A 237,862-nucleotide genomic window follows, 5' to 3' on the forward strand; every position below is an offset into this window, starting at 1 on the left:
GAACAGTGTAAGAGTTCTCCTGGTGAACACATTCCTCAAATATCATTAAAATAGGTTATCTGGTCATTTATCTCATTGCTGTTTGTGGGCCCTTTCTATATGCAAATTGGCTATTTCTGTATACATTACAAGTAATTACATTTCATTTACTGTGAATTGCTTTGGGATGTTTTGCGGATGTGAAAGGTGCTATACAAATGCAAGTTCCTTCCAGTATTAATCAACAGTATCTGTTCATTCTTACATTTTTTTGACTCATTTGTATTTTATATTTGTTCTCAGAATGTGGGCAATGGTGGCAAGACTGCATTTATTATCCAACCCTAGTTCCCTGCAAAGATGGTGATGGGCTGCCTTCTCAAACCACTGTAGTCCCTGTGATGATGGTGCTTCCATGACCGTATTAGCTAGGGAATTCCTGAATTTTAAGCCAGTGATGATGAAGCAACGATGACAGATGTCCTAGTCAGCATGATACTGACTTTGTGACTTGGGAGGGGAACTTACAGGTGATTATTTTCCCATGATATTGCTTCTTATGTCCTTCTCAGTGATAGAGGTTGCAGGGCTGGGAGATGTTGTTTAATCTGGAATTCTGACAGTAACATCTTGTTACTTCCATTTACTATTAAATTATTCTAAATGAGTTTCAAAATGACAATTTAATGATATATAAATGCCAAAAAATGGAGTGCCCAGTAAAAAATTAACAGATTATACAGATCTTTGATAGGTTTATTTTTTCTGTTCGGAAATAGAAAACTGATTTACAAGTGGATAGGAAAGTCGCATACTTTCTGTGCAAAACAGAGCAGGACATTTCAAACTCAAAATCATTTTTGCATAATGTGCAGTAGTTTTAAGTAAATTTCTAACACTGTCCATTAAAGGAGGATGCAATACTATAGCAAAGAGATTTTTAAATTCTATCCGTTGAAAAATTTGCAGCAATATTAAACACAAAGACATTTTCAATTTCAGCAAATAATAACATTGGAGTTGTGATTCACGGTATGTAATTAAAAACAATTCAACCCCAGGTAGTTAGGCATTAAGAACCTGTTGGTGGTTCATTAGTGATAGAAATTGCCACGTCTTGGCTCACATAATAATCTGAAGTAAATCTGCAACAATTTCTGCACCTTGAGTACGGTTTTCAGTTTTGGCTGCCTAGACATATGGGAAACATTCAAGCCATGGAGGCAGTGCAGAACTAAGCTACAAGACTGATCCCTACCATTAAAGGATTGAGTTATGAGGAGTGACTGGAGAAACAGGGGCCCTTTAGTCTTGAAAGGAGTCGCCTGGGGGGAGGTGGTATTAAAGATAATAAATGTCACGGATAAGGTTAATCAACAGCACTACTTTTAGGTACGCCAGGATACTAAAACAAGGCAGCATAGGTTAAAACTGGTGAAAAGAAAGTTTAGGACAGATGTCTGGACAAACACTTGGCATGGTCTTCCAGTTGGGGTAGTGGAGATGAAAACCTTTGATTCATTCAAGAGTCAGTTAGGTGATGTAATAGGGAGAAGTGTAGATTTTTATTGTGGATGGGTGAACTAAGTTGGTTTAAATGGCCTCCCTTATCTGTATTTATCGCATGAACTTCTACTAAGGAAGTAAAGTTACTGCATGGAGATTCTTAAGTACAGTACTCCATTGCAGAAACATTACAAATACCTTTGTTTGCTATTATATACCAGCTAACCGTGGAAACATTTTTCATTTAAAAGAAATAGAAAAATAAAAGAATTTAAAAAAGGACCCTTTCAGCCTAAGGAAGCTTGTCTTTCCAGTACTCTAACTGTCCTAGCCGAGCATTCAACTGTATTTTGAACACCCCAATGTACTTCATCATACTAAATTGCCTGGCATATTATTCCAAACATTTGTCACCTAGGGAAAATATTTCCACTGTACCCGACACATAGTGAAATTGTAAATGTGTTCTTTATAAACACATTTACAGTATCACTATACATAATGCACAGAGGTGAAAAAAATATTGTACAATGTAAATACTTGAGAACAAGAGGCTCTGGGCAGGGAAAAACAATGTTATTTGCAGCTTAAGCAAGTTTTGTAAGAAGTTGGTAACTATCTAGGAGGCCAGTAATGTGTGTAGTATTTCAGTCATGTGATATATTACTTCAATAAATTTGCTGTGTTACAGCAGTTGGCAAGCTACTGGATTACCTGTGATCAATTCACAGGAGATCTACGAGTAAATTTAAAAAAATGGTGAATGTTGCTATTAAGTCAGCTTTTCAGCCTTTGGTAATCATGTGATCATTACAAAAGTTCATATTGCTTTTTGGCAATATTAACCAAAAGTAATCATGTAAACATTCCAAGTGTCAACAAAACTTTCTAGCAATCTCATTGACCAATACCAATGATGTGACCATTCGGATTTTTGTGTTTGATTAACAGGGCTTTCAACCAATGCTAGTAAAGGCGGAGTGGGCAACGTTGCAGCAATTCAATTGGTTTCATTTTATACAATAATGGCAGCTGGCTACCTCCCAGCTCTGGCTATGGTATCTGCTTTAATACACTATACTACAGTGGGTTCTCACTGGCCTTTACTTCCATCTCTCCTGCCTTTACTCTACTTTCCATGACGGCTTCCCCCATGAGAAAAACCTTCTTGTGCTGTCTACAGATACTGCTGGCTACTTTTCCCCTGCTAAGGCCTCACCGTTCTGTGGCATTGTCTGACTGGAAGTGAGCTGCCTAGGCCTCGTGCAGCACAGAGAATTGCTGATGGTAAAAGCTCAGGTGGATCATAGTCTGTGCAGTGGGGACGACAGGAATGAGAAAGAGGCAGCAGGAGCATTGTACATGCTGGGGGAGTGAGAAAGACCGAGCAATGGGGATAGATACAGAAACAGAAACAGACCCAGACAGAGCACGGGAATAGAGTGCAACCTGGCCTGAGACTTGGACCCACAAGTTTTTTGTGGAAGATGCCCTAGCTATTTTATATACCTTGATCAAGTGCCTTCCTAAACTTTTTCTCTCAACAATGGTTCCCAAACTATTTCTGCTGGGTGTCACCAATAAATTCTCATTCTTCTATGGCTAGCTAAGACCAAAAAGTCTCTAGTACCTTGACACTGTAATCTGTGAAAATACAACTTCCTGTCATATACAGCAATATAATTCATAAAAACATTCTATAATGATTAACCCTTCCAATCTCTAACACAATTTAGATTGTATGTCTAGACACCATAAGGAGTTTATTAAAGACAGCGAAGACAGGTGCACTTTGATACTGAATTATAAAGTTTTATAGTTTTGCTTTCGCGGAAATGAAAGACAAGTAATGCTCATTCAGGCGATCTGCTTCCCTCCATCCTGACTGCAAGGCACCATGGGTAGTAGAATAAAATGTCCGGTGAGTTGCTTCACCAGCAAAAAGCACCTGCAAAGGCTAACAGTAATAATACAGACAAAGTTATTAAACCATTGTGTTAATCACAAATATACATCCCCAGACTTTTAATTTAAGCTGAACCTATTAAAAACAAAAATGTAACTAGTTTATAAAAAGTTAATATTTCAAAAATGAGGAGAAAGACAAAATGACCAACCAGTATAGAATATTTGAAGAGGGGAAAATACAAAAAAGGTAAAGGCACATTAAAAAAGGATGGAAAAAAAGGTAAAACTCAATGTTTCACCAATCTTGGAGGTGGAGTCTTCAGAAGTGACAAAGAACATACACATGATTTGAAAATAAATCTCTCAAACCGAAGGTCTCACAGTCCACGCAGCCAAGTCGGGTCAATACCTGAACTTCATCAGCCAAATTGACTGTTCCCTTTCGATATGAATTGTGGCAACAACTACGAGAGTGTAGGGACAATTGTTATTAACTCCGAAAATGGACTTATCATTAGTGATAGTCGGCTGCCTGTGATTAGAGTTATCTCAGCAATGGCTTAAGAATTTTTGTTCACGTGATCCATTACACACATTAGTTAATGTTTTAGTAACCCTGCACCTGTTGCTGTTTAACAGCTCATTTCTGTAGATTTTTATCTTTTCTGTCTTTGTCTTTTGCTCTATAGGCCAATTTCAAAATTTCAATCTTTCTCAATAAACCCCACAAGGAAATCTTTAAGAATTAAAAAGACAAACTATTTAATAGTGTAACATTTGCCTTTTTTAGCCTCCCAATTATCCAATATAGTAACTTTAATCTATATATAAAATAAATATGCACTATACTCAAGTTAAGAAAACAAAATTGTATAGTACCTGTGCTTTTGTAGATTTAAATGGGAGAGGTTGTGCAATGACATCTATATCATCTCCTGAACTCCCAACTGCAGTGTAACTATATGATCCCTTGGTGTATTGATCACTGTGCCATTTTGATCGTATTATACTCTTTGGTAGAGGTATCAATGGGTTTCCTAAATAAAAGAGCTTGTAAGTATTTTGTGCAATGTTAGAATATGTGCTTCAGTACTGCTATAACATGTCAGAAAATGTACCTGTAAATCTACGTATGACTTGTGTCAAACAATTTTTGACTTCAGAATCAGATAAGCTCTCCATAAATTCAGCTTCCTGCCCAGCAAGCACAGCTAAAAGGACATGGCCATACCTACAGATAGAACATGAGACATGAAGCCTGGAAAAACTATGAATATTCACATCCCTGCATTCATTCTGCACATGTCAAAATTAAATTGAAACCTCATGCTTGAACCCTTTGAGTGCTGTAGCAGCATATTCAACAATATATACATGTACATATATTTATTGATTATTCCAAGAGTACTTTGTTTCCTTAATTTTGTACATTTCTCAAATGCTATTTAACAGTTGAACCATTTAAGGGAATTAGTGCCAGCTTCAAAGCACTGAACAGATATATTCGCTCAAGAATTTAAAACCCTTTATTTATCCCAATTTTAGCCAGTGTTAAAAGACAAAATATTATCAGGAATACCTGTTCCTCCATCCTTTGCTATTCATTTGCAGCACAACATTACTAGTGCGCAGTGTCTGCTGGTTCAATCCATGGTCCCCCTCCCACCACCCCCCAAAAGAAGCGTCCCTAACTTCATACCAGTTGTAGTACTGTATTAGCAATAATTCGCTGTTTACAGTTAAACACTGCTTCTAATCAAATCATAGTCTTAATTTTTGTTCAAATAAGCAATTAATGCACTAAAAATGTTCTAGAAACAATATTTCCACGGTTAGAGAAAGCAAATAAATAGTTCACTTAACTGAATTTCCTGATAACTTGCATGGAAATGCATACAAAATGGATTTTTTTAATTCTGCGCAATGATTAGTATAAATAACCATTAAGGGATTATATTTTATTGTTAATCCACAAACCCAAATTTTCAAGGCTGATGGTTTACTTTTTCAAATCATAATGAAACACAGTGTTAGATACACACACGTATTTAAATATATCAAGTGCATAATTACCTTTCCACAGGCTGTAGGACAATAAAGCCCAAGATCTTTCTGAACCACGCCTTGTGCAGGTCTGGCTGTGTTCTGACCAGTGGAGACTCATCCTCCCATACCAGTTTGATCAGTTCACATTCTGGTTCCCAAAATGGCTCCTCAAATTCAAGGAAGATTTTATTATTTGTCCCAAAACCCATTTTCTGAATGGAATTAATTTTACTGGAGGGAAGTGGGGGATGAATGAAAGTTTTGTAATGTTCTTTAAGGAAACCTAAAAAGCAAATGGTATCATGTTCAGTAAGTAGTTACATGCAAACTTTTAAAATACAGACATGAGGTAATTACAAGAAGCAATTAATATAGCATTTGATGCACTACTATATTTTGATACAATCACATTAACCAGAAGTCAAAACCAGGGACCAATACTGCACAGGTCCATGAATAAAACAGGATGTTTATTCAGTCAGGTTCATTAACCAAGTTGGTTCCCCTAATAAGGTTATCAAAATTCCCAATTTATACAAAAGTATATAGAAGATATGCACTGAGGACACATTGGATAAGATATTTATCCATCAATTTGACCCAATTTAATATCACAGAAATTATGAATTTGTTGGGTTTTCAGGCAACTTGAGGACTAATAAGAGTTATTCTGACATGAAAATGGTAATGAACCCAATGATTAGTTTCTGGGCTGGATCAACATTTTTTTTCAACTGGAGATCTGAACGTTTATATTAGGTCTATCCCAAACAATGAGTGTAAATGTTATTGTGATATTCAATATAAAAGGCTTAAAAATAGAATGGCTTTTTCATTTATACCTATATAAATTACAATTACACTGGTACAAATCACTGCTGTAAATTTATCTGGTTGAAGATTTTTTAAATTTTCAGACTTCCACTGTATATCTGCTCATTCCAGGCATGCTACATAGATTTAGCTTGTACTTGTGAAAGCAGGTCTCTTCACACACACACACACACACACACACAGACACACAAAACAGTTCTAGTGCTGATTTTCTGAAAGGGACAGAATAAGACTCAAATTGTATATTACCTAAAGGAACAGTGACTATAACATGATCCGCTGGTATAGTCTCGCCATTTTCACACTCCACCAGAACTGAGTAAGAACGTTCCAGTGTGTTAGGTCTTTTGAAGGATCCGTTCCAATGGATGCATTTAACTGGCTTGTTGTATGACACAATATCCTTTGGCAGGGATTTCATCATTGCATCAATGAGGCTTTTAAAACCACTAAAAATATATATAAATATTAATTGTGATCATGATAATTGTATCTGAATTGAAGGATCAAGTTTGATCCTCTTACAGTGAAGTTTATTTTTGAGAATCAAGTATTATACAAGATGGTAGCAGTTATCTACTATAAACTGATTTTGTAATGTTTAGAGTTTAGTTAGAAATATACCATTGTGAATTTCAACATGGAGTGAAAGACCATCCTGTACTAAAGGTTCTGCTGCTATTTGGCAAATAGCACAGCGGACTTGAGTGAGATTTCCAACTCCTAATGTGTCTTTACCCTCAAAGTTTGTAAAAAGGTACTGCTTTACTCTCTTTTCCCCTATGTCCATCTCTCACTGAAATTAGAAATATACATTCAGCTAGTATTTGTGAGGTAAACTCTGCAGTTAAATAATAGAAAGCACACACAAGGGGCCAGGAGGGGCATTCATTGTGCTGGTTCAACCACACAACGTGTAGTTCAATTGGGCAGAATGCATGCTCCACCCAATGGAACATCACAATTGCATCAGGGTCCTACAAATGGCATAGAACCCAGATTTAAATATTTTAATAAGGCTCCTACCCGTTTCGGGCGGGAACACTGGCTGCCCATTTTGAGGCTTGCTCGAACACTGAGTTGGGCAAGCCTTGAGCAGCTAGTGAGCAGTAGGTTTGATTTTTAAACTTTTGTCTGTCTATTGCTCCGTTTTCCAGTGTGAATGGGGCAGTGGGTATACGGAAATCATCCCCATAGATTTCTTCAGGCTAGAAACATGCATTATGTAATATTAGCAATATCTGACTGCCTGTAATTAGAGTTACCTAGGCAATGTCTTTAGGAATTTTGCCAACTTGAAATCCATTGCACCATTTTTTGGTGTTTATCAAACAATAATCCCCATCAAAAAATAACATATCATCCAGTTATACTAAAGTTCTACAGTTCCACAATGTTGTCTCAAAATTAATACTACAGTAATTGGTTTCTTTTAAAAAGCAAGGGATGCCCAACACAAAAAGGGCTGACTCAGCTCAAACTCAATACTCCATCTTCAGTACAAACACTAGCTCACCGGCATTGCCACTATCAGAGATATAATACACTGAATGAGCAGTGGTAATGCAATGAAACAAATGACAAAAAGGTTGTCAAACACTGTCAGGCAACAACAGAAGACAAAGAGAGGCAATAAACACATCAGTGTTGTGCCTTGTTTTCTCTCTCTCTACCTTCAAAAGCATGCTAAATACCTATTTCTTCGACTGCGCCTTCATTCTGCCCACTAAATTGCTTCACTTCCTGCTCAGTATCTAGCTCTCACCCATTGTAAAGTGTTGTGAGGTGACATGAGTAAATTTTGCGACACACTGTGCTGCTGGCAGGACCTCACGCATAGCCAGCAAGAATTACAAAATCATGGACACTCAATTTTCCATCCATTGAAATCAATTGCAGAGTGTCCATATTTTTGTGTGTTGCAGAATATATCCCTATGTGAGGAGTGCTTTTTAAATGCAAGTCATAGTTGTATGGACTGTGTTACTAATACTATTTAGTGCTGCAAAATTTTGTTAAGATTTGTTCCAGTATTAATTTAAACATCACATTTTATAGGCTAAGGTAATTCAGGTCAACATTCATTTTAGGACCACCCCTGTGAGCCAGTTCTTCTTATTGCACATGCATCTAGTTTGTATAAAAGTAGCACCGTTGAAATACATTAGAATGGGCTGGGATTGCAAATTACATAGAATGTACAGCACAGACACAGGCCATTCAGTCCAATAGGTCTGTGCCAGTGTTTATGTGCCACACGAGCCTCCTCCCTCCCTACTTCATCTAACCCTATCAGCATATCCTTCTATTCCTTTCTCCCTCACATGTTTATCTAGCTTCCCCTTAAATGCAAATTGAAATAAACAAACTCCCAAATACAAATTGTAAACTAGTTTTTTTTTAAAATGTAGTAACATATTTTTGCTCTCAACACCTACCCAGGAAAAACACAATCAATTCCAGGTAACAAAATGTATTCCCCAAAAGGCTGGAGTGCTACTAGATCCAAGCTGTCAGTCCCAGAAATACAACACTCCATCTTGAATTCTACGTTAAGCACAGCAAGTTTAAGGTTGCACGTTTCCTCCTCATCTTTCCATTCTCCTGCACACCGAGCAATTTCAAGTTTTAGAAATTCACCCAAACTCTGGACAGGTTCTGTCTTTGACTGGAAGAACTCCCTGCTTTTCAGAGAAAGAGTTGAATACAATTCTTCCACAGGGGCTGTAATTTCTGGTCCTAGCCTCTTCCCTGAGCTGGTGTAATAGGTGGACACAGCAGGCGGGTGTCCGTCTATTTGTACAGCTTGGTTCTCCTCAGACATTGCTTCTTCATCTAGAAGATCATATTGGCTGGCCAACTGAAACACAGCATTCCGCTTAGATGGGCCATGGATCCACTGTGCTCCAATCTCAACCAACCCTTTTGCTGAATGAAAATTTGAAAAGAAGAAATACATTCATTAAAATGTCTTGGGATAGATTATCTGTCCAGTCATAGTCAATGCATGGAAAATCTAGCCCCATTGTCAACATATTTTAACAATTATTTGGGCTTGCAATACTAATACACCTATACCAATGCTGCAGTGGTATGAAGGATTGGAGCAGATCCCTCCACTGTTATGGCACAGCTATTGATGCTCCACACACTGCAATGAACACTCGCGGTTAGAAATATGTATTATGAATCAGGTGCTCTCCAGATAATTTTTTGTGCCCAGCATAAAGGACTGCTTCCACAGGCCAAGTGCACTCTTCTTATGAGCCAAAACGTCAAAGTAATCTAGGAAGTTGTTTGCTTGCAATAAACAATAAAGCCTTTATGCTGCTAATAAGCTAATTGTAAATAATACAAAAGCACCTGCTGTCCTTGTTCTTCTGGGTGGTTGAGGTCATGGGTTTGGGAAGTGCTGCCGAAGAAGCCTTAGTGAGCTGCCGCCTGGCATCCTGCAGATAGTATACACTACAGCCACAGTATGCTGATTGTGTAGGAAGTGGGTGTTTAAGCCAGTGGATGGGGTGCCGAACAAGCGGACTGTTTTGTCCTAGTGTCGAGCTTCTTTTTTTTTTATTCGTTCACGGGATGTGGGCGTCGCTGGCAAGGCCGGCATTTATTGCCCATCCCTAATTGCCCTTGAGAAGGTGGTGGTGAGCCGCCTTCTTGAACCGCTGCAGTCCGTGTGGTGACGGTTCTCCCACAGTGCTGTTAGGAAGGGAGTTCCAGGATTTTGACCCAGCGACAATGAAGGAACGGCGATATATTTCCAAGTCGGGATGGTGTGTGACTTGGAGGGGAACGTGCAGGTGGTGTTGTTCCCATGCGCCTGCTGCCCTTGTCCTTCTAGGTGGTAGAGGTCGCGGGTTTGGGAGGTGCTGTCGAAGAAGCCTTGGCGAGTTGCTGCAGTGCATCCTGTGGATGGTGCTCACTGCAGCCACAGTGCGCCGGTGGTGAAGGGAGTGAATGTTTAGGGTGGTGGATGGGGTGCCAATCAAGCGGGCTGCTTTATCTTGGATGGTGTCGAGCTTCTTGAGTGTTGTTGGAGCTGCACTCATCCAGGCAAGTGGAGAGTATTCCATCACACTCCTGACTTGTGCCTTGTAGATGGTGGAAAGGCTTTGGGGAGTCAGGAGGTGAGTCACTCGCCGCAGAATACCCAGCCTCTGACCTGCTCTCGTAGCCACAGTATTTATATGGCTGGTCCAGTTAAGTTTCTGGTCAATGGTGACCCCCAGGATGTTGATGGTGGGGGATTCGGCGATGGTAATGCCGTTGAATGTCAAGGGGAGGTGGTCAGACTCTCTCTTGTTGGAGATGGTCATTGCCTGGCACTTGTCTGGCGCGAATGTTACTTGCCACTTATCAGCCCAAGCCTGGATGTTGTCCAGGTCTTGCTGCATGCGGGCTCGGACTGCTTCATTATCTGAGGGGTTGCGAATGGAACTGAACACTGTGCAGTCATCAGCGAACATCTCCATTTCTGACCTTATGATGGAGGGAAGGTCATTGATGAAGCAGCTGAAGATGGTTGGGCCTAGGACACTGCCCTGAGGAACTCCTGCAGCAATGCCCTGGGGCTGAGATGCTTGGCCTCCAACAACCACTACCATCTTCCTTTGTGCTAGGTATGACTCCAGCCACTGGAGAGTTTTCCCCCTGATTCCCATTGACTTCAATTTTACTAGGGCTCCTTGGTGCCACACTCGGTCAAATGCTGCCTTGATGTCAAGGGCAGTCACTCTCACCTCACCTCTGGAATTCAGCTCTTTTGTCCATGTTTGGACCAAGGCTGTAATGAGGTCTGGAGCCGAGTGGTCCTGGCGGAACCCAAACTGAGCATCGGTGAGCAGGTTATTGGTGAGTAAGTGCCGCTTGATAGCACTGTCGACGACACCTTCCATCACTTTGCTGATGATTGAGAGTAGACTGATGGGGCGGTAATTGGCCGGATTGGATTTGTCCTGCTTTTTGTGGACAGGACATACCTGGGCAATTTTCCACATTGTCGGGTGGATGCCAGTGTTGTAGCTGTACTGGAACAGCTTGGCTAGAGGCGCAGCTAGTTCTGGAGCACAAGTCTTCAGCACTACAGCTGGGATGTTGTCGGGGCCCATAGCCTTTTCTGTATCCAGTGCACTCAGCCGTTTCTTGATATCACGTGGAGTGAATCGAATTGGCCGAAGACTGGCTTCCGTGATGGTGGGGATATCGGGAGGAGGCTGAGATGGATTATCCACTCGGCACTTCTGGCTGAAGATGGTTGCAAACGCTTCAGCCTTGTCTTTTGCACATACGTGCTGGACTCCGCCATCATTGAGAATGGGGATGTTTGCAGAGCCTCCTCCTCCCGTTAGTTGTTTAATTGTCCACCACCATTCACGACTGGATGTGGCAGGACTGCAGAGTTTTGATCTGATCCGTTGGTTGTGGAATCGCTTAGCTCTGTCTATAGCATGTTGCTTCCGCTGTTTAGCATGCATGTAGTCCTGAGTTGTAGCTTCACCAGGTTGGCACCTCATTTTTAGGTACGCCTGGTGCTGCTCCTGGCATGCTCTTCTACACTCCTCATTGAACCAGGGTTGATCCCCTGGCTTGTTGGTAATGGTAGAGTGAGGAATATGCCGGGCCATGAGGTTACAGATTGTGCTGGAATACAATTCTGCTGCTGCTGATGGCCCACAGCGCCTCATGGATGCCCAGTTTTGAGCTGCTAGATCTGTTCTGAATCTATCCCATTTAGCACGGTGGTAGTGCCACACAACACGTTGGATGGTGTCCTCAGTGCGAAGACGGGATTTCATCTCCACGAGGACTGTGCAGTGGTCACTCCTACCAATACTGTCATGGACAGATGCATTTGCGACAGGTAGATTGGTGAGGACGAGGTCAAGTAAGTTTTTCCCTCGTGTTGTTTCGCTCACCACCTGCCGCAGGCCCAGTCTAGCAGCTATGTCCTTCAGGACTCGGCCAGCTCGGTCAGTAGTGGTGCTACCGAGCCACTCTTGGTGATGGACATTGAAGTCCCCCACCCAGAGTACATTTTGTGCCCTTGCTACCCTCAGTGCTTCCTCCAAGTGGTGTTCAACATGGAGGAGGACTGATTCATCAGCTGAGGGAGGACGGTAGGTGGTAATCAGCAGGAGGTTTCCTTGCCCATGTTTGACCTGATGCCATGAGGTCCAGAGTCAATGTTGAGGACTCCCAGGGCCACTCCCTCCTGACTGTATATCACTGTACCGCCACCTCTGGTGGGTCTGTCCTGCCGGTGGGACAGGACATACCCAGGGATGGTGATGGAAGAGTCTGGGACGTTGGCTGAAAGATATGATTCTGTGAGTATGGCTATGTCAGGCTGTTGCTTGACTAGTCTGTGGGACAGCTCTCCCAATTTTGGCACAAGTCCCCAGATGTTCGTAAGGAGGACCTTGCAGGGTCGACTGGGCTTGGTGTTTTGCCGTTGTCGTGTCCGGTGCCTAGTGGTCCGATGCCGGGTGGTCCGTCCGGTTTTATTCTTATTATGACTTTTCATAGCGAGATTTTACAACTGAGTGGCTTGCTAGGCCATTTCAGAGGGCAATTAAGAATCAACCACATTGCTGTGGGTCTGGAGTCACATATAGGCCAGACCGGGTAAGGACGGCAGGTTTCCTTCCCTAAAGGACATTAGTGAACCAGATGGGTTTTTACGACAATCCGGTCGTTTCATGGCCATCATTACTGATACTAGTATTTTAATTCCAGATTTTTAAAAATTTAATCAATTGAATTTAATTAATTAATTGAATTTAAATTCGCCAGCTGCCGTGGCGGGATTTGAACTCATGACTCTGGATTTTAGTCCAGGCCTCTGGATTACTCGCCCAGTAACATAACCACTATGCTACCGTACCCGAGTGTTGTTGGAGCTGCACCCATCCCGGCAAGTGGAGAATATTCTACCTCACTCCTGGTGATATTATGATTTGGGTTCTTGCTCATTTATAGTGTTTTAATGAACCTCGGTTTGCATGAAAGGACTAAACGATGAGCCTCCCTCATTCACCAATCTTCCAAAAACGCAACTACGGTTGTGAGGAAGAGTGATAAAAGCAGTAGCGACATTTTTCTGAGAAGGATTGCATTTCTTTCTCTTAAAAATGCTCAGGGGATTGACTGTGGCCGAAAATCCAATGAGGCCGATACGCCTAACTTTATTCCACCCAATATATAAATGTTATTTTTCTAGTTCTGGGGGAACTCATTGTGCTTTGAAGCGGAGTGGGCTCACTGACTTGATCTTTTAATCCCGGACAGGTCCCGCCCAGCTCTACGCTCGTTGGCCATTGCGAACACAGTCGAGGCCGTTCGATTGGCCCGTTCGACTGTCAATCCTCAATCAGGGCCGTTCGATTGGCCCGTTCGACTGTCAATCCTCAATCAGGGCCGTTCCAACTGTCCATCCTGCGCGAGCCCCGAACGTTATCTTTTGAAAAGCGGTGAGCGGCTCGCGCTGCTCTTACCGAACCGCCGGCTCCAGATCCGCCCGCCGCACCGCTCCTTTGCCTCCACTACCTTCACGTTGGTGAAGCCGTGCTGGAGGAGCCTGTGGGCAGCTCCGATCGCCGCTATGCCGCCCCCGACGATGACGATGCTGGAGTGGAGTCCCCGGGAGGTGCCGCTGTGAACGTGAGCCATTTTGTTTTTCTTTTCCGCCCGCCCACTTTAATATGCTTTCGAGTCCCCGTTGCCCGGCCGATTCTGCGCACTGGCCGGAACCTTCCGTTTGCGCCTCGCTTGCACCCAGCCCGGCCAAGGTCCCCCGGACGGACAGGTGCGGCAATGATCACGAATACAGTGCATTGCAAAAAAAGGAGATAGAAAGAGCAAACTTGCATTTATATAGTGCCTTTCACAACATCAGGATGTCCCAAAGCGCTTTACAACCAATGAATTACTTTTGAAGTGTAGGCATTTGTGATTTAGGAAATGTGGCAGCCAATTTGTGCACAGCAAGATCCAGCAATGTTATAATGACTAGGTAATCTGTTTTAGTGATAAATATTGGCCAGGATAATCGCCTGCTCTTCTTCGAGATAGTGCCATGCAATCTTTTACGTCCACCTGAGAGGGCAGATGGGTCCTTGGTTTAATGTCTCATCTGAAAGATGGCACCTCTGACAGTGCAGTGCTCTCTGCCTACAATTTGTGCTCAAGTCTCTGGAGTGGGACTTGAACCCACAATCTTCTGACTCGGGTGACACCTAATGCATAAATATTCTTCCCTTGAACATACAGACCTTTCAATCTAAGGGGCGATATGAACAATGACGGACGGGAAAAGACCCTCTGGTCCATCCAGCCTGTCCCACACAATTGTGATTCCTTGTGTATCACAATATGTACACTCCACCCCACTCAAAACCATGTGATCTCATGGGAGAGGTGAAAAACCCAGGTTAATTTGTGGGGGAAATCTGTGCAATTCCTCTCCACTGCCCCCCCCCCCCCCCCCAGGCGATTGAAACTAGTCCAGAAGATCTCACTGGCCAATATTTATTCCTCAACCAACATCACTAAAACCGATTATCTGGTCATTATAACATTGCTGTTTGTGGGATCTTGCTGTGTGCAAATTGGCTGCTGCGTTTCCTACATTACAAATGTCTACACTTCGAAAGTAATTCACTGGTTGCAAAATGCTTTGGGAAGTCCTGAGGTTGTGAAAGGCGCTATATAAATGCAAGTTCTTTTTCGCAGTATCTACCTTTTGTAAGAGTGATCTCTGCCCCGCCATAAACAGGTCCAGCTCTCGCCTGAAGGAATTCATGAATCGACGTCCATCGTACGAGCCGTCAGCCTGTTCCGCAGATCCACTATTCTCTGGTAAAAGAAACACCTCCTGACATCTAACCTAGATCTGGCCTTCTACAACTTAAAATTGTGACCCCGGTCCTCGCTAACCTATTTAATTGGAACAAACTGTCAACTTGTACACAATCTATTCCCTTCGTCATCTTATAAACCTCGATCAGATCACCCCTAAGTCTACGCTTCTCTAAAGGGTAGAGTCCCAGATCTTTTAGCCTATCTTGATAACTAAGATAGGTGTCACTCGTAGGGTTGCTGACCCTCCAGGATTGTCCTGGTGTCTCCAGGAATTGAAGAATAATCTCCAGGACACAACTGCGAGCAACCCAGGAGAAAAATCATTGCATTAAAAAATTGTGTTTTTGTTTTATTTTCTTTGGACACTTTTGTTTATTAGTTATTAGTTGCGGGGGGAAAGGCTGTTTGACAGTCAAGAATCATCCAATTGAGTCTTGAAGAGTCTGTTCACTTACCAATTAGCATGGGAAGATGGTGCGCCATGAGGATGGACGTGTTGGGCAACCAATGGCGAGATGTCATGTCATGAAACCTTCAGGAATATGTCCAACCAGAGTTGACAACCCGAGTTACATGTGATATTAGTGATGTCAACTGTCTGGTTTTCAAGGTTGTTGTGCAGGAAACTTTCAAATTGCAAGAAAGGACATTTTTTTTCAAAATGGATGTCTTTCCCCCCCCCTCCCCGTTTTCTGCCCTATGAGGGGGTGCCACAAGTCATCAAGGTGTTTTCTTAATTTTTACCAGCAAATAAAAGATCATTAAGATTAAAATAGCTGCAATTTGAATCCCCATAATATTAGGCTTTAAACCAGTGTTGAACGCAGTGTAATCATGTATGCTCTTCTAACACCAGTGGGGTTGTTTTTCAGTTATTCAGAGTAAAAGTCATCTGATTGCACTGTTATCGTATTCACATGCATAAAGGCTGTCCCCCTTTGTATGATGTCCTCCCACTTGTCCCCTCTGCAAAAAACCTTGCAAAGCACAGAAACAAATTTCACAATTTAAAATTTAATTGCAATTATGTACTTGAAACTATAAATTAACAATTTGTGCACTGCTACCAAAAAAACAAAACCAGTACTTCTTTATTTTCAACAAGTTGGAAAAGGAAAATTGCAATGAAAAAATGTTACATGCACCCAGATTTACTGACAGTAGGGTACCTTCTTACTGGAAATGAAAAGGAAACCAAACAGTATTGGTGTTGTGAGTTTAATTGAGGTGAGAGAAAGATCATCTTCCTCATCAGCCAATCCTCACTTCCATTCATGTTGCAAATGCAGCATTCTTTTAAAACCTCAAATAATGGAGTCTGCTTTAACCTGCTGTCATATATCCAGTATCTATTGCATTATCCATCCAAAGTGGTCCAGGTTTTTGCAGACTGCCTGCTGATGTCTGTTTATGATTGTCCAAGCAAAGCCACCAGTTGAAGCTTGCTTTGCAAAATATTCTTGAATGATTTGTTTCCAGAGCCATCAATTGCAGTTGTATGGTCATTGACCATGGTATTGTGACCAAATCAGTATTGCATTGGTGAATAAGCTCCTTAGTGGCTAATGTTAAATGACCAGGAAAGCAGCCATTGTTAGCAGAGCATGTTTTTTTTAATTTGTTCATGGGATGTGGGCGTCGCTGGTGAGGCCAGCATTTATTGCCCATCCCTAACTGCCCTTGAGAAGGTGGTGAGCCGCCGCCTTCAATCGCTGCAGTCCGTGTGGTGAAGGTTCTCCCACAGTGCTGTTAGGAAGGGAGTTCCAGGATTTTGACCCAGCGACTATGTCTTGCTGCGATTGTAGCGAGCTGCCTGGCCTTCTCCTTTTTCTTGGCACCTGGAGCCAAAGCCCTGGTGATACAAGCAGAACCCACCGAACAGAAAGAGAAATAAAGAGAGGGAAAGAAAGATTGGATTAAGAGAGAGCCTCGTCTTTTGCACTCACGTGCTGGACTCCGCCATCATTGAGGATGGGGATGTTTACAGAGCCTCCTCCTCCCGTTAGTTATTTAATTGTCCACCACCATTCACGACTGGATGACACTGCAGAGCTTTGATTTGATCCGTTGGTTGTGGAATCGCTTAGCTCTCTATAGCATGTTGCTTCCGCTGTTTAGCATACATGTAGTCCTGAGTTGTAGCTTCACCAGGTTGGCACCTCATTTTTAGGTATGCCTGGTGCTGCTCCTGGCATGCTCTTCTACACTCCTCATTGAACCAGGGTTGATCTCCTGGCTTGTTGGTAATGGTAGAGTGAGGAATATGCCGGGCCATGAAGTTACAGATTGTGCTGGAATACAATTCTGCTGCTGCTGATGGCCTACAGCGCCTCATGGATGCCCAGTTTTGAGCTGCTAGTTCTATTCTGAATCTATCCCATTTAGCATGGTGATAGTGCCACACAACACATTGGATGGTGTCCTCAGTACGAAGATGGGACTTCATCTCCACGAGGACTGTGCAGTGGTCACTCCTACCAATACTGTCATGGACAGATGCATCTGCGACAGGTAGACTGGTGAGGACGAGGTCAAGTAGGTTTTTCCCTCGTGTTGGTTCGCTCACCACCTGCCGCAGGCCTAGTCTGGCAGCTATGTCCTTCAGGACTCGGCCAGCTCGGTCAGTAGTGGTGCTACTGAGCCACATTGAAGTCCCCCACCCAGAGTACATTCTGTGCCCTTGCTACCCTCAGTGCTTCCTCCAAGTGGTGCTCAACATGGAGGAGGACTGATTCATCAGCTGAGGGAGGACGGTAGGTGGTAATCAGCAAGTTGTTTCCTTGCCCATGTTTGACCTGATGCGATGAGATTTCATGGGGTCCGGAGTCAATGTTGAGGACTCCCAGGGCCACTCTCTCCTGACTATATCACTGTACCGCCACTTCTGGTAGGTCTGACCTGCCGGTGGGACATACCCAGGGATGGTGATGGAAGAGTCTGGGACGTTGGCTGAAAGGTATGATTCTGTGAGTATGGCTATGTGAAGGCTTTGCAAGGCATCTGGTTTTGTATGGCTATGTCAAGGCTTTGTAAGGCATCTGGTTCCACACCATTCTTATTCAGGCCTACATTAAATCTTCTGCCCTTTTTCTGGGGACATATGTTTGTGTTTGTTGGAACAGTATGACTGAGTAGTATTTTTCATTTCAGTATCACAATAGGGATAGCTTTCTCTCCTGGTTGCCCCAAATACGATAAACAATTCTTCACTGCCTGTTATTTAAGTGGAAATATTACAGGTTTGCTTTTCATTCACCATGGTGTTGCTACAAATAATAAAAAATATTAAAGTTTCACCTGCATTGCTCATTTGTCCTAATGGACAATCATACAATTTACATACACTTATGATGTAGCACTGGTACTCAGCTAAAATCTTAATCTCATTCTTGTCCGATGAGTGCTGGAAATGTAAGGCAAAACCAACGTACTTCAAGAAACATTCTTAGCTTGCCTTAAACTTAACGGGGATGTTTGTTCCATGCACTCCGCTGTATTTTGCCTTAAAAGCCTCAACTATCTCCATTTCATTTTTTTTGTTGCAGTTCTTGCACAAACTACTTCAGGTCATGCTCTCTTAAAATGCTTTCTGTTGCAGAGGTGTCAGACAGCTTGTTTTTATTAATAGCCTAATCATTTATTTCAATTGTTTTCCAAATAATGCCATTCTAGGTGCAGTAAACGAAGCTTCAATAGTTAAAGTTTCCAAGTAATATTTTGTTACTCCGTACATCGGATGCCATTTTCTCCTGAAAAGTGAAAGTGCAAATTGGGATGCAATCTTTCTGTTTTCATCAGTCTGTGAAATTGATATTAAAGAATAGTTATCTTCCTGTAGGAATTCTGCTCAAATTACTATCTCTCAAACAATTAATTTTTCATAGTAATGACTCAGTAGAGTTCCTGAACACATTATCGCCCTCTGGCATCCCACTGCACTGCCTTTTTTTCAAGTTAAATTCACAAAAAGCTGCTTTGTAATCTGATTCCTACAGCTGAAACTTGTACTAGTACATGCTTAATATCTTGTAAATTTAATCCACTTATCATTGATGCTGAGATTGCTACGGGTTTCCACAATCGGATGTGCATTAATCCCCCCTTATCTCTCATTCCATCTGACTCCAGTGTAGCATTTAGTTTGAAACTTTGCCAATTCCTCCATCTTACTTGCAATTGATATGACGATCAACATTCATAAGAACATAGTATATTGCCTTTTATCTTCTGCAGTCTGTTTTCTCAGTTGGACACCTCTATGTAGCTACGTCTTACATCTGCTCCTGATAATTCATTACCAGCAGTCTTAGATGGCCATCACTTTGAGAGGAATGGAGTATATCAAAAATTGTGTATCCCGAAGTACTGGATTAATTTACTGTTTCCATCATTAACTTTAAATTTACAAGGTATTAACTTAATTAACTATTTGTTTCTATACTAATTAACAACTTTAATTTCTTCTGTTTTGTTTTCTAATCTGGAAGCAACATAGTATATCAGACAAATTCTTCCAGTTTTAAAATTCCTGTGAAGAACTGTGACTTGGCAGGAATAACAGAAACATAGCTTTACCCCAGTGAGTGGAGGTGATTACAATATGGTAGGGTACAGAGTGTTCGGAAAGGATCGAATAGATAAGAAAGAAGTGGGTGTAGCCCTACAGATATACTTGGGAGACAAAGAAGGTTTTCAAATGTAAAGAGAGCAAAAGTAACACTAATAATTTACTACAGACTGCCAATTCAGAAGACGAGGGAGGACAGAATATTTCATGAAGAGATAAGGAGTATATGTGAAACAGGAAGGTTATAGTAGTGAGGGATTTCAGTTAACTAAATATAAATTGGGAGTGCCCAACTGAGAACTTATAAATATAGTGCAGCAGGGAAGCCATGAGAGATAGTTCTCAGCTCAATTTGGTAACGATGAATGACCCCACAATTTACAAAAATGTTAAAGCTACTCTGGGTGGTACTGCCCAGCATCAACATCCAGGATACAATTTTAAAAAAGACAACTACAAGGGATAAGGGAAAGAACTAAAACAGATTGGGGAAAAGTTTAACATCTCCATTGAGAGCAACAATGGAATATCTTCATAAGCGTACTGGAGAACATGCAGGACAAATACATACAAGGTTAGCAAGTGTAAACTCAAAAAATTACCCTAAAGGGATTAGCAAGACAATTCAAAATGGAATAAGGAAAAAATCATAAGTTTCACAGAGGCTGTAGTGAGAAGGGTCAGGGGGACCACTAGAAAGGATACTGGAGACTCCAGGAGCATTTCAAAAGCATGACCAGAGGGGCAAAAAGGAAATTGGAAACAAGTATAGCCACAGGTGCTAAACACAACAGCAAGAAATTCTTCCAACACTATTAGCAAGAGGACAATTAGGGAAGAGTTGAGTCTTAAAGGATACCAATATAGATGAAACTGAAGATGAACTGAGAATAGTTAAACAACTTGCTTTAAGTATTCACTTGAGAAGACTACAGTAACATATCTCTGGACAGACTTAGGAAACTCAAAAGAAACAAATCCCTAGGGGCAGATAGTATCTATCCCAGCGTACTAAGGAAAAGTAGGGAAGAAATTTGTCAAGTGCTGATAATTATCGAGTGTTATTGAATGCTGAAGAGGTTCCACGGGATTGGAAACAAGCTAACATAAAATAAGCACAGAAAATGCTGGAAGTACACAGCAGGTCAGTCAGCATCTGTGAAGAGAAAAGACAAGTTATGTTTTGGGTGTGTGCCCTTTATCCAAGGTATGTAAACTTGTTAATAACAGCCAATGACCTTGAGTATTTTGAGGATGTGATATTCTAGTTGGAGAACAGTTCTTACATTTCTCATAAAAGGATGCTGCTGAAACTTTTTAAATCCATGTGTAAGTTTCCTGGGGATGTATATACAAATGGTTTATTAAAAATAAGTTAAAAATGGTGATAGACTACTTGATTTGTAATTTGCAGTGATGAGTAGTATGGGTTATTGTGCATTTAATTTTTTGGGATGGGGGTTGCTGTTGTACTCACTACTGGAACTAATTTGCACAAACTACCTGCTGGAACCTTCACAAGGACTCCATGGTCTGTAGCAAGGTTGTGATGTTTATGTGCTAATGTAGAGGTTTACTTAACCTGCAAGGACACTGCTCAGGTACTTCCTGTGGGAAAAGTTGTCTGAATAGGTACATCCCAAAGTTAATTACAAGCTAATTGCTGAGGGAAATTTCTGTAGATTGGTAGCTGCTTATGAATCTCTGGCTCCTACCTTTGGGGTAAAATCAGATCATCAAGGCCCAAAAACCAGCAGCAAATGATTGGTTTTATTTTATACTTTTGACACCTTGAAGCTTGGCACCTGAAATGCGATGGACAGATGAAACTTGATGCAAGAATTTTTAATATAGAAAGATACAAATATTGATCTAGAGTCCTAGTAACTATCTGACGGGTGACAGCTGGTGAATGAGAATCTCTCCGACTTGAGTAATTTTTCTTAGTTTTCTAGTTATGTAGTGTGCCATTGAGAGAAGCACTAGTATATATTACTGTCTGTGGGTCGAACTGAGTTTTCAGGTTCTCAGTGATCAAAATAAGTGGCGTGTCTGTGATCTATTGGTGTAGAGACCCTTTGACCAATTACATTGTAGCAATAGAGACCAGTGTTGCCTCAATCATTTGATCATGAAGTGCTACAATGGCCAGCAGCCGACCAGCTACTTTTGTTACTGCTTATTCATGAGATGAGTGTTGATTCTCAGTTTTCGTTTGTACTTCATACATTGAGATTTCAAACCAGTGAACCCACCAACTCGTGTGCAACATCACCACTAATTTGCGAGCATATATATGTTGTTTCATACTATAAGGAGGTCCCTGCACCAAATGCATTTATGGTAGTCCAGGTAGATTCTGGTGAATTTGTTGAACCATTCAGTAATTTATAAGTCACCATTTGTCCTTTCTTAATTGAAACTATAGAATTATTTATATACCTTGAATTGTCCATAAAACAATGAATAATTAGAAAAGTATGGGTAGCACAAAAATAATATTTATCAGATAAGTAAGTTAATGTTTACTGTTACTTGGAGACAAAATGGCACTATCTTTTTCCCAACATAAGTGAGGCATGGCATTCAGACGTACAGACTTAATGAAACTTAAACATATTACCAAGGAGTAGCAATATAATAATTCATATTCACAGTTCAAATCCTGATAAAACATTTCTCTTGAATCATACATCCACGCTTATAAACCTTGCTTTGGTCTAATAACAGCTCAGTTTAACAGATTTTAAAAATAATTTTGGTAATTAAGGCAGTGTTTAAAGTATAAAAATGGTATTCTGTAGAAATGTTGTACGTTATTAAAATGCTAATTCAAAAAACATTTACCCGATAAAAAGCTATTCATAGTAATAAACAAAAAAAATCACATTTTGACAAAAGTTACAGTAAAAGGGCAATGTGATTTTAAACAAATTGAAGATGTAATACAAAGCTTTTCCCTTAAGGTTTATTGTTTAGAAGAACTCTAAACTGGATTCCTAGTGCTTCATTGTTTTTAAAGATGCAGGTTGTTCAAATATAGTCTTCGGTCTCTGTGAGGTCTTCCAACTGCTGATGTATCATGGATCTCAATGCACTGTATCTTCAAAGGAAGAATAACATTATGTCCATAACTGGTGTTGCTTTTACATATGATTTAAATTTAGGCACCTAACAGATTTTATGCATTGAGCTCACATTTTCTATTCAGGGATAAAACAGTCATATTAAAGATATTGCTGTTAGAAAGGGCAGTGACTCAGGAATCCCTATCGAGTATTAGTGCAGTTGTAAGTGTGTTAAATATTATACGTAACTTGAAATTATATTAGACACCCATAAAATTTCATGGTAATGCAAAATATTTTAGTTTTTTTGTTACTTTTTCCCTCCCCTTTTCAATGCCTTCGTGGCACATACCGTTTCCTGTCTGAGAGGATAGCAGACAACATGGTATCAATGTCACTTCTTGGAAAGTGAGAACAGTTCAATTGTATTTGCCCTCTGATTTTTCTTTCTTCCCCTTAAGGAAGTGCCTTGCCTGTACTCTGTGCCTCCTACCAATAGCCCGATTTGAGATACAGGGCACCTCCACTGTGTTCCTCCTACCATTAGCCTGGCTGAGGTGTGAAGATGAGGACATTAAGACCAATTATGGCACAGTCAGTACTGTCCCTGTTGAGATCACCTAATTTAGCATAGATTAGGGACTGAACCTGGGACCTTCCCGGTTTAATGGCTCAAATGTACACCATGCCTTTAGCCATTAAGGGAGAGGGAGAAATGACTATCTGTTTTTATAAATAAATGGTATTTTCTGATCTTCCCCTTTAGGGGGTTTCCCCATGCCACAAACTATCACCTCCGCAAAGGGCAGGCTTTAAAGGCAATACTGCTCAAAAATCAGAGCCTCGATTTCAACTTGCCCGGCAGAAACGGAACGCGCCCTGGTCGGAAGAGTAAAACGGGATGGGGTGTAAAAAGGGCTTCCGACCAAACCCACTCCGTTTCCGCTGGGCAGGTTAGGTTAAAATCGGGGCACATCTGTGAGGAAGTATGCAGGAGCACTCTGGTGAATCTGTCCTTGTGACTTTGCCTCTTGTTCCTGTGGGAAAAATGCTTCTCCTCTACTTGACTACCTGGGGCAGCATGGGAAGCTCAGTGTGTGTAGCTTACACCCTGTGTTTACCTGACGAAGGAGGAAGCCTCCGAAAGCTTGTAGATTTCAAATAAAATCGTTGGACTATAACTTGGTGTTGTAAAATTGTTTACCTGTGTTAATATGCATTGGAGTTTAAAGCCGCAATCCTGGCATTTGTGAAGGGGGTAGGGGGTGGGGAGTGAATACCGTTACATAGAGGGAAGCTGATGTTACAGATAATCACAATATTTAAAACAAAACACAGTGGACATGTGATGCAGGGGTATAATATTACACTAGCATATGACACTAAGGTTTCAGAATTACAACAAAAGCTAATCTGCATGTTCAGCTGCCTATAATTTTCAGAAATCATAAGTTGGTAAAGGAGAACTTGTCTGGATTGTATAAAACTGCTGACATCCTGCAGTATTTTTGTCATAATGTTTATTTATTATGCCACATCCATAACTGTTCTCCCACTGAAAACAATGGGTGTGCTTGAAGACATGGGGGTCAATTTTAGGATGGCCAAGCGGGTGCGTTCATGGCGGGTGGTTCCTAAAATTGGGGAATCCCGGATCAGGTCTGGAGCCCGGCTCCAACCCGCCCACTTCCGGGTTCCCCAATGACGTGAATCAGTGCGTGTGCAGCCCCTGCATGCGGGACTCCTGCCGGCAATTAAAGCCGGCGGGATGACAGTTCAGATAGTTAGGGAGGTACTTGAGGTCATTGACATACCTCATTGGGAAGAGATTTTAATAGGGATGTGATTTTGGACTCTCCTCAGCATGTTTCCCATGCTGTGGGAAACACTCCCTATTGTTGCAGACGTGTTTCAGTCAGCAGCCATTGGGAAATGCAGAGGATTCCTTGACAGTTGGGGGGCATACCTCATTCATTGCAGCAGGGCACTCTGTCACCTCAGACGAAGTTTTGCCTGCCACACCGTTGTCTCCATACTCAAAATTATTACATCATACCTTAAACTCTGCTGTCCAAACACATTTATCTACTTTGTGGACCCCCTCACACTCACACCGTCAGGATGGGAGGGTGGAGGTTCCATAGCTGCATTCATCACTCCATTGGAGGACGAGCAACATCACCAGCCTCGCTAGGCATGCCATCCACCCCCGCCACATGGAGCTACACAACACAGTACTGCGCAACAGGCACCTGCACAAAGTAGTCGTGCAACTACACATACACCCACTGTAGGGTGACCCAGTGGGTGGCATCAAGGGTGTTCATGGAGAACCTCATGAAAGGGCCTTATTCACAAGCCAGTCAAGAATGGCCAAGACGTGGCAGTAGTGGTGACAATATAATATGTAATGTGAGTTGATCAGAAATCAAATATAAATAAAAACCATGACAAACCCTCAAACACCCTTGTGCATCCCCTTCATGCTCACGACACGTTTGCCTTACGCTTTCTATTACACATACGTGATACATGCCCTGTGGCTGCTGCACAGGTAGTGGCAGGTGGGGTGAGACTGACTGTGAAAGTGATGCACGAGAGGGTGAGTATGAGACAGAGCCATGAGATTGTATGAGGATTGGGTTATGTGGTAGTGGTGGGATGAGTATTGGGGAGGTGAGGAAGTGCAGGTAAGATGAGGATGAGGGTTTAGTGGGTGTGAGGAGTGATTTGATAGAGTAGTGTTGGCAGTGCAGAAGGAGATGTGGGATGGGGGTGGTGATGTGGCAGACGGAGTGTAGGGGAATGAGTAAGAGTACTCACTTCAGCTGACCTGGTTAGGTCATTGAAGCGCCTCCTGCATTGTATGCAGGTGCGTGATATGTTGGTGGTGCTGGTGACCTCCTCTGCCACCTTGAGCCAGGCCTTCGTGGTGGCAGAGGCAGGCCACTTCCTCCCGTCTGCCGGGTGGAAGATCTCCCTCCTCCTCACCCCATCCAGTAAGACCTGGAGTGAGGCATCATTAAACCTGGGAGCAGCCTCCCCCCTGGGCTGCTCCATGCTGTAATTTTGCCTATTTTCTGCAGCATCAGCCAGTGGAGGACTGTCCCTTTAAATAGGCTCCTCCAGCTGACAGCCTATGATACGGGTGCGCAGTCCACCCGCGGCGCAGCTTTCCAGCGCAAAACCCGGAAGCCAAGGTAAGTGGCTTCAATTTACTTACGATCGCGTGCCAAACCCACCGATTTCACTGGGCGGGTTACCCACGCGCCCAGTCGACCCCCCCCCCACTGCTGCCAACCCGCCTCCCTCCTTATATCGGGCCCATGAAGTCTGCATCTTGCCCAGTTTCCTGTTTTCTCATCTTGTTTTGGGATAATATAGGCTGCATTTTAAAATAAATATTAAAACAATGAATAACGTGAAGTGAAACTATCAACAGGATGTATTGTGAAACAGTTAAAGCATTGCCTGCTAAGGCTGTTTTGAAATTCCATACCGATTTAGCCTTCACGCTCAACTGGAATTTTGAAATATTTTTTATTAACAGGCAGCATTGGGAGGAGATCATGTTTGGACCTCCCTGTACACCAAGCTGCCTTCTTGGTTAGATGGTCCGGTACAGCCCTGAACAGAGATGAGATGTTTACCTGACAGGAGGGAATGGGCATGGCTCACCAAGAATCCAGCTTACTAGGTTGGGAGGCTGCAATGGGGAGAAAATGCTTTTAAAATAAAGCTTTAGAAATAATTTTTTTTTTTATATAGGTGACATATGAAATGGAACATCCACCATGGTATCACCTTGGCTCAGTTGGTAGCACTCTCTCCTTTTGAACCAGAAGATTATGGGTTCAAGCCCCACTTGAAAACTTGAGCACATAACCTAGGCCGATCCTTCAGTACAGTAGTGAGGGAGTATTGCATTGTCACAGGTACTGTCTTTTTGAATTAGATGTGAAACTTAAACATAGCCTATGGCACAACTCAAACAGAAGCATGGAGTTAAATATTCCTCCCTCAACCAACACCACCAAAAACAGATCATCTAGTCATTCATCCCTTTTGCTGTTTATGGGTCCTTGTTCTGAACAAACTGGCTGCCTCATTTGCCTACATAACTGTGACTGCACTTCAAAAGTAATTAATTGGTCGTAAAGTACATTGGGCCATCCTGAGGATATGGTAAGGTGCTATATAAATGCAAGTACTTTCATTAAAAAGTCTTTAAGTACAACTGTATTTCACATTTGTCACAGCAAGGATTTTAAGCTTTAGCCTTGAAATAAGGATTGAAAGATCAGAAAACAATGTGTTCTAAGATTCCAGCTGGAGACCCTATTTGTTACAACAATCAATACTCACTACATTCTTTCCTGTACTTCTGATTTACATTGTGGAGGGATTTGTATTTTGTTAACAACTGTTACCATGGCAGAAGAAAATTTAAATTAATTCCCTTTACCCATTGGACTGAGATTTTCATTCGTCTTCTTTATGCTGATTTAAAACGATGTGCAATAGACATGCGATGTGCAATTTTCCTGTAATCAGCTGCATTTTGCTGCCAGCTACAATAATGACATTGCAACATCTTTCATTCATCCTGTGAATGTGCCATTGCTCAATTCTCAGTTTACCAGAGAGCTTGGTAAGAACTAAAACAGCAGCAAGTTAAAACTCTGGTCTTATTTTTTGCAACCTTTTTCAATCACTACTACCGACATGGAGAGAGGCATTTATATCCACCAGCATGAGAATTTTAAAAAGGTGTTGTGATAGGGATGGAGACCCACAGCGTGTGAAAGGACACCAGTTCAAGTCCCACTCTGCACCGTTCCCAATTTGAGCTGTGCCATGCAGGGATGAACCAAATAGATTCTCCCAGCATGGGGCAGATGAGAGTCATGCTTGATTAATGTCTGGAATCTCAAGGTGACCGATTATAGGGTTCAGTGGCAATGATCTAGGAGCAAGCTATGCATCAGCTCTCGGCTTCAGGCATCATGCCAGGCAGGCAAGGAGTCGCAGAAAAAAATACAGGGAAAAAAGATAACTTGATTATATATAAAAAAAAAGAAAAGATTTCCCACTTTCTTTACCTCAAACAGCTTCACGACCAATTCTGTTAAGATTAGCAAACTATCGACAAACTAGTATGTCTGGCATATACTATATTAATACTAATAGACAGAAAGGACTAATGTCTAGGTTGTAATATAATCTCTGGAATCAGATGATATTTACACACTGCTTGAACTTTGCTCTTACTGTTCTTGACGTTATCTGAGCCCTTCAATTAGATTGCAACGTTTAACCACTCTCCACTATGCATTATTCTGGGGTTGTTTTACAGTAGACTCTTTGACAATTGTGAAATGTTAAGTATTATTTGTACTTACTTTACAGTTAGTTTGTTAATTTCCCTTTCTTCCTCTTCCTTCAGTTTTTCAACAAAGCTATCGAGGACTGGCATTTCAAACTTAATATACTGAGCAACCTTTGGAAAAAAATCATTCGACACATGCAAATCAGATATATCATCAAGCATGAATCAGGGATTAAAATGCAGACATTTTAAACATCACATAGCTTACATCGTAGGTGACCTCTTCACCGAGATCCTTTTCCATCAAGAATATTCGTGCTATTTTTTCACAGGGACCATGCAAGATCCGTGATATAAGTGGGTATTCTGAATCTTTTAATTTTGTTCTTTCTGAAACAGGAATAACAAATTTAGTTTTATGGTTTTGTCTAATTAATGGAGCCAATTATCTCGCACAATATGCAGCACAATGAAAAAATATTTGATACATGAAAAATTGGGCAACATATTTTATTGCTCCCAGTATATATGACATACTGTGATTATTTTTACATTACCTTCACTAACAATATTTCACAGACTTTCTGTCTCTTTGCTGACTGAGAATGATGAATGGCAATCTGTTCCTATGTTTCTGCCATAATCTTTGAAAATGGCTGCTGTTAGTGACTTGGCTAATCTTTTTTCCGCCGACCTATTCCTCACCAAGGGAAGGCATCCTGCCACTAACTGGCAAAGTTCAAAGATCTTTTTTGACCTCACCATCATTACACTCCTTGATTAGACAAGAGTGCCTTGTTAAATGAGCAAACTATTATTTTTTCAAGTACTAGTCACTTGTTACACAGCATGTTCTAATTGGGAACTCCCACCATCTTGAGGTGAACATTATTTAATATGTGGAAACAATAATTCAACAGCCTGGAAAGGATGCTATTGTACAAATGCTTACGGCAGTTGTATCAAATTCCTCTGCTTTCTCAGATGTGTTATCCAATTTATTTAAATCCATACATGCAGCATTTCCAGCAGGAGTCACTAAATAGCGATCAACAGCAGGAACCTTGTAAGACTGATTCTTCCCCTAAGCTCTAGCCTAGGCGTGCTGAAACCAACTGCAGTGCCCCTACTGAGCCAAATTTATTGCAGTATGTTTAGTGGGGTCATGTACACTACTTTGAGAGGGACTAGAAGAATTTTTAAAAGGTCCTTTGTTTCCTCTGCAATGTTGGCAATACTTATTTCAACAGGTAAACATACCTCCACTTTCATGGACAACATACAGAGCAAATTCATCTGCAATATTTTCCACCTATAAAACACATCAAGAAAATCAGGTTAAATAAAGCAGAGCTCAGTGATGGTAAGCTGGGTTTCTGTCCTGTCATAAAATGATTTGTATTTTCTGATACTGATTTCATATACCTGCTCTTCATTCACACAATCAGTCCTTGAAAATCTTAGACACTGCTGACCATTTTCTTAATGATTTTAAACATAGTCTAACCTTATACAGTAGTTTTTCCACTTTTCAAACACACAATAAATCATGCTGCATTAAAATAACCGGGATAAGGAGGGTTATTATTTCATGCACAGTGTAGATTTGAATGCTTCTATGATGAAATGTGCCCTTTTTATTGTATTTTACTTAATGCAGAATATATAAATTCATCACAACAAAGAGTTGCAAACCAAGTTATTTTATAAGTAATCTGCCAAGCTTTGAAATATTTCTACCATTTTATATTTAAAAGTATCTTATCAACCAGCAATCCTTAAATTCATTTTTATGATCTCTGTCCAAGACTATCAAGTGCTACCTGAACTTCTCATCTAATAATAGACCATTTAAAAAAGTTTCTCTATCATATTTTTAATTTGCATATATACTGGCCTCACTTACCCTAAATTTGTTGAGCAGTAAATTCAGTACTTGTGAAGTGTTCATGCTACTATTCACTCGGACATTGGTCACAGACCCATAGGCTGGTGTAAACACGGATGTCTGAAGATCAAGAAAAAAAGATTAGAATTACTGTACAATGAAAGAAGCAAGACGTTTGAAAAAACTTTGTCAACCTTAAAGTAAGCCATGAGTTAGATTGCCTTTCATCGTCTCCTTTCTCGAAAAAACTACATTTTTTTCCCAGCTTTCTTCACAACACAGTCCTCTGACCCCAAGGATCAGTGTAATAGTTGTTCTGTGAAATGCATCCAGGGCTTGTGTCACAGTGGCTAGAAATGAAGACCACTCATGATGTGTATCTGACCACTATACAGTTTAACTATGACTTTTTCTGACTTGTACTATCTGTTTTGGCTATACAGTTTAACATTCTATTTATTTTATTGATTGCTAATCCACAGTCATTGAACATGAGTGTCTCACTTACTAAAACGTTTAACCTCTTTCTATTTCAATACCATTCAGAGAGTCTTTATTTCACTTCTTTTTTCATTCTATGTGCAGTACTTTCCACTTAACCTTATTAAATTTCATCTGCTATTCTGTCCATATTTTAAAGTTGCCTCCTCACATTTGGCCATCCTAGTTTGATAAAATCTGTGAATTTGACCAGTTTGCATTGAGCTTCTGAATCCAAATAGTCAATGTAAATTAGAGAACAGTAAAAGTCCCAAAACCAATCCCCAAGACATCCTATTCAGCACCTCATCCCACCATAACATAATTCTCCAGACAAGTATCATAGTAGGTACAGCACAGGAGGAGGCCATTTGGCCCATAGTGCCTGTGCCGGATCTTTGAAAGAGCTATCCAATTAACCCCACTCCCCTGCTCTTTCCCCATAGCCTTGTAAATTTTTTCCCTTCAAGTTTTTATCTAATTCCCTTTTGAAAATTACAATTGAATCTGCTTTCAGCACCCTTTCAGGCAGTGCGTTCCAGATCATTACAACTCTCTGCAAGAAAAAATATTTCCTCATGTCACCTCTGGCTCTTTTGCCGATCACCTTAAATCTGTGTCCTCTGGTTACCAACCCATCTGCCACTGGAAACAGTTTCTTCTTATTTACTTTATCAAGACTGCTCATGATCTTGAACACCTATCAAAATTTCCCTTAACCTTCTATGTTATAAGGAGAACAATCCCAGCTTCTCCAGTCTCTCCACATAATTGAAGTCCCTCATCCCTGGTACCATTCTAGTAAATCTCTCTGCACACTCTCTAAAGCCTTGACACCCTTCCTAAAGTGCAGTGCCCAGAATTGAACACAATATCTGCTGCTTCCTGCCTTTCAGCCAATTTATTAACCATTCTCAGTGCTTTAAGTTTAAATAGTAGCCTTTGGTGAAGAACTTTGTCTATTGTTTTCTGGAAGTCAAGGTTAGCCCACTCGGGATGTTACCTCTTCAAAAAAAATCAAGGAGGTTGGTGTGAGAAAAAGCAATGTTTTGTCCATGGAGTATTTTTTTTGTTCTTTTTGTTCTGTTATCTTTGGGGTTAAAACCAAGTTCACTTAAAGAAATAGCCCACTCTGGCTGAAGTACATCAGTACCGGAACAGAGATGATACATTTGTAAATTTTTGACATGTTATTACTCCATTTAAAATCCCTTTGCCATACACAGTTGCCCCAGAATAAGGATATATCGCAGTGGTGAAGGTGGAAAAGGCATACGAAGTGCATGACTACCACAGCAGAGTCAGCTATGTGGGCATGATGGCAGAGCAGTGCTTGAGGAGGTTAAGACTTACTAAGGCGATTAGGACTGAGATGTGCCACCTGGTCCACAGAGACTTGCAGGAACAGTCAGCCATCTGTAGCACATAGCAACAATAGTGACCTTCACTGTCTTGAACTGTTATGCCACAAAAACCTTCCACACATTCAGAGGGGTCATCTCTGAAGTCAGCTGCTTTGTCTGTCGTTTGCTCTTTAGATACTGATCAGGAATAGGAACCACAGATGATTTATTTTCTTCTCCCTATTTGAGGGAAGCGAAGGTTAACTTTCATATCCACCCCACTGCCCGAGTGGAGATTAGGTAATGTAAGAAATAATTTGACATTCATATCGTGCCTTTCACATCCTCAGGACATCCCAATTGCTTCACAGGCAATTAATTTCTTTTGAAGTGTAGTCACTGTTGTAATATATGGCAGCCAATCTGCACACAGTGAAGTCTCACAAACAGCAATAATATGAATGACCAGATGATCTGTTTTGGAGGAGTTGGTCCAGGCATTAATATTGACTAGAAAACTGGGAGAACTCCCCTGGATTTCATCAAATAGTGCCACAGATCTTTTACATCCATCTGATCAGCTGGATAGGACCTTGCTTTAACATCTCATCTGAAAGACAGCACCTTCAGGGATGCAGCACTCCCTCAGTATTCCATTGTCAGCCAGGATTATGTGCTTAAGCGGGGCTTGAATCCACAATCATCTGAAGTTCTGCCCCAAAAAGGAGCATTCTAGTTATTACGCATAGGCACTAGCAGATTCAATAATAACTTTCAAAAAGGAATTGGATAAATATTTGAAGGGAAAAAATTACAGAGCTATGGGGAAAGTGCAGGGGAGTGGGACTAGTTGGATAGCTCTTTCAAAGAGCCGGCACAGGCACAATGGGCTGAATGGTCTCCTCCTGTGCTGTATGATACTACGACACTTTCTGCATGAATGAATTCTGAAAGAATGATAGATTGTAAAATATACTAAAGTGAATTCATTTTATTAAGTTTTGTAGTTTTGTTGTTGTACATGTTTCATGCGTTTTGTTTCCACACCCTTTTTTATACCTTGTGTGTTGTGTGGACTTCTCCATGAGGGTTATGGACATGTCCTACTACTGGTGGGTGGCTACCTGGACATTTGAGGTCTCAGAATCCCTCCGATATGTTTGCCCGTAACTATTTTCCAAAGATTGAAGATAAAGGAATAGAAGCAACAAAGGGCTGGGCACAGAAATTGGCATAACTAAGAACTAGACACATGGGAATAAGCACACTGAAGAACTAGACATACAGGAATGGGCACTCTAATAACTGCAAGCTGGTAAGTTACTTTTGTTTTACTAGGTTGACACTTCAGTGCACTCCTGAGGGAGTGCTTCACTGTCAGAAATGCTATCTTTCGGATGAGACGTTAAACCAAGGGAAAGATCTATTGGAAGAAGAGCAGGTGAGTTCTCCTGGTGTCCTAGCCAACAGTTATCCCTCATTCAACATAATTAAAACAGAATATCTGACCATTTATCTCATTGCTGTTTGAGAGACCTTGCTGTCTGCAAAGTTGGCTGCTGTGTTTCCCTACATTACAACAATGTCTACACTTCATTAGCTGTGAAGTGCTTTAGGATGTCCTACAGTTGTGAAAGGCACTTTATAAATGCAAGGTTTTTCATTTTTTCTTCTTAGTAACACATAAACCAAACTAGTACAAGCAACAAAAGTTTTTGATCTGATGCACTTAATGAAGCCTGCAGATGGCAGTCTTGCTTCCCTTGCAGTTACAGAGCTGTATAACAACAAAAATGTGAGCCAGCGAAAATAATATTTAAACATAACTGCTTCATTCATCTACCATGGTTCTGGATTGTCTTGGGTCGTCGACCATTTCTGAAACCCAATTTTCAACTCCGTTTTTAGGTGTGAGTGGGGCAGCAGCGTGCTCAGAATTGGAATGCAGAACTTGCTGCCCCGATCCTGTCGCCATTCTGCCCACTGCCATTTTGATTGGGGCCTCGAGATAGGCAGCTGAGGCTCTTACTGGAAATAGGTGGGAGCCTTATTATACAATGCAAATCAGGGTCGTAAGCTGGCAATAGGACCACGATGCAATTTTCAAGTATCAGTGGGCTGTGCACACTGCCCAGTAGTGCAGTGGAGGAGGCCTTCCAAAAATGGAGCAGGTATGTTTTTTTTTGCAAATTTTGTGGGGCCAGGAGGAGCATTAATTAGGGATTGCTGCACTCCAGAGATGAAATGGCAACTTTACAAAATTATGCTTCCTTGATAAAAGTGTAATATAACTGAGAAAGACAGTTTATAGAGGACATGACATGGTATAGCCCTGAGTTCAGGCACTTTTCACACATTAAAAAGAGATACCTCTTGCGAAATGACGTTTTATTTCCTTCCCCCTCCATTCCCCAATCTGCCCAGGCCACACACCAACTGCAAGCAAGATAGGGAGTGAACAACCTGCTTTTAGGTCTCTGCCAATGTTCATCTAAGCCACCTACTGATAAGTGTGTGAAAGAGAATCAGTAATGATTCACCCAGTCATTTTCACTCCATCTGCCCCCTTTGTGGTGGTGTATCTGCCTTCTGCTTGTTGTCTCTTCACAATGATACAACTTGGGAACTTCGCACATGGAGAATTACATAGTACCCACTCTGTGGTACCATGCGTTTGGGCACCTACCAGTTATATTATCAATTTTTCTGCAGAGGTTTGGAACTTTATTAATAGAGCTAGTTCTAGAATCAAATTAAACTTCTTAACCAATACTCTGGTTATATCTCTTAAGAAATATAAACCTTCGTTAACTTTTACACTTTCTTGTCCCATTTGTGTTTGGTGCCAGAGCAATGTTAACTTGATATTAAAGGGAAAAAAAAGATTTGCATTTATATAGAGCCTTATTACATCTCCAAGTGCTTCATATACAATGAGTTACTTTTGAAATGCATTATGTCAGCAAAAGCAACAGTAATTTTACATTCGGCTAGATTCCACAAATAAATTAATCTGTTTTAATGGTATTAATTGAGGGAAATACTCTTGCTGTTCTTTGAATACAGTTGTGGAATCTTTAATAACCACCTGAACCACTGAACAGGTAGTCGGTGCCTTGATTTAATGACTCATCTAAAGAACAGCACCTCCAACAGTGCAACACTCCCTCAGTAATGCACTAGAGAATCCGCCTAGATTATGTGCTCAGGTCCTGGAGTGGGGCATGAACACTCAATCTTCCGACTCAGAGACGGATCGCTACCACTGAGCCACACCAACATAGTGAAGAAGCAATCTTTAGTCATTCACAGTTGGCATCAAATTGACTTGGTTACCAAGTTAACCAATTTGAAACATTTTTATTTTCTTAATGTACCTTGTGATTGTAAAAGTGCCCATTGATGGAGAATCTGTGCCGTTTTATACGTTGATTTTCACCTGACGTGCGATATTTTGTTCTGCGTTGTATCAAAGAGCTGGCATCACTTTTGGTTCGCATGAGCTGTGGAACTTCATCTTCAGAATTGTTGGTATCAGACTCTGTGTAAAAAGAAAGACTAAATAGTAGCTAGTACAGTAAGAGAGCAGCCTTATTCTACAGCTCTCGTTACACCATAGAAGATAATGATTTTGGGAAGAAATTAAAAAAGCCATAAAAAAAAAACCTTATTAAAGGTGTCGGTAGAATCAGTGGTAGCACTCTCGCCTCTGAGTCAGACGGTCGTGGGTTAAAGTCTCACTCTAGAGACTTGAGTACATAATCTAGACATTTCAGTGCGGTACTGGGAATGTTGCATTGTTGGAGGTGCCGTCTTATCTGGTCATTATCTCATTGCTGTTTATTTGATATTGCCATGTGCAAATTGGCTGCCGTGTTTCCCTACATTACAACAGCGACAACACTTCAAAAGTACTTCATTGGCTGTAAAGCACTTTGGGACATCCCGGGGTAATAAAAGGCACTATATAAATGCAAGTTCTTTCTTATAAGATTTTAAAATAAGAACTAAAGCATTTTTAATGGTGTTAAAATAAAGCATTGAAAAAAACCAAGAGTCATTTATAAAGCCATTTGCTGAATATAGAATCATAGAAAGGTTACAGCATGGAAGGAGGCCATTCGGCCCATCAAGTCCGTGTCAGCTCTATGCAAGAGCAATCCAGCTAGTCCCACTCCCCGCCCTATCCTTATAGCCCTGCAATTTTTTTCCTTTCGAGTACTTATCCAGTTCCCTTTTGAAGGGCATGACTGAATCAGCCTCCACCACCCCCTCTGGCAGTGCATTCCAGATCCTAACCACTCACTGTGTAAAAATGTTTTTCCTCATGTCACCTTTGGTTCTTTTGTCAATCACCTTATATCTATGTCCTCCTGGTTCTTGACCCTTCTGCCAATTGGAACAGTTTCTCTCTATCTACTCTGTCTACATCGTTCATGATTTTGAATACCTCTATCAAATCTCCTCTCAACCTTCTCTGTTCCAAGGAGAACAAATCCAGCTTCTCCAGTCTATCCACGTAACTAAAGTCCCTCATCCCTAGAATCATCCTAGTAAATCTCTTCTACACCCTCTCAAAGGCCTTCACATCTTTCCTAAAGTGCGGTGCCCAGAACTGGACACAATACTCCAGCTGTGGCCGAACCAGTGTTTTATAAAGGTTCATCATGACTTCCTTGCTTTTGTACTCTATGCCTCTATAAAGCCCAGGATCCTGTATGCTTTTTTAATCGCTTTCTTAACCTGCCCTGCCATCTTCAACGATTTGTGTACATAGACCCCCGGTTCTCTCTGTTCCTGTACCCCTTTTAGAATTGTGCTCTTTAGTTTATATTGCCTCTCATCGTTCTTCCTGCCGAAATGTATCACTACGCATTTTTCTGCGTTAAATTTCATCTGCCACATGTCCGCCCATGCCACCAGCCTATCTATGTCCTCTTGAATTCTATCACTATCCTCCCCACTGTTCAATGCACTTACAAGTTTTGTGCCATCTGCAAATTTGGAAATTGAGCTCTGTACACCCAAGTCCAAGTCATTAATATAGATCAACAAAAGCAGTGGTCCCAGCACCGATCCCTGGGGAACACCACTGTATACCTCCCTCCAGTCCGAAAAACAACCGTTCACCACTACTCTCTGTTTCCTGTTACTTAGCCAATTCTGTATCCATGCTGCTATTGCCCCTTTTATTCCATGGGCTTCAATCTTGATGACAAGCCTATTATGCGGCACTTTATCAAACACCTTTTTAAAGTCCATATACACTACATCATCTGCATTGTCCTCATCTACCTTCCTGTTACCTTATCAGAAAACTCTATCGGGTTAGTTAAACACGATTTGCCATTAACAAATCTGTGCTGGCTTTCTCTAATCAATCCACACTTGTCCAATTGACTGCTAAATCTGTCTCGGATTATCGTTTCTAAAAGTTTCCCCACCATTGAGGTTAAACTGACTGGCCTATAGTTGCTGGGTTTATCCTTACACCCTTTTTTGAACAAGGGTGTAACATTCGCAATTCTCCAGTCCTCTGGCACCAGCCCCATATCTAAGAGTGTTTGGAAGATTATGGCCAGTACCTCTGCAATTTCCACCTTTACTTCTCTCAGCAACCTAGGGTGCATCCCATCTGGACCGGGTGACTTATCTGCTTTAAGTATAGCTAGCCTTTCTGGTACCTCCTCTGTCAATTTTTAGCCCATCCAGTATCTCAACTACATCTTCCTTTACTGAGACTCTGGCAGCATCTTCTTCCTTGGTAAAGACAGATGCAAAGTACTCATTTAGTAGGCCAGGCCCCTCTGCCTCCATGAGTAGATCTCCTTTTTGGTCCCTAATCGGCCCCACCTCTCCTCTTACCACTCGTTTACTATTTATATGCTTGTGGAAGACTTTTGGATTCCCTTTTATGTTTGCCGCCAGTCTATTCTCATACTCTCTCTTTGCCCCTCTTATTTCCTTTTTCACTTCCCCTCTGAACTTCCTACATTCAGCCTGGTTCTCACTTGTGTTATCAACTTGACATCTGTCATACGCCCCTTTTTTCTGCTTCATCTTACTCTCTATCTCTTTTGTCATCCAGGGACCTCTGGCTTTAGCTGCCCTACCTTTATCCTGCGTGGGAATGTACCTAGACGGTACCTGAGACATCTTCTCCTTAAAGGCCGCCCAATGTTCGATTACAGTTTTGCCTGCCAATCTTTGATTCCAATTTACCCAGACCAGATCTGTTCTCATCCCACTGAGAACAGATCTGGTCCTCCTCTAATTGAGTATTTTTACTTTAGAGTGGTCCATGTCCTTTTCCATAGCTAATCTAAGCCTTACGATACTATGATCGCTGTTCCCTAAATGTTCCCCCACTGACACTTGCTCCACTTGGCCCGCCTCATTCCCCAGAACCAAATCCAGCAATGCCTCCTTCCTCGTTGAACTGGAAACATACTGGTCTAAAAAGTTCTCCTCGACACACTTCAAAAATTCCTCCCCTCTTTGTCCCATATATTATTACTAGCCCAGTCCATATAAAGCCAGTTTAATATCAATCCCCACCTGAATTCTGAGTTGTGTATGCTTCATTACTACAATATATGTGCATGTATCAGTACAACAGGCAGAGCCGTCCAACAGCAGATCCTAGCAGTACACATGAGTGGGACTAATTGGATAGCTCTTTCAAAGAGTCGGCACAGGCACAATGGGCTGAATGGCCCCCTCCTGTATTGTATGATTCTATAATAAACTGTTCAAAAATGTAGTTATGATAGTAACAAAATATTCAAAATTAAACTTCACCAATTGGTTCCAACCATGTAATTGTATCTTGATTTTATAATATTACATCCAGTATTGTTCTATTGGGATGTTTAAATATAGAATTGAACATGTGCTGTTTTTTTCTGACAGAAAAAGTAGCATAATAACATTAGTCAATAACCAGGATTTCAAAAATTACAGAAAGGACATCAAGTGTTAACTCATTTAGCTGTAAATTCCTCTAGGGTAGCATGTGTAATTAAATCGGGATTGGCTATATTTTCTATCACATCCTGCAGTGTATGGTTTCTGTGCCAAATCTATTTTCCTTACTGTAAAGGTTCCTGGAGATTTTTTGCATTATTGTCCCATCACTATCTTTGCTTACCTGCAGTGCTGCTACTGTTCATGTTTTGGGCAGAGTCATCCTTATTATTTGATTCATTTTCGGCTTCAGATGAGCTGGTATTTGACAAGGTCTGTGACATTGTTCCTTTTCTGTAAAGGTTAATATTAAAAAACTCAGAGCAGATAATCAGGAGTCCATTAAAATAAAGTTATGAATGAAATAACATAACCAAAGGCGTAATATGGATCACTGCATGTCATGTTATAATTTGTACAAAACAAGTAAGTGAATAACATTAAGAAACTCATCTCTGTCAATACTGATAAGCAAAAATTTTCTTTGAAAAATTGGGAGTGAAATACTTTTGTTAAATAACAATGAATACAATAAAGCCATTTCTTTCACAGCCATGAATAGCAGAATAGTTGTAATTATTCCTGTTGCTGTTTTGTTCCTCAAGAATCTTAGAGGGTTTTTAAATCCGCCAACACTAGAGAGAAATGTTTGGAGTGAGGTTTAAGTGAGCAAGAGTGAGACTGATCACAATTTACATCATAGAGCATTTTCAAACCGTATAGGACAAAGCTCATTCCAGACGAAAACGACTTGATGCCCCTGATTTTCCTGATAGCCCCGTTTTCAGGGAAGGCATCCACCTAGTGGAATCCCAGGAAAATGACGCGGGAGCTGTTGTGACATTTACATAACATTTAAATGCTTCTGGCTGTTTTAGGTGGAGCCTCCTGACCTTGCTGGAGATATCCCAAGAAATGCACGTCATGTGCCAACAGGTTGCTGTTATGGGTCCCCAGCCCTTTTCCCTCTTCTTAGAATTTGGTGTAACATGGGGATTAGGCAGAGGAAAATCAGGCCCATTATGTCGGAATCTCAGGATCCAGATTTCTTTTAAAATTGGGACAGTGATATAAGATGTTTTGGGCAGCATCAACATTCTTTTTTCTTCTGTTCATTTCAGCCACGTCTTAAAAAGTACATTTTTGTGGAATCCAGTGGGGGCTGGGTAAATCATTCAGGAGCTGGCTTGAAAGAGTTACTGGGGCTGGCTGTTGGAGAACTGAATTCATCAGTGGCAAAGATACAGTTATAAAGCAGGGAATGAGTCAGCATCAACTCTCAGCATCAGGTTCAGTAACCTTCTCAAACCAATATCCCCCATGGTATGTCTTCAGCACTCAATGCTTAAATAAAGGTTAGGTAAATCATTCAATTCGAATGGACAGAGCAAAATAAAAACGATGATAACATTAATTATATTTCATTGTAACTATTTGTTGAAAGCGGTCCTAATGTTGAGAACTCCTCTTTAATAATAACTAGGCTCTATCAACTATGCAAAGAAGCAAACGAGAGAGAAAGCTTTATGCAGGCGGCATGGTAAGAATGATGGTTTGTTTGAACTCATGAGGCTGAGTGGTCATGTTGAACATGGTAAGACTTAATTCAACAAGAGATCCATAGTTAATTCTACTCTTTAAAGATGAGAGTGCCAATGTAACTGGGCATTTTAGGTCAGCATTTTTGTGTTTCTTTTTTGTACAAAACAAAACTCAATATTACTGATCTTGTAAACCTCATATTGCTAATGGCACAGCATCATATATAAGCTGGGTGTGCTGCAATTATACTTCATTTGTCTCCCACACAGTTTTAATACAAAAATAAAACTACTGAGAACTATAAAAAAAATTGATGATTACGTGACCAACTTCTTAGTGACAAATCACACTAAGACGTACATACCAAATAACAGATTTATGGGAGAGAGTTACATGATTGTATTGCAATCCAGGATTCGTAGGACATTAAGGATCCCAAAAATTAAGCTTGAGCAGTTTGCAACCATCCATAACCACAAAATAAGATTAAAGCCATTAATTCCTGTCAACATGTTTGTTATATTGTAATGTGTAGTTTTAAGTTACAAAATATGAAATTCAAGCATCTTTATGTAACAGGATTAATGAATGAGCACAACTATGAAGTTAAGGTGGATTAGCATGGGATACAGTACATTACAATGAGTCTGAAGGAACACTCATCAAGTGACAGATAATGTGGTATTACAAAGTTCTCCCCTCTGGCAAGTTACCAGTTTATACACTGTTTATCATAGCAGACAGATTATGGATAGATGGCATGTGTTATATGGTGTTTCTTTCATTATTGTTATTTTACTAATCTGTTGTGTCATCAATCGGTATCTTAGCCTATTTCTATCCTTGCCAAGCCTTCATGCTCTTTACATTTTGTGTGTCTTGCATATACCAACTTGCTTTATTTTCATTTAAGAACAAGAATTTCACACCACCTCTGAAATTTGCATTGGCAGGTATTTCAACAACACATAAGGAACTCCAGTTTAGGGTTGTTGTGATACCTTGATGCTTATACACAGGAAGCTGTTACTAAACAGATGTCCAGTCACAGTTTAAGTGTCATCAACCAAAACAGTGCAGCAAAAAAACATTTATCCAAATTAGCTAAAACTCCAGATTGCATTTCCTTGTATGGATTCAATATTTTGTTTTAACACAAACTACAATACTGACACATACAATGTGCACATAGTCAGAATTGTACATAAAATCAAAACTGAGTAATCAGTGATTCCAAATTATGAATTATGTTTGTTGAATTCTGTACTGCTTTGATGGGTGGAATGTCAGTGCCAGAAAAGAAAAATATTGGAGCCAATTTCACCATCAAGCACTCTCTCAGATCAGGTGCAGCATTGTTCAATGAATAGCAAAGTCCTGCTAAGTGTCAGTTTGACTCATTTGGGAGCATTTTGCCTGAGTCAGAAAGTTATGGTTCAAGCCCCACTCCAGGGCTTGAATAACATTATCTAGGCTGATACTTCATTACAGCATTGAGGGAATGTTGTGTTGTCAGAAGTCATAATGTTTGACAGACTAACAGCCAAAGGCTAGATGAGATAATACAGATAAGGCTGATGTTCCCTTGGGTTCAAATCCTACTCCAGAGACTTGAGCACAAAATCTAAGCTGACACTCCAGTACCGTCCTGAGGGAGTTCTGCACTGTCGGAGGTGCGGTCTTTTGGATGAGACTTTAAACTGAGGCCCCGTCTGCCCCCTCAGGTGGATGTAAAAGTTCCCAAGGCACGATTGCGAAGAAGAGCAGGGGAATTCTCCCTGGTGTCCTGGCCAACATTTATCTCTCAACCAACATCACTAAAACAAATTATTTGGTCGTTATCAAATTTCTGTTCATGGGCCCTTGCTGTGCGCAAATTGGCTGCCGCGTTTCCTACATTACAACAGTGACTACACTTCCAAATACTTCATTGTCTGCAAAGCGCTTTGGGACGTCCTGAGGTTGCGAAAGGCGCTATATAAATGCAAGTTCTTTTTTTCTTCGATATAGGTCATTAAAACAAAATAACTTTCCCAGCTCTGATCTGGGAATCTCTTCTGCTCGCGCTTAAAGTAAACTCGTTACAAATAAACTCAAATGTTTTCAACAATTAATTTTCACCGGTGTGAATTTGGACACACAATTCTGTATATCATATACAACCTGGAGATGTGCCAGTTGCCAGTCCAATTCCCTGTAAATGGCATGGCATTTCCCATCTTCCACCACAGACGGGGATTTTGGTATTAATCCAGATACTAAAAAGTCTGTGTTTTGGGGGGAATCGTTAACAGATCATAGAGGCAAAAGTGCAACTTTACTTCTGTTATTTGTGAGAAAGGTGCTGATAATCAGCTCAAAGTTTTGTTTTCTTAAGTATAAGGAGATGTTTTTAAACTACGCTCTTGAAAAAGCTCCAAATGGCACTGATCGATTTTCTTTGACTGAACCTAAGAAGCAGGTTACAGTGATACCAAATTATAGGCTTGAGCCGATAGCAACCCTATGCCTATAAGTGATTGTTTTAGCATTTCTTACTACCGGGAACATACTCTTGCATAGCAGTTAAAACATTACAGAAATAAAACCAAAAATAAATCCATAATGATGATTCCCACTTCCCCACACAATGGAAAATAGAACTAACACAATACAACACTCCATCCGCTCAGATCAGCTCACAGAAAAAGTCTTTATAATTTCTTTGGGTTGTATATTACCTAACAATTCATTACTAAATTTGATGCAAAGAGGGTATTTGGAAAGCTTTGCCTATTGAAAGTCAAGGCTAATGAAAGTTTAATATATATCATGCAGCCTGGGTCACACTATGGAACTTTGGACTGCTGCATGTGTTTTTTCAATTAAAACAATTAAGGGCAGGTTTTCCTCTGAAATTGCACTGGTTTCCAGCAGGCAGGGTTCAGAAAATTGGGCGGGAAACTATTCCATCAGCTCTTTTGTGGCTTGTTGCCACTTCTGGGACTTTCCATTGGAAGTGATGGCAGGTGTTGAATACTTCCTCCTTTCATTATGGGTGGGCGTATTCAACTGTCATGTTAATAATGGGAAAATGTTATATGGCATATTTCCCATCATTAATGCCCTATCAATGCTGGGTGTTAGGAATCCTGGTGACCAGCATTGCTATGGCTTATGGTGGGGGATTTAACATTTAAAGCCTTCCCTCCCAGGGAATACAATCGATTATAAGGTGACCAAATCCATTTCCTCTGCATGGGAATTTTGAACTTTGTTAAAAATGTTTTCTTTTTCTTCAGGTGCCCTTGAGACAGCTGGCCATGCTCCGAGTTCCTGGTGTCTGCAAAAGCAGTGGTTTCCCACCTCCCCCATGGCGAGCTCCCTGATGAAAGTGGGAATCTTGGCAGGAGCATGCCAGAATTACGTACGGCCAGGATCAATGCGGCAGAAATCCCATCCTGCCAAAGTTGTAGCGGGATTACACCCAAGAGGGAAATTCCACCCTCTATGTCCAAACTGCTCAACATCATTTATTGTTGCTTGCACCGCTGGTTGTATTACCGACTTCATAAAAATAAAACTTTTTATGGCTCACTTGTACAAGCAGGTCTGTTGTCCTAATCGTAGCAGCTTGGAGCCTGAGAAATAGATACGCTCATTATCATCGTGCATCTGAAGTCTTATTGGTCTTCTTAGGCCCCAGGATATGTTCAGAAGGCCCTCAATGATCAGCTCCAGATCATCCTAAAGCAAAGAGAAAAGTTCAGAATCAGAAAACTGAGGTGTGATTTGTCACCCTACAAAATGGCAATCGGCAATTTGAAAAACGACAGGGTACGGTTTTATGTGGCCATGGGTCCTCGCAAGAGTTGAAGTGCAGCAGAGACTCTTTGTTTTGAGGTGCTTGGCACAAGAGTTGCTGGACTCGAGTTCCAGACGAATGAAGCTCATGTGCAACTGCAGTGGGGTTGCAAAATAAAAAATTACTGGAGAGCATTCCTTGAAAAACTGTGGGTGCTCAGCAGCTGTTGCTGAATTGGAGGAAACCTTGCTTGCCTAGATGAATGAAAGAAGGCTAGAATAAGTTGAGGTCAGCATCACCAAAGTTAAAGTTAATGAATGGCAAATTATTTTTGTTTTATTTTTGTAAAATACCCCCTGCCCCCACTTTTGGGAGAATAAAACGTGCATTCTACACCAAAATATATGCTTTTTGACACTGATAAACGATATATACTTCAGGGGATTCCATGCAGAAGTGTTTATTGGAATCATTTCATTCTGATTTGAAGGATGTATCTGATTAAAAGAGCAGAATTTGTCTCAACGTACTGGCCTGGGTTTTCAATGGTCAGTAATATTACTGCTGTATTGGTTTTAAGGAATTTCCCTGGCATCTGACAGTTATCGAAAGAATGCACATTTTTAAAGCACCATATCATGTCTCAAAGTGCTATACATACAATGAATGATATTTGAAATGGAGTCACTGCTGCTATATAGGTGAATGCGCCAGGACCATTTTGCACAGAGCAAGCAATGGCCAGTTAATCTATTTTTGATGATGCTGGTTGAGGAGAAACGTTGACCAGGACACTTGAGAACTCCCTGCTCTTCTTTGAATAGTACCAATGGATCTTTAACATCCATCTCAACAAGTAGACTTGATTTAACTTTTCATCCAAATGATGGTAATTCCAACAATGCAGCTAAAGTGCACTGAATTACCAGCCTTAATTAAGTGCTCAAGTCCTGGAGTGCAGCTTGACCTCAGAATCTTCTGACTCAGCTTACTGAGCCAAGGTGATAATGGATGTGGGTGGAATGACTGTGTGGGTGGAACAGGATAATTGGGGCAATGTAATGAAAGGAGAAGTAACCTTTTTCACTGTACCCCTTCACCACACATGTTTAGTTTACCAAAACAACAACTGTTACAGAACTGGAATCATGTTCTCTGCGGGGCAGCAGTCCACGCATGTATATGTTTGCATAGTAATTGGGGATTAGGGGAAGTTCAATAAAAAATGTCCATTTTTTTTACATCCCTCTCGCCCACTGCTACTGAGTCAGACGGCCCCTTCCTCCTCTTTTCCAAAACCTGAATACAGTGAAATAAGAACGAAAAATGAACATTTATATAATAAGATTATTGCTGGCAGAGATGAGCTGTAGTGGTGTCTAACCACTAAATTGGGAAGTTTTCAATGTCAAATAAATATTGCTTTATGTGCACATTTAAATCTGGCATGAATTTAGATGTAATGCCTATGCCACAAATGACTTGCAGGAAAATTAATTTTGTTTGAAAATTCAGATAATCTTGGGCTATGTAAAATATTTTTTACACTAATACTTCTGAGTTTGGAACATTTTGTGTCAATAACACATCACACACAATGGAAAATCCTGTTCAAACTGTGTTCTCTTTAAATGCCTACTTTCAGAGAGGAATCCCGCCCACTAAGTATACGATCTTGACATGCTGGGAGAAGCCAGAATTGTGGGCGCTACAGTGCAGATCCTCCTGACTCAGCGACCACAGCTCATACAGCTACATAGTTCTGTGTGTTCCATTTGTGCTTGTGCTAAGCTTGGTGGCTGCTCACACTTAGGCACAAAGGACCTTCTGCATCCCCAGAAATAGATCAGGGCACTTTACAGCCACCAGCTCCTGATACACCCATGGAACCTCTCCACTTACAGATAGACCAGGCCACACACGGTCCAGAGCATTATGCGCATCCATGTGATTTATATCACTTAGTGTTAATTGTATTCAGGTGGTGCGTATCAATTGAGAACTCTCTTGTATCCATTTATAAGAGAGATGATCTAGGGTGTGATGTGGTGTTGGTGTAATGTGGAGCTCTGTGAATAAAGGCTTGGAGGCAACTGAAGACTAGGCTCCAGTATTCTATCCTTCACCTGGCTGTTCAATTTATAACACAGAGGGAGCACCAGGACCACCAAATCTTGGTGGTAAACACAACACATTTAAATATGTCTCTTACATCAATCTGCTTCCAAGCAGTTATCATGCGTTTTGCAGTAATTAAACCACTGTATCTTCCAAAAACAGTACAGAGACATGTACGTTGATTAATTCCACATTTGGGCATTGTCTCACCCATTCACTTGGACTGTCTGACATGCACACTGTTGCCCACCTGCACAAAATTAACATAAATTATACATATGAAGCTCTACTCGGGCAAGACACAGGGGCAGCTCTGCTAAATCCACTCACATGGATTGACTCACTGAGCCCAGATTACTGGACTCACTGTAATCAATGTGCAAGATCAGTAGACGAAGGCTGCTAAATCCTTTATCCAAATTCTGTACAGTGAAATCGAATGTATTTGTTAGGCAGTCACTTTAGAATAGATCCGCTGGGATACAAAAACAGTCTGAATCATGTCTGAAGTTTAAAAAAAAATCAGTGATGGGGAACAGAGCTGAAAATATCTGGGATCAGAAGGGATTCCTTTTGTCTGGAAATAATTATACAAAAAGACTGCCACTGAGACATTGCTTTGGGGTAAATTTCATCTTCAGTAGTCCTGGTGCAAAACTTAGTGCAGCAGGAGTGGATTTCAGGGATTCAGGTGTGTGACCCCACCCACAATTTTAAAATGAATGGATGGAATATAGTGGGGGCCATGTGTCTGAAGTCTCAGTATGCACTCCTGGCGTGTGAAGCTCTGCATCAGGAGCACTGAACAGTGATCCCTTTGTTAGTATCCCTTTGTTTTTGCTTTCTTTGGAGGGGTTATTAACTGGCAGATAAACTTTTCAAATTCCTAACAAAAGTCGGAAATTACAAAAATATTAGGAGGTTCAACATCGTGCCTTAATCAGGTTCTCACCGTTCTTGTCTCTGTACTGTTTTAGGATTCATATTTTGTCAAATGTTAGGATTTTTGTGTTGTCCCCCTTTTTAATTAAATATATTTAAACTATTTAAAAGAGTTCTGTGCAAATATATCAATAAGAACCTTGAGAAGATTACAAAAAAGTTATCAAGGCATATTTACGAATCTCCTTGGGGGGGGGGGGTATCTCACATCTACAAATAGAATTCTAAAAATACAGTCTTTTAATTCCTCAAATTGTGAATGTATTGTTTATTAAGTATGTTTGACAGAATCACTTAATATTCCTTCATACAATTTAATATATTAATCTGATGACATAAATAAAGTCCTAGCCAATTTTACCAAAACTTCCATAAAGCTCATGTCTGAATGTATGAGGTAGGCTTTTTACTGTGTGAAGGCACATAACAGAAGCAGTTCTTCAGAAAGCAAGACAAAATATTACAGGAATCAATGGATTAGGACTGATTTTGTTTAAATAAATTTTGCCTAGATTAACGGAATTCTGGATAGACTGCTCTTGTTTTGCAATACAGAAATGGCAATCTCAGACTATGAATTGGATACTATAAATTATCTTAGATACAGTTTCAACACACCCGTCTTAATCCAATTACTTTAATTTTTGAGCATTGATGATGCAATCCATTAAATACAGAAATTCAACTGAAGGAATTTTATCTTAACCATTTTTAATTTCCTCCCCTCTTTCTCTTGAAGATTCTGACTTCCCACTGGGATATGTTTTACAGGTGCTGGTCATTATTCACATGTGTGCTTTGGCAGTGAAGATCATTGAACTAGTTTATTACAGGAGGCGTTACAGCACTCACACAATACCCTTCAGCATATGTCACTGGATACCAGTTAGGAGCAGGAAACGCTGGCTGATTTTCCCCTCCCTAAGCCAGGTGTACTGAGGCCCATCTGTAGCACCTTTACTGCATGCTGGCTGCGATCAGTTTAACTCCGCATGTACCATGGATTGAAACTGGAACCTTCCTAGTCTAAATGGCTCAGCTACTCACTAGATAAATTCCCCGAGCCAATATTTCCTTGCCGAAGGAATATAAAGTCTACTCCAGGTTTTGCCAACTACACTTTATTGTGAGTCTTTGGAGGTCACAGCTGCAGGTCGATTTGCTGGCTGCTACCATCCAATCAGAGACATTTGCAGAAATCACTGTACAGCGATCATTGTCGTTCTGTGCTACAGTCATTCTATCAGTGTTATGTGATTATTTAGCATCCAGTATTCTGACAATTATTTTCACAAAAACAACCACATTAAACGTCAAGCACCCCAGAGTGTAACAGGACTTATGATCTGTAATAAAGGTAAGCCCTTCTTTAAAATGCATGTTTTCTCTGAATAAATGGAGCAGGTTTATTTACATTTTGTGTTTTTAAAATTTGTAGGTTTACTCCTTTCATATTTTCTATCGGGATGGGTTGCTCTGTTTAAATGGATAAACAACGCAGTTACTTTTACAAACCTGTGGTGGGTAGGAAGTGATTAGCTGAAAACCTTTCAGTTTCAGGAAACATTGGTTATTAATTATTAGAAAGGAACGTTGAGTGTGTATAGGTAAATGCTACTTGATCTCTAACACACAAGAGGAGTCATTACTCAAAAAAGATGTGTTCAATGAAAACAAATGGTCAAGTGCTAAGTAAATCTATTCCTCCAAATGGATTGAATTTTTCATTTGATTTGCAAGTGTTTCACAGCTACTGTTGCACTATATTAGTGTTTTATTGCTTTTACAAGTGAATGCATTTCTAATATTTATTTTAATGTGCACTCTTTGTATTATAATATTAGAAGCCCAGCTTAGTGACTCTAGTTATATGACATTCACAATGAGATTCTGGGCTCAGTGCTGAACCTGAGACTGTGGGTCTAGCTGAATTTGTCGTGGTTGCTCTTTTCATAAAGTGTGGGCTAGCAACACTGGTGCATTTTTACACCTCATTTATCACATGACGGTAGGTTAGACCTCAAAGCCAAACTCTTGTTGACATGCAACAGCTGCTATCAGCGTGCCAAATCTGAACCGGGTTAAAGAGAGAATTTGAGATATTTCTGTGCTGTTGAATAATGCCTTAACGCTGAACTTTTTGAAGCGCTGAAACGTTTTATTTTCCTTCAGAATTAATTGCACCTTGTTTTCCCATTTCTGGTACATTCATAATTCCCTGATATGTTAAGACATAGCTAGTTCTTCTTCAGAAATTTAATTCATAGAATTTTTGTTAAAACAAACATTAAATTCAACCAAAATGAAAGGCTATGTGGGATTTACCCAATGATTAATCTTCAGTGGTTTTTGTGGTTGATTTCACCTTGGGAAGGGAGTGTTACTTGGCACCAATTCCAGGCCAGCAAACAGGAGACTGTTCAAAGTGATAGCATTTCCACCTTGAGTCATAGAGAGTCATAGAGTCATAGAGTCATACAGCACGGATAGAGGCCCTTCGGCCCATCGTGTCCGCGCCGGCCATCAGCCCTGTCTACTCTAATCCCATATTCCAGCATTTGGTCCGTAGCCTTGTATGCTATGGCATTTCAAGTGCTCATCCAAATGCTTCTTGAATGTTGTGAGGGTTCCTGCCTCCACAACCCTTTCAGGCAGTGAGTTCCAGACTCCAACCACCCTCTGGGTGAAAAAGTTCTTTCTCAAATCCCCTCTAAACCTCCCGCCTTTTACCTTGAATCTATGTCCCCTTGTTATAGAACCCTCAATGAAGGGAAAAAGCTCCTTAGTATCCATCCTATCTGTGCCCCTCATAATTTTGTACACCTCAATCATGTCCCCCCTCAGCCTCCTCTGCTCCAAGGAAAACAAACCCAATCTTCCCAGTCTCTCTTCATAGCTGAAGCGCTCCAGCCCTGGTAACATCCTGGTGAATCTCCTCTGCACCCTCTCCAAAGCGATCACATCCTTCCTGTAGTGTGGCGACCAGAACTGCACACAGTACTCCAGCTGTGGCCTAACCAGTGTTTTATACAGCTCCATCATAACCTCCTTGCTCTTATATTCTATGCCTCGGCTAATAAAGGCAAGTATCCCATATGCCTTCTTTACCACCTTATTTACCTGTTCCGCCGCCTTCAGGGATCTGTGAACTTGCACACCAAGATCCCTCTGACCCTCTGTCTTGCCTAGGGTCCTCCCATTCATTGTGTATTCCCTTGCCTTGTTAGTCCCTCCAAAGTGCATCACCTCGCACTTTTCTGGGTTAAATTCCATTTGCCACTGTTCCGCCCATCTGACCAACCCATCTATATCGTCCTGCAGACTGAGGCTATCCTCCTCACTATTTACCACCCTACCAATCTTTGTATCATCAGCGAACTTACTGATCATACCTTTTACATTCATATCCAAGTCATTAATGTAGACCACGAACAGCAAGGGACCCAGCACCGATCCCTGTGGTACCCCACTGGCCACAGGCTTCCAGTCACAAAAACAACCTTCGACCATCACCCTCTGCCATCTGTTATTCCATCTGTTATTCCAGCTCCCACAGCCACTTGATTTCAGAGCAGCGTCAGGAGCCCAAAGTGGGACAGTCTCATGAAAGAAGAAAATGGGAATTAAAAATAAAAGTGGAATTCAGACTTATATTTGGAGCCCTACTCAAGTCGAGTTTCTTTGCATTCAAGCTGATGCTAACACTTCAAACGTCATGTCACAAACAGAGAAAATGAAAAGTTTAATTTAACTTTTAAATCAAATAACGTGATTTGAAATCATCAACACTGGGGATACAAAAGCTTACAATGCCTTTACTAAAAGTACACTGTGACAAATGCATTTGTTCAATTCAGGTATTCCTCAACGTTACTGCATTTAACAGAGAAATTCAATTTTCATGTTACATGGTTCAAAACAGTCCATGTATTTTTAAAACTCTGAAGTTACATTCAATTCTAATGGTTCACTTAAACATGTGTGCTGTAATTAAAACACAACTCCCCTCCCTACGGTTAAAAAAGGAACTGGAACTCGCAACACTCTCGAAATTCCTCGCACGGTGAGTCCCTGATCTCAGGCTGGGAGGGGTTGAAATGGGAATTATGGATGTCTTACCTATGGAATAGAAGAAAAAAACAAAATGGTCCTGGGGGAGTCGTGCTGAGACCTGTGACCTCCGTGTACTACGCTCCCCTCTTCCCTTCTCTTCCTGCTGTTGCTCCGCACGAAGGCTAGAGACCCGCCAGGGCATCCAGAGGCTCATATTAATATTAATTGGCAACCTGACTGCAACTTGCGAGACCCACGAAAATGCGATGAAAGCGGGAGTACCGTGCATCTCCAGCTGACAGTACTCCATTAATGTAAAGCTATCTTTAATCTCTGTGGATTGCTCTCTGGCACAAAACGCTCTCAGAAGGTCATGGGTTCAAGGATCGCTCCATAGGCTTGAGCACATAATCCAGGCTGACACTCCAGTGCAGTAATGAAGGAGTGCTGCATTTTTGGAGTCGAGTGTGCCCTCTCAGGTGGACGTAAAAGATCCCAAGGCACTGTTCGAAGAAGATCATGGGAATTCTTCCGGTATCCTGACCAACCAACATCTAAAACAGATCATCTGGCTATTTATGTCATTGCTGTTTGTGGGAGCTTGCTGTGCACAAATTGGCTGCTGCGTTTCCTACATAACGACAGTGACTACACTTTAAAAAATTCGCTGTAAAGCGCTTTGGGACGTCCTGAGGTCGTGAAAGGCGCTATATAAATGCAAGTATTTCTTCTTTCTTTAGTCCTAGAGTGCCAAGACAGAAAGTCACCCAGCATCTCAGCCATAGAATAATGACTGATGTGTGCAGGGACCAGAAAAGGGAAGGGAGGAGGGGAGCAGGAACATAGGGAAGTGAAAAAGATAAAATATAGATTGTTTTCTATACAACCAAATGATATCAAGGCTAATGCAAGCTGCTTAGCATCTTGAGAGCAGTTAACATTGGCTTCTTAATTATAACATTAACATTCATAGATTGCTAATACTGCGACCTGTAGCAGCCGAATATTATCAATAATAATTGTTTAATACGTTTTCAGAGGGAAACAAGTGCAGAAGGTTCATCTTCCTTGAGTTGTGGAAGGGCCACGGTGGCTCTTCTAGTTTTGGGTATAACCCATTTTCTTCAAGAGCCAGTCTCACCAAACCACCATGATCTATTTCAGAAAATGGAGTGTGCTGGAGCAAATACTCCCCCATTCCGTGTACTACAATCGTTATCCCTGAAAATTCGAATTACACTTCCCCCCACCCACCTTCTCTCTCTCTTTTTCCTCTTCCAAACACACCATTTCCCAGCCAGGTGGCTTGCTCCCATCCCAAACAATGCCACTCTTCAGCTGGTTTCTGTGAAGTGTACTGGAGCCACTGACCGACCACCTGCCCTGGATAACACATAGGAGTGTGTTCAAAAACAGTGGAGGGAGATTTCCAACGTTTGTTGAGTGTATAGAAATCTCAACTATACATAGCATAGTGGAAATGTTCCCTCACTAAATCAACCATTTTATGAAGGGCTGCTCCAGCCAGACTGCAGTAGAACATTTCTTGTGAGTAGCTGCATTCTGCTGATGTAACAGCAGGAGATTCCCCAAACAGCATGTCTACCAGGAGCCACATTCTGAATCTTAGCTTGCATGAACAGATCTGTGTCCTTTTGAAAGTAGTTTTTGATGAGTTTTTGGTGTTGAGTAGCTGATAACATAACATAAAATCCAGAGATTACTTTAAAAAGTGTTGGGGGAGGGGAGAACAAGAGGGATCTCCTAGCCAGTCTGATTAAAAATTACACAACTGTTGACTGCCAATGGACATGTTTAGTAAGCATCTCCTTTCCTGATGGCAGTTGAACACATTTGTTTCCATAAAATGAAGTTCTGCCACATTCCACAAAAGAGACCTTCACAAGATGTTTCATTACTGTCATGTATCATACCCTCAACTACCTTTTACAGATGTGTAGCAGTTGTACTGATTGCAAGACCAAGTGTAATAGATTATACAACACTTCCAAGATTTGTAATTATCTACTTTCCTAAATCAAGGAGGTCTTCCAATAACCTCTAACTGCAATCAGAGGTCTTCACAGCAATCTGCAACAGTCATATGAACCACCACGATTAGATTACGGACTTGAATATACACCACTAGCTCATTGGGGTGTTTTTATTCAGTACTGTTGGTGGCAATGACTATAAATTGGGCTGTATATTTTACATTTTATTCCAGAGTCTCCGAAGCAACATGAAGTTGAGGGACCCAGTGATTTGAATTGAAGTGTTCCACATAGATTTTATGAGACCTCCGTGCAAATCTTTGGGTCCCTGTCTCTTCAGGTTCTGTTGTAGAAATGCACTCCATTAAAAACAGAGCTCCAAATATGTCACCTGTCAGTGTGATCTTATGCTGCCGACCTAAGATGATGGCGACACTGAAGAATTACTGGCAAATTTACTTGAGAAATCAGTTGCATTTGGTTAGCGTGAAATTCTATGGTCAGTAGATATGATAAAATAATAATAAAGCAGTAAATATTTAGTGCCACAGTATTTAGCAGCATCACTGCATCAGGCTCTCTCTCCAACCGAATGGAGACCAGATCCCAGTTCAGAAACTTTGCAGGTAATTGATCAGTGTTATTGAAATTCTCAAATTGGTTTTTGTGGGAAGTAAAACAATTTGACCCATTGGAAGTTATGAACCAGTGTTAAAAGTTACAAATAAAACAACACAACAAAAGCACAAAATCTGAAACAAAAGCATAAAATGTCAGAAATGGAAAGAACTTGCATTTGTATAGCACCTTATCATATCCTCAGGATGCTCCAAAGTGCTTTACACTTCTTGAAGCGCTGTCACTATTTTTATGTAAGCAAACACAGGCTTCCAATTTATGCACAGCAAGATCTCACAAACAGCAATTGAGATGAACGACCATTTAATCTGTTCTTTTGGTGATGTTGATTGAGGGAAGAATGTTGGCCAGGACACCAAGAGAATTTTCTTTCCCTCTTTGAAAAGTGCTATGGAATATTTTACAGCTACCCAGTTTGGTGTCTCATCTAAAAGGCAACATCTCTGAAGATGCAGCATTCCCTCAGTACTGCACTGAAGGGTCAGCCTAGTATCTGCTGGTCTCCAGAATGGGGCTTGAACCCATGACATTCTGACTCAGAGACAAGAGTACTGCCAATTGAGCCAAGCTGATACATGTTAGCTTTAAATAAAGATAAGCAAGCTCCTGAGTGAGGTTGAGAAAAAAGCAAAGGGGGAGGGGGAACAACAGATACTACAACTGAATGACCAGAAAACTGCTTAATAAAAATGTATTTGTATTAGCTATAAAAACAAAAGAATAGCAAAAACAAAATCATTTTTTCAACTGCATCACTACCTGCACATCCTTGATTTATCTGTAATGCATCTAGATTTGAAATACTGAACACTACAGCTTGCAGCTTCCAGGCTGTCTGCCTTTGATGTTTAAAGATAGAACAGAACAATGCTCCTGGGGAAATTTAAAGCTGCAGCTTTTTTTATTGCTCAACAGCACTCTACAGAGAGTCAGGTGGATACCCTCCGCAATTCTTATTCACAGGTAGACACCCTGCTAAAGCCGATCCAGGACTGATTTTGCATGCTGTACTTCCTGCCAGCCACACTTCCATGATTTATTATCCTTTTATTGAATTTGGCACATTGAAAGCTGAGGGAGGTAAGGGCAAAATATACTGTGAATTCATGGCAGGTCAGATAGCATCTGAAAGGGAAAGGTAGGTACTGGATATACCTCTTAACAGAAGATCAGGATTCTATTGGAAGGTTATACCAGAAGTACAAATCCATCTTTCTTTTTCAGATGCTGATTGACCTGCCATACTGTCTGTTTTGATTTCAGATTTCCAGCATTCGCTGTCTTTCCCTTTACCTATAGTATTTATTTCATTATAAGTACCATGGTACGTAAGTAGAACAAAATCTTGCCAGAACTAAACTGATTAATTCAGGCACTCATTACTTGAAGGAGTTCTGAAAAAGTTCTGAAAAAGATATGACATTTAAATTGGTGGGGTTACATGACTTTAAAGTAAAAGAGGTTTTCGAAGTAGACTTGTGTAATAAATTGTTGAAAATGAATGTAGATTATGGTCATGTCTGAAATCCAGAGTTCAACTCATTTGTTTCTTCTGCCCAATTTTGTGCTAGGATATGAGGTTGAAACAGCTGATTTCAGTGGACCAGCTGCCTACGATCTTTGAAACTCATGATGAGGTGTATCACGATACAATGTACACTAAAGATACAGGTCTGAGCAGTGGCTGTATTCCATCCCAAACCCAAGATGACTACCTGAAATCTATCTGTCAGTTGGCACAGCCCACCTTCCTATTCGACTCTTCTTCAAAGACCCTGAACTCAAGTTATGCAAACGCCTCACTCAGGTCTCCAAAACTGAAGGTCAGTCGCAGACATCAGGCTGGCCCTCCTTCACCTGTGTCGCCATTGAGGAGCAGCAAAAAAGGAAATTGCCTGTCCACCCTGGCAGATGCTTTGTCCCTGGACACTATTACAATTGCTGTGGACAGCTAGCATTGCAGTCAGACACTAGGATCCATTTTCGTGGCTTTTTGGGAAATCACACAAAGGAAACCAGAGGAGAAACAACCAACAATTTCCACGTCAGCGTTCTCTGGCTATTTGCCCTAATGAGGATAACTGGTCAACAAGGTCTCACTGGCTGTCCCTTGATGGCAGAAAATGAGGCTTATGAAAAACAAACATCACCACTGCATGCCAAAGCAACATCAATGGGTCGCTTTGCCAATATTATGAAAGGGAAGCTTGCATCTTCAGAACTGTTATTACACCATCAATCTGGTAATAAATAATGCAGTCCTTCTAATTGCACCAGAGGTTCCAGCAATTTTCTAACATAAAAAAGGCAGTGTTCTCAGAAAAAGACATTGTTAAAGCCCCCACAAAGTCATGAACATGGTCAAAGGAGAGGGAAATAGACAATCGTCATTTTCCAATGTGTATTCAATCAAATGTAAGGAATCTTACAACACCAGGTTATAGTCCATCACCGGCATCTCCACATCATATTCAATCAAAGGCCACTGTTTCCATGTAAAAATGGCAACTTTTTCCCCCCCTCAGTGATTATCGCAGTGCGTCAGGCATGCATGCTATCCTCTTATCCCTGGGATACAGATTTAAATCCAGCCCAGACTGACGGGCTGAAAGTCTTCAAATAGCATTCTTGCAGCTATAAAATGAGTTGAGTTGGCTTACACCCTGTTCTGAGTGGATTGTGGGCCACAGCTCCGAATTTAGGAGTCTCACTCTCTTTTATATCTTACCTTATTTTTGGCATTCTGTGCCCCATTTATACTGGCTCTTTCCTTCAGGTCTCCATGTAGCCCCATTCAAGGGTGACCCAGGAAGCACATCCTTATTTGCATAGGTTACACGCTTTGTCAACGGGGAATCCTTTTTACACAATACATGGAGAAGCAGTTTGAGTGGCTTTCTTCCAAAAGCAGTGGAGACCAGTACATTATTTCACCACAAATCACAACCTTTCATAAGTTCACTTGGGGGGCCATCCTAATGAATGCAAATATACCGGAGTGACTCTGCTGGGACAGGCTGCCTTAACTGATGGCAGATTCTTCTTTGCCATTGTCGTTTTCTTTTACTTGTTCCGCCATTCATATTTAGGAGCGTGTCCACAGTCGGCTTCACTTTTGTAAAGTAATAGCACCTTCAGAGAGCCCATAAGGGTGGCTACTGTGGGAAGTGGGACCATTGACAGTACTGCAGGAGAGGGAGCATTGCTCTGGATCTGCTGGCATTATAGCAGACCTGAGAGCGCTTGATGGTTGACAAATAGTGGAAAGACTGTTTTATTCCCCAGCAATGACATCTCTCACCTTTATGAGCATACAATTGCACCCAAAGTATAAATGCAATCTCTTTATTTTGTTTGGTAAAAGTGAAGAGGGAGAACCCCAGTACAAAGTTTTTTGTCGCAACGTCACGTTTCAACATGATTTATGTCAGCAAGTCATAAATAAATAAGACCACGTTTACAAGCATTATACGTGAAGATGGTGTGACTTAAATGGAAACAACTGACATGATATAGACGTTGAATTGTGTTGGAGGAGGAAAAAGAACTTGGAAACCATTGGAAATCTGGGCTCCAAAAATCACCTAATGTTGGTTAAACAAGCTCATGAGTGCCCTATTCTGTCATTTATGAGATTTACACAGACGCTTACATGAACTGAAGGGTTCTACCAGGTTCTCAATCAATCAGCTGGATTTTTGTAGTACTTTTTTTGAAGTACCAATCAGTGGCATATATTATTTGGCCACACGATGGTGCTCAATCTCCATTTTTTCCATTAAGTTACACAGAATCTATAGCACAGAAACAGGCCATTCGGCCCAATTGGTCTATGCTGGCATTTATGCTCCACACGAGCTTCTTCTCACCCCTCTTCATCTAACCCGATCAGCATATCCTTCTATTCCTTTCTCCTTCATGTGCTTATCTAGCTTCCCCTTAAATGCATTTGTACTGAGAAAAAGGTTTGAGAGTTATGAATTTGCCAAGCAAATGAGTAATCCCCAAAATTAATAAAAAGATTCAAAACATGGAAAACCATTTCTAAGATTTTCCTTTAACATATTAAAGTAGAATAAATTTAACAAGTAATGTTACTAAAAAACATTTTGTATTTGTAAAATTATGTGTTCCAGCTGTGTTAATACAGTACCAAGTATAAACACATTCCAGTGACTAACTCAAAGAGCCACAAAAAAATCAAATTATTTCATAATCCTCCTTGAATTTTAAAGTTTGTTTTTATAACTAAATGATTTAGATTACCATAAATGGTTGACCTGCTGTGCCTTCTCCAAGAGCACAGCCATTATTTTGGGAGGCAGTCTCTTGTTTACAAACAAGAACTAACTCTTACAAAACATCATGCTGAATAAGAAATTGCTTTGCAGAGAGTGAACGGCTGGGTTCAGATGCTTCTGTGGGGGTAGCACAAAAGGAACAATGTAAGTGTTTCTGTACGATGTGGTGGTTTTAGTTGCCCACACATTCTTTGCTTTGGTTATGATTTGGTTTTGTCATGCAACAGTTTATTGCACCATTGGAGTTTGCTCCTTATTCACTTTAAAAAAAAAAATTTGGAATTAAAAATCGAGATGCAATGGGGACTGAGTTGTGCACTTTCACCTTTGGGGCCTGTGTTCAATCAGGCCCAGCTCCTCTGTCTGCGAACTCTTAAGCGTTCTGAGTTTTGACAATCTCAACACAACTCCTACTGGAGTGGAGTCCACACCACAGAATGCCAACAATATGGCACTCTGATTTGAAATAACTATGAAAATGTATGATGGCTGGTGTGGGAAACAAAGTCTTTCCTTCCTTTTGGTTATTGATTGCTGTTAGACAACAGTTCATTACAAGCTCTTTTACAGTGCTGATTCCTATAGTGATCTCGTTCTACACTGTTGCTTATAATTGCAATATATCAAAGAACTTTAAACAGTCAAGAATTGTGGTGGAACAGGATGGCGCATTATTAAAGTGTAGTTTCCACCTTTTTAAAAAATGAATTGATGTTAAAAATCCAGAGACAACGCCCGATATTTACAGGGGTGGGGGGGTCGTAGTGGCCGGGAAACCAGGAAATGCGGGTAACTCAGAGGTCCTGCCGAATATAAAGGCAGAACCCTATTTAAATTTTGTATCTCCATTTCCTGGCTGGCACCACACAGCTGGGGAACAGAGAGGAGGAAGGGGGAGATCGGAAAGACCCGAGTGTGGGAGAAGAGATCGGAAAGGCCTTGGGGTGATCAGAAAGGCCGGGGGAGGAGGAAATCAGAGGTCCTTATCTCCCTCACTTCTGCCCTCACCCCTTCCCTTCCCTCCCAGAAACATGATAGGGTCCCCCTTGTCCTCACCTTCCACCCCACCAGCCTCCACATTCAGCGTATCATCCTCCACCATTTCCGCCATCTCCAGCGCAATCCCACCATCAAACACATCTTCTCCTCCCCTCCCCTTTCAGCATTCCGAAGGGACCGCTCCCTCCGCGGCACCCTAGTCCACTCTTCCATGACCCCCAACACCTGCTCTCCTTCCCAAGGCACCTTCCCGTGCGAGCGCAAGAGATGCAACAGCTGCCCCTTCACCTCCTCCCTTCCCACCGTCCCGGGCCCCAAACACTCCTTCCAGGGGAAACAGCGATTTACTTGTACTTCTTTCAATTTAGTATACCGTATTCATTGCACACAATGCGGACTCCTCTACATTGAGGAGACCATACGCAGACTGGGTGATCGCTTTGCTGAACACCTCCACTCTGTCCGCAAGCGTGACCCTGACCCACCGGTCGCTTGCCATTTTAATTCTCCTTCCCACTCCCACTCTGACCTCGGCCTCTTACACTGTTCCAATGAAGCTCAATGTAAGCTCGAGGAACAGTACTTCATCTTTTGTTTAGGCAATTTACAATCTTCCAGACTCAACATTGATTTCAATAACTTCAGATCATAACCACTGCTCCCATTTTATCAGTCGGCTAGTGCAGGTAATGGTTCTGCTGCTGTCATTTACAGCTACTCCTGATCAATCTTTTGTTTCTTAATCTGTCCCATTACCACCTTCCTGGCCTTGCACCATCATTCATGCCCTACAAGACACAAGTCAGGAGTTTAATGGAATACTCTCCACTTGCCTGGATGGGTGCAGCTGCAACAACACTCAAGCAGCTCGCCACCACCTAGGACAAAGTAGTTTGTTTGATTGGTACCTAATCCACCACCTTAAACATTCACTGTCTCTACCACCAGCGCACCATGGCAGCAGTGTGTACTACACAGGATGCACTGCAGCAACTCGCCAAGGCTCCTTCCACAGCACCTCCCAAACCTGCGACTTCCACCGCCTAGAAGGACAAGGACAGAAGGTGCATGGGAACAACATCACCTCCAAGGTCCCCTCCAAGTCACACACCAACCTAACTCAGACATACATCGCCGTTCTTTCATTGTTGCTGGGTCAAAAGCCTCCGTCATAAGGTCAGAAGTTGGGCTGATTGGAGATCGATCAGGGGGAGATAGGAGATTGGAGGGGATAACAATATCGGATTGCTCGGGAGGAGGGGGGGGGGTTTGGCTGATCGCAGGTGGAGGAAGGCCTATTACGGCAGGTTTCCTTGGTGGGCTGTGGGAAGCATTCCTGGTCCTCCCGGCCCACAAGCAGTGCTGGAAAGGCACTTACTTGCTGGATCCGGCTGTTCTTGCCTCCCTCCAGCTACCAGGTTAGTCGACCGCCCCCAACCCTCCTCCGTTAAAACTGGACAGAGACGCGTTGGAGGCGGGTCGGGGTAGATTTTCCGATGTCTGAAATTTTAACCCATTTTAACCGATTTTCCCCAATAGGTCTGGGTAGCGCAGCACTGCCACCTGTGGGACTTCAACATAATGGGGTGAAAGTTTCTTCTCATTGCTGGCTCCACAGACTGCAGTGTGTGGTGAAGGTTCCCCCACGTAACCTGTAGATGTGGGAGAACCTTCACCACGTGAAGTTCAAGAAGGCAGCACACCACCACCTTCTCAAGGCAACAGGGGATCGGGGAATAAATGCTAGCCTGTCCATCAATGCCCACATCTCGAGTAGCTTAGCCATACAAACAAGGAAAATTGCAAGTTCAACTACCAGTCTGTGCTGAGTTGCCCCACAATTGGCCTCAGTTTCCACAGAATAGGGAAGTGAAAAATGAACAGGGTTCCTGCTCTATCTGTTGCAAAGTACTAAATGTGGAAGTCTGGTGAGACCAGGCACAAGCTTGCCTTTGATCCCCGCCCCCTTCCCGCTCCACATATTTTTTTTTCAAAAAATATACTTTATTCATAAAATTTGTAGCAAAAACATACAATACAGTTGTCATATCACATTCCAAATGTACACAGTACAAATTATACAATTTGCAGGTGAAATCAAGTACAGTTCAATGAACACATTGTGCATAATTACAGTTCATGACACTCTGGGGTGTCTCATTGCATTATACTCAATACAGATTATTGATTACAGATTCATTACAGTTTCATTACAGGTACATTACAGCAATTTGAATTTTACATTCTGTCTGGGGTTTTTTTTTTCCCTGATTGCAGCCCCTCGGTATACAATGGCGGGAAGGCTCTAAATGGTTGCCTTTCCCCACAGAGCCTTTGCGGCGGCCGCACCCAGCTTCAGTGCGTCCGAGCACGTAGTCCTGGACCTTAGAATGTGCCAGTCTGCAACACTCGGTCGAGGACAGCTCCATGCACTGGAAGACCAGCAGGTTTCGGGCAGACCAAAGGACGTCTTTCACCGAGTTAATGGTCTTCCAGCAGCAGTTGATGTCTGTCTCGGTGTGCGTCCCCGGGAACAGCCCGTAGAGCACAGAGTCCTGCGTTACGGAGCTGCTCGGGACGAACTTGGACAGATACCACTGCATCTCTCTCCAGACCTTCCTTGCAAAGGCGCATTCCAGAAGGAGATGGGTGACAGTTTCGTCTCCACTGCAGCCTCCTCGGGGACAGCGCGCGGTGGCGCTGAGAGTCCGGGAGTGCATGAAGGACCTGACAGGAAGGGCCCTTCTCACCACCAGCCAAGCTAGGTCTTGGTGCTTGTTTGAAAGTTCTGGCGATGAGGCGTTCTGCCAAATGACACTGACAGTCTGCTCGGGGAACCAACTGACAGGATCCATCGTCTCCTTTTCCCGCAGGGTCTCGAGGACGTTATGTGCGGACCACTTACTGATCGCCTTGTGGTCGAAAGTGTTTTTTTGCATAAACTTTTCGACGAGGGACAGGTGGGGCGGAACGGTCGAACTGGACGAAGTGTTCCGTGGCAGCGTGGCCAGGCCCATCCTTCGCAACACCGGGGACAGGTAGAACCTCAGCATGTAGTGACATTTTGTGTTTTCGTACCAAGGGTCCACGCAAAGCTTGATGCAGCTGCAAACAAAAGTGGCCATCAGGATGAGGGCCACGTTGGGCACGCCTTTCCCCCCTTTCTCCAGAGATTTGTACATCGTGTCCCTGCGGACACGGTCCATTTTTGATCTCCAGATAAAGCGGAAGATGGCTCGGGTGACTGTCACGGGGCAGGAGCAAGGTATGGGCTAGACCTGTGCCAAGTACAGCAACACCGAGAGCACCTCGCACCTGATGACCAGGTTTTTGCCCACGATCAAGAGGGATCGTCGATCCCAAAGTCCCAGTTTCTGCTTCACCTTAGAAATATGCTCCTTCCAGTTTTTGGTGCACGCCCCGGACCCCCCGAACCAGATCCCCAGCACCGTCAAACTCACCCTCCATATTGACACATGAAGAATGTTGACCTGCCCCCATGGAGTGTGACCCACCGTTGACTCAGCACTTTCAGCACAGTAGGGGACAAAAGGGAAATTTGAATAAAAACAGACTCAATTGTGTGACCATTCATGAGGTTTTAACAGAGCCTAGACCAGTGCAGTGACTCTCAGAAACTTTCATGACCACTAATAATAAACATCTGCAAGAAAATGCTTTTAAAACACTCACAGATGGAATTCAAAATCGCTCTTGCAGCAACAACTGGCCAATCTGGGATGCATTTTAATTATCCTTTCCGCTCCCTCTCTGACCTCGGCCTCTTACACTGTTCCAATGAAGCTCAATGTAAGCTCGAGGAACAGCACCTCATCTTTCGTTTAGGCACCTTACAATCTTCAGGACTCAACACTGATTTCAATCACTTCAGATCATAACCACTGCTCCCATTTTATCAGTCGGCTAGCGCTGGTAATGGTTCTGCTGCTGCCATTTACAGCTACTCCTGATCAATCTTTTGTTTCTTAACCTGTCCCATTGCCACCTTCCTTACACCATCATCCTTTTTGTCATTTAATCACTTGTGCCCTACAAGACACAAGTCAGGAGTTTAATGGAATACTCTCCACTTGCCTGGATGGGTGCAGCTGCAACAACACTCAAGCAGCTCGCCACCATCTAGGACAAAGTAGTTTGTTTGATTGGTACCTAATCCACCACCTTAAACATTCACTGTCTCTACCACCAGCGCACCATGGCAGCAGTGTGTACTACACAGGATGCACTGCAGCAACTCGCCAAGGCTCCTTCCACAGCACCTCCTAAACCTGCGACTTCCACCACCTAGAAGGACAAGGACAGAAGGTGCATGGGAACAACATCACCTCCAAGGTCCCCTCCAAGTCACACACCAACCTAACTCAGACATACATCGCCGTTCTTTCATTGTTGCTGGGTCAAAATCCTCCGTCATAAGGTCAGAAGTTGGGCTGATTGGAGATCGATCAGGGGGAGATAGGAGATTGGAGGGGATATCGATATCGGATTGCTCGGGAGGAGGGGGGGGGGTTTGGCTGATCGCAGGTGGAGGAAGGCCTATTACGGCAGGTTTCTTTGGTGGGCTGTGGGAAGCATTCCTGGTCCTCCCGGCCCACAAGCAGTGCTGGAAAGGCACTTACTTGCTGGATCCGGCTGTTCTTGCCTCCCTCCAGCTACCAGGTTAGTTGACCGCCCCCAACCCTCCTCCGTTAAAACTGGACAGAGACGCGTTGGAGGCGGGTCGGGGTAGATTTTCCGATGTCTGAAATTTTAACCCATTTTAACCGATTTCCCCCAATAGGTCTGGGTAGCGCAGCACTGCCACCTGTGGGACTTCAACATAATGGGGTGAAAGTTTCTTATCATTGCTGGCTCCACAGACTGCAGTGTGTGGTGAAGGTTCCCCCACGTAACCTGTAGATGTGGGAGAACCTTCACCACGTGAAGTTCAAGAAGGCAGCACACCACCACCTTCTCAAGGCAATAGGGGATAAGGAATAAATACTAGCCTGTCCATCAATGCCCACATCTTGAAAATAAACTAAAAAGGCTCCTCTCATTGCTTGGTGAGTAGCCTAGCCATACAAACAAGGAAAATTGCAAGTTCAACTACCAGTCTGTGCTGAGTTGCCCCACAATTGGCCTCAGTTTCCACAGAATAGAGAAGTGAAAATTGAACAGGGTTCCTGCTCTATCCAGAGACCTCTGTTGCAAAGTGCTAAATGTGGAAGTCTGGTGAGACCAGGCACAAGCTTGCTTTTGATGCCCGCTCCCTTCCCTCCCCACATATGAATGATGTGGAGATGCCGGTGATGGACTGGGGTTGACAATTGTAAACAATTTTACAACACCAAGTTATAGTCCAGCAATTTTATTTTAAATTCACAAGCTTTCGGAGACTTCCTCCTTCCTCAGGTAAATGTTTCAGCTGAAACATTTACCTGAGGAAGGAGGAAGTCTCCGAAAGCTTGTGAATTTAAAATAAAATTGCTGGACTATAACTTGGTGTTGTAAAATTGTTCACATATGAATAGATAGTAACAGCTTGCTGAAACTCACTCTCCATATTGACACATGAAGAATGTTGACCTGCCCTCATGGAATGTGACCCACCGTTGACTCAGCACTTTCAGCACAGTAGGGGACAAAAGGGAAATTTGGTCGGGAGAATAAAAACAGACTCAACTGTGTGACCATTCATGAGGTTTTAACAGAGCCTAGACCAGTGCAGTGACTCTCAGAACACTTTCATGACCACTAATAATAAACATCTGCAAGAAAATGCTTTTAAAACACTCACAGATGGAATTCAAAATCGCTCTTGCAGCAACAACTGGCCAATCTGGGATGCACAACTCTTGGTTTATAACCATGTCTGTGGAGAATGTGCAAGACCTCTTGAAAAACTATTGTAGCTGGAGTCATAAAACAAATCACAAGTTTGCATTTAATCATGTGCAAAACCAGAGAGACATTTCAAACTATTTTTCAACCAATATCTATTATAAGCCCACTGACTTCCCCAGCTACCTTGATTACACTTCCTCCCACCCTGCTTCCTTTAAGGACTCTATTCCCTTCTCCCAGTTTCCCCGTCGCATCTGTTCTGACGATACCACCTTCCGCACCAGTGCTTCCAATATGTCTTCCTTTTTCCTCAACCGAGGATTACCCTCTAGTTGACAGGGCCCTCGACTATGTCCGTCCTATTTCCCACACTTCTGCCCTCACCTTCCCTCCCAGAACCATGATAGGGTCCCCCTTGTCCTCACCTTCCACCCCACCAGCCTCCACATTCAGCGTATCATCCTCCATCATTTCCGCCACCTCCAGCGCAATCCCACCATCAAACACATCTTCTCCTCCCCTCCCCTTTCAGCATTCCGAAGGGACTGCTCCCTCCGCGACACCCTAGTCCACTCTTCCATGACCCCCAACACCTGCTCTCCTCCCCAAGGCACTTTGCTGTGCGAGCGCAAGAGATGCAACAGCTGCCCCTTCACCTCCTGCCTTCCCACCTTCCAGGTGAAACAACTGTTTACTTGTACTTCTTTCAATTTAGTAAATATAAGGAATCTTACAACACCAGGTTATAGTCCAACAGTTTTATTTGAAAATCACAAGCTTCCGGAGGCTTTCTCCTTCGTCAGGTCAGTGTGATTTCAAATAAAGCTGTTGGACTATAACCTGGTGTTGTAAGACTCCTTACATTTGTCCACCCCAGTCCATCACCGGCATCAGCACATCAAACTGATACAGTGAGGGTCTATTGTCCTACAAAGGGGCCCATTAGCAGGATGACCAGGGACTATTTTATTCATGTGGACACCCCACCCCTCAGTGTCCTGAGGTCAGAATTAACAAAATAAAACAAGTTCGGGGGTTGCAAAAAGATTGCAAGTTGTATGCTGGAGCCCAAAGCTGAAAGCTAAAATGCAGGAGTTCAGTAACTTCTGCCCTTGTCCTTCTAGGTGGTGGAAGTCGCAGGTTTAGGAGGTGCTGTGGAAGAAGCCTTGGCGAGTTGCTGCAGTGCATCCTGTGTAGTACACACTGCAGCCATGGTGCGCTGGTGGTAGAGACAGTGAATGTTTAAGGTGGTGGATTAGGTACCAATCAAACAAATTACTTTGTCCGAGATGATGTCGAGCTGCTTGAGTGTTGTTGCAGCTGCACCCATCCAGGCAAGTGGAGAGTATTCCATTAAACTCCTGACTTGTGTCTTGTAGGTGGTAGAGAGGTTTTGGGGAGTTAGGAGCTGAGCCACTCACTGCTGAATACCTAGCCTCTGACCTGCTCTTGTAGCCATAACATTTATGTGGTTTGTCCAGTTGAGTTTCTGCTCAACGGTGACCACCACCCCCCAGGATGTTGATGGGACACAGTGATAGTAATGAAATTGATTATCAAGGGAAGGTAGTTCGGCTCTCTCTTGTTGGAGATGGTCATTGCCTAGCAATTATGTGGCATGAATATTACTTGCCACCGATCAGCCCCAGCCTGGATGTTGTCCAGGTGTTGCTGCACGCGGGCACGGACTGCTTCATTATCTCAGGGATTGTGAATGGAGCTTCAACACTGTGCAATCATCAGCAAATGGCCCAACTTCTGACCTTATAACAGAGGGAAGGTCATTGATGAAGCAGCTGAAGATGGTTGGGCCTAGGATGCTGCCCCTGAGGAATTCCTGTAGCGACGTACGGGGGCTGAGATGTTTGGCCACCAACAACCACAACCATCTTCCTTTGTGTCAAGTATGATTCCAGTCACTGCAGACCTTGTCCCCTGATCCCCATTGACTTCAGTTTTATGAGGGCTCCTTGGTGCCACAGATGTTCGAATGCTGCCTTGATGTCAAGGGCAGTCACTCTCACCTCACCTCTGGGATTCAGTTCTTGTGACCGTGTTTGGACCAAGCCTTGGTGGAACTCAAACTGAGCATCGGTGGGCAGGTTATTGGTGGGTAAGTGCCACTTGATAAGCACTGTTGATGAATTCTCCATCACTTTGCTGATGATTGACAGTAGGCTGATAGTGTGCTAATTGGGCAAGTTGGATTTGTCCTGCTTTTTGTGTACAGGACAGACCTGGGCAATTTTCCACATTGCAGGTAGATGCCAGCGTCATAGCTGTACTGGAACAGCTTAGCCGTCTCAAAGTGGATATTTATTTGCAACCCATTCTGATTCAAACGTCTCTTGCTTTGCTCTCAAGTTCCAGTTCCTCTCAGTTTCCCTCTCACCGTGATTTTGATTTCCAGCTCCCTCTCAAATTCTCTCTGTTTCTCTCCCTCTTTGTGATCCTTGATTAACAGGAATGGAGCAAGAGACACGATGGACGGCTGATGCTGTAGAACTGAAGGAAGATTTGGTAGAAAAATAGGCCAAGGTCTCTAGAAAGAGAAAAGAATAACAAGATCTTAACATCAATATTATAGCAAAGCTAAACCAATGATCTTATTGAATGGCGGAGCAGGCTCGAGGGGCCGATTGGCCTACTCCTGCTCCAATTTCTTATGTTCTTATGTTCTTGATTTGTAGCCCCGTCTTGGTTTAGCTTTGCTATAATATTGATGTTAAGATCTTGTTATTCTTTTCTCTTTCTAGAGACCTTGGCCTATTTTTCTACCAAATCTTCCTTCAGTTCTACAGCATCAGCCGTCCATTGTGTCTCTTGCTCCATTCCTGTTAAAGAGCATTGCATGTATATCCTCCCCTATCCCCTTCCCCTTTTCTGTTCCCTGCACACATCAGTCATTGTTCTATGGCTGAAATGCTGGGTGACTTTCTGCCTTTGCCACTCTAGGACCAAAGAAAGAAGAAAGACTTGCATTTATATAGCGACTTTCATGACCTCAGGATGTCCCAAAGCACGTCACAGCCAATGAAGTCGTTTTTTGAAGTGCGGTCTCTATTGTAATGTAAAGAATTTTGCTGGATTCCAGGGATAGCCCTGGAATGTCCCCAGATCTCTGCTGGAAAGTGGAGCAGGCAGATGATATGCCTGCCACCCCATCCCGCCCAGATTGTAATTTTCAGGCTTCGTGAAATGAGGTGGAATCCCAGCAGATTCAGGTTCTGTCCCTTTTCTTAACTCCCTCCCCCGCACAGTTTCCACCCTAGGATCATTTAAACAGGTGTGTTATGTGGTTTTTTTAAACCCAGAAGTGCAAAGGGTTTAAAAAGGATTCAGTCACTTCTTTCTATCTCTGTATAATGAAATACAAATCATTTGAACCACATAAGTAGACCGACCAGTTCAATGAATGAGAAAAACTGGAACCATTATTTGTTTTTCTTCCCTTTACTAATGAATTATTTAAATTGGCAATCACACCCTCCCAACCGCCCCATTACCAGGCTCTCTACCACTACAAACTCTCTTTTATAAAGCTACAGGACTTATGGCTCAAAATATTTTCAGGTTATATTTTACACTTTGGAAGAATAACTCTCAAAATATACAGGCACGTAGACTGTGCTGTTATAATGAAGATTTAGTAATTCGATCCCCCACCCAGTTTTCTGCCCTGCTCCTGAAGGCACCAGCTCTTGCTGAGGTACAGATCCATGAGGGTTGTCAGCTCTCCGGTACCTCACCCTAGTCACTATTGTGTGAGCCTGGCAGGCCTACCATGTTACACCCTTCATGTGTGCTGCAGTATCTTGTAGCAAGTGACATTTGACAAGTCTAGATTAATTTCTGCAGCAGCCTGCAGTAAAAGAACTCTTCTTTCATGCCATGGCCATTAGAGCAGCAATCAATAAAGCAAATAGAATGCTGAATGACATAGCTAAAACAGTAGAGAACATGGCGGAAGAAGCCATGCTCAAACTGCGTAATATGTGTCCAGTTCTGGTCACTGACACATGAGAGAGTCAAGCCCTGCAAGCACTTCAGAGAAGAACCACAAGACTGATTCCTAGTGTTGGAGGAACTGAGTTGAGGAAAGAGTGGAGAAACTGATGGGCTTTTTAGCCTTGAAAGGAGAGGTATATCTCACTGAGGTATATGATAACAAATAGCACAGAAGAGGTAAATCTGGAACACTACTTCAAACTAAAATGTTACACTAGCGCAGGGGACTCAAGTTCAAATTAATAAAAGAAAGATTGAGACCGGGTATTAGGAAATTCTTCACATAGTGATCGACACATAGAATAGACTTTCAGTTAGAGTAGTGAGGGTGAAAACCCTAGAATCATTTAAGGAACAGTTGGATGCCACGATGGAGAGACTTCCTGGATGGACGAGTGAGATGGGTCAAATAACCTTGCTCATCAGTGTCTATCTGATGAATGTTTTGCTGCTCCAACTGCTCCCTAATAGTGATTGCAGCAATATGATATGACAACTCACTTTTTACCATTTTCTGTTTGTGTTGTCCAATGGCATTAACATTTCTGTTATTCTTGGGCTCAGGCCCACACAATTCAGCCAATGCTGGGTATCTGGGGACACAGCGAGAGGGCTACATGCTCTTTCTTCCTGATGTCGGTGGGCGGGGGGTTGGGGGGGGGGGGGAAGAAAACTACAAATTAATATAACTCAATTATTTAGGACATTTATTTATATTTGTGATTAGGTCCTTTTCTGACTCACTTGATTTTTTTTATATTGTGGATGCATTTTTTCATCAGTCCTCCCTGTTGCGTTGCTGTGAACACATGTACACACTAACCTCACTAACAACATAGAAATCTTATCGCACAAAAATAACACACTGAATTTAATACTAACCTGTCAGCGTGAAAGAGAGGTTGATGTGGGGGGTGGCTGAGTGTGAAAAAACCATCAAAACCCTTCGTCCCAACCCCCTCAGAAATAACAGATCTGTGTGCGCCTGGGCCTTTACATTTGGCAGGATCTTTTTTCTATACATGCAGAATGAAGCTTTCACATAATGCAGACCAGCCTGAACTATATGTGGACCTTTTCTGTGGTGCTCAGTATTATGTGAATGAACCCCTCCATTAATCTGAGAATGAAATCTCACACACGAGATTCTCATTGAATGTAAAAAAAAACGTAGGCCTGATCTCATTCTCACATGTCCACACAAGGTGCAATCTGTTTCGGTTTGGTTCAAAATCTCACTTCTAATATTTCCCTAATTATGTCAAAGAATGACATATTACAATTTTCAACTTGCTTTGAAGGCAGCCATCAGCACTTCCTGTATCTGCTTATTTCTGCCTTGGTTTGAGCCAGGTTTCTGTAGCATGGTTTGATCAAGAAAGTGACAGAAGAAAAATCTTTTGGATCTTTAAGCATTAAGGACTTTAAATGGACATAATTCAAATTGTAGTAAAACTCAGTTTGGGTTGAAAGACCAATTAAAATTAGAGGGGGTTTAAATTCAATAACCCCCGAATCTAAAGCCCGTGAGATTCGCGCTGCCTGCTCATTTACCTGATTCCAGTGCGAGCAGCCAGGCCTAGCTGCGTTGTTGTTCAGTGACTTCTCACCAGTAGGGGGGGGCCCGATATTGTGTGAGTGGCTCGCACTTCTTAAAGGCAACCTGCACTTCTTAAAGGCAGTCTGCACCTCTTATTTGCAAAAAAATAAGATACGGGTCTGCATGGAGATCAGACATCGCACACGTAAAACACAGATGCAGGTCCCGTCCCTATGTTTACAAACTGCTGAGTTATGTTAAAACACTGAATAAAGGTTGTGCACTACTAAATCCCACATCCTTCAATCTGCATGCCAGACCTCACCAATCTGAGTTCGTACCAGCCCTGCGAGAGAGCGTACACCAAGGTTCTATGCTGATGCACTAGAGGCCTTGGTGCAAGAGGTGGCCAGAAGAAGGAGCATCCTATATCCGCAGGGGGACAAGTGGCCCTCCAGACATATGCTCAAGAGGCAGTGGGAGTCAGTAGGGGAAGAAGTCAATGCCAGGCGCATAGCACCACGAACATGGATGCAGTGCAGGAAGTTCAATCCTTTGACACACGTCCCGCTTTCTTGCAGGAGAAGGTCAGGAGGCAGCAAGTGGCAGTGGCATTTAGCCCCTCGAGCCTGTCCCGCTATTCAATGAGATCAAGGTTGGTCTGTGACCTAGCTCCATATACTCACCTTAGCCCCATATCCCTAAATACCCTTGGTTAACAAAAATCTATCAATCTCAGATTTAGAATTCACAATTGAGCTAGCATCAACTGCCGTTTGCAGATGAGCATTCCAAACTTCTACAACCCTTTGTGTGTAGAAGCGTTTTCTAATTTCACTCCTGCACGTCCTGGCTCTAAATCTTAGGCCATGTCCCCTGGTACTAGTATTCAAGTATAGGAGACCTCCAAAAACAGGTACAAATGCATCAGCAGCCAGAAGCAATAATCCAGCAACTAACCCGCATATCATGCATGGTCCCTTTAAATAGCGCTGGTGGGGAGGGCCTCCAGGCTGTCTACGACACGTTCAGCTGTTCGTGGTTAAGACAATGCGTTGGCTTTAGCATTGAGTGCCAAAATGGTATCTATCTTTAAATCAGCGTTGCACACTGATCTAATGCATATTCTCCTTACTTTACATGGTACTGGCATTCATTATCTGCACGTGTGCAAATGCCTTTACCAAGATGGCGTCCGGCACGTCACGCTAGAAGCGCGTGCATTCCGGACGCCATTTTGGGACCTTAGAAGGCCGTGTAGAGTCTAAAAAATGGGCGCTAAGTGGCAAAATTTATAGCCCGATGGGTTTCACTTTAACCTTCAAACTGTGATTCAAGTAACAATTCTTTAAGCTGCAACAGATGGAATAAGGCATTTGAAGAGTGATGAGCTGCTACATCATGTCACATCCAGAGTTTCTCTATCGGAATTACATTAAATGTTAGTGGCACAGTCCAAAGGACTGACTATTTTATTTTGCAGATATCCGAAATTGTGATAACAGAAACACCTCATGAATTATACGGCACAATGTATTGAACAACTGCAAAGCAGCAAGCCTACATATTGAGTAACGTAACATGGACTGACAGGAATGCAAGGCTGGTATAATTCACTCAACTCGAGGTGAAAAACAAAGAAAATCATCAGTTTGAAAGTAACATTTGTAAATGTGCAAATATCACCAACTGACTCAAAGATAGATTATTAATCTACATATCTTATGTTTCTTTGTTTGCACTACATGGGCATTGGGTCCTGTTATCTCTGATGGTGGTGCTCTAAGAATTAGGGGCCCATAACTCACATGCTAAAAGATTACCGACTATTTTAAAGTTTCTGGCAGATGGGATTATGATTTGCATTTTCCTGGAATTCTCATCTCAGATTTGTGACAGATAACAGTAGGCTTTTTCAAAGGCATTCCAAGGAATTATAATCCATTCATCCCAGGCCTATGTATCTTAAGGAGGCATCTGGACATCATCACTAAACAAGAGTTTGACCTGCAGCTATCCTAGTTCCATTGAGAAATGTTCTCAAAAAATTAGATTATTACTTTGGATACCAGCTTTATGCTCTGAATTGAGAAAAATTACTGGATGGAAAAACAAATTTGCTGTTTCCGTGATATATGCATATAATATTTCAATATTAGGGAGCGCTTTCCGACTAAACCTGAACCTGAAGTTAGGTTGATCCCTATATTGGAAGGATAAATATTCATTTTCATTCTGGGAAATAAAGGTGGGGAGGGGGGTGGAAAGAGAAACTAGATTAACGGACTGATTTACTCCAGGGGCTTCGAACACCCTCAACAACTTTTCCTTCTCATCTTCACTGAGAGTTCCTCTGTTTTCAAGATCAGATGAAAGACCTTGAGGATGATGAAGATTCTCTTATAGACCACATCACAAAATGCTGTTGGGAAGGATGGCATGAAGATTAAATATCTGACCAGAGTCTAACGAGAGTCACTGATGTTGAAAGTACCTTGGCTTAACAGAGAAGCCAAACTGCTAAATCCAGATTCAGATATTGAAATCAGCATGGAATTGAAAGCAGTAATTTCTTGGCTTTGAGGAACCTAATGAGGACTGGAAGCTCAATATCCTTTTCTATTCTACCCCTGAAAAGCTGGTAATTCCTTTGCTCCACTGGGCATAAAGTACTTGGACTATTTTCCCACTACTGTATCATCATAAAAGGAAATGTAGCACAATTAGTGTCCCAGATATGTCACCTCATCAGCACCGGCCAAACCAAGAGTAAACATAAACCAACATTCCCACAAGTTACTTTCACTATGTTCAGTTTGCATGACATTATTGTGCTTCTTCACTATCTTGAGTTGGTAGGTCAAGTTTTTATATAAAATAAGATTTTAACAAAAGCTGCAGAATTACAGAGAGCTGAGGATGACTGATTTTTCTGGAAAGGGACGAGTGGTGGTTTGGGAAGACAATATTGTGAGAGATGTTTAAATCTTTCTGTCAAGCCAGTCATTTCTATTTGGATGGGTGAGTTGCCATTTGCCTTTGCAGTTTAATTTTGTACTTGTGGGGAGTGCTATTGAAGTGGCTGTCTACTGTTGGCAGTAGGCCAGAAATTGAGACAAAGATCTTGAAGAATTTCTGCTGATTCAGGCTCAGTGAGTACGTTTATTTTAAAATCAGCAATCTTCCGTAGTGCTTTGACCCATACTGGTTGTATAAGAGGGAAGGGGAGAAAGAAACAATCTCTCTCTGACTGCAGTGGAATGCACTGTCCAGCAGCAGTTAGGAAAAACAACAACAATTCGCATTTGTACAGTGCCTTTAATGTAGAAAAACATCCCAAGGTGTTTCACAGAAGCGTAATCAGATAATGGACGCTGAGCCAAAAAAGGAGTTATTAGGAGGGGTGACTAAAAGCTTGGTCAAAGAGGGAGCTTTTATTGACGGTTGTAAAGCAGGCCTCTTGCACATCCCCGATTTCCATTGCCCCACCACTGGCGGGCGTGCCTTCAGTTGCCTAGGCCCTAAGCTCTGGAATTCACTCCCTAAACCTCTCCGCCTCTCTCTCCGCCTTTAAGACGTTCCTTAAAACCTACCTCTTTGACCGAGCTTTTGGTCACCTGTCCTAATATCTCCTTATGTGACTCGGTGTCAAATTTTGTCTGATTATGTTCCTGTGAAGCACCTTGGGACGTTTTACTACATTTACTGTGCATAAGGTCAATGTGAGCTGGCACCTACATATGTTCATAGGAAACTATTTAATTCTATTTACTTTTTCTAAATCTCATGTAATCCATGGCAGTGGGGTATCGATTAACATTTTATTGAACAATGATTTGATGGTCTCCCTGCTATATTTTTAGGGGGTTTGGGGGCCAGGAGGAAGGAATCTGAAACTACTTAGAAATAACATTTTAAAAAATGTACATAAAACATTTCCAATTCAAAGATACCAAAAGCAGCATGGGTAAACTGTTTCATGACGTGTTAAGTTAAAGGAAAGTTGGATCACAAAATAATACTCCGTATTCTCACATTCAGACAGGACTTGCTCTTTAGATTTTGAATGCATCTGCCTATTTTACAGAACAACTTGATTTCTAATCATGACCTGTGGAAGTTAAATTAAACACCATTAGGCCAAAGCAAAAATGGTGCATCAATGGGCCGGAAATAGCTTAAAAAAGAATGGTGAGCTCAACAGCGCTCACTGTTGTTAGTGGCCAAATGGAAGACAAGTTCTGGCGTTCGCACATGCGCAGTCAAACATGGAAATCCAGAATTTGCTCTTCCTGGTTTGCCGGCGATCTGACAGCTTCACCTTAAAGGGTTAGCGCCGGCTGCAATCAACAGAATCAACGGACCAGCGTCAACTTGCTCTTTTGCCCAGCTGGTAACTAACTAATATCACCACAAAACAGGTACGCTTAAATATACCAGGTCTAAATTAAGTTTTAACAGCGAGATAAGTCTTAATGACCGCCAAGGAACTAAAAATTAACTTTTAAAAATGTGGAGTCTCATTACTCCTTATTTTATTAGTTTTTAAGCATTAAATTTTTTTTTAAAACTTAAAAAATTTTAAAAAACTTTTTCCTTGTGCCTCTTTTATTTAATTCGATATTTCTTGCCCTCTTTTTTTTGCTGTCACTAACTGTTTTTACAAATGATTTTATTTCTGTAGCTTTCACTTCCTGGTTTTCACATTGCAACTTGCAATTCAAGGTTTTGACTCTTCGCGGCTTTTCAAGGATGCTGCAATCTGATTAGTCGAGGAAGTTCCCGCAGTAAAGACCGCGGAAAGTTAACGGGTCAGTATAAATGTACGGAGCGGTGAGTGCCGTTTGTTTGCTGTTCCAAGCAATTTACGGGCCACTATCTTTCTCATTTACCACAGTAAAGGAAAATACCCAACATAGAATTCTTCAGGACTTCCTCACCGGAAAGAAACGCATCATCTCTATTGTAATTTTTTTTTAATGTACACTGTAGTTCAAAATAATAATGATTTCATACTACATTCAGCCTATTTCTGGGATTTTGGTAACGGAGATAGGAACAGAAATTTTCATCAGCCACATGTCAGGAAACACAAGGTCAAGCCACATCATTCATAAGTCATGAATCAGCATTCTCTACGATTATGTTATCTTCAAAGCCTAAAAATCATCTGACTCTTTCCTTCTGCTTTCTGCTCATTTCTATGCCCTCATCATATTGCACCATTATCTAATTTTACAGAACCAGGTCTTGCAGGAAGGGCAATGTCACTCCGTGTACACGTGACGGATGTGTTAACTAAAATGTTAAGCTTATCTTTACAAACACACTATGTGGCTTAGGTTTTCTGGTTAGTGACGCCAAAGGCAACCCATCAAAATGAAATTATTACCGTTGGTGTTCCAAATGGAAGACCTAGGCCGAAATTCCTCTTATGGATTTACCTGGCATCCTTTATCAGGCAGACTTTAAAGTTGACTTAAATTTTGCTTTTGTGGTGTCACAATATTCTGTCACTAAAAAAAATACATATAGAGGTAGGCTTTCAATGGCAATGGTGATTTACACCAACCCATCCCCAAAGAACTAGTGTACTGCATTATACTGCCATCATTAAGTGGTTCATTGAGGACATTATAAGATGGTAATATCTTGTCACCAACACTGTTTAATCAGTAAGTTAGTCAAATTCATTGATGTCCTAAATTCCTCAATGACTATCAGTCATATTGATGTCAACCAATATCTACTATAAGCCCACCAACTCTCAGCTACCTTGATTACACTTCCTCCCACCCCGCTTCCTGTAAAGACTCTATTCCATTCTCCCAGTTTCTCCATCTCAATCGCATTTATTTTAATGATGCCACCTTCCACACCAGTTCTTCCAATATGTCTTCCTTTTTCCTCAACCGAGGATACCCCTCCACTATAGTTGACAGGTCCCTCGTCCGTGTCCGTCCCATTTCCCGCACTTCTGCCCTCACCCCTTTCCCTCCCTCCCAGAACCACAATAGGGTTCCCCTCGTCATCACCTTCCGCCCCACCAGCCTCCACATTCAACGGAGCATTGTCCGCCATTTCCACCTCCTCCAGCACAATGCCACCACAAAACACATCTTCCCCTCAGCATTCTGAAGGGACCATTCCCTCCGTGACACCCTGGTCCACTCTTCCATCACCTCCAACACGCTCCCCTTCCCACAGCACGTTCCCATGCAACCTGCCCTTTCACCTCCTCGCTTCCCACTATCCGGAGCCCCAGACACTCCTTCCAGGTGAAACAGTGATTTACTTCTACTTCTTTCAAGTTAGTATACTGTGTTCGCTGCTCACGATGCAATCTCCTCTACATTGGGGAGATCAAACGCAGATTGGGTGATCCCTTTGCTGGACACCTCCTTTCAGTCCGCAAGTGTGACCCTGACCTTCCGGTCACTTGTCATTTTAATTCTCTGTCCCACTCCCACTCTGACTTCTCTGTCCTCGGCCTCCTAAACTGTTCCAATGAAGCTCAGCGGAAGCTTGAGGAACAGCACCTCATCTTTCGATTAGGCATTTTATAACCTTCCGGACTCAATATTGATTTCAATAACTTCAGATCATAGCCACTGTTCCCATTTTTTTGGATAGCAGGTGCTGGTAATGGTTCTGCTGTTGCCATTTACAACTCCTCTAGACCCAGCTTTTGTTTCTTTACTTGTCCCACTACCACTGTCCTTGTCTTGCACCATCATCCCTTTTGTCATTTAATCACTCCTGCCCTCCACCCCATCACAGACCTTCCCTATTGTTCTTTCCTCCCCTCCCTTCCACCCCCGCCCCCAAACCTCTTTCCCTGACTCTACTTGCTTAAAAACTGTTAAATCTTTAACTTCTTCCAGTTCTGATGAAAGGTCATCGACCTGAAACATTAACTCTGTTTCTTTCTCCACAGATGCTGCCTGACTTGCTGAGTATTTCCATCATTTTCTGTTTTTATTTCAGATTTCCAGCATCCACAGTTACATCGAAACTACAGCACAGAAACAGTCCATTTCGCCCAACTGGTCGATGCCAGTGTTTATTCTCCACACGAGCCTCCTCCCTACTTCATCTAACCCTATCAGGATACCCTTCTATTCCCTTCTCCTTCATCTAGCTTCCTCTTAAATGCATCTATGCTATTTGCCTCAACTACTCCTTGTGGTAGTGAGTTCCACATTTTTACCACTCTTTGGGTAAAGAAGTTTCTCCTGAATTCCCTACTGGATTTATTAGTGACTATTTTATATTTATGGCCTCTAGTTTTGGACTCCCCACAAGTGGAAATATTTTCTCTACGTCTACCCTATCTTTATCTTAAAGACCTCTTTCAGGTCACCCATCAGCCTTCTCTTTTCTAGGGAAAAAAGAGTCCCAGCCTGCTCAGCCTTTCCTGATAAGGATATCCTCTCAGTTCTGGTATCATCCTTGTGAATTTTTTTTGCACCCTCTCCAATGCCTCTATATCCTTTTTATAATACGAAGACCAGAACTGTGCACAATATTCCAAGTGTGGCCTAACCAAGATTCTATACAAGTTTAACATAATTTCTTTGCTTTTCAATTCTATCCCTCTAGAAATGAACCCCAGTGCTTGATTTGCCTTTTGTATGGCCTTATTAACCTGTGTCACTACTTTTAGTATTTTGTTTTTGATATTTTAGAGATATTCTGCTTCATGAGGGTGCCTTTCACCCTCCACAACATACCTACCTACAAAACTAACAAAAGCTAACCCACAACTTCAAAAAAAGCTGACTACTTCAAAATGGCCATGAATGTAAACCTATGACATGTGAAAACAAGTAATTACAATGAAAGTGTGGTGGGACATGGGCTTGTAACTTAAGCTGTAGGAGAAAAGCATAATTGCATGAAGTTTGAAGAGTGATACAAGTGTTCAAAGGTTGATTTTCTAAGGGGTCTGGAGACATGTTCAGTACTCCACACCACCCCCACCCCCCACCAAGAAAATTATGTTTTTGACACCTTGAGCGGGATTTTCCTTTGTGAACCTGCCCAAAGTTAGCAGAAACGGGCAAAAATCAGAAGATAAGCTGCCTTCATTCACTCCCCCCACCAGCCACCGCTTCTTCACCTGCTGCGTTGCATGTAAGTGCTGGGGGAAGGGGAAGTAAGGGGAGCCTCTCCTCATGGTCCATTTCTCTCCTGTCTGCTGCTCTTATTGCTGCTGCCTGGGAATGCCAGATGGAAGACAGCAGTAGACCCAGGGTAGCTGTGGTAAGGCCCCAAAATTTTCTAAATGGAGGGAGAAGGCCTCAGTTGCGGCTTTCTATGCCTTCAGGGCTCTTCTGCTCTTTTAATATCCCTTACTGCCTCTTCGAGTGCTTTGGCATCAGTCCTGCTGCAGTACTTCCAGATTTCCTTGACTCTCTTGACAGTAGTGAGTTCCCTTTTGGTGGCAGGAATTCTGCCCTCTTAATAAAATGAATGCTTCTATGCAGTGATTCTGAAAAAGCTGGTCATAAACAAAAATATTCAAAGAACATCAGTTACCAACAGATGGCAAGTTCTGCCTTAAATTCAGTAAGGTGTTCTTACAAACAAATGAGGTTGCAGGAAGCTCAAAATTCAGCATTTTAATAACATTAAAATTCTCTGTTTTTCTTGCCAATTTCAACTTCCCTTTCTTGCACAAACTATAACACTGCTGCTCATTTGGAAGCCCAAGTAATCAGAACTGAAAACCAGGGATGTTTCCTTCTAAACTGTACCAAAAATATTATGATCCATCTGAACTTTGTAAAGGGTTTTGATACTCCTGTGATACGCGTTGGTTAGAGCTAAAGTACACAGGATTTTACTGAAAGTTTAATAATTGTATTTGTCTTGAACTTACAGCGCTAAGAAGGTTTTGCGGGGTCACAGTAAAATTCCAGGTCAGGGCAATTAGTCTAAAACAGGATATTAGAAGCTCCAATGAAAATATTTCACATGTAGACATTTATTTATAGAGCCACCATTAAAGAAGGAAGTGCTGATAACCTGAGTAATTCCCCTAAAGGATGCCAAGTTTCCAAGCAGCATTTGTTATGTTTACATAAAGTATTGACCAGTCGAAACGGAGATAAAAACCAAACTTAAAAAGTACAAAGGATTTTCAGTTTTAAAATGAACTAAAGTTTTCCAACTATTTTCAGATATATAAAAGATATATGTATGATTCAATCCTGCTTACAGATCAACTTGCAAAGTTAAATCTAAGTATTAAGAGATGGAGAATCAGGATCGTTCTGCCCTCTTTGTGTATTATTTAAATGTAAACTCAACAATTAGGCTTTTAATTCCCATTATTAAGACACAAAACTGATTAAGATTTGTTTTTAATTTCTCCCTCTCCATTCATGTAAAGAATGCCTTGTACAGAGTCCTCTTTTATACAGTATCCCATCCAAGAGGCTTGGCAGGCAAGCAAACAGCTCCCAATCTCTTGTCAATGCAGCTTTCGGAAAAGAATGAGAGGGTTGACCGCCCTGAGATTCTTCCCCACCCGTCATCTCTATTGAGCGCTTATCCAGATGGTCTCGGCTGATGTAAAGAGTTCATCTCATAGGGAATTTACGGGAACACAGTCTCTGACCTCAGGGTTCATGATACAGTGCATTGATGAAGTATATCACTGCCCAACATTCTTAGCCCTATCAATTACATTTTTCCTTAAGTAGGAGCACCATTGAAGACGTAAGTTATTATGCTATCCTGCCTCAGCCGATGTAACATTTGTACAGTAGCAGAAAGTTCCCTCTTACAGAAAGAAGAAATTGGACCTTTATTTGCTCAAAATATTCACCATTCTCAATTACAGATTTCTAAAAGTAATTCAGAGTAAATCAATTCAAAAGTCATCCTTTTACAACTCAATGATGGGGTTCATCAACCAACAGTTGATCACAGAACAAAAGGTAGATTTGATACGAGAAAAGTGTGTTGCAGTTGTGCAGAACATTATAAATGGCCTGCTGCTGTATAATGTCTACTCTTAACAGTTAACTCATGGGTTCCCGCCAGTACAGCTCAGCATTGTGTTAGCTTTTACCAATTGCTGCTTTGCAATGGTAAGTGTTGATTCTGCTATCACTCTCAGATTTCTTTACAACTTCTTCCCTAGGTAGTTCAACATCATTCATTGAGTAAATGCACCTCCCATTTTTCCAATGTGTAACACTTCTCACTTATCTATGTTGAATTTTATTTGCTATAATTAAGTGTGTAAGGGGAGAATGTCCACTTGCTGAGCTGCACTGCTTTTACGTCAGTGGAAATAGATTTGCGCCTGCCGATTGTCTGGAGAGGTATTTAAACGACAGTTTCCGGGGTCAGCTCATTTGCATATCCATTGGCGTAAAACTCTGCCTCAGCTCATTCAAAGCTTTGCTGCCCGCTCCAAGCCGTGCTCCCCTATCACACCCGTCCTTGCTGACTTACATTGGTTCTAGGTCCCTAAACACCTCCAAATAAAAATTCTCATGTCGTGTTTAAAACCCTTCCAGACCTTTCTGTTGCTCAGACTTTGGCCCCTTGTACAGGTCTCCCTCCTTTTGCCAGGCCCTAGTTGAGGCCAATCTACAGCACAAAATTGCCCTCAACTTGGCACTAAATTAGAGACTCACTCAGATAGACAATAAGGAAGGCTGGGGTAGGAAATGTTACTGTAACACTGGTGTAAGTAGGGATGCTCTTCTGAAATGTATTTTCTTTCCAAAAAAATTTACCATTTTATAAATTCTGTACTTATCAAGCTGAGGAATGTTAGTCCTAGAAAATACAGCACTTTCCCATATCATCCACAGGGAGAGCATCAGCATCGAGTACTCTCAAGTCAGGTGTAGCATAATTAAATGCCGATCAGGGACAGGATTAAGACTACCCAAACTCATTTCACATTGGGCCCTTACAATCAACAGAGGAGACTTTCATCCCATCAGTCTGGATTAGATTTCAACTCATCCCAGAGGTGAAAGGCCAGTGTCTAATCGGAGGCTCTGACCATTCTCCCAGAATAAGGATTAAGGTGTGTTTACAGGCCATTGGAGAGGGAGTTTTACCATACATATATTGGACTTGGGAACACTAGGTGCTGACATTAAATACATTCCTAGCACAGACTCACTCAAAACATAATTCTTAAAAAAATGAACATTCTAGCCTCAATGTTTTTTATTTTGGACCACAGATTGTATCATTTAATTTTTCAGCAGCAGTTTCATGCCATGCATTCAGTTAGAAAAACTCTATGATATTTATTGCAGCACGTGACAACACCTAACATAACCAATACGTTGCATGTCACCCTCAATCCTGCAATGACCTTGTCGTCACTTTGTAAGTTATTTACTTCTTGGCAGAATGAGGTCTATGAAGGAAACTTGGGTGCCTATCAGATGATTTCCAGACATGAGGAAGGAGTGAGAGAAAATGATAAACTAGAAATGCAAGCAAAACCTTGCGATAAGGGTGTTGCTAAAATATCATATCAATCATTCGAAAACTGTCAAAACTTGTCTTTAGAAAGAAAGCATACAAAGACATTCAGAAGCATTTTTGAACTGAAAGAGCTCAATTTTCAAATACAGCATACATGTGTGAAACCTCTGTGCTATTTCAGTGCTTGCATGCTCTTTCTAAATGTGTGTTAAGTGTTTAAGTATTTTTAGAAAGGCATAAACTAACCATGGTGATTGGAGCATTATTTTTGTCCTCATTTATTTTTTTAATTTGTTCAGTAGATGTGGGCGACACTGGCAAGTCTCCATTTATTGCCCATCCCTAATTGTCCAGAGAAGGTGGTGATGGGCATTATTTTTGAGTCACTGCAGTTCTTGTGGTGACGATGCTCCCATGATGGTGTTAGGTTGGGAATTCCAGGATTTTGACTCCGTTCCAATAAAGGTAAGGTGATATATATCCAAGTCAGGATGATGTGCGATTTAGGGATAATTTAGAGATGATGGCGATCCCATGATATTGTTGCTCATGTTACACAATGTATTTTAAAAAGATTGAGCCTGATGAGAGGTAACAACTTGTGGCTTGGTTAATATCTAATTAAATCTTTGGTGTTCCCGGATCTACAGGATTTCCTGTATTTAGTGGAAATCTGGATATGAGCAGAGATACAGACAAGGAAATTACAATCTCCAAAGTTCGATGCTTCATGCGATAACTTTGCCCAGCCCAATTTGTAAATGGCCACCAAAGTTCCCTATGAATAGCAGTGGCCCTTTCTCAACAAACACAGAATCAGTATGGTCTTTGACTTGGTCCTGGTAGGTCTAGAGTTTAAGTTGCTAGCAGATAGAGGGCAAAATGACAGAGAGCATGACTGAAAGTGGAGCAAAAGAATTAGAGGCAAACGAGCAGCAGAGTAATGACCAAAAAGGAGAAAGATTAAAATTTATTCAAAATGCACTCCAACCAAGAGAGGACAATCAAAGAAAAGAGAGAAGTGAGCGAGCAAAGAAGACAAAAAAAACTTCTGCTTCTCTTCAATCTCATCTTACCAGTCCTGCATTACCAATCAGAAAACTAGATCATGAAACTCTGATGTCACTCCTTCTACTGAAAATAATATGTGAACTCTGCTCCTTCACAACAGCTTCCATCATCTCCTCCTATTCTTCCTCCAAAGAAGGAGCCCCTGTGCCTCAGTCAAAGATCACACCGGAAGACGAGGATGAAAAAGATATTGTTGACCAGAGGGTTAGCAGACATCACTTCCTCAGGTGAAAAGTCTACCAATCCAGATCCCACAGGCCCCGCTTTTAAAAGGATGCTTGCAGAGCCACAAGTGTACATGCAGAAAAAGGGGAATGTGTCAGATAGTGTGATGAAGGTATCAGGAGGAGGAGTCCATCACTTGCATGTGCATTACTCTGACAAATATCTTTGCAGCACTGCAGAATGTTTGGCAACTCCGGGGAGATCTGCAACAGAGGTGCCCAAGACAGAAGCCTGATGGACAGTCTGCATTTCCTCCATGGTTACTTAGACTGCTGCCATGAAGGCCTAGGGTACCAAACTGAAGTGGACAATTTCTTCTGGCCTCCAAGCGACTAGGGTTGGCAGACATACAAGTATCTCATGGTGCTTCCTGCAGATCGATGGACATGCAGAGGCAGCGCCCAGTACTAACAGCATGGCAGGAATGGGCAAGGGTGCTGGTGCTCTCTCTCAGGATTGCAGGCGCTCGAGCTAGCCTGCTGCATATCCTGCACGTATAGTTGAAAAGGTGAAGGGTCAAGTTGCTCACGCAGCCTCACGAGAGGTGCAACCCGCAGCAGCTGCACCCCGGGACTTTGCTGCTAAGAGATAAGGCAACCTCAGTCCCAAGAGGCTCAGATGGGCTAGCAACGGCCAGCCACCTCACACCTAGGTGGCATCTAGGGGAAGCTCAACATTAGGTCCCAATGGAAAGCACTGCGATATGAAGCACTAGGTACACGCTCATTGTATGGGTTTTGATGAAAGTTATAGCTGCACTAAAGTTGCTGTACATAGAGACATTCTTGTTGGTAAGGTTTTGGAAGTGACATTCATATTGAGCACGTGGACATTTCGGATGTCAGTTTCGGAAAGAAACCCACTATTGGATGAGGAAAGGCACTTTACAAAGTTCCTCTGAAGTGCAATGAAGAGGTGATGTTGTGGTGGCACAAGACACTGGAGCACTCACACATTCTATGGGAACAGAGGTTTACAGCCTTGATTCTTCCACGTTTCTGCAAGCATTCAGCCAGTCCAGGCCACATGGTTTCTCATAGGGAGTGTTTCAAACAAAAGCTTGAAACATATGCGATTTTACTGTTTGTTTTACTTCTAGTGAGTCGCACTAATGCCGACACTTTTACCCCCTCCTCATTCAGAAATAAATTTAAATCCCTCATTTCAAGGCATAGAGGGGACCTAAGTCTACATCAGTGTCGCAACCACACTCTTAAACATACAGGTGATAACTCTTGATAGTTTCCATTGTAATTTTTGTTGGAGGAAATTATAATCACGGCATCCAACACTAACTTGATACCATTCAAGCCCGGTCATGCAGTCTTGTAAAGTTATGCTCTGCTTCATATCTGTCAAGCATAATATAATTTAGCCGATAACAATCAAAATAATCACATCAAATCAGTTCTGTAGAAAATCCAAGTTTCTAATTCACTTCACTCTTCTCTCTGAAGCTCCACCTCCTTGTTAAGGGAGCACCTTATTAATCCATTCCTGTCCACAATCAACTCAATGTTAAGCTGGAAAAAATATGCTGCATGAGCTATTACAATTGTGTGCTAAAACTGTAATAACTGCTTTTTTCTGAACATACACAAGAAATAGAAGCAGGAGTAGGTCATACGGCCCCTCGAACCTGCTCCGTCATTCAATCAGATTGTGGCTGATCTTCGATCTCAACTCCACTTACCTGCCCGATCCCCATATCCCTTGATTCCCCTAGAGTCCAAAAATCTATCCATCTCAGCCTTGAATATATTCAACGACTCATCATCCACAGCCCTCTGGGGTAGAGAATTCCAAAGATTCACAACCTTCTGCGTGAAGAAATTCCTCCTCATCTCAGTCTTAAATGGCTGACCCCTTATCCTCGACTATGGCCCCTAATTCTAGATTCTCCAGCCAGGGGAAACAATCTCTCAGCATCTACCCTGTCAAGCCCCCTCAGAATCTTGTATGTTTCAATGTGATCACCTCTCATTCTTCTAAACTCCAGAGAGTATAGGCCCATTCTACTCAACCTCTCTTCATAGGACGACCCCTCACCCCAGGAATTAATCTAGTGAACCTTTGTTGCACTGCCTCTAAGGCAAGTATATCCTTCCTTGGATAAGGAGACCAAAACTGTACACAGTACTCCAGGTGAGGTCTCACTAGAGCCCTGTACAACTGTAGTAAGACTTCCCTACTCTTGTACTCCAACCCCCTTGCAATAAAAGCCAACATGACATTTGCTTTCCTAATTGCCTGATGTATCTGCTTACTAACTTTTTGAGTTTCTTGTACGAGGACACCCAAGTTTCTCTGAACACCAACATTTAATAGTTGCTCACCATTTAAAAAATATTCTGTTTTTCTATTCTTCCTACCAGATTGAATAACCTCACATTTCCCCACGTTATACTCCATCTGCCACCTTCTCGCCCACTCACTTAACCTGTCTATATCCCTTTGCAGACTCTTTGTATCCTCCTCACAGCTTACTTTCCCACCTAGCTTTGTATCGTCAGTAAACTTGGATACAATAAACTCGGTCCCTTCACCTAAGTCATTAGTTTGGTTGTAAATAGCTGAGGCCCAAGCACTGATCCTTGCGGCACCCCGCTAGTTACAGCCTGCCAACCTGAGAATGACCCATTTATCTCTACTTTTTGTATTCTGTCCTTTAACCAATCCTCTATCCATGCTAATATATTACGCCCAACCCCATGTGCCCTTACCTTGCGTAACAACCTTTTATGTGGCAGCTTATCGAATGCATTTTGAAAATCCAAATATACTACATCCACTGGTTCCCCTTTATCTACCCTGCTAGTTACATCCTCAAAAAACTCTATTAAATTTGTCAAACACGATTTCCCTTTCATAAAACCATGTTGACTCTGCCTAATCATATTATGATTTTCTAAGTGCCCTGTTACCACTTCCTTAATAATGGAGTCCAGCATTTCCCCGATGGCCGATGTCAGAAAGCAGAAAGCCAGGCAGATTACTACAGCCACAATCTTCATTAACCTGAAAGAATGTTTGTTTGCTCAAGGCTATGGGGGTGGATGAACTACCACGATCGAGCTGGAACAGATGTTTGTGTGTTAGAAGATATTACAAGAAAAAAAATTTCACATTTAAAGTTCATCTGTTTTATTTAAAATGCTTCAGCAGAATTCTCCTTAGGAAACATGGATCCAGTCTCGCGACTGATCATCATAACTGACTGTTTATCGTTTTGGGTTTTCACTCTTGATAGCTTTCTTGGATTCAGGTTTTCAGACCACTCCCTATAAACTGAGCATGACTTTACCTGTACAATATCTAATTAATTTGCACCAAGCCCAGGGGTCAAACAGAAAAGCCTGTTCACTTTATCTTTACTTACTGATTACATCAAGCGCCCTCATGTAATCTTGCTCAGATTCGGAAGGCAGTAACATAACCATATTAAAACATTCCATTGAGGTTGGACTGTAGCTTAGGCTATAAACTGCCAAAAACATTTTTAAACACTAAGTGAATAAATGACACTCTGGTGACTTGCAGTAGTTACAGGCTTAACAATCTCTCCTCGGAAGATAAATAAAAAAAGTCCTGTCTGTTGCACTAAACCCGAATGCGAACCGGATCTAGCATAAAATCACTGAATGTTAGCCTTACATATTGGTTTGCTACTGACCTTCCACGGTGTCTCTCTGGCTTGTCTTTGGTGGCTCCAGATGAACTACTCAATTGGAACAAGACAAGTTGAGATAAACTTTCAATATTTGACCAGGACAAAAAAACATTTAATTATGTAACTCTTAAATTCAAATAGAGCTGCCAACGAAAGATATTCAAACAAATCCCACACGATGCTCATATTTCAACTGAGCAACTTGGCACCTCTCTCAGTTATTTGTCACAAACATAACTCTGTGATGCAAAGAAACAATGGGCACTAAATTGGGCCATGTAGCGCCCATTGTTTTGGCGCTACACGGCCTCTATGACATCCAAGATGGCGTCTTGGATGTGCACGCATGTTTCCAGTGTGACGTGCGCCGGACGCCATCTTGGTATAGGAGTTACGCATGCGCAAATACCGAATGCTAGAAGCATGTAAAGTACGGAGAAAATGCGTGCAGTGTGCAATGCTGATTTAAAGTGATGACACCATTTTCGACCTCAACGCTCATCTCAATGCACAGTCTTAATCCTGACCATCTGAATGTGTCTTACAGTGCCTGAAGGACCCCCACCCCTACCCCCACCAGCGCTATTTAAAGGGACCATGCAGGTGTTGCAGGTTAGTTGCTGGATTATTGCTTCTGGCTGCTGGAGGAGTAGGAAGTGCTTTTTGAAACTCACTATTCTTACTGAGAGTTCCTAGACTACATTTGAGAGTGCTTTGGCAGGTGCTGCCTTACAGTTCGGAAAGTTATAAACGGGTGGTCTGCTAGGGCTCCCGCTGGGCTGGGAGCGTGCAGAGAGGCCACGCATAGCAGGTCAAGCTGCGAGGAGATGGAGGACGAGGAGGCGCAGGGCACTGAGCAGGAGGTCCTACCGGGACCAATTCTCTTACCTCAACATGACCGAGGAGAATTGCATCCGACACCTGAGGTTCACCAAGGAAGCTGTGACCGAGATCTGTCAACTGGTGCGGCCACAACTGCAGCCTCAGAGCAGGTCAAGGACAGCATTGCCTGCGGCGCTGAGTTTCTACGGCTAAGGAGCATTTCAGGCCTCTGCTGGCGACATGTGCAACATCTCGCAGTATGCAGTGCACTGCTGCATAAGGGAGGTCACACACGCACTGTACCAGATGAGGAACAGATTCATCACCTTCACTCTTCACAGAGACAAGCAGAACGAGCAAGCACGGGGGTTAACTCGCATTGCTGGCTTCCCCGAGGTGCAGGGTGCCATTGACTGCATGCATATTGCCCTGCGTGCCCCGCACATCAACTCAGCCATCTTCGTCAACCGAAAGGGCTTCCACTCCCTCAGCTGGTGTGCGACCACATGCATCGAATCATGGAGGTCGATGCCCGCTACCCTGGGAGCATCATGCGCCTTTGTCATGTGGCAGTCCAACGTGCCAGCTATCTTTCACCCGACTCGGCACGTCAAAGGCTGGCTACTGGGCGACAAGGGCTACGCCCTCACGCCGTGGCTCATGACACCAGTCAGGAACCCACGCACACGTGCACAGCAGGCCTATAATGAGAGCCATGCTGCCGCACGCAACATCATGGAGAACACTGTCGGCCTCCTCAAACAACGCTTCAGCTGCCTGGACCGGTCTGGAGGAGCCCTGAGCGAATGGGCAGATTTGTGGTGGTCTGCTGCATGCTGCACAACCTCGCCATCATGAGGGGCCAGCCTTTGCCACCAATGATTGGAGAAGACCCTGAGCCAGAGGTGGAGGAGGGGGAGGCCGAGGAGGAAGAGGCTGAGGTGCAGGAGGAGAGAGAGGCTGAGGAGAAGGAGGAGGGGGGGGTGTTGGAGCCAGAAGAGGAAGTGGAGGAAGACGCAAGAGTGCAACAGGAATCACACGCCTTATCTGCAAGGACTCTGCGTCTTGCTTGATCTGTGCCCGCTGTCAATAATTTGAACTACATCCCCCAACTCACCAACAGTCCTACACTCCTCATCTTTCCGCTCCCACAAAACAATCAAATTGCCCTCTGTCTGATTACACATTGGTGTCCCTCTCAGCTCATTGTATAAATAAAAACCACCACCAAATGCAAAATTGAAGTCTCATTTATCAATGAATAAATGAAATTATGCAAACATAACAGAACTATTCACCCTTGTGCATTCCCTTAGTGCTTGTTGTCCGTGTGCCTTTACCTATCCTAGTGCTCATATGAGGTGCTTCCCCAGTGGCTGGAGCATGGGTGGTGTGAGGCTGCTGGCCGATAGGCAACAACAGGGGCACTGGTGGAGTGGCAGGGGTGGGAGCAGGAAGGCTGTCTTCCTGAGAGGGGACAGCAGGTCCGACTGCCATGGCACCACTGCCACACTCCCGGGGCGGCGCCTCAGCAATCCTGGTGATCAGCTGGAGAATGCCCTGGAAGGCCCGTTCCACAGTGGTCCCCAGACCCATGATAGCAGCAGTCTGAGCTCCAAATGCAGCAGTCAGACCTTGGATGGCAGATTTTTGTGCTGCAATGGAAGCTGTGACATCAGTCATCAGACGCTGCAGCATGGTGGGTTCCACAGGGGCGCTGATGGAGGTGACCACCCGTTCCATGTTGGAAAGGATGGGCTCCAAGCTCTGTGCAAAGCCCTGTGCCAAGTTGGAGCTGGACTCCTCCATGCCCCTTCTCATTGTGCGGAGGCTTTCTGGCAGGTTTTCCAGTGCCCCAAGCATTTGGTGGTGTACGCCCATCAGCCATCTTCTGTAGCCTGGCCCATCGATGTCCTCATCTGACTCCTCCGCAGCAGAACTAGTGAGCGACCTCACCCTCCGGCGAGCTGGCACCAGTGGTATCCGTTCCCCCCCGCCCTGGCTCCTGCGCACTTGTGTCTCACCACGGGCAGATCCCTCCTGTAACCTAGCCTTTAAAGGTCGCGAAGTGTCAGTCTCTAAGCTGGTGGAGGCAAGTGTCAGATCGAGCGAAGGTGTGGCTTCAGTGTCCCTCTCCTCCTCCTCCTCAGACGGTGCCACCACGTGTTCTTGGGTATCTGCAATGACAAAGCGAAACAGGTTGAGTTGTGGAGTGGGGAGAGGAGCAAGTAAGAGGTGTGTGCTGACAGCATCTGCAGCACGTGAGTCAGAAACGATTATGGGAGGAGGAAGATGTGGAAAAAGAGGAGCATTAGATATGCAGAGACCCCCTTCATCGGGCATGTTGTGACGGCTGCAGCGACGACCCACCCAATGATCCTAAGCACTGTCTCCTTTAGGGAGGAGGACGTGTAAACATGCCCGTCCAACCTCAGGTCCCTCCTGCTGCCGGCTGTTAGAGAGAGGACAATGCAAGAGAGAGGACAATGTGTCAGTTAATTTCCTGCAAGGTGTGTGGGTGACGTGCCTGTCGTGGTCGAATAGCTGCCAATTTGTGTGACTTGTGAGTGGTGGTTGTTTGGCCTGCAAGTGTGGTACTATGTGTGGGTGAGATGCAGCATGCTGAGTGCAGCATTGCGTATAGATGGGCAGTGTTTGTTGGTGGTTGGGTGACGGGGAGTGTGATGCATGGAGCAGTGGTGCAGTTGGTAGGATGTGCCACTTGACACTTGCATTCACTCACCTTGACCACTCGTGTCAAATCACTGAACTTCTTTCGGCACTGCACCCACGTGCGTGGTGCAATGCTCCTGGCATTTACCTCCTGTGCCACAGCCTGCCAATGCCTGCGGAGCTGCAGTCTGGAGGGTCTCCACCAGGAGACAGAGGATAACTATCAGGGATAGCAGCATTGGCAAATTTTTCTCCCTCCCTAGCTCAGGCACTCAGAGCAATTTTAGGTTCCCTGTGCTTCTCCAGTTGAGATTAGTTAACTCAGTAGGGATCAGGAAAACTCTAGCGTTGTTGCATTTACCAGCTGAGTACGAAGCCAACCCCCAACCAAAGATCCCCTCTCACAGTTAAAACACGCCACTGCTTTTTTTTGTACATTGACTTTAATTCTGATCCTTCTATCTCGTGGTAACCTCACCACGCTGCAAAACACATGATGTTATGAGACCTCTGTCAATAGAATAACCTTTAAATCCCAATGGTCACCATACGCTACATACCTTGTGTTTATCACCTGAAAAATACATATGATTTCAGGAGGACCACCCATTCCTAAGAGGGCTAGTCCACCATGGAAAGCAATGAGATCCCAGGCACAAGTAACAGCCTTCCAATTGTTCCCAGAAAATAATTGTAATTTTAGGGCAAGAAATTTTTTGGTAATCTGATAAGTAATTTTCTTTTATAGCTTTCTTTCCACTTGCAAGTCATTAGCTGCAAGATGGAACATCATTAGTCACTTCCACTTTTCTTTGTGTTGCAGCAGTTTCATTGTAGGTCATAAATCATCTTGTGTAACCCAACTTCAATTCCCAGAAATTATAAAGCAGCATCAGTAAATCTGGGCAATTCAACTCCAACTGAAGCGTTCTCTTATACATGACGAGCAGTTTCTCCACAGATGTGATAACTTTCTAAGTGAATGTGGAAGCCCATGGGGAACCAAGAAGGACTTTTGTGGCTACAGTCAAAAGTGTGGCAAAAAGTGTGCAAATAGTAGTCTTCTCCAGTAAAAGGAAAACCTCATCCTTATCACTAACTCGAGAGTTTTTACTTAATGGCTTGAACAGTGCAAAAAATAGAAATCTTTTTACTTTTTATGTTTTTTTCTGCCATTTGCATTTCACACTTGTTTACTTGTAAATTTGGATGTCACAGCATCCATTAGGAGCAGGAAGAAAACTATTACTTTTATGATGCGCCTGAGTCTGAGGAGGTGTGGCCAGGGGAACGAACTCCCAGGCTGGGAGTTTCCTTGATCCTAGCCTGAGTCTCACCGGTTTGTAGGGAGAAATCAGGCATACTCACCAGCATATGTGGGCTGCAGCTGGGGTCCAAACTGGAGTCTTGGCTTGGACCCCCAAAGCCCTCTGCCTAACATCAGGCTCAATTGGCCCCTTTTACACTGAGGCCCAATGTTTCCTTCCAAAGTGCCATTTCAGGCCAAGACTGCTGTGGAAACCAAAATCTGCCTACATTCCAATTTATCCCACGTCTACCTCCCCTGCCTGCTCTGACAGGTATCCGAAATCCACCCATAGTGATGTGGGAGTCCGCATTCTTCTAACTCTGGACTCTTCCTTTGCCCCACCTTTGGTGGTTGTGCCTTCAGTTGTCTAGGCCCTGTGCTCTTATTTCCTTCCACATTTTCAGAGTAAATCATTTGATAGCAACCAGGACCAAGAACCCCAGTATAGCCTAGGCAGCGGAGGCCAATGGTAGCACCTCAATTACTGTCCTCAGTGAGATCAAATAAGTCAGCACATACTAGGAATCTTTTTTTAAAATTCGTTCATGGGACATGGGCGCCACTGGCGAGGCCGGCATTTATTGCCCATCCCTAATTGCCCTTGAGAAGGTGGTGGTGAGCCGCCTTCTTGAACCGCTGCAGTCCGTGTGGTGAAGGTGCTCCCGCAGTGCTGTTAGGAAGGGAGTTCCAGGATTTTGACCCAGCGACGATGAAGGAACGGCGATATATTTCCAAGTCGGGATGGTGTGTGACTTGGAGGGGAATGTGCAGGTGGTGTTGTTCCCATGTACCTGCTGCTCTTGTCCTTCTAGGTGTTAGAGATTGCGGGTTTGGGAGGTGCTGTCGAAGAAGCCTTGGCGAGTTGCTGCAGTGCATCCTGCGGATGGTACACACTGCAGCCACGGTGTGCCGGTGGTGAAGAGAGTGAGTGTTTAGGGTGGTGGATGGGGTGTCAATCAAGCAGGCTGCTTTGTCCTGGATGGTGTCGAGCTTCTTGAGTGTTGTTGGAGCTGCACTCGTTCAGGCAAGTGGAGAGTATTCCATCACACTCCTGACCTGTGCCTTGTAGATGGTGGAAAGGCTTTGGGGAGTCAGGAGGTGAGGCACTCGCCGCAGAATACCCAGCTGACCTGCTCTTGTAGCCACAGTATTTATGTGGCTGGTCCAGTTAAGTTTCTGGTCAATGATGACCCCCCAGGATGTTAATGATGGGGGATTCGGCGATGGTAATGCCGTTGAATGTCAAGGGGAGGTGGTTAGACTCTCTCTTGTTGGAGATGGTCATTGCCTGGCACGAATGTTATTTGCCACTTATCAGCCCAAGCCTGGATGTTGTCAAGGTCTTGCTGCATGCGGGCACTGACTGCTTCATTATCTGAGGGGTTGCGAATGGAACTGAACACTGTGCAATTATCAGTGAACATCCCCATTTCTGACCTTATGATGGAGGGAAGGTCATTGATGAAACAGTTGAAGATGGTTCGGCCTAGGACGCTACCCTGAGGAACTCCTCCAACAATGTCCTGGGGCTGAGATGATTGGTCTCCATCTATCCTCTGGCTTTGTAGTTGGGTATTTTAGAACACAAATATAGGTCAGTGTAATTATGAAGGCATTCCATTACTGGACCCTACGTGGAACTGAGATGAAATGGCTGAACATTTTGTTCTGAAAACCTGAGTTTGATTAACAAAGTGTAATTGTACATCTTATATTATCTAAGAAACCACAAAAGACAAAAGCAAAAGTCAAAAAAACTAATTTTGGCACCAGATAAAAGACTTGTACGTAAGATAACATGAATCAACAGAAGACGGTGACCCAATAATAAATGAAATAAATCGAACAGGCTGCTTTCAGTTTGCAAGTCCCAAGTCCTTTTCCAAGAAACCATGTGATTTGTCCACAGAATTTTTTTTTTCTAGTCATCCATGCAGGCACTGTTTGCCCTGGAAGCAACTTAATTTTTGTTAAAAAGCCAAAGAAAATAAATTCCTCATACAGTAGGGATATAATTGCTTCAGAAAGGTTGTGTCAAATATTTTTCTTGGGGCCACTGTAAAGAAATGCATTCCAAATTCAAGTTAATAAAAACCATTACACCAGCAATAAAATAATGGTATATTTCCATAATCACATAACCTTTCCAATCATTGGCATCACTTTCTAAGAATCTCACTGGCCAATAGTGATCTTTCAAACATTAGTGTCACTTTCAATATCACTGGCCAACAGTGGTCCTTCAACTGTTATTGATGGGTCTAAGCAACAACAACAACAACAACAACAATTGGATCACAACAGAGATAGTGAGTAAGATGAAACGGGAAAAAGGGGCGTATGACAGATGTCAGATTGATAACACAAGTGAGAATCAGGCAGAATATAGAAAGTTCAGATGGGAAGTGAAAAAGGAAATAAGACGGGCAAAAAGAGAGTTTGAGAACAGACTGGCGGCCAACATAAAAGGGAATCCAAAAGTCTTCCACAGGCATGTAAACAGTAAACGGGTAGTAAGAGAAGGGGTGGGGCCAATTAGGGACCATAAAGGAGATCTACTCATGGAGGCAGAGGGAATGACCAAAGGTACTAAATGAGTACTTTGCATCTATCTTTACCAAGGAAGAAGATGCTGCCAGAATCTCAGTAAAGGAAGATGTAGTTGAGATACTGGATGGGCTAAAAATTGATAAAGAGGACGTACTTGAAAGGCTAGCTGTAATTAAAGTAGATAAATCACCCAGTCCGGATGGGTTGTTGAGGGGAGTAAGGGTGGAAATTGCAGAGGTGCTGGCCATAATCTTCCAAACATCCGTAGATATGGGGGTGGTGCCAGAGGACTGGAGGAATTGCAAATTTACACCCTTGTTGAAAAAATGGCGTAAGGATAAACCCAGCAACTACAGACCAGTCAATTTAACCTCAGTGGTAGGGAAACTTTCAGAAACGATAACCCAGGACAGAATTAACAGTCACTTGGACAAGTGTGGATTGATTAGGGAAAGCCAGCACGGATTTGTTAAAGGCAAATTGAGTTTAACTAATCTGAAAGAGTTTTTTGATGAGGTATCAGAGAGGGTAGATGAGGGCAATGCAGTTGATGCGGTGTATATGGACTCTCAAAAGACGTTTGATAAAGTGCTGCATGGTAGGCTTATCATCAAGATTGCGGCCCATGGAATAAAGGCGGCAGTAGTAACATGGATACAGAATTGGCTAGGTACAGGAAACAGAGAGTAGTGGTGAATGGTTATTTTTCGGACTGGAGGAAGGTGTACAGTGGTGTTCCCCAGGGGTCGGTGCTGGGACCACTGCTTTTCTTGATATATATTAATGACTTGGACTTGGGTGTATATATGTGCACAAATCGTTGAAGGTGACAGGGCAGGTTGAGAAAGTGGTTAAAAAATTATACGGAATCCTGGGCTTTATAAATAGAGGCATAAAGTACAAAAGTATGGAAGTCATGATGAACCTTTGTAAAACACTGGTTTGGCCACAACTGGAGTATTGTGTCCAGTTCTGGGCACCGCACTTTAGGAAAGATGTGAAGGCCTTTGAGAGGGTGTAGAAGAGATTTACTGGAATGATTCCAGGGATGAAGGACTTTAATTATGTGGGTAGAATGGAGAAGCTGGGGTGGTTCTCCTTGGAACAGAGACGGTTGCAAGAAGATTTGATGGAGGTTGTCAAAATCATGAAGGGTCTAGAAGAGTAGATAGAGAGGAACCGTTCCCATTGCCGGATGGGTCAAGAACCAGAGGACACAGATTTAAGTTGACTGGCAAAAGAACCAAAGGTGACATGAGGAAAAACTTTTTTACACAGTGAGTGGTTAGGATCTGGAATGCACTGCCCGAGGGGGTGGTGGTGGCAGATTCAATTATGGCCTTCAAAAGGGACCTGGATAAGTACTTGAAAGGAAATTTTTTTTCGGGCTTTGGGATAAGGGCAGGGGAGTGAGACCAGCTGGATTGCTCTTGCATAGAGCCGGCGCGGACTTGATGGGCCAAATGGCCTCCTTCCGTGCTGTAATTTTTCTATGATTCTATGAACTTGCATTTATATAGCGCTTTTAACATAGCAAAACATCCCAAGGCACTTCACAGGAGCGTTATCAAACTAAAATTTGATACCGAGCCATATAAGATGATATTAGCACAGGTGACCAAATGCTTGATCAGAGGTAGGTTTTAAGGAGTGTCTTAAAGGAGAGAGGGGTAGAGATCTGAAGATGTTTAGGGAAGGAAATCCAGAGCTTAGGGTCTAGGCTGCTGAAAGTACAGCCGCCAATGGTGGAGCGGTTAAAATCGGGGATGCACACGAGGCAAGAATTTTTTTTAAATTCGTTCATGGGATGTGGGCGTCGCTGGTGAGGCCGGCATTTATTGCCCATCCCTAATTGCCCTTGAGAAGGTGGTGGTGAGCCGCCTTCTTGAACCGCTGCAGTCCGTGTGGTGAAGGTTCTCCCACAGTGCTGTTAGGAAGGGAGTTCCAGGATTTTGACCCAGCGACGATGAAGGAACGGCGATATATTTCCAAGTCGGGATGGTGTGTGACTTGGAGGGGAACGTGCAGCTGGTGTTGTTCCCATGTGCCTGCTGCTCTTGTCCTTCTAGGTGATAGAGGTCGCGGGTTTGGGAGGTGCTGTCGAAGAAGCCTTGGCGAGTTGCTGCAGTGCATCCTGTAGATGGTACACACTGCAGCCACTGTGCGCCAGCGGTGAAGGGAGTGAGTGTTCAGGGTGGTGGATGGGGTGCCAATCAAGTGGGCTGCTTTGTCCTGGATGGTGTCGAGCTTCTTGAGTGTTGTTGGAGCTGCACTCATCCAGGCAAGTGGAGAGTATTCCATCACACTCCTGACTTGTGACTTGTAGATGGTGGAAAGGCTTTAGGGAGTCAGGAGGTGCAGAATACCCAGCCTCTGACCGGTTCTTGTAGCCACAGTATTTATATGGCTGGTCCAGTTAAGTTTCTGGTCAATGGTGACCCCCAGGATGTTGATGGTGGGGGATTTGGTGATGGTAATGCCGTTGAATGTCAAGGGGAGGTGTTTAGATTCTCTCTTGTTGGTCATTGCCTAGCACTTGTCTGGTGTGAATGTTACTTGCCACTTATGAGCCCAAGCCTGGATGTTTCTAGGTCTTGCTGCATGCGGGCTCGGACTGCTTCGTTATCTGAGGGGTTGCGAATGGAACTGAACACTGTGCAATCATCAGCGAACATCCCCATTTCTGACCTTATGATGGAGGGAAATTCATTGATTAAGCTGCTGAAGATGGTTGGGCTGAGGACACTGCCCTGAGGAACTCCTGCAGCAATGTCCTGGGGCTGAGATGATTGGCCTCCAACAACCACTGCCATCTTCCTTTGTGCTAGGTATGACATGGAGGAGTTCAGAAAACCCGAAGAGTTGTAGGGCTGGAGGACGTTACAGAGATAGGGAGGGGTGAGGCCATGGAGGGATTTGAAAACAAGGATGAGAATTTTAAAATTGAGGCCTTCCCAGACCAGGAGCCAATGTAGGTCAGCGAGCACAGGGGTGATGGGTGAACGGGACTTGGTGCGAGTTAGGATACAGGCAGCAGAGTTTTGGATGAGCTCAAGTTTATGGAGAGTGCAGGATAGGAGGCCAGCCCAGGAGAGCATTGGAATAATCAAGTCTAGAGGTAACAAAGCACTCTCATTGTCTGAAGTATCATAGGTCTGTCTTATTTGTGTCGCTTTCTAGCAATCTCATTGGCTGCTGGTGCTCTGTGACCAAACTGGTTGTTCCTCGTTTGATTCCTGGACCAATGCTAGTAAAGACTGACCAGGCAGAAGCATGGATTTGGCGGGTTTCAGTTTACATTAATAGCTCATTGATTCCTTCTTGCCATGTGAGTATTTCTACGGTAAGTACCGATCATTGGTAAATGTAATAAGGAAGGACATTAAAGTGACATCAAGGAGAACTTTCAACCAATTTCAAGAAATATGGGTACAAAGTTACAAGAATCATTAATCGAACATAAATCAGGAGGAAAGAATTTAATGTTTTTTTCCATTTATTATAAAAAAATTTTAATGGGCTACTGTCAGTGTTACAATTGATAACAATTCTCTTCCATTCATTAATCCCCATCTACAAATATGATTATACCCAAAGCAGTACAAAAAAAGAGGTAGGCCTCTAATAGTCTGAACCGACAGGGTAGTCTAGTTGACCAATAATGGTTCAGACTTTCCAACATGAAGTGAACTAAACAAAATGTCTGACTGGCAACTAAGTAAAGCAAAACTGCCACTTTCTTACTTTTTTGAGTCAGAGGAATAGGTCTTTGCTTTATCATCAACAAAAAAAACCAACAAAATTGTGTTTTTGTCTCCTCACTTTAAAAATACAATTCTGTAACTGTAACACTGTCTAGACTCAAAACTGAAACCCAACTGCTTCATACTTCCACCACCTCAATGACTAGAGAAAGTTCTCAAACTGTTTGGGAAATACTTTTTGTGGTACATTCTGTTACCCAGACCTGTGACAAATTCTCAAGATCATCAGATGCAATTCTTTCCTTGAATCAGGTTTAAAAACAGGACCGATTCCAATGGCACTTCACTACTATGGTGTGGAGGGCGACTGAATATTCAATAGAGTACTTTCACCCATGCTATGGACAATGGATAGTCATGCCTCTAGAATATTCTCTTGCTTTCCTTCACTGGGCAGCAAGACAAAAAGAAAATGAGAACAAATTGACAAGCCTCACAACTGAGAGTGAGAGAGAGCAGAGGTAGAGAAAGAGAAAAACAGAGAGGAAAGAAAGTACATTAATAACACTCCTGTATTTTATTGAAGGATGCAGCATTGGCTTTTCTCTCAGAGATGTAAGCAGCAAGTCACATTTTCACTGCTTGCTGGCATCATTGTGAAATTGAAGGAAGCAATCTGGGAAGATACATACTGGCAGAAATGTTTCTCCCATTCAAAGCCAAAAGAGGACCGTCTACTTGGTGTCTACCAATTACCCGGCTGTAACACCAAGCTCCAACAAGCTGCAAAAGGTGAGAGAATTGGGGGTTGATGTCACTGCAGAGCAAATAGCACTCAAAAAATGTCTGCTGCCAGGCTGCCTCTGGGTAGCAATTTTACAGCACTCACAGGAAAAAACATTCAGCGATCACCCTCTATTCAATAGGAATTTTCAAGCCTTTTTTTTATTAGGTAAGGGTATCAAGGGATATGGATCAACGGCAGGTAAATGGAGTTGAAATACAGATCAGCCAAGATCTAATTGAATGGCAGAATAGGCTCGAGGGGTGGAGTGGCCTGCTCTTGTTCCTATGCTATTTCTACAACATTTCGGATTGGGTGACAATTCAGATGAATGCCGTTGCTTTTTAAATATATACAATTACAAGACAGGCAGTTTCACTTCTCGGTGAAACTAATGAATGGTAGAAACTGAGACACAACAAAGAAAAAATAGCTCTAAGTTTCTGCCATGCATGTGGAAATATGAAAACTCCACAGATCCTAGACTGCAAATTGGTAGAAGTAAAGCACACGTCATGACCATCAAATATGATGTAATGTTAATGCACAGTATGAAGAATTAGTTATTCACTGGCTATCCCAGGAAGTTACACTCGGCATCCCGAGAGGCCTCACCACTTTAGGTAATTAGAGTTCAGATAACTGGCTTCCTTTCGTTCAGAAACAGTGTCCTACCTCTCGATGTCTCAACTGGAAACTTTTCCCTTCTTGGTAGCAGTTGTAGGTTTTTAGAAGCATTAACAGTTCAGACCTGAATACATAAACATAATAAACATATTATTAAATGTAAACATAGCAAACTATTCTATAAACAAACGCATCAACCAAATATGGTACTATGGTGGGTATCCTGACAGAATTTCGTTGGCAGCTTGCAAAACAGCCTACTTACTGCAGCTGTTGAGTGGATCGGAAACACATTCTTAGTTAACTCTGGGTCAGGTTGATCGGCAGGGGGATTAGGCGCTCAACCAGAGAAGCAGGCTGAGCCACCAAACACAGTGAATGACAGAAAGAGAAAGAGAAATGTGTGCTTCAAAGTAAAATAGGGAAGACAAACAGGCCATTTCCCTTGTATCAAGGCTCTTCGTCCATACCTCCTGCAAACAGGACTATCAAAGCCTAGGTTTATATTGCATATACAAGTTTTTATTGGTACTAAGGGGAGACGTTGCTTTCCTTTGTGCCTTGGGAATGCTCAATTGCTGGTCAAATTGCAGGACAAAAAGTGGCAAAGACCAATTACACTCGGCCTCCGCCCCCTGTGCACTGCCCCAGGACTTTTGGGCTTCTCCCAAGGAGGGAGGGTAGACCCCTGGAAATGAGGCACGGGGGCCTAATGGCACCACCTGCTCATTTTTCTCCAGCAGCAGCAGCAGCAAGGGAAAAAATTTACAGGGCTATGGGGAAAGAGCAGGGGATTCGGACTAATTGGATAGCTCTTTCAACGAGCCGGCACGGGCACGGGCACAATGGGCTGAATGGCCTCCGCCTGTGCTGTACCTACCATTATACTATGATTAGACGGTGCCCCAGAGGGAGCAGGTTCAGATCTGAAATTGCCCGAGAGTAAGATCAATAAGAAAGGATCACTTACTAAGTTTTAGGAATATCTGATCAGGTGATGTTTTGAGTTGCTGAAGAGACAGGATAAGCTCTCCACCACACAATTCCAGCAGGCTTATTTTCCAAACAGCATCCAAAAGATGCTGCTTGTATTAATTTTGTGGGAATGACAGATGATGCATCTTTCATTCAATCTAAGAACTTGATGGTTGTGGTTACATCGTTAGTGATTACAAGAATGGGAACCTCTATCTAGTCACTATTTGAATCTAAAGGTTGAGTCAGTGCACCAAATGTGGTTACTACTTCTCCAGATTTTACACATTTACAGCAATAAGTGGCTCTAAAATAGCATTATTAAAAGGGAAACCAGAGGTCGGATGTGGTTGGATATCATTTCTCCCCCCAAAAGGGTTTCCATTCAATATCTTTAAAAAGAAAAACAATTTAGTATCATAATTATTTCAGAAGTCAGGAAAAATAGAATAAAATTAGATTTTTGAATATTAAGATGGATGGCGGTAAAGTTGCTCAGACAAAGAAGCAGTATAAAAATGCAGAACACTACAGTGGTAGGGAGCACTACAGCGGAAAGTTTCAATACTGTGAGACACTCATGGTAAAGGAAGGAAGGTGGTGAGAGGGGCTACTGTCAACTGCCATGTGCACATCTTTAGTCAATTATAGATCTGAATCAGTTATATACTCATGAAGAAGGTTTTTGGGTTATTTTCTCTTCCTAGCTGAAGAAGGCAGCCAATAAAGCAACAGCTCCTTTGGAAAGAGAAAAATCTGGGACTAAAACTATTTCTAAACGTTATCTTGGTAAAGGTCATTTTGAACATCGGAAATGCTAGATGAAAAAAGACCACGGTCCACGTAGTTCGCCTTCTGCCATCCCGGTAGTTGCATGATAAAACGATAAATGAGTTGTTGACTAATCATAGCAATCAATCTCTATCAATTAGTTTACAACAGACCCAGGCATGACACCAGGAAAACCCAGTGGTGGAGAGCTTTGGAACCATAGGTCCAAAGACACCTATTTCCTCCCTAACATGTTACCACGTTTCACGTCTCAAATTACTCACATACTGTATGCCAAAATGTTATTTTCTAAAATAAATCTATCTAATTTTCATTAGATTGAATCAATACTAACTGCTTCCACCATTTCCCTTAGGAGTCTGTTCCATAGATTAACCACTCGCTCAATAAAATATTGTTTCCACAGATTCCTTTTGAAATTGCACCCTCTTCAAGCGCAGGCAGTGTCTTCTGGTTCCACTGTTCTGGCCAAGGTGAAACAGCTTCTCATGGTCTACATTATCTAGTTCCTTTAGAAGGCTTCAGGTTCGCATTTCAGAATTACCTGTTACTATTATAAGAAGTTACTATTATCTTCTTACTTCAGCTGAGATTATTTCATCAGGTCATAGCCAAGCTGCTAGGTAGAAGTACCTTCAGCCTAGACCTACCTAGAAGTGGAATAACAGTAACTGGTCTATCTTTGGAGGAAAGAAGACAAATCAACATTGTCTGTTGATTTGTATCATGTCTCCCACGGTGGACCTGTATTGGTAGTGCTCACAAAGAAGTTCATGAACCAGATTCTCCCAACTGAATAAGGATATCAATGATCCTTGATTGAAAATAGAAGATCAAAAATAAAAGTCTTATTTTAAAACGAGAAACGTATGCCTACACTTACTTTGAAATACATTTGTCTTCACTGATTTTAACAAAAGCAGTTTGTTGATTTCCCTCCATCTCTCGTCTGTGTATCAGATTCACTTATGAAAATGAAGTCTGCCTGAAATAAAAGGAAGCTCATTAGAACTCAAGCAACTCTTTCGTGTTGTCAGCAATTTATTCTTCTTTGAAAATAACTTTTCATCTGGAATCAGCCAGGAACAAATTCTATTATAGCTGCTCAATCTAATATCGAAAGGGGAGTTTGGAACAGCTATCAGAAAAGTCAGGATAAGCAACCAACCAAAGATAAAAGGGGGCATATAAACCTAAGGCAAGTTATAACTTGTCTGGACATAATTCCACAGCAAAATTAGTCACTTCCTTTATCACTCAGGAGTGAAACCATTGATATAGTAAACATTTATTGCCAAACAAACATAGCAAGTTTAATATATTATAGATTTTATAGTGCCTGCATTAACAGCACAATTTATTAAATTGCGCCATTTGTGATGAGTGCATCAGAATTTTTTATTTTTCTCCATTTAAAAAAAATATATTTTCAATATTTAATCATCTCTTTTTGAAGTATAATCTGTTGAAAGAGTAAAAGCCTGACACAGAAACAAACATGCAGGGAAGGATATATATCTTCTTCCCTCCATGTTACCGTCTTACAGTTAAGTATGAAACTAGTATATGTAAAACTGCCATCAAACAGTTCTACCAGGCCTTGACATAACACCCATCCTGCCAGTAAACAATTATCAAAACTGACATGGAGAGAAAAACAAGAACTGAAACAATTAAGTTGACCACTGAACAATATCCTGACAACAGCCCACAGCATTATTCAATCAACTTTAGATTAAAATTGATAACTTGAAAACTCAATCGTTGGGTGGTAAACTGGCCTACCCTCCAGTGCTCTGTCAACTAGTGCCAACCATTTAATAAGCAGTAACAAGCATCTTCAGGCCACAGGTGGAATCCAAACAGCATGCAGCAGGAGAATGGGCTCCACTACGGAATCAGGTGCAAAAATGATTTACAAGGATGACAACAGAACTGAGAGGTTATAACTATCAGGAAACATTTAACAGGCTGGGGGCCTTTTTCTCTCGAGAAGAGAAGGCTGAGGGGTGACCTAATAGAGGTCTTTAAAATTATGAAAGGGTTCGATAGGGTAGGCGTAGAGAAGATGTTTCCACTTGTGGAAGAGACCAAAACCAGGGGCCATAAATATAAGACAGTCCCTAATAAATCCAATAAAGAATTCAGGAGAAACTTCTTTACCCAGAAAGTGGTTAGAATGTGGAACTGGCTACCATATAGAGTAGTTGAGGCAAATAGCATAGATTCCTTTAAGGGGAAGCTAGCTAAGTAGATAAGGGAGAAAGGATAGAAGGATATGCAGATAGGGTTAGTTGAAGTAGGATGGGAGCAAGCTCGTGTGGAGCATTAACACCAGCACGGTCCAGTTGGGCCAAATGGTCTATTTTGTGCTTTTAATTCTATATAATTCTTATCCACAAAACTAAGAATGGCATCAGCTGGAGGCAAAAAGCAGCAGGCTCAGGATGATCCGCAGCTGTGTTTTCTCTGCCATTCAGGTGCTGCCAGTGTGGGGAAAGCTATTGGAGAAGAAAGGACCTCAAACCAGAAGAAGCCATGCTCAGTTAGCAATTGTGATACCACTGGCGGAGGGGACTCCACTAAATGCAATCTCAGACAACCTGAATAGAACGTGATGTGTTATGTAACTCTGTCCTTTCTCATCACAGCCTTATATGCATCACATAAAAGTCCTTCAAGTTAACTTGACAACCATAACTATAGAGTGAACAATATCCTTACAGGTGCAGTCTTTACTCATCTCGATACACACTTTTGTTTTGAAGACGGTTTAAAAAGTTTGCTGGTTTAGCCCATAAAGGGTTCAAGAGCACACTCACTGTATGCTATAAAGAAAACAGGAGTGGTCCTGATGGCAAGATTACAACCTATCAAACTAAGCTGCTTACTGGGAATAAAAATGCAAGCTAGAAATATTTCAGGAAGCCATATTTATTTGAAAGACTGTGCGATATCAGTGAGAACAATGTGGATTTCATAATTGTGAATACAGGCACTGTTATTTTGTAAAAAAAAGTCTAATTGCAAGGTTCAGAATTTTTCTACTGCCCCCTTCCTCTCTCCTTATAAGGAGATCAATAAATGAAATTGATAATTTCCCTTCCCTGAATAAAGAATCTCATTCTGTATTGTTCTGCCTAACCTTTTATGATTATTTTCACCACTGCAATAAATGCTGTCGTTTGTTGATTGTAAGATATGACAATGAATGTTTAACCTCAGTTAAATTCTGCACTAAACATCCAGTTTGTCTTGTTGGTGTAAATGCCAACAATGCTCATTCATCTGTGTAACATCACACAGAAGACAACAGCATGTTCCAGAAGTCATTCACAACAGCAGTGAAAAGGATACTGTACAACTGCCAATAATATATGCATTTACAGCTTTTGGGATGAGGAGCCTGTGCACATACTAATTGTCTGCCAAAGCATCTATGTTTACAGTTCTGGGTAGCAGGGGGTGGGTGCAGAGTACTGCTTGTGCACTGTTTGGACACACCAATATTTCAGTTGCAGGTGTCCTTGCAGTAGATAACCTGGCTCTTTGTCTGTCTCTCTGCTGACCAGATCCTTGGGAGATAGCTGCTCATGGTCGCTGCTAGGTAAGTATGCCAGGGCCTATACATATTGTTAGTGGCATCTTAGCAGGTATAGCCAATCAAGGAATGCTGTCTGCTGAATCTCCCTGGCACGCTTTGTCTCATGCAGTGCCACAGAAGCACTGTAACTGGGGCTCTTCCGAAGAAGCATCCAACACTAAGGTCGGTCAGGCATTCCGTGGTGTAATTGGGGCTGCTGTCCAAGCTTCCTTTGGGATGAGGAGCTTCTGTACATACTAATTATCTGGCAAACCATCTGTGTTTACAGATCTGGGTAGGTGGGCACAGCGTATCCCTCGTGCAGCCTGACCTGTCTGACATTAGCTCCCGAGGTCCTCCACTTCGTATTCCAAATACCTATGATGGGGGTTTGACAATGGGAAACCCATTAAAGGCTGTAATAGTTCTTGGGGCAAAAAATAATCTTGAACAATTGGCACAAAAGTTCATGAGGATCTAAGTGCCAGCAGGAAAAAAAATTGAGAAAAATGGTCAAATCTGACTAAAAGATACAATGTACTTACCTGTTCCCACTAATTCAGCTACCGCCATTGCTGATTCCCTAGCAATGCTGGATGCCCATTTCACATGGAGGTCCTTATAGAAATGACGTCCTGCATGCCAAAATGTCAGGAAATGGTGTGCAGAATGGATTCATCCCCACATGAATATTTAGATGAATTGCCTGCCTGTTTGAGATGGGTGCCTCCTACACCACTGATCCTCAACCCTTGCAAGTTATACTGTGGTGCAAAGTGGGCAGAGTTCCAGCAGGATGGACTTCCCACCCATTTTCTCCTGTTTTTTGCCTCTCCCAAGAGATTACATGACTGCTGGGGAGTGGGAAGTGTCTAGTCACGATGCTCCAGGTATCCAGGCTTGATGGATCAGCTGGTCCTTTCCTGCCCGTCATTTCCGCATGTTCGTATGTACCAGTAACCCAATTTACACTGCTATATTGGCAGTGCATAGTGGACAATCAAGGCTAACATATGAGCAAATTAGTTCAGGTAAGAAAACATAGTGATGTAATGAGTTCGGAAGCTGTATTTAGACCATTGAACACTGAATCCATTCTCCAGCAGTCTGTGAATATAACTGTGTTGTCTCTGCTGCCTGTAGAGATTCTGAATGAAATGAGTTTGGGCAGCGTTAACTCGGCCCTTATTGGACATCTACCCATAGCATAAAACAGTCAATAATTTAGAAACATTTGCTATACAGTTGATGGTCTCACCACATAATTGGATCTCCTTTTACTCTTTAATGGAAAAAAACACGTTCCCTTAAAGTTGAAATATTTTAATTAGGTCTAGGCAAAAGGCTGGCTCTATCCCATAAATGATTCAGGTCCCAATCTAGATCAGAATAGGATGAAGTGCTGTATGTTGTCACAGAAAACTAGAAATATTGTTTATTTCCAAGCAGGGCTTTAAATTGTGTGGGCAAGAAAAATGTCCAGCCATGATTTTCAGTGGTCTAAGTATTTCCCCATGCATCTGAAAATTGAATTCTAAAGTGTGTATACCAAGTGTAAATTAAATAAGGAAAAGTGCAAATTTAGAAAAACTTAATGGGGTAATTTTGACTTTGGGTGATAGTGTAAAACGGGCGATATCGATTCAGCCGCCCGTTATACATTTCTCCCGATTTTCATGTCCATCTAACTCATTGAGTTTATAACAGGCGGCTGAATCAATAGCGCCCCTTTTACACAATCACCCAAAGTCAAAATTACCCCCAATTCGTCTCTCCGGTGAAGCCCATGGAAAAGCTGTCAACATGATGCGTGCTGGCTAGCCACCAGATAATCTGCACACCTTCTGTTCAAGAAATATCCAATTTGCTGAGCTCAATTCTCCCCCAAGTCTCGGGCAGGTACCTTTTCCATCTTTGCTGCCATGGAAGAGTTGGCACAGTAACTGTGCAAACTCACATGCCATCCCTCCACCTATGAATTTGTGGAGTACAGTGAATAGCGTTCTTACCTCTGAGTCAGAAGGTCGTGGGTTCAAGCCCCATTCCAGAGACTTGAGCACATAATCCATGCTGACACTACTAGTGCAATACTGAGGGACTGCTGTACTGTCGGAGCTGCCGCCTTTTCGATAAGATGTTAAACCGAGGCCCTATCTGCTCTCTCAGGTGGGCATTAAAAATCCCATGGCACTGTTCGAAGAAGAGCAGTGCAGTTCTCCAGGTGTCCTGGCCAATATTTATCCCTGAACCAACATCACTAAGAAAACAGATTACCTGGTAATATAGCTCATTGATATTTGTGGGACCTTGCAGTGCACAAATTGGCTGCCATGTTTCCTACATTACAACAGAACTACACTTCAAAATATTTCATCGGTTGTGAAACTCTTTGGGATATCCCAAGGAAATAAAAGGCGCTATATAAATAAAAGTTTTATTTCTTAACACGTTCCTGTATCCATTCATTGTAAAAAGGTAGAAAGAACTATTTTTCAAATGATTGGATTATTCACCTAAACCAGTCATCTTCTTTGATCACTGCACTCCACACACTCATGAGGTGGGGAGGGTAGCATTAGAGTTTGCACAGTTCCATGGCAGCAAGGACAGAAAAAGTATCTGCCCAAGACTGAGAGAGATATGTGTTCAACTTTCCCCTAACAGTTAGGTGAAGGTGTGCAGATTATCATGTGCTGACATGCATGTATTTTGTATTAAGCAGATTGTACCTCAACTCCTCCGGGGTGCTCATCCTACCAGTTGATACTGCGCCAGAAATACAACCAGTAAGCTCATCATATTCTAGGCTCAAATGCCAAAAGCTTTGTGCATGTAGAACACTTCAGGGATTGTCTTAGTTCTGTTAACTTCGCAATGGACAACCCTTCATGCAGGTCTTCTAACTTGCAATCAGGTACATGAAATGTCTGAATGGAATCCCCAATCCCAAGAGAGCAGATCCTGTATGTTAAAGAGGGTTAATAAAGAAAAAAAGTTGTGAAAACAGCAACAGAAAACTAAAGTAAATAAAATTATACTGAAGTAGAAAGAACTAAAATTGGAATTACCAAAGAAAGCAACAAAGATAGTAATTGGAACAGAAACAAGTAAATAATAGAATTCAATCATAGTTATGTTCTATAACTGTAATACTAACACATTTGTTTCAATTAGTATGTAAAGAGAGATTGACTGGCCAAGCTACGTTAGCTGCCCAGTTACTAATAAAAACATATCCCTATTACTCAGAGAATGTTTATCACATGCGACTCTATGGTTGTTACTCACATGCTTCAATACAAGAATTTTTGAATGACAAGTGTAAAGAGATGGACGTTTTTCTCTTGGCTATCAAAGGTTGGAAGTCTCAACCTTGGTTTACTAAAGGGCAGAAATGTCTGAGTCAAATGCACATGCTCTGCAGAAAGGAGTCTCGCAGAAGGTTTTTCAATATTTTACATAAGGACATAAGAAATAGGAGCAGGAGTAGGCCAATCGGCCCCTCGAGCCTGCTCCGCCATTCAATAAGATCATGGCTGATCTGATCCTAACCTCAAATCTAAATTCATGTCCAATTTCCTGCCCGCTCCCCGTAACCCCTAATTCCCTTTACTTCTAGGAAACTATCTATTTCTGTTTTAAATTTATTTAATGATGTAGCTTCCACAGCTTCCTGGGGCAGCAAATTCCACAGACCTACTACCCTCTGAGTGAAGAAGTTTCTCCTCATCTCAGTTTTGAAAGAGCAGCCCCTTATTCTAAGATTATGCCCCCTAGTTCTAGTTTCACCCATCCTTGGGAACATCCTTACCGCATCCACCCGATCAAGCCCCTTCACAATCTTATATGTTTCAATAAGATCGCCTCTCATTCTTCTGAACTCCAATGAGTAGAGTCCCAATCTACTCAACCTCTCCTCATATGTCCACCCCCTCATCCCCGGGATTAACCGAGTGAACCTTCTTTGTACTGCCTCGAGAGCAAGTATGCCTTTTCTTAAGTATGGACACCAAAACTGTATGCAGTATTCCAGGTGTGGTCTCACCAATACCTTATATAACTGCAGCAATACCTCCCTGTTTTTATATTCTATCCTCCTAGCAATAAAAGCCAACATTCCGTTGGCCTTTTTGATCACCTGCTGCACCTGCATACTAACTTTTTGATTTTCTTGCACTAGGACCCCCAGATCCCTTTGTACTGCAGTACTTTCCAGTTTCACGCCATTAAGATAATAACTTGCTCTCTGATTTTTCCTGCCAAAGTGCATAACCTCACATTTTCCAATATTGTATTGCATCTGCCAAATCAATTTTATGACACAATTGCTTTTATATACTTACAACTACAATTGTTCAACATTAAATCAAAACTAAGATTGCACAAAAGGTACTAGATACAAGCTGATAAGGATATCCTTTTACCTCCTGCCTCCAGTGCAATTAAGGCTTACTGATAAAGTGTATTGCTTTAGAGCTTTAGTTCAAGCTTTAATAATGATCTTATGCAGGTTTCACTGTAGTAAATCAGAAATCTTTCACTTTCTAGGTTGTCTGGAGCAATATCACTTTTAATGAGGAGAGTTCAAGACACAGTTAACAAATTTAAACTTACTAATCAAAAAAAATTGAACATAACATTTTTGTTATTAATAACATATGGGTGCATACATCAAGAAAAATACAATTAACATATAGATTCCAGTGTCTCTGTTCCTAATTTTACAGACCACGTGACCAGTATCCAGTAATTAGCAATAAACCGCCATCAAACCCTCCAGTATAAATATGCATACAAGGGAGGCAACACTGCACAGCAAGTTGGAAATACAGTAGTGTTTACCACCTACTGCAATCAACAGAACAAGAGCGAAGTGCAAAATCAAGTCTCTCTCAACACCTGCAACAATTACAAGGTTGGTACGCATTAGATTTGGAAAAACTCTGAAATGCAACTTAATGGGTAATGTAAATAGTTTACTTAGTATTTAACAGCTGTAAATTTCTGAAATAGAATCAATTATTTCGGTGACCTGTTGCTTGCAATAACACTGGATCACTGCTGCTGACTTGCACATTCTACATGAGGTCGATCTCACAATGTTAATTGTAGTTTGTGGTTTCAGGTAGGTCTTGGGATTTTAGAGCTTTTAGTCCAGTCTTGTCCACTGTAAAAAGTTGCTGAACACTTTATGACAGCCACCAATTAAGAAGCCTCAAAGGGACAAAAATTAGAAACAGATCAATTTACTTAATGGTTGATAGGTTGCTATAAATTCTGCAATTAATGCCATATAATGAGCTCCTGAACATTTACCTGAGGAAGGAGGAAACCTCCGAAAGCTTGTAGATTTCAAATAAAAATCGTTGGACTATAACTTGGTGTTGTAAAATTGTTTACAATATAATGAAAAGTTGATGATCTGCAAAAATTATTTTAGATACCAGTGACGAACTAAGGCTGCAAAATGGATTGTAGACTTCCCATTGTGATGATGTTGATGATGATTCTATGGTGTACACATTTCTCTTATGGTAAGTAATGAACTTCTTATCACCTTACTTAAAATATATTCTGACGATATCTCCAGTTTAACTTAGTGAACTCTTAATGTATTTCAGCTCAGTCTCCAGACAGATGTCAATGTAACAAGTTCATAAAGTCTGTGAAGCCCAGTCAGATTGTGAGCTACTCAATAACCCCGCAAACAATCAACTGCAAAACCCGTGAAATTCAGTGAGTACCATTGAACATGCGAGAACATCACCCATTAAAATGTAAATTAAAAACAACAAGACATTTGGATTGCAAATTCAGATGGTTGTAAATACGAAATGTTTTCAGCTTTGAATCCCGAGATGTGCGTGAACATTTGATACATTATCCTAGAAAACGTGTATATTGTGAAAGGTGGAAAAGGCTGTACATTGGAGCACCAACATGTGGTGCCTGAGTGCTCAGGTGTGGTTCTGATTTCCCTACTCTGTTAAATACATGATCTAAGCTGCTGTAGAGAGTCACTGAGCAGAATCAGGAACCTTGTACAATATGCTGTGGTTTCTGACTCCAGACTCAGAGTAGTAACAAGACACACAAGATGCTATTACATTGTTGCATGATGATCCTTGGATGATGCACAAGCACAATGGCTAAAAATAAAGAGCAAAGCTAGTTTAAATCCCCAAAGTACAGATTTTTGGATTCTAGACACTAGAATCAAGTACAATCAAGCAATCAGTAATGGTGAGGATACTGATTGAAACAAGTGAATGTAAGTTCATACCACAAAGGTGCCCACAATGCAGCACAAATTGACAATCTGACTCGGAGGGGCCATAAGGCCGTCTGACGTGGAAAATGGAAACATTAAACCACGTTGAACATATTACCAGTTAAAACTGGAGCTTGAGATTTAGCTTCAAAAATCTGACAAATGAAGGATTAAGGGAGCCAGATCTGATCCCAATCTTCTGACCAACGCTCATCTCTCTGAACAGCAGGAACATAAAAAGGTCTTCCTCTCTCCCATCACATACCCTTAATACATTTCTCCTCAGATTACTTTTCACTACAAACACAGAATTTGGTATTAAACCAGGTGAAACAACAGATCATTTATTTATTATTTCTTTTTAAGAGCAATTGATAGCATTTACCTCTGTTATCCTGTCTCCAGCTGTAAATAACATCTTAATGGCTCACTTATCATAACAATGATGAAATTGAATAGGCAAGTACAGAAGAACACTTTGTACCTCCATTTTTAAAGGTTTGTAAACCAAATCGAAATGGAAAACTAAATGTAGGTTATCTCAAATAAACGCAAAATAGCCCAACTGGCAAGATTTCAGGTTTACAATTTATTTGAGATCCAACACATACCATTATAGTTTTATTACTGGTTTATTCATTACTTGCACTTATCATTGATGGTACATGCAAAATGCTTTCCAATTTTGCCCACTTTATTTAGATCATTACCTGAAAATTCAAACATCATCTATGTGTGATAAATTTGTTAGACTCTGTATCTTTGTTGGAAAGAACCACTGTATCGTTAATGTAACATAAAGGCTTTACCACCTGGGAATGGGGTAGCCCCTTTGTGAGGTTTTAGCACTCCAGCTAGTTAATTAATTAGCTACTCGGTTGGGATAGTCTGGGTTAAGCCTCTTGTACAATTACTGCCTTTATATAATCCTGATTAGATGACATGAAAGTTCCTGGCTTCCTACAATGGTCCTTCCATCCAACAATCATCATAATTCGAACCAAGATAAAACATAGAAAAACTGTAGATAAGCCACTAATGGTGTCTTTTTTTTTTAAAAAAAGAGTTAAACTGAGCGATGAGAAAATGATGTCTTGTCTTAATCCAAACGAACAGCTGGCAAAGCGACTGCTCTTCTGTACGCAAAAGTAAGTGGAAAGTGTTTCCTTGCTATGGCACATTAATGATCTGACTTTAATACTAATAGGATTAGATTTCGATTCATGAGGCATTGGCACCAGCCCGTCCCAATGAACGTTCCATTGGGACGGGCTCCACTTAAACCGGGCAGTGTAGTGATTTGGGTAAAGATAAGCAGAGTGTGGCAGGAAGGGACAGAGAGTTTAATGGTAATAGTGCATTAGAGAATAAGGTCAAAGCAGGGAAAAACGGTAAAAAGTTAAAATTAAAGGCGTTTTATCTGAATACATGAAGCATTCGTAACAAGCTAGACGAATTAGTGGCACAAATAGAGATTGAAATAGGGTGTGATCTAATAGCCATTACAGAGACATGGGGCATGATTTTAACATTGAACAACGGGTGGGTTGGGGGCGGGGGGCATTCTAAATCGCAACCATTTCAGACCTGCCCCCCAACCCGACCATATTCGGTTTTCACCGGGGGGGGGGGGGGGGGGGGGGGGGGGGTCGCCAACCCGCTCCCAGGAGGCGGGTTGGTGACTAAACCTTTCAAGGAGGCTGCGGGCCTTCATTTTTGCAGAATTTGCAATTTCAACCCTGGGGGCCAGGATTCCTGGGCCTTCCCCTTCTAGCCACGTGAAAGCCACTATGATAGAATTTAACATTGAGTTTGAGAGTGACATACTTAAGTCTGAAACTAGAGCCTTAAACTTAAATAAAGCCAATTACATAAGTACGAGGGACGAGTTGGCTAAGGTAGATTGGGAAATTAGATCAAAAAGGTATGACGGTAGATAACAATGGCAAATCAAATTAGCAAAGGCAGTCTGGACAAATCAAATTAGCAAAGGCAGTCTGGAGGACAAGTTCATGGAATGCATTCGAGACAGTTTCCTAGAATACATCATTGAACCAATCAGTGCTTCCTCCAGGCCCGAGCCTACCTGTAACAATCCCCCAACGATGGTGGACACCCCCCCCACCAACGATTGCAGATCCTCATGATGACCCCGCCCCAACGATCACGGACCCCCGCGATGACCCCTGCCCCAACGATCGCGGACCCCCGCGATGATCCCCGATCCCTTTCCCCATGACTGACTTCCCCCCACCCTCCCCGTGACCTCCATGGCCACCGGTGCCCCCATGCCCATCCGTGTCCCCGTAACCACCAGTGCCCATCAGTGTCCGATGCCCACCCATGTCCCCACCCATCCATAGAATCAAAGACTTACCTGAAGACTTACCCGAACACGTCCTCTCCCTGGCTGCTCTCCCATCCGACTGAGACCAGCCTGTCAATCAAGCCGATCAGTCGGACAGCAAACAGACAAAAAAAAAACGTCCTTACATGAAAATCATAAGGACGAGTTTCCCGTCCGCAGTTTGACCCCCCCTTCCCGGCTCGGTGTCAAAATCATGCCCATGGTTGCAAGGTGACCACGGTGGGAACTCAATATTCCAGGGTACTTGATGTTTCGCAAATACAGGCAGAATGGAAAAGGGGGGGGGGGTAGCCCTGATAATAAAGGATGACATAAGGACAGTGGTGAGAAAGAACCTTGGCTCGGAGGATCAAGAAGTAGAATTAGTATGGGTGGAAATAAGAAATAACAAGGGGTTGAAAACACTGGTGGGAGTAGGCCCCCTAACAGTCGCTATACCGTTGGACAGAGTATTAATCAAGAAATAATAGGAGCTTGTAACAAAAGTAATGCAATAATCGTGGGGGCCTTCAATCTTCATATAGACTGGACAAATCAAATTAGCAAAGGCAGTCTGGAGGACAAGTTCATGGAATGCATTCGAGACAGTTTCCTAGAATACATCATTGAACCAATCAGGGAACAGTCTATTTTAGATCTTGTACTGTGTAAGGAGACAGGGTTAATTAGTAATCTCACTCTAAAATATCCTCTGGGGAAGAGTGATCATACTATGATAGAATTTAACATTGAGTTTGAGAGTGACATACTTAAGTCTGAAACTAGAGCCTTAAACTTAAATAAAGCCAATTACATAAGTACGAGGGACGAGTTGGCTAAGGTAGATTGGGAAATTAGATCAAAAAGGTATGACGGTAGATAACAATGGCAAACATTTAAAGAAATATTTCAATATTCTCAATGAATATACATTCCACTGAGAAATAAAAACTCCATGGGAAAAGTGATTCACCAGTGGCTATCTAAAGAAGATAAGGATAGTATTAGATTAAAAGAAGATGTTGCGAAGAAGAGCAGTAAGCCTGAGGATTGGAAAAGTTTTAGAAACCAGCAAAGGATGACCAAAAAATTGGTTAAAAAAGAGAAAATAGAACATCAAAGTAAACTAATAAGAAATATAGAATCAAATTGTAAGAGCTTCTACAAGTATGTAAAAAGGAAGAGAGTAGCAAAAGTAAATGTTGGCCCCTTGGAGGCTGAGACAGGAGAATTTATAATGGGGAATAAGGAAATGGCAGCGACGTTAAAGAACTATTTTGTATCTGTCATCACAGTAGAAGACACAAAAAGCATACCAGAAATAGCGGGGAACCAAGGGGCTAATGAGAATGAGGAACTTAAAGTAATTAATATCAGTAGAGAAAAAGTACTGGAGAAACTAATGGGACTAAAAGTCGATAAATCCCCTGGACCTGATGACCTACATCCTAGAGTTCTAAAAGAGGTGGCTGCAGAGATAGTGGATGCATTGGTTATGATCTTCCATAATTCCCTAGATTCCAGCAGATTGGAAGGTAGCAAATGTAACCCCACTATTCAAGAAAGGAGGGAGAGAAAACAGGGAACTACAGGCCAGTTAGCCTGACATCAGTAGTCAGGAAAATGCTGGAATCCATTTTTAAGGAAATGTTAACAGGACACTTAGAAAATCATAATATGATTAGGCAGAGTCAACATGGTGTTATGTAAGGGAAATTGTGTTTGACACACTTAGAGATTTTTAAGGACGTAACTAGCAGGGTAGATGAAGGGGAACCAGTGGATGTAGTATATTTGGATTTTCAAAAGGGAGTCAATAAGGTGCCACATAAAAGGTTGTTATGCAAGGTAAGGGCTCACGGGGTTGGGGGTAATATATTAGCATAGATAGATGATTGGTTAAGGGACAGAAAAGAGAGTAGGGATGAACGGGTCATTTTCAGCTTGGCAGGTCGTAACTAGTGGAGTGTCGCTGAGTACTTGGGCCTCAGCTGTTCACAATCTATATTAATGACGTAGTTGAAGGGACTGAGTTTAATGTATCCAAGTTTGCTGACGATACAAAGCTAGGTGGGAAAGTAAGCTGTGAGGAGGACACAGAGTCTGCAAAGGGATATAGACAGATTAAGTGAGTGGGCAAGAAAGTGGCAGATGGAGTATAATGTGGGGAAATGTGAGGTTATTCACTTTGGTAGGAAGAATGGAAAAACAGAATATTTTTTAAATGGTGAGACACTATTACATGTTGGTGTTCAGGGAGATTTGGGTATCCTCTTACGAGAAACACAGAAAGTTAGCATGCAGGTACAGCAAGCAATTAGAAAGGCAAATGGCATGTTGGCCTTTATTGCAAGGGGGTTGGAGTACAAGAGTAAGGAGGTATATTACAATTGTACAGGGCTTTGGTGAGTCCTTACCTGGAGTACTGAGCACAGTTTTGGTCTACTCATCTTAGGAAGGATATTCTTGCCTTAGAGGCGGTGCAACGAAGGTTCACTAGATTGATTCCTGAGATGAGAGGGTTGTCCTATGAGAGAGATTGAGTAGAATGGGCCTATACTACCTGGAGTTTAGAAGAATAAGAGTTGATCTAATTGAAACATTCAAAAAGATTCTGAGGGGGCTTGACAGGGTAGATGCTGAGAGGTTGTTTCCCCTGGATGGAGAGTCCAGAACTAGGGGGCATAGTCTCAGGATAAGGGGTCGGCCATTTAAGACTGAAATGAGGAGGAATTTCTTCACTCAGAGGGATCTGAATCTTTGGAATTCTCTACCCCAGAGGGCTGTGAATGCCGAGTCGTTGAGTATGTTCAAGGCTGAGATCAACAGATTTTTGGACTCTAGGGGAATCAAGGGATATGGGGATCGGGCGGGAAAGTAGCGTAGAGGTCGACGATCAGCCATGGTCTTATTGAATGGTGGAGCAGGTTCAAGGGGCTGTATGGCCTGCTCCTGCTCCTATTTCTTATGTTCTTAGGATATTAAGAACTGAAACCAAAGGTAATGTTAAATTTAAACAGTGCATAGTGTTCATAATCCATTCTATCTTTTAAGTGAGTTTACTGATGTAGATTATAACAAAGGCTTAATGTGCTGATCAGGGTTTATAAAGGATGTAATTCCATTGCCTATCATTGAATGTTACTAAACAGAAACAAGTCACTTGCCCCATCATTACACAGGTGTATTTCTCCACGAGTTACACGGGACTCCACCTAGTCTATTCCCACGCTCCTGTTCATATCACATACCATTTAATATTCCTCTTTTACAAGCAAAGAATGCATTGAGACAGGGAATTCCACATTCTAACCAGCCACTCTGAAAAGGACATGTTTTTCTAAACTCGTTAATTCTTCTGATTTACAAAAAAGTACAATGGAGGAAGAATTAACTACTCTTGTAACAAAGTTACAAAATTATTTATTTTCCTTGTGATCTGGTTTCTTGATTATCAGGATCTCCATAAACTTCAGAGTCAATCTGCTAATCGTCTTCATACTGCAGCTCATTCAAACAACAGAACAGAACTTAACTTTTTTTCGAAATGTCCAGCTGTTTGTACAAGAGATTTAGACATGATTGGAGTATGAAAAGCCAGATAACTGGTTAATCCAATGACCTAACACGCTGGTGCAGTCGGAAAGGGTGATTACACAAAGATATTCCAGTCATGAAGTTCTGCTCTTGAATGGGAAACAATTTGGCACTTTAGAATTTTATGCTTCGACAAGTACGCACTTAGCTGAATTAAAATGAATTACAGCAATTGTTTGGGAAACCAAGGCAGAGAGAAAAGAAGCAAGTGGTCAACCTTAAGGTACTTTTTCAAAGTGCTGCAGATTACACCATGTTATGGATATATATCCACAGTGAACAATGAAAAAAAAGTGCTACAGTACTACAAGTCCACTGAATCGCCAGATTGGGAACATCTGGTGAGGTACAAAAGACTAATACACTTTTAGCAGCTAAAATTGATAATTGACCCAGCAAATGTGAAAGAGGAAGAGATTAATTATGTTTATTTCACCAGTATTCATTACTCGCTACAGTATATTTACACTATCAAAAGATTAAATTGCTGGGTTTTTTTCCCCGTGGAGGGTTCTCTGTAGTATATTAATCAGAATTAATTAGTTGCCCTTCCTCTTTCTCCCCCCACACACCGTCATTGAGTGAAATCATTTCCCACTCAAAGGATCACAAGGTAAATTAATTAATTTTTAACCTTTGTTGCAAGGACAGTTGGTCACCAACAGAAAGTACGTGATGTTGGGGCATTCTTTCCTTCAAATGGAAAACACTGCGAGAGTAACTGTTCGAGGCTCCACTGGCCCAAATGCAGATAGGAAATAGGGTTTTAACACACCAGCCCCAATTCTGCAGGCCACGTTTGCCTCAAGCAAATTGCAGCTGTTGATTATTACTAATATCAGTACCAACAAAAACAGACTAACTCATCATTTATCTCATTGTTGGCCAGCAGCAGCACTTTACAAAATGACCCCGTACATTTCAATTCATTCCTTTACACAATTCAGTGATTTTAGAGTCATTAAAGCTCTTTCATCTGTGTAATCCAATAATCTAATCAATAATCCAATGAGTCTAAGGTGCTTTTTCACAAGATCACATGATAATTATGGATGAGGAAGGACATTCATCCCATCTTAATTTATCCATCGGGAAAGACACTAAAGTCGACTTACTGCAGTTTCTTAAATTATTCCAGGGGTTTTACCTGTATAACTCTCTCTGAAAGTCTATTCCATACACTGATCACTCTTTGTGTAAAGAAAATCTTTCTGCTATCAGTCCTAGTTTACCTTTTACTAGTTTGAAAACGAGTCCCCTCGTCCCACTCTCCCAATTTAATTCAACATTCCAGATTTACCCCTTCCCATTCCTTTATCTATCTTGTGTACCTCTAGGAGATCACCTTTCAGATGCTTCCCTTTAGTCTGAAAAGCTTAAGTTTCTCCAGTCTTTCCTGATAATTCAGACCTGTGGCACTAAGGATCAGCCTCGTGGCTATTCTCTGTGTTGCCTCCAGTACTCGAATGTCTGCCTTATTTCTTGATGACCTGAACTGGACACAGTATTCAAGATATGATCTGACCAGAGGACTGTACAGTTGGATCAAAACTTCCTCTGATTCACATTCTACTGTTCTGGTTGTGTAGTTCTACCTTATATTGGCTTTATTGATTGTTGCTTTGCATTGGTTGGATGTTCAAAGATTCCTTGGTCTCTTTCAACTTCAACCATAGCCATTTCAGAGGATCACATGTGTGAAACCTAAAAAATACTCATAGCAAATGGGTTAATCTGTTGGAATACAATACGTGAATAATGACTCCTAAAAAACATTGACCTTATATTTGGTGTGTGTTGTTTCTTAGTTTTCTATTGTTTTGTTTCAGGTATGGAAAGCACCCCAGAGCAGAGGAGATATGTCTTTGCAGGCTCAAAAATTACCCAAACACAAAGAAATGCCATTGCAAACTAAAAGGTTCACATGTACCAATCTAAGGTCTCTGAATAAATAGAAACAATATGATGAATGCAATCCATGGTGTACACACATTTTGATCAAGAAAAATAAAGCAACAATTCTTCATTAACTAATGCCTTTCATTCATGTAATATGTACTGGAAATACACAGTGATGACCTGCAAATTATTTCTCAATCAGCTTTCACTAATGATGTGGAGATGCCGGTGATGGACTGGGGTTGACAATTGTAAACAATTTTACAACACCAAGTTATAGTCCAGCAATTTTATTTTAAATTCACAAGCTTTCGGAGGCTACCTCCTTCCTCAGGTGAACGATGTGGAAATGAAGTCCTCGAAATGAAGTCGCATTTATAATTCACAGAACAATGCTTGGTGATAACAGACAGTTTTTTCAACTGCCCGTTGCCAAGGCAATCAGTGTGCAGACAGACAGGTGTTACCTGCCAGGTCTCAGAATATACAAATCACCAAAAAAAACAACAAACAAAAAAAAAAGAGATAGAGAGGTAGAAACATAGAAAAGACAGCAACTGACCCGTTATATTAAAAACAGATAACATTTGTTCGCTGGTGGGGTAACGTGTAGCGTGACATGAACCCAAGATCCCGGTTGAGGCCGTCCTCATGGGTGCGGAACTTGGCTATCAATTTCTGCTCGACGATTTTGCGTTGTCATGTGTCTCGAAGGCCGCCTTGGAGTACGCTTACCCGAAGGTCAGTGGCTGAATGTCCTTGACTGCTGAAGTGTTCCCCGACTGGGAGGGAACCCTCCTGTTTGGCGATTGATGCGCGGTGTCCGTTCATCCGTTGTCGCAGTGTCTGCATGGTCTCGCCAATGTACCATGCTCTGGGACATCCTTTCCTGCAACGTATGAGGTAGACAACGTTGGCCGAGTCACAGGAGTATGAACCATGCACCTGGTGGGTGGTGTCCTCTCGTGTGATGGTGGTATCTGTGTCGATGATCTGGCATGTCTTGCAGAGGTTACCGCGGCAGGGTTGTGTGGTGTCGTGGACGCTGTTCTCTTGAAAGCTGGGTAATTTGCTGCGAACGATGGTCTGTTTGAGGTTGGGTGGCTGTTTAAAGGCGAGTAGTGGAGGTGTGGGGATGGCCATAGCGAGGTGTTCGTCGTCATTGATGACATGTTGTAGGCTGCGGAGAACATGGCGTAGTTTCTCCGCTCCGGGGAAGTACTGGACGACAAAGGGTACTCTGTTGGTTGCGTCCCGTGTTAGTCTCCTGAGGAGGTCTATGCGATTTTTTGCTGTGGCCCGTCGGAACTGTCGATCGATGAGTCGAGCGTCATATCCCGTTCTTACGAGGGCGTCTTTCAGCGTCTGTAGGTGTCCATCGCGTTCCTCCTCGTCTGAGCATACTCTGTGTATTCGCAGGGCCTGTCCATAGGGGATGGCCTCTTTGACGTGGTTAGGGTGGAAGCTGGAAAAGTGGAGCATCGTGAGGTTGTCCGTGGGCTTGCGGTAGAGTGAGGTGCTGAGGTTCCCGTCTTTGATGGAGATTTGTGTGTCCAAGAAAGAAACTGATTCTGAGGAGTAGTCCATGGTGAGCTTGATGGTGGGATGGAACTTGTTGATGTTATCGTGTAGTCTCTTCAGTGATTCTTCGCCGTGGGTCCATGGAAAGAAAATGTCGTCGATGTATCTGGTGTATAGTGTTGGTTGGAGGTCTTGTGCAGTGAAGAAGTCCTGCTCGAACTTGTGCATGAAAATGTTGGCGTATTGGGGTGCGAATTTGGTCGGGTCTGCGGGTAACCGTCTGTAGTGTTCCTGGTTGTCCAGTTGTCGGTATGCTTCTTTGCAATAGTCCGTTCTGTTCTGTATGACTATGGCTCCTCCTTTGTCCGCTGGTTTGATGACGATGTTGCGGTTGGTCTTGAGAGCGTTGATGGCGTTGCGTTGTGCTCGGGTGACATTCTGGACTGTCTTCTGAGTGCGGCTGATGAATCTGGCATTGACGCATTTCCTGACAGCTTGAGCATACATGTCCAGCTGAGGGCAGTGACCCTCTGGAGGAGTCCAGTTTGACTCTTTCCTCTTCGGTTGCTGTACCGCGGATCCCTCTGTCTGCTGTTCCGGATCGTCGATTGTCTCATTGGGTTCGCTGCTGAAATTTTGTGGTTTGTGGTAGATAACTTGGTGTTGTAAAATTGTTTACAATTGTCAACCCCAGTCCATCACCGGCATCTCCACATCATGACTACCATCGACACCACAAACTGCCGGCTCACAGTGGAAAGGATATCCAAGAAGATCGCGCATTTAGACACTCGCTATGGCCATCCCCACACCTCCACTACTCGCCTTTAAACAGCCACCCAACCTCAAACAGACCATCGTTCGCAGCAAATTACCCAGCTTTCAAGAGAACAGCGTCCACGGCATCACACAACCCTGCCGCGGTAACCTCTGCAAGACATGCCAGATCATCGACACAGATACCACCATCACACGAGAGGACACCACCCACCAGGTGCATGGTTCATACTCCTGTGACTCGGCCAACGTTGTCTACCTCATACGTTGCAGGAAAGGATGCCCCAGAGCATGGTACATTGGCGAGACCATGCAGACACTGCGACAACGGATGAACGGACACCGCGCAACAATCGCCAAACAGGAGGGTTCCCTCCCAGTCGGGGAACACTTCAGCAGTCAAGGACATTCAGCCACCGACCTTCGGGTAAGCGTACTCCAAGGCGGCCTTCGAGACACACGACAACGCAAAATCGTCGAGCAGAAATTGATAGCCAAGTTCCGCACCCATGAGGACGGCCTCAACCGGGATCTTGGGTTCATGTCACGCTACACGTTACCCCACCAGCGAACAAATGTTATCTGTTTTTAATATAACGGGTCAGTTGCTGTCTTTTCTATGTTTCTACCTCTCTATCTCTGTTTTTTTTTTGTTTGTTGTTTTTTTTGGTGATTTGTATATTCTGAGACCTGGCAGGTAACACCTGTCTGTCTGCACACTGATTGCCTTGGCAACGGGCAGTTGAAAAAACTGTCTGTTATCACCAAGCATTGTTCTGTGAATTATAAATGCGACTTCATTTCGAAGCTTTCACTAAGGCATCACAATTATTAGCATTTCAATATAAAAGTAATACTTATCAATGGTACTGAGCATACAGCAGCAACAGCTATTATAGACCCAGAACTAAGTAAAAAAACTACTACACAAAATGATATAATAAAAGTAAGGTGTCCTGATTCATAGAGTCATACAGCACAGAAAGAGGCCATTCAGACCATTGTGCCTGTGTTAGCTCTTTGAAAGAGCTATCCAATTAGTCCCACTCCTCTGCTTACTGTGCTGCTGCTGACAGCAGTGTGTTAACACAATGTAAACAGAACTGGACTCGCCACTGGGACTGCCATGATTTCCGGCCACTGAGAGAATAAGTGGCTCAGCCACTCATGAATCAGCAAAGCAGTTTTGTGTTTGCCCATCTCCAAGCACCTTCCCCACAGCCATTTGGGAAGATAGGACATTCAAAAAGACAGTCATGAATCACACCTTAAAAGTAACTGTTCACAAGCTTGTGCATACTCAGTTTTTAAAAATGTTATCCTGGCTTCTGAGGAAATTTCCCTTCAACACATTACAGGGCCTGAGCTGCTGTCACAGGAGCATTTCCTAAAGTGAAAGAAAGAATTTTGATTTATACAGCGCCGTTCACAGGATGTCTCAAAGAACTTTACAGCCAATGCAGTACTTATTGAAATGTAGTCACTGTTGTAATGTAGGAAACGTGGCATCCAACTTGCGCACAGCAAGGTCCCACAAACAGTAATGAGATAATGCCAGATAATCTGTTTTAGTGACGTCAGTCGAGGGATAAATATTGGCCAGGACACGGAAACGTCCTCTGCTCTTCTTTGGAATAGTGCCATGGGATCTTTTATGTCCACCTGAGAGGGCAGATGGGACCTTGGTTTAACATCACATCCAAAAGATGGCACTCCCTCAGTATTACACTGAAGTATCTGCCTAGATTATGTGTTCAAGTCCCTGCAGTGGGACTTGAACCCACAAACTTTGACTCAGAGGCGAGAGTGCTACCACTGAACCATGGCTGACACTTGTTCTACAAATTACAAAGTGGTTCTGCAAATGTAACACGCCAATCACCAGGATAGCTGCAGCCATCAAAAAATGAATATAATTCAGTAAAATGAATGGAAGGGATGTTTCTATTACAGAACACTGAATGTGCTGAACAACACTGCGCATTCTAATTAAAGATTATAAATCTTCATTAAAAGTGAACAGATTTACTATGGAATCGATCAGTTGTGACGCAGACTTTCCTGAAACATTCTATACTCATTTGAAATAAAGCCCAGAAACATAGGCATTTAAAAAAAAAAAGTTTTTACACAATTTACTGGAAAACACGTCTGCTGAAGGATGAATAAGACTCAAAACATTTTGGGAGAAGCATTTCCAATAAGCGTGAAGAAGCCAGTGAAGGAGTTGTCTGAAACAGCTCACCAGCTTGTGTTACAAAGCCTAATGTTATTAACAGGTGCTTGTGAGAGCAAGTGAAGCGAGCAGATCCAAAAACTGGAGTGGATTCCAAAAGACCATTCAACTGTGAAAGTATCAAGGTGCAGAAATTCAAACATCAGGGCCTCTGAACTGCGCTGTGCATGGTCATTGATATATACGCGGCATATAATCCTTTTCTAGCACGTTGTCAAATAAAACCAGGTTATCACTGTAATATAGATCGCATGGTATAATTTTGCGGCAAAAAAAGCAAGCAAATGGGAATGAAATACATAGCTCTGGTAGCGGAACTAGTACTGACACAGTTAACGTGATGCTTCGTTTTGCCAATCGAGGTAAATATAGACTCATCTGACAAATAGTTAAAGCCACATACACTTTGACAGAACACAAAGAGGATTGTGGTTGAAGTTGGAAACACATCTCTAACTCTGGGCAGGGGCAGGGGAGAGGGAGCAAAACTGTGCAGCAACATTTTCTTTTGTAGTGATTAAACAAGGCACTTCTACTTTTTAAACCGTTTTGGTTCGCAGGCCTCCAGTACCAGTAGTTCTGTAGTATCTCATTCAACCAGCCATTGGTCAGCCTAGGTCATCAAGTGTTGATGGGCTAATCCACCCATGTGGAAGCATCAAAGTCAAACCCAATCTGTATGTAGAGAACATATTATATATATATCACAAACACCTTTAAACCCAGTCACAATACAGAAACTTTAAAAGCCAACTGCAGTTAAAATTCATGTCCCAGCCTAAATCGACACAAATGTTGCGAGGTTCTGTCGATTGTCACCAAGATTACAGACTTGAGAGAGGAGCCAAAACACATAATTCAAACATAAATAATGCTATATGCTTGGTTCAGTTACAACTGACAGCTCCTTTTTCAATTGAGTCATCAGTTATTTTAGAATAAAGAGCTCCAGCAATTGTTTCAGGAGCATTTCAGTTCGTTGAATTGTTCAAGTTAGATGAAATCAGTTTGGAAACTTTGAGTTAGGTTAGGTCAGTGTAAAAATTCCCATGTTGCTGAGAAACACAAGAAGCAAAGAATCACAGTGGGGTAGATTTTCAAATTAAGTAAAACTGGCATTGCAAACCAGATCTCCATTATAGAAACTGCCCAATTTTCATTCCTACTGCCGCCAATCTGCACCGAAAGTTTTACACCCGGCCAAGTTGAAAATCTACCCCACTGTGTATATAAAATATTAACTCAAAAGAATAATAATTTAGTTGAAAGATTGCAAACATGTTATGTTTCTTTTGAGGAGCTAGTGTAATTTGTACTGTAAATACTGTACATTACTGCTACTTATTCTCTTGCTATCTGTTGTTAAATAAATTTGCCTGAGTTAAAATCTGAAACAAAGGCTGATGATGTGATTCTCTCACACGTTTTATAGATGGAAGGAAGATCCTGTGGAAACACAGAATAATTACAGTAGCAGAATTAGCAGAAATACTTTTCTGTACATTATCTTGGGGAAGTTATTGAAGGCTTAGCTGAATGTCAGGGCTAGTGGAGATATTCCTGAGAATCATCTATGAAAGTAATCTAAAATATGAAAGCCGAAAAATCTACAGCAAGGTAGGTAGAATCGAATCAATAACATTATCATCAGCAACCATCATTTGGAGAAGGAAATACTGGAAGAGCAACAGGTCATGAGGACATCATGTGTGAGCAGCATGACCACGTTTGATACAAAGCACAATCATTTCCTGCCTTTCTGAATAGTTCCACCAAAACTTTCCATACAAAGGATGATGATTCCATATTTTAAAAAAGTATTTTTGTGAATAAAATGAACATTGACCATGAAAGTGTACAGAGGCCAATAATACCTGCAACATCAACATTACGAAACATGGTGTTAATGTTTAATAGAATTCCAACTCCTGCAGCCCTGTGAAGAATATGGGAATTTCGGCCTCAATTCTAATCATTAATCTACACATTTTGGTATCTCTGCATAGGAAATTTGGGTCACTGCCACAGTCAGCGTTCAACTCAAAGTACAGAATCCACTGCAGAGGAGTTCTACAATATAATATTCAGTTGAACAGACAGGATATTCTTCCCATACAAATACACTTTATTTGCAAAACTTATTAAGAGTAGATGTTCTTCAATTAATAACTATTTAGCACAACATCTTGCTTTGTTCTGTAGATGGCTCAACAAGACTAGAGGAATTTGCAATTAGATGGCAAATAGATTCATAAGATGGATACTACAGACACCTCCTATATTTTGAAGTACATGCTCGGTTGTCAACTTTATTTGATATTGATCTTCCTTTGATCGTTGTCAAAAGTCAAAGGATACCAGGGGTATATATAAGGGAGCATGATCCCAGTACACTAGTTCTTCGGAGGCCATCAAGAAGTGCCGAAAACAGTAAGGGGGGTAATTTTAACTTTCACTGCGAGGCAGAAAATTGATGGTAGCGGATCAGCTGTCCGTTTTACACCCCACTCGAGTTTCCTTTCCATCAAAGGATCGATCGTTCAATATAAACACTGTGATGCTTTAACTTGAGTGTAGTCCCAAGAAGCATATCTCAAGGTCTTTGGTTAATACATTTTGTTTGGCAGAGAAAGCATGTTTGAATCAAGTGTGTACCCAGGGTATGTACTCATAGATTTTTGGGACAATGGCACAATACCTGATGGAGGATTAGTTCATCCTTTAAAATTTCCACTGAATGATGATCACATGATTGTACCAATAGTTCAAATTTATGCATGGAAACAGTTGGCTGTGATGAAACTTCCTTTCTTGTTTAAAAAAACCAAAGCTGAACTCCATTTTGGCTCGAAGCAGAAGCCGGAGAGCTAATTTTCCATAACACTTGGTACCCAATGACTCATTTCCTTTGCCTCTTACAAGTCTGACATTCTTTGGCACATTCTTAAAAATTATTACGACAGGAGATTTTTTTTGAAAAAGGGAAGAGAAGCAGTGTTTTTTTTCCAGACGGTACGTAACACTGAATAGCTCTGCATTTTTGAACAACTCTGGTTTTCTTTTCTGTTATCACTTCTATGACTAAGCAAAATCACCCGGAATATAGAAGATTTTCACTGACATATTTAAAAGTATTTGGATTAGCTCATTCATGCAGTAGTTACAGGAAAATATCATAATCTCCTGAGATATAGAAAAAGAAGAATCTCTAACTAGTCATAACATGAATCAGACTTTTAATTCAATTGTCTATGCTATTACCTGTAAATAACAACAATTTTGTTTTTGGTGTTTCTGAGCTATTTCAATCTTCATCTTTACTCCACACAAACGACTTTCTAGACAAATTATATTTTGAGGCACCAAAGTTACCATAAAACTGTGAAACCCCCTTTACTTCTTCTCAGTCTTCCCCACCTGTTGCAATCGAGAATGTGAAAATTAATTGTTTAAACAGGAGTGAGTCAGTAGTACCTGTTAAAAATCCTGTTTTTCTCCCCTTAGCGTGCTCTATGGCATTTGCCATTTCCAGGCTGAGCAACAAGCTATCGATTCTCGCAGGTTAAACTCACATTGTGCAAAATTAGTGACAAACTATCTGCCCGTTAATTTAACAGAGACGTTTACCCATTTACTTAAGTGGGTGTGACAAAATGAAGCATTTTAGTCTAAGATGTGGCATAGTATTGGCTTCATGAATTCTATCACAATACTTAATAGGCTATAAAACAGTTTCACTCATAAGCCATGTCCCAGCTTAAGTGGTACAGAATTAGTTAGGTTATCTGAGGCTGGTATCTGAGGGAGGATCAAGCCATTCAATTTAAATACAAACATTGCTAGAATTTTTTCAAATACATGTTTGATTGGCAGCACAGTTTTGAATTTGTTGATTTTTTAAAAATCTGCTTGGTCCTGGTAACTTTTTTTTGACGGTATTTAGCAACCTGTCTGATTTGAAGAGAGATAGTTAGGCCAGATAGCTTCGGTAGATGGTGAGGAAAGAGCAAGGAACCGCAATGTAGGAATATTGCTTAATTCAAAAACCAGTAATTATTTTCTATTAATTGAGGAGCCAGCTAAGCTTAACAGCTATTGTTAAAATATATGTTGTGTTCCTGCTACTATTTACTTGTTAATACATTTTGTTAGGCAGAGAAAGCAAGTCTGAATCAAGCATAGTGTTATTTTACTGCCTTCATTGACAAGGAGCTGAAATAGAAAGAAGGAACTTGTATTAATATAGTGCCTTTCACGACCTCAGGACGTCCCAAAGCGCTTTAGAGTCAAAGAAGTACTTTTGAAGTGTACTCACTGTCGTAAATGTAGGGAATCGTGGCAGCCAATTTGCACAGCAATGAGATAATGACCAAATAATCTGTTTTAGTGACGTTTGGTTGAGAGATCTCAGTTCATTCCCTGAGCAGGCTACAAATTTACATAAATGTTTATGCAAGTGAAAATATTCTTTCTGGGATATAGAGAGTTTGGGCTCACCTCTGAGAACAGTTTGAAACACAGAAGCCAAAAATACCTCATATAAAATAAAAAGTTACTCAAAAACATTTTACACCTTCTTTAAAATAGCAGGCAAAGGAATTTCATAAGAATGTATTCGCATGTTTGTTGCTAATATCACCCAACACAATTTCAAGCTGTTGGTTATCAGCTAACACTGCATTATAATCGTGTAAATGTAAGGAGTCTTACAACACCAGGTTATAGTCCAACAGCTTTATTTGAAATCACAAGCTTTCGAAGCTTTCCTCCGTCGTCAGATAAGTGTAGGATTCCATAAAGGTACAGCATATATAGTCAGAGAACAATGCCTGGTAATTACAGATAATCTTTCCAACTGCCCGTTATCTCACCTCGGCAGAGATATAATCAAAGCAATCAAAGGAGTGGAATGGTGTTCAGACAGAGAACCATTACAGACAAGACTACTGAATACACAAACAGCCAGAACACAAAGACAGAGAGAGAGAGAGACAGACAGACACCCGAAAGGCAGAGAAAGAGAGAGTAGTATGAGCAGCCCAGAGGGATGGCAGCAGTTCAATCTTCAAGTTATCTTCCCTCCAACTGAGGAAGTGATTAGTCTCTGATTAGCACCTTCTCCTGCTCAAAGTCTTGACCAAAACAGGGAATTCAACAAATAAGAAACTTTGAATACAAACTTGCATCTTACTATTCTGAGATTCTTCACTTTACAGCAAACATACAGACTCACTCTTTCCAAGATTTGGCTCTCAACTCACAAAATCACTCTCAGCTCTCAAACACTTTGTTTGAAGAACTACAGTAAATTCTGTAGTTGTTCCTTTGAAAAAAATCTAATCTTACTCTGAGAGATAAGTTGTTTCTGATAAATGTTTACAAGTTCTGTAACTTGTGGGTCTGTCCTGCTACTTCCTGCTGTGTGTGTGTGTTTGTGTGCGCGTGTGTGTGTTAATTAATCACAGTGTTTCATTGATACAGTCTCTAATTTTCCACAATTCTCTCGATTTTATTCCACAGCTGTCTCCCTGAGTGCTTAAGATTGATCCTAAGGATATCTTGATTATTGATATGAAACTGTTTATACTAATTGTTAATATTCGACCATGTTCCTGTTTGGATCTGTAATCGGGATACAGTCCTAGGCATACACAAGTGTGTGCACTCTTACGTCCCCTGAGATGGCAAAAATATGAGTTCATCCTGCCTCTGATTTGATTCTGTTGCTGTTCTGTGGGATGGAATGCGACCGTGGCTGAGAATTCTCAAGACCATGTTTTGTGGGATCAGGAATTCCTGCCTGCCTGAAGATAGTGCCAGATGGTGTGGGAGGAAAGGTGGGAGGGGGAAGAATGGAAGAAGGAAGTGTTTCTGAGAAGGGTAAAAAGTGGCTGTTGAGAGAATGGATTGGTCTGTTGAATATAAAGCTGAATGCAACTAATTTTTGCTAAAATTTCTTAAAAATTAATAAATTATCAATTACAAAGTGAAAAAGAATGTTTAAAACTGTGTACAATATTAAATGTAAATATTAAACATGTTCTGGGAGAATAACTGTGCACCAGGGTACCAGGGGCAGCATTTCGGATTCAGTGCACACTTTTGTGGCCAATTCTAAAATGTCCTGCCTACAGCCATAACAACATAAGGAATAGGAGCAGGAGTAGGCCATACGGCCCCTCGAGCCTGCCCCGCCATGGTTGATCTTCGACCTCAACTTCACTTTCCTGCCCGGTCCCCAGAACCCTTGATTCCCCTAGAGTTTAAAAATCTATCTATCTCAGCCTTGAACATATTCAACGGCTCAGCATCCACAGCCCTCTGGGGTAGAGAATTCCGAAGATTCGCAAACCTGTGTGTGAAGAAATTCTTCCTCATCTCAGTCTTAAATGGCCGACCCCTAATCCTGAGACTATGCTCCCTCGTTCTAGACTCTCCAGCCAAGGGAAACAACCTCTCAGCATCGACCCTGTCAAACCCCCTCAGAATCTTGTATGTTTCAATGTGATCAACTCTCATTCTTCTAAACTCCAGAGAGTGTAGGCCCATTCTACTCAATCTCTCCTCATAGAACAACCCTCTCATCCCAGAAATCAATCCAGTGAACCTTCGTTGCACTGCCTCTAAGGCAAGTATATCCTTCCTTAGATAAGGAAACCTAAACTCGACACAGTACTCCAGGTGAGGACTCACCAAAGCCCTGTACAATTGTAGTAAGACTTTCTTACTCTTGTACTCCAATCTCCTTGCAATAAAGGCCAACATGCCATTTGCTTGCTTTACCTGCATGCTAACTTTCTGTGTTTCTTGTACGAGGACACCCAAATCTCTGAGAACACCAACATTTAATAGTTTCTCACCATTTAAAAAATATTCTCTTTTTCTATTCTTCCTACCAAAGTGAATAACCTCACATTTCCCCACATTATACTCCATTGCCACCTTCTTGCCCATTCGCTTAACCTGTCTATATACCTTTGCAGATTCTCTGTGTCTTCCTCACACCTTACTTTCCCACCTAGCTTTGTATCGTCAGCAAACTTGGATACATAACACTTGGCCCCGTCATCTAAGTCATTAACATAGATTGTAAATAGCTGAGGCCCAAACACTGATCCTTGCAGCACTCAACTAGTTAAAGCCTGCCAACTGAAAAAGACCCGTTTATCCCTAATCTCTTGTTTTCTGTCCGTTAACCAATCCTCTATCCGTGCTAATATATTACCCTCACTCCCATGAGCCCTTACCTTGCATAACAACCTTTTATGTTGCACCTTATCGAATGCCTTTTGAAAATCTAAATATACTACATCCACTGGTTCCCCTTTATCTACCCTGCTAGTTATATCCTCAAAAAACTCCAATAAAAGTTTGTCAAACACGATTTCCCCTTCCATGTTGACTCTGCCTAATCATATTATGATTTTCTAAGTGCCCTGTTACTACTTCCTTAATAATAGATTCCAGCATTTTCCCGAGCCATGTGTGTAGTTTATTTAATTCTAATGATTGGTTTCTTGGCATGAGGAATTGTTACTGTTTTATTTACACAAAATTCTCAAAAAAGAGCTATTTTGTTTACAAAGAATTTAACAGATTAGTGTTGTACAGCTGTAAACAGCACAATTATGGGATCTCAATGTGGTCTAAAGAGAGAGAATGACAAGGGGCCAGATTTTGCTGAAAAAAGTGTCTGAACGACACACGCCATTATTAATGTGCAAATCGGCCAGCAACTTGTGGCGAGGAAGAGACACCCCGTGAATTGCGAATCGCCACAAATTGCTGGCCAATTTGCGGCGCTCTGCTGTGAGCTTCAGGAAAGCGGAATCTCGTGTTTAATCGCCCTGTGATTTTCATGAAGTTGCTGCACATTAATTGCCCATTAAACGTGCCACAGGAAGTTACGTCTCGTAATTAACAGCATAAATATCCATTTAGCGACGTGATAATTGTTAACGACTGCCATCAACCTCTTGCCCAGAAAGTAAACAATTATAAGGGTGGTGTCTCATTCCTTCAGGTTGTGAATTATTTTAGGAGATATAAAAATGTGAAATTAAAAAATTTAACAATTTTTTCTTCTTACTTTTCCTTTGTGTCTCTTTTTTCTCTCTCTCTTAATCCAATCATTTTTTCCCTCTCTTTATTTCTCTTTCTGTTCCTAATTTGACATTGAATTGACCCTCTCTAATTCATCCTCCTTCTCAGTCCTTCCTCCAGTTATTTCTCAATCCACTAATCTCAATGATTGAGGAGATACACTGTTTGCCCCGTTGTTCACCAAGGTCCCAGATGTCCTGTTGTCCTCGCTGCACCATTATCAGCTCGCACTTCCACCAACTTTGTGGGCAAAAAAATTTAAAAACCTAAACGTGCAGGAAAAAGTCTAACTAACGGCACGTCACGAGATGTTCTGCTCCAGCAAAATCTGTCCCAAGGAATATACTGACTCCATTAGAACCGTTTTACAGTGCAAACCTTTTCAGTGCAATTGTTCTTCGGCTACAACACACAGACATTCATTACATTAATTGTCTGGAACAGCAGACGTTGTAGAATGTGGTTGAGCTTTTGTAACCGGCTGGGTTGTACAAAACCTGATGGACTCAAACTAACCAGTGGTATCACCGTTACTGTGTAGTACCTTGGTCATCTGGTGTGCCAGAGCTCGGTGGGTTCTGGTTGTATCACCAGGGCTTTGGCTCCAGGTGCCAAGAAAAAGGAGAAGGCCAGGCAGCTCGCTACAATCGCAGCAAGGCATCAACTTCATTTTTTAAATCAGAATATCCTTCTCATTTCATATTTTATTTTATCCTTCTTCTCTCCTGCCTTTCTTGTAGCGCACACCCTGCCTGGCTGAGAGTAAGGGCCAAGACCTGCTCTCAGGCTTCTGCTAAGATTGTTCTGTAGTCTGTCACCAAGAAATGTGCAACAGTATCCTGAACTAGGTGGGCTCCCTGGGTAATCCACACAGCCCCCTTACACTAACATGTGGGATATTAGAGGCATCAATGTGCCTCCCACCAACTATGCCACAGTCTGCTTCACTCTCCTTCTCGCTGACCTATTTTGGCACTCAATCCCGCCCCCCAACCCTTGCCTCAAAATTAAAATTCTTATCCTTGTGTTTAAATCCCTTCATGACATTGCCCTTCTCTACCTCTATAACCTCCTCCAGCCTTGCAAACCACCCACCCCCTCTACCAAACTCTCCATTTCTCTTGACTCCAGCCTCTTCTTCATCTCCCTCTCCCTTTGCCCCATCAATGGTGGGCAGTCCCATCACCTAAGTCTCACTCTCTGGAATTCCCTCCATAAACCCTTCTGCCTCTCCACTTCCCTCTCCTCCTTTAAACCCACCTCTTTGAACAAATTTTTGGTCACCCCTCTATCTCTATTTCTTTGGCGCGAACGCTGTTTTTCCTCACGCCATTGTGAAGTGCCTTCGGACATTGTCCAACATTAAAAAGAAAGCAACAAAGAACTTGCATTATATAGCCCCTTTCACAACCTCAGGGCATCCTAAAGCGCTTTACAGCCAATGAAATACTTTTGAAGTGTAGTCACTCTTGTAATATAGGAAACGTGGCAGCCAATTTGCGCACAGCAAGGTCCCACAACCAGCAATGTGATAATGACCAAATAATCCGTTTTAGTGGTGTTGGTTGAGGGATAAATATTGGCCGGATACTGGGGAGAACTCCCCTGCTCTTCCAAATAGTGCCATGGGATCTTTTACATCCACCCGAGAGGGCAGACGGGGCCTGGGTTTAACGTCTCAGGGTAGTGTCCTTGGTCCAACCATCTTCAGCTGCTTCATCAATGACCTTCCCTCCGTCATAAGGTCAGAAATGGGGATGTTCGCTGATGATTGCACAGTGTTCAGTTCCATTCGCAACCCCTCAGATAATGAAGCAGTCCGAGCCCGCAAGCAGCAAGACCTGGACAACATCCAGGCTTGGGCTCATAAGTGGTAAGTAACATTCGCGCCAGATAAGTGCCAGGCAATGACCATCTCCAACAAGAGAGTGTCTAACCACCTCCCCTTGACATTCAACGGCATTACCATCGCCGAATCCCCCACCATCAACATCCTGGGGGTCACCATTGACCAGAAACTTAACTGGACCAGCCCTATAAATACTGTGGCTACGAGAGCAGGTCAGAGGCTGGGTATTCTGCGGCGAGTGACTCACCTCCTGACTCCCCAAAGCCTTTCCACCATCTACAAGGCACAAGTCAGGAGTGTGATGGAATACTCTCCACTTGCCTGGATGAGTGCAGCTCCAACAACACTCAAGAAGCTCGACACCATCCAAGATAAAGCAGCCCGCTTGATTGGCACCCCATCCACCACCCTAAACATTCACTCCCTTCACCACCGGCGCACTGTGGCTGCAGTGTGCACCATCCACAGGATGCACTGCAGCAACTCGCCAAGGCTTCTTCGACAGCACCTCCCAAACCCGCGACCTCTACCACCTAGAAGGACAAGAGCAGCAGGCGCATGGGATCAACACCACCTGCACGTTCCCCTCCAAGTCACACACCATCCCGACTTGGAAATATATCGTCGTTCCTTCATTGTCGCTGGGTCAAAATCCTGGAACTCCCTTCCTAACAGCACTGTGGGAGAACAGTCACCACACTGACTGCAGCGGTTCAAGAAGGCGGCTCACCACCACCTTCTCGAGGTGAACGAATGAAAAAAAATTCAAAAAATGGCACCTCCGACATTGCAGCACTCCCTCAGTACCGCACTGGACCTTTAACCCAGATTTTTATGCTCAAGTCTCTGGAGTGGGACTTGAACCCATGACTTTCTGACTCAGAGGCAAGGGTGCTATCCACTGAGCCATGACTGAAGGTGCTATGGAAATGCAAGTTGTCATTATTTGTCCTTCAATCACCATCATGCTTCTTAGTTTTCCTTGTCTTAATGGAATATTCTACTCCCAATACTTCATATGATAAATGCACTACCCAGTGAGTCACAAAGGCATGTGGAGACAGGAAGGTGCTGGGGTTAGATCCTGGTCTTATCCCAGCTGGGTAAACCATAGTTGGCCTCAGTTTATTAATTTCTGGTGGTTCATTTCTCATTAGTAAGTGTTCGCTCTTTTCAATTGCTCATGATATTTTTTTTATGTGTGATACAATCGTGACTAACAGATTGGGATTTTCATTCTGAGTTGCCCACAATGTGAATCACAATTCGACAAAAGTAGAATTGTCTTCAGTGAGCTTACTGTGTCACATTTTATTTTTTGGCTGCCTTTAAGCCAGCCTCAAGAATTAATTTTTGCATGCCACCGATGCCTCATGCTTGAGGTTCCCAGTTCTCTTGCAGACTATTGAGAAGGAAATGCCTGAGCAAAGAAACAGCGGTCAGCTGTACAGGTTTTCGGCAATTTTAGATTCATTTTTAATTTACCTGTTTTAAGTTTTGCACCCACTTAAACAACAAGATTAGGCAGCAAAAACCCTTCAGTCCAGAAACCCATCCACTCCATGCAGAACAATAGCCGAAGGAAGGAAATTCGTAAACCTATTAACTGAAACAAACAGAAACTGCAACTAGATTTAGGCCCAGTGCATTGCTCTTTCATTTCTACCCTATTATAATCCATAGCTGACAGAGTGTGAAAAAATATAATTTAAAAAATTGACCAAAATATAGTTCTAATAAAAATCTGAAGAGAAACCAGCGATTGTCAGGTGCAATGCTTTAAATCATAACGATGAACATCTGTACTGAAATAACAGATAAGGAACATAGCACAACATTCAAAAAACATTCAGATTTTTAGAGGTTTTTACAGGCTACACATAAAAAGCTGTGGGGTAAAAATACATTACTGGACTAAAACTTTTCTCTTTCAGGAATACAGGTGCTGATGTCAGTTCACAAGCAGTAGTTAGTTCCCTTACCTTTCTGATGCTCAATTAAATTTAGTTTTAAAATGAACGCATTATGTACTGTTCCCTGCAAAAAAGTTTTAAAGTGTTTACTTCCTGTTCCTTTCAATTTTAATTTTTTAGCTGCAAAGAAACTGGCTAATAGTTGTGAAGATTTCTAAGGTTGATAATTTTAGTCTATTTCTCAAACATTTGCATGAAATTTCTTCATATCACTCGACCTTTACTCACTAAACAATGGGGCTGAAAATCCCGGCTTCACCATTTTTAGTAAAAAGTAGCTGTGAATATGAAATTGCAAAATACAACTTTTTAACTCATCTGTTTTTTCTTTAAAATATAATTAACCCAGATATTAACTTTGGTCTCATTACGACATGCTGCTTTCCTCCGAGTTACATTTTCTGCCATGAACCAATTTGCTTGGTAGGAAAATAAGCCTGCATTTTTGACGGGACTGGTCTTAACTTTAACACTTTAACAGATATTTTTTCATCTCGTAATGTCCGCTAAAAAGCATCTATCTTGTAAAGTAATCACATTAGGACTGAAATACTTTCTTCCCCCACAATAAGCTCTTTCACTCATCTTAGCCACAGAAACAACACTGAGCAAAGACACTCCAGCTTTAAGTGCTTAGTTTGTCTGAGCTCTTCCTTTCGTTGAGCAACAGTGATCTGCATCTCGTGTCTTTCTACAATGAACTTTCCCCCTTTTCTGTGGTCTGCCAATTCTGTGTGGAGACACAGTACTGCTTTGTTAGCTAGAGGCTATGACACGAAGCAGAGAACTCATTTCAACAACTATAGAGTGTTGCAGGATGATTTCATTTTACTTAATTTATAAGAACATAAGAAATAGGAGCAGGAGTCGGCCAATCGGTCCCTCGAGCCTGCTCCGCCATTCAATAAGATCATGGCTGATCTGATCCTAACCTCAAATCTAAATTCATGTCCAATTTCCTGCCCGCTCCCTTTACTTCCAGGAAACTGTCTATTTCTGTTTTAAATTTATTCAATGATGTAGCTTCCACAGCTTCCTGGGGCAGCAAATTCCACAGACCTACTACCCTCTGAGTGAAGAAGTTTCTCCTCATCTCAGTTTTGAAAGAGCAGCCCCTTATTCTAAGATTATGCCCCCTAGTTCTAGTTTCACCCATCCTTGGGAACATCCTTACCGCATCCACCCGATCAAGCCCCTTCACAATCTTATATGTTTCAATAAGATCGCCTCTCATTCTTCTGAACTCCAATGAGTAGAGTCCCAATCTACTCAACCTCTCCTCATATGTCCACCCCCTCATCCCCGGGATTAACCGAGTGAACCTTCTTTGTACTGCCTCGAGAGCAAGTATGCCTTTTCTTAAGTATGGACACCAAAACTGTATGCAGTATTCCAGGTGCGGTCTCACCAATACCTTATATAACTGCAGCAATACCTCCCTGTTTTTATATTCTATCCTCCTAGCAATAAAAGCCAACATTCCGTTGGCCTTTTTGATCACCTGCTGCACCTGCATACTAACTTTTTGATTTTCTTGCACTAGGACCCCCAGATCCCTTTGTACTGCAGTACTTTCCAGTTGCTCGCCATTAAGATAATAACTTGCTCTCCGATTTTTCCTGCCATAGTGCATAACCTCACATTTTCCAATTAATTTATGTAGCACCAATCCTCCCCCCTCCCCCCACCCCAAAATTGGAAAAAAAAATCCTCCATCTTTTACATCTTAAGGTTAGATGAAGAGGGTCGGGAGGAGGCTCGTGTGAAGCATAAATGCCAGCATAGACCAGTTGGGCCGAATGACCTGTTTCTGCACTGTAGATTCTACGTAATCTTCCCAGGGTAAGCGTGGAGACTGGGGACTCGCTCCAATCGTCAGTCAATGGTGGCCTGTAACCAGCCACGAAACAATCATTTACATTCATAGAATGCAGTTGGGGGGGCAGATATATGATACTACCACAGCCAACTGCACATAATTTAAAGGGGACAAACTTTGCACGTCCAATTGCTCACTTTTTTTTTTGAGTCCTGAGAGTAAAGGTCAGAGGTGTGGAAAGCAAGTGCATGTTTCCCATGAAGGACCGGCGGTTCACTGGTGCACTGAAAAGGGGAGAGCAGTGCTCGGAGGTGACAGGCTTCCCCTTCAGTGCCTCTGCATTAATATAATTCTGCCTTAAAAAGGTGCAGTGATAAATTTCACATGCCTACTACCAAGCTTTACTGAACATTAAGTGGCTGCATTAAAAACCATGTCCTACCATTGAGGCGTAGTACAATGGTACAGTGCAACAACTGCCCATTGGTGCTGCTGAGAGATGACCTTGTATATTGCATGTTATCCTATTAAAACAATCAGGAATAAATCTCAATCATTTATCCTGCACTTCCAACCGATTCAAAAAATCAATGAGCTATTGCAAGTCATCAGCAATCTATATACTTGCAGACGTAACCAGAGTCACAAATGACATCCTCTGTGACTGTGGAGCATTAACCCTTCTCAAACGCTCTGCAACCTCCAATATGGCTGACACATCATCCTCCTACAATGACTTTCCTCCATTGTCCAACTCGCTTAGTTGCACTCTTACCTATCCAATCGTAGCCGAGCATCTCCAGCAAAGGCTTCTCTTCTCGCCCCCTGCAAAGTCACAAGGATAAATCCATGGGCCCCCCCCCCTTCCTCATTTACATACTGCCCCTTGGAAGACATGGGGTCAGCTTCCACATGCACTCTGATGACATTCAGCTCTACCTTTCCAAAACCTCTCTCATCACCTCCACCGCCTCTGCGTTTATCAGACTGCTTGTCCAACATCCGGTCTTTGATGAGCCACAATTTCCTCCAGTTAAACAATGGGAGGACTGAAGCCATCATCTTCAGCACTTGGTGGAACTGCTACAGAGCATGTGTTTTAGAGTTTATAAAAGTTAACAGCTGCCAAATAAAAAAGGGCTTCACGATACCAATGGCGGGACCCTGTGCAAGAAGCAGAACAGGGAGCTGTACCCAGACATTCAGTGTTGCAGTGCTCCTGGATGATGAAGAGACTGTCTGAAAGGAAAGGGACTTTCAGTCACGATGGCCATGGTGAATCACTTTGAGAAACCCTGTTATCCAACCTTTAGCCAAGATCCAGAGAATATATCTTTAGGAAAAACTAGTGTCCATTGAATTTATAAAAACTTTTGTTTTAAATTTAATGATCTATAGATACCATTATATTTTATATTTTAGTATTTTCTCACATCCTTGATGCTGAACACACACTAAAACCTGACAGTTCCCATTATGTCATTTGATAAATCACTTTCTTCCCTTGTGATTTTTCATGAGGTTTCTCCCCAACCATGTGCCACCTTGTTGAGTTCACAGTTTTATTTTGCAATTTTCTCACAGGTCATCTTAAACATTTTTTTATCACCACCCACAATTTAAAATTCAGATTGCTAAACTTTAGACAGAGGGCCAAATAGATTGTTGCTTGGGAAATTTGAACTGGCTGATTTAACCGGACTGGTGACGGACAAGTTCCAGCAAAGAGCCCACTTGAATTGAGGCAGAACCAATCAGGGAAAGGTTGTTGCTAGAACTGAAGCAGGGTGGACTTCGACAGCTATGAACATGATAAGTCTGATCATGGGTAATCAAGCGAATGGGGAGAGGCAGAGCTTTGGGAATCAGGCAGGCAGACAGGGAGAGGCAAAGGCAGTGCACGCCTCGACTTTGCTCCAACACAGTTTGATCCAAGTCAACGCTCGTCACCAAAACCAGAGTCAAATTTTTACCGTGGGAAACGTGGCCACATTCCCTTATTGGACATCCCTATTACGCTGTAGAATCATATGTTAGCAAGTTTCATTGATTATCTCAATCATTATTGTACCCATGTGATAAGGTTCTGCATTCAACCTCTCTTCTCTCACTAACAAGTCTGATGTGGAGATGCCGGTGATGGACTGGGGTGGACAAATGTAAGGAATCTTACAACACCAGGTTATAGTCCAACAGTTTTATTTGAAAATCACAAGCTTTCGGAGGCTTTCTCCTTCGTCAGGTGACTATCTTGAGATTCCCTATGCATCATGGCTGCAAGATCCACTGTTGAATCCGGTGCCCTTGAACCTGCCGCCACTGAAAGCCACCCATTTGGAGTATGTACATAGAAACAGAAATACAGTTGTCACCTTGCCAGCCCTTCCCTTTCCTTGTAGCTGCTTCACTTCACAGTGCAGCCGTTCCTTCCTCCAAATCACCTTGGCTGAAGTTTTAAGATAACAAAGTTTTAATTTTAAAATTTATATCGCTATGCACACATAAGAAGCACACACCATTCACATTCACTGAATGGTTACTTTAAAAAAAAACTTTAATTGCTTTCCAGGCTACAACTATAAGGAATCTTACAACACCAGGTTATAGTCCAACAGTTTTATTTGAAAATCACAAGCTTTCGGAGGCTTTTTTGTCCACCCCAGTCCATCACCGGCATCTCCACATCAGGCTACAACTAAAGTTTGAAATCAAAGTAAGTTGGGGGGAGAAACTGCTGTATGGGGCTATGAACTGACCACAGGAGGTTATAGCCATCTACTGGCTTGTAGGATTTAGGAAACACTTAAGATCAGGCGCATTAAATCATTTAATATTTCAAAAGGAAGTCAGATGCAGCAAAGCAGGGTGCAAAACCAATGTACTTTTGGAATACTAAACACAGTATCAGTCCAGTAGAGAGAGCAGACAGCACCGCAGGATATTATTGTATCATCGATGAAAGAAACCAGATCATGATTTAATTGCAAATGTTTTAGTTTGATTGGGCCGTTCACGGATGACATCAGGAAGCACTTCTTCACACAAAGGGCAGGGAAATTCTGGAAAACTCTCCACCACAAAGCTGTTGAGGCTGGGGGTCAATTGAAAATTTGAAAACCGAGTGATAGATTTTTGTTAGGTAGGGGTATTAATGGATATGGAGCGAAGGCGGGAAAGTGGAGTTGAGATGATCCATGATCTAACTGAATGGTGAAGGAGCCCAAGGGGCTGAATGGCCTCCTCCTGTTCCTGTATTTATGAGTAACATTTCTCCAGGTGGGATTGGGCAAATGCCATCCTATCGCCCCAACTCAAAAATAGCCCTGAAGGGCACCCGGGTGTCATCAAACTGTAGATCAGCAAGAAATCTATGCCTTCCGGAGAGAGGAGGCAGAATAGAAAATTGATGAGAGAAAAAAGTAACAGATTGTTAAAAAAATTTCCTGAGGCAGCTGCGTGAATTGTTTATGAGCTAGTGGTATGGATCTGCTGCTCTCTTGCTGGCTCAGTTTCAGCCGGAATCTCCACGATTTCGTCATTGTGGTTTTTCAATGAAAGCATGTGACTCAATCTGCACATCTGTGCTGAGAGCTGAGAGTATAAATAAGCAGCAAAAAGCACCAACAGTCACAGATCTCAAACTGCAAGTTCCAGCAGTGAAAGGATCTTGTCTGCTTTGAATCATTCCAGAGGAGTGTAGCTATAGACAAGCTTGGAAGAAAAGACCACGTGCAACAGATTAAAAAAGCAAACTGACAGTCAGCAACAAACTATTACAAGTAAGTTCATTTTAATTCTATTTTTGAGTACAACCTTTAACTGTACGGTTGAAATGCTCATGTACCACTGAATAGTGAATGAAGCCTTTTTGAAAACAAACACTTTTGGTTATTACAGTTAATAAACTTTTCTCAAGTGCTGCATGTGGCTGATTATCCTCCAAATAACTTCCTAGAAAACACTGCTATAAGTGGAATTCAAACAGTCCAGAGGTTTCGCGATACAGTCATTCATCCAATATTTGTAAATACAAATTCACTTGAATTCTTAGAGTTTTTAAACATTTGTCATTTTGTGTTTTAGGAGGGAACAGAACCCACCTACAAAACCAGCAACAAAATGAACTGCAAATTCCAGGCAACAACTCTCTTGGCTCTAGCACTCATCTGTGCATACTTCCCCGCAGGTCAGTAATGAAGTTCTGGTTAGTTATTGGTCCATTTAAAAGTGGAAACAGATGAATAGTGTTCTGTTATTTCCTTCAGTGATAATAAATTCACATGTAAACTGTCTTTTGCAGAGAGCGCCTCCAATCCACTTAGATGCCTCTGCATTAATTCCATTAACCAAGTGCGTTTCAGGATTGTGGAGGACTATCTAATCATTCCAAAAGAAGCGCACTGCAGAACTACTCAAATCATGTAAGTACAGCAGTAAAAATGAAAACTGTGAAGAGTTCTTGCTGCTAAGGGATGAGGAGAGGGGGAGAGAGAAGATAGGGGGGCTTCTAATCTTTATGAAGTGTGTGAATAATAGGAAGTGTGTAAATAAGAGTTTAGTAGTTGCTGTGCTTATTGTGAAGTGGGGAAATAACCACATTTGATTGGCAATTAAAATGTTAGTTAAAAGAATCTGAGAAAATGAAATCCATCAAGTTTTTTAAAAATTGAAAGTTTCAGTATAACATGGGTCACTGAATTTTTTTTTCTGAAGTTTTAGATGATTTCCCTCCAACACTTTCACAAACAAAAAAAGGGAGCTCAAAATGCAATTAATACGGAAATGCAATAAGGTTGCCTCCTGCCAAGTTACAGAGAGAGCTAGCTGCAAAGGCTGGCTCACTCTGATCCACAGAGTTTGGCATTTGTTGCCAGCAATTGACCTATACCTAGAATGATCTAGAACGGCTATATTGCAACAGCAGTCGGAAAAACGACCTTCGGTCAAAGCTTAGCTTATTTCTTAATTTCAGGATGCAAACTTCAAAGAGCGCAGTGTCTCACAGATTAGAGGAAACTGCTGCAAAAGTTAAATATCTGGAGATGAGCTGGAGAACTGCTGCATCAAAAAAAAACTGCTGCGGGAAATACAGCTTAAGATCACTCAATAATTTGATCATTTATCTATACAAGAATATAAAAAAGGGGAAGGAAGCAAATGTGGAGAAAGGCAATATAAGTTCATGAGAATTTTGACAATGATGAATAATTGCTTAGTGATCCTTACTCATGATTTTAGGGCTGAAACAGATATTTAATTGAAAACCAATTATCTGGACATTTGAATGGGTCTAAAGTCCAATGATCTCAACAACAGTCACGTACTGATAATATGCATAAAGTGGAAGATGTCACTAACTTTTCAATTTTTTGTCTTCTTTTAGACTTGTAATAAATTACCAAAATTCAAAAATGGAAGTGTGCCTTAACCCCGAAACTAAACAAGGCAGAGCACTGGTCGCATGTTGGGACAGGTGAGTTCAAAATTACTGGTTTTCTACAGCAGAGAAAGTGAATTACTCTATCCTCTTAATTCAAAAAATTGGAAATCTCAATTGTTTTGGCATTAAATTCCTGGTTTGTTATTACCGTACTTACATTACTTAATTCAAATATTGTATAATTGACATTTATGGGGGAGGGGAGGGAATAGACTTACAGGTTTACTAAATAGGAAAAGAGAAGCTTAGATCAATATTAATGATGCAACATTGGATAGTTGTATAACAGATTGTCTAATCATAGTTAGGAGCACATACAAAATACACTCTAGTGCAAAAACTGATCGATAATTTTTTTCACAAACACTGAGCTAATACACTATTCCATACCCGAATGATCAATCTGGATTAGATTGTCCTTTGCTTTGCATGAAATTTTTCTCCAGCTCCAGATTTTGCCATAACATTATTATGGAAGTAAACAGTTATGTTTTCCATAAGGTTTTACTCTGTTACAGTGTCACTGTTACAGTGTACCAGCAGCAGAACTAACACAGTTTCACAATCAACAGATTAGCACTTGCAAAACAGAGAATAAATTGGCTACAAAATGTGTAGGTTCATGTAACATACAGCCAACAGGACAGGCTTTAACATGTAGACCCTTTAGGGAGCAGTGTTTAGTCCTCAAAAAAGTAAATTTATATTTGTTTTGGTGGCATTTTTATGTATAAAAATTAAAAAGTGGTGTGTGGATTTGGCCAGTATTCACGCAGCACAACTTGATGCTTGAACTAGATACAAAATAAATAAACTGCTTCTGATTAAATACCTGCCCTCTCGTAATCCTACTGTCTAAAAAACATCATTAAACTGAGTGCCGACTAGTGATTTTGTTGATCAAAGCACTTCCTAAAGGCTCCACTGATAAAGGAAATATCCCGCTCCATTTATTTGCACGATTGAATTTTTTGTGTGTCTAAAATTGAAATTTTGGCCACTTCTTTGTCTAATAGTTGCTTGCGGTAAAGTAAACAATTACTTGTACAAACCAGCGCGAAGAATCAAATATATAAGAGAATTAGTTCACTTCTGTGTCTGAAAAGGTCTTAAAGAAACACACTGGGGTCGTGCAAAACAGTCAGTGGAATGAAATATCGGGCGGGGAGTATAACAGGCGGCCGATCTGATACCACACGTTTTGCACTACTGTCCATGACTGATTTCTACCCTCTTTTTTTTGAAAATACGGAAGAAAAACACATCAGTGCTTTTCACTCATTTTTAAAAATCTACTCAATGCAGTGTTGCTAAGTTTAAATTTCGTAGCACTATTTCTGCCTATTTTGCTGTGTTATTTACATTGCTTAATTCAGATTATTGATAATTCAAAATCGTTTATTAAAAATTGAATTGTCAGGAGTAGACCGTATTATTACCTTGACCAGAAGTGGCACTCACTTTAAAATTTATAGTCACATTTTGCTGCAAATTCTCTGAGCTGGAAGTTTACTGACAGGCAGCTTTCACAAAAGTTCCCCTTTTCTTATTGTTCTTTCATTTCAAAATATGTACAATTCTACATAAAGTAGTGGTTTAATAGTTCTGAAAAGGTCTGAAAATCACTAATAGTTAACATCCGGGATTTAAAGGATGAAAACAATTGGGATTAGATAAGTCATGTTAAACTCTCAACCCTGTCCTCGAGATGCATCATCTGAAACATGTGCACCATTTGTTTTTCCAGAATTGGCCATGATATCACGAGGAAGAAGGAATGTATTCTAACACCAAGAAAGAGAGCGGCTGAAAATTAGAAAAAAAAATTAGACCTAAAAGGAGAAGAACGAGACATCACTGAACTCTGATGTCATCAGAGAAGATTAAAAAAAAGGAAATTAACCTTTGAGTCCTGAGCCTCCCTTTGCAACTTAATATGTAGGGACAGCCACTTCAAAAATGCTCAAGATTATTAATATTCAATAACTATTTCAGAGTTAAGAGGCACAAACTGCTCTCTTTTTCTGTCTAAAATCTTTTAAATCTAGAGTTAAATCTATTGCCAATTGCTGGTATTCAATTTTCAGGCTGTAATGTATGAAACAATAACTAATGCAGTGAAGTAACTATTTTATTTATAGATTGCCATTAAGTGGTACAAGATACAATGATACTAAATATATTTCTCACACCTTTGTATCAAGCTATAAGCGACAAGACAATAATTATGTTATTTGTTTCACAATTTCACGTCTTAGGCAAACAGGTAAGGTCAGAATAGTCAATTCAAACCAATACTATTTTAAAAATTAATCTACTGAATGTCTCTTTCAATGCCCATTATTTGTCCAAGACACTGTAAAATCAGATAATATACAGCATGTGGTGGCACACTTTAACTCAGTAAGATTTGCCTAAAGCCTTCACAAATAATCTATTCAGCCAGACTGAATGAGGACATTTGTGCTGTGATTTGCATTGCTGAACCAATTAATCGTAGACCGATTCAAACTGGTCAGTGTTTACACGAATACTAAACTGTAGTGCGTTTTGAAAATAATGCACTTTGAAAATGTTAATTTGAAGTTTTTTATTTATGTATAGTTTAATGCTGGACACAAGTTATTTTATATATATATATATATCTATAGCAGTATTACCTAATTGTTTTGTAGAACAGAATACGTATTTTTACAACTTGAAACATATCGCTAAAGCATGAATTGCTTTGAACCAACGTTATGTCTGTTACATGTTTTATAATAAAATACAAAAAAAGAAAAATTTGATTTCTCATTTCTTCTTATTCAATAGCAGAAAACATTTTGCATCACTGCACATTGTTTAACATAACTAGCCTATTGACTAAGTTTTCTACACAAAGTTGCTTAATTCGAATAATCCTGCAAAAACATCTCCAGCGCTGGTTTATTTCAATTGCTTCACTTGAACAAAATTTAGCAAAAGTAACTTTGAATTAACAGTAGACAACAATAAGTTACATTTATATAGCACCTTTAATGTAGTAAAACAGACCAAGCCGCTTCACAGAGGCCGAAGTAAAATGGACACCGAGCTAAAGAAGGAGAGGTATGAGGAGTCGCCAAAAGTCTGGAGGGTCTTAAGAGAGGAGAGGGAAGTGAAGAGGCAGAGGGGTTTAGGGAAGAAATTCCAGAGAGTGGGACCAAGGTGGGTGAAGGCACAGCTTTCCATGGTGGGGTAAAGGGAGAGGGGATGCACAGGAGGCCAGGGTCAGAGGAACAGAGAGTTTGGGGCTGTAGGACCAGAGAACGTCACAGAGATAGGCAGAGGCAATTTCATGGAGCAATTTAAACAGAAGGAAGATAATTGAATTTGAGGTATTGGGGTACCAGAAGCCAACGTAGGGCAGTGAGAAGGGGCAAGTGGGACTTGTGCGGGATAGGATACTGGCAGTGTAGCTTTGGATAAGCTTAAATTTATGAAGGGTGGAGGATAGGAGACCAGCCAGGACAGCACAGGAGTAACTGAGTCTGCACGTGACAGACATGAAAGAGGGTCTCAGTGGCAGATGATCTGAGATAGCAAGTAATGTTACAGTAATGTGAAAGTAAGTGATCTTTATGATGGAGAGGATATGGAGGTTAACTTTGATCGCCTTCAGGGGTTGGAGATGAATTTTCCAGAATTGTGTTTTATTTCCTGAATTGGCCGACAATTTTGTGTGTCTTTTTTTTGCCTCTCCAGGCTAGCTGGTGGATAGGGAGCATTGAGGGTCATGTTACTTAGTTTGATTATGACTGAATGAGACAGACTCAATGTACCAGCTGGCATTTTTCTGTCAGTTTTGCTTCATATGTTCAGCTCGGGGTCAAAAAGGACACTCAAGGCTGCGGAGAGTCTGGCCGAGGAGGAGATGGACTCAGTATCGAGGGTATGGAGTTTATGGCGGGGACTGAAGACAATGGTTTGAGTCTTCCTGATGTTTAGCTGCTTAGAAGTTGTGGCTAATGCAAGACTGGATGTCAGACAAGCATTCTGACAGCAGACAGACAGTAGAGGGGTCGAGAGAGGTGATGGAGAATTAAGAGTTGTGTGTTAGCAGCATACGTGTGGAAGCTCACTCCACAGCTTGGGATAATGTTGTTAAGGGACAGCATACAGATGAGGAAGTGGAGGTGGGGTGGTCAAGGATGGATCCTTGTTGGAGTCCAGAGGTGACAGTGCGGTGGTGGGAAGAAAAGCCATTGCTAGAGATGCTCTGACTGCGCTCGGATTGATAAGTCCGAAAGCCCACAAGGGCAGTCCCACAGAGCTGGAAAATGGAGCAGAGGCGTTGGAGCAGGATCATCTGATCGATTATGTCGCAGTCGGCAGAGAGGTCAAGGAGGGATAATGCACTGTAGTCACAGTCACAGAGTCTTTGGGGGGAGTTTTAACACCCCAGGACAGGTGGCGGGGTGGGAGGGGGCGTTAGATTGTTAAAAGTGGAAAATCCGGCCCCAACCCGCTGCGAACGCGCCTACTTGGGGTTTAACTCAGATTGGGGGTCAGCCGAATAACCCGCTCTCAAGAGGCGGGTCAACAACAACAAAATTTGACACCGGGTCACATAAGGAGATATTAGGACAGGTGACCAAAAGCTTGGTCAACGAAGTAGGTTTAAAGGAGCGTTTTAAAGGAGAGAGAGAGTTAGGCCAGATAGCTTCGGTAGATGGTGAGGAAAAAGCAAGGAACCGCAATGTAGGAATATTGCTTAATTCAAAAACCAGTAATTATATTCTATTAATTGAGGAGCCAGCTAAGCTTAACAGCTATTGTTAAAATATATGTTGTGTTCCTGCTACTATTTACTTGTTAATACATTTTGTTCGGCAGAGAAAGCAAGTCTGAATCAAGCATAGTGTTATTTTACTGCCTTCAAAGACAAGGAGCTGAAATAGAAAGAAGGAACTTGTATTAATATAGTGCCTTTCACGACCTCAGGACGTCCCAAAGCGCTTTAGAGTCAAAGAAGTACTTTTGAAGTGTACTCACTGTCGTAAATGTAGGGAATCGTGGCAGCCAATTTGCGCAGCAATGAGATAATGACCAAATAATCTGTTTTAGTGACGTTGGTTGAGAGATCTCAGTTCATTCCCTGAGCAGGCTACAAATTTACATAAATGTTTATGCAAGTGAAAATATTCTTTCTGTGATATAGAGAGTTTGGGCTCACCTCTGAGAACAGTTTGAAACACAGAAACCAAAAATACCTCATATAAAATAAAAAGTTACTCAAAAACATTTTACACCTTCTTTAAAATAGCAGGCAAAGGAATTTCATAAGAATGTATTCACATGTTTGTTGCTAATATCACCCAACACAATTTCAAGCTGTTGGTTATCAGCTAACACTGCATTATAATCGTGTAAATGTAAGGAGTCTTACAACACCAGGTTATAGTCCAACAGCTTTATTTGAAATCACAAGCTTTCGGAGCTTTCCTCCGTCGTCAGATAAGTGTCGGATTCCATAAAGGTACAGCATATATAGTCAGAGAACAATGCCTGGTGATTACAGATAATCTTTCCAACTGCCCGTTATCACACCTCGGCAGAGATATAATCAAAGCAAACAAAGGAGTGGAATGGTGTTCAGACAGAGAACCATTACAGACAAGACTACTGAATACACAAACGGCCAGAACACAAAGACAGAGAGAGAGAGAGAGAGAGAGAGAGAGACACCCGAAAGGCAGAGAAAGAGAGAGTAGTATGAGCAGCCCAGGGGGATGGCAGTAGTTCAATCTTCAAGTTATCTTCCCTCCTACTGAGGAAGTGATTAGTCTCTGATTAGCACCTTCTCCTGCTCAAAGTCTTGACCAAAACAGGGAATTCAACAAATAAGAAACTTTGAATACAAACTTGCATCTTACTATTCTGAGATTCTTCACTTTACAGCAAACATACAGACTCACTCTTTCCAAGATTTGGCTCTCAACTCTGCATTATAATCGTGTAAATGTAAGGAGTCTTACAACACTCTCAGCTCTCAAACACTTTGTTTGAAGAACTACAGTAAATTCTGTAGTTGTTCCTTTGAAAAAAATCTAATCTTACTCTGAGAGATAAGTTGTTTCTGATAAATGTTTACAAGTTCTGTAACTTGTGGGTCTGTCCTGCTACTTCCTGCTGTGTGTGTGTGTTTGTGTGCGCGTGTGTGTGTTAATTAATCACAGTGTTTCATTGATACAGTCTCTAATTTTCCACAATTCTCTCGATTTTATTCCACAGCTGTCTCCCTGAGTGCTTAAGATTGATCCTAAGGATATCTTGATTATTGATATGAAACTGTTTATACTAATTGTTAATATTCGACCATGTTCCTGTTTGGATCTGTAATCGGGATACAGTCCTAGGCATACACAAGTGTGTGCACTCTTACGTCCCCTGAGATGGCAAAAATATGAGTTCATCCTGCCTCTGATTTGATTCTGTTGCTGTTCTGTGGGATGGAATGCGACCGTGGCTGAGAATTCTCAAGACCATGTTTTGTGGGATCAGGAATTCCTGCCTGCCTGAAGATAGTGCCAGATGGTGTGGGAGGGAAGGTGGGAGGGGGAAGAATGGAAGAAGGAAGTGTTTCTGAGAAGGGTAAAAAGTGGCTGTTGAGAGAATGGATTGGTCTGTTGAATATAAAGCTGAATGCAACTAATTTTTGCTAAAATTTCTTAAAAATTAATAAATTATCAATTACAAAGTGAAAAAGAATGTTTAAAACTGTGTACAAAATTAAATGTAAATATTAAACATGTTCTGGGAGAATAACTGTGCACCAGGGTACCAGGGGCAGCATTTCGGATTCAGTGCATACTTTTGTGGCCAATTCTAAAATGTCCTGCCTACAGCCATAACAACATAAGGAATAGGAGCAGGAGTAGGCCATACGGCCCCTCGAGCCTGCCCCGCCATGGCTGATCTTCGACCTCAACTTCATTTTCCTGCCCGGTCCCCAGAACCCTTGATTCCCCTAGAGTTTAAAAATCTATCGATCTCAGCCTTGAACATATTCAACGGCTCAGCATCCACAGCCCTCTGGGGTAGAGAATTCTGAAGATTCGCAAACCTGTGTGTGAAGAAATTCTTCCTCATCTCAGTCTTAAATGGCCGACCCCTAATCCTGAGACTATGCCCCCTCGTTCTAGACTCTCCAGCCAAGCAAAACAGCCTCTCAGCATCTACCCTGTCAAGCCCCCTCAGAATCTTGTATGTTTCAATGTGATCAACTCTCATTCTTCTAAACTCCAGAGAGTGTAGGCCCATTCTACTCAATCTCTCCTCATAGAACAACCCTCTCATCCCAGAAATCAATCTAGTGAACCTTCGTTGCACCGCCTCTAAGGCAAGTATATCCTTCCTTAGATAAGGAAACCTAAACTCGACACAGTACTCCAGGTGAGGACTCACCAAAGCCCTGTACAATTGTAGTAAGACTTTCTTACTCTTGTACTCCAATCTCCTTGCAATAAAGGCCAACATGCCATTTGCTTGCTGTACCTGCATGCTAATTTTCTGTGTTTCTTGTACGAGGACACCCAAATCTCTGAGAACACCAACATTTAATAGTTTCTCACCATTTAAAAAATATTCTCTTTTTCTATTCTTCCTACCAAAGTGAATAACCTCACATTTCCCCACATTATACTCCATTGCCACCTTCTTGCCCATTCGCTTAACCTGTCTATATACCTTTGCAGATTCTCTGTGTCTTCCTCACACCTTACTTTCCCACCTAGCTTTGTATCGTCAGCAAACTTGGATACATAACACTTGGCCCCTTCATCTAAGTCATTAACATAGATTGTAAATAGCTGAGGCCCAAACACTGATCCTTGCAGCACTCAACTAGTTAAAGCCTGCCAACTGAAAATGACCCGTTTATCCCTAATCTCTGTTTTCTGTCCGTTAACCAATCCTCTATCCGTGCTAATATATTACCCTCACTCCCATGAGCCCTTACCTTGCATAACAACCTTTTATGTTGCACCTTATCGAATGCCTTTTGAAAATCTAAATATACTACATCCACTGGTTCCCCTTTATCTACCCTGCAAGTTACATCCTCAAAAAACTCTAATAAAAGTTTGTCAAACACGATTTCCCCTTCCATGTTGACTCTGCCTAATCATATTATGATTTTCTAAGTGCCCTGTTACTACTTCCTTAATAATAGATTCCAGCATTTTCCCGAGCCATGTGTGTAGTTTATTTAATTCTAATGATTGGTTTCTTGGCATGAGGAATTGTTACTGTTTTATTTACACAAAATTCTCAAAAAAGAACTATTTTGTTTACAAAGAATTTAACAGATTAGTGTTGTACAGCTGTAAACAGCACAATTATGGGATCTCAATGTGGTCTAAAGAGAGAGAATGACAAGGGGCCAGATTTTGCTGAAAAAAGTGTCTGAACGACACACGCCATTATTAATGTGCAAATCGGCCAGCAACTTGTGGCGAGGAAGAGACACCCCGTGAATTGCGAATCGCCACAAATTGCGGGCCAATTTGCGGCGCTCTGCTGTGAGCTTCAGGAAAGCGGAATCTCGTGTTTAATCGCCCTGTGATTTTCATGAAGTTGCTGCACTTGCACATTAATTGCCCATTAAACGTGCCACAGGAAGTTACGTCTCGTAATTAACAGCATAAATATCCATTTAGCGACGTGATAATTGTTAACGACTGCCATCAACCTCTTGCCCAGAAAGTAAACAATTATAAGGGTGGTGTCTCATTCCTTCAGGTTGTGAATTATTTTAGGAGATATAAAAATGTGAAATTAAAAAATTTAACAATTTTTTCTTCTTACTTTTCCTTTGTGTCTCTTTTTTCTCTCTCTCTTAATCCAATCATTCTTTCCCTCTCTTTATTTCTCTTTCTGTTCCTAATTTGACATTGAATTGACCCTCTCTAATTCATCCTCCTTCTCAGTCCTTCCTCCAGTTATTTCTCAATCCACTAATCTCAATGATTAAGGAGATACACTGTTTGTCCTGTTGTCCTCGCTGCACCATTATCAGCTCGCACTTCCACCAACTTTGTGGGCAAAAAAATTTAAAAACCTAAACGTGCAGGAAAAAGTCTAACTAACGGCACGTCACGAGATGTTCTGCTCCAGCAAAATCTGTCCCAAGGAATATACTGACTCCATTAGAACCGTTTTACAGTGCAAACCTTTTCAGTGCAATTGTTCTTCGGTTACAACACAAAGACATTAATTACATTAATTGTCTGGAACAGCAGACGTTGTAGAATGTGGTTGAGCTTTTGTAACCGGCTGGGTTGTACAAAACCTGATGGACTCAAACTAACCAGTGGTATCACCGTTACTGTGTAGTACCTTGGTCATCTGGTGTGCCAGAGCTCGGTGGGTTCCGGTTGTATCACCAGGGCTTTGGCTCCAGGTGCCAAGAAAAAGGAGAAGGCCAGGCAGCTCGCTACAATCGCAGCAAGACATCGGCTTCATTTTTTAAATCAGAATATCCTTCTCATTTCATATTTTATTTTATCCTTCTTCTCTCCTGCCTTTCTTGTAGCACACACCCTGCCTGGCTGAGAGTAAGGGCCAAGACCTGCTCTCAGGCTTCTGCTAAGATTGTTCTGTAGTCTGTCACCAAGAAATGTGCAACAGTATCCTGAACTAGGTGGGCTCCCTGGGTAATCCACACAGCCCCCTTACACTAACATGTGGGATATTAGAGGCATCAATGTGCCTCCCACCAACTATGCCACAGTCTGCTTCACTCTCCTTCTCGCTGACCTATTTTGGCTCTCCATCCCGCCCCCACCCCCAACCCTTGCCTCAAAATTAAAATTCTTATCCTTGTGTTTAAATCACTTCATGACTTTGCCCTTCTCTACCTCTATAACCTCCTCCAGCCTTGCAAACCACCCACCCCCTCTACCAAACACTCCATTTCTCTTGACTCCAGCCTCTTCTTCATCTCCCTCTCCCTTTGCCCCATCAATGGTGGGCGGTCCCATCACCTAAGTCTCACTCTCTGGAATTCCCTCCATAAACCCTTCTGCCTCTCCACTTCCCTCTCCTCCTTTAAACTCACCTCCTTGAACAAATTTTTGGTCACCCCTCTATCTCTATTTCTTTGGCGCGAACGCTGTTTTTTCTCATGCCATCGTGAAGTGCCTTCGGACATTGTCCAACATTAAAAAGAAAGCAACAAAGAACTTGCATTATATAGCCCCTTTCACAACCTCAGGGCATCCTAAAGCGCTTTACAGCCAATGAAATACTTTTGAAGTGTAGTCACTGTTGTAATATAGGAAACGTGGCAGCCAATTTGTGCACAGCAAGGTCCCACAACCAGCAATGTGATATTGACCAAATAATCCGTTTTAGTGGTGTTGGTTGAGGGATAATTATTGGCCGGATACTGGGGAGAACTCCCCTGCTCTTCTTCCAAATAGTGCCATGGGATCTTTTACATCCACCTGAGAGAGTAGACGGGGCCTGGGTTTAACGTCTCATTCAAAAAATGGCACCTCCGACAGTGCAGCATCGCACTGGACCTTTAACCTAGATTTTTATGCTCAAGTCTCTGGAGTGGGACTTGAACCCATGACTTTCTGACTCAGAGGCAAGGGTGCTATCCACTGAGCCACGACTGAAGGTGCTATTGAAATGCAAGTTGTCATTATTTGTCCTTCAATCACCATCATGCTTCTTAGTTTTCCTTGTCTTAATGGAATATTCTACTCCCAATACTTCATATGATAAATGCACTACCCAGTGAGTCACAAAGGCATGTGGAGACAGGAAGGTGCTAGGGTTAGATCCTGGTCTTATCCCAGCTGGGTAAACCATAGTTGGCCTCAGTTTATTAATTTCTGGTGGTTCATTTCTCATTAGTAAGTGTTCGCTCTTTTCAATTGCTCATGATTTTTTTTTATGTGTGATACAATCGTGACTAACAGATTGGGATTTTCATTCTGAGTTGCCCACAATGTGAATCACAATTAGACAAAAGTAGAATTGTCTTCAGTGAGCTTACTGTGTCACATTTTATTTTTTGGCTGCCTTTAAGCCAGCCTCAAGAATTAATTTTTGCATGCCACCGATGCCTCATGCTTGAGGTTCCCAGTTCTCTTGCAGACTATTGAGAAGGAAATGCCTGAGCAAAGAAACAGCGGTCAGCTGTACAGGTTTTCGCCAATTTTAGATTCATTTTTAATTTACCTGTTTTAAGTTTTGCACCCACTTAAACAACAAGATTAGGCAGCAAAAACCCTTCAGTCCAGAAACCCATCCACTCCATGCAGAACAATAGCCGAAGGAAGGAAATTCGTAAACCTATTAACTGAAACAAACAGAAACTGCAACTAGATTTAGGCCCAGTGCATTGCTCTTTCATTTCTACCCTATTATAATCCATAGCTGACAGAGTGTGAAAAAATATAATTTAAAAAATTGACCAAAATATAGTTCTAATAAAAATCTGAAGAGAAACCAGCGATTGTCAGGTGCAATGCTTTAAATCATAACGATGAACATCTGTACTGAAATAACAGATAAGGAACATAGCACAACATTCAAAAAACATTCAGATTTTTAGAGGTTTTTACAGGCTGCACATAAAAAGCTGTGGGGTAAAAATACATTACTGGACTAAAACTTTTCTCTTTCAGGAATACAGGTGCTGATGTCAGTTCACAAGCAGCAGTTAGTTCCCTTACCTTTCTGATGCTCAATTAAATTTAGTTTTAAAATGAACGCATTATGTACTGTTCCCTGCAAAAAAGTTTTAAAGTGTTTACTTCCTGTTCCTTTCAATTTTAATTTTTTAGCTGCAAAGAAACTGGCTAAAGATTTCTAAGGTTGATAATTTTAGTCTATTTCTCAAACATTTGCATGAAATTTCTTCATATCACTCAACCTTTACTCACTAAACAATGGGGCTGAAAATCCCGGCTTCACCAATTTTAGTAAAAAGTAGCTGTGAATATGAAATTGCAAAATACAACTTTTTAACTCATCTGTTTTTTCTTTAAAATATAATTAACCCAGATATTAACTTTGGTCTCATTACGACATGCTGCTTTCCTCCGAGTTACATTTTCTGCCATGAACCAATTTGCTTGGTAGGAAAATAAGCCTGCATTTTTGACGGGACTGGTCTTAACTTTAACACTTTAACAGATATTTTTTCATCTCGTAATGTCCGCTAAAAAGCATCTATCTTGTAAAGTAATCACATTAGGACTGAAATACTTTCTTCCCCCACAATAAGCTCTTTCACTCATCTTAGCCACAGAAACAACACTGAGCAAAGACACTCCAGCTTAGTTTGTCTGAGCTCTTCCTTTCGTTGAGCAACAGTGATCTGCATCTCGTGTCTTTCTACAATGAACTTTCCCCCTTTTCTGTGGTCTGCCAATTCTGTGTGGAGACACAGTACTGCTTTGTTAGCTAGAGGCTATGACACGAAGCAGAGAACTCATTTCAACAACTATAGAGTGTTGCAGGATGATTTCATTTTACTTAATTTATAAGAACATAAGAAATAGGAGCAGGAGTCGGCCAATCGGTCCCTCGAGCCTGCTCCGCCATTCAATAAGATCATGGCTGATCTGATCCTAACCTCAAATCTAAATTCATGTCCAATTTCCTGCCCGCTCCCTTTACTTCCAGGAAACTGTCTATTTCTGTTTTAAATTTATTCAATGATGTAGCTTCCACAGCTTCCTGGGGCAGCAAATTCCACAGACCTACTACCCTCTGAGTGAAGAAGTTTCTCCTCATCTCAGTTTTGAAAGAGCAGCCCCTTATTCTAAGATTATGCCCCCAAGTTCTAGTTTCACCCATCCTTGGGAACATCCTTACCGCATCCACCCGATCAAGCCCCTTCACAATCTTATATGTTTCAATAAGATCGCCTCTCATTCTTCTGAACTCCAATGAGTAGAGTCCCAATCTACTCAACCTCTCCTCATATGTCCACCCCCTCATCCCCGGGATTAACCGAGTGAACCTTCTTTGTACTGCCTCGAGAGCAAGTATGCCTTTTCTTAAGTATGGACACCAAAACTGTATGCAGTATTCCAGGTGCGGTCTCACCAATACCTTATATAACTGCAGCAATACCTCCCTGTTTTTATATTCTATCCCCCTAGCAATAAAAGCCAACATTCCGTTGGCCTTCTTGATCACCTGCTGCACCTGCATACTAACTTTTTGATTTTCTTGCACTAGGACCCCCAGATCCCTTTGTACTGCAGTACTTTCCAGTTGCTCGCCATTAAGATAATAACTTGCTCTCCGATTTTTCCTGCCAAAGTGCATAACCTCACATTTTCCAATTAATTTATGTAGCACCAATCCTCCCCCCTCCCCCCACCCCAAAATTGGAAAAAAAAATCCTCCATCTTTTACATCTTAAGGTTAGATGAAGAGGGTCGGGAGGAGGCTCGTGTGAAGCATAAATGCCAGCATAGACCAGTTGGGCCGAATGACCTGTTTCTGCACTGTAGATTCTACGTAATCTTCCCAGGGTAAGCGTGGAGACTGGGGACTCGCTCCAATCGTCAGTCAATGGTGGCCTGTAACCAGCCACGAAACAATCATTTACATTCATAGAATGCAGTTGGGGGGGCAGATATATGATACTACCACAGCCAACTGCACATAATTTAAAGGGGACAAACTTTGCACGTCCAATTGCTCACTTTTTTTTTGAGTCCTGAGAGTAAAGGTCAAAGGTGTGGAAAGCAAGTGCATGTTTCCCATGAAGGACCGGCGGTTCACTGGTGCACTGAAAAGGGGAGAGCAGTGCTCGGAGGTGACAGGCTTCCCCTTCAGTGCCTCTGCATTAATATAATTCTGCCTTAAAAAGGTGCAGTGATAAATTTCACATGCCTACTACCAAGCTTTACTGAACATTAAGTGGCTGCATTAAAAACCATGTCCTACCATTGAGGCGTAGTACAATGGTACAGTGCAACAACTGCCCCTTGGTGCTGCTGAGAGATGACCTTGTATATTGCATGTTATCCTATTAAAACAATCAGGAATAAATCTCAATCATTTATCCTGCACTTCCAACCGATTCAAAAAATCAATGAGCTATTGCAAGTCATCAGCAATCTATATACTTGCAGACGTAACCAGAGTCGCAAGTGACATCCTCTGTGACTGTGGAGCATTAACCCTTCTCAAACGCTCTGCAACCTCCAACATGGCTGACACATCATCCTCCTACAATGACTTTCCTCCATTGTCCAACTCGCTTAGTTGCACTCTTACCTATCCAATCGTAGCCGAGCATCTCCAGCAAAGGCTTCTCTTCTCGCCCCCTGCAAAGTCACAAGGATAAATCCATGGGCCCCCCCCCCTTCCTCATTTACATACTGCCCCTTGGAAGACATGGGGTCAGCTTCCACATGCACTCTGATGACATTCAGCTCTACCTTTCCAAAACCTCTCTCATCACCTCCACCGCCTCTGCGTTTATCAGACTGCTTGTCCAACATCCGGTCTTTGATGAGCCACAATTTCCTCCAGTTAAACAATGGGAGGACTGAAGCCATCATCTTCAGCACTTGGTGGAACTGCTACAGAGCATGTGTTTTAGAGTTTATAAAAGTTAACAGCTGCCAAATACAAAAGGGCTTCACGATACCAATGGCGGGACCCTGTGCAAGAAGCAGAACAGGGAGCTGTACCCAGACATTCAGTGTTGCAGTGCTCCTGGATGATGAAGAGACTGTCTGAAAGGAAAGGGACTTTCAGTCACGATGGCCATGGTGAATCACTTTGAGAAACCCTGTTATCCAACCTTTAGCCAAGATCCAGAGAATATATCTTTAGGAAAAACTAGTGTCCATTGAATTTATAAAAACTTTTGTTTTAAATTTAATGATCTATAGATACCATTATATTTTATATTTTAGTATTTTCTCACATCCTTGATGCTGAACACACACTAAAACCTGACAGTTCCCATTATGTCATTTGATAAATCACTTTCTTCCCTTGTGATTTTTCATGAGGTTTCTCCCCAACCATGTGCCACCTTGTTGAGTTCACAGTTTTATTTTGCAATTTTCTCACAGGTCATCTTAAACATTTTTTTATCACCACCCACAATTTAAAATTCAGATTGCTAAACTTTAGACAGAGGGCCAAATAGATTGTTGCTTGGGAAATTTGAACTGGCTGATTTAACCGGACTGGTGACGGACAAGTTCCAGCAAAGAGCCCACTTGAATTGAGGCAGAACCAATCAGGGAAAGGTTGTTGCTAGAACTGAAGCAGGGTGGACTTCGACAGCTACGAACATGATAAGTCTGATCATGGGTAATCAAGCGAATAGGGAGAGGCAGAGCTTTGGGAATCAGGCAGGCAGACAGGGAGAGGCAAAGGCAGTGCACGCCTCGACTTTGCTCCAACACAGTTTGATCCAAGTCAACGCTCGTCACCAAAACCAGAGTCAAATTTTTACCGTGGGAAACGTGGCCACATTCCCTTATTGGACATCCCTATTACGCTGTAGAATCATATGTTAGCAAGTTTCATTGATTATCTCAATCATTATTGTACCCATGTGATAAGGTTCTGCATTCAACCTCTCTTCTCTCACTAACAAGTCTGATGTGGAGATGCCGGTGATGGACTGGGGTGGACAAATGTAAGGAATCTTACAACACCAGGTTATAGTCCAACAGTTTTATTTGAAAATCACAAGCTTTCGGAGGCTTTCTCCTTCGTCAGGTGACTATCTTGAGATTCCCTATGCATCATGGCTGCAAGATCCACTGTTGAATCCGGTGCCCTTGAACCTGCCGCCACTGAAAGCCACCCATTTGGAGTATGTACATAGAAACAGAAATACAGTTGTCACCTTGCCAGCCCTTCCCTTTCCTTGTAGCTGCTTCACTTCACAGTGCAGCCGTTCCTTCCTCCAAATCACCTTGGCTGAAGTTTTAAGATAACAAAGTTTTAATTTTAAAATTTATATCGCTATGCACACATAAGAAGCACACACCATTCACATTCACTGAATGGTTACTTTAAAAAAAAAACTTTAATTGCTTTCCAGGCTACAACTATAAGGAATCTTACAACACCAGGTTATAGTCCAACAGTTTTATTTGAAAATCACAAGCTTTCGGAGGCTTTTTTGTCCACCCCAGTCCATCACCGGCATCTCCACATCAGGCTACAACTAAAGTTTGAAATCAAAGTAAGTTGGGGGGAGAAACTGCTGTATGGGGCTATGAACTGACCACAGGAGGTTATAGCCATCTACTGGCTTGTAGGATTTAGGAAACACTTAAGATCAGGCGCATTAAATCATTTAATATTTCAAAAGGAAGTCAGATGCAGCAAAGCAGGGTGCAAAACCAATGTACTTTTGGAATACTAAACACAGTATCAGTCCAGTAGAGAGAGCAGACAGCACCGCAGGATATTATTGTATCATCGATGAAAGAAACCAGATCATGATTTAATTGCAAATGTTTTAGTTTGATTGGGCCGTTCACGGATGACATCAGGAAGCACTTCTTCACACAAAGGGCAGGGAAATTCTGGAAAACTCTCCACCACAAAGCTGTTGAGGCTGGGGGTCAATTGAAAATTTGAAAACCGAGTGATAGATTTTTGTTAGGTAGGGGTATTAATGGATATGGAGCGAAGGCGGGAAAGTGGAGTTGAGATGATCCATGATCTAACTGAATGGTGAAGGAGCCCAAGGGGCTGAATGGCCTCCTCCTGTTCCTGTATTTATGAGTAACATTTCTCCAGGTGGGATTGGGCAAATGCCATCCTATCGCCCCAACTCAAAAATAGCCCTGAAGGGCACCTGGGTGTCATCAAACTGTAGATCAGCAAGAAATCTATGCCTTCCGGAGAGAGGAGGCAGAATAGAAAATTGATGAGAGAAAAAAGTAACAGATTGTTAAAAAAAATTCCTGAGGCAGCTGCGTGAATTGTTTATGAGCTAGTGCTATGGATCTGCTGCTCTCTTGCTGGCTCAGTTTCAGCCGGAATCTCCACGATTTCGTCATTGTGGTTTTTCAATGAAAGCATGTGACTCAATCTGCACATCTGTGCTGAGAGCTGAGAGTATAAATAAGCAGCAAAAAGCACCAACAGTCACAGATCTCAAACTGCAAGTTCCAGCAGTGAAAGGATCTTGTCTGCTTTGAATCATTCCAAAGGAGTGTAGCTATAGACAAGCTTGGAAGAAAAGACCACGTGCAACAGATTAAAAAAGCAAACTGACAGTCAGCAACAAACTATTACAAGTAAGTTCATTTTAATTCTATTTTTGAGTGCAACCTTTAACTGTACGGTTGAAATGCTCATGTACCACTGAATAGTGAATGAAGCCTTTTTGAAAACAAACACTTTTGGTTATTACAGTTAATAAACTTTTCTCAAGTGCTGCATGTGGCTGATTATCCTCCAAATAACTTCCTAGAAAACACTGCTATAAGTGGAATTCAAACAGTCCAGAGGTTTCGCGATACAGTCATTCATCCAGTATTTGTAAATACAAATTCACTTGAATTCTTAGAGTTTTTAAACATTTGTCATTCTGTGTTTTAGGAGGGAACAGAACCCACCTACAAAACCAGCAACAAAATGAACTGCAAATTCCAGGCAACAACTCTCTTGGCTCTAGCACTCGTCTGTGCATACTTCCCCGCAGGTCAGTAATGAAGTTCTGGTTAGTTATTGGTCCATTTAAAAGTGGAAACAGATGAATAGTGTTCTGTTATTTCCTTCAGTGATAATAAATTCACATGTAAACTGTCTTTTGCAGACAGCGCCTCCAATCCACTTAGATGCCTCTGCATTAATTCCATTAACCACGTGCGTTTCAGGATTGTGGAGGACTATCTAATCATTCCAAAAGAAGCGCACTGCAGAACTACTCAAATCATGTAAGTACAGCAGTAAAAATGAAAACTGTGAAGAGTTCTTGCTGCTAAGGGATGAGGAGAGGGGGAGAGAGTAGATAGGGGGGCTTCTAATCTTTATGAAGTGTGTGAATAATAGGAAGTGTGTAAATAAGAGTTCAGTAGTTGCTGTGCTTATTGTGAAGTGGGGAAATAACCACATTTGATTGGCAATTAAAATGTTAGTTAAAAGAATCTGAGAAAATGAAATCCATCAAATTTTTTAAAAATTGAAAGTTTCAGTATAACATGGGTCACTGAATTTTTTTTTCTGAAGTTTTAGATGATTTCCCTCCAACACTTTCACAAACAAAAAAAGGGAGCTCAAAATGCAATTAATACGGAAATGCAATAAGGTTGCCTCCTGCCAAGTTACAGAGAGAGCTAGCTGCAAAGGCTGGCTCACTCTGATCCACAGAGTTTGGCATTTGTTGCCAGCAATTGACCTATACCTAGAATGATCTAGAACGGCTATATTGCAACAGCAGTCGGAAAAACGACCTTCGGTCAAAGCTTAGCTTATTTCTTAATTTCAGGATGCAAACTTCAAAGAGCGCAGTGTCTCACAGATTAGAGGAAACTGCTGCAAAAGTTAAATATCTGGAGATGAGCTGGAGAACTGCTGCATCAAAAAAAAACTGCTGCGGGAAATACAGCTTAAGATCACTCAATAATTTGATCATTTATCTATACGAGAATATAAAAAAGGGGAAGGAAGCAAATGTGGAGAAAGGCAATATAAGTTCATGAGAATTTTGACAATGATGAATAATTGCTTAGTGATCCTTACTCATGATTTTAGGGCTGAAACAGATATTTAATTGAAAACCAATTATCTGGACATTTGAATGGGTCTAAAGTCCAATGATCTCAACAACAGTCACGTACTGATAATATGCATAAAGTGGAAGATGTCACTAACTTTTCAATTTTTTGTCTTCTTTCAGACTTGTAATAAATTACCAAAATTCAAAAATGGAAGTGTGCCTTAACCCCGAAACTAAACAAGGCAGAGCACTGGTCGCATGTTGGGACAGGTGAGTTCAAAATTACTGGTTTTCTACAGCAGAGAAAGTGAATTACTCTATCCTCTTAATTCAAAAAATTGGAAAGCTCAATTGTTTTGGCATTAAATTCCTGGTTTGTTATTACCGTACTTACATTACTTAATTCAAATATTGTATAATTGACATTTATGGGGGAGGGGAGGGAATAGACTTACAGGTTCACTAAATAGGAAAAGAGAAGCTTAGATCAATATTAATGATGCAACATTGGATAGTTGTATAACAGATTGTCTAATCATAGTTAGGAGCACATACAAAATACACTCTAGTGCAAAAACTGACGATAATTTTTTTCACAAACACTGAGCTAATACTCTATTCCATACCCGAATGATCAATCTGGATGAGATTGTCCTTTGCTTTGCATGAAATTTTTCTCCAGCTCCAGATTTTGCCATAACATTATTATGGAAGTAAACAGTTATGTTTTCCATAAGGTTTTCCTCTGTTACAGTGTCATGTTACAGTGCACCAGCAGCAGAACTAACACAGTTTCACAATCAACAGCACTTGCAAAACAGAGAATAAATTAGCTACAAAATGTGTAGGTTCATGTAACATACAGCCAACAGGACAGGCTTTAACATGTAGACCCTTTAGGGAGCAGTGTTATGTCCTCAAAAAAGTAAATTTATATTTGTTTTGGTGGCATTTTTATGTATAAAAATTAAAAAGTGGTGTGTGGATTTGGCCAGTATTCACACAGCACAACTTGATGCTTGAACTCGGTACAAAATAAATAAACTGCTTCTGATTAAATACCTGCCCTCTAGTAATCCTACTGTCTAAAAAACATCATTAAACTGAGTGCCGACTAGTGATTTTGTTGATCAAAGCACTTCCTAAAGGCTCCACTGATAAAGGAAATATCCCGCTCCATTTGTTTGCACGATTGAATTTTTTTTGTGTCTAAAATTGAAATTTTGGCCACTTCTTTGTCTAATAGTTGCTTGCGGTAAAGTAAACAATTACTTGTACAAACCAGCCCGAAGAATCCAATATATAAGAGAATTAGTTCACTTCTGTGTCTGAAAAGGTCTTAAAGAAACACACTGGGGTCGTGCAAAACAGTCAGTGGAATGAAATATCGGGCGGGGAGTATAACAGGCGGCCGATCTGATACCACACGTTTTGCACTACTGTCCATGACTGATTTCTACCCTCTTTTTTTTGAAAATACGGAAGAAAAACACATCAATGCTTTTCACTCATTTTTAAAAATCTACTCAATGCAGTGTTGCTAAGTTTAAATTTCGTAGCACTATTTCTGCCTATTTTGCTGTGTTATTTACATTGCTTAATTCAGATTATTGATAATTCAAAATCGTTTATTAAAAATTGAATTGTCAGGAGTAGACCGTATTATTACCTTGACCAGAAGTGGCACTCACTTTAAAATTTATAGTCACATTTTGCTGCAAATTCTCTGAGCTGGAAGTTTACTGACAGGCAGCTTTCACAAAAGTTCCCCTTTTCTTATTGTTCTTTCATTTCAAAATATGTACAATTCTACATAAAGTAGTGGTTTAATAGTTCTGAAAAGGTCTGAAAATCACTAATAGTTAACATCCGGGATTTAAAGGATGAAAACAATTGGGATTAGATAAGTCATGTTAAACTCTCAACTCTGTCCTCGAGATGCATCATCTGAAACATGTGCACCATTTGTTTTTCCAGAATTGGCCATGATATCACGAGGAAGAAGGAATGTATTCTAACACCAAGAAAGAGAGCGGCTGAAAATTAGAAAAAAAAATTAGACCTAAAAGGAGAAGAACGAGACATCACTGAACTCTGATGTCATCAGAGAAGATTAAAAAAAAGGAAATTAACCTTTGAGTCCTGAGCCTCCCTTTGCAACTTAATATGTAGGGACAGCCACTTCAAAAATGCTCAAGATTATTAATATTCAATAACTATTTCAGAGTTAAGAGGCACAAACTGCTCTCTTTTTCTGTCTAAAATCTTTTAAATCTAGAGTTAAATCTATTGCCAATTGCTGGTATTCAATTTTCAGGCTGTAATGTATGAAACAAAAACTAATGCAGTGAAGTAACTATTTTATTTATAGATTGCCATTAAGTGGTACAAGATACAATGATACTAAATATATTTCTCACACCTTTGTATCAAGTTATAAGCGACAAGACAATAATTATGTTATTTGTTTCACAATTTCACGTCTTAGGCAAACAGGTGAGGTCAGAATAGTCAATTCAAACCAATACTATTTTAAAAATTAATCTACTGAATGTCTCTTTCAATGCCCATTATTTGTCCAAGACACTGTAAAATCAGATAATATACAGCATGTGGTGGCACACTTTAACTCAGTAAGATTTGCCTAAAGCCTTCACAAATAATCTATTCAGCCAGACTGAATGAGGACATTTGTGCTGTGATTTGCATTGCTGAACCAATTAATCGTAGACCGATTCAAATTGGTCAGTGTTTACACGAATACTAAACTGTAGTGCGTTTTGAAAATAATGCACTTTGAAAATGTTAATTTGAAGTTTTTTATTTATGTATAGTTTAATGCTGGACACAAGTTATTTTATATGTATATATATATATATATAGCAGTATTACCTAATTGTTTTGTAGAACAGAATACGTATTTTTACAACTTGAAACATATCGCTAAAGCATGAATTGCTTTGAACCAACGTTATGTCTGTTACATGTTTTATAATTAAATACAAAAAAAGAAAAATTTGATTTCTCATTTCTTCTTGTTCAATGGCAGAAAACATTTTGCATCACTGCACATTGTTTAACATAACTAGCCTATTGACTAAGTTTTCTACACAAAGTTGCTTAATTCGAATAATCCTGCAAAAACATCTCCAGCGCTGGTTTATTTCAATTGCTTCACTTGAACAAAATTTAGCAAAAGTAACTTTGAATTAACAGTAGACAACAATAAGTTACATTTATATAGCACCTTTAATGTAGTAAAACAGACCAAGCCGCTTCACAGAGGCCGAAGTAAAATGGACACCGAGCTAAAGAAGGAGAGGTATGAGGAGTCGCCAAAAGTCTGGAGGGTTTTAAGAGGGAGAGGGAAGTGAAGAGGCAGAGGGGTTTAGGGAAGAAATTCCAGAGAGTGGGACCAAGGTGGGTGAAGGCACAGCTTCCCATGGTGGGGTAAAGGGAGAGGGGATGCACAGGAGGCCAGAGTCAGAGGAACAGAGAGTTTGGGGCTGTAGGACCAGAGAATGTCACAGAGATAGGCAGGGGCAATTTCATGGAGCAATTTGAAGAGAATGAAGATAATTGAATTTGAGGCATTGGGGTACCAGAAGCCAACGTAGGGCAGTGAGAAGGGGCAAGTGGGACTTGTGCGGGATTGGATACTGGCAGTGTAGCTTTGGATAAGCTTAAATTTATGAAGGGTGGAGGATAGGAGACCAGCCAGGACAGCACAGGAGTAACTGAGTCTGCACGTGACAGACATGAAAGAGGGTCTCAGTGGCAGATGATCTGAGATAGCAGGTAATGTTACAGTAATGTGAAAGTAAGTGATCTTTATGATGGAGAGGATATGGAGGTTAACTTTGATCACCTTCAGGGGTTGGAGATGTATTTTCCAGAATTGTGTTTTATTTCCTGAATTGGCCTACAATTTTGTGTGTCTTTTTTTTGCCTCTCCAGGCTAGCTGGTGGATAGGGAGCATTGAGGGTCATGTTACTTAGTTTGATTATGACTGAATGAGACAGACTCAATGTACCAGCTGGCATTTTTCTGTCAGTTTTGCTTCATATGTTCAGCTCGGGGTCAAAAAGGACACTCAAGGCTGCGGAGAGTCTGGCCGGGGAGGAGATGGACTCAGTATCGAGGGTATGGAGTTTATGGCGGGGACTGAAGACAATGGTTTGAGTCTTCCTGATGTTTAGCTGCTTAGAAGTTGTGGCTAATGCAAGACTGGATGTCAGACAAGCATTCTGACAGCAGACAGACAGTAGAGGGGTCGAGAGAGGTGATGGAGAATTAAGAGTTGTGTGTTAGCAGCATACGTGTGGAAGCTCACTCCACAGCTTGGGATAATGTTGTTAAGGGACAACATACAGATGAGGAAGTGGAGGTGGGGTGGTCAAGGATGGATCCTTGTTGGAGTCCAGAGGTGACAGTGCGGTGGTGGGAAGAAAAGCCATTGCTAGAGATGCTCTGACTGCGCTCGGATTGATAAGTCCGAAAGCCCACAAGGGCAGTCCCACAGAGCTGGAAAATGGAGCAGAGGCGTTGGAGCAGGATCATCTGATCGATTATGTCGAAGTCGGCAGAGAGGTCAAGGAGGGATAATGCACTGTAGTCACAGTCACAGAGTCTTTGGGGGGAGTTTTAACACCCCAGGACAGGTGGCGGGGGGGGGGGGCGTTAGATTGTTAAAAGTGGAAAACCCGGCCCCAACCCGCTGCGAACGCGCCTACTTGGGGTTTAACTCGGATTGGGGGTCAGCCGAATAACCCGCTCTCAAGAGGTGGGTCAACAACAAAAAAATTTGACACCGGGTCACAAAAGGAGATATTAGGACAGGTGACCAAAAGCTTGGTCAATGAAGTAGGTTTTAAGGAGCGTTTTAAAGGAGAGAGAGGTAGAGTTGGAGAGGTTTAGGGAGGGAATTCCAGAGCTTAGGGCCTAGGCAGCTGAAGACACGGCCGCCAATGGTGGAGTGATTAAAATCAGCGATGTGCAACAGGCAAGAATTGGAGGAGTGCAGAGATCTCGGAGGGTTGTCGGGCCGGAGGAAGTCATAGAGATAGGGAGGGGCAAGGACAGAGGGATTTGAAAACAAGGGTGAAAATTTTAAAATCGAGGCATTCCCGGAACGGGAGCCAATGTAGGTCAGCGAGCACAGGGGTAAAGGGAGAATGGGACTTGGTGCGAGTTAGAATACGGGCACTAGAGTTTTGGATGAGCTCAAGTTTATGGAGGGTGGAAGATGGAAGGCCAGCCAGAGAGAGCACTGGAATAGTCCAGTCTAGGAGGTAACAAAGTCATGGATGAGGGTTTCAGCAGCAGATGAGCTCAGGCAGGGGTAGAGACGGGAGGTGTTACGGAGGTGGAAGTAGGCAGCCTTGGTGATGGAGCGGATATGTCGTCGGAAGCTCATCTCATGGTCAAATAGGATGCCGTGGCCAGGGAGAGGGATGGAGTTGGTAGCTAGGGAACACATTTTGTGGTGGGGACCAAAGACAATGGCTCCGATATTAAAATGGAGGTGGGGTGGCAGCAGGGGTGGGGGCGGTGATTGGGCACGTGGGTAACCCGCCCAATAAAAAATGTCCGTTTCGCACATGACCACAATTCAATTGGTGCCACTTAACGTGGCTTCTGGGTTTGCCATCCGAAAGCTGCACAGCAGGCGGACTGCGCACCCGCATCACAGGCTGTCAGCTGGACGAGCTCTATTTAAAGGGCCATTGCTCCAAAGGCTTTTGCTGGAGCAAAGACGCACAAACTACAATGGAGCAGCACAGGGGCAAGGCGGCTCTAAGGTTCAATGATGCCTCACTCCAGGTGCTACTGGATGGGGTGAAGAGGAGGAGAGATGCGTTTTACCCAGCGGACGGGAGGAAGTGGCCTGCCTCAGCCACCAAGAAAGCCTGGCTTGAGGTGGCAGAGGAGGTCACCAGCAGCAGCAACATCTCCCGCACCTGGATCTAGTGCACAAAGTGCTTCAATGACCTAACTAGGTCAGCCAAAGTGAGTACACTTACTGATTCTCCTACATTCCGTGTTACACATCACCGACCGACCTCCCCCCCCACCCCACCCCCACCAACTCATTCTGCACTGCCAACACTACTCCATCACATCACTCCTCACACCCACTTGAGGCTCATCCTCAACTTACCTGCACTTCCTCACCTCCCCATTAGTCACCCCACCACTACCACTCACCCCAATCCTCATCCAATGTGATGGCTCTGTCTGATACTCACCCTCTGATGCATCTCTTCCATGGTCAGCCTCACCCAAAGCAATGTATTCATCGGTTGGCCACTTCATCACTCACTCACTCACGTCTGTTCTTTCTCCCCTTCTAGAAGAGAGCGCAAAATGCACACGAGAGGGTGAGGAATGGAGGGGGTCCTCTACAAACACCGGTCCTCACAGACGTGGAGCAGGAGGCCCTAGAGCTGAGCCGCACCCTCGAGTGCCTGTCTGTAGGGGATGGCAAGACTGGCACCCCACAAATGTCTGGTGACACAACTTTACCATTCATCACACACAATATGAATTGATGTTAACATGCCTTGCCATCTTCAACACCTCAGAATGTTAATCACAACATGACACATCTGTGATGATGCTTAATATTGCCTTCTGTTCTCTTACAGGCCCTTCAGCTACCGCAGTGACAGCAGAGGGCGATTCCTCAGAGGACCTGCCAGCCTTTGAGGGGGCACCGTCACATCTTAGTGAGCCATCCACCAGCGCAGATACTCACACCTCGGTGGGTCCTAGTCCTCAGTTAGTTGGATTGGCACCTGGTGAGTTACCACACACAAGTGAGCACGAGCAGACACTTGTGTCGGGGCAGCTGTGGAGAGTCTGCGTCAGTGGGCGCACTCCTCTCCAACCTCTGCTCAGCTGGACGCAGATGCTGAACCCCGGAGGCCAACCTTTAAAAGGAGAATGATGGAGGGACAGCAGTTTATTTGCGAGGTACTAGAACAGGTGCCACGTGCACTCTCCACAATAGCGCAGAGGATGGAGGAGTCCAACTCCTGCACGAGTGGAATGGTGGCACAGGTGCAGAAGGGAATCTTAGATACTGTCACAGGGACGTGAGCAACTCTCAGAGAGTGCCACAGGTAAGTGCGGGAATGTCTGCGATGGAGGAAAGGCTAGCCTCCATTGAGCTTTAAGCACGGCTCACAAATGAATCCATTCAGGCTCTGACAACGGCCGTTTGGACTCAGGGTGAACAACATTCTGCCGCCTTAAACAGGCTGACAGAAACGTTACAACTGGGCTTCCAAGGCATCATACATGTCCTCCAAACTGTTCTTCAGCAGGGTGGCAGGAGTGAGGTGGGCCTGGTCCAGGAGAGGGATCATGGCGAAACGGAACATGGAAGTGGGGACACCGCTCAAAGCGCTCCCATGTCTCACCCGTTGCCCCCCTCTCAACCAGTACCCGCAATGCTGCCTCCTCTCCAGGTGGCCGGGTCTGCCCCTGCACAGGTGCAGGCGGAGCAGTCTTTGGAGGGGCTCTCATGGGCTCCAAAACCCACAGGGTGTAGGCCAAAAGCATCTAAGCAGTCAGGACATGAACATGAGGAGTCTGCCACTACCTCTGCCGCAGCGAGAGGGGATGCACCACGTAGAAGTAGTCGGAAGAGAAAGGCGAAGGTTTTGTGAGCCCGAAGAGTATGCACAAGGGTGTCTGACAGACTGTCATGTTTTTCATTTATATTTAGTTTTTGTTAAAGTGACATTAAATTTTATGATTGTCACGACTGCTGCCGCATCTTGCCCATTCTTGACTGGCTTTTGTGATAGGGCCCTTTCATGAGGTTCACCATGAACGGCGACACTTGATGCCACCCATTGGGTCATTTTACAGTGGGTGTATGTGCAGTTGCAGGACTGTTTTGTGCAGGGTGGGGTGGGCGGCCTGGTGTGGACGCTGCTCTTTCCAGGTGGTGTGACGACTGGACACTTCACACTTTCTAATGTTAAGAGAACTGTTCTCATATCAGTGACTCCCTAGCCTCATGAGCAGCCAGGTGAGCCGCTGGTCTGCCCATGGGTGGTTCCTCCTCCATGTGGGTGGCAGATGTGGAGGGGGCCTCCTCAAGCGGCATCCCTCTCTGTTGTTGCCCTCCGTGCTCTTGTGCAGGTGCCTGTGGTGCAGCACTGTGTTGTGGACCTGTAAGTGGCAGAAATGCCTGGCGAGGCTGGTGATGTTGCTCGTCCTCGGCTGTAGTGGTGAATGCAGCCATGGCGCCCCCATCCTGACGGTGAGAGTTTTGAGAGGGTCTGAAAAGTTATTAAATATGTGTGAACAGAAGAATCGTGAGTAGAAAGTAAGAATTTTCAGTGAAAACACAAAGATCTTTTCGCCAAAAGTTTGTGAGAAAGAACTGAGTGCCCTGCAGCAATAACTCACCTTTTCTCCCCATCTGCCAAACAAGCATTTGAATGTGCAACTGGCTGAAACACGTCTGGCAGAACATGGAGTGTTTCCCACAGCACAGGAAACACGCTGAGGATGTTTCAAAATCGGACCCCTGCCTCAACGTGGACAAAATTAAGTACTTTAAGTATTTAAATAAGTGTCGTCCCGCCGGCTTTAATGCCGGTGGGACTTCTGCATTCCGGAGGCGCGCGCACACCCAGACGCGCCAATGAGGAACCCAGAAGTCTGCGGGTCGGAGCTGGGTTCCAAACGCACTCCGGAGTCCCGCGATTTTTGGAGCCCCAACAATGCACGCGCAATTTAATTTTAAAATTGACTCCAATGGGTCAGTATTATAACATGTTAATGACTCAGATTTTGTTAGCCATTTGGATTTAATGCCTCCAGCGCAGGCTTCCCCCCGGTCCCCTAAGCTAACCTGCCACGACCTTCAGACCCCACCCCGCGATCTCTCGACCCGCCCTGCGATCGGCCGAACCCCCCTCCACCCTGCAATCGGAAGACACCCCCACCCTTCACGAGCTGACCTCTCCCAGCCTCTCAATCTGGCCGGCTGCCGGTCGGGAAATGGAGTTAAAAAATTCTAATGAGGTCCTGCCGTTAAATTCTGCAGGACCTCCGCCATTCCCGACCACTGACAGGCGCCTCCGGTCCCTTCCCGCCTACCCGTAAATATAGAGGCCTTTCCTGCACATGTTAAATTTAGTTTTCTTACCATATGGAACCAGATTGTTAGCAACCTTGGCACCCAGTTCAAAACCCCTAACTGAGCTTCTGACCCCAAATTCTCTCCATCACAAGACCACCTCTTTGACCTCCATAATACTTCGACCCTTACTGTAGCCCACCTGCCACTCAAACCCTCATCCCTGCCTTTTATCCTCCAGACTCATTTACTCCAATGCTCCACTGGCCGGCCTCCCATTTCTAAACTTCAGTTCATCCAAAACAGCGCTGCTCATGTCCTGTCACACACCAAGTCCTACTCGCCCATCACTCCCATCCTCACTGACCTACATTGGCTCCCAGTCACCAAATGTCTCAAATTTAAAATCCTTATCATTGTGCTTAAGTCCCTCCAAAGGCTCGCCCTTTCCTAACTCTGTAACCGTCTTCAGCTCTGTACCCACCCACCCACAATCCGTACTCTCCATTGCTCTGACTCTTTTGCTCCAACACTGGTGGCTGTGCTTCAGCCGCTATGTCACACTATGAGGAATTCACTCCCTAAACCCCTCTACCTCTCCCCTCCTCCTTTAAAATCCTCCTTAAAACCCACCTCTTTGACCATCACCCCTCCCAATCTTTTCTTTGGCTTGCTATCTGTTTAGGCCATATCTCTGTGAAGGGCTTTGCAACATTTTCTACATTAAATGTGCTATATAAATGCACGTTGTTGTTACTTAAGTACACATTACCTTTCTTGCGCAAAAATTGTCTGATAGCTGATCAGATGGAGGAATCATACCAAAAGAAAATAAAAGTAAGCTTTTCAAAATGATGATGGAGGCTAACATTGATTTAGTTACCAAGTGACTTTTACTGTAAAAACGTACAGAATTGTTTCATTTATCATTGTTGTATATATCTATTTAATCATTAATTTGCACGCACAAGTCTGCCTTCAGGCTGTGAGATAAGCATATATGACCTGGTGCCAATCACTCAAGCTACAGTATAATTAGCTGGCACAGTGAAACACATTTATATGGTGAAAGTCAAGCACGCATCTCCTTGTTTTGCAACTGATCCTTCATCAGGGCTCCCCCCCACCACCCCCGGCTTAGCCTGAGGGCTGTGAGCAGTCTGCACAGTTCACTAATGAGTAGAGGAGGGTCATGTGATCTCAAATCCAAATCACTGTCACCCTATCTGTGTACTTGAGATGCAGGATTTTTTTTCAGCTGGTGGTAAATCAATACTCTCCTTTTTAAAAAAAAATTTGTTCATGGGATGTTGGCGTTGCTGGCAAGGCCGGCATTTATTGCCCATCCCTAATTGCCCTTGAGAAGGTGGTGGTGAGCCGTCTTCTTGAACCGCTGCAGTCCGTGTGGTGAAGGTTCTCCCACAGTGCCGTTAGGAAGGGAGTTCTAGGATTGGGAGAGTTTTAGAAACCAGCAAAGGATGACCAAAAAAAAGTGATAAAAAGGGAGAAAATAGAATATCAAAGTAACCTGACAAGAAATATAAAAATGGATTGTAAGAGCTTCTAAAGTATGTAAAAAGGAAGAGAGTAGCAAAAGTAAACATTGGTCCCTTAGAGGCTGAGACAGGAGAAATTACAATGGGGAAGAAGAAAATGGCAGAGCCGTTAAACAAATATTTTGTACTTGTCTTCACAGTGGAAGACATAAAAAGCATACCAGAAATAATGGGGAACCAAGGAGACAATGACAGTGAGGAACCTAAAGTATTAATATCAGTAAAGAAAAAGTACTAGAGAAGCTAATGGGACTAAAAGTCAATAAATCCCCTGGACCTGATGGCTTACATCCTAGGGTTCTAAAAGAGGTGGCTACAGAGATAGTGGATGCATTGGTTATGATCTTCCAAAACTCCCTAGATTCTAGGATGATCCCAGCGGATTGGAAGGTAGCAAATGTCACCCTGCTATTCAAGAAAGGAGGGAGAGAGAAAACAGGGAACGACAGGCCAGTTAGCCTGACATCAGTCATCGGGAAAATGCTGGAAACCAGTATTAAGGAAGTGGTAACAGGGCACTTAGAAAATCATAATATGATTAGGCAGAGTCAACATGGTTTTATGAGAGGGAAATTGTGTTTGACAAACTTTTATTAGAGTTTTTTGAGGATGCAACGAGCAGGGTAGATAAATGGGAACCAGCGGATGTAATATATTGGATTTTTCAAAAGGCATTCGATAAGGTGCCACATAAAAGGTTTAAACGCAAGATAAGGGCTCATGGGGTTAGGGGTAACATATTAGCATGGATAGAGGATTGGTTAACGGACAGAAAACAGAGAGTAGGGATAAAAGGGTCACTCTCAGGTTGGCAGGCTGTAACTAGTGGAGTGCCACAAGGATCAGTACTTGGGCCTCAGCTATTTACAATCTATATTAATGACTGAGATGAAGGGACCGAGTGTAATGTATCCAAGTTCGCTAACGATACAAAGTTAGGTGAGAAAGTAAGCTGTGAGAAAGACACAAAGAGTCTCCAAAGGGTTAGAGACAGGTTAGTTGAGTGGGCAAGAAAGTGGCAGATGGAGTATAATGTGGGGAAATGTGAGGTTATTCACTTTGGTAGGAAGAATAGAAAAACAGAATTTTTTTAAAAATGGTGAGAAACTTTTAAATGTTGGTGTTCAGGGAGATCTCGGTGTTTTCAGACATGAAACACAAAAAGTTAGCATGCTGGTACAGCAAGCAATTAGGAAAGCAAATGGCATGTTGGCCTTTATTGCAAGGGGGTTGGAGTACAAGAGTAAGGAAGTCTTGCTGCAATTGTACAGGGCTTTGGTGAAACCACACCTGGAGTACTGTGTACAGTTTTGGTCTCCTTACCTAAGGAAGGATATACTTGCCTTAGAGGCGGTGCAACGAAGGTTCACTAGATTGGTTCCTGGGATGAGAAGGTTGTCCTATGAGGAGAGATCGAGTACAATGGGCCTACACTCTCTGGCGTTTAGAAGAATGAGAGGTGATCTCATTGAAACAAGATTCTGAGGGGGCTTGACAGGGTAGATGCTGAGAGGTTGTTTCTCCTGGGTGGAGAGTCTAGAACTAGGGGGCATAGTCTCAGGATAAGGGGTCGGCCATTTAAGACTGAAATGAGGAGGAATTTCTTCAGTAAGAAGTGAATCTTCGGAATTCTCTACCCCAGAGGGCTGTGGATGCTGAGTCGTTGAATATATTCAAGGCTGAAATAGACAGATTTTTGGACTCTAGGGGAATCAAGGGTTCCGGGGATCAGGCGGAAAAGTGGAGTTGAGGTTGAAGATCAGCCATGATCTTATTGAATGGCGCAGCAGGCTCGAGGGACGGTACAGCCTACTCCTGCTTCTATTTCTTATGTTCTTGTGTAATATGTTATTGAGGCTCCGTGCCTCAGATTTTGTCAGCCATTTGGATTTAACGATTTCAAGCACTGGGTTTCCCAGAGCAGCTAACGGGAGGCGAGAACTGCCGAATCCAGCAGATACTTTTCCAGCATTGCTGATGGGCCAGGAGGAGCAGGAGTGCTTCCCCAGACCCCCAAAGCAAGCCTGCTGCAATCTGCTCGTCTCCCCCAGTAATCTCCAGACCCACTCTCCGCGATCTGAATCCCCCCACCGCACCCGCCATCTGATCTCTCCCTCCTCTCTGGGCTGTGGCCTTGTACAGCAGGCTCTCCTGCCCGGCAACCAGCCAGTATCTCAATTTGGCCAACTGCCAGGCGGAAAATGGAGTAAAAAAAATTCTAATGAGGTCCTGCCGTCAAATTTGGCAGGACCTCCGCCTTCCCCGTATTTCCTGGCTGCTGACAGGTGCACCCCTCCCCGTAAATATCGGGGCCATAGAGTCTACAGCACAGAAACAGGCCATTCAGCCCAACTGGACTATGCCGGCGTTTATGCTCCACATGAGCCTCCTCCCAACCCTCTTCATCTAACCCTGTCAGACTCTTACATAAAATTTTTTGGCATGGCTAGGTTAGGTTTAAAAGCTACAGTACTGTGGATTATTGGAGCCATCTTATTCCCAGCCTCTGGAATTCTCTGGAATAGCCTCTCCTCTTCAACGGTGCCTTCACAGCTCCCCTGACCACTCCCTCCCCACCCCCCCCCCCCCTGCTTAGTGTTCCTTTCCTCCATTCTGTACAGTGGCCCGAGATAGCTTCCTGCATGCTGTTGTAATTCTTGCTTAGGGGAATGGAAACTGTGGGAAGAATTCAGCTACAAAAAAGCAATTGCAAAAATTAAATTTAAAAATAATCTGTGTGCATTAGATGTGGTAGGTTAGTGTGGAGAGATGCTGTTACATGGGGCTACAATTATCCCGTAGATGCAATGCAAGACTACAATGAGTGTCCCACATACCAAACCGCTTTCTAGACCATAACAAGCCAAACCAAGGACACAAAACTAGAATTACAAAACATCACCACATATATAACAGTGACTGCACTTCAAAAGTAATTCATTAGCTGTGAAGTGCTAAACACATGATAAGTTACGATATAAATAGAAAGAACCTGCATTTATATAGTGCCGTATCACATCCTCAGGACACTTTACAACCAATATGTTCATTCTGAAGTGCAGGCACTGTAATGCAGATTTGTGGCAAATTTTTTCCTCTTTCAAACAAAGCAAAAGTCACCAAAAATGAAGAAAAATGGCAAAAACCCCTGTGCTCATAGCTCTCTGATGTTATTTATTTATTTCATATATTTTCTTATCTCTGTTCCCACAACTGTCTTACTGCTCGATTTCGTCCAACTCAGCTGACCGTTCTTTCTTTTTCGGTCTCATCTCTCAATAACATCCCTCTGCAAGCCCCACACTACAGCAGCTCTGCTACTGGACTCTCAGCCAATGTCCCAGAACTGTGGAACAAGCCTGCTGTTCGTGAGAAAAAAAAACATTTCCATAAACTTTCATTTAAAAAAATACTACACACACACACACCTCACACAAAAACCTATTACACAAAATAAACCATCAAATAAAATAAACCATCAAATAAAATAAACCATTACATAAAACACACAAAATACCAGACAGTTTGTAGTGTGATTTGACATTTAAACAAGAACGAACAGTAATGAATGTTATGTTCAATTATTACATTTTGTTGCACTAAGGGAAAACAATAGAATTGGCAGGTGTGTATATTCGTCAGGTCAAATTGTTGCATTTAAGCATATGAACCCAATATGTTACAATTAGGGTCTTAAAAACTGAAATGCATTGAATGGCGTGAAGATTTTGTATTTATGCAGTAGATACGAACTAAACTCGCCACAGAAAGTTAAGTCTTGTCCATTTTAAGTTCAATTACCCTTGTAATGACATGATAAGTGTTAATTACTGCCAGTCAATGTCTCTGGCATTGAAAATTAACTATTAAAAGTGTAGAGTCTCATTCCTTCAGGTTTAATTGTTGTTAGAAATTTTAAAAATGTAATTTTTAAAAAATGTTTACTTTTCCTTTCTGTCTTTTTTTCTCTCTCTCTCTCTTAATCCAATCATTCTGTTCCTCTCTTTATTTCTCTTTCTGTACCTGATTTGACATTGAATTCACTCACTCTAATTTACACTTCCTTCTCAGTTCTTGCCCTGTTAATTTCACAATCCTTCAGTCTGATTGGTTAAGGAGATACCCTGTTGCTTGCCCTATTCACTCAGGTCCCAGATGTCCTGTTTCCCTCACTGCATCGATATCAGCTCGCACTTTCAGCAACTTGTCATGCGAAAATTTAAAAAACCTAAACATGCAAGGGCAAGTCTAACTAACAATGGAAGCCACTGGATGCCCTGCCACAGCAAATTATGGCTGACATAAGGGGACAAATTTTTGTTTGCGGAGCTTTGTGCACTGAGATCGCATATGGGGAATTCCGGCAGCATTAAAATTATAAAAGCAAGTTGATATATTAGCATTGTTGGGTGCTCAGTGCTGTTTTTACTGAAACCAACAGGCTTAACCCAATGGCACATTCGTAGACCCACGTTTCCAGTATTGTAAAGGTGCTGTGGTGTCTTCCGCATTGACACACTACGTTTTATACTGGGTGACTTGCTACCATTGTAACTCAACAGCTGTAGCAGACAATGTAAAAATACACAATGGAACACATTCTGCACCAAAGGGACCAGTCTGGCTGGGATCACATGACTGTATTGTCATCAACACGCATTCTTCCTTCTATACTGCAATTCATAGACCACAGGTGGCTCCTCTATAATGATCTACTGATGGTGTTAGTCTGCACGTATCAATCACAAGGTGCTGGATGTGTCCAAACATGTTCAACTGCAGATATTAAGTGGCTTGGTTAAAACAAAAACACAGAATGAGATAGTTTTAGAACATGTAATCCAAATGTAACAATTTCCAGATACATCACAGGTTCCCGAACTTTAGGTATTTTTGTAAATTTATGAATAATTTGAAAAACAACGTGCTTGCGCAGCAGCTCAATGCATCAGTCGATCCCGGATGTCCCAGAGAGTGGGTTTGTGATCATGATTCTCCACTATTTTTCATCTTTCTCTACCCCATCTTCTCCTCTCCCCTCCCAAAAGACATCCATCCCTTGCCGGAGTACAGTTCCAAGGGCACTTGTTGCTCACCGGTAGGCACATAGGAACAGGAGTAGGCCATTTAGCCCCTCGAGCCTGTTCCACCATTCAATGAGATCTGTGACCTAACTCCATATATCCGCCTTAGCCCCATATCCCTTAATACCTTTGGTTAACAAAAATCTATCAATCTCAGATTTAAAATTAACAATTGAGCTAGTATCAACAGTCATTTGTGCAAGAGAGTTCCAAACTTCTACCACCCTTTGCTTGTAGAAGTGTTTCCTAACTTCATCCCTAAAAGTCCTGGCTCTAACTTTTAGGTGATGTCCCCCAGTCCTAGACTCCCCAACCGGCGGACATAGTTTCTCTCTATCTACCCTATCAGTTACCCTTAATATCTTGAAAACTTCAATCAAATCACCCCTTAATCTTCTAAATTCCAGGGAATACAACCCTAGTTTGTGTAATCTCTCCTCGTAATTTAACCCTTGGAGTCCAGGTATCATTCTAGTAAATCTACGGCTGCACTCCCTCCAGTGTCAATATATCCTTCCGAAGGTGCGGCGCCCAGATCTGAACACAGTACTCCAGGTGTGGTCTAACTAGGGCTTTGTATAGATGTAGCACAACTTCTACCCCCTTGTATTCTAGTCCTCTTCTGAGTGACCTTTACGTGTCAGCCTTGACAATGAATGTCGACTGGCTATTCATTCAAGTGGCCGCTACAACTGAGCCTAAAAACTGTGTGCACATGTAGCACACTTTCAGCAGGGGTTGCAGGCTGGTGATCAGAATGGGGAATCTGGCCAATTTTATTCTCCTTAACCAAGGTGTGCTGGGGCCAACTGAGGCAACTGTATCGTGCCCCCACAGTGGAGATCAGCCAACTCAGCACAAAGAGATCAAGCCCGAGGAATCTCCAGGTCTGTACGGCTGAACAGCTCACTTGTTTGCCTCACCTCAAGCATCAGAGAAATTTCATGACTCCCCACTATTGAACTTCCCTTCACGGGTGTCAAACTGAAGTGCTGATCAGGGGCTTGGTGCTTCTCTTAAAAGTAGAGGTGAAGAAAAAAAAACTTTGAGAGGGTGAATAAGCCCAGGCCACTCTCTCACATACCTCCAGAGAAAGGTGTGTAGAATATGCAAGGTGGGGGAATAACTGAGGAAAAATCATTTGTTGAACCTAAAGGGCAAGTCCCTTTTCCTTCCCACTGCATATGTGAATGTAACTAGATAACTGCAACAAACTAATCAGGACTCAGGCTGTTTTTGGTTTCTCAGAAAAGTTCTCGTAGCCCTAAATCTCTGTGGGTTTCCAGACCAATCACCCGCCACCACCCCTCCCCCCACTCCCAAAGAGTCTTCTGATGATCTATCTCAGATCAATGGGTGTTCTGTTTCCACTACACTACAAATGTACTTATGCCTCTGACATTGCCAAGTACTGGAACGAGTATAAATGTTATGAGCACTTATCCCTTGTAAAAACTGAAATCTGTCTCAACTGTGTCATGTGTTCTGGAATAGAAGCAACAAGTTTATATGAAAATACTGCTTCCATTTACAAAATAATTCCTATTTTGTCCACTTCAATTTTCTCCCACCCCTCTTGACCTGAAGGCATTGGGTCCCTCACTTGATATGGTTTCACACCAACAGCCAACCTCTGGTACCCTCATCCAAATGGTCATTATCCACGAGTGAGCTTTGGCGCAGAGCACTGGCAGACTATCCAACTGTAGGATATCACTCGCAAGCCTGATCCAGTCCTCAGTCCAGATCCACACACATTCACTTCCAACATATAGTGATCAGGAGCCGAATTCCCAGCAGAGTTTTCCCTTACCTAGCCATGGGTGCTGTGGCCAATTCTTGCCACTGCTCCGGCTGCAAACAGCTAACTCAGGACAGAGTAGGGAATCAAAAAATCTTTTGTTCCAATGCGTAACAGTCGGCATCAACAGTCAGATACAGCAATCCCTTGTTAGAATGCTCCTGGATACACTTCAATAAATGTGGCCTACCTTTGACTGCCATTTTCAAACCCAACTTTAACTTTCATTTTTCAGATTGCCTTCTCCCACGTCACCAGTTTTACTCACCTGCCAATATCCCTGCCCTATGGAGGAAGTGCCCAACCTCTGCCTGGAGCTCCTCTGTTTCTCTCATGTGAAATCATGATTAGATCCCCTACTAGCCCGCAGGGCTCGTCTTGTTTTTGTGCAGTAATTGTCTGATTCATACACTGTCTGTACATGTCACCTGATCCCTGAAAACAGTACAAGTGACAACTGACTCATCAAGTCAAACCTGTCTTGGCCAAGGTGTTATTAAATGATGCTATCTTCGTGAAAAGCTATTTGGCAAAATTTTCTTTTTGCAAATATGCAAAACACAACACGAGTCTCAAAACATGTCATTATGTCACCTTCACATGAAATAATTGTGATGAAAATGACACGTGGCTCTCCTCCCTGCCAAAGAAAAAGGTTCCATATAGTGACACCAGAAGTCCCAGCCTGAATGGAGATAGGAACATAGGAACAGGATTAGGCCATTCAGCCCCTCGTGCCTGCTCCGCCATTTGATAAGATCATGGCTGATCTGTGATCTCGCTCCATATACCTGCCTTTGGCCCATATCCCTTAATACCTTTGGTTGCCAAAAAGCTATCGATCTCACATTTAAATTTAGCAATTGAGCTAGTATCAATTGCCGTTTGCGGAAGAGAGTTCCAAACTTCTACCACCCTTTGTGTGTAAAAATGTTTTCTAATCTCGCTCCTGAAAGGTCTGGCTCTAATTTTTAGACTGTGCCCCCTACTCCTAGAATCCCCAACCAGCAGAAATAGTTTCTCTCTATCCACCCTATCTGTTCCCCTTAATATCTTATAAACTTCGATCAGATCACCCCTTAACCTTCTAAACTCCAGAGAATACAACCCTAATTTGTGTAATCTCGCCTCGTAACTTAACCCTTGAAGTCCGGGTATCATTCTAGTAAATCTACTAGACTACACTCCCTCCAAGGCCAATATGTCCTTCCGTAGGTGCGGTGCCCAGAACTGCTCACAGTACTCCAGGTGCGGTCTAACCAGGGTTTTGAATAGCTGCAGCATAACTTCTGCCCCCTTGTACTCCAGTCCTCTAGATATAAAGGCCAGCATTCCATTAGCCTTCTTGATTATTTTCTGCACCTGTTCATGACACTTCAATGATCTATGTACCTGAACCCCTTAGTCCCTTTGGACATCCACAGTTTTTAACTTTTTACCATTTAGAAAGTACCCTGTTCTATCCTTTTTTGATCCAAAGTGGATGACCTCACATTTGTCTACATTGAATTCCATTTACCACAGTTTTGCCCATTCACCTAATCTATGAATATCCCTTTGTAATTTTATGCTTTCATCTACACTGCTTACAATGCCACCAATCTTTGTGTCATCGGCAAACTTAGATATGAGACTTTCTATGCCTTCATCTAAGACGTTAATAAATATTGTGAATAATTGAGGCCCCAAGACAGATCCCTGTGGGACTCCACTAGTCACATCCTGCCAATGTGAATACTTACCCATTATCCCTACTCTCTGTCGCCTTTCGCTCAACCAATTTCCTAACCAAGTCCGTACTTTTCCCTTGATTCCATGGGCTTCTAACTTAGCTAACAGTCTCTTATGTGGGACCTTATCAAATGCCTTCTGGAAGTCCATATCAATAACATCCATTGACATTCCCCTGTCCACTACTTTAGTCACCTCTTCAAAAAATTCAATCAGGTTTGTCAGGCATGACCTACCTTTCACAAACCCATGCTGGCTCTTCCTGATTAACTGAAAATTCTCGAGGTGTTCAGTCACCCTATCCTTAATTATAGACTCCAGCAATTTCCCCACAACAGATGTTAGGCTAACTGGTCTATAATTCCCCGGTTTCCCTCTCTCTCCTTTCTTAAAAAGAGGAGTGACATGTGCAATTTTCCAATCGAGAGGGACAGTTCCCGAATCTAGAGAACTTTGAAAGATTATAGTTAGGGCATCTGCAATCTGATCACCTACTTCCTTTAAAACCCTGGGATGGAAACCATCTGGTCGTGGGGATTTGTCACTCTTTAGTGCTATTATTTTCTTCATTACGGTTGCTTTGCTTATGTTAATTTTATCGAATCCTTGTCCCCGATTCAATATTAGTTTTCTTGGGATTTCCGGCATGCTATTCTCTTTTTCTACTGTAAATACTGACGCAAAGTAATTATTCAACATGTCCGCCATTTCCCCATTGTCAATGACAATATCCCCACTTTCAGTTTTTAAGGGGCCAACACTGCTCCTGACCACCCTCTTTTTTCTAATATAACTATAAAAGTTATTTGTATTGGTTTTGATATCCCTTGCAAGTTTCTTTTCATACTCTCTTTTTGTAGCTCTTACTATCTGTTTTGTGACCCTTTGTTGATCTTTGTATCTTTCCCATTCGCCAGGATCTGTGCAATTTTTTGCCTTTTTGTATGACCTTTCCTTACGTCTTATACTGTCCCTTACCTCTTTAGTTGTCCATGGCTGTTTTTTTTGGCAAGTAGAGTTCTTGCCCCTCAGGGGTATAAACCGGTTCTGTATCTCGTTAAATGTTTCTTTCAACATTTCCCACTGATCATCAGTTGTTTTACCCATTAACAGATTTGCCCAGTTTACTGTGGACAGTCTCTGTCTCATCCCATTGAAGTCGGCCTTACCCAAGTCTAGAATCTTAGCAGCTGACTCACTTTTTTCCCTTTCAAACACTACATTGAACTCGATCATGTTATGATCGCTATTGGATGGATGTTCACGCACAGTTAAGCTGTTAACTAAACCTGGTTCATTACTCATTACTAATTCTAGGATGGCTTGCCCCCTTGTTGCCTCCAGGACATACTGCTGTAGAAAACTATCCCGGACACACTCAAGAAATTCACTACCTTTCTGACAGTTGCTAGTCTGCTTTCCCCAATCTATGTGAAGGTTAACGTCCCCCATTAAGACCACTATGCTTTTCTTACACGCTTGTCTAATCTCTGCATTTATACAATCTAGCACTTCAGAGCTGCTGCCAGGGGTCCTATACACAACTCCCACTATAGTCTTAGATCCTTTCCTATTTCTCAATTCAACCCATAAGGTCTCTGTTGGCAGCTTACCTCTCGTTATATCCTCCTTTATCATTGAATCGATTTAATTTCTAATCACTAAGGCTACTCCTCCCCCTCTTCCATTTTCCCTATCTCTCCTGTAGACTTTATAACCCGGTATATTAGTTCCCAATCCTGACCATCCTGCAGCCATGTCTCAGTAATAGCTAACATGTCATACCCTCCAATTTGAATTTGAACCTGCAGTTCATTTAATTTATTCCTTATACTCCGTGCATTTGTATATCGAACTCTTAGTTGGGCCACACACCCTAGCCTGGCCTTCAGCTTTGATGCTGGGATAATCGCCTTATGCCTTCTAGTTTTCACTTTATCTGTAGTGTCTAAAGTACACTTTCTCTCTGCTGCTCTACGCTTTTCCCTTTCACTTGTTCTTGAACAACTGTTTGTACTATTTGTATTGTAAATTTCCCCTGGGTCTTCCCCCCTCTTGCTGCTCTCAACTTTACTCCCTTCTGACTCCCCGCTAAGGTTCCCATCCCCCTGCCACTCTAGTTTAAACCTTCCCCAACAGCACTAGCAAACACCCCCGCGAGGACATTGGTCCCGGTCCTGCTCGGGTGTAACCCGTCTCACTTGTACAGGTCCCACCTTCCCCAGAACTGGTCCCAATGTCCCAGGAATCTAAATCCCTCCCTCCTACACCATCCCTGCAGCCACGCATTCATCCTGTCTATTCTCCTGTTCCTATACTCACTTGCACGTGGCACTGGTAGTAATCCTGAGATCACTACCTTTGAGGTCCTGCTTTTTAATTTATCTCCTAAATCCTTGAATTCACCTTGCAGGACCTCATCCGTTTTTATTACTTATGTCGTTGGTACCGATATGGCCACGACTACTGGCTGTTCACCCTCCGCCTCCAGAATGCCCTGCAGCCGTTCCGTGACAACCTTGACCCTAGCACCAGGGAGGCAACATACCATCCTGGAGTCACGTTTACGGCCGCAGAAACGCCTATCTGTTCCCCTTACAACTGAATCCCCTATCACTATAGCCTGCCACTCCTCTTCCTCTCCTCCTGTGCAGCAGAGCCACCCGTGGTGCCACGAACTTGGCTCTTGCTGCTTTCCCCTGATAAGCCATCTCCCCCAACAGTATCCAAAGCAGAATATCTGTTTGAGAGGGAGATGGCCCCAGAGGACTCCTGCTCTACCTGCCTGGTCCTTTTCCTCTGCCTGGCGGTCACCCATTTACTTTCTGCCTGCGTAATCTTTACCAGCGGTGTGACCACCTCACTGAACATGCTATCCACGATAGTCTCAGCATCGCGGATGCTCCACAGTGAGTCCACCCGCAGCTCCAGCTCCAAAATGCAGTTTGCTAGTAGCTGCAGCTGGACACACTTCCTGCACACATGGTTACCAGGGATACCGGTAGTGTCCATGACTTCCCACATAGTGCAGGAGGAGCATATCACGGGTGCGAGCTCTGCTGCCATAACTTGCCTTAGATTTACACTGTGTTCACCTCTCAGACTCTCCTCCCGCTCTCGGTCTCTCCTTTTATACTGTCCTCACCTCGCGGACTCTCCTGCCTCACCTGCGACGTCGCACAGTAGTTGTTTCTTGTTGCAGGTCTGCTGCTGCTTCTATCCCCACTCTCATGATGATGAGATGATTGGATAATTCCCCTGTTAACCATGCCTGGAGCCCGCATTGCTGTAAGTGACTAGGATTGACTTCACGAACATAATTTGTATGTAACTATCCTCCACTCACTGCATTTGGCTGCATATAGTGACACTGCTATTCCCGGCCGGTGTCAATAGACACTCTGAAAGAAAAGTGCCCTGAATTTTCTCAGGGCCTGGGGCATATTTCTGGCCCAAATCAGCAGGGAGTGTAGCAGAGTAGGAAGAATGTCAGGTGGGATCCAGAACTGCTGTGTTTCTACCAGAAGAGGACCGGCCCCTAGTTTCCGCCATGATCCGGGGATGCCCTAACTCTGGCGGGGTTAGAAGTGGAGGTGGGTGCGAGTGCACGGCTCTTGAGGATTTTTGGGCCCAAGTTTTTTTAATCGTGACATTGTAACTTTAAGGAGAAAGGGCTGTAGCCAGTCAAAAAGGGCCAGTACAGTTTTGAGCATTGACAGACTTGAAAAAAAGTCAACACGCTCAAGAACCACACAAACTGGGCCCCTTGTTACTGCTCCATGACCTCTGTGTTTTGTTTTGTTTATTCCTCTTATAGGTGACAGAGTATTTGAGTTGGTGACACCCTGAAGTCAATCACTTATAATTTGCCTTGTTAATATCGGATTATCAGTGAGCCATTAATTATCATGTTAGAATCCAGATGTATTAAGCATAAGTGAGACAAGCCTGTTATCTTGGAGCGAGACGTGAAAGATCTATTTAAAAAGGAGCTACTTGCATTCAGATTGGTGCAGTTGATGGTAGAATGATTAATAGTTCAATTCTACCACTAACAATCTAAATTAATAACAGAGTACCATTACTGTCACCCCGCCAAGCCTGCAACTTCACTGTGGACAGGCTGATGAATCTGTATTTGTTGGTGATATAACAGATGCACTTTTGTTCTCGTTCTTGTAGCTGATTCAGATATGGCAGGATCAGCTGGATTATGGTATTTAAAATAAACACTAGAGCAATTACAAACACATTTTGTTTTTTGCTGCTCATCGTGGTGAGGGACACCATGACCATGGCCCCTGGGTTGGGGGAAGGCAAGGTAAATTGAGATTTGCACCTTTGCAGGGCCAGAATTTCTGCCGGGGCCAGCGTTCTGCTGGAGAAATGTCCCGGCTGAAATTCTGTTCACATTTCAAGTGCCCACCCTCCCACCGGCAGCCACATGCAAATGACAGAGTTAGAACGGGATGATGTTAACCACCCTAAACTCCTGGACCTTTTCCTTCCCATCCATTCTCAACAATGTGCGCCAGGCACAGTAAAGGCAGGACCCGTTCAACAAGGCGAAAGTACTTTGTTAAAGGGACACTGCTCACCAAGATTGCTTGAGGAGGCTTTTGGCCCCATCTTGGGACTCACTGCAGGTACTGCAAACATTATTTTCACTTTTGTATTCAGAGAGCCTTCCCCTGCATTCTGCATTACTCTCGGAAAGCATTCTATTTCAAGACAATTACTGAGCTAGGAGCTGAGGGCTGCACAATGGGAATCTCATTTTATATGATCTATATACTGGAGGATATAGCTAGCTAAAATCAGGCAGCACCAGAAGAGAGACAAGCCATCCCAGCACTACCCATCCAGCAGGATCTGCAGACTCAGGCACAATTTCCGAGACCTTGTCCAAGAGCTCTGTTTCAGGAGGCTGTGTTGCAGTCATGAAACTTCAGAAGAGCATGGTAAATAGCAACATAGCAACATAGGAACAGGAGTAGGACATTCAGCCCCTCGTGCCTGCTCCGCCATTTGATAAGATCATGGCTGATCTGTGATCCAGCTCCATATACCTGCCTTTGGCCCATATCCCTTAATACCTTTGGTTGCCAAAAAGATATCTATCTCACATTTAAATTTAGCAATTGAGCTAGTATCAATTGCCATTTGCGGAAGAGAGTTCCAAACTTCTACCACCCTTTGTGTGTAGAAATGTTTTCTAATCTCACTCCTGAAAGGTCTGGCTCTAAATTTTAGACTGTGCCCCCTACTCCTACAATCCCCAACCAGCGGAAATAGTTTCTCTCTATCCACCCTATCCGTTCCCCTTAATATCTGCACCTGCTCATGACACTTCAATGATCGATGTACCTGAACCCCTAAGTCCCTTTAGACATCCACAGTTTTTAACTTTTTACCATTTAGAAAGTACCCTGTTCTATCCTTTTTGATCCAAAGTGGATGACCTCACATTTGTCTACATTGAATTCCATTTGCCACAGTTTTACCCATTCATCTAATCAATATCCCTTTGTAATTTTATGCTTTCATCTACACTGCTTACAATGCCACCAATCTTTGTGTCATCGGCAAACTTAGATATGAGACTTTCTATGCCTTCATCTAAGACGTTAATAAATATTGTGAATAATTGAGGCCCCAAGACAGATCCCTGTGGGACTCCACGAGTCACATCCTGCCAATGTGAATACTTACCCATTATCCCTACTCTGCCGCCTTTCGCTCAGCCAATTTCCTAACCAAGTCCGTACTTTTCCCTCGATTCCATGGGCTTCTAACTTAGCTAACAGTCTCTTATGTGGGACCTTATCAAATGCCTTCTGGAAGTCCATATCAATAACATCCATTGACATTCCCCTGTCCACTACTTTAGTCACCTCTTCAAAAAATTCAATCAGGTTTGTCAGGCATGACCTACCTTTCACAAATCCATGCTGGCTCTTCCTGATTAACTGAAAATTCTCGAGGTGTTCAGTCACCCTATCCTTAATTATAGACTCCAGCAATTTCCCCACAACAGATGTTAGGCTAACTGGTCTATAATTCCCCGGTTTCCCTCTCTCTCCTTTCTTAAAAAGCGGAGTGACATGTGCAATTTTCCAATCTAGAGGGACAGTTCCTGAATCTAGAGAACTTTGAAAGATTATAGTTAGGGCATCTGCAATCTGATCACCTACTTCCTTTAAAACCCTGGGATGGAAACCATCTGGTCGTGGGGATTTGTCACTCTTTAGTGCTATTATTTTCTTCATTACGGTTGCTTTGCTTATGTTAATTTTATCGAGTCCCTGTCCCCGATTCAATATTAGTTTTCTTGGGATTTCCGGCATGCTATTCTCTTTTTCTACTGTAAATACTGACGCAAAGTAATTATTCAACATGTCCGCCATTTCCCCATTTTCAATGACAATATCCCCACTTTCAGTTTTTAAGGGGCCAACACTGCTCCTGACCACCCTCTTTTTTCTAATATAACTATAAAAGTTATTTGTATTGGTTTTGCTATCCCATGCAGGTTTCTTTTCATACTCTCTTTTTGTAGCTCTTACTATCTGTTTTGTGACCCTTTGTTGATCTTTGTATCTTTCCCATTCGCCAGGATCTGTGCAATTTTTTGCCTTTTTGTATGCCCTTTCCTTACGTCTTATACTGTCCCTTACCTCTTTAGTTGTCCATGGCTGTTTTTTTTGGCAAGTAGAGTTCTTGCCCCTCAGGGGTATCATCCGGTTCTGTATCTCGTTAAATGTTTCTTTAAACATTTCCCACTGATCATCAGTCGTTTTACCCATTAACAGATTTGCCCAGTTTAGGGAACTAGGTAGCAGATTAAAGAGCAGGACCTCAAAGGTTGTAATCTCTGGATTACTCCCAGTGCCACGGGCTCGTGAGTATAGAAATAGGAGAATAGAACAGATGAATGCATGGCTAAAGAGTTGGTGCAGGAGGGAGGGTTTCAGTTTCCTGGATCACTGGGCCTGCTTCTGGGGAAGGTGGGACTTGTACAAGTCGGACGGGTTGCACCTGAACCAGAGCGGGACAAATATCCTTGCGGGGAGGTTTGCTAGCACTGTTGGGGGGGGGTTTAAACTAACTTGGCAGGGGGATGGGATACAGAGTGGAGCTACAATAGGGGGTGATGTGCAGCCAAATATAGAGAAAAAAACAAGTCAGCTTGGAAGACAGGGCAAATATGTAAGGGCAAGGCTGGATGGCATCTATTTTAATGCAAGGAGTCTTGCGAATAAGGTGGATGAACTGAAGGTGTTGATAAACACATGGGAGTATGATATTGTTGCTGTCACAGAGACATGGTTGAGGGAGGGGCAAGACTGGCAGCTCAATATTCCGGGGTACAGAATCTTCAGGCGAGACAGAGGGGGAGGTATAAGAGGAGGGGGGGTCGTAATATTAATTAAAGAATCAATTACTGCCATAAGGAGGGATGATATATTAGCAGGTTCATCTAATGAGGCCATATGGGTGGAGCTTAAAAACAAAAAGGGGGCAAGCACTTTGATGGGAGTGTACTATAGGCCCCCAAACAGTCAGGGGGAGATAGAGGAACAGATATGTAGGCAAATCTCAGAAAATTGTGCAAATAATAGGGTAATAATAGTGGGGGATTTCAACTTCCCCAATATTAACTGGGATACTCAGAGTGTAAAAGGCTTAGAGGGTACAAAATTCTTAACGTGCATCCAGGAGAGCTTTTTGAGCCAGCATGTAGAAAGTCCTACAAGAGAGGGGGCGGTACTGGACCTAATTCTAGGGAATGTGGCCGGCCAAGTGGAAGAAGTGCTAGTAGGTGAGCACTTTGGTGACAGTGACCATAATTCGGTGAGATTTAAGGTGGTCATGGAAAAGGACAGGGAGGGGCCGGAAATAAAGGTTCTAAATTGGGGGAAGGCCGATTTTAATAGGATAAGGCAGGATCTGGCCAAAATGGTCTGGGATCAGCTGCTTGTAGGAAAATCCGCATCGGAGCAATGGGAGTCTTTCAGAAGGGAGATTGAGACCATACAATGGCAACATGTTCCCGTAAAGGTCAAGGGTGGTTCCAAGAACTCCAGGGAACCTTGGATGTCAGGGGATATACGAGAATGGATTAGGAAAAAAAGGAGGGCTTTTGGCAGATACAAAAGGCTAAAGACGGAGGAAGCCCTAGAGGAGTACAAAAAGTGCAGGGGGATACTTAAAAAATAAATTAGGAGATCAAGGAGGGGCCATGAAATAACACTGGCGAGCAAAATAAAGGAAAATCCTAAGATGTTTTATAAGTATATTAAGGGTAAGAGGATGACTAGGGAAAAAATAGGGCCCATTAGGGACAAAAATGGCAATGTGTGTGTGGAGCCGGCAGATGTAGGAGGGGTTCTAAATGAATTTTTTGCATCTGTTTTCACTATGGAGAAGGACGATGTAGACATAGAAATACGGCAGGGGGACTGTGATATACTCAAACATATTAACATCGAGCGGGAGGAGGTATTGGCGGTTTTAGCAGGCCTAAAAATGGATAAATCCCCAGGCCCGGACGAAATGTATCCCAGGCTACTGTGTGAGGCAAAGGAGGAGATTGCGGGGGCTCTGACACATATATTCAGAACCTCTCTGGCCACAGGGGATGTGCCAGAGGACTGGAGAACCGCTAATGTAATACCATTATTCAAGAAGGGGAGTAGGGAAAAACCGGGGAACTACAGGCCAGTGAGCCTAACATCAGTGGTAGGAAAATTATTGGAAAAAATTCTGAAGGACAAAATTAGTCTCCACTTGGAGAAGCAAGGATTAATCAGGGATAGTCAACATGGCTTTGTCAAGGGAAGATCATGTCTGACTAATTTGATTGAATTTTTTGAGGGGGTGACTAGGCGTGTGGATGAGGGTAACGCAGTGGATGTGGTATACATGGATTTCAGTAAGGCCTTCGATAAATTCCCCCACAGGAGACTGGTCAAGAAGGTACGAGCCCATGGAATCCAGGGTGCCTTGGCACTTTGGATACAAAACTGGCTTAGTGGCAGAAGGCAGAGGGTGATGGTCGAAGGTTGTTTTTGTGACTGGAAGCCTGTGGCCAGTGGGGTACCACAGGGATCGGTGCTGGGTCCCTTGCTGTTTGTGGTCTACATTAATGACTTGGATATGAATGTAAAAGGTATGATCAGTAAGTTCGCTGATGATACAAAAATTGGTAGGGTGGTAAATAGCGAGGAGGATAGCCTCAGTCTGCAGGACGATATAGATGGGTTGGCCAGATGGGCGGAACAGTGGCAAATGGAATTTAACCCGGAAAAGTGCGAGGTGATGCACTTTGGAGGGACTAACAAGGCAAGGGAATACACAATGAATGGGAGGACCCTAGGCGAGACAGAGGGTCAGAGGGATCTTGGTGTGCAAGTTCACAGATCCCTGAAGGCGGCGGAACAGGTAGATAAGGTGGTAAAAAAGGCATATGGGATACTTGCCTTTATTAGCCGAGGCATAGAATATAAGAGCAAGGAGGTTATGATGGAGCTGTATAAAACACTGGTTAGGCCACAGCTGGAGTACTGTGTGCAGTTCTGGTCGCCACACTACAGGAAGGATGTGATCGCTTTGGAGAGGGTGCAGAGGAGATTCACCAGGATGTTACCAGGGCTGGAGCGCTTCAGCTATGATGAGAGACTGGGAAGATTGGGTTTGTTTTCCTGGGAGCAGAGGAGGCTGAGGGGGGACATGATTGAGGTGTACAAAATTATGAGGGGCACAGATAGGATGGATACTAAGGAGCTTTTTCCCTTCGTTGAGGGTTCTATAACAAGGGGACATAGATTCAAGGTAAAAGGCGGGAGGTTTAGAGGGGATTTGAGAAAGAACTTTTTCACCCAGAGGGTGGTTGGAGTCTGGAACTCACTGCCTGAAAGGGTTGTGGAGGCAGGAACCCTCACAACATTCAAGAAGCATTTGGATGAGCACTTGAAATGCCATAGCATACAAGGCTACGGACCAAATGCTGGAATATGGGATTAGATTAGACAGGGCTTGATGGCCGGCGTGGACACGATGGGCCGAAGGGCCTCTATCCGTGCTGTATGACTCTCTGTCTCATCCCATTGAAGTCGGCCTTACCCAAGTCTAGAATCTTAGCAGCTGACTCACTTTTTTCCCTTTCAAACACTACATTGAACACGATCATGTTATGATCGCTATTGGATAGATGTTCACGCACAGTTAAGCTGTTAACTAAACCTGGTTCATTACTCATTACTAAATCTAGGATGGCTTGCCCCCTTGTTGCCTCTAGGACATACTGCTGTCGAAAACTATCCCGGACACACTCAAGAAATTCACTACCTTTCTGACAGTTGCTAGTCTGCTTTCCCCAATCTATGTGAAGGTTAAAGTCCCCCATTAAGACCACTATGCCTTTCTTACACGCTTGTCTAATCTCTGCATTTATACAATTTAGCACTTCAGAGCTGCTGCCAGGGGTCCTATACACAACTCCCACTATAGTCTTAGATCCTTTCCTATTTCTCAATGCAACCCATAAGGTCTCTGTTGGCTGCTTACCTCTCGTTATATCCTCCTTTATCATTGAATTGATTTAATCTCTAATCACTTAGGCTACACCTCCCCCTCTTCCATTTTCCCTATCTCTCCTGTAGACTTTATAACCCGGTATATTTAGTTCCCAATCCTGACCATCCTGCAGCCATGTCTCAGTAATAGCTATCATGTCATACCCTCTAATTTGAATTTGAACCTGCAGTTCATTTAATTTATTCCTTATACTCTGTGCATTTGTATATAGAACTCTTGGTTGGGCCACACACCCTAGCCTGACTTTCAGCTTTGATGCTGGGATAATCGCCTTATGCCTTCTAGTTTTCACTATATCTGTAGTAACTAAAGTACACTTTCTCTCTGCTGCTCTACGCTTTTCCCTTTCACTTGTTCTTGAACAACTGTTTGTACTAAATGTCAGGGAGACTGTGAGATTGGCATGTATTACAGGATATGAGACATTTTATACTAGTTCTGCCAAGCAACTTTGCTTCTGGGACAATGGAGGCAGTGCCATATGATACCCTATAATGGAAATGCTTGATTACTACGGTTAGGGAACACCCATGTGCTTCTCTGTGATTCAGTTATCTTGCGTTATTATTCATCTGAAAACACTCTTACCTTTCCTAACCTAGTGAGGTCATTAAGCTTCTTTCAACACTGCAAAGAGGTCCTAGGTGGAACCGCTCACAGGCACAGCCGCTTCCTGCATGCAGCTGCATGTTATGGCCTCTTCCCGAGTTATCCAACAATGGCATCCATCCATTCTCAAATTTGTGCCAGTAGTAACATCAGTCTTTGAAACATTGGAAGGTCATCTTTTTCCTTCTTTAACCCCAGCCATTTCAGTCCCCTCTCCAAGAGCCTGTTCGGCCCTTTAACTGCAGGAAGCCCTCGAGTAGGGAAAGTGCGAGCTTCCGCCATCTCCTTTCTGAATTTCGCAGGTTCCCCCACTGTCTTAAAAAAATTGTATTAAGGTGTCAGGGAGCAAGGACCTAGATTATGAGACTTCAGTGTGCTGGCATGCAAAAACAGCATACAAGACACTTAATGTGTGCTGCCAAATGACTTTGCTTCTGTGGGCTCATTCTCACCCCACTAGATTGCCTGGACACCGGACTCATAGGGGGCAATTTTAACCCGGAAGCTGAAGGGAGTGAGAACGGCTGGATCGAACAGGTAAGTGCCTTTCCAGCACTGCTTGTGGATCAGGAGCAGCAGGAGTGCCTCCCCCGGCCCACTTAGCTTACCCTGCTTCCCCTCCGCAATTGGACGCCCCCCCCAACCCGCGATTGGCCACCACCCCGGCAAACGATCAGCCAGCCCCACCCCTGATATCCGACTGACGATCCCTCTCTCCCCCCTCTCTGTTCCCTGGCTGCGGCCTGGTGCTGCGGGCCTACCCGCCCATCAGCCAGCCGGCCCCTCAATCTAGCTGGCTGCAGCTGGGAAACGGATTCAAAAATTGTTCATAGAAAGGTTACACCACAGAAGGAGGCCATTCGGCCCATCGAGTCTATGCAGCCTCAATGCAAGAGCAATCCAGCTAGTTCCACTAGCCCGCCCCATCCCCATAGCCTTGCAAATTTTTTTCCTTTCAAGTACTTATCCAGTTCTTTTTTGAAAGGCACGATTGGATCTGCCTCCACCACACCCCCCCGGAAGTGCATTCCAGATCCTAACCACTCGATGAGTAAAAAAACATTTTCCTCATTTCACCTTTTGTTCTTTTGCCAATCACCTTAAATCTATGTCCTCTAGTTCTTGACCCTTCCGCCAATCGGAACTGTTTCTCTCTATCTACTCTGTCTCGACCCTTCATGAATTTAAATACCTCGATCAAATCACCTTTCAATCTTCTCTATTCCGTGGAGAACAACACCAGCTTCTCCAGTCTATCCACGTAACTGAAGTCCCTCATCCCTGGAATCATTCTAGTAAATCTTTTCTGCACTCTCTCGAAGGCCTTCCCAACTTTCCTAAAGTGTGGTGCCCAGAACTGGACACAATATTCCAGTTGTGGTCGAACAAGTGTTTTATAAAGGTTCATCATGACTTCCTTGCTTTTCTACTCTATGCCTCTATTTATAAAGCCCAGGATCCCGTATGCTTTTTTAATCGCTTTCTCACTGCCCTGCCACTTTCAATGATTTGTGCACACATACCCCTAGATCTCTCTGTTCCCGTCCCCGTTAGAATTGTGCCATCTAGTTTATATTGCCTCTCCTCGTTCTTCCCACCGAAATGTATCACTTCGCATTTTTCTGCGTGAAATTTCATCTGCCATGTGTCCACCCATTTCACCAGCCTGTCTATATCCTCTTGAAGTCTAATCACTATCATTCCCACTGTTCACTACACTTCCAAGTTTTGTATCATCTGCAAATTTGGAAATTGTGCCCTGTACACCCAAGTCCAGGTCATTAATATATATCAAGAAAAGCAGTGGTCCTAGTACCGACCCCTGGGGAACACCACTGGATGAACAAAGAAATAAGGGTGAAGTTGAAACTTTAAAAAAAGGCATAATCTAAGTACTCTAAGGACCAGGCAAGTAGTGCAGGAGTCCTCTGAGGGCATCTCACTCACTCCCGTTTCTCAATGTCTCTATCATGCTTCACTTACATTAGAATACTACAGAAGAGAAGGAGGCCATTCAGCCCATCGTGTCTGTGAGGATCTATGAAAGAGCTATCCAATTAGTCCCACTCCCCTGCTCTTTCCACCTAGCCCTGCAATTTTTTCCTATTCGAGTATATATCCAATTACCTTTGGAAATATACTATTGAGTCTGCTTCCACCACCCTTTCGGGCAGTGCGTTCCAGATCATAATGACTCACTGCGTAAAAATATTTCCTTGGACGCTCATCTTTCTCTGATATCTTGCTCAAGTGGCCATCATTCTTGTGTGAATCTTGAGTGTTGGCAGGCTATTTGACCATGAGGGGAACCACAGCTGACCACGATCCCATCCTCCTCCAATGCCCACACATATGCACTTTCAGGATGGATTGCTGAAATAACTTTCATGAGGTAAACTTGCTGAGCCATGTGTCGAAATCTATTCTGTGACAGCTTAACCCAAGATGTATGATGAGCCAAAATATATTGTTTTTTATTCAAGAGACCAGCAAATTAAAATATTAATTGTAGCATTATAACCAAAACAGCAGCTCTTCACTCAAGTGTAAAATATCCCACAAATAACAAGGTGCAAAATACATCAGATTACTGAGCATATTCCAGTACTTTCTATTTGGCATGGACTTCCCAATATAATGTGTGCTGTGACATTGTGCTGCAGTGTACTTCTAGGTGAAAGTAATTGAGCAGGAAAGAAGAAATAGCTGGAAGGTACTAGCCTTCAGCTTTACCCTTCTCCATTCTTTCTATGCTCTCCATTCCTAGAGCGGTCACTTCAAAAAGAGTCAATAGGCTAAAAAAAATTTCAGGAATATAAAGTTCTTTCTCATTTGCTCCCATGTCCCCAGGATAGTGCAGATGGCAGTTACTGTGGTCACCATTTTATTCCAGGCCTACTACACTGCACTCCTGAGCAGAAAGTGCTTCGAAGTGCCAAACAGAGCGAACACTCCTCTCACTCACTTCCTGCAATCGCACCTCTTTTGCTGCATCAATAAAGTGAGACTTGTTTCTGATATGCCCCTCCACCAATTACCCAGACACTCAGTTTTATGCCGCACCAAGATTTTTATGCTGCTAAATGGGAACTTCACTTTAAATCAGCACTTCCCTTTAAATGGCGACTGCAGCCCTTTAAATAGTTGCAACATGGAAAATACTTACAAAATGCACGTGCCCAGAGATTGGCCACCGTGCGGGCAGGAACTCACATAAATTAACTAACTGGATGCACACCCGGCAGTTTTGGCGGCAAAGGTAGTCAGGTGGATATCCCACTGTGCACCATTTCCCGCTCTAAGAAGGGTGACCTTTCTGCACTATCACTTGAACTTCAAATGTGGAACCAGCCCTTTCTTGTTGAATTAGGGTTATTAAAGCATGCAATAAACAATATGCAAACCTGGTATCTGTACATTGGAAGATGCAACACATTTCCTCCACCTTTTGTTGTGCTCCCAACAATCATTGGAACCAAAACTCTGAAACATTGTTAACTTTCCCATCTACAGCCTATCCTGCACAAAGTTCTGCACATCCATTGTCCTAGGCCCTGCCTACCTCCATTGGTTTCTCATCCCAAGAAAGAATGAGAGAAAGAGTATAAGGCAAATAAGCAGAGAGATGAAAGTAACAGAAAGTGTGTGAGCACCATACACTGACAGAGAGGAGGAGGGAGAGAGTATGGAACAAAGACAGAAAGAACTAACGAGTGGGCAACCACCAAATAGACAACTAAAGGATGAGTGAGACACAATTTTTGAATTTTTAACCATGACAAATGAAATATTTATATCCATTTTTAAAATTGTAATTAATGGCTCAGCTACACTGACAGCCTAGTGAGTAAAGAGACTGTATTGTGTAGCCATGAGTCATGCAGATCAGATCTCATACTGAATTCCTGGTTTGTCCTGAGTTATGTGATCCAGCCAGTCAATTTATTCAACAACCCTGGGCAAATACAATTCTTTCTTTCTCACACATTGGCTACTCTCCCTTTTCTTCCCTGCACACTACAGAAACCAACACATTGTTCACCCTCCAAAACTAAAAGCTTATCAAGTAACCCTTCACTGCCCTCTAGTTAAAGGGCTCACAAATATATAGGATCTTGCAATACGTGTTTCTGATATGCCCCTCCACCAATTATCCAGACACTCAGTTTTATGCCGCACCAAGATTTTTATGCTGCTAAATGGGAACTTCACTTTAAATCCAACTGATTGTATGTGGTCACACAATCCGGACAAAGAATTCTTCATATCAATGCCAGATATGCATCTTTTCAGGTGAGTACGTACATGTTCTGGGTTATAAGACTCCAAAACCATAGGCAGCTTTCTCCTCTGGGAAGCTGCAGCTCTGTTGTGCTCAGTGTATCACCCAGTGCCACATCCTCGCTTTTAGTATCTAATTTCTCCCAGAATACAGGGTTAATCAGGTCCCGCCGCTAAATTCGGCTGGACATCCGGGAAACCCGTACTTCCAGGTTTCCCAGCCGCTAAACCTCCCCCCTCTCCCCTCTTCCCCGTAAATATCGGGGCCACACAGTCAGCAAAGGCAAGAGATTTTCAAATCATCAGTCTGGGCTGGATTTGAATCTGTTCTGGATTTGAATCCTGTTCTCCGAGGGTTAAAGGCAGTATTCTAACGCCACTGTTCCGCTCAGTTTCCTCTGGTGGGATTAATTTTTCATGCAAAAAAATAGGAGTAATACTTCTCTTTTAAAATGGTTATAAGAATAAAAACTTTGAGCATCTAATACAGAATAAAGATTACTTGCGAGAGTTTCAAGTCTTTTAAACCAAGCGTTTCAGAATAAGCAATTATTTAGCATCTGTTCTCTATTAGTCATTTGCTCCAGCTGCGATTGTTTTGCAGCAATACTGAGCATACCACAGACTCTTCTCACTCATCTGTTTACTGACCACATGGACCAACTTTTTTCCCTCATCTACTTTCTTTTTCCTAGCTAGCAGTCTCCTGCATGCATGGCGCTCTCTAAATCTTATCTCCTCTTATTCGTACTTTTCTGTTTCTCTTTGCTTGCTCTCTTTTCCTGATTAATTTTAGAGATTAATTTTCCTGTGTGAACAAGGAACCAGTAACCTCAGACAAATCTTTCCTCCCCCCACAACGCTGACATCTAATAAATCACATTATTGACTCATCAGCTAATATCACCACAAAAATCTTTGAAGTAACAAAAAAACTTATGAAACAAAATGCATTTAACATGGGTACAGTAAGTTATGGCGACTAACCCACTCCTGACATAATGAGCCTGACAGATGACAATTTCTAGATTGTTTCAGCACAGAAATAGGCCATTCGAGCCAGCTCTAATGTTTTCTGCACATGAGCCATCTAGTCTAATCCCACTCATCTTTTGAAGGTGTATCTCTATGTAACCTAATCAAAGAGTTTAGACAAGGTCATAAACCAAGCTCTAGTGGTATAACAAAACCTGAACATGGAGGTGAATTACTGCCTTGGAACTCAACCTTTAGAATTGTATGTTGCAGTTAGGAAATCAAAAATGCATTCTGAATTTACAAACTCATGAATTAGCAAAGAGAGCATTCCATTTCAAATGGACAACAGGTATTGTACCACTAAACACGTACTGCAATGACATGGGCTTTGATTTAACAGGATGCTGCAGGACAGCAGCACCCCATTCAATATATCATTTCTATAGGTCATGGTCTTCAACTCATTCCTTTGCATCTATAAACTCCAATTTTGTAATTTTCATCAAAGATGCAGCTGTGTTCATCCATTTGGGTGCACAAGTGCTCGTGGCTCAGGGGACAAGCTTTCCCAAATTTTACACAATGAAAACATCACAGCTGTTTCCTGATAATCAGCAGAGCAGTGACATACCCGATAATGTTTCTGAGGTCAGATAAAGGATAAACTGAGTGAAAACTCTTTCTCTTTGTGAAGACCATTGGGTTGACATGACGTGCCCTGACACCCACAAGTACCACATACGTCTCTATGCACTCGAAGGAACCTTGCCATCCCATAAAAGCTGCAGATTGCCTGATGTAGCAGATGGGTTGGTTTGGAAAGATGAGGTGGCACGGAGACTCATGCTCCCGTAACCATCACTTCTATGGGAAGAGCTGCCCCAAATCCAGATGTTGTGTGCATACCACTAGAGAAGCAGATGTCAGAACTCTGTGGCAGCCTGTCTTGTGAAGTGGAGGCAGTGAGTCAGGACTCCTGACATGTCCCGGTGCAGATCCCAAGGTGGTGACAGGTATGGCCAAAACATCTCAAGGGTCATTACATCTGCATTTGTTGGCCTGCTACAAGAAAAGTATTGGTGGTTGGCGGGGGGGGGGGGGGGGCGGGGGGGGGGGGAGGAGGAGACAAAACAAAAATTGGAGAGCTGCCAAGTAAAACCAACTAATGAGGAAAAACTTTTTTACACAGCGAATGGTTAGAATCTGGAAAGCACTGCCAGTGGGGGGGTGGTGGAGGCAGATTCAATCGTGTCTTTCAAAAGGGAACTGGATAAGTACGTGAAAGGGAAAAATCTGCATGGCTATGGGGATAGGGCGGGGGAGTGGGACCAGCTGAATTGCTCTTGCATAGAACCAGCACGGACTCAACGGGCCAAATGGCCTCCTTCCGTGCTGTAACCTTTCTATGATTCTATAATAGATCTTAACTTCTCCCTTTGAGAAGTCTGCTTGAGCAGGTGAGCTCTAGCGTACCCAGTCTCTATAGGCAATGTTCACACTATGGCCATCATTGTTTGGTCCTAAATAACCACTCTCAAAATCGTATACCCCACTAATCAGTTGCACACAGTCAGGTACCTGATTTTTGTGCCCTATCACCACTGTGTGAGAGGCCTTGCACTTCATAACGTGCACTGTGTGGTCAGTTTTAAAAGGAACACAATGATCTAGTAATGTCACTCGTGTGGTTTTCCGATCAGAAGAGTGCATAATAACATCAGCATTGCCAATCACGCCAGCCTCGTCAAGTTGTTCAATTTTAATCCTAAGCTAGGGAAATGAATGAAAATACATCGCAAAATTTTGCACTGCCCCAGATACAGAACCTGCCACAGGCACCAAGTTTGTGAACTTTTGAGTTGACTTACTGAAATGTAAAAGCTCCCCAAAGCATCAACAATGTTGCTTTAAATTAAAAGTTAAAATATGCACTTTTTTGGCATTTTTTTTCTTGTGTAGCCTTTCTCATAACTTTTTACAGCTTCCTGTTTAAACATTCTTCTGTTCTTTTAATATCTTCTCATTGCGTCACTGATATGATCTTTTATATCACCTAACACTTTCCTGTTTTTCCTGCCACCTAACTCACACCTTTTCTTTTCTTCCCTTCTTTTTTTTTGGGTTCAATACTATTTAGGGACATACTTTCCATTTTAGGTTTTGACAAAGGGGCTATACCCAAAACATTAACCTGCTTTTTTACAGGTGACAGGCTGTGCATTTCCAGCATTTCTAAGTGAAACATTCTTTATTTCATGTGAGCATTGAAGAGTTTTCTGACCATTTTAAGTAACAGTCCTGAATCTTAGTTGAGTGGCAAACTAAATTTACAAAAGTTCATTATACTCCATGGTTAAGTTATTGCTCTGGGAAATTCCATAAAAAAGTCATAATAGACCTTTCATAGTATCCTTCTTTATAAAACGAGTCTGGGCACCGATCCCAGTGGAATTTCCAAAATCTCAGCTCTAAATCAATTCCACAACCACAGGGGTGAACTCTACAAACTTTTCTGCTGTAGAAAGCACACTAATTGCTGAGGACACACAGAGTGAAAGTTTTTGTCTATTCTCAAAGCTGGTCGGCTTACATTTTGAGACTAAAATCTGGATTTATGCCAAGCTGTAGACAATCTCAATTTCGAGGAAATCATGTGATTATCCACCCACTATATTCAGTTGCCCAACAAAAGCTCAAGCTAAGAAGTAGAGAGGTATATAAAGGAGTTCAGTAACAAACCTGCCTCGTGCTGTCCTCTTGATTCTTCCAACTGAGCACCCGAGACTCTGCAGTGCAGTCCTCAATCTTATTTCTTCAGAAATTGTACAAAGGTCAGTTCATGCTACATTTTGATCTATAGAATTGTAACTGTTAAGTAGGAGATATTTGCATAAGTTTAGCACTTATGGCATGATTTTACTTTTGACATGATGCATACTCGGCAAAACTAAAGCTACGTGCACAGGATTATTTTTAGTATTCCAAATCAGTGTTGAGATTTGTCTCTCATTTAGAAGAGACTGCTACATCACAAAGTCCTTTTCTTAATGGTGTAACATTTAAATCAATAAAATATCACTTATAATCCTGTTTGGTCAAAGGGCTTTTTGAAAGTGCAGCGTCAGCTCTCAAGACATGAGCCAGTGTACAATATAGTAACTGCCTAATAATTTCATCAGACATGCATGTTGCAACAGATTACATTTTTTTTAAAGTTTTACTCAGAATTTTACTTAGTCTTGCCACATCCAGTCGTGAATGGTGGTGGACAATTAAACAACCAACGGGAGGAGGAGGCTCTGCAAACATCCCCATCCTCAATGATGGCGGAATCCAGCACGTGAGTGCAAAAGACAAGGCTGAAGCGTTTGCAACCATCTTCAGCCAGAAGTGCCGAGTGGATGATCCATCTCGGCCTCCTCCCGATATCCCCACCATCACAGAAGCCAGTCTTCGGCCAATTCGATTCACTCCACGTGATATCAAGAAACGGCTGAGTGCACTGGATACAGCAAAGGCTATGGGCCCCGACAACATCCCGGCTGTAGTGCTGAAGACTTGTATTCTGCGGCAAGTGACTCACCTCCTGACTCCCCAAAGCCTTTCCACCATCTACAAGGCACAAGTCAGGAGTGTGATGGAATACTCTCCACTTGCTTGGATGAGTGCAGCTCCAACAACACTCAAGAAGCTCGACACCATCCAGGACAAAGCAGCCCGCTTGATTCGCACCTCATCCACCACCCTAAACATTCACTCCCTTCATCACCGGCGCACAGTGGCTGCAGTGTGTACCATTCACAGGATGCACTGCAGCAACTCGCCAAGGCTTCTTTGACAGCATCTCCCAAACCCGCGACCTCTACCATCTAGAAGGACAAGAGCAGCAGGCACATGGGAACAACACCACCTGCACGTTCCCCTCCAAGTCACACACCATCCCGACTTGGAAATATATCGCCGTTCCTTCATCGTCGCTGGGTCAAAATCCTGGAACTCCCTTCCTAACAGCACTGTGGGAGAACAGTCACCACACGGACTGCAGCGGTTTAAGAAGGCGGCTCACCACCACCTTCTCGAGGGCAATTAGGGATGGGCAATAAATGCCAGCCTCGCCAGTGACGCCCACATACCATGAACGAATAAAAAAAAAATTAGCAATCTCATATTTGTATGAGGAACTCGTGCATTTCTTCATCTCCAAAATTGAGATCATCGGCAACCCCAGCTTTAACCCTCCTGTCCCATTGCCTCCCTGACCTTTCTTGGCCCCGTCCTAACTTTAGCTCCAACCCAGATGCTTCTGCAGTTTCTCTTCTATCTTTCACTCAGATTCATCTCCTCCATGAGATCCATCACCTGCTCCCTTGACCCACCCCCAATCTATCCCTTGATCGCTCAACTACCTCTCTCTAGTCCAATATAGTCAACCTCTCCAATTCCTCAAACATTATTTCATGCCCCCTTTGAAACTGTCATCATCTCCCCACTCTGCAAAGGTCTCACACTCGACTCCCCTATCCTCTCCAGCTACAGCTTTCATTTATATAGCCGCTTGCTTGTAGAAAAACATCGCACGGTACTTCAGAGAGGCGCGAGGAAAATGGACACAATTACAAAAGCTTGGTCAAAGAGGTGAAGCTTGCAGAGGCTCTTAAAGGAGAGAGAAGTGGAGGGGTATAGGCCTTTCCATAGAGGGGGATTTAGGCAACTTAAGGTACGGGGTGGGGTGAAGGATTAGGAAGATGCACAATAGGCTGGAGTCGGAAAGCCAGAATATTTGTGGGGGAGGGATTATAGGACTGGAGGAAGTTAATAAGATGGGGAGGCTATGGAGGGATTTAAAAGACAGTCAGGAATTTTAAATTTGAGGCATTGGGGGACCAGGTCAGCAAGGATGAGGTGTGCTGACCAGTGAGACTTGGTGCAGGATAGGATAGAAACAGCTAAGTGTTGGACAAAAATTTCATCAGGAGGACGGGAGGCCGGCAAGGAGAAAATTGGAATGATCGTATCTGGAAGTGATGAAGTCATGTATGAGGGTTTCAGGAGCAGAATTAGAAGTAGAGGAAGGTGATGTTACAGAGATGGAAGGAGGCAATCTTTGTGATGTGGAGGATTTGGGGTCGGAAACTCAGCTTGAGGCTGAAAAGGATGCCAAACTGAAATGGTAGCCCATACCTAAACCCTCTTCTATTCTAAAGGTGCTTGAACACAATATTTCACCCAATTCCCTACCCACCCTATTCAAATCCTTCAGTCTGTTTTCTGTCCCACTCAGAGCATTGAGACTATCTTGGTCACTCACTGATTATGTTCTAAGTGGCTGCGACATTGGCTCACTATGCCTCATCCTCGTGGCTTCTAACGCAGTCAATCACACCATACTCCTGCATGGCACCACACTCTAGATTCCATTCCTGCCTATCTCAACAGAGTCAATGTGTCTCCTCTAATGGCTTCTTTGCCTGACCTCCATGGTCACTTTAGGCATGCCCTATAACTCCACCCTTGGCCTCCTCCTTATATTTATCTATATGCTGCCCCTCAGTAACATCATCCATAAACATGGGATCAGCTTCCATTTCTAAGCCAATGACACCCAACTTTACCTCGACCCTCAACTCCACAACTGTTGCCATGCTGATTAATTGTCTATCCAACATAAGTCCTGGATGAGCCAGAACTTTGGCTCACTGGAAGTCATCCTGTTAAAATCCTGCCAGAAACTTGCCTTGGGCATCAATCTTACCCCCTCCTGTCTGCTCGCTCAGGCTAAACTAGCCACTCACAGCCTCGGTGTCCTGTTCGAACTTCAAAGCAAACATGCGGTCCACCCTCAAGCTTGCCTACTTCCATCTATTTACTCCCAGTGCCACTGAATCCTAATCCATCCCTTTGTCATCTCAGGTCTCATAAGCTCCTAAATCATCAAAAACTCTGCTATTTGTGTCCTATCACATACCAAGTCATGCATTCCTATCATCCTAGAAGTAAAGGGAATTAGGGGTTACGGGGAGCGGGCAGGAAATTAGACATGAATTTAGATTTGAGGTTGGGATCAGATCAGCCATGATCTTATTGAATGGCGGAGCAGGCTCGAAGGGCCAACTGGCCTACTCCTGCTCCTATTTATGTTCTTATCTCTGCCCTCTCCATCTTATTAGCTTCCAATTGCCGCAGTGCATCAACTTTAAAAGCCTCAATCTGGCCTTTCAAATTAGTCTATGACATTGCTCCACCTTACCTCTGCAATCTTCTGCAGCCCTATGACCAGCATGCACTATCCCCTCTTCCCACTCTGTTCAACTGCACGTCCCTTCAGCCACTCCACCATTGGTGGCATCACCCTTAGCTGTCATGCTCATACACTTTGGAACACTCTTCCTAGATCCTTCACATTGCAATGGAGGAGAGAGTAGGCAAAAATCTCCTCAAAACCAACCTTGTTGACAGTGCCTCCCATAATTTCTCTCCCACTTGCTACAGGGTCCTCTGCCATCGCCACTTAAGCAACTTGAAATTATTGTGCTACTTAAGTGCAAGTTCAAATTTATATTCTTATTTTTTTCAGCCAGCAAAATATCTGCAACAAAATGAATTTCAGACTTCAGATAACAACCTATGTTACAACATTACTCCTGCTTCAACATTTCTTTGTGGGTGAGTAATGAAATTTGAACTGATTTTTACTGATTGCTTAACGAAACTCACTGAAGTTATCAGCAGTATGCCACTTCAGATGAGAAGTAGACCACAATACCCTGACCAGCTTTTATGCACCTATTGTGAAATTATCATTAATTCTTTTTCCTCTCCTAGTTGAGACAGCAACACCGAGATGCCACTGTTTTCAATTCATAAGAGCTGTGCGGCCTAAAATAATCAAGGATTTTCAGATACTTCCAAAAACAACGCACTGCAGCAGAACTGAAATTATGTGAGTACCACGTGTGGTAGCATTAGCTTGGAAACAATGACTACATGAACCAAGAGTGAACTTCTCAACAAAAAAAAAAGTTCACCAATTTTCTTCCTTCCTGTCCTAGGTCATTGCTGGAGTATAGTTCCATGGCCAGCAGTTGCCCAAATGGTAATTGTTCATATGTGAACCTTGGTAGTGAGTACTGGCTGTCTATATGACTACAATGGGTATCACGGGTGAGCTTGATCCATTCCTCATTTGGCATTCACACATGCAGACTTGTAGCACAGCTTGAGGGAGAGTGATCAGGAATGGGAACTCTCATGAAACCAAGGGTGCTTATGCAAACGGAAGTGCCCACGTTGCTACCTCTGCTAACTCAGCACAGATCATTGATCGAACCTGGCACCTTCCTGGTCTGAGTTTGTCAAGCCATTGGGGAGGAGCCTGTGAGAATGAACTTCTAATAGCAATTTGTGGTGCAGTTAGCAGTTTCACACTGGTGCAATTTTGAGAGCGATGCCAGCTGGCAGCACTGAGATGTGCTGTTCACATCGCAATTCTCTCACAATACAGAAAGCGCAGCTTTGCACACTTGTTTAAGAAAGTATGTGGAATACTCCTCTTGTTGGCTTCAGATTACAGGCACCTGTGAAATTCTTAATGTTTCTGAAAACCAGTTTGTTCCCAACACTAAAAAAATAAAGGCAGTCCAACACACGGTGTGGCATCACTTCTGACCTTTAAAAGATGAGGTGCAGTTAAACTGCAGCCAATGGGAAGCCCAGCTACCTCCTCAAGTTAGTCTCATACAGTTTGCCCAAACTCAGAATGCATTTGGCTCGATGAATTCAAACTAGTTATATTGCACTCGGAGCATCAACGTGGACATATGCAATGTAGGACATGGCGATGTCCAGCAACATGCATTGCATATGCGGGGATATTAGTGGTAGTACTCGGAGACTGGGACAAAGGAAGATGTATGGCATGTGTAAGGGTGCCAACACCACTAGGGTGGAGAGAATCAAAATGAGGCACTGAACAGTAGCATATTAAGCAAGTTTCCCTTCAGTTCCAATGTTAATGCAAGAAAAATATCACCTAATGTCCTAGTACTAAATGTCTTAATATATTTTAACTGCATTTTCCAAAATATTACTGCACTTTAAAGGATTCGCCACTAAAACCATGTGGTTTCCCACCGACCTTTCCTTCTGTATCAGTTCCATGATTGATTAGGAACAGTAGAGAATTTCTAATATAAGCAAATTAACTTTAAGCAAATGTATACACATTGGCTGCATGAAAAAATAATCAAAGATCAGAAGTCTGAGCTTGGCCGGGGGCTGCAACTGCCTCAGTTCCACTTGAGTGAGTGAATCAATGAGTGAGTGAATATTTGAATGAGTGAGTGTAGTATGTAGGCAGATGGATAACTTGGCCAGATTCCAGCTCCTTGGCTGCTATGAGGCGATCACTGTCAGAACTGCTTCCTTATGGATGTTGTGCAGGGACAGAATTAGTATGAAGGAGAAAAGAAATTGCATTTATATAGTGCTTTTCACGTCCTCGGGACATCCCAAAGTGCTTTACAGCCAATGACGTACTTTTTAAACGTAGTGACTGTTGTAATGTAGGAAATGCGGCAGCCAACTTGCGCAAAGAAAGTTCCAACAAACAGCAAGGTTTAGGCCTCGGTTAGAGACTCAATTAGTAACCATTGTAGCTTTCTCTACCAACCATGCAGTCTGTTTCTACCCCTCTCCCTTGGGCATGCAGGAAACAACTGAAGAGACAGATTCCATAGAAAGCAAAATATAATGTGCCAGAACTACATATATACTTGAATGAGGGGAATACTTTGCACGTATGGGTGTAATGTCAGCTAGGCTTGGGCGGTAGCACGCTCACCTCAGAATCAGGAAAATGCGAGTTCAAGCCCCACTCGAGAACTTGAGCACATCATTTAGCAATGCATTACTGGGGAAGTGCCATCTTTCAGATGAGATATTAAACCAACACTTGCTTGCACAGGCAGATATAAAAGATCCCATGACACTAGTCAAAGAAAGAGCAGGGTAGGGCAAAGTATTGCCCTCGTTCAAATATATACATGGTACGGGCACAATATTTTTTTGCCATCTTTTGGAAGCTTTCTCTTCAGTTGTTTCCAGCAATTCTCCCTGGTGTTCTGGTTCCCTACATTACAACAGTGACTACACTTCAAAATTAGCTGTAAAGCACTTTGGGACGTTGTGAGGTTGTGAAAGGCGCTATATAAATGCAAGTTATTTCTTTTCTTTAACAACATTTATCCCTCAACCTACTCCACCAAAACAGATTAACTGAGCATTCACCTCATATGATGTTAATTGGTTCTGAAGTGATTTGGGACATCTGGAGTACGTGAAAGGCACTGTATTAATGCAAGTTTGTTTCTTTTACGTCAATAGTCACATTTCTTTTGTTGGCCGCTCCCTGCTCACCGGGCAAAATAAGTAGCGGTGTTGGTGGGAGAGTGGGAGAAATCTGGCAAGCTACTCTTTCCCATATTCAAACGGGTCAGTTTTTCTGCAGCTGCCAGGATTAAATGAGTCGCTGGCAGTTTCATAGTATGCAACATTGAATTAGGTGATATGATTAAACTGTATTATCTGTCCGGTCCTGCTACTGGCATGTTTAGTCATCTGTGCACAATCTCCCACGTTTTCTCCTGCTCTTGCTCACTCCAACTCGATAAAATCCCACAGTGTAGTCTACTTTTTGACACAGCTCTCTCTTGGTTTGTACTGAATTCCTGACTGGCAGCGCCCAATTCAAAAAAGCACACACATTGTCTTTAAAATCAATAAAAAATGTCTTGAGTGTACTCAGATGTTTCCTGCTTCACACTGGATGCTAATTTCTAGTAAAAAGAAAAACTGCTTGGAGAATTGAGAGAAAGGGACTTTATTTTCATGTTGACCCAAACTAAAAGACCAACTACCCAACACATTCCTAACTACATTTGGGGCAAGGCAGGGGACTTCTGAGATGTTCCCTTCAGTCATGTGCAAGCAAAACATTGATGTATACAGAGTATGTGTCTTTGTCCCACCTTTTATATCATTATTCTTTAGCTGCTGCCCTCATGGCCAAATTTACTCGGGGGAAACCAACGCATGAGGAGGGGAGCATTGCACAGCACACCAGTTACAGGGTGCGACCGCCCTTAGAAGCTGAGGCCATGCTTTAATGTACAGGATTTAGAACTGAAATCCATGCACTCAATTTTCATAGTGAAAAACGGGCGGGTTGGGGGCGGGGGGGCTTTGAAAATTGCCACCATTTCAGACCCGCCTCCAACCCGCCCATTTCCGGTTTTCACTGGGGCGGGCTTCGGGCCTCCATTTTTCTGAACTTCCCGATTTCAACCCCTGGGGGCCAGGATTCCCGCTGTTTTACACCTTGTGAAAGGAGGCGGGAAGGCCCGAGACTAACAGGTAGGTGAAAGGCACAGCTTGTGGGCCCGGGGGAGCAGGAGTGCTTTCCCCAGGCCCAGCAGGCCTACCTGCACCGACTCCCCAACGATCGCGGACACCCGACCCCCGATAGCGGACCCCCCGCCCGATCGCAGACCCCCCGATCGCCGGACCTTCCCCCTGACCCCGATCCTCTGACCCCAGACCCTCCCCCAACTCCTATCCTCCTCCCCCCAACTCTGATCCTTTGACCCCAATCCTCCCCCCAACTCCGATCCTCCGACCCCCCCCCCAACCCTCCCCCTCAATGACCACGGACCCCCACGATGACCCCTGACCCTGGACAACCCCCGTCCCTTTCCCCGACTTACGGCCCCTGTGCCAACCTATGCCCACCCATGCCCCCCCCTCCATTCAAACAAAGACTTACCTGCAGACGTCCTCTCCCTGACTGGTCTCCCATCCGACTGAGGCCAGCCTGTCAATCAGGCCAGTCAGTCGGACGGGAAACCGGCAAAAAAAAAATGTCCTTACGTCAAAATTATAAGGACGTCCGGGAAACCCGTACTAATGGGTTTCCCAATCTCAGTTTAATCCCCCCCCCACCCCTTCCCGACTTGGTTTCAAAATTGAGCCCCATGTGTCCATCCAGTGACCAGGATTCACAGTTAATTCAGATCTTAGGTTTATGGCCTTAACTAATTTGAGGCCTTTGTAAAGTCAAGACTTCTGAAATTGATATCAAAATGACAAATTTCTCATCTTGGTCTAAAGAAGAACCAGAAGCACTGAAAGTGGAAATAAACCCAGCGGGCGGTTAAAGTGTTATTATTTTTTTAAATCGATCTTAAATTGGGGTTGTGTGTGGGGCCAGGATTGGATTAGACACGGATCCCTGAGGTGAAAGCAGATTAAGACAGAAACTCATTGCTATACTATAAAAAAAATTAAGTAATAGACTGCTAGTTTCTAACTTGCATTGTGCCTGAAGATTGCCAAATCAGCAACCCAAAAACCTCCTCAGGCTTTACATGGAGTGAGAATATCTGTTAAAGTATCTAATTCATGATAAAAAAATGTTCCTTTCACACTCTCTTCACACGCACACTAGTTTCTACTTGTCTTATATTGATGCATTCGCCAATAAATTTTTACTCGAAAAAAAGAAGGAACCATTCATTGCCTCGCTGTTAATTTTGAACTTTAGATGCATTGGATTGTAATTCAGCAATGCATATTTCAATAAATAATTTTACTATAGCTGATGCTTCTGGTTGAATGTTTCATATTGTGTATTCCCACAGCATAACTGCCCCCACAGCATCAACACAACAAGAGCCTACAAATCCATGGTCTTCACTCTGCAAATGCATTGCTCTTGATGAATGAGCTAACTAACTGGCTGATAATTACCACTAGTTGATTGGTTACACTTCTAGTGAGTTAGGCCTCCTTAACCTATCATTCCCTGGCCAAGGTCGATGTTGGGATGCTGTGGCCAACTGTAGGATGCTAGTGCAGGAAGACAAATACTATGCTGCAAGCGTCAGGAACAAAAACAGGAAATCTTTAAAAGCACGTCTGAACTTTCCTGCATCAAAGTAGACACAGAAAAGTCCCCATTACTGCAACCTGAGCCCTACTGTAGTTCACTTTGGGCTCAGTAGCCTGATACGCTCACAAATGGCCTTTTGCTGTGCAAATGGCATTGCCTGGGAACTTATGGATCAGCTCCATTGCTTCCAAGTTTACCAGGCATTTTTATTATATCTCTATATAAAATATATGAAGAATAGCTAATACTTTGCAGTGCTCTCTATCCTATCTTGCAGTTCTGACAAAGTTGATTGCATAGAATTAACAGCACAGAAACAGGCCATTCAGCCCATGTCTACGCTGTCCACACGAGCCTCCTCCTACATTACTTCACCTCACCCGATCAATATATCCTACTATTCCTTTCTCCCTCATGCACTTATCTAGCTTCCCATTAAATTATCATTGATGAAAATGCTTAAGATTTAATTGGTGTAGGACATCGCCTGAAGCTGTTTTTGAGTTACTGTCTGCGAAACATTTGTAACTGCGCATTACCCTATGTGACTGTGTGTGACAGTATACAAACATTAAACCACAATCTCTCTCTTCATCTTCAGATTAACTGTGCTGCAAGAAAACACAGAAATAGACACTTGTCTTGATCCAGAATCGAAGCAGGGAAAGAAACTACTAAGATGCTGGAAAAGGTCAGTACAAAACAGTCATGGTTGGTTTGCTACAAAATGCTTATCGAATAAAACATTTAAGTGCACATGGGACTTCACTTTAATTCAATTGGAGCCAACTTAAAGGACTGCTCCTGCCAATATAGCCATTCTATTGCCAGCAATGTGAAATGATGTGGAGATGCCGGTGATGGACTGGGGTTGACAAATGTAAACAATCTTACAACACCAGGTTATAGTCCAACAATTTTATTTGGAAATCACAAGCTTTCGGAAGCTTCCTCCTTCCCGTCTTAGCAATGTGAAAAACACTGTACAATTTAGGATGCATTTGCACGACAAGCTATTTTCGCATTATAGCGACTGTAAAATTGCGCAGTACAACTGAGGAGCTATGGCGAGTTGCTGCAGTGCATCCTGTGGTTGGTACACACTGCAGCCACTGTGTGCCGTTGGTGAAGGGAGTGAATGTTTAGGGTGGTGGATGGGGTGCCAATCAAGCGGGCTGCTTTGTCCTGGATAGTGTCGAGCTTCTTGAGTGTTGTTGGAGCTGCACTCATCCAGGCAAGTGGAGAGTATTCCATCACACTCCTGACTTGTGCCTTGTAGATGGTAGAAAGGCTTTGGGGAGTCAGGAGGTGAGTCACTCGCCGCAGAATACCCAGGCTCTGACCTGCTATTGTAGCCACAGTATTTATATGACTGGTCCAGTTAAGTTTCTGGTCAATGGTGACCCCCAGGATGTTGACGGTGGGGGATTCGGCAATGGTAATGTCGTTGAATGACAAGGGGAGGTAGTTAGACTCTCTCTTGTTGGAGATGGTCATTGCCTGGCACTTGTCTGGCGCGAATGTTACTTGCCACTTATCAGCCCAAGCCTGGATGTTGTCCAGGTCTTGCTGCATGCGGGCTCGGACTGCTTCATTATTTGAGGGGTTGCGAATGGAACTGAACACTGTGCAATCATTAGCGAACACCCCCATTTCTGACCTTATGATGGAGGGAAGGTCATTGATGAAGCAGCTGAAGATGGTTGGGCCTAGGACACTGCCCTGAGGAACTCTTGCAGCAATGTCCTGGGGCTGAGATGATTGGCCTCCAACAACCACTACCATCTTCCTTTGTGCCAGGTATGACTCCAGCCACTGGAGAGTTTTCCCCATGATTCCCATTGACTTCAATTTTACTAGGGCTCCTTGGTGCCACACTCGGTCAAATGCTGCCTTGATGTCAAGGGCAGTCACTCTCACCTCACCTCTGGAATTCAGCTCTTTTGTCCACGTTTGGACCAAGGCTGTAATGAGGTCTGGAGCCGAGTGGTCCTGGCGGAACCCAAACTGAGCATCGGTGAGCAGGTTAATGGTGAGTAAGTGCCGCTTGATAGCACTGTCGACGACACCTTCCATCACTTTGCTGATGATTGAGAGTAGACTGATGGGGCGGTAATTGGCCGGATTGGATTTGTCCTGCTTTTTGTGGACTAGGTTGCTACAGAGGGTATTAAGACCCATGTAATCTGAACTAGAGTCACATGTAGGCCAAACAGATCCCCTTCCCTGAAGGACATTAGTAAACTGGTCGGGTTTTTACAACTAGTCAGCAGCTTTCATGGTCATTTTTCTAGTGCCAGCCCACAAATGACCAGATTTATTGAATTCAATTCACAACTTGTCATGATGGGATTTAAACTCCAACCACTGGGTTACTAGTCTAATACCATAACCACTAGACCAGCATACCCAAAGCAAGAACGTGCCAAGCCTAGAGATAGCGTTTACACCCATATTAACTCAATATATGCAGGACATTTCTTTGCTGAGGAGACGGGCATTTTCAGACATCTTGGGGGTGATTTTAGGAGGCAATTGCAGGTGCGTTGGGGGCGGGGGTCTCCGAAAATCGGGAAAATCCCTTTCAGGTTTGGAAGCCGGCTCCAACCCGCCGATTTCTGTGTTTCCCAGGGACCCACCTGTGTGAGCGTGGGTGACACGAAAATGGAAGTCCCGCCGGCAATTAAAGCCGTCAGGATGACTGAGGTACTTAAGGCACTTTACCTGTGACAGTTTAAGTAGTTAGAAAGATTTTTTAAACTTATCTGGGCGGCTTGCCCACTGCTTCTGATTCACACCTGGTTGAAGGGCCGGATCAGGGAAAAAGAAGCTAAATAAATTAAATAAAAAACCATGCAAGGAAGTGAACCCTGCTCCATCGTCCAATGTCTCCCGCCCCGATGTCCCCCTCTCCACCCTCCCGATGTCCCCCTCTCCACCCTCCCGAAGTACCCCCAATGTCCCCCTCTCCACCTTCCCGATGTCCCCCCCCCCCGATCTTCCCCCCGATCTCTCTGATGTCTCCCTCTGATGTCCTCTTCTTCACCCTCCCAATGTCCCCTCTTCACCCTCCCGATGTCCCCCCCGATCTTACCCCGGTCTTCCCCTCTCCCACCCCCCCAGTCTTCCATTCCAGCGCTGGATGACGTCTCGGTCTCTCTCTTTCCTGTCCACCCTCCCCCTCCTGTTGCAGCTCCTGATGGCAGCCGGCCTGTCAATCAGGCTAGCTGCCAGGCGCGAAACCCGGAGAGGTCGTTAACCACTATCAATCAATGTGCGAACGTGTTGGAAACGTTAAGTTTGATTCATGCGGGTTTGCCATGCACCCAAACGCCCCCCCACCCCCGTTGCCATCCCGCCTCCCCACTAATATCGGGGCCCTTATTTTAATGGCATTCACCTCGCTCACCTCAGGTTTTGTTTGGTAATCTTGTATAGGTTCCTTTGAAGAAGCGAAAAAAGCACTGAAAGCGTTACCAAAACATTGGGCTATTTTCCAAGTCTACTCAAGGGACTTTTTTCTGATTGCGCAAGTTCCCGCATAAACTGGTTTTTATTAAGGATCAAAGTATAGGTAAGAGCAGGTGTGACAAACATCCTGCATCTCACAATGTACACAGCTGAATTTATACTGTAACCAATCTTTAAATTCTAATTTTGTTGCTGGTTATGAACATCGCAATCAGAATTGTGGCATCTCCCTAAAATGAGACAGACACAGATGGTTTATGTGAGATGTTTTCAGAGAGATACAAGTAGGCATTCAGGTTCAAGAAAGTGGCTCACCACAATTAGGGACGGGCAATAAATGCTGGCCTTGCCAGCGACACCCACATCCCATGAATGAATTTTAAAAAAAGACACGGTCACTGTGGTAACCAATCCTTTAGAGCACTTATCAAAAGCAAAAGTGTAAACAAACCTTTCACAATTGCTGGCACAAACTGAACTTTGACTAACAGTGCCACACTGTGGACATCATACAGAAAACCACACAGAAATCAGACTGGAGCTTTTGCATCTTTGGAAAAAATATTTGGAACAGCCTACTTGAAGAACTGTTTTTGTACTGTACGCTATTCACACCTAACAATCTACAGTGCTTTAGGATGTACATTTAGTATGTGCAGTCTTATTTTTTTTAAATCAACTCCAAAAACAACAGGTTGGCTTTCCTCCGAGTCAGAAGGTCGCCCGTTCAAGCCCCAATCCAGAATTTGAGCAGATAATTTAGGCTGATGCTTCAGTGCATTACTGAGGATGTTATGCATAGTCAGAAGTGCCATCTTCCAAATGAGAGGTCCCATTCAAGAATGTAAAAGCAGGGAGTAATGCCTGCGTCCTGGCCAGAATTCATTCCTCAATCAACACTACCAATTATTTCACTGCCGTTTGTGGGATCTTGTGTGCAAATTAGCTATCAATTTTCCTACATAACAACAGTGACTACACTTCAAATAATTCACTGGTTTTGAAACACTTTGGGAAATCTATACCAATGCACTTCTTTTCTATAAAGCAGGCTGCTAATGTAAGGGGTGGAGGGAGAATATAGCGCATCTCATAAATTAGAGTAATGATGTTATGTGGAGATACTTACTTGGTTTAAAATGCCTTTTGGGGATTTGCCCCGTGTTCGGTAGCTGCACACTATAGGAGGGTATAAGTTCCTTGGTGCATCGTGATAATCATTTTAGAACATTTTCAAATTAGATATGACGGGAAATTCCTTTTTTTTTTATGGTGATGAATTATAAGATAAATAGTTTTCTCAGTTCTCCAATCCAAAGATAAACACTCACGAGCAAGTAGTCATGGGAAAAATAAGCTTCCTGGCTGGCAGTGCACATCCTAGGTGTCACTCTACTCATTCGGGATTCAGGAAACAACGTTACTTATTGGTCAGGAAAATAAATTAAAAACCTATTTGAAATAATCCAGCAGCTTTAGTAGTCGTGCACTGCACTCGCATTCACAAGGCCCGCACAGTTTGAATGCCGGCAATGACGTTAAGTTCACTGCCTTCATTGAGAAAATGTCACCAGTTCCTGGATGAGTAGCTGCTGAATTTTCTGTTACAAGAAGTTGCACCCTCAGCAGAGTTTCCTTCTGCTTTTGCCAACTTTGTCCACATTTCTTCAGCAAATCTAAGTTTGTTAATCCTTTCTATCTTGGAAGTCACACAAGACAGATTTTCCGAGGCAAATTTTCTCTACAGACAGCAACCTTGCCTATCAGGGGGTGAATATCGAGAAATTGTGGGTGCGCTCCCCATGATTTTAAAATTAACGAACAGGAGATCGTGGGGAGCATGTGATTTCCTGATGCGCACTTCCAGTGTGCAAGACTGTGCCGGGAGTGCACATTCGGAAAATTTACCCTCCCGTGTAAAGAGGGGTGGCTTCCTTCTTGATGGAGAATAAAACGACAGGAGCAGGCTAGCCCTGCAGACAGCACAGCTTCTCTGAGCTGATCATGGGATGGTGCTGTCTGCAGCTGTCGAAGTCTGTGACTCGGTTATTTTTGTTTCCAACTTTTCTCCTGTTCTTCCCTGAAGGAGCTGACTCGTGCTGGGATGCAATACTCCTCCAATGCCTTGTCATCCTTCACCTGTGAGCTTTAGACCGGCTATTCAACTGTGGGGGCATCACAAACAAGCCCAATCCGATTGTTCCCCAATATCCATGTACACACGCTCTCCAGAAGGGGCTACTGGATAACAATCGGGAGCAGAAACCATACTAATGATCTGCACCCCCACCCCCCCCATTCCTATTCCAGAAACACTTCAGTTAATTCAGCGCAGACTGAGGATTAGGCTCAATGTCAAATATTTGGGGGTGGGGGGCGGGGGGGAGCTTCGGTGATTCAGCTAACCTCTCCCACTCTCCAGGTTGAAAGGGGGAAACACAGAAAGCAAAAAGGAGGCATAAATGGGCTTGCAGGGTTTTTCATCAAATTCTTTGAGGGGTAACAGTGAAAAATTCTGCTTTTCATATTGTGCTCATAGATCTGTGAAACTATTAGAAATTTCTGTAATACCTCAATATTCTTTTCAAAAGATTGGATACTGACGTCCAACGCTGATCCTCAATTACTTCTAGAATGCAAGCACTAAGTGTGGAATGTGCAATCTCCAATTTACCAGTCGGTATTTTTCTTTCTGTTACAGAATTCAGAATGATCCAAACAAGAAGAGAAAATGTATTGAAAGCAAACAAAACAAAGTTCCAAAGCAAATTAAGAAAAAGAGGCGTAACAGTGGAAACACACGGTCTAAACATCAACAGCTTTAACTCCTTGCTCTCATCATCCTAATAGCTTTTATCTGATGTACGGTGCAGCAGGAAGTATGAAAAAGGCAATGTAATAAGGGCCAATCTTGTACTCTGACCCTGAATAGTGTATTACAATTTTTGAAAATGTCTTTGATTCCTTTGCTTTCTTTAAAGAAAAAACTGTGCAAGTTATGGATAATTAAATCTTTCACTTCCAGTTGGTTACCTACATTACAAATAGTATCTTTAGAGTACTGCAAAAAAAAGTAACCAAAATAGAAGCCATGATCCACCATGGTGAACACAACAAGACTGTATATATGGACACTCCACCCAGTTAGTCATGAAACCATTGCCATTTCGAACAGGCGTAATATTTTAGAGCATCAATCCTCGAGAAAAAAAATTGCATTGTCGTATTTGTTAACTGTTGTGTGTATTTTATGTATTTTTGTACGTGACAGCAAGATTTTGTACAAATAGAATCAAAGCCAGTTAGAAAGCAATAAATTACTTTTGGGGTCTGGGCTGATCTGCTCCCAACACCACTCCGAGCTGGCCGCTACGAGGAGTGCGGAGTTTCTCTCCGAGGTTTTCTTCCTCTTCGACAAAAACAATGCACCAAAGATTTCTTTAATGGAGAGTAGAAATGCATTGCTATACCAGTACGCTTTCAAAATAATCATATTGCAGTATATTTTTAATTTTACAAAAGAGACTCATAATACTTTTGTTATTTGAAAAGAAAATTAGTTTAATAAAACAAAAGATACCAAACAGTGTGCAACTGTCTTTTAATTTACCCTTGAGATTATAACCTGGATTCTAGGCTCCTGACTTTCAGTCTCTCCCCCTTGTGGAAGAATGCAGAAAGGACATGAAACTCACAAAATATAGGTAACTCCATTTATATTGTAATTTAAGCATGCCTTACAATGACACAGGTTACTGAATGTAAACTCACATTCTACTCTTCTACGGTCTACTCTTCTACTGTGCCACCAGACTGCCAAACCAGTGTTGTGTTTGGTGTGAAGTGTTCATCACCGGTGTGTGACTTATTGCTTCATATACTAGAACTAAGGTACATTCCTATCTTCAGGTGATGTGTTACAAACCTTTCCAGGAAATGCCACTTTTATGGGGTAGTTTGATCTGGGAAGCTTGTTAGATCAAACCTCAGCAATATTTTTTAAACAATGAAAAGTCAAAACAAATTATGATGTGATTTTCTTTCTCGCTATCTCTCTCGCAAATGCTTTTCGGGAATATTTCCCATCAAGGCACTAAATTAAAACCAGCTTTGTAACGGTACCATTGTACAGTTGAATGAACGACAGATCAGAGCCAGGCAGTGATCCACAAACTTGATGACAGTTTTGATTTATAATTTAAGGTCTGGCAGTGAATTGTAACAAACTTTTTTTTCACAAACTTACATTGATAAGGAAACTAATTCTCTGATAACTCTCATTTATAAATAATAAATGCATGTGTTTATAGTATATACATCAAACAGGTCCGTTACAAGCCTGTGAACTTACCGTATACCATTACCTCTATGCACATGCTTGCATGGGTGCACATGTATGACCTATATGAACTCGTAATTTTATGCAGATTTCTTTTTCCCACCTTGCCGATTTTCACCCCCGCCCTGAAAGTATTGGCTCCTTGCTGAGGCGTAGTTCCACAGCTGGTCTCCACTACTCCGCCCAAGTGGCGATTGACAGCAAGTGTCAGCAGGGCACTAGCATTAAGGAGCATTGCAGCCAAGCCAAAACTGTCTTCACCAAACTTTCAGCAGGGGTAGCAATCAGAAGTGGGAACCCTGGCCATTCTCACTAGCCCAAGGGTGTGGAGGTCAATTGTGCCACCAATCCACCTGAGATTAGCCAATTTAGCACAAACCTGAGAATCAAATACTGGGACCTCCCTGGTCTGTATTTCTCAGCTACTCGCTGCCTTAACCAGCTAAGGAAGCCAGACCTTTGAATCTTTGTTTGCATTTGACAGTTCGTGAGTAAACACCTGGATCATTAATAATCCGTGAAAATATATCCTATGGAATTCAGCAGAAATTAGCCTGGGCATTTTGAGGACAGAGGCTGCTGCATCAGCAATGTCTGATAGTCAGGAAATGAGTCATCAAACCACATCTGGGTCCAAAAAACTCAAACTGGTTTAAATTGCAGCAGTCATGTCAAATATTGTACTGCTTACTTATTCAACCATCATGTGAGTTAAACGCAAGTTGTGTTGTGATGTGGTGACAAAAACAAGGCATAACTCACTTGTGATATATGCTGTCAATATTTTAAGCAGTGTTTTTTTTGTGTGTAAAAAGTGCCTGCATGCATCTCGGAGTTGGGGTTGGGAGGGGAGTGTGGGAAAGCTTTACAATTGCATGCTCTGCTGCCAGTGTATCCTCTACCGATTGAACAATAAAAGAGTTGTCAGGGCAACCAGTTAAGAGAAAGGAAGGCAGCGCCCTGCATCACCAATGCAAGTAACAGGCAGGCTTTACACTGGCTACAGTCAGACAACCGACGTGTGCTGATCTCTTGAAGGTAATGTGACTCACATCGGGCCAGCAATGACAGTGTCTTACATTGCATTTTTGCCCATCAGCACAACAAATATCTTAGTGAAGCACGGGCACTAAAAGTGCAGTGTAACTCCAGCATTTGGAAATACCCAATCAGCCTGATTGCAGAATATAAACCACATACATGTCCCAGCTGGCAGCGACGTGTCCCTAATATTTCTCTCCAACTTACAGAAGATGCCAATAATGGGCGGGGGTCAGCGTGTATATTATAAGCTTTTAGAAACAGCATTATCACTAGAATTTTAGTAAAGTACAATGATGAGTGGTGAAATTTTTGTTTTTAAATTGAAAAACGCCCAGAAGAACAGTTAGATTACAGAGTTTGTCCTGCCAAACATTCTCTGTGCCTGGAGGGCGTGTTTTGAGTTACACAGTACCAGGTTGAAGTATAGTGTGAGTAATTTGACATAGTGAACTAAGTGCTTCACAGAAGTCCCCCAACACATCATTCAACTGCTTCTTAAACAATTCCAGGGTTTTTGCCTCTGCTATCCTACCCAGAAGTCCATTCCATGTATTGGTCAGTCTTTGTGTGGAAAAACTCTCTCACATTAGCCCTAAATTTGCCTTTTACTACTTCGAACCTATGTCCCCTTCTCTACAGTCTAGTTTGAAGTAGTATGCCAGATCTACCTTTCCCATACCATTTATTCTCATACACTTCTGTAAGATCACCTCTCAAATTGCCTTCTCTCAAGACTGAAAAGCCCAAGATTTTCTCATCTTTCCTCATAATTCAGTCAACACTAGAGATCAGCCTCACGGTTCTTCTCCGAACTATCTCTTGGGTTTGAATTGTATCTCGGTGACCAGAATTGGGCAAAGTGCAGTCTGACTAGAGCTTTATACAGTTTGAATTCAAGGCAGTAACCTACCTCAAGAGTTCAGGTGACAATGATAAACTGTACAAGTTGATCTCTCACTGCCCATGACAGTCAAAACTCCTAATTCTGTTTCTGCCCTATAAATGATCTATTTGGACATCTACTATTTCTTTTATTTTTTTTCAAGTGAGTAAGAAGCCTACGGAATACAGGGTACTGTACTACATAATCAGAATAACAGGAGCAGTTAAAGAACAGAAATCTGGGTTTAATACTATTGCAAACATCAGTCTCAATTTTGTGCTTTATAAAATTGCATTATAGGTTGCTAAAAGACAAATGATTCGATTAATGCAAAGAATCGTCAATTTGAATATAGACACTGACAAGTCCAAGCTCGAATAGAATCTCATTCCTTTAACTCAATAGACCGATTCACATTGATATGTCAAGGATGCAAAGACAGCAGTTCTCTTCATCCAGATGTCAAATTAACTCTTAAAACAAATACTCACTGCACAACTAATTATCATTTATGTTGTATTTATTCAACTGAAGTTGTGTTTTACAAAGCCAGGATTTAACCAGCATCTTTCATCTCATCTTTCAGCCAATAAATATTCAAGGTGAGCTTGTTGAGGTAAAATACAGGGGAATTACAGTTAGTATCATGAATAGAACATCCATTAGATTCCATGTGCCCTAATATAAGATTACATCTAAAACGTTAACTCAACAGTTTACTCTGCAGATGCTGACTGAGTGGTTCCAGCATTTTCAGTTCTCTTTAATCAGATTTCATACCTGGCTATGACATAATTAATTTCTAACTCAGTGGCTCTTTGGCATTTAATTCTTTAAATTTTAAGTTCTGAAGGTTAGCCCCTCCCTGTTCTGTTTACACGACTCAGCAAACACTTGACTGCACATTTTATTTTGCCAGCCGCTGTCACAGAGTCGAATAGGTGGGTTTGGAGCAGGAAGTGTCAATCAATGAGATTGCAAGCCCTGGGATAAAAAGCATCTGAATGCAAACAAAAAAGGGGTCTGTCACATGCTACTTACATAAAATTAAACCTCTGTAGGTGCTGCAAACCAGGATCACAAACTTACTGCAAGTGAAAATCATTTGAGAGGAACTCGCTACAACAAGCAAATTTTCCTTTTAACCAGTTGTTCCAATTAACCACACATCTTAAAAAGTGCAGAGAGCTACTGGTGTTAGAGCAAATATTCAAAGCATCTTTTTCATGTAGCAAGGATATAGGTAGCTCTTCAGCAAACAAACTCTCTGTTTATAACTTATTGAGAGACCCAATATTTGGCGATTTCATTTTCCATTTTAATTTTTTCAGTTTTTATTTGACATCAGTGGAAAATATTAGATTTTCTGGCAGAATGCTGGGGAAAATTTAACATTCAAGAGACTCAGCTGAAACTTTTAATTATTATCACTGTTTATTATTATTATTATTACCTCTTTTATCAGTTATGTAGCTTGCTTTTTTCCCAGATTTTTATTGTAAAAACTGGGTAATCTAACAACTACATTAACATAGTACCTTTGACATAGAAAAATATCCCAAGGCACTTTACAGAGGAACAATAATAGACACTGAGCATAAATGGAGAGTTAGGAGGAACGAGCAAAGGCTTGGACAAATAGGTAGGTCTCGAGACGGTGTCAGAAATGAAACAAAATAAAATTTTATTAAAGGAAAACAGGTTGCTTCAAATATTCATTCAAAAGAATTTCCTAAATGTAGAGATTGGGGCTGGGATTTTCCCTTCAACATCCCTGGCACACAGCAGGAATGCATTCCAGGAAATTTCCAATCCCAAAGCCAGTGATTTCCAAGCATTACAATTAATAGTCAGAAAATCCCAGCCAGAGAGGTAAACTAAGGTAATCATAGGAGCATTTGCTCTGAATTATGTACGTCATGTTGAAGGCTGTCTGGCACAACAGAGGACACAGCTGAGGTACAAAAAAAGGACAAAGGCAAAGGAGAGGGAGAGCGTAAAGAGAGATCAGAGAAAACAGAGACAGGGAAATAAGTGAGCAGCACTGGAAATCTAGCAAGGGAGCAGCTGGCCATCATCCAGATAACAGAGAAATCCCACTAAATTATAATTAGAATTATCACTTACTTGACATACCTTTTGGTGGTTTTCTGAAGATCAGATGATCTCACTGGACACCATTTTCACATGCAGCTGAAAGAATTATTCAGAGCCAAATCTCACCAGACTCCCAAAACACGTAAGATTTGGGGAATTCTGACGAGTCGTCAAGCTTATCTGTTTTGGGGTGAAAAAAAGTCAATAAAAACTGATTAAGAATAAATTTTAAAACAAAAGTTTTATCAGAGGAAATAAAGGTTAAACTGAGAATGAAGAAACTGGCCCAGGAGGTAACCAGGCTAAGTCTCTAATTAGCCAAGTATAGGACTTCTCATGAAACAATGCATATTCCACTCCTCTCCCCCAAACAAACTCTTATGTCTCTTGCATCTGTAATGGCCTGTTCCCCCACACCACTCCCCCACCCACAATTTCTCTCCTTGTCTCCTCTCCGGCAGATGCCCACTCACCTTAGGGTACTGTTCAACAGGTGGCATAGCAGTACTTCACCCAACTGCCCAGCTCCAAGTGTAACCCACAGGAGAGCTGGCTAGTGAACCACAAAAGGTTACTGCAGTTGAACCTGATAGTATGCTCACCCAACATCCACACATACTTTTGAGCAGGAAAGAATGAATGAATTTGCATTTATGTAGTGTCTTTCATGTCCTCAGGACGTCCCAAAGCACTTCATAATGGATTACTTTTTGACGTGCAGTCACTACTGTTATGTAGGCAGCCATTTTGCACACAGCAAAAAACCACAAACAACAAATGAATGAATGACTTGAAAATGTGGCTTTGGTGATGTTAGTTGAGTCACTGGATAGCAACCGTGAGCGTAAAGCCTAGGTGAGTGCTCCCCTTCCTAGTCTAGAGGCATTATTTTCTCTCCCATACTCTGGCTGAGTAGCTCGATACAAGATGAGGGATCAAACCCAAGACATTCCTGATCTGTAGCCCAACGCCGTGTATTTATCCACTGAGCCATCAGGAGAACCTGTGGCAGGGCTTTAACAAGAGTCACACTGCAGTCGATACACATTCTTATTGGTGCTGGACTACCTGCTAAGTGGTGTCTCAAGCACTGCCAAAATCTCAAAATTGGCGAATTTATAATGCAAGTCTTTCCTCGGTGTGAAAAAACTGCCACACTCTGATACAAGATTTGCTGCATTAGACGTAACACTCTCCCAGTTTGTTACAGCAGCTTATTCACTGAACGCCCTGCCTAAGGTAACTGTAATGCAAAGTATAGTGTACATAATCTACTCTACTCTAGTCTACCTCAAACAGTATCTTTCTATTGATTTTTCTCACCTCATCCCTGAATGTGCAGATTCCTTGCTGGCATGTGGTTCCACAGGAGCTGGGCACCCTTTGGCACATTATCCACATGGCTATTATTCATTTTTGAACCTTGACAATGGGTGGTAGCAGGCAATCACAGTAGGCATCCTGGCTCATCGCAACCTGTCTTCATCAGACATCTGTGCATGAGCATTTCCAGCACTGGTTAATGGATAGTGATTGGGAGAAGACTAGTCCCCTCCCTAACCCAGGTATGCTTTAACCAATTAGAGCAACCTTACTGCCACACACACAAAAACAATCTTCCATTGGTACCCTTCTCCGTATAAAATGCAAATGTACAATAGTTTCACATTAATCTGACTCTGGCGAACATGGCTTCATGTTATGGCAGTTTTTCATTAACAGAGAGCTATTGGCAGTAGTGTGGCACTCCTGCACTCAGCAGCACTAAAAGGACCTGATCTCCAGAGGACAGACTGCAGTGAAGAGACCCATTTCTATGGGTGCTCCAGTGGTGCTTTTGGCTCTCCATTTAAAGCCAACATCAAGCCCAGGAGCTAGATTCCCTCCCTTTTAGGAATGGGAGGCCATTAGCCTTCTGATTAGTTTTCCTTCTGCCACTGTTCCTAAAGATGGGGGCAGGGTACATGAAGATTGTCAATCTCTATTTCGGCACTGCTGCCTTGGGACCTTCTTGACAATGTGATAGAAGTGTCACTAAACATCAGCATCAAAGCCCACCAGGTATTCATAATCTAGAAGAGAAGCAAATCATTTCTCAAAAACCTGAAACATCTGGTACGGGGCTCCATTACATTGAGTTTTTAGGAAACATGTTCACTCTATCATCTCTAATACATTCAGCTGCTAACAAACAAAAATGGAACAGCCTCCAAAACTGCTTTTATACCGTGCAAGATTCATGCTTGCCTCCAGTTCCTCGCATACGGGTCTTACACAGCTAGCTGCAACCTGGGACTTGCTACAGTCTGGGTTGGGGAAGACCTGTTTTGTTTTTAAAATGGCAGCCAAACTCAGCAAGTTTACCTTTGGGTTGCAGTCAGCTGAGCAAAACCCAAGACATTGGGAAACTGGTGATCCCAGCACAGATCTTGCATAGCATAAAAGCAGCGCAAGATGACCCAATATGTGTTCAGGACAGCAGGTAAAGTCAGTTAAATCTTTAGAGGTTTAATCTTTAGTAAAAACAAATTGCATTTTCATGTGGTCCAGTTGTTAGGTATTTGGCTTTCAATTAAGATGACCCTACACAAGTAAGCACCTTGAGCAAGCTTAAGTGGACTCCAGTCTACTCAACTGCATTGCTTGGCAGTTAACAGGAGCACGCTGTTAAAAAAAGGCAGACTGTCTGCAGGAATTGCACATTCCCAATCCCAGGTCAGAGGTGAGCACTCCTCCCAATAGCCAGCCCTGGATTAATGCTTGGCTGTGACCAACTTTGAAGCTCATTCATGTAATGACCATATGATCTCAGGATAACAAAGATATCACAAACCAGATTATTACAAGATCACTAAATAGATACAGAATTGGAAGGACCTCAGCTCATCCATCCACAGACCCTCCAAGCCTCTGTCACAGAACATAACTATTTCTTAAATGATTCCAGGATCTTGCCTGCACTGTTCATTCCTTGTGTTGATCAATCTTTGTGTAGGAAAATGTCCCGACATTAGACCAAGATTTGCCTTTCACGAGCTTGAAGCCTGTGGCCTGTGCTTGAAACAATGTTTTCTTCTATGCTGTTCATTATTTTATTATTCTATTGGGTGCCAGGCTTGGCTCAGTGGTAACACCCTCACCTTTGGGTCAGAATGTTGTCAGTTCAAGTCCCACTCCAGAGACTTGAGCACATAATCTAGGCTGACACCTCAATGCAGCATTGAGGGAGTGCTGCACTGTCAGAGGTGTCGTCTTTTGGACGAGATGTTAAACCGAGGCCCCGACTGCTCTCTCAGGTGGACGCAATAGATCCCACCGCACTGTTTCGAAGAAGAGCAGGTAAGTTCTCCCCAGTGTCCCGCTCAATATTTATCCCTCAACCAACACCTAAAAAAAAGATTAGTTGGTCATTATCACATTGCTGCTCATGGGAGCATGCTGTGTGCAAATTGGCTGCAGCATTTCCTATATTACAACGGGAGATTATACAGCCAATTAAGTATTTTTGAAGTGAAGAGCTTTGGGATGTCGTGAGGTTGTGAATGGCTCTGTATAAATGCAAGTCATTCTTTTGTTTTATATGCCTGTTTCAGATCACCTCTCAGCTGCACGTTTTGAAGGTTGAAAAGCCCAAGTTTTGCAGTCTGTCCTCACAGTTCAACTCCTCTAATGTTAGGGAGAGTCTTGTGGTTCTTCTCTACACTGCCTCATTGGCTGGAGTGTCTCGGTGATCAGAACTGGGTACAGCACCAAGGTGTGGTCTGACCAACGCACTGCCGAGTTTAAGCAGGACGTTCGTAGACTTATAATCTACTGTTTTGTTGATGCGGTTCAGCAATCTGTTTGGTTGATTGCTGTTCCGCAGTGTTCAGGAACATTAAGCATTGAATATACTAAAACTCTTAGATTGTTTTCAACTCCACCTTAGGTATCTTGACACCATTCATGGAGTACTTATGTTACACAATTTTTCTTCCTACATTATTCAACAGTGAGAAAGGATATGTTCCAGTGTAATGATTTATACTCTTCAGCTAGAGCCTTTGGGACGCAGGCAAAATAATCAGTTGAAGTGCAGCTCAGCTCTTTGTGCCAACGAGTTACCTCAACGGTAGTACAAGTGGCCTTAGGGTTCAAAATGTCAACCCATAAAACTCAAGCTTTGATCAACCCAATTCACTGGTAAAAATAAACACAGCCGCTGGAACAGGTTTTTAGCTACTCAAGAGTTGAATTTAACTTCCATGGATCCTAAGTTGAAAGTGACTGGTAGGATGGTGCGGGCACACACAGGAAGGAATTTTTTTTTTAAAATGTAAGTTATGAAAATAATTTTTAAAAATTAAAATAAATAGTAACCTAGAGAAGAAAAAATGGGAGGAGAGTAGAGCTCTGAGAGAAATGTAAAAATTGAATTAAAAAAGTACATTTTAATAATATGTTAACATTACAAGTACACCTGACAACTGAAGACCATTATTTCTCTTCTGCTTGAAAGTTGAAATTCTAAGAAGGCAGATCCAGAAAGATTTCCCTAGAGCCTGTGGCACTTCAAACAGATAAGCATTCCACCAGTATAAGCCCAAAAAAAATCTAACTGTTATGCCATTATTAAAGAGGCTCAAACACATACAAGTGACATGATATTGATGGACAGCATTTAGCTGAAGCCTTCTGTTGGTGCTAAACAAGACAATTTCACCACTGTTCTTTTCAAAATTAATTCTCAGGATATGGGCGTCGTTAGGAAGGCCAACCCTAGTTTCCCTCAAGAACGTGGTGGTGGGCCCTCTTCTTGTACCACTGCAGTTCAAGTGATGAAGGTGCTCCCACAGTGCTGTTGGGTAGGGAGCTCCAGGATTTTGGCCCAGCGACGTCATATGTCCAGGTCAGGATGTTGTGTGACTTGGAGGGGAACTTGGAGGTGATGGTTTTCCCACGCATCTGCTGCCCTCGTCCTTCTAGGTGGTGGAGGTCGCAGGTTTGGGAGGTGCTGTCGAAGAAGCCTCGGCGAGTTGCTGCAGTGCATCCTGTGCATAGCACACACTGCAGCCATGGTGGAGCGAGTATTGTCCTTACAAATCTGTACTCTCATGTAATAAATTCCCTCCCTTCTATTACAACAGATTCACAGATGCAAGTGGCACAATTTTTCAGGGTTGCACAGATTGGTTTCTTTGGGTAATGGAGTAGAAGCACTCATTGAGTTTACTCAGTGGCTAAACAGGCCTCTCAGGATTGTGCTGAAACTCGACTTATATGGTACAGTTAAAATAAAATTCCCATGGTGGTATTTTGGCTTTGAGTCGTCATTGCACTAAAGCCAGGGAGTGGTAGGATGTGGACGGTCAGATGTTACCCACAAACCCCGCCCCCACCTCCCCTCTCAAAGTGAGCTCTTGCTCTCAGGTTTGTCATCAGAAGTGTGAGGCTGAGCCTAGGCTTTACCCACAGAAAAGGAAATTTGGGGATGTATCACTTCAGACTCTTTTTGCAGCCATGTTGAGGAGCGGTTCATGCAAAATCTCACGTGCGGTCTGAGATTAGAAATTCAGATGCAAATCTCATACTATTCTGCTACACCAAAGTGCTATGCGGCTATAACACATATATTCAAACCCCTCTTATCCAGTATTATAAAACTATAAACAAATTTCACTATGAAACGTTAAACCAAGTCTGTTCTGATGGTTCAAGAGGACTTTAAAAGTCCAATGACACCAATGTGAGGCAGAGCAGAGTTATCCCACTGTCCTTGCCAACATTTTCCCTCGACCAAAAAAAGGATTAACTAGTCGTTCATTTCACCATTGTTTGTGGGATCTTGGTGAAAAATGGCTGCTGTATTTGCCTACATAGTAACTGAACTGTAATTAACCCCTGTGCAAAGCCTTTTGAGCCATTTCGCAGAGGTGTAATAAGTTGCTATATAAATGAAAGTCTTCTTTCATGCAAGAAGAAAAATAAGTAATAGAAGGAGTGCTGCTTATCCCTGTGCCTGGGCACTACCTTGAAACTCTGAGTTCCTCCCCAGCTGCAGCCTGGCCTAATCTCCCGAGCCAGGTATTTCATGACAACACACCAAATAGTCTCGCCGCCGCACAGGCTCATTGCTGACTTGACTGCTAATATTTTCTTTGTTGCTGGTGAAAAAACATTGAAAATTTCAATAACTAACTTCATAAGACACTGAAACCAGACTTTTGGTGACCAACTTACACTTTCAAAACTCCCGGACTGCTGCTCAAAAGCTGTCACTGTCTTAATTTCTGCTTCATAGCTCTCACTTTTCCCATATCTGATTATAATCTGCCTTTTGTTCTTCTCCGAGTCCTATCCTTTCCCGTTATGGACCCCATCGTCACTCTCAAGTACAAGAGGCACAGACTTGAGCGTATCTGGTGCATAACTGGTTTAGCCATCCATCACATCTGGCTGGATCACATCAAGTGTTATCGAGCCTCACTCTCCCCTGGTCCAGGATCACCTTGGAGAGCAAAGATAACTCCACTACCAACTGTCTCCTCAAACTACTCTCCCTTGCCCCCTCCACCCTCACCTCCCACAAGTGTGAGAAGCTCATGGATTCCTTTGTCACCAAGATTGAGACCATCCCTTCAGCTGCCTATGCTGCTTCTCCTCTTCCCTACCAAGCAAACCTTGCCCCCACTGTCCTAACCCTGAACCCACTTTTCACCTTAATTTCTCTCCTATCACCCCTTTTTTATGTCTTCTCCAAGTTCAACTCATCCGTGAGACTTGCCTCCTGCTCCCTTGACCCAATTCACGCTAAATTTCTGACCATCTAACTTCCCTCATGCGAGCTGACACTGTAAATGGTTCCCTCTCCTCATGTACTGTCCTCCCCACCCAACCCCCCTCAAAATACCTCTGCCCAACCCTCTGTCCTTGCAAACTACTGTCCCATCTCCAATTTCCTTTTCCTCTCCAAAGGCCTTGAACACATTGTCACCTTCCACATCTGTGTCCATCTTTCCCGAAACTCCAAGTTAGAATCTCTCCAGTCAGGTTTCCACTCCAGGCACAGCACTGATACAGCCCTACCCAAAGGTACAAATGTGACTGTGACCGTGGTGCATTATCTCTACTTTCTGCAAGCTTTGACATGTCGACCACACCATCCTCCATCAACGCCTCTCCTCCATTGTCCAGCTCAGTGGGACTGCCCTCGTTTGGTTCCATTCTTCCCTGATCAGAGGATCTCCAGCTATGGTTTTTCTTCCTGGCCCCACACAATTACCTTCGAAGTTCCCCAAGGAACTTCTTGGCCCCCTCCCATTCCTCATCTGCATACTGCCCCTTGGCGAGATCAACCGAGCACAAGGGGTTAGCTTCCACATGTACGCAGATGTCACCCAGCTCTATCTCTCCACCGCCTTTCTTGACGGCTTCACTGCCTCTGTGTTGTCTGACATCCAGTCATGGATGAGCCGCAGTTTGCTCCAGCTGAACATTGGGCCCCAGCCATAAACTCCGTACCCTTGCCACTGATTCCATCCTCCTCCCCGGCCACCATCTCAGGCTGAACAAACAGTACACAACCTCATCATCCTATGCAACCCCTATCTGAGCTTCCGACCCCATATCCTCTCCATCACAAAGTCCACCAACCTCTATAACATCACCTGCATCCGCCCAACCACTCCTATGCCACCTTCAATGCTCTCCTGACTGACCTCCCATGCTCCATCCTGTATAAACCTCAGCTCATGCAAAACTCTGCTGCCTGTAACCTATCCCGTACCGAGTCCCATGCATGCCTCAAATTTAAAATTCTCATCCTCCTGTTTAAATCCCTTCTTGGCCTCGACCTTCCCCATTTTTGAAACCCCCTTTAGCCACCGCCCCCACCCCTCAAATCTCCGCTCCTCCGACTCTGGCCCTTTGTGCATCCCTACTCCCTTTGCCCCACCATTGGCAGCCGTCTAGACCCCACATTCTGGAATTCCCTCTTCCTCTCCTCCTAGATGAACCTGTGTAAACCCATCTCTTTGACAAAGTTTTTGGTTTTCCCTCCTAAACTCTCCTTTGGCGCAGTGGCCATTCTTCTCTATGAAGACAATTATTCTACGATAATTGCATTATATAACAGCAAGTAGTTGTTGTATGTGCTTCCTTTAAACAAAATACCATTTCTCTTCCTGCTTATAATTTTGCTGTTGTAACCTTCTGTCTGGCCACACAATCTCTCTTTGTGCCGTACATTTTTTCCTTCTATCTCTATGTCCTTGTCTGTATCATTGCAACTATTCATCTTCACTTGTTCTTTTTTTGTACCACAGCCTGTTTTCTCCCCCCTACAGAACCTCTGACGTAAATACTGGTACATGCAAAACACACAAAGAGAGCTCAACTTTGTACAAATCCCCAAACTATCACTTTACACACTATATCCAGTCTTGCATCATCAGACTTACGTTAAAAAGAACCATTTTAAATGAGTAATAAAAAAAATTGAACCCTTAGTATCCAAATCAACTTGTTTACTCGGATGGGTTTACAACAACAACTTGCATTTATGTAGCGCCTTTAACATAATAAAACGTCACAAGGCATTTCACAGGAGTGTAACCAGGCAAAAATTAACACAAAGTCAAAGACGTAGCTTTTAAGGAGGGTCTTAAAGGAGGAAAGAGAGGCAGAGGGGTTTAGGGTGGGAATTCCAGAGCTTAGGGCCTAGACAGTTGAAGGCATGGCCGCCAATGGTTGGAGTGAAGGGAGTGGGGGATGGACAATACAAGTCGAGTGGTAGCCACATGACTTGTCCTTTCCTCTTAAACTCAAGTTTGTACCAAGAGCAGAATCGCCCCTCTGTGTGAGCAATTATAAGGGGTGGGGTATTCCAAAGCAGCTTTGATTGACTGGTGTGGTGCACAATCTCAGGTGTAAATACCCACCACTGAATCATAAGCAGTAATGACAGAGTACCTTGAATTGCCTGCATTAATCATTATGATGCCTGATGACTGATTTCCAACAGGGTCCTTTGGCTCTCTGGCACCATTAGCACTGTAACTCTACAATTACAATCCCCCAGAAGCTGTACCAACTCTGCAATTAAACTTTAGTCAGTAGTTATAAAAATTTGCAGACTTTATTTTAATATTATTTACAGAACCACCTGGAAGGGATACAATTTTTACGAAAGGTTTCATATTTGGAGCTTGTAGAGAAAAGTAAGTAGATACCTAAAATTTATGACCCAATTATGTGACCCTTGCTCTCTGCACAACAGCCAGCTCAAATTGAATAGGCACCTGTGCTCATCTGATAGCCCTTCAAAACCACCATGTACAGTACAGCAAGGGATAGTAGCAACTTACCCTATTGTTTGGAAGCTATGGATTTCATCTGTCATACCATGGCCTAAAAAAAGTCACTTTTTTAAAAGTTTTTTTTAAGTATTTATTGCCACTTTAAAGAACAGAATTTTCATTTCCAATTTCGCAAAAGACTTGGAAGGGCAAATGAATATCAAAATTGAGTCTGACGAAAGCTGTCAGCCTCCTCCGTGCACTTCAATGATATCAGTGAGCTACACGAAACTAATGGGATCTGTGCTGCCTAAAATGTCATGAAATGGAATGAAACTGTCTAGTAAAAGTCCAGTGTTGGTTTAACACATGATAGCAGTTCTGAAGGTTCGTCATCACAGCAAACTTCAGGTACTCCAAATGGTTCAGAAAAGTCTCAAATTTCCTCATCTGACTGCGCTCACCTACAAACAATTCAACTGCTATTTTAGCCATTTTTGCTCGTATTTCCAGATGGTTGGACTCAATTGCATGACTGATCTGCTCAGTTACATTGTTCTGACTCTTTTTTTTAAGCAAAGCAAAAGTTGAACTGAATGCCCAACATGAAGACTGTCTAGTAATTTAATTCCACGCAATCACAAGTATAGAAATGGCACCTTTAATGCTGGACAACTTCATGGTATCTTTCATATTTGATGGGATCCTCATGTTGATGCATGTGTTCCGTATCAATCAATGCACACAGCACTTTCTTTTCTCATCATTGTGCAGTTTTACAGCCTGAAACTCCCCATGGTTCATTTGCTTGATGTAACATGCGATAGCATGAATTGATCAGTTACTGATTGATAAATCATCCACATGAGCAGACTAACTGTCCACATGGACAACAGCCTTAAATGCAAACCTTTCGATCATAGAAATTTTCAACCCTCTGGCACAAATCTGTGTCTATTTTTTAAAAAAATAGGTCAGGCATCTGTCCAGGCATTATGCTGACTTATGCAAGTCATAGTCAATGCTTCAAGGCTTATATTGTTTTGGAAACGCATGAATTCATAGTGATGTCCCAACTTCCGAGAGTAGGCTTAGGCTTCCCTTAGACTGGATGATAGCATTGTTAGAGAGTATAAAAGTACTGAGCTTTGCTCCGTACACTCAGGAAATGCACACAAGAGAAATTGCTCCAATAATAGCCATTATATGTTTGTGAGCAACAGAAAAATATTCTATCTTATGGCATAAGAATTGTCAGAACTAAAAATATACTGATTCCTGAATTTCTAGATACACAAAAAAAAAACAACAAAGTGTGCCTATAATCGTACCTGGCATTTTCCCCAGAATATAATTTTTAAAAATGTTTTTCCTCACGTAACCAAGAACATTTGACAGCGGCACATCCCATAACCATTCATGAAACGTAGAGTCTCCAATCCAATTTGTTATAACTTACCAGCTTACAACCTCTTATCAAGATACTTCACAATTCCTAGATACTATGAATTGATTTTCCGTGGGGTCGCTCACAAGAGAATAAAACTACGTCCATCTTTTCCTGTAACTTCCTCTTTGCTTGACTTCTACTCTCTGATTCTGACTCATTCTCTCTGCCTTTCTGTTTATCTTCCACTCTTCCTCTTTATTTCCATCTCTCTATGTGCCTCTCGTAGACATTTGCTTCTCTCTCATTTCATTGAAGGGTGGAAAGATTCTAAAGGTCGTAACAAGATATTGGTGCATGGTAATTGCACATCAAACCTGGCATCGTTTGTTTTACAGGTGAGCTGAGAGTGAGTTTGAAGCTTTAGCATTTTAAGCACTATGTTTCTTGGGTATAGTATACTTTTATTCTGTCTCTCCATCACCTAATACTCTAAAAATATTTGATGTGATTTTATAAAAGGATGACATTATAGAATGAAAGCTGGACCAACAGTTTAATTTTGCAGTAGCGTGTGATATGAATTACTGAAACTTTACTGCAATAGAGACATTTGACATTGAGACATGTCAAACCATTACTGTGGTGTCAAATAAGTGAATACAACAGTCAACTGTCTAGCTAATAAACACTGAAATGTAGATTTGGTTTATTGCATTGTTCTGTAGCACAGGAGTTCAAACATCGGATCAGCAGTAGACCCATGTATGGGGAAGTACTGTACACCTGTCTATAATGGCAGGCTGACTGACAACAATTAGTTGATGATTTTCTGTTCTAAAATGTTTACAATTAAATTATATTGTCACAATATATTCTAACGTACAAAGTGACTTAATTCAAATTATTGGATAATTCAATTTTTTTAATGCAAAAAATTACTGAATTATCAGGAATAGACCATTAGCACAATGTGAAGACTGTCTCTAAGTCAACAGTATGAAGTAAATTGAAAAATCTAAATCTTGCATGTTGTAAAAGTGAATAAATGACAATTGCTATACTCAAAATGGAGTGGGTCTGTGGGTGGCTTTAAACTAGTGTTCAGGTATTTTTTTGTTTGCTTGGTAAACAAACAATCCAGGTGATGTAAATCGCATATAAACAACATCATTGTGTCACCTGTGTGGAACATTATTGTGATGAAAATGACACGTTTCCTCCCCCGCCACAAAAAAATTTGCCAACCATTGTTTTACAAAAATTCAACAGCTTTAATTTTAACCTTGTTTTGGGAACAAAAGGGCAACAATCATCAACTTATGATAAAGAAGGTGCCCACCAGTATGTACAAATTTTCAACAGGAGAAACAAACTTTCGACGAAACTACGTGGGTCTCTTTCTGGGTGTAAAATGAGCTGAAGCTCCATGGCGATGAATTATTACAATCACCCCGTTCAGCTGTTCCTTTTCTTAAATAAATGACACCCTGGGCTCACAGTCCCCTGGGATCATCCTCCACCTGCTTTCTGGCATCAGAATTAGTTTGTAGGCAATTAGATTTCTCACACAGCTGCGGCCCTCAGCCACAGCCTCAACAAATGCCCTTAAATTACTGTACAACAAATAAAATCTATCAAAATACAGCCTGCTCTTTACTAATTCTCTGATCAATACAATAAGAAAGCATTCCAGAGGATGCAATATTACTGCACAACTCTTGCCTGGTGCTGATGTTTTTAAAATATATATACATATAATCCTCAAGAACATTTCAATTTTTCCACAATTGCAAAAATAAAAGCTTGTAATTCAGAACTGAATATCCTGTGCCTAAGTTTAGAAATGAAAAAAAAAACATAAATTGGCCAGAAGTCCAGAATAATCACTGTGGAGCAACTCAGCCTTCTCGCATCAAAATTTAAATTACCTGTTCAAAATTTACCTCTCAGGTCAAAAGTACTATAAAATGCACCACAAATATTTTCCCTCACCAACATGCTCGTGTAATTTTATTGATATAGTTCTTACTTTAAGTTCTGCAAAATAAAATCTCTCTTCAATAATCGCAAAACGCTCCCTCCTCTCGCGCCACAACAAACAAATTGCCACCGACCTCTGCGCACAGACTAACCCGCTACCTCACTCTTGATTGACGCGCTCCCCAGCCATACAGAACACAGGATGGCGACGGAGGCCCGCCTTCCCGCCAATCAGGATGCAGTATTTCAACTCCCGCCCCACCCCCAAAGCTAGGTTGAGCGGGCAATAGAACGAGCAGTAACTCTTTTTCTCGCGCGTGTTATTTAGTAGCAATCGGTGCAGTGGCACGGAGTTGTGAATGAGGGAACACTCACTTTAAAAATGCAAAGTGATTTTTTAATATATATATATACATATATATATATGTTGTCTTCTCCTCACAGGCTGTTGAGATTTTTCTTTGCATTCTTCTCTCCGCCTCCCCCCCCCACTCAAACCAATTCCCGGTTCCTGTGTGGAAGTGAATCCGGGCAATGCACTCTTCGTCTCAGTGCCCGGAGCAGCTGGTGCTGCTGCTGCTGCTGCTGGCTCCCCTTCTGGGAATTGGCACCGTGTCAGCGCGGATGTGATACAATGCAGTCAACATAATCATTGCTGCAAACAAGGTTTTTGGCCCATTGTTAAAATTATCTGGGGGTTGGAGGTTATACAGCATTGGCCAATCTGAGTCACTGTTTGCATCAATTGCACATGAGTTCTTCCCATACTTCCTATTCCCGTTTTATTTTACGTTGTTTATACTGTCGTCATGGCAACGCATGGGCCCAGTCTGAGAAGAATGGGATAAAATGTGCATTCGTGCTGCTGTTATATCAATTAGTCGATTTTAATAATAGAACACGGACTGTTATTTCCTGCTAATGCTTTATAGATTATGTAAAAATTATTATTTCTTCAGTGCAGATGTCATCATGCATCAGCTACATGAAATGTCCTGGTCATTGTTATTTGTTATAGCACCTGCCACTGACAAAAAAGAGAAGGGAACGACACAGGGTTGGACTGTTTTTGTATGAGTTGTAGTTTCTGGAGACAGAGACCACTGGAGAAATTGAGCCTCAAGGTGATAAAGGTTTCAGCAGCAGCGAGGGAGGGGTGGAGGTGGGTGGTGATATAGAGGTGAATAAAAGCAAGCTTAGGGCTGGATTGGATGTGGAGGAGGAAGCTGAGCTTGGGGGCGAGCGGTACACCACAGTTCTGGAACTCGGGGCTTAACAATGAGGTGGCAACTTAGCAAAAGAAAATGGCTTCAGTTTTGTTGACATTTAGCTAGAGGAAGTTTTGGCTTTGCAACATCTTCATGATCAGACAGGCAGTTGGAGAGAGTGGTGACAGCCTTGAGGCCGATGGAGGAGTCGGAGAGATAAAGCTGAGTGTTATTAGTGTACATGCTGACTAATGCGTGGGTGATGTCATCAAAGTAAAAAAAAGAAAGAACTTGCATTTATTTGGCACCTTTCACAAACTCAGGACATCCCAAAGCACTTCACAGCCAGTGAAGTACTTTTAAAGTGTAGGCACTGTTGTAATGTAGGAAACGTAGCAGCCAATTTGCACACAGCAATGTCCCACAAACAGTAATAAGATCCAGGACCAGATAATCTTTTTTTTAGTGAAGTTGATTGAAGGATAACTATTGGCCAGGACACCGAGGAGAACTCCCCAGCTCATCTGCAAAATGGTGCCATGAGATCTTTTACGTCCCCAAAAGGGCAGATGGGGCCTCGGTTTAACATCACATCTGAAAGACGGCACCTTCAACAGTGCTGTAATTACAGCGTGACAGGTTTACATAGGCAGTTTCCATTAGAAATGTGGAAATAGGAATTTAGAATTGATAAAGTTGACAGTGCGATGTAAGACTTTTAATATATTATATAGAGATTCATTTAGAATATATTCCTTGTGAAGCTTTTATATAAAATTAAAATTTTAATAGCAATAATCAGCGTATGTATATATATGTGGGAAAAAAATCTACATGCCGCAGTTATTGTTAAAATGTCATTTAAAGGATGTTAATTAATACTTTTTAATTTTAAAGTGCATTACTCTTTAAACAAACTTGTTGACCAAACTCAAAAAACATGGAAAGGCCAGGAAACATGAAATAAAAACAGATAAATGCTGGAAATGCACAAATCAGTTATCTTTTGAAAGAGAAAGGTAGGTTATCATTTTGCGAATGCCATCATCATATATTTTAATTTTGTGCTGAAGCTTAAGGGACATTAATATACATTATTACTGCAATCAAAGAAGATTACAATATTAATGCAAAGATCAGCTAACATTAATTTGTGTTTCATATATTTGCAAACATTTACTGTTTACAAAACAGTATGGGGTATTTTAATGTTTAATTTAAGTTTATTCTACCCAGACGAATAATAAAAAAGATTCTGTCTTTTTAAGTAAAGGTAACACGTGAGAACAAGTATCCTGTGAGTCTACTGATTAAAATTGTACCTTGTAACAAATTAATTTCATACCATGAAAATGACCCTTCCTGACCTAGTGTTTAAACAGCAGCTCACAGGGTTGCTTGGAGCCTAGCAACATACTATGGCAACTGTGCCCGTCCGACCCAGATCATTGTCTTTTTGTCGGCTACTGCCATTCCTCTGTGAAAGCACCATTAACATGGAAAATGATAAAGCAAACAAATCAAAAAGATTCTATTTTTTCTAACTTGTACAATTATTGGGTGCAAATCGTTGCATTTTTTTTTCATATCTGCTGACTTGACAGATGTGGATAATAAAAGTGTGTGCTACAAGTTCAAATAAAAATTCTTTACATAGCGTGGTTAGAATGTTGAATTCTCTGCCAGAATTCATTGTTGACGCAGAGTCCATAAATTCGTTTAAAAGGGAATCAGACCGTTATCTGAGAAAGAGGAGTACTAAAAGCTGTAGAAGCTAGCACTAAATTAGCACAAGGATCTGGATTTAAGACTATTTCATATTAGGACTCTTGCAGTCAGAGGTAGACGAGACTTTCATCCTATAAGTTTGGGCTGCATTTTGAACCGAAGTCCTAACAGTGAAACACCACTACCTATCTACAGTACCATTCAGTTTCTTACATGTTTTAAATGAATACCTTACCCCAAAACACTCAAAACAGAAAACAAAAAGCAAGCAACAAGCATATGGATTCTAATTTCAGGGGGAAATTGATTATACAGTTCAATCAATAATTCCCTGGAGCCATCTTTAATCAAAGAACGTTTTCTTTCATTACATCAACAGACTAAAATGCAATATATGCACTTTCTGAGAACTTTGTTTCAAAATAACTGTTCAGTGAATAACTAATCTGGCACATTCACATGGATGAATTAAAGGTAAATTTGTGGTGATCGTACAGTGCATGATTTAACTTTTTAGTGAAGATATCAAGCAAGATCTTAACAGAGCACCTTGTCCTTCAATGTCAATCACTACACCTGCCACTGATATAAGAAAGTCTTTCACAGACAGCAACAAGAAGCTTGCTTAGACAAGAAGAGGCTTAAATTTTATTATAACAAAAGCAAAATACTGCGGATGCTGGAAATCTGAAATAAAATCAAAAAATGCTGGAAACACTCAGCAGGTCAGGCAGCACCTGTGGAGAAAGAAACAGAGTTAATGTTTCAAGTTGATGACCTTTCATCAGAACTGCTATTTTATTATGTAAGTTAGACCATTTTCGTTATTTATATCTATTAAGCCATGGGAAAAAGAAAGAAATACATGCATTTATATAGCGCCTTTCACAACCTCAGGATGTCCCAAATTGTTTTAAGCCAATGAAGTACTTTTGAAGTGTCGTCACTGTTGTAATTTATGAAATGTGGCAGTTAATTTGTGCACATCAAGGTCCCACAAACAGCAATGTGATAATGACCAGATAATCTGTTTTTAGGTGTTGGTTGAGGGATAAATATTGGCCAGGGCACCAGAGAACTCCCTTGCTGTTCTTCAAAATAACGGCAAGGGATCTTTTACATCCACCTGAGAGGGCAGACGGGGCCTCTGTTTTTTAGCGTCTCATCCGAAAGACAGCAACTCCGACAGTGCAGCACTCCCTCAATACAGTACTGGGAGTGACAGCCTCGCTTTTGTGCTCAAGACTCTGGAGTGGGACTTGAACCCAGAACCTTCTGACTACCACTGAGTCATGGCTGACACTGTGGTTGAGAAAGATTACAATTAATGCTGTTTAAAATGTTATCTGGATGAAATCTTTTATCCTGGGTAAGATTACTTTCTTGTTATTACTCCAACCACCATTATCTTCTGGTAATCAACTG

General features: G+C 42.3%; 5 protein-coding genes and 1 long non-coding RNA gene across 9 annotated transcripts; 4 read left to right on the forward strand and 2 right to left on the reverse strand.

Annotated features, from left to right (window-relative positions):
- Nucleotides 1-714: 714 nt before the first annotated feature.
- On the reverse strand, nucleotides 715-13,960 carry paox (polyamine oxidase). Its single transcript, XM_067972599.1, has 7 exons — nucleotides 13,773-13,960; nucleotides 8,712-9,201; nucleotides 6,523-6,722; nucleotides 5,467-5,722; nucleotides 4,512-4,624; nucleotides 4,273-4,430; nucleotides 715-3,442 (listed from the first exon to the last, which is right to left on the reverse strand). Exons 1-7 carry the CDS (start codon nucleotides 13,945-13,947, stop codon nucleotides 3,299-3,301), a joined length of 1,536 nt encoding a protein of 511 aa, XP_067828700.1. The 5' UTR covers nucleotides 13,948-13,960; the 3' UTR covers nucleotides 715-3,298.
- Nucleotides 13,676-43,906, forward strand: LOC137304123 (uncharacterized). The gene is made up of 2 exons (XR_010958516.1): nucleotides 13,676-13,938; nucleotides 43,603-43,906. It is a non-coding gene; the product is annotated as an uncharacterized lncRNA (long non-coding RNA).
- rassf4a (Ras association domain family member 4a) lies at nucleotides 21,479-233,627 on the reverse strand. 4 transcript variants are annotated; one of them, XM_067972601.1, is made up of 12 exons: nucleotides 233,551-233,627; nucleotides 220,896-221,036; nucleotides 102,101-102,202; nucleotides 99,499-99,574; nucleotides 43,899-44,047; nucleotides 38,964-39,073; nucleotides 35,191-35,354; nucleotides 30,009-30,110; nucleotides 29,363-29,414; nucleotides 28,371-28,492; nucleotides 28,176-28,273; nucleotides 21,479-22,808 (listed from the first exon to the last, which is right to left on the reverse strand). In XM_067972601.1, exons 3-12 carry the CDS (start codon nucleotides 102,157-102,159, stop codon nucleotides 22,739-22,741), a joined length of 1,002 nt encoding a protein of 333 aa, XP_067828702.1. In that variant the 5' UTR covers nucleotides 102,160-102,202; nucleotides 220,896-221,036; nucleotides 233,551-233,627; the 3' UTR covers nucleotides 21,479-22,738. The 4 variants fall into 4 exon arrangements, with proteins under 4 accessions (XP_067828702.1, XP_067828701.1, XP_067828704.1 ...); XM_067972600.1 differs by having other exon boundaries at nucleotides 220,887-221,036; XM_067972602.1 differs by lacking the exon at nucleotides 21,479-22,808 and adding an exon at nucleotides 26,424-26,479 and having other exon boundaries at nucleotides 220,887-221,036.
- On the forward strand, nucleotides 140,808-145,416 carry cxcl18a.1 (chemokine (C-X-C motif) ligand 18a, duplicate 1). The gene is made up of 5 exons (XM_067972597.1): nucleotides 140,808-140,971; nucleotides 141,276-141,378; nucleotides 141,493-141,613; nucleotides 142,576-142,665; nucleotides 144,380-145,416. Exons 2-5 carry the CDS (start codon nucleotides 141,312-141,314, stop codon nucleotides 144,447-144,449), a joined length of 348 nt encoding a protein of 115 aa, XP_067828698.1. The 5' UTR covers nucleotides 140,808-140,971; nucleotides 141,276-141,311; the 3' UTR covers nucleotides 144,450-145,416.
- On the forward strand, nucleotides 159,766-164,354 carry LOC137304119 (C-X-C motif chemokine 3-like). Its single transcript, XM_067972598.1, has 5 exons — nucleotides 159,766-159,914; nucleotides 160,219-160,321; nucleotides 160,436-160,556; nucleotides 161,519-161,608; nucleotides 163,316-164,354. The coding sequence occupies exons 2-5, from the start codon at nucleotides 160,255-160,257 to the stop codon at nucleotides 163,383-163,385; spliced, it is 348 nt and encodes a 115-aa protein (XP_067828699.1). The 5' UTR covers nucleotides 159,766-159,914; nucleotides 160,219-160,254; the 3' UTR covers nucleotides 163,386-164,354.
- On the forward strand, nucleotides 199,645-216,077 carry LOC137303969 (C-X-C motif chemokine 9-like). The gene is made up of 5 exons (XM_067972365.1): nucleotides 199,645-199,909; nucleotides 203,653-203,741; nucleotides 203,901-204,018; nucleotides 209,624-209,713; nucleotides 215,195-216,077. The coding sequence occupies exons 2-5, from the start codon at nucleotides 203,675-203,677 to the stop codon at nucleotides 215,316-215,318; spliced, it is 399 nt and encodes a 132-aa protein (XP_067828466.1). The 5' UTR covers nucleotides 199,645-199,909; nucleotides 203,653-203,674; the 3' UTR covers nucleotides 215,319-216,077.
- Nucleotides 233,628-237,862: the final 4,235 nt, after the last annotated feature.

The sequence above is a fragment of the Heptranchias perlo genome, chromosome 36 (genome assembly GCF_035084215.1).
Source record: "Heptranchias perlo isolate sHepPer1 chromosome 36, sHepPer1.hap1, whole genome shotgun sequence".
Classification (NCBI taxonomy): Eukaryota; Metazoa; Chordata; class Chondrichthyes; order Hexanchiformes; family Hexanchidae; genus Heptranchias; species Heptranchias perlo.

Bases quoted from the DNA above. Each gene is read 5' to 3' on its own strand.
- paox (XM_067972599.1), bottom strand. From the start codon at position 13,947: ATGGCTCACGTTCACAGCGGCACCTCCCGGGGACTCCACTCCAGCATC. The intron at 4,431-4,511 runs GTACATTTTCTG...TCTTTTATTTAG, and splicing joins AGTCATACGTAGATTTACAG to GAAACCCATTGATACCTCTA. The intron at 3,443-4,272 runs GTACTATACAAT...TATTACTGTTAG, and splicing joins TTAAATCTACAAAAGCACAG to CCTTTGCAGGTGCTTTTTGC.
- rassf4a (XM_067972601.1), bottom strand. From the start codon at position 102,159: ATGGAGGGAAATCAACAAACTGCTTTTGTTAAAATCAGTGAAGACAAA. The intron at 29,415-30,008 runs GTAAGTGAGGCC...TGTGTTTTATAG, and splicing joins TACTGCTCAACAAATTTAGG to GTGGAAAATATTGCAGATGA. The intron at 22,809-28,175 runs GTAAGTACAAAT...CTTCCTTTGAAG, and splicing joins ATTAACAAACTAACTGTAAA to ATACAGTGCATTGAGATCCA.
- cxcl18a.1 (XM_067972597.1), top strand. From the start codon at position 141,312: ATGAACTGCAAATTCCAGGCAACAACTCTCTTGGCTCTAGCACTCATC. The intron at 141,614-142,575 runs GTAAGTACAGCA...GTCTTCTTTTAG, and splicing joins TGCAGAACTACTCAAATCAT to ACTTGTAATAAATTACCAAA. The intron at 142,666-144,379 runs GTGAGTTCAAAA...TTGTTTTTCCAG, and splicing joins CTGGTCGCATGTTGGGACAG to AATTGGCCATGATATCACGA.
- LOC137304119 (XM_067972598.1), top strand. From the start codon at position 160,255: ATGAACTGCAAATTCCAGGCAACAACTCTCTTGGCTCTAGCACTCGTC. The intron at 160,322-160,435 runs GTCAGTAATGAA...TGTCTTTTGCAG, and splicing joins CTGTGCATACTTCCCCGCAG to ACAGCGCCTCCAATCCACTT. The intron at 161,609-163,315 runs GTGAGTTCAAAA...TTGTTTTTCCAG, and splicing joins CTGGTCGCATGTTGGGACAG to AATTGGCCATGATATCACGA.
- LOC137303969 (XM_067972365.1), top strand. From the start codon at position 203,675: ATGAATTTCAGACTTCAGATAACAACCTATGTTACAACATTACTCCTG. The intron at 204,019-209,623 runs GTGAGTACCACG...CTTCATCTTCAG, and splicing joins TGCAGCAGAACTGAAATTAT to ATTAACTGTGCTGCAAGAAA. The intron at 209,714-215,194 runs GTCAGTACAAAA...TTTCTGTTACAG, and splicing joins CTACTAAGATGCTGGAAAAG to AATTCAGAATGATCCAAACA.